The sequence below is a fragment of the Siphateles boraxobius genome, unplaced genomic scaffold (genome assembly GCF_051911475.1).
Source record: "Siphateles boraxobius isolate OS27281-9 unplaced genomic scaffold, OSU_SipBor_1 66, whole genome shotgun sequence".
Taxonomy (NCBI): domain Eukaryota; kingdom Metazoa; phylum Chordata; class Actinopteri; order Cypriniformes; family Leuciscidae; genus Siphateles; species Siphateles boraxobius.
The window spans coordinates 6,147,019-6,435,376 of NW_027509193.1; the positions used below are offsets into that span (position 1 = coordinate 6,147,019).

The 288,358-nt window shown below is 38.8% G+C and overlaps 7 protein-coding genes across 17 annotated transcripts; 6 read left to right on the forward strand and 1 right to left on the reverse strand.

Moving 5' to 3' along the window:
- The first annotated feature begins 10,555 nt into the window (after positions 1-10,555).
- ttyh2l (tweety homolog 2, like) lies at positions 10,556-54,705 on the forward strand. Its single transcript, XM_077211804.1, has 14 exons — positions 10,556-10,972; positions 16,292-16,464; positions 25,631-25,742; positions 30,227-30,447; positions 37,193-37,288; positions 39,071-39,143; positions 44,456-44,525; positions 46,707-46,762; positions 47,326-47,418; positions 47,521-47,613; positions 48,445-48,587; positions 48,662-48,838; positions 48,925-49,003; positions 53,252-54,705. Exons 1-14 carry the CDS (start codon positions 10,844-10,846, stop codon positions 53,330-53,332), a joined length of 1,596 nt encoding a protein of 531 aa, XP_077067919.1. The 5' UTR covers positions 10,556-10,843; the 3' UTR covers positions 53,333-54,705.
- An 891-nt stretch (positions 54,706-55,596) lies between these two features.
- Positions 55,597-63,038, forward strand: chmp6a (charged multivesicular body protein 6a). Of its 2 annotated transcripts, none has more exons than XM_077211805.1 (8): positions 55,597-55,839; positions 57,811-57,920; positions 58,082-58,169; positions 58,258-58,344; positions 60,411-60,476; positions 61,832-61,912; positions 62,079-62,145; positions 62,251-63,038. In XM_077211805.1, exons 1-8 carry the CDS (start codon positions 55,774-55,776, stop codon positions 62,298-62,300), a joined length of 615 nt encoding a protein of 204 aa, XP_077067920.1. In that variant the 5' UTR covers positions 55,597-55,773; the 3' UTR covers positions 62,301-63,038. The 2 variants fall into 2 exon arrangements, with proteins under 2 accessions (XP_077067920.1, XP_077067921.1); XM_077211806.1 differs by having other exon boundaries at positions 57,814-57,920.
- Positions 63,039-63,836: 798 nt separating this feature from the next.
- baiap2a (BAR/IMD domain containing adaptor protein 2a) lies at positions 63,837-162,108 on the forward strand. 6 transcript variants are annotated; one of them, XM_077211814.1, is made up of 15 exons: positions 63,879-64,078; positions 91,287-91,362; positions 97,169-97,255; positions 126,949-127,010; positions 128,022-128,093; positions 133,933-134,070; positions 147,216-147,368; positions 149,728-149,961; positions 151,653-151,869; positions 152,000-152,201; positions 152,779-152,847; positions 154,697-154,850; positions 155,895-155,932; positions 160,220-160,263; positions 160,790-162,108. In XM_077211814.1, exons 1-14 carry the CDS (start codon positions 64,007-64,009, stop codon positions 160,245-160,247), a joined length of 1,602 nt encoding a protein of 533 aa, XP_077067929.1. In that variant the 5' UTR covers positions 63,879-64,006; the 3' UTR covers positions 160,248-160,263; positions 160,790-162,108. The 6 variants fall into 6 exon arrangements, with proteins under 6 accessions (XP_077067931.1, XP_077067929.1, XP_077067927.1 ...); XM_077211812.1 differs by lacking the exon at positions 160,220-160,263; XM_077211815.1 differs by lacking the exon at positions 155,895-155,932.
- A 311-nt stretch (positions 162,109-162,419) lies between these two features.
- aatka (apoptosis-associated tyrosine kinase a) lies at positions 162,420-213,201 on the reverse strand. Of its 4 annotated transcripts, none has more exons than XM_077211808.1 (14): positions 212,604-213,201; positions 187,585-187,718; positions 179,735-179,876; positions 173,436-173,515; positions 173,072-173,190; positions 172,759-172,846; positions 171,602-171,735; positions 171,196-171,280; positions 170,966-171,087; positions 170,324-170,473; positions 166,274-169,574; positions 165,992-166,136; positions 165,695-165,895; positions 162,420-165,537 (listed from the first exon to the last, which is right to left on the reverse strand). In XM_077211808.1, the coding sequence occupies exons 1-14, from the start codon at positions 212,683-212,685 to the stop codon at positions 165,509-165,511; spliced, it is 4,812 nt and encodes a 1,603-aa protein (XP_077067923.1). In that variant the 5' UTR covers positions 212,686-213,201; the 3' UTR covers positions 162,420-165,508. The 4 variants fall into 4 exon arrangements, with proteins under 4 accessions (XP_077067923.1, XP_077067924.1, XP_077067925.1 ...); XM_077211809.1 differs by lacking the exon at positions 212,604-213,201 and adding an exon at positions 199,914-200,153; XM_077211810.1 differs by lacking the exons at positions 179,735-179,876; positions 187,585-187,718; positions 212,604-213,201 and adding an exon at positions 173,755-174,409.
- Positions 213,202-218,183: 4,982 nt separating this feature from the next.
- On the forward strand, positions 218,184-235,935 carry mettl26 (methyltransferase like 26). 2 transcript variants are annotated; one of them, XM_077211820.1, is made up of 7 exons: positions 218,184-218,323; positions 230,643-230,859; positions 232,961-233,123; positions 233,216-233,275; positions 233,372-233,439; positions 234,416-234,494; positions 234,820-235,935. In XM_077211820.1, the coding sequence occupies exons 2-7, from the start codon at positions 230,657-230,659 to the stop codon at positions 234,874-234,876; spliced, it is 630 nt and encodes a 209-aa protein (XP_077067935.1). In that variant the 5' UTR covers positions 218,184-218,323; positions 230,643-230,656; the 3' UTR covers positions 234,877-235,935. The 2 variants fall into 2 exon arrangements, with proteins under 2 accessions (XP_077067935.1, XP_077067934.1); XM_077211819.1 differs by lacking the exon at positions 218,184-218,323 and adding an exon at positions 230,291-230,563.
- Positions 235,936-236,045: 110 nt separating this feature from the next.
- ankrd40 (ankyrin repeat domain 40) lies at positions 236,046-245,772 on the forward strand. Its single transcript, XM_077211821.1, has 5 exons — positions 236,046-236,473; positions 239,064-239,212; positions 240,518-241,084; positions 242,048-242,229; positions 244,292-245,772. Exons 1-5 carry the CDS (start codon positions 236,340-236,342, stop codon positions 244,436-244,438), a joined length of 1,179 nt encoding a protein of 392 aa, XP_077067936.1. The 5' UTR covers positions 236,046-236,339; the 3' UTR covers positions 244,439-245,772.
- A 4,687-nt stretch (positions 245,773-250,459) lies between these two features.
- Positions 250,460-254,991, forward strand: wfikkn2a (info WAP, follistatin/kazal, immunoglobulin, kunitz and netrin domain containing 2a). Its single transcript, XM_077211822.1, has 2 exons — positions 250,460-251,111; positions 252,276-254,991. The coding sequence occupies exons 1-2, from the start codon at positions 250,908-250,910 to the stop codon at positions 253,788-253,790; spliced, it is 1,719 nt and encodes a 572-aa protein (XP_077067937.1). The 5' UTR covers positions 250,460-250,907; the 3' UTR covers positions 253,791-254,991.
- The last annotated feature ends 33,367 nt before the right edge of the window (positions 254,992-288,358 follow it).

Consider the following 288,358-nt stretch of genomic DNA (forward strand, 5'->3'; position numbering starts at 1 on the left):
AATGATTAATTCTTACTAATCAACGATGAACCAAAGATGGTTATTTTATGGCATCACTGCGAAAACCCTCTGTTGGAAACTTTATTTTTATTTTATATTCTAAAAATGTCCATATTTAAAACTTTATAAAGTAAAATAACTAGCTTCCAGCCAAATGAACATACGGATTACACTTAAGCCTAAAGCACAACTTATGCGAGTAATGCGACGCACTGCTGATATTTACACTACGCCATGACGCACTACGCTGCTTCCGAAGTCACAAGTTGCTTAAGTTGCGCTTTAGGCTTAAGTGGAATCCGTATGTTCGTTTGGCTGGAAGCTAGTTATTTTACTTTATAAAGTTTTAAATATGGATATTTTTCTTACACAAATGCATCGCTTCACTTCAGAAGGCTTTATTAACCCCCCGGAGCCGTGTGGAGCACTTTTATGATGGATGGATGCACTTTTATGGACTTCAAAACAGAAATGACCATTCACTGCCATTATAAAGCTTGGAAGAGCCAGGATATATATATATATATATATATATATATATATATATATATATATATATATATATATATATATATATATATATATATATTCCACATAATGAGTGCACATTATATGGAAATAAATAGTCTGAATAAATGAGGTAACTATTTATGTCTTGTCAACAAAGTTATGTTCAAATTATTTGAATTGTAAGTGAGCAAATGCCTTTTTCTGTCATGCCAATTCTACATTCAATTCAGTTAACATTCTAAAAGCATGTTCAGTTCAAGGATGATACATACATAGTTATTTTAAATTTTGCGACACTCACTAACACAGTGATGCTGACTGTACTATAAAACTGCTATGAGATGAAATTACTTTTTGTTGGTTGTGGGCCCTATAGTTGTGGAATAAGCTTTTATCTTGAGCTGGGAACAGAAACCATAATCAGTCTTTAAGCTGCAGTCCTCTTTGTTCTCTTCCCGTTGTCTTTGATAGGTGTGCTGCTCACTCTGATATCGGTATAAGAATCTCCTCTCAGACCAAGCAATAAGCCCAAGCTTGTGCTTTATCTCCACTCTCTGTTCAGATCATCTCTGTGTCCTCAGAAATACAAGTGGTACATAAAAGCAAACAGTTATTGTGCAAAGATGTCTTTGGAGAGTTCTTCCAAACCTGCTTAGTTTTGGCTCTCTCTACATCACTCCAACAGATCGATACAGTGCTGTGACAATTATCATTGTAAACTGCAAATAGCTATGATATGTTCCACAAGTGCATGCTTGGACCAATTCTGTTTATGCTGCTGTTGTAATCTTGTTTCAAACGATTATATTCATACATCACAGAAATAAGAAAAAAATACCCCAAAAAAGCAAGCTGCCGAACAGTATTCCCATTTACTCACTTTAAGACATTAGTCAGTTCAACTGCGCATTCAAAGGAATCACTGCAGTTATTGTTGGATTCCCAGGTTGCTGAAAGCTTACACTGAGTGTGCCTGGCCTTCATATACAGCATATGTTGAATTTCACCTCAATGCAGGACCTGCAGGTTAACCAGTATATTTGCTGTTGTACAGTATAGTGCTTTCTTTCTCAAGGTCTAAGGGTTGCCAAACAAAAGTACCCCAGGATTTCTTTATTCCCTCCTGCAGTGCACAAACTAGACTACTCTGTCACCTTGTTCCACTAAGCAAATGGATTATCCTTGTAATGGTCAAAGGGAACAAAACAAAAGATCAATAGTTTAGTGCCACACATTATAGGTAAAAATCAATTGAGGAAGAGAGACAGAGTTTCTAATGCAAGAACACACTTAAAACAGCAGAAGGTCAAAGAAATGCTGGCCAGAAAGCAAATGTTATAGAACAGTGTTCTTATTACAAATGCAAATGCTCCCAAATAATATTAGGACTAAATACCACAGAAAAAAAATGTTTGCATTAAATGGATACTATACCAGGAGAAGAGTTGTATTACAGTCAGCAAGTTATGGAACATACCCGGCTAAATTTGTGGATTAAAAAAAAATTATACAACCATGATGTCTTAGCATTTGCAGACTGTTGTTTTAGTTCAATCAAGCTTTCTTTTATAATTTGGATATTTAACATCAAAAAACAATATAAAAAAAAATCAAAGTAATAAAAACTGATTAAAGACAAAGACTTTAGATATGCCAAGACCTCCAAGACACCCATATTACTATGAAAGAAAGTGCAACAAGCAATATGGTGGAACAAGTCCCACCTTCTAAATAAAAGACCCAGTCGCTAATTGGTAAAGTCATAGAGTCCCTGCAGCTCCTGATTTGAAATTAATTATTTAAATGTGAGCATGGGTGTAATGAGGCTTCAGCAAAGTGAGGATCCATTTGCAGCTTTATTGTAATCTTGGTCGTAAAATCAGGGTCAATCACCAGCAAACACAACAGTAGAGACAAAGCAACTCGTAATCCGAAAACAGGCGTAAGGTCAGGGTAGGCAGCAAACTTACATACATCAGTCCACAATACAAACAGTCCAGGGCAGGGAGCAAAGAATCACAAAGAGAATAAACAGTCCAAGAGTAATCCACGGGAAGACAAAAACACAGGAAGAAACGCTCAGAGATGTTCACCAGGGCAAAACAAAACTTCACAATGATGTAGAGCCTGAGAGCAGTTTAATTAGTCCACTGATGAAAGTCAGGTGTAAGGGTAATCAGTGCAAGGTATGTGAGAGGGAAATGTAGTTCAAAGAGGTTTAATATTCGGGAGAAGGATCCCTCTGTTGGCGAGCAGAAGGAAACGCGGGAGTCTCGTTTGTGACAAAGCCCCCCTTCCGCGAGTGGCTCCTGACGCAAGGAGGCAAATGATGCCAGGGTCTTCCACGAGATCGAGGGGCCGGTTTGTCTGGGTGCGTCCTATGGAACTCAGTCACGAGTGTGGGGTTGAGTATGTCCTCTGTATTAACCCCGGATTGCTCCTCCGGTCCATATCCCTCCCAATCCCGATATTGGAGGAGCCTACCCCGACGTCTGGAATCAAGTAGATCTCGAACCTGGTATGCCTCCTCACCGTCCACCAAGATGGTTGAGGGGCCTGATTCCAGATGTCCTCGCTTATCTGGTGCCAATTGTTGACAGAGGATATCACGGTAGGTTCCCCTGACCATGGAAATAGAGGAGGTTGGAAGCCCATTACACATTGGAACGGAGTTAATCCGGTGGAGGGCTTAAGTGAGTTCTGTGCATTTTGGGAGATCGGTAATAAAGTCTATGGCAAGATGGGACCATGGTCGGTGAGCAACTGGCAATGGATGCAGTAAGCCGGATGGTAATGTCTGGGATGCTTGTTTGTGATACAGGTGATGCATTTGTGAATACATTTTATTGTGTCTGCCCGCATGGTTGGCCACCAGAAGCTGTTCTGAAGAAGGTCAAAAGGTGCAGAAATTCCAGGGTTGACAGGAGATGAGTGAGGGAAGAATGTAACACTTTTTACAGAGATCCTGAGGTACAAAAGTTCTGTCAGGAGGGCATTCGGGAGGAGGGGTCTCTTGTGAATTGGCTTGAGTGTGCTCTGTCATGATGTCCCACTGAATCGGGGCCATGATTAATGACTCTGGAAGAAGGGTTTCCTTGGGCTTACTGGGAGTTAAACAGTCATGTTGGTGTGATAAGGCGTCTGCTTTAATGTTCTTTGAACCGGGACGATAGGTAACGGTGAAATAAAATCATGTAAAGAAGAGAGCTCACCTGGCCTGTCTGGGATTCAGTCTTTTGGCAGACCGCAAATGTTCAAAATTCTTGTGGTCAGTTAGAATCACAAAAGGATGTTTAGACCCCTCCAGCCAATGACACCACTCCTCCATAGCTAATGTTCATGACCAACAATTCCCGGTTTCCGATGTCATAGTCCTGTTTGGCTGGATTGAGTTTGCGGGAATAATAGGCGCAAGGATAGAGCTTGGGTGGGGAACCGTGCCGCTGTGAGAGGATGGCTCCAATGCCCGTATTTGAAGCGACCGCCTCAACTATGAACGGGAGTTCCGGATCAGGGTGATGGGGGATGGGGGATGGGAGCAGATGTGAAACGTGACTTAAGTTATGCGAAAGCCTCCTGAGCTGCAGTTGACCATGTGAGACGTGATGAATTTCTCTTAGTCATAGAGGTAAAGGGAGAAGCCAAAGAACTGAAATTTCTGATAAAGTGTCTGTAAAAAATGACCAAATCCCAAGAATCGTTGTAATTCCTTAAAGGTTGCCGGTTGTGGCCAGTCTTGAACAGCTTTGACTTTCTTCTCGTTCATAGCGACTCCCTCCTGACTGATGATGTAGCCCAAAAATGACGTGGTAGACTGGTGAAATTCGCACTTCTCTGCTTTGACAAATAACTGGTGATCAATGACTCATTGTAATACTGTCCTTACGTGTTGCACGTGTTCCTCATAGGTGTTGGAATAGATGAGAATGTCATCGATGTAAACGATTACCCAACGGCCAAGCATGTCCCAAAAGACGTCATTGATGTAGGATTGAAATACGTAAGGACTATTGGCAAGCCCGAAGGGCATGACCAAATATTCATAGTGCCCAGTGCTGGTAGAAAAGGCTGTTTTCCATACATCTCCCTCCCTGATGTGAATGAGATTATAGGCATTGCAGGGTTCTAGTTTCGAAAAGTATTTGGCATTGCGAAGTTGTTCTAGGGCAGCTGGTACCAGAGGCAATGGAGATCGAACCTTGACGGTGATGTGGTTGAGACCGCGGTAGTCGATACAAGGACCGGCGTCCTTTTTTTAAAAAAAGAAGAAGCCAGAGGCTGCAGGTGACGTAGATGCTCTGATGAACCCCTTGGAAAGTTTTTCCTCCATGTAGTTCCTCATGGTTTCGGATTCGGGTTGTGATAGGGGAAAAATTCGACTCCTAGGTGGTGCTGCGCCTGTTAAAAGTTCAATGGAGAGGTCGCTTGAGTGGTGAGGAGGAAGTTCCAGTGCCCTGGTCTTGCTAAAAGCCTCGAAGAGGTTGGCGTGTTCAATGGGAAGAGTAGGAAGAAGAGCAGGTTCGTCCTTTAGCGTAACGGTCTGAACGGACAGTGAAGAGCTGTCGGTTAAACAATTGGAGTGACATGACGAGTCCCATTTGATGATCCAACCCTCCTTCCATGAAAGCAGGGGATTGTGTTGGCGTAACGGGGAGTTCAAGAATAACCGGGTAATGAGGTGATGTGATGATGTAGAAAGAATGATCTCAGTATGAAGAGTCCCAGTCTGTAGTTGAAGATCCATGGTGGTGTGAAGGACCCTTCCCTCACCGAGAGGCTGTCCATCTAGCGCCTCCACTGCCAAATGAGAGTTGTAGGAGATTAGTGGCAGTTGTTGTTGTTGAGCAAACTCATGAGACATAAAGTTCCCAGCTGCCCCTGAGTCTAATAGAGCTGATGTGGATATACTATTGCCCTCTGGTGACAGGACTGCAGGTACTTTAATACAAGAACCTGAGTGATGTGCCTTAATACATGGACTCACCATAGAGGAACTACGAGAAGCCCTCAGATGGCCCGCTTGACCGCAGTAGAGGCAGAGATGTTGACGTATGCGGCGTTCTCATTCCTCAGGAGTCAGAGGAGTATATCCGAGCTGCATAGGTTCAGTTTGAGTAGGGGTGACTGGATATTGTGTGCTGGGTGGTAGACTTCTGATTGAACGATGTAAACGAATCAGATTGTTGATCTGAATAGTTAGCTCGATTAATTGATTCAGCGATCTCCCTTCATCCCGGCAAGCCAGTTCAGATTGCAACTCCAAGCTGAGTCCCTTTGCGAAAGAGCAGTTTAAGCCTGCTCTCCAACCAGTGCTGCCAGAGTGCGAAATGTCAATGCATATTCTGCTGCGGTACTCTTGCCCTGGCATAACGCGAGCAGTTGATCGTCAGCTCTCATACCTCCTTCCGGGTGTTTAAATTTTTCCCTGAAGCATTGAAGAAAGATGTCAAACGATGGGAAAGCAGTACCATCCTCTCTCCAAACCGCAGTCACCCTCTCTAACGCCCTGCCAGTGACAAGTGAGCATACCAGGGAAATTATGCTGGCATTGGTGGAATACATTGCTAGTTGTTGATTAAAAAATAATGAACACTGCAGTAGAAATCCCTTATATTTAGTTGGCTTACCATCAAACTTATTAGGAAGAGCCAAACAGGGGTTAACTGTTAGTGAAGGTGGTGGAGAAGCATCTACACTCACGTTCGGTTGAGAGGGTGCTGGGTTCGGTAGTGACAATTGCACACTCTGCAGTGTCTTGACGAGCTCCTCCATTACTGTAGTTAAATGTGCCAACTTATGTTGATGAATGGCGAGATGATTAGCTTGAGTTGAAGGCTCCGTGGACATTTGAACCAGAGCAGCTGGATCATGTGATGGCGAAGTTATTTGTAATGAGGCTTCAGCAAAGTGAGGATCCATTTGCAGCTTTATTGTAATCTTGGTCGTACACTCAGGGTCAATCACCAGCAAACACAACAGTAGAGACAAAGCAACTCGTAATCCGAAAACAGGCGTAAGGTCAGGGTAGGCAGCAAACTTACATACATCAGTCCACAATAGTAACAGTCCAGGGCAGGCAGCAAAGAATCACGAAGAGAATAAAACAGTCCAAGAGTAATCCACGGGAAGACAAAAACACAGGAAGAAACGCTCAGAGATGTTCACCAGGGCAAAACAAAACTTCACAATGATGTAGAGCCTGAGATCAGTTTAATTAGTCCACTGATGAAAGGTAGGTGTAAGGGTAATCAGTGCCAGGTATGTGAGAGGGAAATGTAGTTCAAAGAGGTTTAATATTCGGGAGAGGGATCCCTCTGATGGCGAGCAGAAGGAACCGCTGGAGTCTCGTTTGTGACAATGGGAAGCATTTTTATCTTGGTAGGATATAAATCAACATTTGAATCTAATGATGTATCTAATGACAAAAATGTAAAATAATATATATATATATATATATATATATATATATATATATATATATATATATATAACATAACATAATGATTTTATTTATCTTTTTTTATTACATTTTTCATCATTAGATAAATTAGATTGTATAAGTAGAACCCAATACTGACGTTTAAAAGTGTAATTCGGCAATTTCTCAAAAAGAATCCTGTTGTTATTGGCGCACAATGAATTCTGGGATAGGCAAAGCCGTGAAGGATCCATCTATTGTATCTTTCATTTAGCGGGAAACGAATGGCGCATTGCATTTTGAGGCCGTATTTGAAAGAGCTTTTGAATTGGTACAGCCTTCCTCACGCATCGGTGACGCAATCAGCCTTTGAAGGATGCAGACTTTGAATTGGGACAGAGCATTTGTTTAAATGGGACTTTGTTAAAGATTTAAAGGATAAGATTTTTTTTTTTAAACTTTTTGATCTCTCTTATGTTCCTGATTACATAATTTTATAGCTGTTGCAAAGTAATAACTTATTCAAAATGAGTACCTAATCAAGAGAGTATGCGATTTCAGACGCAGCCTTGGTCTATGGATGCCTGAAATAGCTGCCCAGAGGGGGTTGCAAATAGGGCCGCAGAGTGAACGGACTTTCCTTGAAAGGGACGTTGTGTCAAGTTGTGTCTCTCCTCCTAGCTCTTTTAAAAACTCAGCATCTCAAATCAATGAGGGATTGGCAAATTCAGATTTAGGTAGCATTATTGGCATGGTAAAAAGTTAATGTGGTTGCTACGGAGCTCTAAGTGGTCTGAGTCCAGTAATAGCACACTTCGCTCAACCCCAATTAAACATTTTAGCAGAACTACTCAAAAATGGCCATGATTAAAGACATACGCTAGTTTCCCATTGCTCATGACGGGCGGCACAGCTGAGTAGTCAAGGGCTTTCAGACAGACAAATGTCTCAATGGATGAAAGTCGATCAGAATAAAACAAAAGTCTGAGGGAAAGCAAATTCTCTGTGCTCTGATACTGGGATATTACTGTTCACAGCTCAACCCTCAAAGCTAGTGAGCAGCGGCGTCTGATTGAACGCAAACTCTTTGAGCCTGATGTGTAAATCTTCATTCATATGTATAGGCCTTAGTCATCCGCTGCACCACAGAGGGATTTAGGATTCCAAATCCCAAAAAGCAATAACCAAAGAGGAAAGACTCCTTAATATCACTATACGTTGTTTTGAACATCAAACGCGAACCATCACTGGCTCAGGAATTGGAGGATTAATGTGTAATAAAGGAAGGTGATGGGGAGGAAATTCCTCCCCCAGTCATTGTGATGATGTCAGCTACAACCTTTATGAAAATGTTTATTATGCAAATTAATCCTGTGGTGTCTTGGGACATCATAATTTCATAATGTCAATTCACAGAGCAACAGAGAGAGAAAAAAAGGAGACGAATTAGATTTGAAGGCTCGTTTGTATCCCAAAAATGCCACATCAAATGTGTTGGCATCTCTTTTTGTGTAGCAAAAGGGTCATACACATTATTTTTTAGTTACAGAAGCTTGAATAATTTGAAGTTAGCACAGCCTGTGCCTAATACTTTGTCGTTTAATTGTTATGAAGGAAGGTCATTGCAGTCAGACCAGTAATTGATATTAAAATCAATCAGACCTCTAATCAAAAATAACTGCATGGCGGTTTGCACGGTTGACCTTGAAACCTGACGTGCCAAAAATGACAAATATGCAATATACAGCTGATAGCTCAACACATTCCCTTCATTCTTTACAATGTCCATGTCAGTGAACTCATGCAGGACCAGCACACTTGAGATTCCACATCTTACCGCAACGATTCATGCCACGACATATGACAACAGATTGTAATTTTATGGACGTGTGCTTTAATTAAAAAGAGGTAAAATGTTAATTTCTCAGCACAGTGGGGTTTTGGAGATCATGTTCTTTCACTCTGGTACTTTCTTCTCTTTTTCTTCTCTTTGACTTGTAATGTGCTACTGCCACCTCTCGGTATGTGATCACATGGCTCAACGAATTAAAAAATGTATGCTAAAAAAAACACTTTTTTTTTTTTTTGCTTAAATAATTCATTAATTAGTAACTAACACCTTTCTTAATGTTGGCTTACATATTTTCCATTCATTTTATAGCTATCCAGGACAAATGTGCACAATCCCAGAAAGCACTGTAATTGATTACACAGTGACAATAGCGCTTATAGAATAATAGACAATATTATAGGAGTCTTTTGTTTATTATTTTGGCCTTTCTCCCTCTGAAAGTAATTTATGTGTCCATTATTTGCTCCTTTGTCAATAAACCTGACTTCAATTAGTTTCAGGTGAAATGTTGTTTCTAGTGCTGGAGTAGAGAAGTTTACTCTGTGTTCTCTCTGCTTTTTGTTACCTGTGTACTTGACCCCTGGACTAAGATGACTAGACAGTATCAGTCATTATTTTTAAGTATAAAAAGGTTTCGAATTATTCCTGTTTCCATAGTAACAGCAACTTCTGCGATTGGTAGATTTTGTTTCAGCATTGTGGGTAGTGTAGTACTCCACATTTAAAAGTGGTTTTAAAACATGAATGGCAGGTCATAGGCTAAACACAGTTCGGGGACATGAAAGTGTCATTGGTTTAGAAAGGTTTAGAAACCAATTGGACAATTATTTTGTGAAATGCCCTTTCTGTCCACCAGATGTCAATATTGAACAAGAGTGAAAGAGTTAATGGCACGCACTCTCTTGTGAATTGTTTTCACTTTGAAAAAAATGCAGGCCTCCCCCTCTCTTACTTTTCGCCATACTATTTCACAGTCAAGGCTTAAACCTAGTTTCAGACTAAAATGAATGTCTGAGATGTTTTAACTTAAAGCAAGTTAAGTGACATATTTCTTAAAATATGTCACTGCCATTGTTGTGTCTCAAGCATGGTCTCAAGATGCATGGTCGCAAGATTCTTTTTGACAAATTAACCTTATAATGATGTATAAAATATTAAACAATTGACACCCCATCTTACATTTACAGCTATTTACAGCACATTCTTTCTCTTATTCTTGTATTTACTCTAACTAACTAGCTAACCAAAACCCAGCCAGATCTCAGCGAAATATTTTCTTATTCTGGCAGACCGAACTCAAGCTAGGGCTCAGTCAAACAGATACAATTTGATTTGAGGTTCTTTTAGTTAGCCAGACTCCAGCCAGAGTTTAGCCTACTGTTTGACACAAGAGTGTGAGAAAAAAAAGAATTCCAGAATTAGAAGTGCCTATAGCCTAAACCAGACTCGACTCGGCCCAGACTTTGTTGCTATCCTGGCAGTAATGTTTTTTAAGGCACGTTTATAAAAGCTTCTTAAAGGCCCTAATTGACCTAAGATCTAATCCTGGCTCAATCTAAACCCTGTTTGTGAAACACACAGGCATTGACTTAGCCTATCATCATTATGACATTTTATGTCAAATTTGACTTTTTGTCATAATTATGATTTACCAAAGCATGTTTTTGTTTCCCTATGTGACGGAAATGGGCATCCATACATTTTGCTTGAAAATTTTGCCAGTGCTGATTTTATACAATTGGAGCGATCAGTGCCGTCGCTCCCTGAGCGCGTGCGGTGCGCAGTCGCAGGAGAGACGCGTGGAGTCAGTTAGTGTTAGGGAGCTCAGAAGGGGTCACAGCTGATCACTCTGCATGCAATCACACACTCAACTCATGTGTTATGCATCCTTTTAAGCGAAAAGAGCTAGGGGAAATACTTTTTTGCGGTGTTTCCCTGTGTTGTCATTGCGTCTCGTCTTCGGGTGGCGGATCTTCGTTGTGTTTGGTGTTTTATTAGAGTGAACAGTGAGGATTACCGGAGCGCTCCAGAGATCACCGGTGTTCTTGAGTTTCTCGCCCGGGATGGCCTCATCGCGACAGGACTACATTGCCCCTTGGTGGACCTACTGGCTTCACAATTTCCCGCATCTTAATTCTAATTTCCAGGCGGTTGATAATACTTTTAAACCGGAGGACGCCAGCTATCAGCAGGTGAGAGGAGTTGAATGTATTTTTAATTTATGGAGGGGGGAATCTAAATAAATATTATTACTAGCGCTTTAGCTGATTGGTAAATAACTGACACGCATGCATACGAGTCAACTATAGAATAACTATTTAGTTATAACTATTTATATAGTTACAACTAATTATAACTATATATAACTATAATAAAATACTGTATTCTGTATACAAATGAAATAATAAAATAACGATTATAATTAATACATTTATTGATGCATACATTTACTACATAATGCATACATTTACTACACTATAATACTTTAAAACGTGTTACAGCTTACCCCAAACTGATGAAAAACACATTTGTCCTGAAAACATAGCTGGACTTAATTTTAAATTTGTCTCTTGACTGTATGCCATTGTCTAATACAAATTTGGCTAAAAAAAACAATTTTATAACTTAAGTCTTTGTGGTTTCATGATCAGTTTTAATAATTAATTTGCTGTTTGCATTTATCTGAAAATCAATTAAATCACTTTTATAGGCTACATTTTAAAGTCAATGTGAAATGGAAGTTTGGTATTTTCTTCCCTCGTAGGGCGGGACTTGATTTTGTCCATGGGGAATTGATTGGATGGTTTTGGTTTGTTATTGGTGGATCTCTTGTGAGTGACAGGTAGATCCCGCCCTCATGCCAGTAAACACTCATCAGAGAAGAAGTGAGATGTCGCTGAAAGAGGGAGGGGAAGTTATTTTTATTAAACATTATGAGGACACATGAATTTTAAAAAAAATACACAGATAAATAATTTATAATAAATTTTGAGATATACCATTAAAAATGAGAATGATTAATTTTGACTTCATAGTGACTTTAAATGAACCCCCAAAAATGCTGTAAATGGCTTTTACAGGAATTCTAATCTTCTGAAATCGATGTCACATGTCCCACGTTTTCCCGTTTTTCTTGGCCAAGCCTTTAAGACATGTTCCTACAGAAACTGATTTAAAAAAACAAACAAAACGTACCCATAGAAATATTCACTGAAGTATTGTGTGACAACTAGCCCGGTCTCCCCTGTGAGTAAGCAGCTGTGGCAGTGGCCTGTTCTTGCAGGTGTAGTAGTGAAACATGCAGGATGATGAGTGTGAAATGTAATTCTGTAGTGGATCACAGGTTTCTCTGAGCTCAGCAGTTGTGTAGAACTCAAACCGCTCCTGACGTCTGTGACTTGTAGCTTTATGCATCTGTTTGTTTACATAATCCAAATTCATTCTTGCTAAGCCAAGAATTCCACATTCCAGTAATGGAATATAGTTTGTACCTTCAGCATCCTGGGACCAAAAATGTGTGATAGTTATAAACGTCTCTCACTGAACTCTATAAATGTGCAATATCTGGTGTAAATAGATGTGTCTGGTGGTGTGTTAGATCTCTATTAAATAGTCTCTGTTTCCCCTACGCTGTGATTTGTACTTTAGCAGAATACAGTGTCCAGAGGAACATTTTCCTCATCGATTCAGTCGATACTTCTGCTGGGGTTTTTTTTATCATAAAGGATATTAGGTTCCTTGTTCAAGGTCACATTTTCTGGGTTACATGAGAAAATCAATGAAGCAGCAACACAAGTTTATTTCATCCCTCGTTCTAAAATAAAGTCTGCGTTTCACATCTTTTTCTCGGTCAAATTGAAATCAATCTCAGGAATTGTTCTTCTGAACGTATTTTCAATACTTTCTTTAGTAAACGTGTGTTATCAATGTTGACATTGCGATTTGAAATTCACATCACAAAAAATGACAATCTTATTTAATGTGGTTTTAGTTTTTGTTACATATTTTAACGTTTCTCAAAGGAATGACATTTTAGTATGTTCTTTTACTTAAAAGTAGCATGATAAATAAACCCAGTGGTTTTCTGCACATGTAGGCTACGTTGGTAGTATCATCATAGTTTTTATGGTAGCTGAATATGGCAATTAGATGCCATCACTATACACAATATACAATATTTTTTTGAAGCAAGTATGTAAATGAAATGTGTATTTTATTTATTGCTTGGCCTTCTGAATAGACGTCCGGCTTGCCTCATTATGTTTGTTTTTTTAGCACTGGCAGGAAGTTTGGTTTTAAGTGGTGCTCTTCTGTTAAACTTCCTCTGATAAAAATGCATGGGACAAATATAGAGATCAAACGGTTTTATTATTGGTAATAATGACTCACCAGTGTTGAGTTCGCAAACATCCTCAGGTAGGTGGTTAGCAAGTCAGTAGCAGGTTAAAGAGTTTATTGGTAATTAAGTTGTTTAAAAATTGTGAAAACGTATGTCCAGGGGACTGTTATGTTGCCTTTGTCATTATTTTATTGCTTTGGAGACATAATAGAGGCTCATGTTTGCATTGTATACTATCAACTTTGTCTTAGATGTTACTGAAATTTCTTGGGAGAAATAAAAATGAGACCATTATTTAGGAGTACAGAGTAATGTGGAAATGTAGTATAGCTCTGAATATTTAGTTTTGGAAGAAGAGAAATGTTTGAGATCGTGGTGAGATCTGACTTATGGTTGCAGACAGTGTACGAACTACACAAATCAGGTATTTGCGCAAAAGTGCAGATACCTTAATAAAAGATTACTTTGTTTCACTTTTTGAGTTAACCCTTAAATGCATGAATGTTTCGCCAACCATTATTACACATTTGGGTCTTTAGCGACCCGGATCTATATCTAACACTGATGGATCCCTAACTGTCACAATAATATTAAAGGGATAGTTCACCCAAAAATGAAAATTCTGTCAGTATTTACTCACCCTCATGTTGTTCCAACCCCGTAAGACCTTCGTTCATCTTCGGAACATGAATTAAGATATTTTTGATGAAATCTGAGAGCTTGATCACTCCGCCATACTAGTCCATAGGCTTCAAAAGGATTGAAACTTGCCAGCCCTGAAAAGTTATTAAAGACATTGTTAAAATAGTCCAAGTGACTACAGTGGCTCAATCTTAAGTTTATCAAGCGACGAGAATACTTTTTTTGCGCAAAAACAAACACAAATAACGACTTTATTTCAACTATTAATTTCCTTCTCTGTGGGCCTCTAGTCAGTTCACTAGTGTGATAGCGTAGAGCTACGTCACACGTAGGCTCACTATTGGCCGACACTGGTCATGTTTGTGATGCGTGTGACGTACAACAACAGAAGCTTACGCTGTTACACTAGTGAACTGACTCGAGGCCCACAGAGAAGGAAATGAATAGTTGAAATAAAGTCGTTATTTTCGGGGAGGTTTTGCGCACAAAAAGTATTCTCGTCGCTTGATAAACTTAAGATTGAGCCACTGTAGTCACTTGGACTATTTTAATGATGTCTTTAATAACCTTTCGGGGAACAAGTTTCAATCCCAGAAGAAGCCTATGGACTAGTATGGCGGAGTGATCCAGCTCTCAGATTTAATCAAAAATATCTTAATTCGTGTTTCGAAGATGAACGAAGGTCTTGCGGGGTTGGAACAACATGAGGGTGAGTAAATACTGACAGAATTTTCATTTTTGAGTGAACTATCCCTTTAAACTCTCCTGATATTAGAGTAACAATTACAGAAGAATAAAATAAAGCATATTTTGTTACCTTTTGATGCTTGGAAGGGTTTGAGCAGATGTTTAATACCATCATCACTGTCCTCACCAGAGCTCATTTACCAGTACATTCAGCATTTGGCGCATATTCACGATCATATACATATACTTCAAAATATTCAAATATACAGTACATCTTCAAAATCAATATTTTGATCGCTGACATTTTCTTCACCAAATCCACCATCAATAAAGAGACCCGAGGTATCCGTTTAGGGGTCAAAGCAAACTTGATTTTTTTATGTAAAAACTTGTTTTTATACACTTCATCTTACAGTAAGATGTGTTGGCTAAGGACTTGAGAGTAGGCCTAAAGTGATCTGCAAATAAGCAATTTATATTTATTTATAGCAATTAGTAGCATTTAAGTTTATTTACAAAAAATACACTATAAAACAATTAAAAGTCAGTACCCTAAAATATCAATTTAAAGTTAATGATAATTCAGTTGTTCAAAGAAGAGAAAATAACGACAAACTAATTAAACATGCAACGTGAAACATTGTCATGAGGGTCATGTGTTCTTATGCAAACATGCTATTGTTTGAATCTGCTTCAAAAAACGGGGAAGATACATAGGCATTATTTTAATATTATAGATTTGACCTAAAATAGCCTATCCCATACAGAGGCAATTGACTTGAACAGCTTGCAAATAACTGATATTCATGCTAGATACGATTTTCATTAACAGTGATCAATACTAAAATTCGGCATTAGTAGCTTACTTTTCACCTTTTATTATTGTAACAGAGCTATTCTTACTCTACACTTTGGTTTTGACCATAATTCCCAAGTTCTTATATGGCGGTTTAGCTGTACCCGTTTGAGCATTGACAATAATTTCACACCAGCCTTTAGTGATTTTAGTAATTTTGCTAGGAATTTCCCAAGAGCATGTTGTGATTATCTAATGTGAAATTGAGTTTTGCACTCTGGGGTAACCACACTTTTTCATCCCTTGACGCAACTTTTAAACGTTTAAAAAGCTTGTAAAGTACCTGTTTTGCAATTTAATGAGCAGTAGCCCTTTTCAGTGTTTTCTTAACCTATAATATATAATATGTAATGCATTTATATCTAATATCCTTCTGGTCTCCTTGGATCACAAGACTCCAGAGCTGACGTGCTCTACTTTCATCACATGATGTTGGACTCAAAGACTGAAGGTTTCTGTTTAGCCTCAGTCCATGTGGGTTGCCATGGCGATGCGCATGGGGGTTCAAGCACTCCCTCATAACAACCATTATATGATTTATCCGCCCACGGCCTTGAACCGTTCCATGCACAACGTCAAGATGCATAATCTCTCAGAGATGCAAACACCTTTGTTTTTCAATTTTCTACATATAGACTGTTCAGAAATCTCCGTTCAGTTCTTTCCTCATACCATCACAAATAATGTATAATGCACCACATTCAAGTGTGGCTTAGAACATTTGCATTATTTTTACACTGCAAAAAGCATATATGTCTTGTGTTCTAGTCTAACGCCTATTTGGAAAAGAAGAATACATTGAATTCAAGATATACTTTAAAAATATATATTTTCTTAATCAAGCATTTGGTTCTGATGATCTTTTACTGGAAAGCAAGACTAAAATACTGATTAAGAAAGTACACTTTTGCATCACTAATAACAGGCTTTTGTACTTCCTGTTTGATTTGACCATCTGGCCCATGTTTGCTTGACTCTGTCCGGCAGTCTCTCGTCTTGCTGGCCTGTGTGTCTGCGCTGGGTCTGGGCTTGAGTCTGCTGGTTCTGTCTGCGTATCTGACCTGCCTGTGCTGCTGTCGAAGGGAAGAGGATGAGGAAGTCAAAAGGCCTGACACCTGCTGTGTCACATGGGCCGCTGTTATCACCGGTCTGGTCATATGGTGAGTGAATTCACTGTTTTTCACACGTCAGGACATGTGCATGTGTATTTCTGAATGCTTCGTCATTTTATACATCAACACTTTAGAGTTGATGACATAGGTAAAATTGTTTTTATTTTTTTAATAAAATATATTTTGATGGTCAGTAAGATTGTTTTTTTTGAAGACATTAATACTTATGTACAGCAAGGATGCATTACATTGATGACAGTAAAGACATTTTTAATGTTACAAAATATATATATTTTAAATAAATGCTGTTTTCTTGAACTTTATTTATCTAGTAGTCCTAAACAAATTTACTAGAGTAATGGCTGCTGAAAATTCAGCTTTACCATCATGGAGAAAAAAATGGGGGGGAATGAGATGTGTATATATTCTGTGTTAATGTTACGTGCCACACACACAAACATGCTGAGCGACACCTGTAAATAGGTGTCGCCCCGAGTTCCGTCTCATGCTCCCACAAACACTCCACAACACAACTAAGTAATCAAGTAAACAATATTTATTTTTACATAGGGGTACGATATTCTTTCATTTATAAATGGAAAATTAATAACTTGGGTTGAGAGGGTTTTAGTTGGCCAAAAAAAACAATAAAAAAAGGGGGGGATCTAACTAATTTTTAATGTCGTCTTTCCTGGAGTTAAATACATATATATAGCAATCATTTATTGTTGTGCTCTCATTCGATTAAGTAAAATGAAAAAATGAATCGCACATTTTTCTGTAATTAATTGCGATTGATTTTACCTAGCCTAAACTTTAAATATAGTAGAACGTGTTTAATATATTTTTATATTGTAATAATTTCACATTTAATCTCCAAATTAATGTAGAAACAACATAGACAGCGGTATTACTGATGTGTTTATGAAATAGATTTTTTTTCCTTTAACTATATCCATTCAGAATTACAGTATTATTGAAAGCTATGCATTTTAACATTTATTAGGCTTTCAAAAATATAACCTTTAATTTAAGTGATCTTCACATAAACCCATTGTAATCAATGTCACATTTAGTTGTGGCTTTAAGTACATCAGGGCTCGACGCTACGTTTTTTTTTTTCTCAGTTTATAGTACGGCAACAACTCAAAGTCCAGTCCCTTGGGTGAAGGAGGAAATCCTCATGAAGGAGGAAATGTCCTTGTGCAGCTTGGTAGTATAAGCATTAGTCAGGTCTATGGCAGAGAAAAGGGTAGAAATTTTAGAGCAGAAAGTAGAAAAGAGTCCACAATCTCTGCTTTAGTTTTACCTGGCTTTCCTGCATAACAACAATTGGTGACACCCATGCAGAGGTGTCGATGCGTTCTATCACCCCAGCTGCTTGCGATTTAATTCCTCTGACACAACACTACAAAAGAAAGTGGCAGACGGCGAAGTTTTTTGTACACTGGTGTGACTGTTTCAAGTTTTAAGCACATCCAAACTCGGTTGACTCAGCAACAGTGCACAGAAGAAGTCCGTTCTAAGTCTGTTCCTGCCATCAGTGTCAGCTCAATGACAAAACTGTCAAGTTGCATTCTGGGGGGCACATTCAAGTCATAAGTGAGGAGAAAGTTTACTGAGTTTACCTCCAAAAGACTTGAAGTGAGTACATAGGATCTCAGTGATGGAAAGACATGGATGGCTTCCCATTTTACTGCATTTCCACACACACCAACAACTCCAGCTGAGAACAGTGCTCACTTCACACACACTCATACCACTAGACCTAAACGTGATGTTCGGAAGCCTAGTTGGTTCTAATTGCACTTATTGAGATTCAACTATTGATGCACAGAAAACATAAACTTACACTATTACATACCTTGAGATGCTATCAACCCTATAAATTTTTTTTAAGACCCAAGCTATGCGTTTAAGGGTTAACCTATGGCGTTTCATTTAGGACATCAGCAGTATTTTACCATGGATAATGCTGCATTTTGATTGGATTTGTTATGCGACAGGTTCATGGATGAGATGTTAGCTGTGGAAGAGATATTTTTAGTATTTAAGCTTGTGTGCTGTGACCTCGCGCACAGTTCCAGTTCTCCCAAACAGCGGTGCAAATCTGAGCACGAACCACTGCATTCAGCTCCAAATGGTGGGAATTAAGATGGAAACTCAATTCTAATTTTGTGCGAATTAATCCTCCTTCACCTCTGCTCTCTTTGAGCCGGATATGTCGGTAAATTCATTCTCTGCTAACAAGAACACACGTGTCACATGATTCATGATGTCCAGCGTTTGTCATTAGAATGAACACGCGTGAAAACACATCAGGATCTCTTATGCACAAAGATAGAGATCACGTTAACAGTGAGATATGGAACAGTTTCAGGATCCAGAAAGTGAGATTTCATCTCTGGTAGGATATGTGCATGAATGATATCCTAAAGCTTGGTTCCTACCCTCAAGAGAACCTATAAATCAATCTTCTCAGATGCTCAAATCTCTAGAGCATTGGAGAGTTAGCACACTGCTAACACTGTTTGCGTTCACTATGTCAATAAAAGAGAACAAATGCTTTTGCTTAAGTGCTAAATTGAATTGGCAGAGTGTTCATCTTAAACTTGTGACTGTCATGAAAGTTTGAGTCCTGATTGAGTTAACATTCCAGATCTAGACACAGGGCCAGTTGTCATGTTAAGTGCTGCTGCGTGATGTGCTTAGCATAAAGTCTGACTTAACCTTTTACTTTTGTGCATGCTTTTTAACACACGCTTTTATTAATAATTGGCTCTTTTAAAGACCTATATATAATCTAAATAGGAGTTTTGTGGCTTTAGCCCATGCCTGATAGATTTACGGTCACACTAAAGTTCTCTTATATGATTGACATATCAGAATCAGAATCAGAAAGAGCTTTATTGCCAAGTGTGCTTGCACACACAAGGAACTTTCCTTGGTACTGAAGCTTCCAGTGCACATATACAAATACAACAAGAAACATAGTAATACAAATTCTACAAATAAAATTATATAATTTTTTTTTTTTTTAAATACTACAAAAATATATGGTCACAATTGGGTTTTGTTAGAATAAAATATTCGGACACAGCGACAGTGTTCTAAAAACATGGCGCTCAACTTAAAACAATTTGTAACTTTTTAATCGCATTATTGTATTGTGTCTTTAAACTCAAAAACATGTTCAGTGTAATTGTTTCTTCAGTAATATCTTTCTTATTGTATATAACTATAGTCTGAGTAAGGGTTTACTGAAGGCATCAAGTTGCAAGGTCACTTTTCTCATTTCCTCCACTTACATTTCCTATATATATATATATATATGACATCAACTTCCTCTTACTGTTTCCTCTCTATCACAGATCAACAACACTCGTGCTTGTGTTACTTCTATGGTCATTTTCTGATGACCTGAATTTGTGTATGTTCTTCAGACCAAACTTCTTGTTTGTGGCTTCAGAAGGTGAATTTCATTTTAGGGTGAGGTATTCGTTTAGTAAATCCATACCAGTGGGCCACTTATGTGAATTTTGGACACATACATTACATTTCTAAATGTATATGGTGGTTGCGACCCTGCTTGAAGGTGCATGTGCGCTGTAGTGAGGATGTACTGCCGCAGAGCACGTTCTTAAGCTAAGACACTGTTAGACTAAGACCTTAACTCAATAATGTGGCTATTTATCTCATTTATGTTTTTGTCGGATGGCCCGTGGTCGCCCTTATTGGATTATCCCATCAGCTCTAAGGCGCTCTGAAATTCCATTATATTACCATTTTTAAACACAACAGGGATAGTTTTTATTTTCAGTGGTTCCGTTCCTTCTAAAACACTTGGATGTAGGTAAATACCATTGTCATGTACTGTATATCAGAAGCCAGTTCTCTCCTCTAGCCTTTTCCTTCACATTTACAGAAAAACATTCGCCCCTTTCAGCCCATACTCCACAGTTTTTCAGTTTATCTAAATTTTTGCTAATCATAAACGAACATTCTTTTCAGTTAGCCGGGCCCTGTGGTCTAATGACAGCGCTGACCCCATTAAAGCCCTGCAGAGATGGCTGATGGGTGAAGATTCAGGAAACTGACCCTCTAATTCTGATCCAGCTCCTGAACAGCATTTGACGCTGCAGCTTATAGAGATAGTGTGTCTCTCATTTGCACGTTAAATGGCACTATCCTTTCATCGCTCTATCAATGCTCAGCAGGAGCATGTAAGTGTTTACTGAAGCAATGGACGGATTAGAGGAGGATCGCCGGTCTCTAGCTGTGAAATCAGTCCTCACTGTTATTTATTCGTATCTATTGGATACAAAAGGAGAATATTTGAAGGATATCCATGCAGATCTTACTACAACAGTATGTGGTAACACTTTACAATAAGGTTATCATTAGTTAACATGAAGAATACTTCTACAGCATTTATTAATCTTCTTTGCTGTTAATTTACATTTACAAATACATGATTAAAATCAAAAGTTGTATCTGTTAATATTAATGCGCTGTAAACTAACATGAACCATGAAGAATTGTATTAACTAACATTAACAAAGATTAATATATGCTTTAAAAATATATTGCTCACTATTAGTTTGTTACTTTTTTCTATTATTAAATTAGTTACTTATTGTAAATTGTTAGCGTTAAATTTGTTGTGAACTAAAGTTGACTGTCAATGAAAGATGAGTGTCCATGATCAAGAGAATTGTATCTTTGAAAAATCTTATTTAAAACGCATATGATTTTGAAAAGCTTTTATAACATTTGCAAAAAAAAAAGTAATTTTGTGAGACATTATCGCACAATTTTACACCATCATAACTAAGAAAAATGTAACATGAAATGTTTCTTCTCTGAGGTGAATATTTTGTTTGCTGAAGCAATAAATGATCAAGTTCACTTCTATCAACTGTCATTCTGAATGTCGTCTGATACCAGAGATAATCAACTTGGCGAAGAAAGAAAACCGACACTTTTTTGAGATTTATAGGCCTTGTATTTCATGTAGTGTTTTTATTAATCTTGATTTCTCACAATTTGTGTGCTTTTTCTGGGCGAGTCGGAGTGAACTGTGGCACTAATAGAGTCTCAAGGACGCGTAGCCGTGCACAGAAGACAAACGGCCAAGGTCAGGATTTTCATTAGATATTACGTAAAATTTCAGTGTGTTTTTCACCATACCCTATCTTATAATATATGACATTAGACCATTTGTGATACATTTGCATCTTTTTTTTAAAGCTTGATGCTGGTCGCTACTTACTGCCACAATATGTATGAGTGTGAGCAGAACATTTTTTTAAAAATTCTTCTTTTGTGGTCTGAAAAAGAAAGAAGGGCATTAGTTCAACACCAGGGTGAGTAAATGATGACTTAAAGGGGTGATTGATTATGCTTTAACTTTTTTAACTTTAGTTAGTGTGTAATGTTGCTGTTTGAGGATAAAGAACATCTGCAAAGTTACAGGGCTCAAACCCTTTTTAAGGACTACAACACACAGATGGTAGGGCCTACAATGAGCTTCTTCATGGGTTAGTGACATCATTAACCTTAAAATTTCCATCGTAACCATCGTAACCCCGGGAACGTGATTTATAGATTATCATGCCAGAATATGGTAATCAATGACTAGAAGATAGTTACATCAGCTACATAAATTCATCAACTAACCATTCAGAAATGTCATGTTGCACTCTACATGATGTCACTTCTTCTTGAGTCTCCATCTTTTTCCGACTCCGGTTTGAATATAAAAGGCTAAACGTTTTTGAAATTTTCAGTGCGTGTCTGTGTGAGGTAATCAGAGCTGCTAACACACACACACACTCTTGAAGCTCCGCCCTCTGTGCCGGGAACAGTAGCTCATTTGCATTTAAAAGGGCCACACTCAAAAACTGCGTGTTTTTGCTCACCCTCAAAAAGTGACAATTTTAACATGCTATAAAAAATATTGAAAAATATTTTTGCTAAAACTTCACATATACACTGACTTAACAGAGACTTAATTTACATCTTGTGAAAAGGGCATTATAGGACCCCTTTAATTTTCATTTTAGGGTGAACTATCCCTATGAACATTTTAAAAACGCCACAGGCAGTGTTTGTATGATCCACTTCTTTAAGAACTATTTAAATCTTTGCACTTTCACATGTTTAATCGTTCACTGTGTCCAATCATTTACTTCAAATTTGCACCTTATTTGCTTTTGGCTCTTCAATCCATGGAGAAATGCAGGTTGTAGGTGAGATGTATCCAGATGAGCAGTGATTTCAGCAGCTTGAGGGTGAAAGCCAGGCTAGCGCACTCAATCGCTAATGGGAGCAGAAATGCTGCTGGCCTGAGGGAGTTGTAGTAATGATATAAGGAAAGAGCCTGGAATCCATCATGCTTAGGGGAAATCAGAGACGGGATTCTCACTCAGACCACCTGCACACACACACACACACACACACACACACACACACACGTCCTGTTTTTTCAGCCCATTTACTGTAGCAGAACAGTGTATGCCATCTGCTCAGTCTCCACTGTGGATTTCTTATATTTACAGTGGGTTTCTTATATTTGCATTGAAGGTGTTTTTATGTGTGTGTTCATGTGTGTGTGAATGAAAAAGGTACAGTGTGTTGGTTAGAACAGTGGTGTCAAAGACAAAAGAGTCCAGTCATGGCCATGAGATGCTTTGAGTAATTATTATTATTTTTCTTTTAAATGCTACAAATATTTATGCCATTTATTATATTGGTACCATGTTCTGGTATCATGTATTACATATGTTTTTACTGTTGGACAGATAAATTATTTCATTTACTGTTGCATTTTGTACATCACTTCTTTATGCAGTAGAGCCTTTATTTTAATTATGCGCATTGCACAGCATTCAAATTCATGCTTTTTAGCTGAAATTGGATTTGTGGGTGACAATGTCTTTGGGTCTTTGTCGACCCAGTTTGTTTTGTCTAATTTTTAAGTTTGATTCATTCAGTAATGGCAATAATGGCATGGACAAGGGAAAAATACTAGAGGTAAAAAACAGAATGATTATCAAATCATGCCATGAATACCATTAGTGCTGGCATAGAAATTACATTTTCCTTGAAAACAAGCATAGGATATGCGCTAAAAAGGTCAGCAGATTCATTCTGGGGCTAGTTATTGGTTATAAAATATAAAGTTTTTTTTTTTTTCTGAGGAGCACTAATAAACATTTAAAAAAATGAAGACACATAAATCATCCACTGAATATTTTCTAATGTAGCCTATATTTAGGTTTTCTAATCTTTCTAAAAAAATGGTTTCATGCATCTGGGCTGTTTCCTAGAGTGTTGCTAGGGCTCATAAATGGATGGATGGATGGACAGATAGATGACTAGATAGATGTATATGTGACTTTATTATTAATGTGACAACTTGCCTTTGTTTCGTGACAGTATACTGAGGGATACTGAAGAAAAAGGATGGATGGGTGGATGGATAGATGGATGGGTGAATGGACGGACAGACAGACAAGACAGATAGATGCATGGATGGATACATGGACAGACGGATGGATGGATTAATGGACAGACATGGATAGATGGATGGATAGACAGATAAACAGACTGATGAATGGATAGATTGACGAACGGATGGAGGGATGGACAGATAGACAAATAGGCAGGTGGACAGATAGATGAGTGGATGGGTGAATGGATGGATGGACAGATATCTGAAACATCCAATTAATCATACCAATGTAACAGTCACAGCCAATACAGTGTTTTTGCTTTTGTCAGTCTGAAAAATAGCCTCTCTGATGAAGCCTTCAAAGAAAATGAGATATAGACGTGATGTTCTCAAAAACGGCGGAGAAATTTCCCGTCTGAAGTGGACTGTGTCTCTAACATAGGGAATGGGGGTTTTAGATGTTTTGCTGAGATGGACCCTAGAGCTTGACAGTCTACACACATGCTTCTGATGAGGTTGCTTAATGAAGTTGATCTGATGCTGTCTGGAGAAGAGAGCAAACTGGTTTCTGAGCACAGCAGTCTAATAAAGTAAAGCACAATTCTGGAGTCTGCTTTGAAATATTTACTCAGATTTCACATTAGAAGCCACCTCGAGACCAATTGAGTCAAAATGATGAATTTTTAAGTCAAACTGGTGAGCGCACTGTTTATTATGGTAGCAGCTGGTGTCAAATGTGTTTGGGCAACTTGGGCCTGGGAATTGTCTACTCTGTGAAACAAGGGTGCTTCAATATAAGTTAACATGTGATAAGACCTACCCTGGGTAAATCTCTCAAAACTTGTCTCAAAACCTTTTTTTTATTGAAAGAAATTAGTATTTTTATTCAGCAAGAATGTGATCAGAAGTGACAGTAAATACATTTATAATGTTATTTGAAAAGTCTATTTCAAATAAATGCTGAACTTTCTATTCATCAGATAATCGTGAAATTTATTTGATCAAGTTTTCTACAAAAATATTGAGCAGCACAACTGTTTTCAACACTTATAATAATCAGACTATTTCTTGATAATCAATTCATCATGTTAGAATGATTTCTGAAGGATCATGTGACACTGAAGATTGGAGTAATGAAGCTGAAAAATCTGCTTTGCATCAAAGGAATAAATTAAATTTTTAAATATATTTCACAATATTTCTATATATATATATATATAAATATATATTCATTATGGTTGTGTTGGTTGTACTTCTATTAAAAAAAATACGTTTTTTTACTATGATATTGAGGAAAATCATTGAACCACCATTGAGAATAATTGAAATCAGAAAATAAGAATAAATGTGCTTGATGATCATGAAAATATAAAAATAATCTAACAACTTTTACTAAATCAATCTGTAAGACTTAACCATGTTATACTCTTATCATTAGTTCTTCTAGTGTTTAGGAACGATAGTGTCTTGTTTCATTATCTGGTGGTAGTAAGTTGTGTTCGGTCGGAACAAGCTGTTTGGGTAGTTTAGTCCAAATAAAATGATCTTTTTGAACTGAGCTTGATTCTTTGAGGAAGCTGAATTAAAATATGCTATCTCATAAGATGGATACTTTGATTCCTCATCTTTAAAAAACATTACTTTGAAATGTCTCAAAGCTTCACCAAACCGTTTGAAGCAACATGGGAGAATTGTATTGATATGAAACTGTATTTGTAACACAAACTGTTGTTTTGCCTTGATTTGTTTTTCTCACAGTTCAGCGGTGGGCGTGGGTTTCTATGGAAACAGCGAAACCAACGATGGAGTTTACCAGTTGACTTACTCAATGTATAATGCCAATCACACACTGGGTGGCATTGGCAGTCTGGTAAGAGTTTCACTTCTTTGACCTGTCACTCATCACGTCTCATTTCATCGGAATAGCCTGAGGAAGTTTTGTGATTAAAATTAAATCTGAATTTTGCCTGTTATGTGCTGCATGCTAAAAAACTAAGAGTTGGAGCCTCAGGGGCTTTTCGCTGCTGCTGGAATATCATGTGATGAGTGACACACACACACACACACACACACACACACACACACACACACACACAAACACACACACACACACGCAGGAGCGCTGCACTGCTGCAGGCGTCACTTCTGCCACAGAGCTGTAGTCATAAAGTGTCTGTCCCCATTTTAACTTCCAGTGTTTTGAGAAGTTTGAGTTGTTGATTCTAGATCCACACATCCAGCTTGTGTGTCATCCGCAAGAGAAAGCAGTAAACACTGAGAAATTGAAAAGATGAAACAATGCTGATGACCTGGGTCTGTGGTGAAGTAGTGAGTTTGATGTGTCAATTAAACTCGAGGTTCTGTGGGGTGCGGACTGGATCGACTCCATTCCTAGAGCTTCCGAACAATGTTTTTTTTGGGGTGCGGACTGATGGGGCAGTGAACCCAAGGTTACCCCGTGAGTCAGTCCTAGAGCTCCTCCTGTCCGATTTTAGGGAAAAATCTGGTCCATCTGAGACGTCAAATGGAATTTTTAGGCGCGCCGAATAAACACCACAGACACAGTGTCAGAGTAAAACTATATCCAAAATAAAATACACCAGTGATTTGCCAGATGAGAATGTTATTCTATGTATCATCTTTTTGCTACTTTAATTCATTTTACTCTAATTCTCTTTTTATTTCCTTTAATAACTGTTATATATACTGTTATAACTAATTACCCTTGCTTTTTATTTTGTTTATTTTCTATGTAAAGCTCTTTGAATTGTCGTAGTGTGATTATTTGAATTCCTTTTATGTAAATCATTTTGAATAACTATTTCATCCTTGCTTTTATTTTGTGATTATTTATATTCCTTTCTATGTAAAGCACTTTGAATTGCCATGAAATGTGCTATAAATAAACTTGCCTTGCCTTGCCTTGCTTGAAAGAAGACTGGGATTATCTGTTCATCTGCATTAAAGGGGATTAAAAATCTATCTGTATATCCACATCCATGGATGTGCCATGGGAACAGAGAAACAACCTTAACATTAGAAATTGGAATATCGTATAAAACGGTTGCGATTAAAGCACTGTTTCCATCCCATTTGATTAAGAGAACAAAATGTCACTTTCTGGGAAATTGGTTCAACACATCTGTAATAAAAATGGAATTTGCTGCAATTGGGGAAGAAACTGTGGCTCCCTTTTCCTACATCACAAATGGCTTGCATCTCAGAGCGTGTAGACGAATCGCAACAGACTCTGTAATGTTATCTCACGTTCAGATGCCTGGTGTTTGTGAACGCAATCATGTAAGATGCTTCTGGGATGTCATTATACCAAATCTTTCTGATGACAGACTCTGGCTCAGGCATTTCAGAACGATCAAACCAACATTTGAGATGCTGCGATCCGATTGGTGTGGTGGGTAGTCCAGTTATCCTCTGTTGCAAAATCACGTGAGTTTTCTTGTTGTGCATCGGAGGATTTATTCGGTTGATGTGTTTCCATCGTAGTAGATAAGTGCATGTCTTCATATCGGAATAAAATGTTTATCTGCCTTAGTTGAGCTAATACGTTTTTAATGGACATTTTTAGAATTTAAATCTTTTCTTTGTGCTTTAATGGCAATCACTTACAAAAAAAAGGATGAGCTGTAAGAAAGACTATACTTTTTTGAGCCAAAAAGCTGCATTTTTCGACTAATCTCAGTCTTTGTTGGAATCGGTGTAGATTTAGTGACTGGTTTACAAGTTCTTTGCTTTCCCATTAAAAACGTCACTGTGTTATCTATGCCGAGAATACACTGGGTATAGGGCGGTTCTTTGTAATTCACAGCAATGCTATTTATAACGTCCCACAAACAGTGTTTCCTGCAGCATGTCTCAGATGTGAAGGCTGTGTTATTCAACATATGGCAGGTTGAGGCTGGTAAACGGAGCATTTGGCTGGCAGAACAGTTCTCCTCACACAGCCCTGATGTTCATTACCTGTGGTGACATCCTCCTTTCCTCCTATACTCTTCCTCCCGTCACTCTCTCTCTCTTCTAGTGTACCTTTGGCTCACTCGCTTATAATGCATTGCTTCTCGGTTGGGCGGTCATATCTAAATTAGCTGTCTAGAACAGACTTTTCACTGTTTGCTGTAACTAAAACAACATTCAGAATTGTGAGAACAACAAACAGCCCTTGGCTTCAGTAAAATGGCATAAATCCAATTTCAGCTTTAGTGAACGTCTCTTTTAAAATTGAAATGCAAACAGGACCAGTCTGAAGGCCAAGCATGATTGCACAACTGAATTCATGAATGCTGAAAAGTGAGGAGGGAGTTTTCAGAACTGCCAAGCTTTTTAAATGGCTTTTGTCAGTTTTTGCGTGCCAGAAAATAGCTGTTGCAACCGTGAGTAAATGGGTGTAGCGTTTGCCATTTTGCATGCTTCTAACTATATTTCATGCAGTCCACACCTTCCACAATGGCACTGAATCTAATGCATGAATGTTGCTCTTATGCATCTTAATCTTTACAAATCTTAATTACGCTTCCACCATCTTGAAATTATGAGTTATATAGCTATTATTCCAAAGAGGTGCATATTGCATTTCACTGAAACGAAAGCAGAATGAGCAATTATTCCCAAGACTAAGATTTCCCAGAAATGCCACATGGTGGCCTTTAAAAAGAGGGGAAGAAGAGGACAAATTGTTTTTTAGCATGCAAACTCTCAATGATGTACTGATCCATTATAAATGATTTTATGTCTAATAACAAACTTTAAAATGGATACAGGCAATGTGCCATTTAGACAGTCTAGTGAAGCTTATTCTGGTTAAAATAAGATGTCTGACTTAAGAAATGACTAGGTTTTAGGACCTGAACAAAATTATGTTACACTTATACGAGCACTTATACAAGCTATACAAGATATGCGTGTGTTGAGCAGCAAAGTGGTAGCTAATACAAAAAAAATCATAGCAGTCTCCTATAAAGGCTGAACAGGAAAACATGCACTGCTTTCTTCCACAATTGGTTTGATTGTTCGGCATGAGCTCTACCCCTCCCCTCAGGGTTGTGCACCATTCAGTTTTCACAGGTCGATACATTGATGGGTCTCTTCGTAAATTCGGGACAACAACAAAGGCTGTATTGTTCAAAGCAATAAGTGCAGAATATTTCATGGTCATAATTCTGCACCTAGGGAGGCAGTCGAATAGCAGTAATATGTAAAAGGTGACCTGACAAAAGCCTTCTGAAAGCATAATTGATTCTCATTCTCCTCCATCTTCAGTGAATCTATCAGAAACAGTGATTGGGCCTGAAGAAGCTGACTTCAAACTTGTTTGTTACTTAATATTAACAATGGATGGTCAGCCAAAACATCAGCTTACTTCCTGCCATATATCATATTCAGCTTCTTCAGGGTCCTTGGGTTAGGTCCCAATGGCATGTTGGGCAGCATCAAAGGTTTGCCACAGACAGACAGGGTTTTGGGCCAGCTTCTGGATGGTATCCCAGGTGTGGTTAATCTTTTCCATTAATACGTTACAACAAACGTAATGACAAACATAAAACAGAGCATGAGGGTATTGGTTTTTAACCCTCTCACTTTCTAAAGGTTCTTCGGTTACCTTTATTTAGTGAATTTTCGCAGGTGAAATCACATTTCAATAGGCTCAGAAAATCTACCTGAGAGTGAAAAATTTTCCCACACAGATTTCGCAATGGTTTAAGTCACACAAATTTGATGTGTTGGCTAAGAGAAGTGAGTTCCTGTGCATTATACATCCTATATTATAGACAATGGACCTTTTTGCACGCTACATTTTGCTAATGTGGCCATGCCGAGTCATAAAATTTCCATAAATATTTCCATTTTTAGAGCTAGCTGAATCTAATTGTGATTGATGACTGCATTTTGCTGTCTTGTACTGTTTCTTCTAAACTAGCTTCTTTCTGTCCCGTCTAGCCTTATTCTTAATTCTCTGTCCTCAAAATAGGGGTAATTTTCACTTTGTCCAAAACTCATTTTTTAAAAATGTTTAGCTTACATATCCACTTTCTTGGGAGAAACTAGCTCAATACCTGCCAATGAGATATCCCACTTACTTGGGGGATGTTACATTTGCAAAAGTCAGTTTGTCAAGTATGTGTGGACCCCAACATTCTTTCAAATATTTATAATCAAAAAAAAAAAAAATCAGCTTTTTGTCACACTTGCCACTTTTCTTTTTTGGCAATCCCATGATTACCCGTGCATGCCTCCCACTCCCATAGAGAATTAATTGGAAACGGCCATTCATCTCTTCGCCAGCGTGGCACCATTAGCCTGCTAATAGTGATCAGCAATTTTCTTTGCCTCTGCTCTCAGGTGGGAAACTCATTGGGTAGTATGCAGGTCGGGCTGAAAGAGCATCTGGAGCGGTTGGATGAGATATTTTCTCCACGGGGAGACTACACCCAAACCTTGCACTTCATGCAGCAGATGGCCGACAACATTATCCAGCAGCTGACAGCCATGCCAGACACCAGGATGGTGCAAGTGGATTTGGCAGCCATCGCAGACCAAACTGCATTCATAGAGTACTATAGGTGAGCTGCTTTGAGCTGGCGGGGTAAGGTTGGCTTATTTACTTCACTTCGTGCACTTGGAATGTTTTACAACAACATGTCCTATATGTCTCATCAGAGGTCAAAGACAGGTTGGCTCTATTTACTCTTGAGACTGCTGGTGTAGATGTTGGTCAGAAATGTGTCTGAATGTTCCAGATGCCCTTGCTCGTCAAACATGGGACCCTATTTTTCAAACTACTAGCCTTTTCAAATAGGGCTGTGTATCGGCAACAAAGTCACGATACGATATATCATGGTCAATATGGGTCAATAATTTCACCTCAGCAGAATGTGGTATAAAAGCTGTTTATTAAGCACTGCATACTATAGGGCCATTGATAACTATAGACAGTTGCCCTCTGCATTATGAAGGGCCTCTGTAACACTGTATATAAATATGGCATAGGTGTCTTGCTAATATTGGGCACTCCCCACCAGTGTTGGGAGTAACGCGTTACAAAAGTAATGCATTACAGTAACATATTACGTTTTGCTGTAACGCAGTAGTGTAAGGCATTACTAATCAATTTTCAGTAATATTTTACTCGGTACATGTTCGGTAAGGCTTGCGTTACAACAGACTTTTAGTTTTAATTGTAAAACAAACAAAAAAAAAAAACAGCAAGACCGCCAGACATGAACGAATAAAAGATGCAAGTAGCTAAATTACCTGTTCGTGGTCAGTCAATAGCCGCATGTGGTGTCCAAGTCTGTAATTAAAGACTAAATGGCAGCGTCTGATATATTTGTATAGCGATTTATTTTGTACAGGAGTGCCGTGAGGTAATATTTCAGCCTCTGTGCTCGCGCTGGCCAGAGGGCTAATGGTGAAGATGGCATGGAAAAGACTACATTCGCGAGATGGACGTATGCGCATTAGGCTATTCGTTCTGTGTTTTCTTTCTAAACAGTTAGGCTATGTTTATGTGGTATTTTTCATGTTTTCATCACGCAATCATGTTTTTGATGCGGTGGTGACGCGTTCATTTAAGGGCGGCGGCGCTGCCGATAGAGCACCTAAAAGCTGTCACAAAGAACCGGCAAAAGCAATGATTATGAATATGTCAAATATAGCAAGGAGACATGTTGATTGTTTATTAATAAAGTCAAGATGAAGTAGACGATGCTGACTCGCGATCTTCGCAGTAGGCTAGTTAATGCACCAGAGAGAAATGCACATTTCATTTCATAAGCAGAGAGCAGTCTGTTTTCTTTCGTTTTGAATTGTTCTGTTTACAAGTAGACATTTCAATATAGATATATTTTTCAGGTCCGTACAATTAATACAAAACGAAATTCACTTTAAAGAAAGGCTTCGTGTTTTCTGTAAGGTGTCTGTGAAAGTTTTAAAGCAGTCTTTTAGTGCCGCTTCAGAGCGGTCGCGTCCGTAACGGAGAACTGTCACGTCTGTAACATTGTTTTTTCCTCATAAATGCGAACACGAAAAATAAAATAAAATGAATATTTTATGTTCTGTGGAGAGCCAACCCTTCTTCATTAGATTTGTGCAGTGTAATTCACAGAATTACAACAACAACAAAAATCGTTGCCTCCTAAAAGTTAAAGATTTTTTTTGTCACACATGACTGTCGATTTCCCTAATATTAAATATAAAACGCATGTGTAGACTGATATTTTTCTAATGTCTGGACTCCTTTCTGGGAGGAGCCTATGGATGAACAGAAGTTTCAATATTTTGGTATTAATGCATTTTCTGAGAATTTATATAATTATGCCTATATAAGTTTTGACTGCAAGTCTGCAAATGTCATGTCCATAACGCTGGAATTCCCAAATTTTAAATAATTTATCCTCAACTAGTTTTGTGGTGTAGGTCTACATATTTTATAATGTTAAGGGGTGTGTCGCCATTCTGCAGGTTCGTGGATCTGAGTGTCACGATTTCGGTTTCATATCGCATATCGTTACAGCCCTAGTCATTTTAGAATGTTAAGTTCTACTTCTGTATAGTTATTTTGGTGAAAGTAACTCAAAAGTAATACAGGAGTAATGTAACGCATTACAATTCTGAGACAGTAATATTGTAAGGTAATGAATTACTTTTAAATAACAGTAACAAGTAATATATAATGTATTACAGTTTGGAAGTAACTTGCACAACACTGCTCCCCACCAGCTACAATACTCTGATTGTTTTCTTCTTTTTTTATCTCTGTCTCATCATTTATGAGAGACCGCTTTTTCTGGCTTTGTGTTTTCACTGTTACATGGTAGGGTGCGCTATTACGTCTTCTGAAAGAGTACTGAATCTCCTGATCAAAACGCATGTGAAGAAGAAGCAGAAACAAGCGATAGCATATGTAAATAGATGCAAATGTAAACGATCATCAACATTAAACAGCATATAAATCAAAATGATAATGTTACTGAATGAAATGTCAACCTAGAATGAGCTATAGGACTGTGCAAGCTGTTGGGGAGTTGATGGACTCGATCTACTCCGTCTATGTTTTGATCATCCTTCTGAATCCGATCTGGACGTAATCTTTGGCAAAAACCAAGATTTTCTTTTTGTTCAAAATGTTGCTTTTTTTATGATACTGTCTTTCGGAAGCTAGTTATTTTAGTTTATAACTTTTTAAATATGTATTTTTTTCTTACACAATCGCACCGCTTCTCACTTCAGAAGGCCTTTATTAACGCCCCTGGAGCTGTGTTGTGTAAATTTTTGATGGATGGATGCACTTATTTGGGCTTCAAAATCTCATCCTCCATTCACTACCATTATAAAGCTTGGACGAGCCAGGACATTTTTTTATAATATAACTCCGATTGTATTTGTCTGAAAGAAGATAGTCATATAATTCAATTCAATTCAAATTTATTTGTATAGCGCTTTTCACAATACATATTGTTTCAAAGCAGCTTTACAGAAAGTGCATTTCAGATATGTACATAGGAAAAATACAGTTAGTTAATCATGTAATAATTTAGGGCATAACATATTGCCGGCGTTGAGTCGTCTCTTCACAGGCGTTTAGTCATCTTATTGCAGGTGTTGGGGCATCTGAGGTCTCCGTGAGAGGCTGGATACAAACTGGAGCTGACGAACGCTATTTACCTCGGGACTAGCGTCCCGAGATAACAGCAGAAAGGCAGATGGGAAATAATTAGCAGAGCTGCTGTTCATAATATTAATGCATTCGATCTGATTCAACAGTGGTATAAAAGGTAAGACATTATGTGAATGCTTGGCTAAAGAGATGCGTCTTTAATCTAGTTTTAAACTGGGACAGCGAGTCTGAGCCTCGAACAATATCAGGAAGGCTATTCCAGAGTTTAGGAGCTAAATGCGAGAACGCCCTCCCTCCTTTAGTGGACTTAGATATCCTAGGACCAGAAGCCTCGAATTTAGTGATCTTAAAGAACGCGATGGATTGTAGGGCGATAGAAGGTCCATTGAATACACAGGAGCTAAACCATTTAGGGCTTTATAGGTCAGTAGTAATACTTTGTAATTGATACGGAACTTAATAGGTAACCAGTGTAGAGATGATAAAATTGGTGTTATATGATCATATTTTCTTGACCTAGTAAGAACTCTAGCAGCTGCATTTTGCACTAACTGTAGCTTGTTTATTGAGGATGCAGGACAGCCAGCTAATAAAGCATTACAGTAATCTAGTCTCGAGGTCATGAACGCATGAACTAACTTTTCTGCATCAGAAACAGATAGCATGTTACGTAGCTTAGCAATGTTTCTAAGGTGGAAAAAGGCTGTTCTTGTAACATATGAAATATGATTTTCGAAAGACAAGTTGCGGTCTAGTACAACACCCAGGTCTTTTACTGTAGTGGATAAAGTAACAGGACATCCTTCTAAATTAAAGTTGTATTATATAAGGTTTTGTGGGTAGTTTTTTGGACCAATAAGTAGTACCTCCGTTTTATCTGAATTTAATAGCAGGAAATTATACGTCATCCAGCATTTTATATCTTTGAGACACTCTGTCAATTTAGATGAGTTAGTGTTTTCATCGGGTCTTGATGAAATATATAATTGAGTGTCATCAGCATAACATTGGAAATTAATTCCATGTTTTCTTATAATATTACCAGGTGGCAGCATATATATTGAGAATAGCAGAGGGCCTAACACCGATCCTTGCGGCACTCCATAGTCTACTGACGTTACCTTCGATTTTTCCCCATTTAAACAGACAAAATGATAACGGTCTGATAAGTACGATCTAAACCAGCTTAATGCCTGTCCCTGAACACCAGTGTAGTTTTGTAGTCGATCCAAGAGTATTTTATGATCTATAGTGTCAAACGCAGCGCTAAGATCGAATAGAACTAGTATTGAGATACAGCCTTGGTCAGAAGCTAAAAGTAAATCATTTGTAATTTCAACTAGCGTAGTTTCTGTGCCTTGATGTGGTCTGAATCCTGACTGAAATTTTTCATAGATATCATTTTCTTGCAAGAAAGAGCACAATTGAGCGGACACAACTTTTTCTAGTATTTTAGATATAAATGGAAGATTTGAAATGGGTCTGTAATTTGCTAGGTTATTTGGCTCATGCCATATAAACCTAGGATGGCTTGAGGGTGAGTAAATCATGGGGTAATTTTCATTTTTGGGTGAACTATCTCTTTAATACTCATAGATGTGACCCTATTTTTCAAACTTCTGGCCTTTTCAAACATGTGACCCTATTTTTCAGACTTCTGGCCCTGATCCTCAAACATCCGACTATTATTAAAACTTCTGACCCTACTTCTTAAACATGTGACCCTATTTTTCAGACTTCTGGTCCTGATCCTCAAACATCTGACTATTATTAAAACTTCTGGCCCAATTTCTTAAACATGTGACCCTATTTTTCAGACTTCTGGTCCTGCTTCTCAAACATGTGCCCTATTTTCAAACTTTTGGCCTTCTCAAAATGTGACCCTATTTTTCAGACTTTTGGCCCTGCTCATCAAACATCCAAACCTATTTTTCAAACATCTCTCCCTGCTTCTCAAACATGTGACCCTATTTTTCAAACTTCTGGCCTTCTCAAGTGTGTGACCCTATTTTTTTTTTTTCAATCTTCTGGCACTACTCCCCAAACATCTGACCCTATTTTAAAACTTTTGGCCCTAGTTATCAAATATGTGCCCCTATTTTTCAGACTTCTGGCCTTCTCAAACACATGTCCCTTTTTTTACTTATAGCTCTTCTCCTCAAACATGTCCCTTTTTTTTTGTACTTCTCAAACATTTGACCCTATTTTGCATACTTCTGACCTACTCATTTATAATGTAAACATAATGACCCCTTTTCTAAAACTTTTCCCATTACACCTCAGAATGATTGCCATAATTCTCAAACATGTGACCCCAAACTCCTCAAACATTTTGCCCTACTCCCCCCTCACCCTACCAAAATCAATCTGTTTGGAGTTGGAGAACCTTAAAGGTACCACCTCTGGCCTACTTGTTTATCTTTACTGGCACTACCCTGTATCTCATGTGTACTAGGTTGCTTTTGGAGCTGTTAGTCTTGTTGAATTGATTTGTATGTCCTCCTAGAAGATTACATTTCCATTTGTAGACCTGCGCGTTATGAACTTGCAGTGCATGTATTGACAAGTAGCTAGTGTTTCAAACAGCTAAAGGACTGTGCTTTTGAGCAGCAGCGCTCAAACCTCTCTTCCTCCATTACTCATGGGCAAATCTAATCGCCCAACCTCTGGACTCCCTTCCTTGATTCATCATACACCTCTGTCTCCATAAATTTCGCTCGTTCCCTCCCTCTCTTTCTGACTCAAGATATGTAAGCATTTTTAAGTCCTCATGGTGTAGGATTACTGATCGGATTGTGGTTTGCCAGGCATTCCAATAGCACACCAAACCATGTAGACCTTGAATCAATGCAGTACGGTAAATACAGCACATTACATTTGGTTTCAATTTTTTTGTTTGTTCTGAACATTAGTAAGAAAACTGTGCCCTACTTATTAGGCCATTTTGTAAATCTTTTATTTAAATGTTATGAGTTCATTCGACATAAAACCATTTTTCTGAGATCAAACAGTACGTCTGGTCATCGGAAGGAACACCTTCTCAATGTGAGCTGTTTGGCAGATTGTCCATTCTCACATACTAGGCTGAAACTCATGAAATTCTTATGTCTATTTGGTCTGTTCAATTATTAATCATATAGATGGGAAACATACAACGGAAGAATAATGTGAGTGCCATAAACACCCACTTTTAAAGTCATACTTAGAGACCTGCTGAGAGCACGCTCCCACACACTTGCATCACACAAGATGAATATTAATATTAAAGCTGTCAATTGATTTTTTTAAAAATGCAATTGAATGAGATGATACATAGTTTAATTAATCCAATTATATGGAAATAATCACATATAAGCAATGTCTTTTTAGAAAAGCACTGCAGATAATTCTAAGTTATTGTAGACTTTGCAGACTTTGAATAAACATTATAAAAAATGGCTTAGTTAAGTCAGTATGTTGTTTGTTTCCATATCATTGAACATAAGTCTATCATTGGCCTACAGTCCACAGCAATCCATTATGAATAAGAGGGGCATAATTAAGTGCATTATATTTTCATCACAGTTTTTGTTTTAAATAATTCCAATGAATGTACAAAATTAAATTGAAGGGGCCTTATTCAAAATAAAATAAAAACATATGTATTTGAACATTTCCTTCCGTCCTCATCTTTGTTTGCTTTCTTTCAGATGGTTAACGTACCTGCTGCTTCTGATTTTGGACTTGGTCATCTGTCTCTTAGCATGTCTGGGATTGGCAAAGCAGTCTCGATGGCTGTTCGCAGTGTAAGTGTGCTCTAAATATGTACAGTGTAGACACCTGGCTTTGGCGATCCCCTTCGCAGAAGGGAAGTATGACCTTTTATTCTAAACATAAAGTCATTTGATGTCAACATTGAGAGAGGATGAAATATTTACTTGTATGCGCATGTACACAATGAGTCAAATGTCATTTTACCTGTATGTCAGCATGTATATAATACTTTCTCATTTTGAATTGTTTGTTGTTGCAGAGTTGTTTATCTCTGCTAGCTTAAATCCGCTGACATAATCAGACCTCTGTGGAAAGACTCTGAGTGCATCGAGTGCGGTGGTTAGCCAGTCGCCAGCGAGCCCTGCCTTTACTCTGTCTCTCTCTCCGTTGGCCTTATTGGAAGCTCCTTTTGATCTATCCCCACTTACCCCACTAATGCTTATTGATCTCTCTGCCCATGTGAGCGTGCGCTCGCCCTTAAATAATTACTACGTGCTTCCAATCCGCTTTATTGGTGCTTTTAAGGCCATCTTCAGACGAGAAAGGCTGTTTGAGGAAACGTCGGCTCCATTTTCCATGGCCACCAGGGAGCCGTTTACCCCATTCATCTCTGTCTCCTTTTGACTTCCTGTTTACTCACGTGATCACTCACATGCTCAAATGTTTGATCACTTTCTCATTGGTTTACACCTTCATTCATTTGTTTCTTACTACTTACTTATTAAGTTACTTACTTAGGAAGTCTTTTGTAGGTTGATTTTTGAATGCTTCGGTGACTTCAAGAATCTTATCATAATAGCACAACGTAGAGTTTATGCTCATCTGCAGTTGATCAGTGAAACGTTGATCAGTGAAACTTTTGCAATATTCTTAATTATCAACATTATCAACATTATGATATGGAACAACATTCCAATCAACCAATCAGATTTGAGGGACAGTTGATGTCAAGTTTAGGCTTACAGCCAGGGTTAGCTGCTTCTATATCAGTGTTATTCACCATTATTTCCCTCTGATTTTAAGTATAACTTATGGGTAGGATTAGGTTTAGGGCTAAATTTTTTTGACAGGAATGTTGTCCCAGGATCAACAAAATATGTTGATCCAGGAACCAGTCTGTCTTGGCAAAATCATGGTGATCTGAGAGCAGCTACTTAACGTAACAAGGGATTTACTTAGTAACTGGAAGCTTCGTTGATATTCATTTACACAATTTCAAAACATTTTTGTAATAAATTGTGTTTTAATGCAATTAGTATTAGTATCATAGTAGAATTCTACAGGAGACACTGATCTAGATGTACAATTTTTTTTTATATATGCATTATATTTAACAGAATGCTCTATCACAGACCTTTTGGCGATCTTATTATGGGCTAGATTAGCTAAATCTACATATACAGTTCTGTTCAAAAGTTTGGGTTCAATAATTGGTTTTAAATTAATGTATTAATGCTTTTAGTCAGCACAAGGATTCATGATAATAATAAGAAATGCAAATCAGCATATTAGAAGGATTTCTGAAAAATCATGTGACACTGAAGACGTGATTAATGATGCTGAAAATGTATACAAATAGAAAACTGTTCTTTTAAATTGTCATAATAATCACAATATTACTGTTTTTACAATTTGTGGTCAAGTAAATGCAGCCTTGGTGAAAATAATCAAAATTATTTCTTTGGTGAGAATTTTTCAAAAACCTTCACAAATCCTACTGTGCCCAAACTTTCGAACGGTAGTTTATAGTTTTATTTTTGACCCCACATCTAACTGTTATACCTTCTCTTTCTCTCTTTTTGTTATTATTTCAGTATTATGGTGTGTGGGGTACTGACCCTGATCATGAGTTGGGCATCATTAGGAGCGGGCACGGCAATAGCTGTGGTAAGTTACTGCGTTTTCACATATCTGCTCACTTTAAATGCCATTTGATCACTGTGCAGTGACCATATTAGTCACTTCATTCACTGACACTATCCTGGATTTTAATTTTTTTTATTCTAAAAAAATAATGTGTATGTTTGCAAGTGAGGGAAGAGGAGGGGCGTAAGCTGTGTGAAACTCTTAGGAGATTATCAGGGTTCAGTGACTGCATTTGTGTGTCTCGTGGTGCATGCCGGTTTGCAAAGCTGATTACAAAGCCCTGGTCATTTAAATTAGACAGTCCGCTGGCTTAACGGAGGTAAACAGTTTTACTCTCTGTGCCACTAAACTTGCCAATTTACTCACATCTCATGTATCTGTCTTTATCTCTGCATCTCTCAGGCTGCATAACAATGACCGCAAACTCTATTTATTGTTCTGAAGATGCTTTATACTTAGTCTTGACTTGTAATACAGTGATTGGGTTTGCAGTACGTTATGCGTAGGGGCTAAGTGCCTTGTTCTTGATGGATCTCGGGTACTTTACACTTTTCTGAGACACACTTACCTGACATCAAACATGCCACTTTTCATTAGTAGTCCAAATCCTCAACCATGATTCTACCACTATACCTTCACATGAAGAAAACAAAGTAAATGTTGTTTTTTACCTACAAATGCTGCCAGAAAACACTGTAAAACACCATGTGATATTATAAATGTATGTGAGTTCAATAAATTATAGTCATGTAATCGAAAACAAATGAGCAATCAAGCATTGCTGATATTCAGACCAATAGAGTGATTGCAAGTGATATTGCTTATTATATAAACACCACGTTAATATTTCAGTAACTTATATTTCAGCGTTGCCAGTTATTTTTTATTTTTTTTGCTCTGCCTACAAAAATAGTTCCAAATGAAGGTACAGCAGAATGACATTTCAATTCTGAATTCTGAATCGGTGTCTTTGAACAACTCAGTAGGAAAGATTTAGTGACTCACTCATAAAGGCAGTTGTTTCACTCCGGAATCCTTTTTTTTTACGTAGTAACAGAATAACTTACTCATAAAGACATTCACTTGTCACCCCCTACTGCTTTTTTATATTAGGTTCCTGAATATGAGAAACATACACTGAATGCATAAACATATCAATCGTTTAACCCTTTTTAATGCATTCTGGGTCATATCTTGATTAGTTTGGTTCATGGTTTTGAGGATGTAGAAACGTCACTCAATCTGTCCATCTGTTTAATATGACTTATTTCTACCTAGAGATGAATTGAATACATTGTACAGTTTGATTTGATTCACAGCCTGTGTCAACCACAAAATAAACTGGAAGTTTCTCTTTAAAAGTTGATGAGTCTATTTATTTTGCCACTTTTCTAACTAAAATTGCAATGGTATAAAGCCTATGTCAGAAAAAAAAACATCATTGCACTATTGGAGTATAGCTGTGCTGGGTGCAAAACCTGGGTGCAAATTGACGTTTAGAAAAAAAAAAAAAATATATATATATATATATAGATTAGGGCTGTCAACGTTAACGCATGCGATTTTGATTTTTTTTCCAGTTTATCACGTTAAAATATTTAACGCAGCATCCAGCAATTTTTGTCATCCTGTGGCTAACTTTACATTATATGATCCTGTTCTTATTCATGCAAATGCTTTTAAACCATTCAAGTGCGACAAGACAAAAGACAGTGCGCTGCCTGTGAATGTCCTGTCTATGTGACACATACAACGCACAGAAAGACGTGCGCCAGTATCGTGCGCACAGACAGCGCACCAGAAAAGAGTTGTGAGAGAATGAGGCTGCTGTGAGATCCGCGTCATGTGCAGCAGCGGCTGGTCTTAAAGGGACAGCAGCCAATAATGCTGTCTGTCAGTAAAGTTAATCAAAGAACAAATGGAACAGAGAAAATTAAACACTGATCTTGACTAAAGAACTTTTGAAGCTTTAATAAGGATTAGTTTATATTTAATCTATAATTTATGCAGTGCAGACTGTTTGATAACTTCAATTTCTATATATTCTGTACATGTTAGACAGGAAGAAAGGGCTCAGGTAAACATGACATTTATTGTGGGTTTATGTTTGGATTGTTTGAAGTTCACTTAAATTAAAAGTTGTTATATTTTTTTGAAGCTTTCAATTACACTGTAATGTTGAATGGCTATAATTAATGTTTAAAATCGGAGTGAATTTTTTGATTTTTTTTATCCAGACTTCAATAGCTGTATTAGTATCAGTGTTACTGACCTTCATTCATAAAAAGTAAAACAAGTATTTAAAATATACTGTCTTATGTTGTCTCTACATTAATTTGGAGATTATCTGTGAAATTACATTATAAAATATATAAACTAAATATAAAACTATAAAAAAGTGTTTTTAATTGTGAATAATTGTGATTAATCAAGTTCATTTTTCAACCGATTGACAGCACTAATATAGATATTAAGGGTGCAACGGTTCCAATTACTCGTGGTTCGGTTTGTATCTTGGTCTTAGGGTCACGGTTTCAGTACGATTCGGTATGTGCTATGTTTTGGGAAAAATGGACTGCTGTCAAATATAAATAAAGAAAATTAGAACAAATAATCTAAGTACAAGCAACAACACAAATAAATGCAATATAGCAAAGATACAAATAAAATAAACAGTGTTTTTCAGGGTTTGTCTTTTGTTGTTTGATTACCATTAAAAACAGAGACAGCAGGAATAGTAGGCTGCTGTCCCTTTAAGAGATAATGCCCGGATCCAGTACACGCTGAAACTAGACTCAATATTTTTGGGTTTGCATCCTTCAGATGAGTGCGCGTACAATCTTCTCACAGCCCGCTCAAGTTCTCATTCACGTCTTCTGCCTCGTAAATGTTTAAATAGGTGAGGCTTAAATTAGTTTAAACAGATAGCAATGTGTGCTGTTAAGGTCTCACCTGTGCGCACGTTATCAACACCCGGGTGATGACGACATAAATGACGACCTTAGTCGTATTCGAGCACACGCACTCTCATTAAACAAAGTTTACAAAGAGTGAGTGTTTTGTCCATGTTTTGGATCATCGCTGTTGTAATGTATTGGGAACCCAGAATGTGTATCCATGGACAGAAACATGCATTAGTAGAACTCTTGTTTGTCTTACGTGCTGTTATTTTCAATAAACCATATAGATGCGTTGTCAGATTTAAGATGAACCGCGGTGCAAATGCGTGCCGAATGAATACGCTTACGAATGAATTGGCTTAATTTCTTATTTTAGCTTCAGTCATTGAGGAGCTACACATGTGGCAGACCTGAGCTCTACCGTGAGCATGACTGTGATTAGAGTCACAGCCGACACTTCAATCAGGATGTCTGTGGGTAGCAGAACCTAAGACTGCTCAATGAGGGGTCAGAGCAAAGGTCAGGCCCCACGGTAAAGTGGATTACTTCAGCAGTGCTTGACTACATCGATTCCTGAGAGTGGAAACAAGCATTGCAGGGATGTGTGACATGCATGTCTGCATTCATCTCTTTTTTTTAATTCAGATAGAATTTCCTGTAGGAGCCCCAAGTGTACCACCCTGATTGATTCGATTTTGAGAAATAAATAAATTAAGCATTAATAAGGAAATTTAACAGTAAAAATGTAATCAATTGATAAAAAACAAATCAATGATAGGGATAGATAGGAAGCAGTAGGCAAATAAAATATGATTATAAATCACTTTATTAAACATTTTCAGTGATATTTATTTATCTTAAAGTTCCCCCTGTTCTCAATGATTGTATCCCTTAAAAATGATCTTTAATCACCGAAAATACAGATTTCATGCCTTAAAATGGCTTGAGTGTAACTCTACACCCTTGCCTCATTTAGTATACATGGTGCAATGAATATGCAAATGAGCCCCGCCTCCACTCACTCACACCAGCTCAAAGATCCACTCGTTGCCGATCACACGTTGACCTGATTGGTTACAAGGTAGTTTGCGATATCAGAAACACCAATGATTTCAAACCGCGTTTTTGAGACTGTCTTTGGTTCACTGCAGTTTTAAAGAGAAAATACTCAATAATGGTGTTGACTGTAATGAATTTGTACGTGGTTTGTCTTAAAGCATATTAAAAACACCACATAGACATATAAACAACATTAAAAGCTCGATTTTCACCACAGGGGGACTTTAAGAATTGCAGATTAAATGGTTTTCAAATGATCAATGTTTATATTAAATTGTTATTTTTCAATTACTAAATTATCTAATTATCCTTATGGCTATATATCTCATGATTGGTTTAGTTGATTCGTTATTTTTGTTTTGTAATTGATTTTAATGATTTCTTATTGATTTATCGATTATTCAAATGATTACTGAGTTTCCACATTACTGCATGTAGTCTCAAATACATGTAAAATCTAAAATATGCAATGAATTTGGATTTGCTAACTTGGATGTATTTTATATTGGTCCTGGAACGACAACGTTCTGGTCCAACATACACCCCTAGCCATTACCCCAACCCTAACTTTACAGAGGAAATGATTGATAATATTGAGCCATAAAGCCCACACTAAGCCTAATGCTAAAATTAAAATCTGGTTGGTTTTGCCGTCCAGATCTGAATGCATGAATGAAATTTCAGAGCTTTGTCAGAGGGGAGAATTATAAGTGCACAACAATTTAATTAGAAACAATATTTATGACATTTTCCTTTAAGAAAGTTTCAGGTAAAGGTTCGTTCTGTTCGTTCTTGTCGCTGACACCCACTAATTTAAGCTTGGCCATCCACAGATCTTCACAATAGAATTTTCCCCAGTGTGAACAGCTCATATGGTCCTGACATTCAGCAAAGGTCTTAGGCCCTGTTTACACCTGGTGTTAAGATGCATTAGGTCGATCGGATCACAGGTGGATGACGCTAAGTACAGGTGTAAACGGGGTCTGAAATTGTTTGAGCTTGTCACTTTCAACCACTTCCAGACGTAGTCGAAAACACATTTTACCGGATTGCTTTTGCGGTGTAAACGCTCGTGATCGAATGTGTTTGAACAACCACAAAAGGCCGCCTTTCTCTGCCTACTGACCTAATGTCTAAACATTATGGGAAGTGCACTAGCCAGAGAGGATTTAAACTTTGTTGCGCATTTTCTCCCACCCCTTGTATGTCAGAGCAGAAACAAAAGCTGCTGCCCTCCTTATGCTTTTCCGATGTCTACTCTTGCAAATATCAAAACCCAATAAGTGTGAACGCTGCAAAAACATCCACAAAATTATTTGTGGCCTCTCAACATCAGAATTGTCCATGCTGAATTTGTTATTTATTCTGTTCTAGGGCACCAGCGACTTTTGTGTCTCTCCTGACAAGTTCATTGTCAATCAAACCAAAGACTCCTTAAGTGCAGGTAAGTAATATTTACCTCACATGCCTGTGTCCTTTCCACGATCCAGATCTTTTAAACGCAGACATTTTAAAGGCATATTGATCCACTTTTATGCCATTTTATTTATTATAAACGCTGCAACAACATAAAAAGAAATGCCCCATTTTCAGGATACTGTATTTAAAAATATCATTTTGTAAAATCCAAATAAGCTTTACAGATCTTTATTTGAAAGGGTTTAAATAATGTTTTTCATGTGTGTACAATGAAGCAGAAACAATTACTGCACATGCACCAGTGGAACAGTCCATTAGACACTAACAGTTTACAGGCGGAAGACTCAGATACAATGTAGGACACTAAAGAGATCTTTCTACTGACTCTGAAAAACACCGGAAGAAAGATGCCCAGAGTTTCTGATCATCTGCATGAAGATGCCATAGTCCTGCTGAAGATGTGAACAGAGCAATAAACTGCCATGTTCATAATGTAAGACGGTGCTACAGGGATACAGAAAGGACAGCTGATCCACATGTAAGCATATGAATATGAGAACTTGCAGATGTCTTGGTGGAAGTGTGTAGTAACATCTCACTACAAGAACTGGCAGATCTTCTTTGGTCCATGAGGATGAGATGCACTGTAGGACTTAAAGCATCTGGTGGGCTTCTGATATTGAGCCCTCCTTTGTTCAGGGACTCATTGTTCCATTTTTGTTCATCGAATGTTTGTGAAATTTGTTCTGTTGTTCTATCTTTTTATGTTCATACAAATAGTTACACGTTAAGACATCTGCTGAGGGGTCAAAAAAAGAGTTGAAAAGTGGGACGTTTCTTTTTTTGCTGAATTTATTAGTTAAGGTTTCTTGCACCAAAAACATTATTGAGTTTTACAGAATTTTCCGTAATAGTAATTTACATCTACATGTAATTTACATGATTGGTGGCTTAATACTGAGTAGTTATTGTATTTGGGTGGTCATATTGTAATGTTCTCATGATTGAAGTCATAACATGATGGTTTCCAAATTTTGACAGTTCAATTTCAGTTAATAGCACAGTAATTTTGGGTCCGGAATCTCAGCACATTCCTGATAAGGTTTATAAGTGCCATTTTTCCCCTATTTTTTAAACTCAAAAATGAAGCTCAATCTTAAATCCACTATTGTTTTATATCGAATTGTTCTATACAGTGTTTAATGCAATCTGTAATCCTTTACTTAACCTTTTCAAGGGACAGGTAAATAAATGCCGGAAATGAATAACACCCAACAGTGGCTGCAGATAATACGTATTACCATTACTTGAGATGTGCATGAGTACTCTTTAAGTGACGATAATGTAAACAATGATCAGTCATGAGTCAGATAGGGACCTCGTTCTTAATTTTAGAATTACAACAATTTTTAGGCACATTCAGCACTTATGAGAGAGCGCAAGAAATATGAATAAAGACGGAGTGCAAATGAATGCATTATTTTTAAAGAACGTTTCAAGAATTGCACTTTCATTCTTATGAAATTCTTACGCTTTATTTGTATAAATCTCCTAACTTGTTCCTTAAAGGGATAGTTCACCCAAAAATGAAAATTGTGTCAGTATTTACGCACCCTCATGTTGTTCCAACCCCGTAAGACCTTCGTTCATCTTCGGAACACGAATTAAGATATTTTTGATGAAATCTGAGAGCTGGATCACTCCTTCATACTAGTCCATAGGCTTCTTCAGGGATTGAACTTGCCAGCCCCGAAAAGTTATTAAAGACATCGTTAAAATAATCCAGTGACTACAGTGGTGCAATCTTAAGTTTATCAAGCGACAAGAATACTTTTTGTGCGCAAAAAAAACCACAAATAACGACTTTATTTCAACTATTCATTTCCTTCTCTGTGGGCCTCGAGTCAGTTCACTAGTGTAATAGCGTAAGCTTCTGTTGTTGTACGTCACACGCATCACACACATGACCAGCGTCGGCCAATAGTAGCCTACGTGTGACGTAGCTCTACACTAGGAGTGATTCAGCTCTCAGATTTCATCAAAAATATCTTAATTCGTGTTCCGAAGATGAACGAAGGTCTTACGGGGTTGGAACAACAGTGAGTAAATACTGACAGAATTTTCATTTTTGGGTGAACTAACCCTTTAAGAATCTTTTTGTGACTCGGGCCCCTGAATGTCGACTTTGCTTGTGTGTCTCCTGCAGAAATAGTGCACTATTACCTGTACTGCAGCCAGAGTCTTCACAATCCGTTCCAGCAGGTAAATGATTCAATTCCTCCCTGAACTCCTTACACAAGCAATTAACGGAGCTCACAGATTCATTTGACCTCTAATTGAAGTGAATACCCGTGTTAAAGCCATTATAACGTTTCTGTAAGAAAGAAAAAAATCTGCCTGGCTAATTCAATTATGAATAGGCGATATGAAAATTAAACTTTGATCAAAGAGGGTCTCTTTTGTCTGTAGTTTTGGGATGATTCGATTTGTCTGGCTTTCTCGCGTCGCCTGTGGGAATCCTGCGAAAGCTTTTCCACTGATTTAGACATTTATTCTGTGCTGGCTAAGCTCCTGTTTTGGATGATCATCTATTACAGTAAACGTTCTGAGGGGAAGTCATGAAGCAAATATAAGACAGATGTAACCATTAACCAAATTTAATCCCTTAATGAGTGTAAATGCATATCCTCAGCAGGGATTTATGGCCTTTTACTTATCGTTGCATTAGCATTAGCATAACCTATGGCATGTCTGTGTAGTAATCCTTTAGGTCAGAGATCCGACTGCTTTAGCTCACATGTTCTGCTGTTGTTTCTGTGCTGCAGTCTCTGACCATCTTCCAGAGGTCTCTGACCACCATGCAGATACAGGTGCAAGGTTTGCTGCAGTTTTCTCTCCCTGTGTTTCCGACTGCAGAGGTGAGAGTGCTGTCAAAGATAGATGAAATAAAGAGTTCTGCGTCACATTCTGTACCTCCTTTTTCTCCGAACATGATTGATTTCCCCTATGAATCATTTCAGAAAGATCTTCTAGGAATTCAGCGTCTCTTGAACTCCTCGGAGTTCAATTTGCACCAGCTCACCGCCTCGCTGGACTGCCGTAGTCTTCATAAAGTGAGTCATCCTTGTAAAAAGCTGAAAGTTGCTTAACTTAATTTGATGAGTTAAAGCAATGTAAAAACATATGTTGTCATAACTTATTGATCATATACTTTTTTACGTTGTACCTATCAATTATTAAAATTGTATAAATAAAAAATTATTAAAATCAAACTACTTAAGGCAAGACACTACAGGCGTTTTTTTTTTCATGCACTTGTTAATTTTGAGAAAACTTGTAATACAAACATTATTTGTTTTTGATCAAAGCTGAATTTTCAGCATCATTACTCCAGCCTTCAGTGTCACATGACCCTTCAGAAATCATTATAATATGATGATTTGATACTCAAAAAACATTCATTATTATTATCAACATTAAAGAAAACAGAGCCAACTCTGTTTTGGCTGGTAATGTGTTAGTTAAAGGTGCTCTAAGCGATGTCACACGTATTTTTTTGGGGCCAAATTTTTTTTGTCACATACAGCAAACATCTCCTCACTATCCGCTAGCTGCCTGTCCCCTGAACACACTGTAAAAAACGCAATCTCTGCAGACACCACAGGCTCCACAAACGGCAACAAAAACAAACTGGGCAAACCCGCACCACGAAACATAACAAACTGTTCCAGCCAATAACCGACAAGAATTTGGGGGTGGGGTTTGGGAGGGTCTAGCTAGCCTCCGTTTTGTTTGACAATACTTTAAACGTCAACAAGAAGTGACGTCACCTGACATCGCTTAGAGCACCTTTAACAAAAATAACAAAAAAAAAACGTATTCCCATGTGGCGTCTCGCGTTCTGAATAGGCTCATGTTGATCTAACAGTGTGGTGGTTGTGCAGGACTATCTGGAGGCTCTTCTGGGCGTTTGCTATGACGGTGTGGAAGGGCTCCTGTATCTGTGCCTGTTCTCTCTGCTGGCAGGCTGTGCCTTCTGTGCCCTGATGTGTGCCGTCCCACGATACTGGACCCTCATCGCCATCAGGTACCGTTCCTGTTGTGTCACTGCGGTACACGGCATCGATCGATGCCGTTGACGTGTGCTTGGTTGTTCCTCAGGGACAGGGATTATGATGATATGGATGAGGAGGACCCCTTTAACCCTTCGAGGCGCATCAGTGCGTATAACCCCAGCCGAGCTCAAGTTCACAGTTTCTGCAGTTACAGCAGCAGTTTGGGCAGCCAGACCAGCCTTCACCCTCCGCTGCAGGCCACATCCAGCACACCAGAGTACATGTGAGTGTGCGTGTGTGTGTGTGTGTGTGAGAGGGCTGTTGTTTTCTCTCATGCTTGACCCACTTATCTTTCCTCTTCTCCTGCAGGAACCAGTCCATGCTCTTTGAACGAAATCCTCGCTATGAAAACGTCCCATTGATCGGGAGCGGTTCACCACCACCATCGGTATTTTGATTTTTAATCTTACCGACTAAATTGTACTCAATCCTTGTATGTTCGATGAATTTCACCAACTATTGATTTTTAAAAAAAAGTTATTAACTGGTAATTCTCAACTCTATGAGGTAAGGACCTCACAATCTGCACGAGCCTAATAGAAATTCTGGCTTCAAATTAAATCAAAGCAGGGCTGTTTTTAATATCCATTAATAATTTAGCATTAACACCTAATAGTAATTTCTTCATATTCCCTGTCTATCTGTCCCTAAAGGACAAAAATAAAGCAAAGTTTTTAATACTGTGATACATCATGATGTGTATCATATATTTAGGTTGTGGTTGATGTTTAGCACTATTCCATGTTTTTCACAATTCCAGTTTTTTCCGCAGATCATGGAAATAAATTTTAGGTCTTTTTTCTTTTCTTTTTCTTTTTTTGAGTCAGTTATTCCTTAATCACTTATACGCTACTGTGCAAAAGTTTGGGGTTCAGTAAGTTTCTTTTTAAAAATAATAATAATAATGATTTTATTCAGCAAGGGTCCATTAAAGGAATAGTTTATTCTTGTCAAAATATGAACATTTCCTGATTATTTACTCACCCCCTGAGGCCATCCTAGATGTATATGACTTTCTTTCTTCAGCCGAAGAGAAATTAATGTTTGTAAGGAAAACATTCTAGGATCTAATGCAAGTGAACTGGGATCAAATTTTTAACAGTCCAAAATATATATTAAGACAGCTTCAAATGGACCCACACAACCAAATCAGGATATTATAAAGATTTCCGAAGGATCATGTGACACTGAAGACTGAAGTAATGGCATTTAAAATTGTAAGCATATTTTACAATAATACTGTTGTTTTTATGGTTGTTTTTTTTATCAAATAAATTCAGTCTGGATAAGCATGAGATACTTCTTTCAGAAACATTAAAACCTTTGAACAGCAGTGTATATTCAAATAATTATAAAATATAGCAGATATTTTGGCATGAATGAAATCATAATGTTGTGGTACTCATGTAGCTTTGTGTGATTGTGGTGCACATGATCATGAGAACTGAAGCTTTAAAGCAGATATGGAGCATTACTGCCCCCTTATGTTTCATTTTTTCAGTGGAGTATCCATGCAGATAGAAAGGGGAATGAGGAGAAAAATTACTATTAGTTGTTAATGCTAAATTATTAATGAAAATGAATTAAAAACAGCCCTGCTTAGATTTAACTCGAAGCCAGTATTTCTATCAGGCTCGTGCAGATTGTGAGGTTTAAGATGAATCATAAGTGAACGGGTGTAATTGAGAGGATCGTCTTCTGAGTCGTCTAGGTTGATGCATCGCATAAGGCGTAAAACTCATCAAAGGACAGTCTTCTGTCTAATGAACCGATTCCCTACTTCATTTTTAACTGTCAAGACGCTGTATTCACACAGAGATAATTTACAGCTAATTGAGTTCTTTTCCTGTCTTTTATCACATTTGAAGTTATATCCCCAGACATTTAGAAACAGTAAGTGAGCCCACTGCCCTCCTCCCTACCGTGCTTCTGCCTTCCTTCAACATGCCTTTGTCCTCATTTCCATCATCCGACGATATCTTCACCCAATCCATAAACATTCTGTACGTCCTTATGGAAATTTAAGAGCACTGAGCAGTTTTTGAGGTTGTTGTCTTTTGCTTTTATTTGCCCAGATATTCATCAGTATGTTTTCCCGCTCAGCTCTTTTCCTGCACTAATACATCACCTGAAGGCTTGTTCAAACATACAGTGATTTTATTTCTGGAGGTTTCCAGGCATTATTTTTGTATGAATGCCCAATAATGGGCAGAAACACATCATAAAGAGCAGAGAAATTGCTGCCGGTAACTTCTCCATCTTGCAGTCATCCACAGTGCTTTGGGACGTTCGCATTTACAGATTTGGATGTTGTAATTATGACGTCAGGTGTGTTCAAGTCACTTTGGTCGAAGCAAGATGGTGGTTTACCTTCTTTAACAACTACAAAAAAAAAAAAAAAATTTTACTCCTACTAAATAAAGAACAGCCCATGTATTTCAAGGTTTTTTATATATATATATTGGGACGCAACTCTTAATTAATGATTTCAGGTGTTTCAATCAGACCCACTGGTATTAATATTAGCACAAAATTAGCACAGCATTATTTTTCAAATAATTTAACAGCCCGAGTCAATTTATTCTGCTTATACTGCGGGTACCACACCTCAAAACATTGTTCTGATGATGTATTTCAAACACTTATTTGTAGGACTTATTTCTTGCGCATCTCATCTCAAGCCTCCGTTGTTAATTCCAAAATGTCATTTTAGAGCTTGTAACAGAGGCTTGAGCCATTGATCACAGTCAATGCAGTTATTAATGCAGTTATAGAGAGAGAGAGAGAGAGAGAGAGAGAGAGAGAGAGAGAGAGAGAGAGAGAGAGAGAGAGATTAATCGTAAGTGAATTACCTGAGTCAGTCTGTGTGTCTCAACAGTGTTCGGCAGCAGAGTCTCTACTAATAGCGAAACTGTAAGTTAATCTGCTTCAAGAACAGCGCCATCATTAACTCGCTAGTGAGAAATGTCATGTAGCTTTTAAGTTGTTAATCTATTTTTCTGATAAAATCGTCAGAGCTGCGCTGATAAAACGTTACTGTATGTGTGAGTGTGTTAGAGTGGGAGAGACTTTACTTTCCACACATAATAAAACGTAATTTTGCAGCAAAAAACATTGAAATAATTTGTCATTTTTATCCTATTATTTACTATATTTATTTGCTGGGTCAGTGTCATTGTTGGTTTTGGTTCTTTTGCTGTTTAAAATAACTGAAATCATTTGGCGAAGTGATATGGAACTGTAATGCGCTCAAGAACTGCCTGGAACTACTTTAGCCGTGCGTTTCCTTGAAAATAATTGCACCTTAGAAGTTTGTCAACCATCAGATTCAAGCATTCAACAGCCCGTAGTATAATGTATAAGATTGTATTGTATAATACAATTTATAATATTACTTTTGCTCTTGGTGCATGTAAGTTGGCTACAAAAAACAAATGATATAATAAATAAAAAATAAATAAATTATAGTTGTAGAGTGTGCACTCAACTTCTAAATACAATCTTTCCATCATGACTTGAATCCACCATCATCTCTGGGGGGAAACAGATCAGTCAAAGTCTGAAATCGCCCCCTATACCCTTAAATAGTGCACTATTTGAGAGGACAGCCATTTGTAGTGGTGTCCGAAACCGTAGTGGAAGTTATTTAGTGCGCTCATTGAATCCCACAATGCACCGCAATGAGTGTACAACTGATGTACCCTCAACAGATAGAGAATACACATAATGCACTGTGAGAGTTGCGCGCTGAATGAATTCAAGCGTCTCGCCAGAAGATGGCGCCTGCAGCTGAATCATCCTTTTATTTTACAAACTGCTGCTCCAGCGTAATATCATACAGGTATAAATTCCTTTTTTATTGACTATTAAATTGTTTAATTAAGGTTTAACCATTAGATTTCACAACAGAGTTCAAGATTATTCTTTTCATCTTACTTCTGCAGCTGTTTGCTAACTTTCAAGTGATTATTAAAGAGTAACTGACGCATCTCTCTGTAGGCAAGGGGGTGGTGAGCTGGTACCCTCTGACGTCAGAGGGTACCTCAACTTCCAATAGGAAAATTCAACTGCAGTAGCCACTGTTCAACCTGAAGAGGGCAGCACTCAGACGTTTTTACACCATATATTGTAGAATTAAAACATTTTAAACCCAAATGTCAAAAAATGTACTCTAATCAATGAACAGCATTTATGAAGCTCCATTCTTACAGATCATTAAGTAAAAAAAAATGTTTTAGTGTTTAGTTACCCTTTAAACAGCAAGCACAAACTATGATATCCAGCGCAATCGGTGTCCGAATTAACTCGCTCGTTTTCATTCTCTCCTTCAAGTGGATTATATTAGTGGAGTAATGTAGGGAAAAGTGAATGAGGGTATAGGGGGCAATTTCAAACACAGCTAGTCTTCACTTTTATTGGTCACTGCACTGTTCATTTGCATAAAGACACTGTACACGCCCACTCCACATCACAAAAGGTTGCTTTAGCTCATTTTGCCTCAAAGTTTCTCACTGCAGATCACTGTATGCGTGCGTGAACAAGGCTTGAGGGTCTTTTGCATGTGGCTTTCACACATGCCATTATCCAAAGTCGATCAAACACAGTGTTTATCTTTCTGTTTCTTTATCAACTGCAGTATACACCCAGCATGAGGACCACTTACCTGTCCATGACTGATGCCCAAATCAGACACTTCGGGACAGACTTTCAGGTGTAGGTTTTCTGGGTCCTCTTCCCAAAGGAGTCTCTGGCAGCGTGAGATGAAGATTAAAATCACTCAACGTCTTCGAGTAATCTCAAAGGACACATGGATGGTACAGCACAAATATTTAATGCGCATTAAAGGGAGTTCTCAAAGAGAACTGAATGCCATCCAGACCTTTAAAGTACTCTTCTCATCTGAAAGGCAAAAAGATACCTCAGAGGTTTATGGGTGAGCTCTGATCACGTGTAAATATTCGCTTATTCTCCTCAGGAACTCGTCATATCATTGATACATTTTTTTTTCTGTGATAATAATGGACTGGATCAGAAAACGATCTTAAAGGGATAGTTCACCCAAAAATGAAAGATTAGTCATTACTTACTCACCCTCAAGTTGTTCCAAACCTGTATGAATTTCTTTCTTCTGCTGAACAAAAAAGAAGATATTTTGAAGAATGTTACCAGTTAATGAGCCCCATTGACTTCCATAGTAGGAAAAAAAAGTCATTGTGTGCCGTCAAATGTCTGGTTACTGATATTCTTTAAAATATCTTCTTTTGTGAGTAAATCCACAGGTTTGGTGAGATGTTTGGGTCAACTATCCCTTTAAATGTCTTAATAATAATACTTCAGCTTAGGTTATGCAAATGGCGATTAATAGCTCAAATTAATCATTTCACTTAAAAAGAAAGGAAAAAATCGATTCCATTTTACCACACAAAGGCCTTGAGCTCCATAATGAGCCTTAAATGAATATTTCTCAGTACTGGTTAATGATGTAGCCTGAGAGAAATGATCAATTGGATTGCTTTCTGCAATCTGACAGACTAAATGGTCTTGAATATATTTTGCATGAGGAACAAGGTGTTTTGTTTGGTGCCTCTCATTAAATACACTTCTATGTTGTGATCATGTGATTTCGCCTCAAGGCTCACAGCACACAACAAAGATAAATATAAGTCACTTTCTGCAACAGTAGACATGGAGATGAAAAATTTTGGATATGTAAATCACTGACAGACTTTAGTTGTTTGTTTGGTTCAAGCTTCTTGATGTTGTTCGTATGCTTGTATACTCAAACTAGATCAAACAAAGTTGACGAAGCCTATTTTTCTAGGTTAAGCATTTTTGTGTTTCTACGGATGTACTGTAGATATGTTTTTTATTTTATTTTTATTTTTTTTAAATGCTCAACATACTGTTGTTTAAATAGACAGATTTTCATGATCCCAATGAATGAAAAGGAATACAATTAGATTAGATGATAAATGTTGAATTCTACCACTATATTGTCTTTGTCTACATTTCAAAAGTGCTGTTTTTAATTGTTTATGTAATGCATTTTTGTGTCGATTAATTCAATAAATATTTTTTTTTATTATTAAAGTCAAGTTTTATTATTCTTAATTCATGCTTCATGTTCAGTCAGTGCACGTTGTGTGCAAATGTGGTTTGGTATGAAGGAAAAAATATTCTGTCAAACAAATATTTGTGTTGAGCTGAAAAATAAATAAATAATATATATTAGATGGTTAGACGAATAGATATTTATATAATATAATTATGTAATTTATTTTTCATATATATAACCTGTATATATGTAAACTTACAAAATGTATAAATTATGTTTTATATAATTCTTATTAATATGTACATATTTTAAAGTGTCATTAATGTAAAACACTAAATCAAATATTCTATATAAAATTTTATTTGACAATTGAGTTTTAATTATGTGAATAACCGATGACGGGCAAAGGAGAATCCCAGTAAAAGATTTATCTGGAAGGTAAAATTTATGACACATACATGGCATATGAGTATTTACTTATTGAATTGCCCATATTTTAATTGAAGATATGTCATAAAACAGTGTTGTGTCCACAAATCCCTCATTAGCAAACAGACACGAAATTTTTTTTTTGATATTCAACATAATGCAATGTCATAGATCACTATTTTCCAGATACAAAAAATTAGAAAAATTAACCTCAAACCTGTTTCTCCTGACTAAATCTATGATTTGATCAAATTAAAATGATAAAATTAAAAATAGAGTGCCAATTATCAAAAGTGCTGAGATGAGATTTTGTGCCAACTATGGTCAGGAGAAGAACTTATAATTGTCCCCCAGGTGGCAGCTTACACCATGTTACCCTACTATATGAATGAATGAATGAATGAATGAATGAATGAATGAATGAATGTCCTTCATACACCTGTACAAAGCGAAAGAAAGGGCGCCAAATAGTCCCATCATAGACGCAAGAGGGCGCAGCTGAGGGCCTCCATAAACACAACACACGCGCTTAAAGAGCCATGTGAAACAGCTGAATAAAAAAACGCTTGACGCACCGGAACATCTTTTCCATGTGTTTTGAAGTAAAGAGCAGCTAGCATTTCAGATGAGATGTAATATTAGAAGAGAGGCGGGGATGTGGTGGTTTAATCGCGATGGGAAATGTTTTCGGCAGACAGGGACGCCGCAGTCGGGTGACAGAGCAGGACAGGGCGATATTGGTAAGATCAATCAATAAGTCGATCAGCATCATCACACACACACGCGCGCACTTGTGTTGGGTTGGTGTCGTTGCATACACGTTTAAACGTATAATGTATTGCGTCTTAAATGAGTTAATACTGAACTGCGAATGAAAGGATTAGATCAGCTGTCCTACTTTAGGCTACACAGAATAGATGTCTGTAGAAACGAGTATTAGTATGTTATATAGAACACAACAGAACAGAGTTTGTATAGTAGAACAGATATGCGTCGATTATTGAATAGAAAAGAGTCTAGTAGCCTATAGTATAGCACAGAACAGTTTATTATAAAATAAAGTACTACAACAGAACACATGTATAGGCTATTAAAGAATAGAGTAGAAAAACAACTTTTATTGAATAGAATGAAATGGAATAGTATCACTTGTAGAACATAATGTATTAGAATAAAATGCAACAAGTGTAGAATACAGGTGAACATAACTGTATATATAATAGAATACAGGTGTAGAACAGATAGAATAGAGCAGAACAGATCTGCATCGATTGTAGAATAGAGTAAAATAGAACACGGTCTGTTATAGAACATAATGTTTGAGAATAGAGTTTTTTATAGATTAAAGAAGAACATATTTATTTAATATAATGAAATGGATCAATTATAGAACATGATGTATTAGAATGAAATTCAACAAGTGTAGAATACAGGTCAGCAGAGCTGTATATAATAGAATACAGGTGTAGAACAGATAGAATAGAGCAGAACAGATCTGCATCGATTGTAGAATAGAGTAAAATAGAACACGGTCTGTTATAGAACAATGTTCGAGAATAGAGTTTGTTATAGATTAAAGAAGAACATATTTTATTTAATATAATGAAATGGATTAATTATAGAACATGATGTATTAGAATGAAATGCAACAAGTGTAGAATACAGGTGAACAGAACTGTATATAATAGAATACAGGTGTAGAACAGATAGAATAGAGCAGAACAGATCTGCATCAACTGTAGAATAGAGTAAAACAGAACACGGTTTTAGAATAGAGTTTGTTATAGAATAGAGTAGAACATCTTTTATGAATAGAATGAAATGGAATAGTTCAATTATAGAAGATAATGTATTAGAATAAAATGCAAAAAGTGTAGAATACAGGTGAACCGAGCCGTATGCTAGAATACAACAGAACAGAATAGAGCTGAACAGATCTGCATCGATTATAGAATAGAGTAAAACAACAGTATGTTATAGAACATAAAAATGTTCGTGAATAGAGTTTGTTATAGAATTTAACAGTACAATATATTCTAGAAGAGAACAGTTTATTATAGAATAGAGTTGAACATCTTATATTGAATAGAATGAAAGGGAATTTAATCGATTATAGAACACAATGTTTTAGAATAAAATGCATCAGAAATGTATTAAGCAAAATAGAGTAGAACTATAGAATAGTAATGCGTAGAAAACAGAACAACGTTTAATAGAATAATATATCATTTAGATTTACTGTAGAATTTATAGGTTATTCTATTCTACACTAAAATGTAAATATACACTTACAATATAAGCTAATTAAGGGGGCTGACTTTTTTAAATTAATAAAATAATGTACAGTAATTCAATTATTAATGTATTAAATGTTTTATAGAATATTTTAAGTGCTAAAAATGCATAAATTCAACACTCTCCTCAATAACTTGTTTATTCGATATCAAATAATCACAGCTTCTATTAATAAGACAAGTTAGAAAACAAGCAGCATTGTCAAAATTAGTCGTGTTTGGACAATGTCTGTTTGAGTGGAGTCTGCGGTCTTATTTATCAGAACACACAGGAACAGTGTTTCAGTGATCACTGTTGCACACAGATCCACGTCCGTTTATTAATCTAAGTCGAGAAACTGGCACCTTTAAGAATAAGAAGTGCTTCTGTAAGTGAACTGTCATGTTTCCACATCACATCCTGTCACTGGATCACAGCAGCTGAAACAGCAGAGAGATAAACTGAAACAATATCAGAAGAAAATCACATTACAGCTGGAGAAAGAGAGACATCTGGCCAAACTGCTCTTGAAGGATGGCAAGAAAGAGTAAGACATTTCAGATTACGTAACCATTCATGATGTCCGATCACCCAAAGTCACCCATCATGCATTGCACAGTGCCTTTATCGTGCTAACGTGGTGCCACATTGCCAAGGTGATTTTGGTTGAACAGATTCACTAACACCTGTGACTCATGCATTTCACAGACGAGCTCTTCTGCTGCTCAAAAAGAAACGCTACCAAGATCTCCTGCTGGACAAGACCGAGATCCAGATAGCCAACCTGGAGCGCATGGTGGGTTTACATGATATTATTCATATTTAAGTATTAAATAATTAAGAGATATAAGATATGAATTACATTCTGAATATGCCTCATGCAGGTTCAAGAAATTGAATTTGCTCAGATTGAAGTAAAGGTCATCGAGGGTTTAAAAGCTGGGAATGACTGTCTTAAGCAGATTCATGAGGTAAGTCTCTATATAGACTGAAACTAGCTTAAAGTCAGCATGAAATGAGAATTGCGATAGTTGATGATAGTTGAATTGCGATCTTTTTTTCTTTATTTTGGCGTAAGTCCGTGTGAAACGGCTTTTTGAACAAGAAAAAAATGTAGGGCGGGGCTTGATTCTGTCCGTGGGGAATTGATTGGATGGTTGTGGTTTGCTATTGGTCGATCTCATGTGAGTGACAGGTTGCCCCGCCCTCATGCCAGTAAACAATTCATCAGAGAAGAGAAGAGATATCGCTGCAAGAGGGAGGGGAAGTTATTCTGATTTTAAAAAATGATTTACAGTATAATAAATTCCATTAAGAAAAATAAGATTCTTTTTTTTTCATACTTGCTGTATTATAACAAGTGAACGCTCCTGCAGCAGCTTAGTAATCATTTATCAGTCATGTTAAATGCTGTTATTAGGAGCTAAGACGGTTCATTGGTCTGTTTTGGTGTTGTGCAGTGGGCGATGTAGTTCGTAACAGCTTGTTTTGGCAACTGTTGCTCATTGTTCTGGGATTAAAGGCTTAAACCTAACACTCTTAGATTACAGCAGAGCTGACCTGTCTTTGTTTTGTCCTGGGCTGTAGTACCACGAAGACCTCCGAAATCTCCAGAGTCCCTCGAAATCAACAGCAGGGGGGAAAAAAGGGCTTTTTCGCTAAATCCCACATTTAAAGGTGCTCTAAGCGATGTCACACGTTTTTTAGGCCAAACATTTTTTTTGTCACATACAGCAAACATCTCCTCCCTATCCGCTAGTTGGGTGTCCCCTGAACACACTGTACAAAAACACGGTCTCTGCAGACACCACAGGCTCAACAAACGACAACAAAAACAAAATGGGCTAACCCGCACCACGAAACATGACACTGTTCCAGCCAATAACCGTCAAGAATTTGGGGGTGGGGTTTGGGATGTTAGTGCGCGGATGAGGAGGAGGGAGGGTCTAGCTAGCCTCCGTTTTGTTTGACAATACTTCAAACGTCAACAAGAAGTGACGTCACCCGACATTGCTTAGAGCACCTTTAAAGCGTAACTACCTTAGCAATTGTTGCCGCCCATTATACAGTATTATCAGATGAGCTTTTGCTGTTTTCTAATAAAAGTCTTTGTGTGTTTGATTCCCAAATGTAGAACATGAGTAAGAACACCTACAGTATATTTGACACAAAGTAAATTAATATTGTCTAATATTATAATATATTAACGGTTCAAAAGTTTGGGGTTGGTAAGACTTTTTTTTTTTTAAATTGTGAATTTTTTTTTAAAGTCTCTTAGGCTCACCAAATCCCATTATGCTATTTTAAAGGTTCCTAATTTTTGTTTTGGAGGTCTCCTTTAATAGGTTTACACGTATGTATCCAAATGTAAAAAAAACAAAACTCTTTCATTTGTTATTTGTCCTCTTTGTATCTCTTTCATTTGTTACTGTTCATTTCGTGAACAGCAACAATTGCGTCGGTTTTACCGTATCAATTTGAGTCCTTATCCTTTAGAAGTGCATCAAAATGGATTTGCAGTGCTGAAAACAGCATCTTCTCGACATGTTGACAACACAAACCAAACTCTTCCAGGCCTCAGCTACAACTACAGTGTTTGAGGGGCAAAGCAGACATTGTTCACAGGCAGTTAATGAAGAACATAGGCTGGCATTATGCAAAAAACTGACCCCAAACTTTTGAGCGAGACTTTATGTATGGATTGATTCAAATTGCAGTAGAGGTGAGAGCAAGTTCACATGCACTTGTGTTGTAGGTACATCAAAAACAATTCTGTTCACACAATGCCAGCTTAAATAAGAATAACATCTTTTCCATTTGCACTGCTTTCTGAGCACATTTTACTGAAAACTGCACTATTCATTTCTGTGGGGTGTTTTTCAATGCTCGTCTCAGTGAGGAACAGTAACCAAATGGGGGTGGAAGTTAGCGAAAGGTCAATAATGTTATGAATATTTCTAAAGTTAATTCCTGGTATATTATGAGCATTTGACTGAAGTAATTTTTTTTTCCACGGATTGATCTTTTTTCTCGTCAGGTCATGTCAGTTGAGGAGGTGGAGAGAATACTGGAGGAGACGCAGGAGGCCGTTGAGTATCAGAAGGTTATAACTGTCACACTTTAAACACTTCCAAAACTATGACACTCATTGCATTGCATTACATAACACAATGAAACAAACCAAGTGGCATTTATATTAAAGAAAGATAGCACAAGAACGCTTTTAATAAATGTTTCTTGAGCATCAAATCATATTATTAGAATGATTTCTGAAGGATCATGTGACACTGAAGACTGGAGTAATGATGCTGAAAATTCAGCTTTACCATCACAGGAATAAATTACATTTTAAAATATATTCAAATAGAAAACATTTTAAAATTAAATAATATTTCACAATATTACTGTTTCAAATAAATGCAGTCTTTGTCTTAAGGTATTTTACCGGCCCCAAACTCTCGAGTTGTAATGTACAACCATTTATTTATTACCAAAAAAACCTAATTTAGCTATTTTTAAGTGTGTCTTGCCGCGATCGTGACATTATCCACACAACCACTGTCTTCTGAAGCAAAAAGCTAGGTGTGTATAAAAGAAAATCTAATATTTTAAGCTCTTTTAACTATAAATGACTATAAATTAACTGACTATAAACTATAAATAAAATGACTATAAATTAACTAACGGCCTACTGTAGACGCACGCGTTCACAAGTTAAGTTTGATCGAGAAGTAATACGGAAGCTCAAAGGATCGCCACTTCTCACGCCAACTTCACACCATCATGTGTCACAACATCCATCTCATGAACGCTCGTATGACAGTAGACCGGAACAGATGGTTTATAGTTAAAAGAGTTTAAAATATGAGGTTTTTTTTTTTTTTTTTTGCTCCACTGTGGGCGAATTGATTACGTCACGATTACATTCAGAATAGAATATTGAATTCAAGCATTCTCGTCATAACCCGTCCTTCGGATGAGACGGTAAACCGAGGTCCTGACTCTCTGTGGTCATAAAAAATCCCAGGATGTCCTTCGATAAAAGAGTAGGGGTGTAACCCCGGCATCCTGGCCAAATTTGCCCCTTGGCCTCTGTCCATCATGGCCTCCTAATCATCCCCATATACTGATTGGCTTCATCACGGTCTCCTCTCCACCAGTAAGCTGGTGTGTGGTGGGCGTTCTGGCGCAATATGGCTGCCGTCGCATCATCCAGGCGGATGCTGCACATTGGTGGTGGTTGAGGAGATTCCCCCTTCCATGTAAAGCGCTTTGTGGGTCCCAGAAAAAGCGCTATATAAATGTAACAAATTAATTATTATTATTATTATTATTATTATTATTATTATTATTATTATAACCCTTCCTGCTGTTATATCCTCGGACTTTGGCCATGCTCTTCCCTGTTTTTTATTGCTTCGAATGTCGAACTGCTTCTTGAAACTTCTTCCCTAACAGCAAATTAGTGCACTGCTGGCGGGTTGGTTGACACTGGAGGACGAGGATGCTGTGTTAGAAGAGCTGGAAACCATCACTCAGGTATGGGCACCTTTACCTGTCATCCGTCTTCATCGTCGTCGCTCGCTGGTCCTGATCCAACGCCTCTCTCTCTTCTCTCTCTCTCTCTCTCTCTCTCTCTCTCTCTCTCTCTCTCTCTCTCTCTCTCTCTCTCTCTCTCTCTCTCTCTCTCTCTCTCTCCGGCCAGGGAGAAGACATAACCCTTCCAGAATTACCCACAGATCCATTGTCCGCGGTGCCTACGGGAGAGACAGGTGTTGTTTTAGTACTGTCAAACACAGCAGTGTGTGAGAGAGAATGACATGGTTTTTTTTTTATTTGGCTTTCCGTCACTCTCTTTGTGTTCTGTGTCTTTGCAGAGAGAAAAGAGGGACGAATCAAGCCGGAGCGAGAGATGCTGGCAGCGTAATGTTTGATCTTACAACCTGGCTCATCACTTTGGTTTTAATGAAAGGAAGAGCTAGGGGAATATAATCGAGAGAAAAGAAGGCTTTCATGGGATTATTTAATAGGCACGCCGTCAGAAGCATTTCCCACGATCATGGGAAACTTCAGGGAATGTCAGGGGGATTTTACTTTTTTGGATTTTCAGACTTAAAAAAGTCATGAAAAGAACAGTTTACGTGGTGAGAAATCGTGAGGGTTAAAATTTATTCACAAACAATTCTAATCATTGGTCAAAGACGTGGAATCCCTGTAGAACAGAAATGCTGTTGTGACAAGAACAGAAGCACAAATCAAGTTGCTTTGGATAAAAGCATCTGCAAAATGCCTATAAATTACATAGTTTACAGTGAGTTTCTACATATGTTCTTCTATTAAAACGGCTGTTAGTTTTAGTATATTTTAGTATGTTCACATTTGATTTAAACTGTGAGAACTTTTAAGTAGAAAATTTCAATACTTTTCCATAAAAGCATACAGATTCGCTTTAAAAAATAGGATTTTTTTTTTTTTTTGCCTTTTCATGTATGCAAACTCTTTAAGAGCTTGGGTTGAAATCAGTGTATTCTACAATGTAAACTAGTTTGATTTCGTGGCTGTGCCACTTGGAGGTGTGTTAGCATCACATGACCACCAGGGGGCTCTTAATATCACTAATTGAGAGGAAATAAATTTTGCTGACAGATAAAAACTGACAATCCTCTTCCGATGGCTTAGTTTGTGTTTGTAATGTAAACCTTCTGTTTATGTATGGAAGTATTATATGAATCTGTGCGTGTTATTTTATGTATATCAGTTTTAAAATTGAATTCCATGGCATTGATATCATCATCATCATTTCTTTATTCAGGACATACATATAAAATGGTCCATAGCACTATATGGACTATTGATAATGTGTGTATGTATGTATGTATGTGTGTGTATGTGTGTATATATATATATAGGCCTATATAATATTTTTTAATCCCAATCTATTGAAAACTATTTGCCAGTGATCACAAACGAGTGGAAGAGTCATGGATATTCACTGGTAAAGTATTTCCATTGAAAACTTGGAAAAACAATCAGATGAAGAAGTAGGATACTATATGATCTAAATCAGGGATGTCCTGCAGAGTTTAGCTCCAACCCCAATTAAACACACCTGGACCATCAGCTAATCAAGGTCTTATAGGCTAAAAACTTCCAGGCAGGTGTGTTGAGTCTGGCTAGAGCTAAACTCTGCAGGACAGTGGCTCTCCAGGACTGAGTTTGGACACCCCTGATTTAAATGGTTTCTATTCAACAAACTACACATTTATCTTACCCAGTGTGTAAGGAATTTGCTCTGAAAAGAACTGCAGTTTCTCATATTCGAAGTGTTCATAGCCAAACCTGACACATAAAGCAATGAAATCATGTCAAACAATGAAGATCAATGTCCAGGGAGCTCTAGAGGAATCACATCCGGGACAGGGCAGGCGCAGGTGAGCGTAGCCACGCCCCCAGTGCGCGTTCTGTAGTTCGGGGGCGTGGCTACCTCTGTAAGCCCCTCCCCCTCTCTGTTGCCTCCGCACGGTAGTGTTGAGCTGAGATCAGACTCCCGTGGATCGGAGCAGAGATCCGCAGCTGACCCTCATCACACAGACACTGTTCGGATAACACATCACGTTCAGCAAAACACCGTTTATGGTTTTAACTGAAGATTTCACCATGTCTCGCACCGACGAGGTTCACCGCATTACGGAAAATGTCTATAAGGTAAAGTGCAATGATCAAACTGTTGGAACAAGTTATCGATCACAGGTGGTGGTGATCTAATAGGCGAATACATGATGTGTTAGGAAAGTGGATGCTTTATGAGTTATCGTCGTTGTTCATTGTAGTGCATAAGATTGTTGTCTTGAGTGGGTTTATAGTTGGATTTGTCATCATTAATGAACTTGATGAGAGATCAAGTTTCCCGTTGTCATTTAAGTTGTCATTTAAATGAAGCTCACGGTGAGAACATGTGTGATTTTGCATTGTTCTTTTCTTATCTGCCGCGAATAGAATAGAATATAACCTCTCTCTCTCTCTCTCTCTCTCTCTCTCTCTCTCTCTATCTCTCTCACTCTCTCACCTACACACCCACCTACCTAACGTTATCTATGATCGACGTTCACCGATTTAATTTTTTTTCTACTTTTTTTACTTTTAATATCTATCTATCTGATCGACACTATATTACTTTTTACGACTGATATAACATATACATATCATTTTGTTTAAAATATATATATATATATTGTTTAAATAGGCTACTATAACAATAAAAAAACATAACATTTATTATGAATATTAAAGGTTTATTTGAATGATTTCATCTTTAATTTATGCAATTACATTTAAGCTACGTTTGCTAAGTGGTCACAGTTGTTTATGTAATGTATTTTTCTTTTTCCCCAGAAAACCTGTATTGGTTGTTGTGTTTATTTGGCATGTGCTCTGTCGGGCATTCCAGCATAGGTGGTTCAGGGAGGGGGACGTGCTGGTGTGTGTTGCAACAGGTTCAGTCAATGTGTGTCTCAACAATGTTTCCATAGATTCCCAAAAGGTTTGAGTTGCAGTTTTTGGTTTGTAACTTTAAAAAAAAGTTAATACTTGCCACACCAGTAGGATTACAGCTCTCATCAGATACTTAAGCCTTTTAAATAGGCCACCTGAAGTCCAACACTTAAAATGAGGACAAAGAAACTATTCTGGTTGATCAAGGCCAAGCGGATGTCTCCTCTGTCTGGGGTGTTACTCTTAAAGCAATGGAAACCTAACTATGAAGACTAGCTTACAGCACAAATCACATCAAATTTCTGTCCGACAGATATTTAAATTCTAGTTTACTATGTCAGTCTGTATAGATTTACATTTCATAAACCTAAAGTGGGTTAGACCTCACGGGAGGGCTTTGAATTAGACCAATAGCTGTCTATTGGTGATCTGCGTTTGCGTAGTCTGTCGTTTAACTGAGAATCACTGTGTGCCAGTTCTGTGTTGGTGTCTTTCAGGGGTCGTGCTCAGCTGGATCGTTCGTCCAAATCCACCCCCTATTCAGATAGCTTGTTAAATCGGCCAGCTAAAGAACATGGATTGAGTCCAAAAGGAGTGTAGTATTGATGAGTGTGTATGTAGGCTATGTGTGTGTGTGAGTGAGTGAATGAGGGAGAGAGGGAGGGACAGATGAGATATGAAGGGTAAACATCAGTGGAAGTGGTGGGATTTTTAACATCTGCTGAAGTATTACAGGAAAGACGGAAGCTTGTTTTGCCAGGGTATATTAAAAAAAAGTTAAAGAATTTTTTTTTAGATTTTTAATTTCACAATTCGGACTGTTTTCTCACAATTGCGAGTTTATATCTTATAATTCCGACTTTTTTCCTCAAATTTGTGAGTATCTCTAAATTGCAAGTTATAAACTCGCAATTTTGACTTTTTTCACTGAATTCTGAGTTCAAATCTCCCAATTCTGACTTTTTTACCCTCCCAATTCTGATTTTACATCTCGCAATTTTGACACTTTTTCAGAATTCCGAGTTTAAATCTCGCAATACTGACTTTTTTCTTTTGAATTATGAGTTTACATCTCGCAGTACTGACTTTTTTCCTCTGAATTCTGAGTTTACATCTCGCAATACTGACTTTTTTCCTCCGAATTCTGAGTTTACATCTCGCAAGTCAGGTTTTTTTTTCTTAGAATTGTTTACATCTCTTAACTCAGTTTTTGTTTCTAAATTTCTAAAAAATCTAAAAGGTAATTGCCATGTTTTTTTCCCGAATCTGACTGTTTTTCACACAATTGTGAGTTTATATCTGATACTCGACGCATGGGTGTACCAGGGTGCGCGCGCGTGTGTGTGTGTGTGTGTGTGTGTGTGTTCTGTTGTTACTCAACTGTGCACACAGAACACTCCCTACCTGTGAGCAATAGCTGTGATCCTGCTGGAGTTGCCATGGATTTAAAAACAGGCCTCACCTGTGAGTCACAGCCGGCCCTCAATCACTCCTCCTGGCGTCAGACTCTCAGCACCAGGGCCCAGTCATCCAGACAGTGCCACACTCGGTCAGATCTCTCTAATCCCATCAGCCTCCAGGCGAGTACCAGCGGCAGGGCTGACAAGACCTTTGCCAGCTGGAGGGTGACATAACTGCTGTCCACTCACCTGTGTGTGTGTGTGGGTGAGCTGAGGTCAAGCCACTTATGTGCAGTTTGAGGCCAGACTCCTACTGTGTGCTAATGCTAAAGCATTGTTAGCATGCAGTGATATTGTACTTGCATGTGTTCCTGCATCACTGTGGGGGTAACAAACCTCAGTACAAAACGACTTGGCTCGGGAGTTACCTTTAAATATGTAGCTCAACGTTGTGGCTTTGATTCCTGGGCAAAACGTGTACCTTGTACTTACTAAAAATCTTCCTGAATTAAAGTGCCTGTTGAATATATTGTGTACATGTAAAAATGGAGCTGTCTGTGCCATTGAAGCTGCAGGAATTGTTTTGCTAACTGCTATTTTGCTAACTTTAGCCACACACCTTCTCTTTCTGTACGTCTATAGATACTTGCTTTTTATTATAAATTGTGTTATGCAGTATTGTGTGATACAGTAATTGTTGAAATCAAGAGAAATCACATTTTTGTGCACAGATTTGTGCAGGCTAAAGTATGATTTCCTTCCTAAGAGGGTATTTCTTAGAATTGGTGCGGTGATTTATTGGTAACTCCTCCAGCTCTGTTGATCAGGGTGTATTGAGAGACATGTGACGGGACAGGGCATGTCTCATCAAGTCTACAGGTGAAACAATGTGATGGGAGTGTCTCTAATACCTCTCCCTAATAGTCAACTTGGTTACCATGTTCACATAATCCCAGGGGAAACTAATAGGTGTGTCCTTTTTTTAATTTATTTTTTATCCTACAGGCCATGTCTGATATTGGAGAACAGCAAAAACAAACAAAGGTTTCAGTTACAATATGCATATTACTTTCCCCCATAAATCTGTTTGATGAAAGCATTATCATACCCAACAGGCATAACATTTCATTTGTTCAGGGACTCATTTCATCAGAGATTACCAGGAGCAAACGATATATAATTTTTTTAAAAATGTTTTTGAAAGATTACGAGGATGTATTTTTAATGTAGGAAATCTGGAAAGGTCGTTTCTTAGCAACAACGTGCTACAAAATGTTTCTGTCATGTCATTCAGTGATAGACACAGACCCCTGATTCAAACACTCATTGAGAGCATGTTTTTGGTTATATTCATCAATAATCCATAAAAAGTTCTTGTTGTGGGGCTAATGTGCTAATAGAGGAGCTGTTATAGTTTTCATTTTGCCTAATTCTTAAAGGAACAGTTAGAGTCTATCATCATTATGCCATTTAAAATCCCTTTTGAATTTCTTCCTTTTTTACAACACAAAAAGACAAAAAAGCACCAGAAATGCATCAAAAGTAATCCGTCTTTGAGGAACGGTACATTATTTAAAATAAATGGTTGACAACTTGTGTATATTCAAACCTGGCACCTCAACTGTTAGAGCTGCGCGATTAATCGTTAAAAGATCGCGATCTCGCTTCAAACACAAGTGATCTCATTCCTATTAAAGGGTAACTAAACACTGAAACAACTTTTTGTATTTAATGATCTGTAAGAATGGAGCTTCATAAATGCTGTTCTTTGATTCGAGTACATTTTTTGACATTTGGGTATAAAGTGTTCTACTTTTCAAATATATGGTGTAAAAACGTCTGAGTGCTGCCCTCTTCAGGTTAAACGGAAAGCTCCTGCAGTAGGGTACTCTCTGACGTAGGGTACTCTGTGACGTCACTCGGTCACGCCCTTGGTGCGAGCTCACCACGCCCTTGGCAGCCCCTGGTATAAAAGTATCTGGTTCCGTCAAAACTACTAACTCAGGAGTCAGGCGAGTCAGGAGTTGGAATTGACCCTTCGCTAAGCCCCGCCCTCCTTAGTTACTGTTGCTACGCCTGTCAAGCTTGCACGTCTAGCACGTCTATTACAGTGTGTATGCACCGGTGTCAGACATTCCCGATGAGATAATTAGTCATTTTTGGCGAACATGTGAAATATCTGAGAGAGCAAGACAAAAGGGACTGCAGTGTGCATTGGAGGGATATATCCACGACATAATATGCAACCGATTAGAGAATAATTTCATAAAAATTGAAGCTAAAGCCTATAGTCGCAGCAGCCGCCGCCTCATACGCTGACCATTCAAATGGGAAACACACAAATTAAGGAGCAGATATGTTCGTGCACAGCAGGGTAAGTGAAATGTGAAACTAATCTAATACTTATAAATCAAACAGTTTATCCATAACTCTTGTGGAATAACACCGGGAGAGCCGCGATCGGATTGGGTTAAAGTTACTCCGTCAGGGGTAGTAACGTTAGGCCGTTGATTAACAAAATGCTGAAATATATTTTAAAGTATGTCAGTGAGCCTCCGTCTTGTCTTTAAACATCTTATTTTACGTTAAATCATATGCATTATGAACAAAGAACCGTAATTATTTCCAACTTCCAAGGAATAGGTGTTTTTGTTAATCCTGTCGACATGTAGATGTGAATGGGGTCTCCCACACTGCTGATCCACGCACATCATTTCTCCCCTTGGCTTTTAGATTTTCAGGAAGGAAAAAAATTCCATTCCCCCGTCCAAACTTTTAAGATACCGAGTAAAAGATTTGCCCAATCCATACGCACAAAGCTTCGGCATGTTTCCCTCGCTCGAAAGCTTGCCAGACCTCCCGCGCCTAGTTACGGTTGCTAAGACACGATTGGACAGTGGCGGTTTTCGGGCGTGGCTTAGCGAAGGGTCAATTACGAGTATTGTAAACAATCAGGATAGTTTTATATTTGAAAATCAACAAACAACAAATAAAACAAGCAGCTCTATGCACTTTTTAAGGCAAGATTCTATTCTGTTGCATTTCCTTCTGACCGTCGTCAATAGCAACGCATTATAAACACAGCGCAAATCCATGCATCACAACGGACGCGCTCTCTCGTTTCATTCAAAAATACAACTTGCCGTCTTGCGTCTCCGTTTTTGATTGTATTGAAAATAAAGTCAGAGTTAATTTATTGTTTACAGAGTTTGATAATATTGTTGTGATCATCTCGTCTGGGTGATTGTTTTGTACGCTGTAGAAAATTGATTTATAAACTGGTAGGATTTAAAACATTAATGCAAACTTTTCTTCGTGGAAGCTTCAAGTTTATTTCAAGTGAGTGAGATATTTCAACTCAAAACAACATTTTAAAGTGTATTGCAGCGACTTTTTTTGTGCATGTTCTGCAGACAGGGTGACCATCATCGATTAAGTTTCCCTCAGGACTTTTGTAACAAAATATGACCACACTTCAGATTTGGTCCTCTTAAAAGGCAGAAAAATCAGGTGAAGGTGGGGAAGAAAAGACTTCAAATGACTGCTCTGTTGCAAAGCTACTTGCGTCGTCAATCCAGTCGGTCTCGAGCAGCTGTCAATTAATCCGTCACTGCACGGGTCTCAGGTGCACGCCCCCCCGCTCAGCCCCGCCCTCAGTTCGTCCCCTCTATCTCCGCGGGGTTCTGCCCACTTTTCCAGCATTTTTCAAATATTGCCAGTGGGTGGAGTCAGGCTCTGACCAGGGGTTTAGTTACCCTTTAAACCTTTGACAAAATCACATCGGATATTCAAATCTGCATTCTGATCCAGAGAGTGCAGTTGTCATGTACAAGTATGAAACGGCTTCAGTCTTTTCAACCACTCAGTAGGCTATCATTATTTCCATCTTACAGTAATTCAAATTTAAAAAAAAAACTGGGATAACATAAACACAATCTCCTTTTGAAAGTAACATGACGCTTCAAATATCGTTTGTATCAATTGTCGTTACACCAGTAGGTGGCAACAAGTGTCGATTAATTAGGCCTGTCGCGATAGTCGATAAATCGATTAATCGCACGATAAAAAAAAATGACCTCGATAATTTTTCCGGCCGCGATAATTTCATTTGCATACTTGTTTGTTATCCGCGACTGAATCGACTCTCGTTTCCTTAGCGTAGGAGAAGTGAACCCTCTTGTCAGTTGCATTGTCTTTTGTGTGGGGAGGCGGCGCTTGTCAGTCACGTGGACTTTGTGTGGGAAGGCGGGAGTGCTTGAGGCGACTGCCGAGAAGAGCGAAAAGACGAGACGCAAGTTGTGACATGGAATTGGTTTCAAAGCCAAACGCGACAGCTGCAGTGTGGGAGCACTTCGGATTCAAACCGAATGACCGTGGTGAACCACTTAACCTGAGCGAGCCGGTATGTCGCATTTGTTGTAAAACAGTATCGACTAAAACCGGTAACAAAAATACATGTGCATTTGTGCTACAAGCACCAGCTCTGAGAGAATGTTTAGCACAGCTGGCAACATTGCTAACTTACTCCTGAGAGATCCTGCCTTAAGCCACACAAAGTCAACATGTTGGTATTTCTTGCACGGAATCTGCCATAAAATCTCTATCTCTCTCTCTCATCATTGGTGTACTGTACATAGACTACAATTCACTTTTTTTGCTGGCGAAATTATTTTGCAAAAGTTTTTTGCATATGGCTTGAGGCTTTTTTGTTTGTTTGTTTTCAAAGGTCCTAACAGGCAGTTTTGCCTGTTATGGAATGCATGTTGAGCCTATTGTTTATTATTTTTTGAAGTGCAATTTTGTTTACATCCATTTTATTTATTGTTTTTGGTATTTATTCAAGTGCATTTTTTGTTAACAGAGACTGAGAGTCCATTGCTTTTATTGTTTTTGGTTGTTTTGTTCATTGTTATTGTGGATATTTAAAATGTTTTTTAATGCACTGCCATTTTCAGTGTTAAATAGTCTTTGGAAATAAACGTTTATTGAATTTTGAAAGGTGTATGTGCATTATTATGCCATTATCATTATTCTAGATGAAAATGGTCTCAGATCGACAATATTATCGTTTATCGCGATAATTTCTTGGACAATTTATCGTCCAGCAAAATTTGTTATCGTGACAGGCCTACGATTAATCGTGCAGCCCTAATTGATTGGGATGAGCCACGTTTGAATTTGGAAAGATTTTGTTAGTTTTTTATTATTTATTCATTTTTTGAAACCTGTCACTCTCTGCTTTCATTAAAAGGGAAAGAGCAGTGTCAACATCCTTCAAAACTTCCACTTTTGCCTTTCGCCTATCCATATTTTTCCTACCAAGCGTCTACTATTATTGGAGGCACTTCCGGTTTGGGAAAGTTTCACTTAAAAAGGACAAACAAATCATTGCAAATCATAAGGTTGTGCTACAAATAATCATTATCTGTCAGTTTGACTGAATGAGCTGTAAAATGTCCTTCATGTTCTATTTGCAGACGTCAGGAGAGTAACATAATGCTTGATATTTTAATGGGACATGATATAACAAGAATGTCTGTGGCAAGAGCTCTTTTCAGTCTTTTTCTCCTGATTATTTTCTGTTTTTCGTCTTTGTATTCCACTGTAACTGAATGAAAAAAACAACATACATTGCGCATTTTGTGGTCTGTTCTCCCGATTTAATTTACGATATGTCCCATGAATAATTCACTGAATGCACTATGAATCTCTTGTTTTCAAACCTCACGTCTCTTTCCAGGTGTGTTTTTTTTTTTCACGAATGCTTTAAAATGTAATTGTCTCCCTTTTCACTTCTGATCTCTATTAGCAGGGTTTACTGGAATGTTATTGCTGTGGAAATAATCAATCTTTTGGGGTTCATTGTCTCTTGTAGTGATTTGTTAGTGCTTTTACACTTAAGTTTCCTTTTAATGTTCGATGTTTGAAGGGTGAGTATAATAATGTCATCTCGTTGCATCCAAAATGCTTGGTGTCTTCATAGAGTGAACCTTTCGCTGATTGTTTAGTTTAACGGAAATGACTCCCATAATTCGAAGCAAAGCATCATGGGTCGTAGGAAGAAGGTGGATAAATTTAGATTTAGATTTCAGAAAGATGGCAGCATCATTATTTTAATTTTTACACCGAGATTGGTTGGTCTATTAGGTACATCTGTTTACTTTAGCAATCTTTTTTGCATTATATGCCAATGGTGACGGTTCAAAAATGGGAAAAAACTTGTGTTTTTTGCCTGAAGTTATGATGTCTGTAAGTCCAGAAGTCTTAAAGATATCTTGATATCCTTTTAGATTGTGGTTCTTAATAAACACTTCTTTAGATAACTTAATTTTAAAGGCCCAATATGGTTAAATCCCAGAGATATGGAGATCTTAATGCGGCTCCATGAGTAAATTGGTCAATTGTACACATTTTCAGTGGTCAAAAACCAAATGTGGGTCACTTTGCATACAGCTGATACTTTTCTCTTTTAGAGAGGAATATCTAAACAACAAATAATGTTGAAACTAAAAAAAAAAAAAAAAAAATTCGACACAGCTGAGTGCCATGAATAGTATTTTTTCCAAAGTTTGCACGCATGCCATGTAACTCTAAAAGTATTAAAGATTTCTCTATACGATTTTAGATTCTGGTTCTTAACAAACCTTTTTTTAAATCTTGATTTTAAAGGCCCTATATAGTTCAATCCCATTGATATGGGGATCTCAATGCAGCGTGTAAGCTCAATGTTCAATTTTGTTAAATTTTACCCACTTTAAATGGTCGAAAACCAAATGTGGTTCACTTTACACACAGCTGATTCTTATTATCATCATGGGAATATCTGAAGAATAAATAATATCTTGTTTCCCCCTATCAAAACATTTCCGTAGAACATACCCATCTGATACACAGAAATGGTCAAGTTGAGGCTGATTATTTTCATTTTTAACAGCTTTTGAAGCTAGTGTTTAGATGCGCAGACTGCATTGACATCCCAATATCTCTGGGATTGAACCCATATAGGACCTTAAATTAATATTCCAAAAGAAAAGTTTATTAAGAATTCAAATCTAGAAGGAAAGTAAGATATCTTTAATACTTTTAGAGTTAAGACATGCAACTCTCTAGGATTGAACCCTATAGGGCCTTTAAAATAAAGATACCAAAAGAAAGTTTTGTTAAGAACCAAAATCTAAAAGGACATTAAGGTTGTCTTTAATACTTATTGACTTGCAAACATTGGCATGCAAACTTCAGGCAAAAAAAACACAAGTGCTTTTTCCCATTTTTGAACTGTCACCATTGGCATAATACAACAAAAAGATTGCTAAAGTAAACCGATTTAACTAACAGACCTACCAGTCTCTGAGTAAAGATTAAATAATTATGCTGTCATCTTTCTAACGTAATTTTTACCCCCCTGTAAAACGTTGCTCCAAAACTCAGGTGAAAATTGCCATTTTGATCCCCTTGACAAAATAGTGGATTACTCTGTAAATATACATCCATTACATTTAATAATTTGTCTTTCTACTTAATTTATGTATTTCTTTCACCAGAAAAAAAAAAATATATAAATCAATTTTTAACCGGGGACCTCTGGATGAGTTGACACGGAATGATCCAGATGTAAACTCGCAATTGTGAGAAAAAAAAAGTCAGAATTGTGAGAGGTCATGTTTACCTTATATATAAAATATATATATATATATATATATATATATATATATATATATATATATATATATATATATATATATAAAGTCGGAAAGAAGCTTCCAAACTTTTTTTGTAAATTTATTGGAGCTTAACAGATGTGGTCACTATAAATTGTTGTATGGAAAAAAAAAGAGCTGCTTAAAGATTCTTCAAAATGATCTTTGTGTTTCATGGAAAATAACAGATAATGGGTTTGGAACAACATGAGGGTGAAGAAATAGTCAAAATGTAAAATTTTGGGTGAACTATCTTTTTATTTGTGTCGTAACATTACAGATGTTCTCGTTGATAGTAACAGCACTATAACCGAATATAAACCTTGTAATTGGTAAGTAAACAGAGATGTACTCTTGTAGTGTAAACTATGGCAGCTGTTTGCTCCTTCCGAGGCTTTTAAAGACTGGGAGTATGTACTCAAGTCCTATGAAATTCCCACGGCCCTTAGACAACTAAACAATCGATACGTTGGCAGTTTTTCTGCTGACAAGTTAATGGATCCCTCGACCCTATGATCACTCGCAATCTATTTAATAAGCGTAAAACAACTTTCCCCGGTCGCCTTTTTGATCTCGACAAAGATATAGCTTTTGTCGCTGTCTCAGAAGTCCCTGGCCCCCAGGAGATTGCATTTATCATAGGTTTCCCGACAGTCATTTGAAAAGGAATGGGTTTTATAAGAGATGGATTCACTCCGCACACCCACTCTCTCCTCTCGGTCCGGGGGTGGATGGCTCTGAGCCGTTGCCACATCTTATTGTCTGAGCTCTCTCTTCAAAGAGCTCTCTATCTCTAATACTCAGAGCTCACAAGTAACGTTGCACTGAGCTCACGGAATACACACCTTGTTTAACATTAGCAAGAACGCACTTTGGGTTGTTTTTTTTTGCACATCAACACATTAAACATGATGAGGTTAACTAAGGCGAAAGCTTCATGGATGTGGAATGGAAGTTTGGTTTGACATATCCATTAATTGAAGAATTTTGTGTTTCTACTGTAAATTTTGGCCCTTTTTTTTTTTAGAAATTAGGCCCTTACCAAACTATAGGTTATTTAATTTGTCTTCTATTCATGTCAAACAGGGTGTATACACCACAAAGAAACTTTCTTTTTTTTTTTCTCCACCTGAACAAATGTAATTTACACTATTTCTCTAATTACTTTTTGGAATAAAATCTCTGGCTCCATCTTGCTAAGAATAATTTATTTTAATTTTTATAAACTTGCAGCTTGATTGGAATAAGCACAATTCATATTACCTTCCCACATCGCTTTACACATTGCTCTTCATGGACACTTTTGTTTTAAATGGCAACCAGGTATATATAGCCTAACTTTGATAAAATTGTATTAGTGGCAAAATTGTTGGTTGCTATGGAAGTTCGTTTCTCACACAGAATAAAACATTTTAAAATATAATTGGGACTTTTTATCTCACAATTGCGTGTTATAAAGTCAGAATTGCGAGAAATAAACTCTCAATTGCGAGAGAAAATAACTTTTTTCCTTGCTATTCTGAGAAAAAAAGTTAGAATTGAGAGTTTATTTCTCGCAATTGCAACTTTATATCATGCAATTTTGACTTTATAACTCACAATTCTTAGATAAAAAGTCAGAATTGTGAGGGGGAAAAAAATCGCAGTTACGTTTTTATTCTGTGGTGGAAACAGACTTCCATAGGTTGCAGTGAGAACGACTGTGTAAAACAAAATGAAAGTTTCAGAGCACACCACTTTTTGTTTAGATCAGTTTTGAAAATTCACTGGAGGAGGAATGATGCTGAAAATTTAGCAAATTACATTTTAAATTATATTCAAAAAAAAAAGTTATTTAAATTGTAATACTATTTTACAATATTACAGTTTTACTATATTTCTGATCAAAGAAATGCAGCCTTGGGGAGCATAAGAGACTTCTTTCAAAATGATTAAAAGCTTTACTGACCCCAAACGTTTGAACTGTAGTGTATATTGAGATGTATAATATCCAGTATTATGGCTAAAAAGGTGAGCACTGAGGAAAAATTGCCCTGCCCTAGTTTGTTTACATGCTTCAGCGACCAATAGTGGCTTCTTCCCTCTTAACCAAAGGTTACAGGGAGACAACATCCACTTTCATCTGCAGAAAACAAGAGCAGATTGTTCACAAGAGAGTTTCTTTTGAGTTCTCAAGGTTAAAGTTGACCTCTTCAGAGAGATGTAATACATTTTTTGACCCATTTGTCACAGCAGGACTGACCCCTGTAACCCAGACATAATGAAACTGTGTTCCTGTAGGAAAAGAGTCATTTGAAGGCCACTCGCTCTATAATGTCCTAGCAATAAAAGGGTTAGAAATAAACGTAGCCTTACTCTGTGCATAATTCCATTCCTTATGCCTACTTGCATCTAAGCAACTGCTGGTAAATTAGTGCCGGAATCAAAAGCAGAGGAGTTCCCTTTCGGCCGACTCCGTGACCTGCCGCCCGCACCTCCTCCTGAATAATTACAGGCCCACATCTCCACACGCCAATTACAGAGCATTTCCACAAGGATCAAGAGGCTCGCTTTCTCTCACCCACACCCGATTCTTGCTCCCACATTCATCTGCTCTTTCAAAGGCCACTCCTGAGATCTCACTCTTCTCAGATTTGATAGATATTCGACACTTAAGTCATCCTGACCTTTCCAAATATCGTTTTAACTTTCAACATGTTTTGGGCTTTCTTCAACTGCGGGCTCTTTCATAACCTGTGGGTTGATTTTTATTTTAACTTTGATTTCAACACTTTTTTCTTTTTCTTTTTGTTTAATGGTGGTCACGTTAAAACCTTTCCATGCCTCATTCACGTGTCAAAGCTGAATTTTCAGCATCATTACTCCAGTCTTCAGTGTCACATTATCCTTCAGAAATCATTCCGATATGATGATTTGATGCTCAAGAAACATTTCTTATTATTATCAGTGTTGAAAACATTGAATGGAAGGTTCTAAAGAACGGCATTTATTTGAAAAATATATATTGAGTCTTTTCTGTCACCTTTGATCAATTTATTGATGGTGTTTTATGTCAAAATATCCTTGCAAACACAGTCGGGTATGTCTTAAGTTAGGCCACTTATTTTTGTTCATGCTAATCTACTGCAACAAAATGTTTTTCAAAAAGACCGAATAAATATGTTTGATATCTAAATGTTTGACTTTGTTTTTTTTTTTTACCATATTGGAATTGAAAGTGGGAATCAATAAGAATCGGAATAGATAAGCAGTATCGCTAAAATTCAAATGATGAAACCATACCAGTCTGCGATTTGTGTTTTTCAAGTAGGTACATGGGGTGTTGAATGGAGTAGTTTAATGATCAGGGGACACTGAGTCCTGAGCTCCTAATTAAGTTCTCAAAAATAAATCAATCAGCTTGTAATCTGTAGAGGAAGAGACACTCTCAGATGTTTCCATGGAAACCATCAGTGAGCTGCAGGAATATGAAGTGTTGTAACAGGGTCAGGGGGTTATGTGTTGAACGCGCTGTCTACTAGCATCACCTACGTTCTGAAGCAAAGACGCATCTGTCCAGCTCAGATGCCTGTGTCTCTGCTTCATTTAATTGGGCTAAATTAATCTAGATACACAGTTTTCTCAGCCAATGACATTGTATCGATCGCCCAAGCTGCTGCAACAGGCTTGCTCTCTCTTGTTGCATAATGTTACATTGACTGTGTTAGTCATAAAGGATTTGTTCGTCTTGTTCAGACTCTAAATTCTGATTCGAAGTTGTTGTAATTAAACAAAAATTCTCAGTGGACTAAATATCATCACTATTGGAGCGCTACCAGACCAATCAAATTAAGGGACTGGAACTAACCGGTCAGTGGCGATAAACACAAACCTGTGTCAATTTGCTATGTTTAATGCAATTTGCTATGTTGCTCTACAATCTTGAACCTCTTCCAGTTTTAAAACTTTGGTGTTTCTTTTGGGTGTTTCTTCATTTAGGGACACTTTTAGGACTTTGAACATTTAGAAAATGAACTCCCTGCAAACACATTTCACACTAGTTTGTTACCCAACCACTACAGTGGACACTAGTAGGTCATCCTATATACTGCCACCAAGTGGCAAGCCGTTGTAATTGGAATTTTTTTTCCCCAAACCAAGATGGCTGACAGCCATTGAGAAATGCAAAGTTGCTCTGGAATATCCATCCATTCCTTCTACTAGGAGCCTCTTGCAGAAATGTTGTAAAATCTAGGCGTCGTATCATTTTCCAAGTATTGATTTTAGATTGGGAGTAAATTCTGATTAATCATCTGTCCACTTAAGTTATCATGCATCACTAGCTATATTTTAGCTACAATTCATACTATTACTGTGACCGTTGTTCTTAAATGCTTCATCTGCAGTAGCCTAACTTTTTTGGCTGTAAATACTATGTATTTGTGTTATTAGAATGTAATTTGCAGTTACGTCAAAAAGTAATCTGATTGTTTCTTGTACTGTGTTACTCTCGTAACATCAAAAAAGTAATCTGATAATGTAGTGGATGTTACTTGTAATGTGTTACTTTACTCGTAACATCAAAAAGTAATCTGATAATGTAATGCACTGCTTTACTCATTAAATCAAAAAAGTAATCTGATTTCGTAATGCATATTACTTGTAATGTTACGTTACTCATTGCATCAAAATAGTAATCTGAATTTGTAATGCATGTTACTTGTAATGTATTGCTTTACTCATTATATCAAAAGGTAATCTGATTATGTAATGCATGTTCCTTGTAATGTGTTACTTTACCGGTTACATCAAAGTAATCTGTTAATGTAATCCACGTTACCTGTAAGGCTTTACTTTACTCATAACATCAAAAAGTAATCTGATTATGTTATTGCATGTTACTGCTCATTTCAGTTGAGATTAAAAACAGCTGATCACTATTTTTTTTATCGCATGCTTTACATGGTGCCTCACAGCTCTTTACCCATGGCAAAAGGCAGCCATGGTTTGATACAGCCAGAATTTCCTGCTTTTATTTCCATTTGCTCTGAGAGTAGAGGACGTTTGTTGTTCATTGAATATAATGCAGCATGAAGATTTCTTGTCATTTCATGTGCATCTGAACAACAAGGCTGACTCCAGCAGCTCTGTGGTGCGGTCAGGCCAGTGAAGTGCATGCATTCTGGGAATTCCTACACATAATGGAAGGATCGTTAAGGACCCTTCAACCACTCAATGGTTTTAGCATGACAGTGTGTTCCATTAAGTTCAAGTCTTCTTTGAGAACAAGACAGCAAGAGGAGTTTGCATGGATTTTCTGTGGTTATTCTTTAACCAGTGATGAATGATTAATGCTTTACATGCACTCTTTTTTGGGTTCTTCTTCACTCATTAAATGGGCTGATGTATAATTTTTAACTCTCCATGGATTCTTTTTAAATGGCAACTTACAGATAAATGTGTTTGCATTATCAAAGTTATCTTAGCTGGTGGGTTGTGACCCAAAAAATGGGTCACAGGTCTGTTCTGTTACAGTATTTTATCGCAAGGAACTAGTAATGAACACTTTTTGCTGTTGTTTATGGATTTTGGTGACTTCTTGAAGTTTTCCCAAAAGTAGTGTTTTGTGAATTTAAGTCCATATGTGTATTAGCTTTAAGGCTATTCGTATGCTAGTGTCCTCTTACAACCTGAAAAAAAAAAACTTTAGGAGATATTTATGACTATTTGTGCACAGTTTTTGGTGCAGTCAAATTCACTCTCTCTCTCTCTCTCTCTCGCTCTCGCTCTCGCTCTCGCTCTCTCGAACCGTCCCTCCCTTACTTCATTGGACAACATAGGCTTATTGGAACAAACATGCCTCTACCTATATTCAACTTCTTGCACAATACTATGTTATGATCTCAAAACACTTCTACCACAGTGCATAATTTGTAAACTAATACATTCTGATGTTTTTACCACAATAACCAGCTCCATATATTTGGCTTTTCTTCACTTTGGTACGAGTCCCATAGAACACGTGCATTTTATTCAGTGCCGACACAACCAATGTAATAATGTTGAGACGTGTTCATCTCTTTTATATAAAACTAAACGCACTTTTAGTGCCACTCGCTGGACATTTCACTTTGAAATTGTCATAATGGAATTGTGGCCACATTTTTCCAATGAGTTTGGGTTTCAATGGTAAATATGTAAGAAGAATGCATTTGTTAAGTGATTTTTGTGGAGGTTTTAATCATCTAGCATATTGGGGCTGTGCAGTTCATGGTAATATGAACAAATGTTTGTTTTTAAGTACGTTTTGTACTGTTAACAATTTTAATCTTATGTTTGGTCACCACTTGATGTGCAGTATTCAAAGCTTGGTTGTGAACACAATGTGAAGTAACACCCACGTTGGCAGGCTTGTTTTTAGGAGTACATCTCGTTGAGCCTGAATTAGGGATCGAAACTGAGACAAGATTTGTGTATTGCATATTGAAAGTAAGCCTGCATACAGCCAAAACACATATAGAGATAGAGAGGGTGAGGATGATCCTGCTTTTTTCAGCCCCTTGATGTGATTAAGACAGGAGTCTGATGGGGAGGGGGGAACAGTACGCCATTCATTTTACTGATACAGTCGCTGTACTCCACACATTCCTCTCTGATTGCACACACCATGTGCTCCGTCTGCCGAGAGCCCATGCACAGACCTCTGCCGTATTAGATTAGCACTGCCAGCATGTTGTCAAGCGCAAGGCCAGCTGTTGTTGGGTTCTGAACATTTGTAGTGTCAATCATTTATTAAGCCTAAAAAAAAGCAGAAACGCATTTCTGGAAAACTTTCTGACTCTGTATTTTATGTTGGAAAAAATGCCCTTAATGAAAAGCACTTTTTTGAATGTATTTGATGTTCAATTTTCTAATATCAAAGATGGAAGGCAATAATTATTCCTTTGTGATCAAACCCTTTAGTAAACCCAAACTCATCTTCAATCTGTTTTCAATAACTTTTTGATAGCAATAACTTGTTTTGCTTCAAAAGAATTAGATTTATGTAAGGGATAATGTATGATCAGCTGGTCATAACCGTAAAATACACCCAGACAGTGTGATCAGGGCCCCAAGAAGAAAATAATTCACATCTGCAATGGCGTCTTATCTCTCCTCCAAGCCTGGTTTCCACCTAAATGCTTCTTAGAGTGTTTAAGTGACATTTTCCCTTTGCCTTTATTGCTAACACTTTATTTCCATTATTTCTGGCTTGTCAGTGTTAATGTCAGTTATTAAAGTTAACATTGGGTTCCCCACTGCAACAATAAATGCTGGTTGGCATTGGCAATGGTTGCCTCGGTCGGAAATCAAAAGGTTGTAGGTTTTAACCTAGAAGTAGTACATGATGTGGTTTTGTGTGGAAGTAAATGGACATACTGGGTGCACCTTTTCATATCTTTTTTTCCCCACTCATTGACTTTTTTGTCAATAATTCAACAAAATGATGGTATTTCACAGTAATGTATGTTTTATCAATGCTTTTGCTTATATACAGCCAAAGAAAGGTTATTGATAAATCAGTGCCATTTTCTGGAAAGCTTTATTGTTATTCTTCAATTGTACACAAAATGTGTACAATCAAAATTTAATTATGACGCATACCATCCTTCTGCCACAATTCTTTAAATGACACGCCTCAGAAATATGAGGCCCAAAGGCTCAAACAGCCAAGTAGGATTAACCTACTGAAGATATACTCAACCTAAACTTAAATTGAACAACCAAGGTACAAAGGAAAAACTTGCCTGTGGTGACATTTCTGCTAAATGTTACATTGCTGATTGCACATTTCGTGACACTTTCAATATGAAATGTCCAGTAAGTTGTGCTAAAAGTATGTTTAATATTCCCTGAAACAGATCTGGCAGCGCCTTATTATGCTGATAATTATATGTATATTGTCCATCTTTATCAGTCAATAATCTGCCCTTGTAATCATGATTTGTGTGAAAAGGTATAGAAATTGTTAGTGTTTTACCATCTGTAGAGTTCGAGTTATTTATTTATTTTTATTGATGAGCTCAAAACTTTGGTGAATTGTATTAATAGGTAAGTTTTTGCAGTTTTGCAAAAATGCAGGAAGAGGCACTTGTTTCCAGTGAGCTTGTTGCAGCTAAAAATACTGTAATAATGATTATTTAATATGCGGCATTTTTCAAAGAAGTGGTTGCACTGTTAGCATTGTGGTGAAATATTCAGATTTTTACGGGCTCAACGAAGCACGTAGACAAACTGAGATAAGTAAAGCTCAAATCCGACTTCGATTGCCTACTTTTGCTGTTTTATCTGGTCAGATTTATGTGGTATTTTCGGTCACAGTTTTTACTGTCACTTTCTTGCCTTGTCACTAAGTGAAGGAGTTGCACATGTGTGCGTCCCCCTTACAGAGACTCAGGAATAACCAAGCTCTCAGACAAAGTGTATGCTGGCCTCATATTCCAATTAGATCTTGCAATTAGGCTGGCAGATGTAGCACACGAGGACTGGGATGATAAAATTAAGAACACTGACAGAATTTAGAAAAGAAACCACCTAAGCCCCGCCCAGTCCCTCTGACCTCACTTGTGATTCACAAGTTCAGGGTGTTAGCATTACCCCAAGCTAATTACACCTAGCTGAAGTGACACTAGCATTAGCAGAAAACCTTATTTTTGTAGGTACTGCAATGCTGACTACAGCTTTATTCCTAGTGAGCTGTCTTGCTGTCTACTGCTTACATAGACATAGCCATACATCTTACTAGGGCTGCAACAACTAATCGATAAAATCGATTATAATCGATTATGAAAATCGTTGTCAACGAATGTCATTATCGATTAGTTGGTCTGCTTACGTCACGGGGAGCGTTTACTGGTACGCACACACACGCAAGGTCTCTCTCCCTCAGGCGCTCTGCCGAGCGCGCGCGCTACACGGTACTTTGGAGCAATCTCTTCTGTCTATGCGAGACAGAAGAGACTGCTCCAAACCGTGTAGCGCGCGCGCTCTTGCTTGCGCGCTCTAGATTTCGGGAATCGGGAGTTTGAACTAATTCGCGGGCATCAGGGAGCCGCAATCAATATGCGGGAGACTCCCGGGACTTCCGGGATGTCTGTATTTTGTCTCGAGCATCAGGTTGCGCAATCAGTTCGCTCGCAACGTAAGTGATGGATTAAAATAGCGCTACCGCAGAAATAGGTTAAATTAAAACGGTCTTTACAAAGCGAAGCACTAAATATAAAGGCAGTTAATAACAGCAGCAGTAAAATATTGTTTTTTAGTCACTGTACTCAGTGGTTTTCAGCGAATGCTTGTGCACTAATGCATAATTTCTCCTGTCCTTTACTCAAGCCTGTTAGCTTGCTGGGTAACGTTACCTCCATTCCGTTCTCTTTTTATAGCATTTGTCTACTAAGTTTTAATTGTTTTTCAAACGCGATCTACTGCGGCTCTACGTTCACACAATTGTTTTCAGTCTTTCTATATTTATTTAATCAATTTATCCTTATATTATATTCTTTTATATATTATATATATAATATATATTATATTCTTTATCCTTATATTCCTTATATATAATTAATTTTAAATAAAAATTAAATGAATTATATATTTTAGATGTTTTTAGTTTGTTTTTAGTTCAGATATTCACATCTGAACAACATGTCTGTGTAAATTTGTTTTAACAAAAATTGTGTTAAAACATAATATGTTGGATATCATTTTTTTAACAATAATCATGTTTGTCAACTTGCCATCAGCAATTATCATTAAAAACAATGCAAATATTGATATTAGTAAAACTCAATGTGTGGCTTTTGCACTTTTTAAAGTACACTTTTACACATAAATACCCTGATTTACGGTTTTATTTAGGTATAATAAAAAAAATAATCTAATTTAATTTCTATCCGATTAATCGATTAATCGAAAAAATAATCGTCCGATTAATCGATTATCAAAATAATCGTTAGTTGCAGCCCTACATCTTACATCTTCATAGGCAGCATTTTAACATTTTAAAAGAGACCTTATAAGTTGCTGAAGTGCATTGCATTACTAAAATCACATGAAGAGAACACTACTGATTCGAATAGAATGTAACGTTAACATGTTGCTAAGCTCATGTACTCCAATACACATAAACATACATTACACACACAAAGTGGGTAAAACAGATCCTTTTAAATCAAATATTTTTTTTTTAAATTATACTTTTCATTTATAATGACATGTGCTGTAAGTATATTTTTAAACTATTTTTCACTGAGCTCAACACAACATACACTATTTTTCCTCAATTAATCCAAGCTGATTTCAGATTCTGTAAATTCTGTTTACGTGATCCCTAAATGTTGCTTTCTGATTCACATATTTGTTTACATCTGCATTACATGAGCAGTCGCTGTGTTCAGAACTGGAAAAAGTCACTGTCCACAATGTCACGAGTTAATGCGAGTATAACTGTCATGTTTGCCTTGTTTTATATATTTAATAAAAAAGCTGGCATATTTGTCAGAATATGTGCCTCCTCCACTGACCAGTTCATAAGAGGTGAGATGTAAATAAACATATGCACGTGAATTGGAGATTCATTAAGATCGATTTAGATGTTTTCTGTTTTTCTGTCCAATTGAGCCATTAATTTGATTAAAAACTGATTATTTGGGTGCATGTAAATGAAGCTACAGCACATTCTTGGATTGCCTTCTCTGCAAAATATACATTCAGTGCTTCATATTTTGGCCAAAACTAGGTATCTTTGAGTCCAATACAAGATTTCTGCCTATGTTTAGGGAAAGCCTTGGCATCAGGAACATGTACGTGGTGTCTTAAAATGCCATCTAGGTTGGCAGCTTGCTAACTTTTGGAACGAGCCTACTTCAGTACTGTTCTATCGTTCCCATGTCAGCGTCGCCCAATTTTGCTCTTGATTGCAGGAGTGCCATATGAGCACAGACCTTGTCTCGCCTAAAGTTATGTAAACCACCCACATCTAGCATCAGGCTCTTCGCTTCTCTACCTCTCTTTATTGTACCTTATCTCTCTCTTTTTTTTTTTTTCTTGCCCTCACATGTTATGAGGATGTAGACGTGTCTTTTTAATGAGGTATGCTGGCAGGGCGTTATAAAGTAGTCACCAAGGGAACAGGGAAGGTACGCGAAAGAGTCAGAAGGTAGGTAAAGATAAAAAAAAATCCCTTGAAATGGAGAGAGGTTTTTCATCCTAGAGATGAGAACTGTGTACTCTCCACATATCTTCTTCCAGAACATTTCATACCTTGTCTTCCGGTTGTGCCAAAGCTTGCTAACTGGTATTAAGATGCAAGAAGCCCCCCAAAAAAGCTCTTGCAAATTGTTTTTTAATTAATGAATATGTATTTTTCCTTCACTCTTTCTTTCTTTACATCTAATGGAGCTCCTGGGGGGACTGATTTTGCTGAGGCACTGCCGCCTACTCTCCATCTTACTCTCCGTCAGGTGCAGAGACCCACTTTCAGAGCTGCCCAGAGAGTGTGGCAGGAGCAGGAAGGTGATCTGTGACGTCAAGCCATTGAAACCTGGGGAACAGGTCTTATTGTCGCTCAGTCGAAGATTCAGAGCTCCTTTTGCTCCCAGACTTAATTTATTGTAGGACACATTGATGTTTTGTTCAATGAAATATTGACTGAACATTTGTCAGACTAGTCTTTGAATAGTTTGGTGCCTATTAATACCTGACCTAAATCATCTTGTTATAGAGTCCATCCAAATATGTCTTCCATTCCAGGCATCCGAGAGCGTTTTGACCTGGTATTTCTCCATCTGTTGACATGTTCCTGCCTGTATTTGGCTTTTCTGTGTGATGTGTGTTGACTGATTGAACAGCATCTACCCTGCCTAAAACTGTCAAAGATACTTCATCCTGGGATGGACCGGTGGATTTGGAGGTCTTTCTTTATATTTGGACAATTAGCTACTAGGGCTGGGTACCGAGTTCGGTACTTTTGAGGTACCGACCGAATTGCCTCGATACTACCGAGTATCGAAACATGTCTTGTTTTTCGGTACCAAGTTTCGGTACCTAAGTGGTTAATCTCGTCAACGTCAGTGAAACAATAAGCATGCAGCATGATTGGCTGTGGTGGAAAAACACTAGTTTACGCGGCTGCCCAGAGACTTGGCTCGTCGCACGTTAGGCTGTTTTGTGTGTGTGTGTGTGTGTGTAAGCGTCCCAACCCAGATAGATAGAAAATATGTGGAAATTATCAAAAGTGTACCTACCTATGCTAGAAGCACGCGATGCAATATTTTCGACAAGATAATTGCTACCAAGACTGGCAACACGGTAAATCTGATAAGGCACTTAAAAGCGCACAGACATACTTGAGAGTAGACAGTTTATCCGTCTTCGACTGCAAGAACTGGAGCGTGTCACAAATGAACCGAAACTCAGCGTATAGGATACTTGCCTCACAGGCATGAGAAATAGTCCTATATACGGTCAAAATATGTCTACTATTAAACCATACAAATTGGAAATTAATAGTTTGATTACCTAATCCATAGGCGCGCGCGCGCGTTCACTAACGTTACTGCAGGAATGACGAGTCAGCATCGCCATAATCATCTTTGCAGTCAACACACTCAGTAAACACTTGTTCATTAATAAACAATTAAAATATATCCTTGCTATTGTTTCCCGACACATCCATAATCATTAGGCTACTTCTGCCAGTGCTTTGCGGCAAGCTTCATGTGTGCTGAGCGCGAGGCATATATCCCGCACCACAGTAGCCTATATTTAATTCAATTCACATTTATTTGAATAGCATTTTTCACAATACATATCGTTTCAAAGCAGCTTTACAGAAAATGCATGTGTCTAAATTACAATTTAGAGTGATCTGTTATCAGAGGTGACTGTGTGTAATGCATTTCAATTAATTTTCATTCAGTTTCAATGTTAAACAATGCATTAAGTTTAGGCAGAAACAATGAGCTCATTGAAGTAAAGAATACATGTCGTTAAATTATTAGGAAACATAGAAAACTTTAGCATTGGTGGTTTTTTACAGACTCAAAATATGAATGTAAAAAGTCAACAAACTGAAAAAATAAAAATAAAATTAGGTAATGTTAAATTGTTAAAACTTTCATAAAATTAGTATCGAAAAAAGTATCGTTCAGGAACCGGTATCGCAGTCAAGGTATCGGTATTGGTATCGAAAATTTTGTTACGATACCCAGCCCTACACTTAATTTGTGACCACTTGGTTGGGTGCCAGTGAGTTCCTAACACTTAAATAACCTAATGCTTAGCTACTTAAAGGGTTAGTTCGCCCAAAAATGAAAATTATGTCATTAATGACTCACCCTCATGTCGTTCCAAGCCCGTAAGACCTCCGTTCATCTTCGGAACACAGTTAAGATATTTTAGATTCAGTCCGACAGCTTTTTGTCCCTCCATTGAAAATCTATGTATGGTATACTGTCCTTGTCCAGAAAGGCAATAAAGACCTCATCAAAGTAGTCCATGTGACCTCAGTGGGTTAGTTAGAATTTTTTGAAGCATCGAAAATTAATTTTGTTCCAAAAATAACAAAAACGTCGACTTTATTCAGCATTGTATTCTCTTCCGGTTCTGTTGTCAATCGCATCACTGCAGCTACTGTTAGATGCTTTTTTTAGACACTTGTGCTTAGGACTGCACATGCACATTGCTGGACCTACTTTGTTTTACTGCTATCTGCGTGTAAGAAATAACTTTTAGGAGATTTGTTGCTGTTTTGAAATATGTTTTTTAAATCTGAATTTAGCAAGCAGTTTTTGAATTTTGGCATTTCCTCATTCAAATAGATAGGAAACTTGCATGCCTGAAATAGATCCCTGGAGGCGTTGCAAATAGTGAAAAAATTTTCCTTGAAAGACACTTTTGTGTGAAATTCATAGTATTCAAAAACAGTAGGCGAAAAGTACCCGCATTACCGACTACTACTGCCAAGATTCTGAAGTTTACATCCATTGGACACTTTACTATCCCATGAGGATTTGTGAATGGCAGTGAAGCGACACAACTAATGCTATGTCACATGACCGTGACAGCAAGGGCCAATGTAGTACATCCAGATTACATTCTTACTACACAAATTCATACTATCACACTTTCTGAACAGTTGCGAAGTATTCAAAAACTTCAGAGAGAATGTGATTTTTGAACGCAGCCAGTGACTCTTTTGGGGCTCATATTTCCTACAAACTCTTGCATTATAGATTAGTGTTGTCAAAAGTACAGACTTTCGGTGCCAAGTCGATACTGAAATTTTACAAATGTGATTGAGCAGAATCGTAAATTCCTTGGAATGGCCATTGTACTCACACACTCATCAAATATGTCTGTGATTGGCTACAATGATCAGCACTTCAAAAACATGTTGTAAATAAATATACATCAATGGCACTCTTCAGCGAGCGCTTACACAGATACACACGGTAGTGTTTGAAAGCATGTGTATCAAATTTTTTCAGTTGGAGAAAATTGTGAGGAATGCATGGCCAAAGCTGCCACAGCCATTTTTAAATGCATGAACCTTAAATGTTAATTAGTAATGGATTTTATGGTCATGGTCACTTTAGCTAGATGCTAATGCTACAAGCAAACTTGTACTCTGCATGCTAAGGGGATATATGTAATTTTATGCTGTGGTAATGTGCCAGGACAGGGATTGAGATTGAGGGTCAAACATTGACCAAAAGGGATGTTAACTGTGAAATACTAGCTTGATTTGGATAGTTTTTTTAGTAGGAATGGTCATAAGGTTCCTGTGAGGTGTTACAGGCTGCTGTATTGGATATAGTTATTCGTAGTGAATTTTTGAGGAAGAAAGCAGGGTACGGTGGTGTTGTGCTGTCAGCTTCAGGACTTTGTTAACCCTAAGGCCCTGGCAGACTCTGGCTGCTCTAATTGGAGGAAGCCCTGAAGGGGAAGTGGATGGTGCTCAGGGTGCTATGACAGATGCCCGCTCGAGTGAGCCTCACTGAAGGATTACAGCATGATGAGGCGGTAAAGTGTTTATTTTGGTTGCACTAGGACCGGAGTTTCGAGACAATTTGCCCTGACTGCATATGTGCCCTCTCAGAAACTCCAGACGTCCCAGCTCTTCCTTAAAACGCACGGTCTAAACTTCCTGGCAATATAACAAGCCCAACTCGCACACTGGCACTTCAAAGCAAAATATGTTCATTAACTCCTAGCATATGCTTCCTTTCCATCTCTTTTACTTTCTCGCATCCTCTTTAATAGCCTCAAAGCCCTGAACAAAATGTCAAAGCTCTTTGCTCACCCCCGAATGAGTGTCTGCTTCCCTCTCACAAGAATAATCACACTCTGTTTAACACAACATGGAATGATGGGTGGTGTGAATGAGGGATGATGCTATGGACAGTTTTGCATAAGGGAAAATGGAAGCGCCCTTGGCATGTTTGTGTGTGTGCAGATGCACAGCCCCTGCTGAAAAGATGGGGCACCATCATATGCTATGTTTAGATGTTTTTTTTTTTGCTGGAGTTCCTTGGTCGGCCAGTTAAACTAGAAGGTAGGCTACTAATCAGCCTAAACCAGCATGGAAATTCATGTCTAATCCAGTCTTTTCAGCAGGGGGGCTGAATGGAGCTAGACAATGCTACACACTTACAGTATAGGTAGCTTACAGCATAATCAAATGAGCCAAGTATTCAGCAAACAAGCTAAAGCCCGGAACACACCAAGTCGACGTCAAAGAACTAGCAGCGACAAAAGCTGACTCTGTTGTCACCTCTCATTTGCTGCATCTAGGTCAAAAAACACGCTTGAACACACCAAATGGACTAAAGGCGACAGTCAACTAGCATGTGTGTACTACGCCTGCGTGTAAGTAAATATCTGTCTATTTCAGCAGGTATCAAAAGTCTATTTTCGCCATTCAAAAAGGGAAACCGAAACTAGGGATGGCGAAAACTAAACATTTTCTTGACCGACCACCGAGCCTCATTAGCCGGTTGAATCTGGTTAACCGATTAGTTTAAAATATGCCACACTATTTGAAATAACAGCCATTTCGAGCCGCGCCTGCAATTTCGCAACTCTGTCGCAGTAATAGTAGACTGGTTAGGCTTGCCTATTTGAGTAAGTTGTAAGTTGTACTTGCAAAGTTACTTATAGTTAGTAGAATATTTGTTGGCGGATCATCAAAATAAAATTAGCAGATATTAAGCAGACAGCCTACTAATACTCTAACTATAAGTAACTTTGCAACTACGTCAACTAACTCTCATTAGTTGAATGTCTAGAGCAGACTATCAAAAAAAAAGTCTAATATTGGCTTTTTTGCCATGAGGTGACATCGGTTTATCAGCTTTGTAATGTTGATGCATCCTCTTAGTGATAACACATGCACACTTAGCGTGATGCAAATCTGCTCTTTAAAGGGGTGGTGTAATGCCCCTTTTTACAATATGTAAAATAAGTCTCTGTTGTCCCCAGAGTGTGTATGTGAAGTTTTAGCTCAAAATACCCCACAGATAAATTTTTTTGCAGCATGTTAAAATTGTCCCTTTTTGAGGGTCAGTAAAAATGCGTCATTTCGTGTGTGTGTCCCTTTAAATGCAAATGAGCGGCTGCTCCCGGCACAGAAGATGGAGCTTCGAGAGCTTGTGTGTGTGTTAGCAGCTCTGATTACGCAGACAAGCACTAAAATGTCAGAAACTGATCTGCTATTTTATGTTTAAACTGGAGTTGGACAATGTTGGAGAGATTCAAGAAGTGACAACATGTATAGTGCAACAGGATGTTTCTGAATGGTTAGTTGATGAATTTATGTTCCTGATGTGGAGTTAACTATCTTCAATTAGCATATTCTGCCATAATAATCTATAAAATCGCTCGTGTGGGAAGTGTTGTAAGATGCCTAAAGAGTGACATGCTATTTCATTTGTGTTACGTACTGTATTGCATGTGAAAAGATGGATTCTACAGCTTGAGCAGACTCACAAATGTGCTCTACTACAACAACTCTTCCTCTTCTCAACATGGACTTCTTGCAACATGTTCCCGGGGGAAGGGTTTATGTAAATCTTAGGGTTTGGGATGTCACTAACCCTGGAGGAATGTCGTGTAGTCACTACCAAACGTTTGTTGTCGTCCTTAAAAAACGATTGTTTTTAAATCAAATATCTTCCTTTGCTTTGAACTTTGAGCGTTGCAACTTTGCAGATGTTGTTTATGCTCAAATAGCAACACACTAACTAAAGTTAGAAAAGTGAAATCATAATCAACCACCCCTTTAACACATCTTTCCATCTCTTGCAGGGCATCATGGAACAGTACAATCCCTGTTTGCGGAATTTCATCGCCATGGGGAAGAACTACGAGAAGGCCCTTTCCAGTAAGTAACGCCCACATCACATCTCCAAACGTCCCCCATTTCATCCATGTTCAGGCAGCTGTCCAAACCATCCACGCCTTCCCATCCCTCTTTAATGCCACTTTATTTGAAGATGATGACAATGTTTGTCATCCTGTCATTCAGATGGCCACACAGCCTTATCAACTCTCACACAGCCCGAGACACCTCCTGAGCTCAGATGGGCCGAACACAAACGCTCAGCTGATGAGGACATTCAGAGAGGAGATAATGTGCCCTGCCTCACTGATGATTTGATATTTAGCCATTAGACAGAGGAACAATCAAACGACTTTGAAGGCTTTGTGCAGTAGGTGACTGATGAAAGCCAGACAATTGCCCATTGACTTCTGCATTCACATTGGCAAATGTAATCTTGCTCTGGCAGCCTAGGCTGTACAGTGGCTGTAAAACATGCATGGTGAAGTGCAGGAATACATCGTAAAGGAAAATTCCAGATTTAGTGGAAGCTCAATCTACAGCACCGGCTTTGGGGGAAAAACAATCCGGCCTCTCCCTTCTTTTCCTTAATAAAGGTAGAACCCAATCCCCAATCTGGGTTACATTGAGGCAATTACAATGGAACTGAATGCAGAACCTTATTTCACCAAGTGCAATGGTTCAACATCTTTGTTGATCCTGGAAAAACATTTCAATCAACCAATCAGATTTGAGGGCCAAGTTTACCGTTGATGTCAAGTTTAGGCTTGCAACCAGGGTTAGGTGCTTCTTCATCAGTGTTATTCACAATAATTTCCCTCTGATTTTAGGGAGAAGTTATGAATAGGGTTAGGTTTCAGGGTAGGGATATGGTTTGGACTAAATGTTTGGACAGGAATATTGTTCCAGGATCATCAAAATATGTTGCCCCAGGACCGCATCTAACTTGGCAAAATCAGGAAGTGTGGAAAGAAATGGGGCCAATCTATAAACTTTAAAATTCTCCCTGTTCTATAGTATAGCCACAAGATGTAAATAATGTGAGTGTTAACATGGATTTAAAATGGTTGTGAAAATTCACTTAAAATCTGTTTAAAGTTCTATCTTTGTCGCCATGACAACGCAATATCATATACCCTAAAATTACTGTAAAATGATTTAAAGAGTTTAACAGCTCAAAAAATACACACATTTTTACAAAATTATTAATGTCAGTGCTTTTTGTAAAATTATAAATTTTTAATCTTTCTGCTTTTATCCTCAAAATGTCACTCCCATTGTAAGTGCTCACACTTTAACCTTGATTTTTGCATTTTTTTAAAGAAAACAAGGGACGAGTCAATTTCAATTTCAAAATGATGCTGTAAACTCAAAATAAAATTCAATTAACTTAAGGATTTTTTTTTAATACAATAGAGTTTAGGTCGGTGCAACAAGTGAAGCAAGTTCATTTAAACAATTTTTTTTGTTTGTTTGCTGAGCCAACTTAATACATTTAAGTTCCTGTGTCATACTAGCCAGACAGCTGCATGTTGGAACAACATGCAGCATTGCTGGTAAGCATGACACAGGAACTTAAATGTAATAAGTTGGCTCAACTATTTTTGGAGTTCAGTTTCAATCATCATATTATGCAATGTATAGCATGAATAAATAAGACGACACCGGTGTCAGTACTAAAATTAGTATAGTTATTGCTCACTGGGTGAAGCAACTAAACTCACACTATAACTATATCCTAAATTGTGAATTGGCCTTTAAAGAGTCACAAAGGAAACCTGGTCTACCCATAAATCCCAGCATCCAACCTACTGGGGGGGATTTACGTAAAATCTGTGAGACAGACTGCCATTTAAACTCTTGAGCACTAAAGGCAGATTGGCTGAGTTGGGTGAAAGAGTCTTATCCTCAGAAAGGGGGTGACGGTACACAAGGGTCCATATGCTTCAGACGTCTATCCACAGGTAGCAAGAAGTTCTAGAGCCAATAATGCAGCAATTGGGTAGAGAAGAGCGTGGGTTTTTACCGTAAATACATGGATGAAAGGATATAAAGGGAAGAGACAGAGTTGAAAAAGAGATTTATTTCATAATTGACTACCCCGTAGTGAGGGAAACTTGGCTCTGGTGGGAGGTCCTAGGCCACACTAAGCCGACCAGAATAAATCATAATCCTCTTTTGCTCTCAAGCCATGTCTTTACCACTCTACCCCGTGTTTTAGGAAATGAAATCACTCAGACACAAAGTCAGCAAAGCTCTCTACCCCCATTTATTATTTCTGACTGGCATTGTTCTTGCTGATTTGTTTTAGAGCCTCAGGCACAGAAAGAAGAATGAGTGTGGTGGGGGAGTGTGTTATGACAAGGTTCTTTCGCAGTAAAAGAGAGAATTTCAAAGCGGGAGACTTGCATGTATGGATGGGAATTGTAAGGATTCCAATTTCACTTAATGACCCATTAGCAAGTTTTGAGGAAGCATATGCAACCTATCCTTTCATCCTCCAAACCACTTGTCCGATGTAGGATGCTATATCCCAGTGTCTGTGGCCGTAGGGTTAGGGAAACGCCGTGGACTGATGGCCAGGGGACCTTCATGCTGTGAGACGAGATTTTTGTGAAATGGTTTATTTAAGTATATTATTTTTATTTAAAATACCATTTTTATGAAGTAATGAACCATAAGAGTCATCTGAGAGAGAGTATTGAGCGTAGACTGGGAATAATTGGATAAAAATCAGCTATATTCTGTAAGCTTAATGGAATTCATTCAGAATGTATTTGTTTGTGAATTAGAGTAGACTGGTCGTGCTGTATGTCTGTGTTGCTTGCAATTATTTAGGACAAAAAAAGAATATGTTTGTGTAATTATCTATGCATTGTCTTTGAATTAATTATATATATATATATATATATATTATTTCAGTATTTCTCTCTGTTTGGTCTGCAAACAACCTAGAACACAATTGGCTGTGGCTCTGTTGATTCAACAGAGGCGCATGAAATTTGTGTAAATACTGTTCTACATTGACGTTCAGGAACCATTAATGGAACTAAACTTAATGAAAATGATACAGCTGTGGTTTGTTTTTTGTTAGTTACTTTCTTCATAAATGGACCATTTCTTATATGGACTTTTGGTAACACTTTAGTTTAGGGTACAATTCTCACTATTACTATTTGCTTATTAGCATAAAGATTACTAGGATATTGACTGTTTATTAGAACTTTTAAAGCACATATTAATGCCTTATTCTGCATGACCATAATCTACATTTCTAAATCCTACCCAATATCTAAACTTAACAACTGCCTTACTAACTATTAATAAGCAGTAATTAGGAGTCTGAGTCATAAATAAAGTCATAGTTAATAGTCAGTTAATTGTGAGAATTGGACACTAATATAAATTTGTGAAAATCAGTAGTACCAAACTTGACCAAGTAAGTTGTTTGTTTAATATTTAAAGGGATAGTTCACCCAAAAATTAAAACTGTCATCATTAACTCATCCTCACGTCGTTCCAAACTTGTTTCACTTTCTTTCTTTCTTTCTTCTGTGAAACTAAAAGATATTTTGAAGAATGTTGGTAGCCATACACTTATGATTCCCATTGACATCCATTGGACAAAACATATAAAGGAAGTCAATGGGAACTGAAACTGTTTAGTAACCAACATTCTTCAAAATGTTCTTCAGAAGCAAGATTTGAACACGGGTTTGGAATGACATAATTCTGAAAGACAGAACAGAATTACATTTTATGTAATGTTAACTTTTTCTGCATTCAACAGTTGAATCAACCTGTATATCAGCAAAAAATATCCAACCTAGAAGACTATACGAAGAAAGGAAAAAAAAACGGAGACAGTAAAGAAATGAAATGGTACAGTGGGAGTGCCCAGAGTTGATGGTCCCATCTGTCAGGCACATTTCTGCATAATTTCCCTGTAAATAAGTCCTGAACAGTAGCCACATACCTAGGGCAACAGTCTGCTTTGCCTTACTTAATCAGAGCCGCAGCTGCTCAGCTTGATGAACTGTTTGCTCAACTGATTTTTGTGGCCTTTCTCCCCATGCCAGAAGCTCAGGGTGGGTTTCCACAGGCTCTCAATGGATTCAGTGGGTCCCAATTGATTTCTGAATGAATTCCATAAAGAATAGCTGACTGGTATCCAGTTTCTCCCCATCAGTTTTTTTATTCTCTCTCTCTCTCTCTCTCTCTCTCTCTCTCTCTCTCTCTCTCTCTCTCTCTCTCTCTCTCTCTCTCTCTCTCTCTCTCTCTCTCTCTCTCTCTCTCTCTCTCTCTCTCTCTCTCTCTCTCTCTCTCTCTCTCTATCTCTCTTCTCTCTGAGATGTTGAGGCATTATTATTGAACTGCTCCTGCAAGTTTTTGGGTGGAAGAGCTGCATCTTGACTGCCAGATCTTGCTGTTCAGTTATAGTTAGTGGCAGTGGCTTTGTGACTCCTCAGTCCTGTGGTCATAGCCCAAGAGTGACAGTCATGAAGCGAGTCCGAGCTGCTTATTCCATGAAACCTCTATGAGGCAGGAGATGAGCCCTGTATGAGTGGGCTAAACTTCTACTTCACTGCTCTACACAATAATGAGTCCCACCAATCATATGGAAAACACTAACATATGCTGTTTGGCTGTCCCAAATCTCACACTTTCACTCAGTTCCTACTTCCTCAATGGAGAATGTCACGTAATCACTATAGAATAGGGAGCGATTTTGACACACTTTCTATTTTTGATGTGCTGTACAGCTCTTTTATTCCATTTTGTTTTAGTGTCCAACATACATAGTAAGTGACCCCACAATTTGGTGTCAGTAGTGTTTTTTTTGTTTTGTTTTTTTTTATAAAGAAATTGATACTTTTTTTCGGCAAAGATGTATAAAACTAATCGAAAGTGACATGATGGAAAATATTTCAAATAATGGCTGTTCTTGAAATATTTGTTCATCTATGAGTCCTGAACTTCCACACTGTTTTAAGAAGCACAACTGTTTTCAATATTGATAATCAGAAATGTTTCTTGAGCATCAAATCATTATTTCATAATAATTTCTGAAGGATCATGTGACATTGAAGACTGGAGTAATGTTGCTGCAAATTCTGTTTTGCCGTTACAGGAATACATTATATTTTAAAATGTTTTACAATAATAAATAGTTATTTTAGATTGTACTAATATTTTACTGATACTTGCTTGAAGCAAAAGTGTTTTATGAAATCTCTGAAAAGATCACAATAACATTCAGGTTTTACAAGTGAAAAGCCTAGCTAGAGAATGTAGTCCCACCAGTTAGACCAAAACCAAACCAGCATAAGCCTAGCCTAGACCACTATTAAACTTCTTATTAGACTAAGCTGTAAAATCACACTCTCACTCACAATCATACGCCCATATTCTCTCGCTCTCTCTTCCACTGGTGGGGATCCAGAGAGAGGTGGAGATAATGAAATTCTGTTTATTCTCTTTTCGCCGAAGTTGACATTTTAAAACTGTAATGAGGCATTGGGTTGGGAAACTGTGTGTGTGGGAGACAGCTGGGCTGGTCCGGTAAAAAAAAAAGAAAAGGGGGTAAATTTCCATAGTCACAGGAGGGCTATCTTTACTCATTCTAAATGTGTTTCCTGTTCAACTGATTGTGTTTCCTGTTGTGTGACAGACTCATCCACTCCTATAGCTTTTTTTTTCTCGCTCATTACCCAGCTGGACTGACACCAACTTGCACAGCTGATAGCCGTCCCATTATCGTCATGGGCTCTTTGATCACTGAATATACTGTTGTAATGAGAGATGAGAATGTTTGACGTATTTTTCTTCTTGCCTCCATCTTTTGCAGGTGTGACATTTGCAGCGAAGGGCTATTTTGATGCTCTGGTGAGAATGGGAGAGCTGGCCAGTGAAAGTCAAGGATCTAAAGACCTGGGTGAGTCTCTGCGTCTTGTTTTGCCTCAAGGGAACAGGCAAACTGTGTGGCCTGGTCTGACATGACACCACAAAACACGCACTAATGGAACCACATGCTCAGCAAAGTGCCGATGTTGCTTCGATTAGGCCCAACTCTCAGAATTTGTACCTACGAGAAGCTTTTGTATCGTACCTTTTTAAATCTGACTCATTTCAGACACGGTTTATGTACTGGCGTAAATTATTCCTTGTTTCCTTTGCTCAATTTCTTGAGTTTGCTTGGTCAAAGGGCTGACAGCATTGGATGGGAATTCGTCTGCCGTGCTGCAGGGAAACTCGGTGATGCATCATTTATGATCAGTTTAAAAAGCGGATCTAGTTCGAGGGCTATAACTTCTTGAAATAGCATTTCACTTTTTGCTACAGGGAGGCTGTCAGAATTGTTGGTCGGTTCTTTGTTCTGCCAGGGATGTGAGAGTGGGTTTATTTGACCCTCAAGATGCTTGTTGCTGATGGGGATCAGTTAGAGGTATGGCAGCATAATCTTGTTTGTATTCGTGATACCATCTCCATTGTCTATTGAACTTTGTAGTCCTTTTGGGCATGGACTAAACCACCTTCTACCTTACTATCAGGAGCCCTAAGTGAATTTAGGCTGTAGTTGACGTTACTTAATGATTGAGTAGGTACAATTGATGAGGAATAAATGTGAAAATGTTTGTTCTGTAACACTGATGGCCCACTTTAGACATTCTACTAGCTATAAGTAACTTTGCAACTACATGTCTACTAACTCTTATTAGAGTATTAGAAGACTGTCTGCTTAACTGCTAACACTTTATTTTGATGGTTGATGGTAGAGGTCTTCGCGGGACTGTTTTTTTCATCCCGTTACCGATAGGTTCTGTTCTATTCTTGCCCGCTATCTGCTTACAAATATGTTCTTCCCGACCCTACCGATCCTGCCAAATCCCTCTAATCTCAAATTTAAATTTGATACGGCCAACACACACACATAAAAAATGTCACAGAGAAAAATAGGCTATAATAAATGAGACATCTGTCACTCAAAATTATAAGCCAAAAATACGAATAAATGAAAACAGTTTGCTCACTAGCTATACTGCAAAATGAAATCTTTTTTTAAACATCCATGCAAGAATAGAATGTCGCTGACTGGCAATGGTTTCAGTAGCTTACATCTCTCCTCCAAAATCCAAGCACAAAAGCTGAATGTTCTCTCTGAAGGTGCACTCGTGGTGGGGATGCAACGAACATATCTTGCCAGGTTGCTCAGGGCAGGGAACTGGGAGCTGTGTGAATGCCACAACTGCAGAAAGTTTTGTTCACTTCAAGTTCAAGCACGGATACGCTGTTGTCAGGGGGTGTCAGGAGTGGCCAGGCTATTGTCAGACCACCCGCTCCCGTCCAAGAGTTACAGACTCTTGTATTTCTGTGTCCGCTGCATTACTTGCCTGTGGCCTCATGGGATAGTTAAATGTCCATCGAATGCCCTTTCCAGAATCTCTGTGAGTCAGTTTCTTTGTCCTGATGAATGAGTCATTGAATCATTCGCTTGAATGATTCAATCAAACGCACTGATAAATTTATGAACAAAGCAAGTGTCTTTATGAATGAGTCATTGAATATTTCGCTCAAATGATTCAATCAAAAACACTGATTCATGCAGGAACTTAACAAATAACTGTCTTTTATGAGTGAGTCATTGAATCATTCAATCAACTAATTTGTTTAAACTATCTAATTCACTCTGCGTCTGAAATCACATAGTCTCCTCTTCAGAATAAGTACATACTTTGCAAATATTTATATTTATATTATACATATAAAAAAGTGTGTTCTGTATAAAATGAATGTAATTCTGAAATGCTCCATTCATAATTTTTTCATTGTCATGTAACCTACCACTGTCAGTTGCGTCACTACGTGGGCATTCACAAATCCTCTCCCGCTGCATCATGGGATAGTACAGTGTCCATCATATGTGCGTTTCAGAATGCCGGAAGTAGTTGGTCATCTAGGTACTTTTTACCTAATGTTTTATGAATACTGTGATCTGGACATAATACTCTTTCACATACTGTTTTTGTCTCCTTTATAGTAGGAGTAGGAGACCATGCTTATTTGGTTGCAGCCATTTGAATAATTCGCTCATCCGATTCATTCAGACACATTGATTCATTCATGAACTAAACAAGTGGCTGTCTTTATTAGTAAGTCAGTGAATCATGCAATCAATCGATTTAGTTCAAACCCATTGATTCATTCAGGAAAAAACATCACTACTGTGCTGATCGGGGATGCCGCTTGGGATTCCAATTTTACTTTTGTTTGGTACTGTTTTTTGGTGGAGGTACAAAAACAAACTGCCATTATTGTGTATGAAATGTACAGTAAGTTACTCAATAATAATTTCTTGTACATAAGTAACACACTGGCAATCATGCTGTTGGTCTGAATAGCAGCAGCAAGGCTGTGATTCACAGAATTTAACAGCACGCATGTGTGATATTTGCTTAAAGGTTCACACAAAAAATAAAAGTTCTGTCATTTACTCACCCTCATGTCATTCCAAACCATAAGACTTGTATTCATTTTTGAAAAACAAATGAAGAAATATTTAATGAAACCTGAGATTCCTGTCCATCCTTTTGAAAGTCCATTCCACCAAAACTTTGCATAGATCCTAAAAGAAATCCATATGAATTGAGCATTTTTAAGGGATATAAATCTCTCAGACTTTATTGAAAATATCTTCATTTGTGTGTCTAAGATGAACAAAAGTAATACAGTTTTGGAGTAAACATGAGTAAATTATAACAGAGTTAAACAAATGTGGGTGAACTATCCCTTTGATTATGCCACATTACAAAATGTTTGCATAAACTGTCCTTTTCATGGTATAAATACTGTTTGAGTGCAGTGTTTGAATTTTATTGGCTTATATCCATCGCATTGGGTCATGTTCCTCAGGACATGAAAGCAGCATCTACGTTATTTCCACAGGGAGTTTCCTGGACAGAGGCAGAGTAAACTCCCCCTTCATATATAATGCAATAAACTGTGCAGTTCATCTCTCATTTGAACTCGCAAAAGGTATTGGCACTTGAATCCCACTCTCTCGCTCTCACTGAGAGTGATTCACACAGAGTCCCAGCCTCAGTGACAGACCCCCTGGACATACAACACAATCAGGGCCTCTCGAGTTACTCTTCATAAACACACAACAAATCATCTGTTATGAGTGAAAGACACTCCTGTCCAAAAATGCACTATGGTAACCATATATTTTCAGCAAAATTCCATATTTATTACTAGGGCTGTTAATACAATATTTTCCCCACAATATTGAATTTATACTTTGTCATTTAGTTTAATTGTATATTTGATTACGCTAGTGAGTAATACTAAACCTTACAAAATAGTTGACCTGGTAACTATAGCTAGTTACTGCAAAGATGCTATAATTCATTACTGTTGTTCTTTGATTGTGATTTACTGACTGTAATGTTAATGCATTAACATGGTATCTCAATCAAAAAGTATGACACTCTTAAAGATGAAATGACAGTGGTATATTCTGCTCTAATTAGTCAGATGGCTCAGTCTGTTGTGATTGGTCTACTCTGCTCTGATTGGTCAGATAGCTCAGTCTGTTGTGATTGGTCTACTCTTCTCTCATTGGTCAGATAGCTGCTCTGATTGGTCAGATGACCCAGTCTGTTGTGATTGGTCTACTCTGCTCTGATTGTTTAGATGACCCAGTCTGTTGTGATTGGTCTACTCTGCTCTGATTGGTCAGATGGCCCAGTCTGTTGTGATTGATCTACTCTGCTCTGATTGGTCAGATGGCCCAGTCTGTTGTGATTGATCTACTCTGCTCTGATTGGTCAGATAGCTGCTCTGATTGGTCAGATAACCCAGTCTGTTGTGATTGGTGTACTCTGATCTGATTGGTCAGATGGCCCAGTCTGTTGTGATTGGTCTACTCTGCTCTGATTGGTCAGATGGCCCAGTCTGTTGTGATTGGTGTACTCTGCTCTGATTGGTCAGATAGCTCAGTCTGTTGTGATTGGTCTACTCTGCTCTGATTGGTCAGATGGCCCAGTCTGTTGTGATTGGTGTACTCTGCTCTGATTGGTCAGATAGCTCAGTCTGTTGTGATTGGTCTACTCTGCTCTGATTGGTCAGATAGCTCAGTCTGTTGTGATTGGTCTACTCTGCTCTCATTGGTCAGATAGCTGCTCTGATTGGTCAGATGACCCAGTCTGTTGTGATTGGTCTACTCTGCTCTGATTGTTTAGATGACCCAGTCTGTTGTGATTGGTCTACTCTGCTCTGATTGGTCAGATGGCCCAGTCTGTTGTGATTGATCTACTCTGCTCTGATTGGTCAGATGGCCCAGTCTGTTGTGATTGATCTACTCTGCTCTGATTGGTCAGATAGCTGCTCTGATTGGTCGGATAACCCAGTCTGTTGTGATTGGTGTACTCTGATCTGATTGGTCAGATGGCCCAGTCTGTTGTGATTGGTCTACTCTGCTCTGATTGGTCAGATGGCCCAGTCTGTTGTGATTGGTGTACTCTGCTCTGATTGGTCAGATAGCTCAGTCTGTTGTGATTGGTCTTCTCTGCTCTGATTGGTCAGATGCCCCAGTCTGTTGGGAGAAGTCTTTAAGCTGTATGTTACACAACTAAAAAGGTAGTTGACTGTTTTGCACCGTCATACTCTTATGTCGTTACATGGACTGTAGATAATGGGCAGGTTGGGTTTGTGAGAAGCTTTGCCGTTGTTCATCAGCAGTGTCACAATGAGTCATTCTGCTCTGATTAAATGACGAGTGTGTACGTGTGTGTTTGTGTGTGTGCATTCATTACTCAAGAACCAAAACACCTGCATTATGCATGTAGCTGCTCTCAGTCTGCCAACACACCTGACTGTAATTTTCAAGTGAACCCAAAGACCTTGATTAGCCATTTCAGGTGTGCGATTAGAGTAGCAGCTGAACTCTGCAGGAAAGTGTATATCCAGGAGCAATGTTAAGCTACGGACACACTAGGCGTCGAGCACGAAAAAGACTTTTGGCAACAAATGTGGGCAAATGTGTCATGGTCTAGAACTTGTTCTTAAGTGTTGTTATTGTCCACTTAAACTATTAAAAATGTTTTGTTTTTTTTAAATTGAAATACAGCTGAAATAAAATATAAATATTAGATTAAAAATGTAACTGAATTTCAGTTGCCTTGGCAACTGACTGAAATAAAATAAGTTAATATAATAAGTACTAAAATACTATAAAACTGAAAAAAGGACAAAACAAAATTACTTAAACTTAACCTGAAATTAAAAAGGAAAACAAAGTATACGTTTTATAATAGTTTTTATAACTATTATAATAAAATGATAATGAATTAGAATTGTATCTCATTCAAACATTATAAGACACTCTTCAAGATTATCATTTTAGTTGATGACAGTGGCCAGCATCAGGTTACCACAGTTTTATTGATGAAGCCTTGCAGCTACATAGTGCATTTTTGAAAGTGCTTAATGTACTTAAAGGGATAGTTCACCCAAAAATTTAAATTCTGTCAGTATTTATTCGCCCTCATGTTGTGTTATAACCTCGTAAGACCTTTGTTCATCTTCGGAACACGAATTAAGATATTTTTGATGAAATCTGAGAGCTGGATCACTCCTCCATACTAGTCCATAGGCTTCTTCAGGGATTGAACTTGCAGGCCCTGAAAAGTTATTAAAGCCATCGTTAATATAGTCCAAGTGACTACAGTGGTGCAATCTTAAGTTTATCAAACTCCACTAGTATGGAGGAGTGATCCAGCTCTCAGATTTCATCAAAAATATCTTAATTCGTGTTCTGAAGATGAACGAAGGTCTTACGGGGTTGGAACAACATGAGGGTGAGTTAATACTGACAGAATTTTCATTTTTGGGTGAACTATCCCTTTAATCCCAGACATTAAAGTGTACCTATTATGCCTACTCTGCTCTGATTGATCAGATAACCAAGTATGTTCTTATTGGTCTACTCTGTTTACAATAAGGTTTCATTAGTTCAATTTGTTAACATGAACTAATAATGAACTGCACTTCTACAGCATTTATTAATCTTAGTCAATATATTATAAATCACAATTAGCAAAAAAAAAGTTGAATTGTTAATTTAGTAAAAAAAATATATATATACTGTCTACACCACTTAACTCTAAAACTTAAAACATAGAGTTGTATATAATTTTACAATCCGCTGTACCTATTTATTATACCACAGCAAAAATTAATATGCTATTAAAAACAAGTATAATATCAAATTAAGGAATTTAATAATTCTAAATTAATTGATAAAATCTTAAAAGTAATCAAGTTAAGTAATCTAAATAATTTAAATATGAACACAATTAAAATAATGGCCTTTATGTAGCCTTCAAATATTAGAGTAAATTTTAAGTTGTCAAGTAATTATTCAAGGAAATAATTGAGAAACAGAAAAAAAAATCCAAATAATTAGATTAAATATAAAAATACTTAAATGGCATGTTTGTCACTGTATGATTGTTAGATATAAAACTAATACTATGGCTTTGATGGTGTCAGAGTTTGACTGAGATGCAGGTCTTTCATTAAAGTGAACTTTAGTTTTTTCTTTTGTTTTTCTTTACCCTTTACTTTGAGAATAGTAGTTTATTAACCAAACAAATCAAACATATACCAAAAGTTATCCAGCCACAAGCAGCGAGTCATTTTCTCTTCTTTTTTTTTTTCTTATTAATATGTATTGTTTGTTTATTAATGACTTATTAGTAGATAGTGGTACGTATGTTAGGCAGATACCCAGCTGAGATGGTAAAGTACTCTTACTACCGATTCTGCAGGAACACTACTGTTATTCCTTTTTTGTGTACTTCTTTTTTTTTTTTTTTTTTTTTTTTAGCATCAGCCTAAGTACTAGTGCTTTTGACACCCCTACTGCAAACTATTGATGTTTATATTCTTTATATTTAGCCAAGAGGTCAATCTGTGACATTTAGTTCCTCTATTGGTCAAATGCCACAGATGTGTGTTTAGCGGCATTGTCTTCGGCTTCAAACGCGGCTCATCCCGCTCATTTAGAGTGGGAATTATCTCTTTTTTTCTTTCTTTTTTTTTTCCACACCCAAACCTCATTTAAGCTTTCCTGCCATGTCTTTCCCAGAGGGATCGCTCAAGGTTAAATCTTTTCCCGTGTCAACACACCTACCCGTGAGAACAAGCCCAACTCAAACACACGTACCACAGAGTTTAGCTCAGTCAGACAGAGCATCATCTGGTACTTCTCCCCACTCTCAATGAAATGATAAACTGGCCATTACGAGCACGGATACACTCCAGTACCGCTGCGACCGCCGACCCGCGGAGATAATGACAGGGTTTTTTTACTCTCGGTGAAATGGAAGACCGCTCCATCTCTGTGTTGGTTAGGAGATGTCCTGCGCCATGAGGTGGAACACTAAATTCTTGTGGGCAATTTGCAGTGCTGTGTGTCTGTCTTCCTTCATGATAGCCATGGGGGTTCGCGTTGAGACAGACTGTAAATGGTTTCCGCCTACACGCGCTCTCTCTCGCTTCATTCCTTGCTGTTTTTCTTGCATTTCTCGCATTAAAAGCCACAGATTCTCTCACTACACACAACCTCACACTTGCATAAACATAGTCACGCACTCATAGTTGTGCCTGGGCAAATATCGTGCTTTCGTATATGGTGTCCTTGGATGCACAAAGCGCTTGCAGTGGAGAGCGCTCATTCTCATCTAAAAGTGAGGCGTGAGGGAGAGCGTACACACTAGGGCTGCAACTAACGATTATTTTGATAATCGATTAATCGGACGATTATTTTTTCGATTAATCGATTAATCGGATAGAAATTAAATTAGATTATTTTTTTTATTATACCTAAATAAAACCGTAAATCAGGGTATTTATGTGTAAAAGTGTACTTTAAAAAGTGCAAAAGCCACACATTGAGTTTTACTAATATCAATATTTGCATTGTTTTTAATGATAATTGCTGATGGCAAGTTGACAAACATGATTATTGTTAAAAAAATGATATCCAACATATTATGTTTTAACACAATTTTTGTTAAAACAAATTTACACAGACATGTTGTTCAGATGTGAATATCTGAACTAAAAACAAACTAAAAACATCTAAAATATATAATTCATTTAATTTTTATTTAAAATTAATTATATATAAGGAATATAAGGATAAAGAATATAATATATATTATATATATAATATATAAAAGAATATAATATAAGGATAAATTGATTAAATAAATATAGAAAGACTGAAAACAATTGTGTGAACGTAGAGCCGCAGTAGATCGCGTTTGAAAAACAATTAAAACTTAGTAGACAAATGCTATAAAAAGAGAACGGAATGGAGGTAACGTTACCCAGCAAGCTAACAGGCTTGAGTAAAGGACAGGAGAAATTATGCATTAGTGCACAAGCATTCGCTGAAAACCACTGAGTACAGTGACTAAAAAACAATATTTTACTGCTGCTGTTATTAACTGCCTTTATATTTAGTGCTTCGCTTTGTAAAGACCGTTTTAATTTAACCTATTTCTGCGGTAGCGCTATTTTAATCCATCACTTACGTTGCGAGCGAACTGATTGCGCAACCTGATGCTCGAGACAAAATACAGACATCCCGGAAGTCCCGGGAGTCTCCCGCATATTGATTGCGGCTCCCTGATGCCCGCGAATTAGTTCAAACTCCCGATTCCCGAAATCTAGAGCGCGCAAGCAAGAGCGCGCGCGCTACACGGTTTGGAGCAGTCTCTTCTGTCTCGCATAGACAGAAGAGATTGCTCCAAAGTACCGTGTAGCGCGCGCGCTCGGCAGAGCGCCTGAGGGAGAGAGACCTTGCGTGTGTGTGCGTACCAGTAAACGCTCCCCGTGACGTAAGCAGACCAACTAATCGATAATGACATTCGTTGACAACGATTTTCATAATCGATTATAATCGATTTTATCGATTAGTTGTTGCAGCCCTAGTACACACACACACACACACACACACACACACACACACACACACACACACACACACACACACACACACACACACACACACACACTATTCCTCCCCCTCTTGCATACACTCCCACGCTCACTGGTTTGTTTAGGATAATGATGCCCCTGTCACCACCTCCCACTCATATCCTCCCACCACATCTCTTTCTCAGTGTTTTACTGCCTTCATTACATCACTGTGTTCTACTCTCAGCCTTACACAAGCAGACAGTGGTCGGACTGCTCGTAGACGACACATCACAACACGGCGTGCTCACAATCTGCACGCTTACCAAGGTTGCGTCGTGTTTTCTCACCACTTTTTTGGTATCTCGTCACGTTTAAAGGAATGTTCTGGGGTCAAGTTAGGCTGTGTCAATGACATTCATGGCATGATGTTGTTTACCACAGAAAATCTTTTCAGTTTGTCCATCAATCAGGGTTACAGTAAAGGCACGGTCACATTTTTCGGCAAAATCATAATGAAATTTCTTTAATTTTGTCTGCAAAAAAGTCTATGGTCCATTGTCAATAGTGTAATGATGTATGAATCTGCGCTCACACAGAAGTCTCTTTCAAACCAGGCAGCTTTCTGTTGGTCAACGGAGCGAAAATACTTAGTTTTGTAGTTGCATCATTGAATCGTTTTCCTGTTATCACTGTAAAGCTGCTTTGTATTGAATAATCAAACAATCTGTATTTTATAAAGTGCTATATAAATAAAGGCGACTTAACTAGTGTTGTTAAAGGGGTCATGAATTGAGAAATACATGTTTTTCTTGAGCTTTTGACATAAGAGGTCGTCATACTATGAGAATATCCTGTAATTTTCAGAACTGAAAACACCTTGTTAGTCCAAAAACAGCTTTTATTGAAACCAAGCCCAGAGAACTACTCGTTTATGAATGTAGCCATTTATGACATCATATGCAAGTAAAAGATGCCTCTGCTGAAGAAGTTGCCACTGTAGCCCCGCCCACTGTATTCACGCAAGACGAAGTAATAGGTAAATAACATAAGTGAGCATGCGTTTGTAGAGTACAAAATGTTCTGCAGTGCCAGGTTGCTGTCGCTGCATTGGATTTGCAGAGAGCCTGAAATGAAAAAAAAACAATACTGTGCCTTCTGTATTGGATCCGACAGGAATGGTGCAACACTTTTATGAGTAAAAGTTTTTACTGTGTCGCCATTGCTTTGTTACATATCATTTGATATGTACTGATTGTGTACGCGTCTAATCAAAATTCTAATATGTAATGATTCATGTACAGTCAGTTCTTTGTCTCAAAACCTTTTAATGTTGTTTGTGTCAGTAAATCAATCCAGTGACTAAACAGTCAACTTCACATTGTCTCTCTTAGTAGGATAAAAATGATCTGTTTATCAGTGACTGAGTTCTGGACTCTCGCCAAAACTCCCTGTTATAATCAACAAATCTCTTATTTGCACTGTTAGTTATGATGAAAGCATTTGTTAGTGTGCAGAAATAGTTACAATGACGAGATCACTGCATTCATGCACTCCACCTATCCAAATATAATGCTATAGATCTAGATATAATCCTATAATCAACGATTATAACGATTAGTTAACCTTGAGAGTTGTGATAGCTAGAATTACATGTTGAACTCTCCTGATAACTTTTACCAGATTTTTACTACTATTTCATATGCAAAGATCTTCAGCAGCCAATCACAGCAGTGGCCGTTTACACTGAAGTCACAGCAGTGACGCCCCTTCAAATCAGAGGCTAAAATCAGGGTAGGAAAAATGCCTTTTATTTCTAAATGAAAGCTTTGGACCATTTTTGAAAATAATGTGACACGCGTTTACATGAATTATTCAAATAAAAAGCGTTTATTATTTGAACTTGTGATTTGAACTGTCGGAGTTGTTTAAATCATATTTTTTCAGGTATAACTACTTTAAGTGGATACATTTTCTAGTTTTCTATTTTTCAAAATGTAATTTGTTTCTGTGATGGCAACGCTGAATTTTCAGCGGCCAGAGTGAAGGCACTTATTTGAAACAGATTGTTTTAATATCATTACAAATGCATTTAATGCTACTTATGATTTATTTAAGGCTAACCTTTAATAGAAGGTTAATTTCTATTAAAATTCCATTATGTATAGTCTTATTCTATTAAATTCCTCTTACAGGAGGGATGAGTTCAAATAATTTGATCTGACACAATGTTGTTGACAAAGCTTATTGAACCCAGAACATTCCTAGAAATGAGTTTAATGTGTCTAATTGGGTTTTGTTATTGATGTTCTCTGTGGACTGTACTGTTGCTTACTGAATAAATGTCTACAAATGTGGGAAAAATGTGTCTAAAATCAAGCAGCATCCTTCACTGCTTTAGTTAAGTTGCTTGTGAAACAGTTACCATGAGAACAAAGCATGGTGAAATTCGCCTCTCTCTTTTATTCAGATTTTAATGTTGTTTTGATGTTAGGGCTTCCATTTAATGTGATACATTAAATAATTATCATTCATGTCTATTTTCTTTCATATTCAGTTTCAGTTTCCGGGTAAATTATAACTGACTGATTTAATCTCATTTGTATTACATTCTGCCGTACACAATGTCTAGACAAGATTCTGATGATGCGTCACGTCACTGCGTGCCACAACAGCTTGAGGTCATTCATACTGGAAGCTTCACCGCTATACATCTCTGGATGTTTACTTACAACCAACTGTACACCTGAGGACAAACTCTGGATCCTACTTTATATTCAACTGAAATCCATTTGTGTAAAAAGAAAAACTGCATAGACCGTTTAAGAATAGTAAAGTCATTTCACATATAATCTTTTTCTATTTTAGTATCATTTAGAAACAAAAAATGATTTAAATTAGTAGGCCAGAGACCCAATACATCCCAAGCTGGCTTTGAGGTCGCAGACTTGAAGCGTTGACTTTGAAGTTCCCCTATTATGCTTTCTCAAATATTGCCTTTCATGTTGTGTTATATAGGTGTTTGTGAATGTGAAAGGTCTGCAAAGATCATGACGCATAGAGTTATTGAAATAACTAATTCTGAACTGCCTGAAACGAGGCGTCAGCAATTCTGGTCTCACTTCCTGTTACATACTTACACAAAAATGTAACACATTTGCATAATGCCCTCCTATGGTCTACTAATGACGACTACTTTCACCCGCCCTCGAACATTGCTGTAGCTGAGGCCTGGAAGAGTTTGGTTCATGCTGTCAACATGTCAAGAAGATGCGGTTTTCTGTGCTGCGAAAGCAAATCCACTTTGCATGAACTTCCAGAGGATCACAACAGACTGGGCCATTTGACCAATCAGAACAGAGTAGGCTCTTGGAAAGCAGGGGTTTAGAGAGACCGAATCCTTTATCGAATTTTCAGACAATGTATAGTGTATAAGCAAATTAAAGAGTTTGTTGGCCTTTGGATGCATGTAAACCTTTGGATGCAGGAGACCTCCAAAACAAAAATTAGGAACCTTTAAAATAGCATAATAGGGGCACATTAAGACCAACCAGAAGCATTTGCCAACCTGTTGCTTCAACAATGGACTGAACAAACACAAACAGTACACTTTAGTCCTTTAACCATGGGCTTTCACAGCGGGTAGTTCTAGGAACTAGCCACCAATGTGGTTCCCAGAGAACTAATGGTTCCTTTAGGAACATTTTCCTGGTTGCATTCACACCGCCAGTAGGAACTCTGAAGTGACGTAAGCCGCGCATGATGTTGGGACTTTCTCTGGTTCCTCTGATGCGAAAGCCCCTCACGTAGCTCTTATCTACCCACGGCTGCCTTTTAGCCAATCCTGGCCCCGGTTGCATAAACCTTTAAGACTAGTCTTACAAGATAGACATCAAATTATGACTGTTGTAGATTAGCCTAATTTGATACCGAAAATGACTGACTCTGCCTGACTAACTGCTAGTGGGTCATACTAGAACTTAATACACTGTCTTAACATAATGTTTATGCAACCGGCCCCAGAACATACATTTCTGGAATTAAAATTCATGAGCTAAGACCCACTTGACTCTTGTGCCGAATGCCTGACAGAAAGCAACTTCCTGAGGAGAGAAGACATGACTAAGAGAAGTCGTCTTTAACAATGCTGTTCAAACTTTTTTAAAAGCGTAACTTTTAAGCAGAGTGACTGACATTTGTGTAAAGTTTCATTTTTAAGCTTTGAATGGTTTTTCATAGTGTTTCTATGGCAACTAGACTTTTAAAACAGTGTAGTATCAGAGACCGAATGGAAGTCCCACCTTGCATAAAAAAAAAAGTCTTATTCATATTTGGCACTGCCTCGTCTTATTGCTGCCAAAGCTTTTAGCCATAATTTCTGTTAAAGAAGCTAATACATTATACCATTTCATCAGTTTTATTGATAATTTGAAAGTGCGATATTGCTTTGATAGAAAATAGCTCCAATGGGCATCACGGTGCCAAGATGGCTGGCCTAGTGATCTGACTTGCTTTAAAGGGACTGTGATCGTTGTAATTGTGAAAAGAGGCAATAATTATAAAAAAAATTCAGATTGTTTCTGCGGCCATGTCTATAATGGGGGGGAAACTGTTACATAATTAGGACTCATCAGCATTTACGCCCCTCTGAGCAGCAAATGATGTGGTGATATGCCGTTTTAATTTCCTGTCTGGTCTGAAGCACTTCCATCAGTGGTTTAGGTTGAGTGGCCAGTGAATTAGTTCAGAGATATTGCAGTCACTCCTTGTAATGGAATATAGACAGAGTCCTATGATATCTCTCTCTCTCTCTCTCTCTCTCTCTCTCTCTCTCTCTCTCTCTCTCTCTCTCTCTCTCTCTCTCTCTCTCTCTCTCTCTCTCTCTCTCTCTCTCTCTCTCTCTCTCTCTCTCTCTCTCTCTCTCTCTCTCTCTCTCTCTCTCTCTCTCTCTCTCTCTCTCTCTCTCTCTCTCTCTCTCTCTCTCGTGTTCACTTGGGCCTGTCGGAATGAGAGCAGCGGAGCTCTTTTATTAGCCCTGTGCCTCGGTCCCAGGAGCCCTACTTTCTCCTGCTCTATTTCCGAGAGCTGCAGTGCATGCTGGGAGAACGAGGGCCCACACACACTCCCTCACCTTGCCCTTGATTTGCTGTCTTGGCATATATGTGCCGAGTGTCTTGATCCATGAAAGCCTTGTATATGTATGTTGCGTCTGGCATGGCTTTCATAGAGTTCAGAGCTGGAATAGTTAATAAGCTTCTGCAGACCCGTGAAATTAGAGGCTTTCTGCTTTTCATCCTGTAGTGCTTTATTACAGAGATGGCTTCCTCTCAATTGCTGTTATTATAATATATCCTTTCTTTATCTTGCCTGCTTTCTGTTGCTTCTTTTTTTTTAAAACTATCATGATCTTTTTGTCTTCACACCCTCACTTCTCTTAGAGGTCATGTCATGAAAAACAGGAATTTATTTTTTTTTCTTGCTTTTTAGAAAGAGATTTCAGGGTACACATCAGTAGTGGCTGAAACTCAAGAGGCTTAATTATATACACAAAATAAATCTCTTTTTTTCTATGATTTTCTGTAAGATTGTTTTAATGTTTCTGAAAGAAGTCTCTTATACTCACAATGGCTGAATTTATTTGATAGAAAATACAGTAAAAACTAATATTGTCAAATGCTGTTACAATTTAAAATAACTTTTCTATTTGTATGTGTGTGTATGTGTGTATATATATATATATATATATATATATATATATATATATATATATATATATATGTGTGTGTATGTATGTACATATGGTACAATAATGGTAATTAGAATGGCTCCATGTCCCAAAACATGGTAATTAGAATGGCTCCATGTCCCAAAACATGGTAATACCATGGTATTTTTGTGTTAAACAGTCAAAACAAACTCTCCTTCCTCTTGGAGCGTCTTCTCTTCTCTGATGATGTTTACTGGTGTGAGGGCGGGATCAACCGGTCACTCACATGAGATCCACCAATAGCAAATCACAACCATCCAATCAATTCCTGATGGACAAAATCAAGTCCCGCCCTACATTTTTTTTCTTGTTCGAGGAGGTGCGTGCGTGATCGCATACCTGAGCAAAATTATATTGCTCAAAGAGAAGTGCAGTTTAATTATATAAATAGCTGGAGACAGGCTATGTCAGGCCAGAGATCCTGTCCTATTGACCCAATAAAAAGGCAAAATCCGAAGGTAGAAAAAAACTTTAGAAACAAATACTACCGCATTTCTATATTAGTCTTTATTTTTTATTTGTATTTCCTGCAAATATAGCAATATATATATATATATATATAAGAATAAATACATTGGTATTTATGGAGGATCTGTTTACTTTACATTAAGAAATCTTTGGTCCCACATTATATGTCTTTAAATATGTACAGTAGTTGCATTAACAGACAATCAATTAAAAACACTTTTTTGTGTAAAATAATTAATTTAAATGTTATTACTTAGTAGTTAAAGACACTTAATATAAAGTGGGACCAAATCTTTTCTTTTACTGTGGAGTGCCATGGTTAAAGCACCATTACATACAATATGATCCCAACATTTACAATGAATAAATAACTACACATACCATTCCTGTGGTTTTTCAAGGTTTTGTGTGAGTGAGCATCTGTTTGTGTTTTCAGCTTTGTTCCCCATAAGAAGCTACAGAATTTGAGGATGAGAAAAAGAGGGAAAAGAACGTGTTGGAGATAAGAGAGAGTCTGTAATCCTGACAGACAACACAGTATGTGAATGTAGCCATTAGAGCTGACAGGGGCGCTGCTTGCACTCCCAAACTGCAGTTTTTGGCAGATTTGGCAGTGAAGGCCAAGTGCGAGGGATCCTTTCGGTACAGGCTGTGCTCCTCTGCTGACGGGAGGTGGAACCACTATGATAAAGCTAATATGAGGTTCCATTAGCCAGAAAAATATACACCTGCTAGAAAGGAGAGAATATTCCAGTGAAAATCCAGGAGAATCCAAAGAAATCCAGGATTTTATCTAGCCATACACTCATTCTCCAAATCAATCTGTTCTTAGAAGAAACCTTTTTCTGTCTTGTTGTGACATGTTCGGCGTAGAGCACATTGATTCAGATTTCCTTAGATGTGTCAGAAACACATTGCCACAAAGCGCATTTTAAAGGCCATTGCTACAGTACTGTAACATTTCTTTGTTACGCTATAGGCTGTTTTACTACTAACTAGATTTGTCAAAAGTATCGACTTCGGTACCGAAATTAAACAAATGTAACGATACCAGCATTTCCTTTCTAGCATTTTGAGCGCTGTTGAACAGATTCTTAAACGCCTCTGATTGGCCATTGTGTTGATGCACTCAACAAATATGTCTGTGATTGGCTGTTGTATTGACGCGCTCAACATATTTGTCTGTGATTGGCTAAAATGATCAACGCTTCAAAAACATTTTGTTTTGACACTCTTCATCGAGTGAAGATACACTTGCACAGATACACACTGGAGCGTTTGAAAGCGGCGTCTATCAGCGGATCCTATATTAGGGATATTAGACGCCTGATTTCAAACGCTCCTGTGTGTATCTGTGTAAGCGTCCTGTGAAGAGCATCAAATATGTCATTGTTGATCATTGTAGCCAATCACATACAGTACATATATGTGTCTTATTGGCCATTGTGTTGATGCGCTCAACATATATGTTGACCGCGTGAACACAATGGCCAATCAGACTCATATATGTTGAGCGTGTCAACACAATGGCCAATCAGACTCATATATGTTGAGCGTGTGAACACAATGTCCAATCAGACTCGTATATGTTGAGCGCGTCAACACAATGGCCAATCAGACTTGTATATGTTGAGCGCGTCAACACAATGGCCAATCAGACTTGTATATGTTGAGCGCGTCAACACAATGGCCAATCAGACTCGTATATGTTGAGCGCGTCAACACAATGGCCAATCAGACACATATGTTTACCACGTGAACACAATGGCCAATCAGACTCATATATGTTGAGCGTGTGAACACAATGGCCAATCAGACTCGTATATGTTGAGCACGTCAACACAATGGCCAATCAGACACATATGTTGACCACGTGAACACAATGGCCAATCAGACTCATATATGTTGAGCGTGTGAACACAATGTCCAATCAGACTCATATATGTTGAGCGTGCGAACACAATGGCAAATCAGACTCATATATGTTGAGCGTGTGAACACAATGGCCAATCAGACTCATATATGTTGAGCGCGTCAACACAATGGCCAATCAGACTCGTATATGTTGAGCGCGTCAACACAATGGCCAATCAGACTCGTATATGTTGACCACGTGAACACAATGGCCAATCAGACTCGTATATGTTGACCACGTGAACACAATGGCCAATCAGACTCGTATATGTTGAGCGCGTGAACACAATGGCCAATCAGACTCGTATATGTTGAGCGCGTCAACACAATGGCCAATCAGACACGTATATGTTGAGCGCGTCAACACAATGGCCAATCAGACTCGTATATGTTGAGCGCGTCAACACAATGGCCAATCAGACTCATATATGTTGAGCGCGTCAACACAATGCCCAATCAGACTCGTGTATGTTGAGCGCGTCAACACAATGGCCAATCAGACACATATGTTGAGCGCGTCAACACAATAGCCAATCAGACTTGTATATGTTGAGCGTGTGAACACAATGGCCAATCAGACTTGTATATGTTGAGCGCGTCAACACAATGGCCAATCAGACTCATATATGTTGAGCGCGTCAACACAATGGCCAATCAATCTGTTCAACAGTGCTCAAAATGCTAGAGGGAAAGGCTGGTATTGTCGCATTTTTAAATTTCGGAACCGAAGTCGGTACTTTTTGACAATTCAACTGCTAACAAATAGTAGCGAAGTAAATTTGAAACTAGACAAGCGAATAATGATAAAACTATCAGATACAAATACAAAAAAGTATTTAATAAATTAATTAACTTTGCTAATCATATTTTTTGGCTGCAATAAGTCTTCTAGTAGCACTAGAAATGATGACCGTGATTCTGTGAATCATTTTTTTAAATTAGTTAATCGAAAATGAATCACCCAAACAAACAGTTAAGTTCAAATGAATCAGACTTCCCTATGCAAGCTACAATTGTTGTTGGTCTGTTTCACACATCTTCAATCCTGCTCCTGCAGGTCCACCTTCCTCCAGAGTTTATCTCCAACACACCAGCCTGGAAGTTTCCCGGGATCCTGGAGACCTGGAGCTGGTTCAGGTGTGTTTAATTAGGACTGGAGCTGAACTCTGCAGGACGTAGGGCCTTCAGGAGCAGGATTTGGACACCCCTGATGTGAGCTTAGCAGCAGCATAACCGCAACAACAGGCTCATGCTGCATGAAAAAACTGCAGCTGTGAGCAGAAAATAATTTGATGTTTGTGTTCGGCTTCTCAAAACTCTGCATCGCAAAAGATTGTGCTGATAAGAAGATTTACAATGCTTTTCCTCTATATTTTGTTCATGCTTGTCGGTTTAGTGTGCAAATTGCAGCAATATGGGCTCAGCAATGATTATGCATCATTACTGCAGATGCAAGATGCCGGACATTCACACATGCTGCGGTTTGCAGAAACAAAGCATTGGCAATTGTTTAATGAAAAAATGGTTGAGAAATGTTTGAAGTGCCCCTATGCTATTTTAAATGTTTCTAATTTTGTTTTTGAGGTCTCCGACAATAGGTTTACATGCATCCAAAGTTGAAAAACACTTTAATGTCTCATAAATTATAGCATCAACCCTTTTCTCACAGTGTCTGAAACGGTTAGATGAAGGATTCAGTCTATCTAAACCTCTCCTTTCCAAGAGCCTACTCTGCTCTGATTGGTTAGATCGCTCAGTCTGTTGTGATTGGTCTACTCTGCTCTGATTGGTCAGATAGCTCAGTCTGTTGTGATTGGTCTACTCTGCTCTGATTGGTCAGATAGCTCAGTCTGTTGTGATTGGTCTACTCTGCTCTGATTGGTCAGATAGCTCAGTCTGTTGTGATTGGTCTACTCTGCTCTGATTGGTCAGACAGCTCAGTCTGTTGTGATTGGTCTACTCTGCTCTGATTGGTTAGATGGCTCAGTCTGTTGTGATTGGTCTACTCTGCTCTGATTGGTCAGATAGCTCAGTCTGTTGTGATTGGTCTACTCTGCTCTGATTGGTCAGATGGCTCAGTCTGTTGTGATTGGTCTACTCTGCTCTGATTGGTTAGATGGCTCAGTCTGTTGAGATTGGTCTACTCTGCTCTGATTGGTCAGATAGCTCAGTCTGTTGTGATTGGTCTACTCTGCTCTGATTGGTCAGATGGCTCAGTCTGTTGTGATTGGTCTACTCTGCTCTGATTGGTCAGATAGCTCAGTCTGTTGTGATTGGTCTACTCTGCTCTGATTGGTCAGATGGCTCAGTCTGTTGTGATTGGTCTACTCTGCTCTGATTGGTCAGATGGCTCAGTCTATTGTGATTGGGCTACTCTGATCTGATTGGTCAGATGACCCAGTCTGTTGTGGTTGGTATATTCTGCTCTAATTGGTCAGATGGCCCAGTTTATTGTGATTGGTCTACTCTGCTCTGATTGGTCAGATAGCTCAGTCTATTGTGATTGGGCTACTCTGATCTGATTGGTCAGATGACCCAGTCTGCTGTGGTTGGTCTATTCTGCTCTGATTGGTCAGATGGCCCAGTTTATTGTAATTGGTCTATTCTGCTCTGATTGGTCAGATGACCCAGTCTGTTGTGATTGGTATATTCTGCTCTAATTGGTCAGATGGCCCAGTTTATTGTGATTGGTCTACTCTGCTCTGATTGGTCAGATAGCTCAGTCTATTGTGATTGGGCTACTCTGATCTGATTGGTCAGATGACCCAGTCTGTTGTGATTGGTCTATTCTCCTCTGATTGGTCAGATGGCCCAGTTTATTGTGATTGGTCTACTCTGCTCTGATTGGTCAGATAGCTCAGTTTGTTATGATTGGTCTACTCTGCTCTGATTGGTCTGTTGCCCAGTCTGTTGTGATTGGTCTACTCTGTTTTACTCTGAACACAGCTCTAAGTCAACGTTGTTCATGAGCAGCCAATAAAGACCAAACCATTATGAAAATTTGTTAAAAAATCTACATGGGTTGGAGCAGGAAGTAAGACTGGAATTACTGACGACTTTTTTCAGGCAGTCCAGAATCCGTTCTTTGTTTTGGGAGACCATTTAAACTCGATTTATTGAGCACTTTGATCACATTTTACATTCACAAACAGCTATATTACACAGGTAATATCCGGGGGTAGAATATATAATGGGGCACTTAAACAAATCAGCAGCAATACCATGTGGCGATAACCAATAAGAATGAATACATTTAATCACAAATGATCTGTCTCCTGTCAGATACTTAAGTGGAGTGAAGGAAAACTGGAGGCGTCAATGTTACCGTGGCAGTATCAAATTTTCATATCACGATAATTGCTGAAACTTTATCATGGTATTTAATTACATTACAAACACAAGCTAAAAAAGATAATTCAACTTCAGTGCTGTCCTCTTATTGAGTTTTTTTTATTTTTTATAACAAAGATAACCGTGATCATTTAAATACAATAAAGATTAGATTAGATTAGATTCAACTTTATTGTCGAATAAAGTTGAATCTAATCTAATCTAATGTAATCTAATCTTTATTGTATTTAAATGATCACGGTTATCTTTGTTATAAAAAATAAAAAATAAAAACAAAACACAGTAAAATTGTATGAAGCAAACAAATGATTCCAAAAAATCAAAGTGCAAAAGCACACAACTATGAAGAACAATAATCAAGAATCAGAACATTTTCAACCCATATTTAGATACTTTACTCGGTGGCATGTTTTAGTTCAGATTTAAATGTAAAAATGTATAGGTGTAAACAAATGTTTGAAAATGTCATCTTTAAATATTTGATGTTAGATACACACAATAGTAGCAAATACAAAAATCTGATTGGTTGTTTGAAAATATTTAAATACTGTTTCACTTTTTTTCACTTTTTTTCTCCATGACAAGTGGTTGTCAGAAACAAAGTTGCACAGTGCTATTTTATGTTCAGTTAACCACTGTATTCCTGATTTTTCCCAACCAGTTGACGAAAAAGAACAATCATTTATAATATAAAGTATCTAGAATTATTTACTGTATTTTGAGGGGTCCACCATAACTATCGAGCATGTTCATTTCTGCAATACATCGTATTCCAGAATACCAGCACCTATTTTTTTTTTCTTTTCTGTATGATTTGTCTCTATAAATAGGGAAAACGTGTGGAAAACCATGAATTGTCGTCATTCTGGGAGTTTAATTCGTATGTTGATAATCGTTCATCTTGTACACAATGTATCATGCACTGCTGCAAATTATATACACTCAAAAAAATGATATGTTGGCTTTAATTAATTTTATTTTGTCAACAGGTTCCACATAACTGGGTGACGTTAAACAAACATAATTTGTTCATGTAACTTCAACATCATGGAATTAAGTCATTTTAAGCGACCAAATTTAAGTAGTCTCAAAGTGAATTTTTAAAGGCTTCCTGACATGATTCAGGTATTTTATATATTCATTCATCCATTAATATTTCATTTATTTTAGTGACACATAATTGAATTGATAGACTATAGCTAGCTATTTGCTAGCAGTAGCACATATTAGCATCTTAAATGCTAAGATTTACATGCTCCTCAGACCAAAGCAGTAGAAAATAATTAAATCAGTCCACAGTCAAACAAAATGCTCCACTTTTCTCCACAATGGTAACCCACTGTAATTTAAATGGTTCTAATAATTCCAATATAATTGAACATTAAACAATTACACACTATCAAGTCTTCCCCTTTTCTCATTTAAAAAAAAAAACATAAAATAACACTTAATTTTAACATTTATTCTCTTAATTCAACCATATGCAAAGCATGCTGGGAACTAACAAGCACCGCCCAGTTGCAGTTAATGCAACACAAATCAATCATGTAATCCAACACAAACGGATTAAGTAAACTTAAATTTTACATATATTTAAGCAGATTAAACTCAATCAAATTAAGTTAGGGCAAAATGGCAGTTGGCGTCGCACTATAGCGCCACCCTCTGGATGTAATTTTTTACTTAACATAAATGGTTTGTGTTTAGACAACGCGTTAGGATTTTGTACTGTTAAGTTGAGACATAATTTCCTTGGACAAGTCAAAAAACACAATTATTATAAGTAAACTAAATATAAATATATTATGTAAAGTGCACAACCTTCCTCGTTCATTTTTTGAGTGTACAAACACTTGCATAATGTACACTTTTACCAGCAAGAAAACTTGTAAAAAAAAACAACGTCTTATTTAAACTGACAATACATCTCATTTGTGATCATATTTTCCATTGTAACGCAGCCCACCAATAACATCAGAGTATGAGTATTGCCAACAACAATACAGCCACTTGACAGCTTCCAGTGTTTAAAGTCACTGCATGTGTGAATGAGCACTGCATGCATGCAGAATACTGTATGACACTACGAAGTACTATTTGATGTACTAGATGCACCAGTGCACCATGGGATACATGCGTTTTGTCAGAAGCTGCACCATAGGGAGTGATGTAATCTGCTTTCTAAACAAAAAGACAAAGGAGGCTACGCATCTCTGTTAAGCTGATAAACAAAGTCCTCCATTTTGTTCTTCAGAATCTCGGTTTGGCTGGAAGCCTCAACGTTTCGACTGTTTCCATGACACCCTGCAGCGATCCACACTTGACCATTGTCAGTGATTCACTCGTTCTCCTCTTCCCAGACTGGTCCGGCCTGTCGGGTTTGCCTGCGGCTGCCGCGTCTCTCCGCTACCTGCGTTAGTTTCATAAACGATGATGACACTCTTCAGATATTCTCACATGCATGTTTGCATAGAGCCGGTGAGGTGAGGCTGGGACAGGAAGTTTGGGGCGACTTATTTGACTAGATGGACTCAATCCAAATGTTGTTTTTTTCTCACACATTTTTCTGTCCGTGTAGAGACATGCAAGACTACAGGCGCAGATTTTCCCAAGACAACCTGCTCTACTGACTGACCGGTATCTGTTGTTCTCTGCTAGTTGCGACAGAGAGGGAGAGTTTTACATTTCTTATTTGATAAGCTGTCCTAATAAAATCTATAATTATTAAAAATTATTTAAAAATGTATTTCACTACTTTTGGCAAAATCATAAAAAATGGTTAAATTAATAATAATAAATAGTAATAAAAGAATAATTATTAGTATTATTATCATAGAATTTGTATTCTTAATAAAAATGATAGTAATGATAATTATAATAATAATGTATCATCATTACGAATATTGTATTTATATATTTATTATTATTATTATGATTATGATTATTATTATTATTATTATTAGTAATAGTAGTAGTAGTAGTAAATGTTGTAAGAATAAAATAATAATTATTATAATAATGATTATTATTATTATTATTATTATTATTATTTTAAGTTTTATTGTAGAGTTTTAAGATCACCTAAATTATTATTAGTAATATTTGTAGTATTTTTATTATTGATAGTAATAAAATTATATATATATATAAAACAGGCTCATTTATAATAATAATAATACTTATTATAATAAGTATAATTTATAAAAATTTGGGACCAAAAACTATTCAGACACTTTGACCTGACCATGTTTTGCTTAAGTGTTTTTTCTTTAATTGCTAATGCAACATTTTACACCACAGACTGAACCAAATTAAGCATCGCTTGATAATTGTTTGACCTAAATTGGTATTATCTAATTGTGTACTTAAATGTAACAGCTAACAGAGATTCAACCTAATTCACTTGATACACTATAACAGAAGGATGACCAAAACCAGTGAAATATCAACTGTTTTGATAATTCTGAGTTCTTGTCATATTTTATTACCATTTTCTAATATATGTTATTTTTTATTTCTCTCCTAATATTAAGACTAATGATAATTATAATAAATATCATGATAACCATCATAATGATCAGCATCATAAATATTGAATTTGTATTTATTATTTATTATTATTATTAGTAGTAGTGGTAGAATTAGTAATATAAATATATTGATATTAATAATCATAATAAATGTTATTATTCATTTTATTATGACTTTATTTTTATTTATTTTAAAATGTTTTCTCAAACCTGCTTCATAGTTTTATTTTATTATGTATTTATTTAATTTGATAGTTTCTTTCATGCAAGAGAGAACCTGCTGACTGTGTGTGTGTGTGTGTGTGTGTGTGTGTGTGTGTGTGTGTGTGTGTGTGTGTGTGTGTGTGTGTGTGTGTGTGTGTGTGTGTGTGTGTGTGTGTGTGTGTGTGTGTGTGTGTGTGTGTGTGTGTGTGTGTGTGTGTGTGTGTGTGATGCAGCTGTGCGTAAAGCAGAAGGAATGCGGATGTCACAAGTCCGTTTTTAAAAGAGCTTCGAGTACCTGCATGCAAAGAGCTCCTGTCAGACACATCAAAGCCGAGTCAAGTTTTCTGAAAGGATGTTAGTGTGTTTTTGCTGTAAAAAGTCACTACACATCTTTTACAACATACCAGACTAATGGTCAGATATCAATATTTTTTACTAGTATTAATTCGGTAACTGCCTCAGATCAAGTTACTTTTGACTCGAGCCGAGCCAAACCAAATCAGATTTTTCATCCGTTTGAATAAATGATCTAAAAGTGGATTGAGGAAGGAAGGTTTGGGTGTGTCTGTGTGTCTTTGTGGCCACATGCACGCTGTTGAGTTTTGGGAGTCTCATTTAAATGCAGGATTTAATCCTCTAAATCATTGTTAAGTGAGTATGAAATACATGAGTCACTCCTGAACATGGCATGCTTGATGTGCTGGTAACCATAGCAACATGTTGGAGTCTTAGTCAGTGTTGTACTGATTTTTTTTTTGTTCATAGTATCTATTAATTTATATTAATTTAAAAATATATATATTTAAAATGGAGTTCATACATACTGTCCACTCACTTGGATATGGATTTTGATGAATTAAAGTTGTTGTTTTACATAATCTCATGATAAATGTAAGGGTTGATAAAGCATATCATATTTTTATTTGATTTTGGCCTTGGTGTTTCCTCATATTTAAACTCCTGTGAAACATATATGGCACCCCAAGAATTTTTAATGAGTAAAATATCTCTGAAGTATATTCCTATTAATATTTACATTTTTAGCATACCAGGGTGGCTAGCAACATGAAATTGTCTAGCTATGACTTCTTGTTTCACAGGAGTTTAAATATGAGGAAACACAAAGGCCAAAATCCCTTAATCATCATCACAATGAGTAAAACCAAAGAATATTCTGATGTGCATCAAAAGATTGTTGAGCTTCACAAAATAGAAAATGGCTGTAAGAAAATAGCTAAAGAATTGAAAATCCCCATTTCCACCATCAGGGCAATAATTAAGAAGTTCCAAACAACTAAAAATGTTACGAATCTGCCAGGAAGAGGACGTGTGTCTGTATTGTCTTAATGCACGGTGAGGAGGAACGATTGAGTGGCCAAAGACTCTCCAAGGATCACTGAACACTGTGTGTACAGACTTCGCTGTAGTGTGTGTACGTGTGTATCTGCGTGTGAATTGATCCCAGCACTAAGACCAGTCAAAATACCTCTTTAGTTTGTAAGCCTTGAGGCTGGTGAGCACGGCTGATTCCCTTTAATCGGTTTAGGCTGCAGAAATGAGGGAACCACTGTTTTAAAGTCTGATCTGATGGTTTGTCCAGGAGGGGATTACATGATGTCATCATTCTGCACCATATAAAAAAGAAATGCGCAAGTAGTAGTTGTATAGCATCAAAGCCAACGATCACAGGTAACGTCAAGCTAGAGTTGTTTGTTTTGCACATTTGTGATGGACCACAATTATTCATAATCGTTTGCTGTGGGTTCAGATAAAACCATAAAAAAAAACTGTCGTAGAGGTGAGCGCGGCACCTCCCATGATTCCACGCTCCATCACCGTCTCATCAAGCTACATCTTTGTTATTGTTTTGAATAAGCGAGCTCTAGCGGTGAAACTTACATATTGTGCCTTTAACGCGATAGTTCACATGAACTAAGAGAAACAATAAGTTCACAACATTTATTAATGTTATATACTAGTTAATTTTTTATATATTAATTTTTATAAATTCACATTAGTACATTCACCCACATTAATAATGCTGTAAAACTGATCATTGTAAGGAGATGCATAATGTTAATAAAGAAATATTGTAAAATGTTACCCACCATTTTATTAACAGCATTTATGCCCAGGACAGATAAAAAGCAACACTCATCAACCACCCACATAGTTACCGGTTTCACTCTTGTGATTTGATAGCTATTCCTTTGATTTATCATCACTGTTAAAGTAATGTTTCCAATAAGCTTATGATGAGAATGGAAATGTGTGAATTATTGTGCATTTTCTTACATTCGAGAAATGAAATGAAAATGAATAAATGAAGGAATGAACAATTTTGTGTTATTAAAGTAGTACCTTGTTCCCTCTGTTCTGAATCTAGCCTGTTTTTGTTCTTGTTTTGTACAGCTTTCTCACACTGTGTTTGCTTGGCTGAATGAGTATGGACTGCAATGCTCATTTAAATGCATCTGTTTTTTTTTTTGTTTTTGTCTGGCAGCACATAGAGATCATAATTAAGATTACAGGGTCAACTTAAACTAGTGGCCTGTAACAGTTGTATGGAGAGGGATAGTTCACCCATTGACTTATGTTTTCCATGGCGCATGAAAGGAGATATTTTGAAGAATATAAACGCTCTTTTCCATATGGCAAATGTGTGTCAAGCTCCGAAAAGAACAAAATGATCAGTGCATATTCCCAGTCTTCTGAGGTTATACCACAGCTTTGTGTGAGGAAAAAACTTTCCTCTCCCTCTATAGAAGTTAAATCTCTTTCACGGTTTCACATTTTCAAAGTTAACAAGAGTCAATAGCTTGATCAGTGACTACAAACACACTTTTTGGAATCGAATGACTTGAATTTGGGTCTGTTTGTCTCACAAAGCTGTCATATGCCTTTTAAAGACTGTGAATATGGGACTTTTATGTTATGTGTACTGAAGAACCTGATTTCGCCAGTGTAACATGTTCATGGAAGTTTAACATGTCAAGTTTAGGCTTACAGCCAGGCTTAGGTGCAATAAGTTAGGTGTAGGGTTAGGTTTAAGGGTAGGGATAGGACTACATTTTCGGGCAGGAATGTTGTTCCATTATCAACAAAATATGTTGATCCAGGAAGGTATCTAACTCTGCATAATCAGGATGTGCATTAATTACTAGTAGTCAAAGGTCGATATTTGGCTTTTTTTTTTTTTTTTTTTTTTTTTTTTTAGCATTGTATAAAAAGTTTTTCTGTTTGCCCGATAAGTGTTAGACTTTTATTATGACAGTACCAGGACTTTTATTTTGACTGCACCCATTCCGGAGCCTCCATTCTCTGTCGTCATTAGTTTAATGTCTTTGTCTAACAGTTCTGTCTAATAGCAACTTTATATCCTTGATTTCAAACAGTGGTGCACTATATCCAGTTGGCCACTATGCCATATTAATTTCATCTTCACTGTGTATTATATGTAAAATTAGCATTGCTGGTCTTTTATTTGAGAAAATATGATTCCCAGTTCGCACAGACTTATACCATTTAGTCTTGTTTTTAACAGTTTTTCTTAATGTTTTGCATGTTAATTTTTTCATAATTGATTAATTTACTAACTATTTCTAATTTAGTAAATATTGAGTAAAATACATATCCATTTCATCCATTTCTTTATTTAACAGTAGGTGCACTTACATATACTTACAGAGAACTTAACTTAGAAAGTAATGGGTAATATAAGGTAACTACATGGGTAAAGGATAGGTTTAGGAGTAGGTTCAGGGTTAGTATGTAGTTATTACTCAGTTATTGTAGTTACTATAGCAAGTATGTACATGGGGAGCAGGACTGTCAAATAAAGTGCTACCTAAATATAATTGAAACGTCTTATTTTCTAACTTTAAATAGTTTGATGTTATATATCATATATATATATATATATATATATATATATATATCAGGTTCACATCGACCATTAGCCTTTCACGCTTTTTAGAGCTTGACAGCCCGGACCTCTTTCAGCTTTTGTTGTAGTATGGAAAAGAGCAGCCTGAACATTCGGCTAAACATCTCCTTTTGTTTTCCATGGAAGGAAAATGGGTTTGGGACATGATGAAGATGAATGAATGATGACCTACTTTAATTTTTGGGCGAACTGGTCATCATTAATCTCTCCAGGAGTAAACAACAGACTGCTTTTCTGAGCCCAATGCTTGTACTCTTCAGCGAGAGATCTTCAATCATGCGTATGTGGTGTAAACAAATGAACGGGGATCCGATGTGCGTTGCTACACTATACTTGGTGGTCTAACAGTCAGTCCAAAGTGTTCAGCACCCGCAAACACTAAATCGGCTTTGCACCGTGCTTAGATACGTTCTGTACCACCTAACTTTAGGCTGGCGTGCCGAGATGGGCGGAGGTCAGGCCGGCTCGCTGTTGTCTTCCATTGCTGTGTGTTCTCTTCAAAGGTCTTCTCTGTGCTCTGCTCACTGTCTGTTCCTTTCTTCACACTGCATTGCATATTCAGAAGCAGCAGCATGTAGGTATATTAAAACAACTTCCACCAGCTGCATGGCCTTTCTTTGTTTCTTTTTTTTTTCTTCCTGTTTTCTTTACTCTTCAGCAATAAGTTTCACAACATTCTGACAGTCATCCTGCAGGAGAAGCACTTTAAAAAATTAAATTAAATTAAAAGACAAATGAAAGTGATTTCCGATTCACAATCAATAGTTATTTGGTTTTGTTTGAATGAACACTTCAATCAAATGTAAATCCTGTCAGTATTTACTGACATTCGTGTCATTCCCAACCAAACCCATATGCTGTTATTTTTCTCTGTGGAACACAAACACACTCGCACAAAATAATCTTTTCCACAAAATAGTAGTTCAAAGTGACCATGCCTGTCAAATGTCCCCCAAAAACCATAATTAAAAGCGCTAGTCTTCTGAAGTCATATGATAGCTTTCCTCAGAAAAAATAACTGCATATGGTGAGTAAATAATGACAGAATTTTAATTTTGCGGTGAAATATTCCTTTCCTATACACTGAAATGTTCAAATCCTGTTTTGAAATGCTTTCTATTCTTGCTCATCCGAGTCTCTTTATTTGTTCTCCACCCTTCCATCATGTCGTTCATGTCTCTGTCTCATTGTTTAATGTCTTTTGACCGTGTCATTGTCCCCATGTTTGCCCGTCTGTGGTGTGTGTGTGGTCAGTGCGATGGCATGGTTATAATGCACGTTAGGACTTATCTTGCTTCTCTCCCTCCATCTATCTTTCTTTCTTTCTTGCCTAAACCACACTAACTCGATCAGTCTCTTTAACCTTACTACATTTTTTTTTTCTCACTTGAATCACATGATTATGAGTCCATTTCCTGTTGTCCTCTCTCTTAACGGACGTCTGTCCCTCTTCTCTGCAGGGGACGTGCTTTTCCAGATGGCAGAGGTCCACCGGCAGATTCAAGTGCAGTTAGAGGAAATGGTGTGTATCCTTCTCACACACAGTCCATTTCTCCTCTTTATTAAAGGATTATTTAGCATAGATTACATTACAACTGTTTTTGACATGTTTGCAGGTTCACTACAAGTTTAAACAGCTAACTTTAGCTGTAAAGCAAACTCCACCCATAGGAATTGCATCAAGAGGAGTATTTACAAGTTTTCAGTTGAAATAAAGATGTTTTCACTGAATAATTAATGTAACCGCTTAATCAAAACTCAATGTTTCTACTGTAAAAACCTTTACTTCAGTTGCATTTGTTACCGTAACCACAGCAGGCAACACTTTAATGTAATTACTGCATTAATAACAGTAAATGATGCATAAAGGGTATGTTTACCCTAAAATGATGTCCTAAAAATGGAAAGGTTTTTCCTTTTGCATTTTTCACGTACATATGACAATGTTGTAAAACAATCCCCGTTCACACAGATCCTTGAAAACCAATAAAAACGCTGTATAATTCTTCCAGGCCAGAAGTTGGCGATGTCACTTTGTAAAGAAACACTACACACCTATAGAGTAAACGCGTAATACACATGCACATGATTTCACCGTTTTCACAGATTCATGTTTTTGAAGTTTACACTGAAATAACGGTATCGTTTTCATAAACATTCACTTTGAAACCTTTTTTAAAAAGACTAAAACGACCAAAACACATAAATGTTTTCTGTTTCTAGCTGAAAATGGTATCATGTTAACGGCCCCTAATTCTACATGTATAGTAATAGTACTTGGTGCTTAAATGTATAATTGCACCGTAAGGACACCTTAAAATAAAGTATAACTAATTATTTTTTTTTCTTTTAAAAACAAACTGAGGGATGAATATTTAGTTTCTGTGCTAATCAACATTATTCTAAAAATGCTGTCGATGGTGTATTTGAACCCATATATCATGGTATAATCTGCACAAATCTGAGCTTTCAGGTTAATAAAAAAGTCAATTCAACGAACTTCACTCAATTTTTCTGCTTTTTGTTTTTGCAGTTGAAATGCTTCCACAACGAGCTGCTGTCGGAGCTGGAGAAGAAGGTGGAGTTGGACGCGAGATACCTGACTGTGAGTCCGCACCTCATCCCACTCCTCACAGGCTGACAGACGCACATTGAGCTCACTAACACTCTGAACAGAAGTGCTTCTCCTCTACTTTAGTAATACACATTTTGGGCACTGATTGGCACAACAAACACACACACACTCCGCACACACACTTTTCACTATCCATTTAGTTTCTGATTAATAAAACCAATCTGCGTTTTTTCGTTTCAGTTGGAAATGCATCAGATTATGGATTGATTGAAAATGGTGTTTTAGTTTGACTTTAAAAGTATAAAGACTAGTGGGATGCTTAAATATTTTGTATCTGTAATGCCACACATAGCATCCAGTTACCATTTCAAACAACGTTTTCGTCAGTTCGGGTTGGTGAGATTTTTTTATATTTTTGATAGAAGTCTCTTATGCTTATCATGTATGCAAAAAAAAACTGTAATTAATACTTAAGTATTAATTTCTTTCCCTTTTTTTATCTTACTGATGCCAAACTTTTGAATGGTAGTTAAAAAGGGTTATTTATCATTTTTGAGTCAAATTTTGCCTTGCCTCTTGGCAGTCTGATGAAACATGGAGCCAAAAATATGTAAAAAATCTGGATGACTTTGCTGCCACTGTTTTTGCTGTTTTGATTATAAACTCCACATTTTGGCAAATGAAGAAGTTAATTTGCAAACAGTTTATATTTACGGAGTGTCTATTTACACTATGTCCAAACAGCCCGCCTTGTTGACAGAGGCTATTTACACTAACTCCACCCACTGACGTTTGGTGGGCCAGACAAAATTACAGAGGACGCTGAATTGTACAGTAGCAATAGTGTAGGGGTAAGATGCGTGGTAAAAAAGCTGACGCAATTTGACCCAACTTCGAATCCGGCTTTTGCCGAACTCACTCTACTTCATTTTCCCATCACATATCAGATCAGAAAGGCATTTACTTTCAATAAAAATGAAGAATATATTCGAAAAGTGGAAATAAATTGTCTAACGTGTGTTTAATAATCAAGTGTTTATCGGTTAGGGTTAGGTGTTGGTGTAGGGATCCCTGCATCATTTAATAATTTTTATAAATATAATCATTTACACTTTTATTATTGCATACATTTTAATGTACAACAACAGTGAGGTGCAAATAGTTTCTGCCACCATTTATAAATGTAAATAGCATTTAACTACTATTTACACTTATTGCAAAGAAAATACTGATATTTTTACATAGTGTAAATAGAATCTGTCACTATTTGCACTTAGTGTTAATAGCCGCTGCCTTATATTTCTGCATTTGGCAGATTATTTTAACCAAAGCAACTTATCTGTAAATTGGTTTCCTTTGATTCAAACACACAACCTTGGCGTTGCAAGCGCCATACACTCTTAATAATAAAGGTTCTTTATTGGCATTGATGGTTCCATGAAGAACCTTTAAAATCCTTGGAATCTTTTCATTCCACAAAAAGGTTCTTTAGGTTATTAAAATATTCTTCACACAAAAAAAAAAAAAAAAAGAAATTGTACTTTTAAGAACTGTTAACTATAAAAGGTTCTTTGGGGATCCCAAAATGGTTCTTCTGTGGCTCCTTGCTGGGGGAAAAAAACAGTTTTGGAACCTTTATTTTTAAGAGTGGACTCTACCTGTGTGTGTGTATATGTGCGTGTGTATTATATGTATGTTAACTACTTTCTTAGTATGTAGTATGCAATTCCAAACATACCCAAAGATCTTGAAGATCTACATCTTCAGACATTGGTCTTGCTTTCTTGTTTTAGCAACGGCCCTGTTGTCCCCTCATTCCTGTTTCCACTATTTTAAACAAATGAAAGTATACAATTTGCGGGAGATTAAAGTATGTTTGGAGCAGTGCTGAGAGAGATATCTTTAGACAGTGAGTGGGTTGGAGAGGAGCTGTGTAGAGCAGTTCATTTGGGGGGGTGGGGGGGGTTGGGCGACTGGGATTGGGCGTCACTTGTCATCACATTGTATTCAGATGAAATTAATGCCTTGCTGTCTTGCTTTAGTTCTGTAGAGAGGGCTCTGCAGTCGTTCCCCTTGGAAACCCAACAATTTATTTGTATTTTTCCTCAGTCTGCACATTCTGTGTAAACATGTTGAGTTCCTGCTTTGGAGTCTCTATTTAGGTCTGTAAGGTTATTATGATATTAATTTTGTGGTGCTGCTGCTGTAAGAACACAGTTTTATAAATATTTACTGTGACAAAACGTTTAAATATGGTTCAAAGGTTCCAAATGTATGTTCTGTTCTGTTCTGCCCACAACAACTCAATGATGAGTGCTTTTAACTATTAATGGTTACTTCACCCAAAAATAAAAATAAATTATCCCATAATTTACTCACCCTCAAGCCTTCCTAGGTGTCTATGACTTTTTTTTCTTTCAGCCAAACACAATCAGAGTTATATTAAAAAATATCCTGGCTCTTCCAAACTTTATAATGGGAGTGAATAGTAAATGAGATTTTGAAGCCCAACAAAGCGCATCCATCCATCATAAAAGTAATCCATACGGCTCCAGGGGGTTAATAAAGGCCTTCTGAAGCGAAACAATGCGTTTTTGTCTGAAAAATATCCTTAATTGTAACTTTATAAACTAGAATCCTTTATTAACTCCCTATGCATTACTTTTATGATGGATGGATGTGCTTTTTTGGGCTTCAAAAATAAGGTACTATTCACTCCCATTATAAAGCTAGGAAGGATAGCCAGCCAGGATATTTTTAATACTAACTGTGTTAGGCTGAAAGAAGACGGTCATATAAACCTATGGTGGCTTGAGGGTGAGTAAATTATATGATAATTTAAATTTTTGGGGTGAACTAACCCTTTGACTGAAGTTAACCAGCCACACGCTCCATCTCTTGTAGAAATCATGATCCATAACACATTAGATTTGATTTATATTTATTCCTGTTGTGCTTTGTGAATCATTCATGTGGTGAGAAAAGGGGATCATGGCTGGCAAAGCAGAAACTTCCTTTCTCTCGCTGAAGATAGAGCGATTGCTCCATCCCTCACATGTAACGCTGTCTTTGTAGACACATTCCTGCTGTGCAAGAATCTGGTTGAGCTGCCAAACTATTTATAGACGTGTAGTCTAGAGATCATTCTCTCGGCGTACCTTGTGTAGGATGTGCGAAGATTCTTATATCTAGAAATGTTTCCATCCAAGTGTATCGGCCTCCAGAATTTGGCCATGAGCCATGTTGTGCGTTTGAGAGTGAAGGCCTTCACTTCTTTCTTCTGCAGACATCAGAACGCACAGCCCTGAAACCCCAGACCGTCATCTCTGTTCCAGACACCAGTGAGTTGTCTGGCTTTTCAAGGCATCATGGGATCCTGACTTGAAGGCTGTTCCCAGCAGTTGCTGGCAGAACTGTTGCTGCCTTCCCTGAAATTTTGGCCATAATCTGCTCGATACTGGTTATAACTACACAAAATATTGATTTGACTGAGCTTTCATATTTTATTAGCTCACCAAACGCAAAACTTCCACGGGGAGCGTTTTCAAGGCGCGTTTTAGAGACTGTCTTTTTTTCATTGCGGTTTTAAGGAGAAAATGCTTAGCATTTGCTCATGAATTTGCACATGGTTTGTCTGAAAGCATATTAAAAACACCACCTAGACATATAAACAGCATTTAAAAACTTGATTTTCATTACAGGGGGGCTTTAATTTGATTTATCATTCAGTTCAGGTGTGTGTCGTTAATTATCCTTGTTTGCCAGTGTACTTAAGTTCCTCTGTTTCTGTTCATTGCTGTGAGGTCTCGTCTATGGTTTAGTTGTCCTGCAGGGACGTGCACAGGGGGATTGCTCAGGTTGCCCGGGCAACTGCCCATATGCCCTTCTCGACTCAGGTTGCCCTTCCGAGAAAAAAATTATAAAATATAAAAATTATAATTATAAAAAAATTATAGGCTATATTGAATTTAAAATGTTGATTAGCTGGACATACTGGTCAATATGGATGCACATCCCTCAGTAAATAATAACCATAAATCAAGAATTGCTTCAACATGCATAATAATAAATAAATAAAAATCATACTGATGCCGAAAATACCCAGGCTGTAGAGAGAACCAAAGTTAATCCCAAAAGCCAAAGCTCAGGGTTATAATTTATTATTTTCTTCTTATTTATGTTTACGTTAATATTCACTTGTTATGTCAACATTCTATAGAAAATACTCTATTCAAAAAATATTGTTTGTTTGAACCTCATTCTGTTCTATATTGTTGTACTTATTCTTTGACTGTTTTGTTTCAAGGAGGGAGGATTGTATTGGGAGCAGTGAAGTGTCAGGTGTGATTGTGTGGCAATGGCAAATGGTTTACATAGCTCACGGCCTCACAGGTCAGGTAGAGGGCCCCTTTTGCTTAGGGCCCCAGGGGGAGTTCAGGATCGGCCCTGGGTTTAGCAGTCGATTCTGTTCCCTACCGGAATTCCTGTTCCCTTTACGCAATCATACCTCAAATCATGCGTAGTTGCCCGTAGCCTACCATCAGAACTGAATACGAGCAAGAAGCACAACTGAATGTACAGGAAGCCCTTTTTTCAGGTCAGAGCAACTGCCCCTCATAATTCCTGTGCACGTCCCTGTTGTCCTGGATTGCTGTTCTCTGTTTGTGGATATACCTGTGGATTTATTAAGAGTGCCTGTTTCCCTTCATCTACGTGTTTGTGTGTGTTTACAACACAGCCTTGTGACATTATTATTATTAGTAGTAGTAGTAGTAGTAGTATTATCATTATCTAACATCTTAACTTTTATATAATTATTATTAGTAGTATTATTATTATTTCATCAAATTTATCACAATTATTTTGTGGTACAGTCTACAGACTTGTTAACTCACAACTGAATCTGACAATTATGAAATCAGAATTAATTGTGATCGAACGTTTATACAATAACAACAACAATAATAATAATTATAATATTAAAGGTATATTGTAATTATCCCATATTACCCATATTGTACAACTTTCTGAAGTTTTATTTTAGGTTTTAATGTCCTTAAGAATATATATTTGCGGTATAAGTACCAAAAACCATCTCAATATATTTTTACAGCTCCTTTCTCAGGAGCTCTGCCAAGAACAGGTCGATTTTGGCCTATCTACTTAGAAAACAACAGGCCAATCAGAAGAGAGGCTCATGAATATTGAGTGACCACAATTGGTGGTGGTGGTGACTGAAGGCAGTGACTGAGTAGTTCTGACATCACATTTATACGAAGTCACAACAGCTCGTGAAAACGCACAGCTACTTTATCCAGGCTGTGTGTATTTTACTATTTTTGTATATGTGGATCGACTTTTTTGAAATTAATATGGTTGTTACATAGCCCCTAAACCTCTGTTTTCATGAAAAAAGCCAGGAAATTTCAGTTTTGACAATAAAGGACCTTAAAATAATGATAATAGTAATAACAATAATTTATCATTGTCATTGTTATATTTGTTGTTGTGTTTTTTTAGAATGCACATTTAGCTTATTTTCAATTAACTTTACAACAGCACATAAAGATGTGGTCTGAGTTTCACAAAAATGTAAATCGTAAATCTTTACCGACCCCCAGTTTGGGAAACACTTCTGCACACAAGTGACCACTAAGAAAGATGCTACTTATGTAGGCCGTTTACAATCAGTCCATTGCAGTAAAGATTTGCCTTGAGGAGAGCAGCTGCTCATGTAGACGACAGATAAGCGAGTGTTTTGGAACATGACTAGTGGGTTTTGAGTCCCATGTCTTTCTTAATTCACTAGCTACAGTCTGATGAATTCTGCATTTACCAACGGTGTTCCTTGTGTTTTTTTCTCCTGAAGGCGGCTCTTAAGAAGTACCAGATGGAGCACAAAAGCAAAGGAGAGAGTCTGGAGAAATGCCAGGGTGAGCTGAAGAAACTGCGGAGGAAGAGCCAGGGCAGCAAAAACCCCTCCAAGTACGGCGAGAAGGAGTTGCAGGTGAGCCCCCACACCGCTGCGGGTCGCGAACAGAGCTAGCGTGTCGCTGTGGGCTCCGTCCCAGGCCTTTGAAAGGGACGGAGGTGTATGGATAGGCACTGGTTCAGCAAGACCACCTACATCATGCTAATGCTGAGATGATTTTTTACCAGCGTCTGAATGTAAGAAGTGCTGTGAGCCTCTTGAGGCAGTGAGAACACAAAGGGTGGGCGAAAGCCGTAGGTGTGTATACAAACAGCGCTGCGGCGTATCAGCTAAGAGGTTGTGCTGAACACACACACGCAAACATCACAGCTGTTTTTTACTAACTTTCTTGCCTGTGTAAAGCATGCGAGTGGACCAGGCCCCAACCTACCGGATTAATTTCGATGTGAATGCTAGCCTGCTGAGAGGAGTCTTACACTACGACAGCGGGGCTGTGGAGACCCGGCACAGATCAATAAGCCAAGTGCATGTGCTCTGGGAAAGCTTACGCGCTCTGCCGGTGTGAAAGAACGGCCCTCCTGACCCCACTACTGAGTCATGATATATCCCGGATCAGCTCACACGTCCTCAAAATGTAGTTGTGCAGCTCTGGGTTTAGCTTTGACGTTTTTATTTTCAATTTTTAGTAATAATAATAATAATAATAACAATTGTATTTAGATTGTTTGGATTATTATTATTATATAACAACAATAATAAGTATTATTATTGTTTATAATAGTAATAATAATATATATTATAATATATATATATATATATATATATATATACATATATATATATATATATATATATATATATATATATATCTGTTTGTGTGTGTGTGTGTGTGTGTGTGTGTGTGTGTGTGTGTGTGTGTGTGTGTGTCTATATATATATATAATTGTTATTATTATTGTTTAGATTAATATTATATAATAATTAGATTATTTATTTATTTATTATTATCAGTAGCAGTAGTATATTTAGATTATCATCGTCTAGATTATATGATAACATCAATAATTAATATAGCTAGTATCATTATTATTATTCTTTAGATTATTATTATATGATAATAAAACAAATTATTATTTTATTATTATTGTATTTAGATTATTATTATTATTATTATTATTATGTTTAGATTATGTAATAGTAATAATAATAATAGTAATTAACCTTATTATTAAAATGCAGGAAGTGATGATAACCATCTAAACATCCCGTTCTTACTTTATTTGCCGGATTCTATTTCACAGAATGCACAGTTTAACTAAACCATCCATCACTGATCGAAAAACAAAAAACTAAAATCATTTTGATCTTTTTCAAGCTCACATTTTTATATATGTTTATATATATTTTATATTTATGTGTATATATATATATATATATACAGGGCCGGACTGGGACACAATTTCAGGCCGGGAAATCCTACACCCATCCAGGCCATGCTATGCACCCAAATAAAATTTAGAAAACGGACAACCCTGTTTTTTCCCCCCTAAATTACATTTATTTCACAGTATGACCATAACATAAAAACATAAACAACCGACCTAGAAGTAAAGCAGTCCTAATATCAAATGGGTCTGTGCACATAACGTTATACAAGCATTTACTCTTGAAGTCCAAAGCTGTTTCTACTTTCTACCTCTCTACTTCACACTCATAAATGTATATAAACTGCAGAATAGAGGTTAAACAAAAATGTTAGCTTAGAAGGTCAGCAGGTTGCATAAGACTTTTTAATAAAATACATTTATTAAATACATTTTATAAAATGTATTAGTAAAATTATTAATACAAATATTTGTATAACCTTATTAAACGTATGCATCATCTTTCGTGTCAAATTCTTACATGATCAATAAATTCATAATAATAAGACACTATAGGGCTGTTACCCATCAAATTAAATAATTTGCACTGCAAAATTACAACTGCAATAAATAATGTTATCATGAGATGTTTTAAATATATGTTTGAATATACAAATAAAAAAATGCAATACTTAAACATTAAACTAAACAACAATTAGAATTTTTACCTCAGATTTCTTCTGTGAGTGTTCTGTGTGCTGTTTCACTCATTTGTTTTGATTTCTCCACGAATTTAGACGATAGTAACATCAGGGGCGCTATCGCTTACATTTGCTACCAGTTCAATTCTAAGTTAACGAAGAAAAAGTAACGTTACAGTAGGCTATTTACAGATGAAACTGACCTGCACTTGAAGCCCTGAACAGGTCAGTAATTTTGCAACATTTTGCTGCTTCTTCTTGGAGTGCTTTCTTTTTCTTTTTCCTTTCCCTCTCTGCTCCACCTGGCCGTTTTCTCTCCATCATCGTGTGCTGCTCACATTTTTTGTTTAACCGTTTGGCTGAGGCATAAAGTCGAATCGTAGCCTTGCCAGTCAAGACTAACAGATTTGTGAGTTTATTTTTTATTATTTTTATTAATATTTATAATAATTGTATTGAATGACGAATTCGAAAATGATCACTGTTAAAGGTAGTAATATATATATATATATATATATATATATATATATATATATATATATATATATATAAGAATAATAATAAAAAACGCTGGCTGGCAGCAGGCCAAATTAGTAGCCAGGCCGCCGGGATATCTCCCGGTGCTCCCGATGGCCAGTCCGGGCCTGTGTGTATATATATATATATATATATATATATATATATATATATATATATATAATATATACACACATTTTAATATATTATTATTACCTTTGTTATGGGTCTTCTTTTTTTTTTTAAACTGTATACAAAAGTCTTCATAATAGGTGAAGGTTGTATTAGCAGAAGTTAATATTGCTTGAGTGTGAGTGCGGTCAGATGTAGGGCTGCACTGGCCTCACGCTGTGAGTGTGTGTGTGAGCATGTACTGTATCTGTCAGTGACTGCTGTTTGAGATGCAGTGCTGCTGGGAGTTTATACAGTAAATGTGTCCATCTACTGCCAGAAGCCCTGCAGATAGTGAGCTCAGGCCGGGTGGAGCTTCACTCGCCTCAGAGAGACGCAAACAATATCAGTTTCCTGATTTTGTAAGCTAAAGCTACAAAAGGTATTGCTGTAATGGTGACAACAATTCTTATAATTGCTAATCACAATAATGTACATCATACCATTCAAAAATGTTTTTTGAAAGAAATGAATAGGCTACTTATTCAGCAAGAATGCATTTAATTGAGCGAAATTGACAGTAAAGACATTTATAATGTTACAAAAGATTACTTTTTTTTTACATTTCTATTCATCAAAGAATCTAGAAAAAAAAATTTCCACAAAATATCAGGGAGTACAACTGTTTAACATTGATAATAAGAAATGTTTCTTTAGCATCAAATCAACATGATTTCTGAAGGATCATGTGACCAATGTTGCCAAGTCCATGGTTTTCCTTTAAAATTGTGCTACTTTTAAATTGTTGCCGTGGGTTCGTCTCAGTCTTACCAGCACCGAACTTTAAAACCGAAGTGTAGAATTCAACTTATCACAGTTATTTTACTTTACTTTAAAATAAAGTAAATCCAATCTGATCTGTGGCATAATAAAGCAATTATTGTCATGTGCAAGAACAACTTTTAGGCTACCCTTAATCACTGTTACACACTACGGCTTATTGCTTTAATAAAATGACAGCAGTCACAGATGCTCAGTTAGTAGTTTGATGTATTAAGATTAACAGTTTGTGCAGAGTTTCGGGCCTCACAGTTGCCAAGCAACACAGTCACATGCCACATTAATATATAATGTTTGGTCACAAGTGTGTCTCTGGATTTAACAACGACAATGAACACCGCTAATCAGATCAAAAGTTGTATAATTATGCATTTTGATGATATATTATGAGTTATTTTATCTTTCCTAGCTTCTAAAAGATCAATTCTGAAAACCTGCTTCAGTCCAAAGAACGGAGCAGCTCTCATTTTCTACCTCAGACTCTTTTTTCATGTAAATGTGGCCTTGAGCGAGAGCAGGAAAAGTCAACTGATTTAGTCGAGAGCCCCAGGGGCGCATAAAGCAAAGTCTGAGTGCGCACACACATAAATGCAGATACTTCATCCATATTACCGTAAATCACAGCGCTATTGTGATTCATTGGAAAAGCTCCATGAACAGGCATGAATTGACCGCTCTGTCTGAGCGTGTTCAAACAACTGTTTATGCCCTCTGTTTTTCTCGCTCTCGACTCTGTTTTACCTCCATCCTCTCTTTTCTTTTCTTTTTTCCTCGTCATGTTGCTGCTGAAATAATTAGTCACTGAAGTCCCTCTGAAGATGCTAATTAGCTAATTATTCAGTTCGGTAGAGTGGTCTGAGTTACAGCGGGAGGGATATGAGATTCGGCGGAGGTCTACGGCGCTCGCGCAAACTGTAATATCACACGTTAACAGACATGTCATGCTTCTGAATGGTGTGGACTCCTTGGCGAGTTCAGGGAAAGCAATTAGCGTATCTACAGAAGAACACTTGTACGCGCGGTTAGCACACATGACTCTGTGAGACTCATCTTGAGAGAGCCAGGGATTGTTGCTTTGCTAGGCTGGAGAGGAAGCTTCTGTGCCACTGGATGAAGGACTGCTGATGTCAGAGGAACGAGCGGAGCAACGGCTATATCAGGCTGACGCAGTGGGACACCCAGCAGGAAGCGTTTAAGTTAGAGAGGGCTTTGTAGGCTTCTGTACAGCATGCGAGTGTTGCTTTAGACATACAGTAGAGGGATTCCAACCTCCCGCCCAGCACACTTTTCTAAAGCTGCAAATGCTGGGTAATTTATGAAAATGACTTGCAGTAATCCTATACTGAGGAATTATTTAGCTGAATATTTGCAGCAAACAGCAGAGGTTAGTTTAATTACGCGTGTCACCTCTCACAAAATCGACAAACAAAAATATGAAAGCGCTACATGAAATTGCTGCAATGATTTTGGCTCCAAAGGCCCCCTTTGTCCCAAGACAACATAGACCGTCGGTCCCCTAGTACTGATATGTGTACCTCTCGTACTACTTCTCAGTTTAATGTTATACATCTTTTTTTTAGAGTTTTAAATTTCTACATTTAAGTAATTTTAAGACGCACACTGTTAGGGCCCACCAGGTAGTTCACGGAGGCCCCCTAGTGGGCCCCAGCTTCTACTGTTTTTAATGCTTCGGTGCACATTGAGAAAATTCGAAGAACAAACTAATGTGACGTCATTTTAAAAACATCTGAGCAAAACAAAGTTCGTTTTGGGAGTTTAAAACAGGCTGCTAAATACCTTCGACTACCATTTGTCTGTGGTGATGATGCAAGAGGTGGGTGTGGCTCTGAGGCTCCGCCTTGAACATGGATAAATTCCCCGGTTCATTTCTTCTGTTCAGTCCGTCGAGCTCAGACATCCGTGCGTAAAAACATGAACACACTGAAGAGTCTCTTTATAGTAGAAAATAAAGTTTTAATTCAAATTAAAAGAGATTGACACTTTTTTCGTGTTTATTACTGTAAATACTGCTTAATTTTAAGCTATGTATTGTAGAAAATTCTATATAAATAAACGTGACATGACTAGAGTGCGGAATTGCAGAGCTTTTTCAAATGCGACCACGTCGCTATGATCAGATGCTTTTTTTTATCTGCCGTTTTCTCACCACTGTCATTCTTGGCTGCTTTTCCACTTGGCATTAACATGTGATCACCATGATCCGATCATTAGTCACTCAGGACATAGTGCGTTTACACTTGTCAATATCAAGTGGCTTCTGTATCAGGATAACCGATCGGATCTCTTTTTCCCGCGTGATCATTTTTTTCTGTCAACCTGAAGTGGTGTGTTTTCTTTTAAAAAACATTTTCAGTCATAGTAGACTTTACAAATCTCGCAAAATGAGGAGGTTGCAAATAGTAATAAGGTGGATAGATTTAAGCGGTACAAAGAAACATATGGATCCGAGATTGTTGCCAGCTGTGGTGGGGAGATGCTATTCTTTACAGAGAATTAATGGTTCTGCAACTTTCGGGTGCAAAAGCAAACTTTCCATGATATTTGCGATCTATATTTGCCCTGACAGATCGGGAGAGAGGAGGGGGAATAATGACAGTGGACGAGGCTTTGTCTGACACCGACCTGTGAATGCAGAGACGCTTGGATTGCGTTTACGTTACATTAAGATCCGATCACACCGCGTCCTCGACTACCTCTGAACCAGGAAACGTTGATCGGATAACATTCTGTGTTATGGTGACAATGAAAAAAAAACTAAGTAGTACAGAACAAGACATGATCGTGACAATCTCCCAATCAGGGCCATCCTTAGGGCGGTGCAACCGGTGCCACAAGGAGGGTGAACCCCCGCCCAGAACACAATCAAGAACGGACAGAAGACTCCAAACCCTCAGTCCGTATGGCTCCACCTTGCTCAGTCGTCCCTCCGGTTCCGCATCGGACTTCGGAGTCATCAGCTGCGCCACCCTCCACCCCTCTGGCTCCGTTTTCATTGTTGCCATTTGCCTGAGTTCCAAAACTATCTATCAGTTTTTCAGCAAAGCTGATCATTTAGAGGCCTTGGAATTTTGCATATCAAATGTGATACAGGATGATATGCATTACCTGTTTGTTACTCAAGAGAACATGCATAATAGCTGGACCAGTCTGGAAAAGACTGTCTTTCTGACTTTTTTTAATGTGAGTTGAGCAAAAGAAGCTAAATTTATGATGCATTTGCTGATTTGAAGTATATTATTGGCAATCAATACAAAACCCTCACACATCCCAGAACTTATAAGGTATAAGGTAATGTCATAATGCCACAGTATATTTTATGCCACGTTGTGCAAGCAGTGCTGCATTTTTTTTCTTTGGAAATGTCATCTTGGCAAACTCTTTTGGAGGTTTCATTCTTTTCCTGTTCAATTAGATACTGTAGGATCTTGGATAAAATACCCAAGAGTTTTCAAAAACAATAACTGTAACTATGGTGGGAGGAAACTATGCCCTTTCAAAAACATTCTGTAAAAAACCATGGTACTTTGATACACATCATGACACTGAATAATTAATCTTTTAACATGAAAGTACTGCTTTAGTGTGGTTTTGTAAAGGTATGCATTTTAGATGAGCAGTTCATTTGAAATAGCTGTTGCTTTGCGGAGAGGAATTCGTGATATTGTTGACACTTACATGAGCAGAACAATAACTGTGTCTGGAATTTCCCTCTGGTACATGTGTCTTAGGTTTCACTTGTTAGTGAAATGTTCCTTGTGTCATAATAAAGGATGAGCTGGACTGGTTCAGCATGTCCCAGAGTAAAGCATGGCTGTTTTTAGTGAGTTTTTCTTGTTCTCCAAATTAAAGTAAAATGTTGTTGGAACTGCAGCCTCCCTTTGGCAAGAGAGATGAAGTTGCTTCAAAATTGGTTGTGATTGGGGTCGGAAAGATTTTTTTCTTAAAATGTTTTTGGAAAAACAGCTTGGTATGTTTTTGTTTCTGGACATTGAGAAATGTTCAACTTTTGAGTAAAACGGTCTTACCGACCAAAAACTTTTGAATGGTAGTGTATCATACAAAAGAGTATAGAAGTACCAAGAGGCGAAATTCCGTTGCAGTTTTGGTAACAATCGCTAGATGGCGCTGCTGTCGCGCTGACGCCATTTTGAACTGAACTAATGGTTTTACCGTTAGCACAACTGTACAGCATTATATCTGGAAATAATTGGAAACAAAGAAAACCGTATTCTGCCATCAACTGCAACTACTACCAGTGTACAACCAATCAACTAGCATTTCGTAGATTCCCCAAAGATCCAGAGAGGTAAAGTAGAAAAGGTTTTGATTAACGTTAAAGTGAGCAGAGTACGTACATTTCCATACGTAAATAGCAGCATGGATGTGTACAACAGTGAGTGCAGGGAAGTTGTGTGTAACAAGGAAAAGTGCAAAAACACTCTTGTATACATGGTGAAACTATTCATTAGTCAGAATCCATCATATATTACGGACCCAAATCGACAACTCTCACAGCCCAAAACAGAAGCGCAACATAATTTTTTTAAAGCTAAGTAATCTGTAAATCTGTAACTGTTACATTAACTCTCTCTTTCTGTATCAAATGTAACGTGTTGTACAAAGTTTTTATCAGTCAAGATAAATTAAATTATAATAAAACTAAAGACTAAAACATATAGAACAGCTAATATACTTACCATTGCCATTTTATTTGTAGTAAATGTGTGCACTTTACTTGCACAATGTTTGATTTGTTCTGTGTAATGCAGCCAGAAATGATGTGATCTACTTACCATCACCAATTTTATTACTGTTCATTTTGTGATAATCTTCTATTACTATTAAATATTCTCTCTTGACTAATGTGTTGTCCCTTTCACCTACTCACTGTTCATTGTGTTTTGGCTTTTCCAAGGAATTTGTCAATCATTTCATGAGGAACATGGGCTGTTGTTACTGGTGTTTTATCCCCAAAAGTTATTGGGGTAAATAAATAGCCTATTTGACAGCTTCATGCTCTATGACGAAATTGTTTAATTATAAACCGATCCATAAGCATTATTTTGTTGTACATTATTCAACACGCCGTTTTAGTTTAGGCTATAGAGATATTAAAAACTAGAAACTACTATTTAGTTCCCTTAACCGCTTTTGAATTGGAACCGGTATCGTTCTATTTTATGACAGCTGTGTTGCGTTCAGTCCAAGATGGCGGAGTTGCTGCTCTGCGCATGGGCGCGTTTGTTGCAATGGAACGTTCTATTGAGTTTCGCCTCTTCGTACTTCTATACTCTTTGATCATACTTTTGGATTAATATTATTTGAGTATTCAGTATGATAATAAATAATCAAGGCACGGGTACTGAAATCTTACTGTGTCACCGGTATACCGTGCAGCAATTCTCTCCACTTGCTCCATTAACTAGAGCGTTTGTGCTAAAGTCACATGACCTGTGTAACATCTTTCATAGCGGCTGATTAAGTAGGTCTGACAGCTTCTATATATGAAACGAAGGGTCCTGCCTTCTCCATCCATCACGCCATCAGCACGCCTGTCACCCGCGTCATGCCTCTCCATGCGGCCGCCTGCTGTCATGACCTCTAATGCATCTTTTCATCAAACACTCATTCCCCATGTTCTATTTTTCTGTTGCGCTTTTCCTCATTTCACCTTCTGTGCTGTCATACCTCACCGTATCTCTTTCACACTGCAGTACTCTATGACTCAGTTGTATCTGTATTTTTATTCTGAAGGCTGTAAAGCAAGTCCACAAGGCAGGAATCTTCCTTTAAGGTTCAAAAACGTACCCTTTATCCTTAATGAATTCATTTTTTGTCCGCAGATATCAGTTTGCTTGAAAATATGTAACAACATGCAAGTATAAAGGGATTTTGAACAAGGTTTATGTTTTTAATCCATTCATCTGTAATGCAGAGCGCTGATCTTTCATTGGCCCTCCCCCATTAAGGCCGTGTGTCCACCAAAGCGTTTTTTCATGCAGCTGGCGTATAATTCCAATTGTTTTCAATGGGAGCGCCGCGTTTTTTAAACGCCATGAGCGTAACGAGGCGCTTAGCGTGTATTTAACGCTCAAGCGCTGAGCGCCCGGCGTTTTTTACTGGTCGCCGAGAGTTGAAAAATTATCAACTTTGGGTAAAACGCAGCGCTCATCACTGTCACTTATTACACAGCCGTCCAATCACAGTGGAGGAGGGGCGGGACAAAAACCACACCGACCAACTGTCACAACATTTTTTCTGAACGACGACGTCAACCAGCAGAGCTAACCGAACAAAGTGGATGAAAAATACATTTTTAGTATGAAACAAATTATCTACGAAATCAGTTACAAGTAAACTGTGCTGCGGATATTCTGTTTCATAGCAACGAATCGTATCAACTGTAAAAACTCAACGCTGCCACAAGGCTCTCAAGCTCCCCCAGCTAGGCGTTTTCAGCTGGCTAAAAACGTTTTGGTGGACACACGGCCTAAGGCTACGTTCACACTGTCAGTTGGGATTGACAACAGCATTTACTTAGTTACAGGTGTAACTCTTGAAATATCCTGTTCAAACAGCAACTTGCAGTAGCATCTTGAAATTTGAATACAGTCTTTATGAGCATGCAATGGGAGTCAAGCCCATATTCTCTTACCAGTAACCATAGCGACAGTGACCAAAGTAATCTCAAAGAATGCGACGTCCACAAAATAGAAAAGTGTTATTACTTTTGATACGACAAGAGTCCAATCGAGCCACGGGTTCATCCGTCAAATTTTCAGCTAAGCTCATATCTCCATCGCTGTATGTCACAGAAAGTGAAACCACACATTAAAAACCATACACGGTAGGCACATTCACATATAAATATTGATCAGTGAACATAAACACATCAACCGTAGTTGCTTGATGCATGAGAACAGACCTCATTGGTTGCTGTGTAACTCATGAGAATGAGTCTCATTGGTTCTCACACATCAAGCAAGCATGCTTGAGCTTCCGTTTAAATAACAGATGTGTAAGTTGTTTACTTTTTTTTTAAATGAATGTCAATCTGTTCATCATATAGAGCAATACAGTCTCTTCAGAAAATGTGGACCAAACCACTCAATTCATATGGATTAGATTCCGATCTCTTTATGAACTTTTTGGATCGTCAAAGTGGTAAAGTAGTTGCGTAGACTTTCAAGGGAGGGACAGAAATCTCTTAGATTTCATTTTTAAATTGTTAATTTGTGTTTTCGAAGATGAACGAAAGTCTTATGGTTTTGGAACGACATGAGGGTGAGTAAATTTATGACAGAATTTAAATTTTTGGGTGAACTAACCCTTTAACTACTTGTGGTCCCATTTTTCTGGAAAAGAAAGACAGTACTACTTAAATCAGGGATGGCCAACTTCGGTTGCAAGAAGAGTATGTGCGGTTAAATAGTTTAAGAAGTTTTATAAAATGAAAAATAGGAGGCTGAAGTGCCTCTGGCTGTGCACTGTGTAGATGACAAAATGGCTTAAATGCAATGTTTCATGACCGTATGTTATGTTTATGTTCAACCAGCCCTTTTTAGCTGTCATGTTGTATTTAATTACTTTGATGTTCAACAGGTTAGCGTTTTGTAGAATGTTCTTTATCTTGATAATTGTCATTTTCTTAAACCATCTAATTATTAGAATACCTAAAATACATTGCTTTTAAAAGGCAGCTGTTTAACAGCTAAAGGGCTCCCTTTTGCAGTGTAGTTGAACATAAACATAACATAAGGTCGTTAAACATTGCATTAATGCCTTTTTCACTATGCACAACCAGAGGCAAAACATTTTAGCCTCCTATTTTTCATTTATCAAAATGTTTGCTTTGGCCAGTTGAAGGCACGGCACAAGTGCATGTGTGCACATCATCAGGATGGTACTACCTCTGTCTCGTTTTGAGCCTGGAAAAACCCTGTTTGTATCTGTTAAGAGTTACTTTTTGGATTACGTAAGCATATAGATGACAGACAATGACTAAGAGCCACAACACTTACACTTACTTTGTCTTTAATACAATCTTCTGTTGTTCCTCAACACATGTAAGCCAGTAGCCATCAGTGTAAAAGTAGCGCCAACCTGTGGTAATAACTTCACACTGCATGTACTCACTTCAGTCAGGACCTTGCATTTTGTGGCAGTGTCGTGACTCGTGAACCAAGGTTGTGTTTTATCTTGCGGATACTCGATCTAGTAAATACTCTCTTCAACAAGCTCTTCTTTCAGATAATTCAGTCCTCTGGATACAAAGCAGATGGAAGACCATCAAATCTCTCCATAAAACGCTCTCCTGATGGTTTTACAACCCATTAATTTAACATTCCAATCTTCATCTGAACGCAGTCGAGCTTTCGCTGTGTGACCGTAGGAGATTTTCTGCTCCATTAGATTTCTGAGTCTGACTTGTTCATCAGCGTTCACTCCCTCTACAAGTCCGTTTTTTTTTTTCATTGGAAGTAGTCCCTATCATTGATTCTTGATGGTGTCTGAAGTACTTTTCTCATCACTTGTTTCATTCAGGCCACTATAACTGAATACACGATGATACCAGTGAGTGATGGGGAGTCCCCCTCGTCCTGTTGTGGGTAAATTGGAATAGGGCACTAAAACACCTGGATGTGTTGAGATAATGAGTTCTGTAATGGTTCTGACATTTCCGGGAGCTGAGAGTTCCCACTGGGGATGTAAGAGAGGGAGATGGCAAGGTGATTATGGACCAATCAGCAGAGAGCGGGTAGAGACTAGATCATTTTAGTATTCATAAGAAAAACTATTGCACCAGACATCTAAAACACATTCATATATTCACAGACAAAACGGCACTAAAAAGCACCAATTTTGTAGTGCCATTATGCATGAATATGATAATCATTCAGTAGCATGGAACTGTCGCAATAGTTTTTGTAAAGCATAATAGATAACCGGCACACTCCTGTTACCAATTATTTTCAAAATTCTCTTAATTCTCGAGTTTTTAATCAGTACCAAAAACGAGTTTCATAGCCTGATGCCAAACGAGAACATTTTTAAAGGGATAGTCATTTACTCACCTTTTTAACAATTTATTTTTTCTGTTGAGGACAAAAGGTGAAATTTTTAAGAAAATCCCGGCTGCTAAAGCGAATGAGGATGGATGAGTGTTTGTTTTGTACCCATTTATATACATTACCGTTCAAAATTAATACTTTCTATTCTTTCTATTCTATGCCTACAGCATTATGAAAACATGAAGCAGCACAACTGTTTTCAACATTGATACTATTCAGAAATGTTTCCTGAGCATCAAATCATCATATTAGAATCGAATAAGGATCTGGTGACACTACTGATGCTGAAAATTCAGCTTTGACATCACAGGAATAGATTACATTTAAAATATAATCGTGTAGAAAACAGTTATTTTAAATTGTACAAATATTTCACAATATTGCTGTTTTTGCCGGATTTTGGATCTAATAAATGCAGCTTTGGTAAGCAGAAAAGTCTCCAAAGAACCATTAAGCCATCTCAAGAACATTACACAGCAAAAAAATGGTTATTTAGGAAGGTCAAAAGGCCATTAAAGAACCTTTAAGAATGTAAATGCAAGCTTTTTGTATGTTCACCATAGAAACTAATTGTTTTTTTCTTTTATCTTCCACAGTTTGTTGAGACCATCAGCAGTAAACAGAGTGAGCTGGAATCCTTCATTGCAGAGGGCTACAAAACAGCACTTTCAGAGGAACGTAGGAGATACTGTTTCCTGGTGGACCGTCAGTGCGCCGTGGCCAAGAACAGTAGTGCCTACCACGGCAAGGTGAGACCCAGATGCTTTTTCCTTTGCCGTACAAGACAAGACAGCATCACCACCGATGCACTTTCACAGTCTCTCCTGTAATATGGCTGAAGACAGCAGCAGTTGCCATGGCAATCCCCAAAGATCACCCCTCACTACCGTCTCCATTGGGCACAGTTTGTTTGGGCTTATTGCAAAGATGAGATTTTTTTCTCCCCTGCAATTGTCTGTGTTCCAAAGGTGCCTGTGAAGTAATGCACGCCATTTCTGGACATATCAATTATCTGTAATAACCCCACGGCAAAACGTCATCATTGTAACTCCAGACTGCATGTAGAGCAGTTATTTAGATCTGCAGGTTGTCCCACCCCATATGCAATCTACTTAAATGCTCCTTTTTACATCTGTATACATGTGTGTGCTGAAGAGATGCTTGCACGCGGATATTTTGTGTAATATACTATTGTATAACTTGCTCTGACTAAACCGTATACCCCGATCATGGACTAGACGTGAGGTGCTGTCTTCTGAGAACGTTGTTGAAGCTGTAGGGAGGGGCGGAGAAAAGCCTTTCGTTTTCAAGAACATCCTGTCCAGTAGCTAATCAGTATGGAGGCGTGTGTGGGAAGAGTTCAGAAAGGGCGCGCTGAAGAGAGAGAAAGAGAGAGTGTGGTGGAGTCGGGAGCCATGAGTGTGTTGTGTGCGTGAGTCACCATGAGTGGGCGGTAGGACGGAGACGAAGGCCCCTCACCCACACTGCAGCGAGCTGTACTGTAAGTGGACCGAGATGTGAGACCCATTAGCAGTTGCTCAGAATCAACAACAGTCAACTGCTATGACAATGACGTGAGGCGAATTATATGTTGAAAGGATTGTGCAAAAAGCTCAGGGTCAAAAAACCGTTGATGCCCTTAGGGTTAGGGCTTTTTCAAACCTCTTAACCCTAAGTTGAACTTTGCCACATAACTCAGAACACCCTAGCAGACACCCTGAACATCCTAGCAATAGACTAAAACACTCCAAACACCTTACACAAGACATCCAAGCAACTCACTAAAAAGCCAGTCAGAACACCCTAGCAATCACCCAGATCAACATTACACACAAACAACTACTCTGAGCACTTTAAAATGACTCAGAACATCCTAGAAACACACCAAAAACCAGTCTGAACACCCTAGAAATAAATCAGAGCATCCCAACAACAATAAAACAACCTCTCAGAACAGCCTAAAATGACCCTGAACAACCTAGCAACACACCCTAGAAACCACTCAGAACTTTCTAACACTTAAACAACCAGTCGGAACACTGTAAATTGACCCAGAACATCCTAGCGAAACACCAAATATAAATCAGAACAACCTACCAACTCTCAAAAAAACCACCCGGAACACCGTAAAATGGCCCAGAACGCTTTAGCATCACACAAAAACCAGTCAAAACACCCTACAAAATCACTCAGAATAACCTAACACACAAACAACCAACCTCTAAGAAAACCCTGAAGCCCACCCAGACCATCATAGCAGCATAATAAAAACAACACAGAATACCCTAGAAATCACCCGCAACACATTAAAAACTATCACTCTGAACACTCCGACAACCCAAATAACTATTTTGAACACCTTAAAAACCACACAGAACACCATCGAAATACATCAAAGAACACTCAGAACACATTTGCAATGCAATATAAACCAACTTTAAACACAATAGAAATAACACTCAGAACATTAAAAAAAATGCAGAACGCATTAGCAACACACTGAAAACCAGAAACACCCAAAACACTTTATCAACCACTTAGAGCACCCTAGCAATACACCAAAGACCATTCTGACCACCTTAGCTCAACACACGATAAACCATTTAGAATACCCTAGCAACAACCTAGAACACTGAGAACCACTCAGAACACCTCAGTGTTGCTCAGAACGCAACCATAATTGAAATGTCTAGGCAGCCACTTGCATTTTCTTCTGAAAGTGAAAAAATCTAGTCACGAATCTGTAGTAGTAACAATAACTGTAGTAACTCTGGTGTTTTGGCAGAAACTACAGTTACCATTACCATGGCAATTCTCTTTTTTCTTTTTTTTTTACATATGCAGCAAGTGTAGTGGTGTAAAGCCAACAGAGGGCTATCTCTCCATCTATCTCTCTCTCTCTCTCTCTCTCTCTCTCTCTCTTTCTCTCTCTCTTTCTCTCTCTCTCTCTCTTTCTCTCTCTCTCTTTCTCTCTATCTATCTATCTAGCTATCTATCCCTCTCTCTCTCCCTCTCTCTCTCACATTCAGATACATTTTATTACACCATTTATGGACAAGCTTTGCCAATCTAAACAATCCCTATCTTTCCCTTGGTGCTTGTTTATAGGGTAAGGACTTGTTAACCCAGAAGATCCCGGTGTGGCAACAGGCCTGTGCTGACCCCAACAAGCTGCCCGACAGGGCCATGCTGCTCGCCCAGCAGATGAGCTCTGGATCAAGCACCCTCATCTCCAGCCCACTGCACTCCTCCAAGGGCAACCTGGTCATCTCAGATCCCATTCCTGGAGCTCAACCGCTGCCCGTGCCCCCCGAACTAGCTGCCTTCATGGGCCATCAGGGGGTTAGTAAAGAATATTTGCCATCTGTTTCACAACATAAAGGATTGATTGTTGGTCAGAATACACAAAATAGCATTTCAAGCCTCGCGTATCCTGATGTGAAAAGTAAATGTTCATTTGCATACTGCAGCATTAGCTGAGCGTAGGATGATTCAACCTCTTTAAAGCTCATGTCTGCAGGCTGTGCTTTAGTCGAGTGGCCCCTCGCTAGAGCAGAACGCTCACACAATGTTAACTGTGCCTCTACACCCATAATGCATTAACGCTCTATTGGTGCTGCTGCTTGAGTGATACTTGTATATCACTGAGCTTGTTTAGAAGTCTGTGGCCTTGTCTGCTGGTTTAAATCCCAGCATTTTGTGTGTGTATCTGGCCGACCGATATTGATATTTTTTTGATGGTCGATGACGATATCACCCTATTTAACTGACTACAAATGTTTTTATGCAGTCTACAAATGGTCTTCAACCCTGCTCCTGGAGACCCAGACTGTGTTCGAAATCGCCCCCTCATACCCTCATTAATTATTCCCTACATTACTCCACTAATGTAGTCCATTTAAAGGAGTGAATGAACTGCGCCGGAAGGACTGCCGCTTTTGCATAATGGTTTGTGCTTGCTGTTTAATAATCATTTGAAATTTAGCAAACTGGCAGCTCCAGTAGTAAAATGAAAAGATTGGAAACTAGCATACTAGCATGGAAACTAGCATTTATAAACTTGGATTAAAAAATTTAAACAAGTAAAAATGAATTTATACCTGTATGATACACTATAGCCACATTGGAAATGAATGGATGGATGATTCAGCCTGCAGGCGCCATCTTCTGGTCAGACACGGGAATTCATTTGGTATGCTACTCTCACAGTGCATTATGGGTATTCTCTATCCATTGAGCGTACACTGGTTGTACACTCGTTATTTGCGGTGCATTGTGGGATTGAATGAGTGCACTCGATAAGGTCCACTATGGTTTCGGACACCACTACAAATGGCTGTCCTCGCAAATAGTGCACTATTTAAGGGTATAGGGGGGCGATTTCAGACACAGCTCCAGTGTCCTGCTTCAGCACACCTGAAGAGATTGGTTAGCTGGTTCAGGTGTGTTTAATTAGGGTTGTTAAACTCAGGAGTAGGGTTGAAGACCTCTGTAATAATGTATTAGACCGTTAAACAGAGACAGTAAACTAATAATAAGATGCTCTGACGCTCAGGCGCTGACATTCACAGTGCTGTCAAAATAAATGTAAAAGACCGCTTCCACTTTATTTCGATAGTCCACTTTAAGCATTCTACTAACTAGAAGTAACTTTGCAACTACAGTACATGTCAACTAACTCTCATTACAGTATTATTAGACTGTAGTAGACTGTTAGGTGTTAAGGTTCGGGTTAGTAGAATAAGTTGACTTGTAGTTGCGAAGTTACTTATAGTCAGTAGAATGTCTGTCGAGGACCATCACAATAAAGTGTTAGCAGATATTAAGAAAGACAGTCTACTGATACTCTAATGACAGTTAGTTGACTTGTAGTTGCAAAGTTACTTATAGTTAGTTGAATGTTTAAAGTGGACTATCGAAATAAAGTGTTACCAAAAGTCTTATTTAAAAAGGCCAAATATCGGCATAGGCGATATATATCGGTCCACCATTAGTGTCTGGCATCACTTACTTGGTGATCTTGATGCTTGCAGCGGCTAATGGGTCCCGAAGGCATGTCTCTGGTGAACGGGACGACGGGTGTCCATGGAGACGACTACTGGAACGAGGGAGGGGTCTCTCAGGGAAGACCGCCCTCCCCACCGAATCAGTCTCAACCGCAGAGCCAGCCCCAGAGACAGGTCAGCGACGTCTATTCCAACACTCTGCCTGTGCGCAGGCCTCAGCCCGCTAAAAACAAGACCACTGTGGGTAAGAGAAACCAACCCTTCCACACAGACTTTTGGGCAAATAAAGTCCTTTTGCTTTTGAGAAAAGCTCCATAAAAGAAATGTTGGAAGGAATTATTATTATTATTATTAATAGTTGGTTCGCTCTGTAGGAGAGACACGAACTCTGCCTAGGTCAAGTTCTATGGCGGCTGGACTGGAGAAGAACGGACGCGCTCGCGTACAGGCCATTTTCTCCCACGCCGCTGGTGACAACAGCACCCTGCTCAGCTTCACTGAAGGCGACATCATCACCCTGCTGGTCCCAGAGGCTCGGGACGGCTGGCACTATGGGGAGAATGAGAAAAACAAGATGTAAGCGCTCGATATATACTGCACATTAGCAACAGAGCTGAATGGAAACATAAGGTCTTAAATGAATCAAGCATCCCATGAAGCACTGCAAGATGACGTTGGGACCGTCGCTAGGGTTTCTAGGCCCCTTGTACTGTTCATGTCAGATTGTTCTCCTGAGAAAAAGAGCCTAATAATATCTCATGAGTTTTCTCTGAGATATTGTTGAGATCTGTTGAAACTCTAAAGTGCCCAGAAGCGACTGCAAAGTGGCATTAGACCTGTTTCCCTACATTCTCTCACTCCTTGTATATTTGCATTTATTTCAATATTTTGCAGTAAAAGATGACTTAAGAGATAAAATACAAATAGTTAGTGATACATTTGATTACCAGTCTTTTTCTCAGGAAAATAATCTGAGATGAATAAGTCTCCATTTACTCTCCGTTTAATCTCTTCTCTCTTTTTTTTCTTTTGGAGAATATTTTTCTAAGTAAGTTGAGATGTGAAAGATATCTCACTAATGCTTTTTCTTTACATTTTGTTTGATCCACTGTCATGGACGTAAAGTTTCTAAAGAAAAGCTTTTTTCTCTCAGGCGTGGCTGGTTTCCTTTTTCCTACACTCGAGTGCTGCCTGAGAGTGACGGTGAGAAGTTAAAAGTCAAGTAAGTTTCTCTCTTTACATTTGGTATTAGCATACTGTACGTTTTCGGTAATCGGATCATGATCAGATTGCACTTGACCACATTAAAAACCCCAGGTGTAAATGCAGCACAGATATCACGTCATAATCTGTTCACTGAAAACGCATTTGGAAGTCATCTGGGATGGATTTTGGGATGGAAATCTTTTTGTTATTAGTTACGTAAGGAATACGAGGTTACACAGAAATAATTTAATACTGTATGTCACTAACTGACTGAGCAGTGGGATGTAGGTTTGGGCTTTTCTTTTTCTTCTCTGGCCATTTGAAACCGATATTGCTCTCTTGCGCTTTGATTAAATTGCCTGATTTAATCAACAATATCTGATTATTAATCAAATTATTTCACTGGAATATGGTTGGAATCTTGTTTTGCTCTTTTAAATCGCTTTTCTTCCTGTTTCTTCACTTCTAACCACTATTAAATACTTTACTGAGGAGTTTATAAAGAAAGGAAACACATTCAATTACTGAAAACTATTTTTCACATTTTAAATGACAGAAATAACTAAATGATTTACAAAAACTCGCACCTCAAAAGTTTGTTGTCGGTAATATTTTTTTTACATTTTTAATGTTTCTGAAAGAAGTCTCTTCTGCTCTGCATTTGTTTTTTTATCTTAAATCAGTAAAAACTGTAATATTGTGAAGAAATAATATTACAATTTAAAAGTACTGTGTTCTCTTTGTGTATATACTGTTTTCTCTTTGTGCATGTTTATAACAATACTATTTATTCCTGTGAAGACAAATCTGAATTTTCAGCATCATTACTCCACTCTTCAGTGTCACATGATCCTTCAGAAATCATTGCTGTTTAAGAAAATATTACTTTTGAAAATGTTTGCTTCATTTTTTTTTTGTGGAAACCTTGATAAATGTATTTAGTGTTGTTTTGAATTTATTCAACAGCATTTTTTTAAGTATTTTTTTTATATATTATATATGACTTAATCAGTTTAATGCATCCGTTTAATGCATCCTTGCTAATAATAAAATATAATTTATATATATATATATATATATATATATATATACAGGTCCTTCTCAAAAAATTAGCATATTGTGATAGTTCATTATTTTCCATAATGTAATGATAAAAAATAAACTTTCATATATTTTAGATTCATTGCAACACCAACTGAAATATTTCAGGTCTTTTATTGTTTTAATACTGATGATTTTGGCATACAGCTCATGAAAACCCAAAATTCTCGAACATTCAAACATCTCGTTGTGCAGCGTTTTTTGCCACACTTTTTCCTTCCCACAGACTCTCCACTGAGGTGCCTTGATACAGCACTCTGGGAACAGCCTATTTGTTCAGAAATTTCTTTCTGTGTCTTACCCTCTTGCTTGAGGGTGTCAATGATGGCCTTCTGGACAGCAGTCAGGTCGGCAGTCTTACCCATGATTGGTGTGCAATGAATCTAAAATATATGAAAGTTTAATTTTTATCATTACATTATGGAAAATAATGAACTTTATCACAATATGCTAATTTTTTTAGAAGAACCTGTGTATATATATATATTTATATGTAATATGTATATGTATATGTACATATGTATAATATGTATATGTACATATTATATATATGTAATTATTTATTTTTTATTATTTTTTTTTTTTACAAATCCCCAACTTTTGAGCATTAGTGTGTAACTGGTGATTTTGCGACGATAAAACTACTGGAGAGACTTTGAATAAAGGTGTAAATGCAATCCAGTGAAAAACTGTCCAGATACGAAACACAAACACATGTTAATGGCAGGTGTAAAGATGAATGATTGACTGACCTTATCCTGTAGTCTTCACCATGGGAAGAGCAGCAGCACAGGAAACCTGCTGGAGCGAGAGGACATGTCTTTGCCCATGCCTGACTATGGTCTAACTGCCCGACTGTTGGCACAGAGCCTAACACAGACTCGACCACGTCCCTACAGCATGGCAGGCTTCGCACAGGTACACACACACACACACACACACACATACGTATTAGCATTAGACGGAATCTCTCACTGAAGTCTCCTTTCTTGGAATTTTTTTCTCTGTAATTCTCTTTAAACTCTGCTTAAAGTGTAATCTTTATGTCAGCTCTTCTTTAATCTGTTTTGTAAAGCTTACTAATGGTGAAGGTCTCTCTTAACGTGCATGATTTTCATATTAAAAGGATATTTCATCACAAAATGAAATCCCTGTCATCATTTAGTCATGCTCATGTTGTTTCAAACACAAGACTTTCTCTCTTCTGCGGAACACGAAAGCTGTTTTGGAGAGGTTCACTTTTCTGTGCACCGAAAGCATTTTGATTAGGGGCAAAAAATGCGATGGAAGTAAATCATATGATTTGTGCACATTAGTACAAATCTGTCAAATCTCATTCACGTTTCTGCGTGTACAGATTTGGCACTTCACATCGGGTTCGACAAGTTTGACTGTGAATTCTACAACATAGAGGCACGTTTTGCCAGTGAGCCTATCTATATTTTTACATAAAATTCACTGCAGTTTAAAGCTGAAATGATCGCTAGTTGCTGTAAAACACCAACAACTTTTATTTCTTGTCACACAAATTGTGTGCAAAAAGCAACATAATATCACTGTGTAGAAATGTTGCGACTGGTACGTTTCTCCATTAAGCTTGGATTGGGTTTGTTAAATTACATTTGAGACCAACAGCAAAGCGGAAGGTGTTCAGTGAATAACAAAACACAAAATTATTGTATGGCTTCAGAAGACTTTTATGGTGCTCTTTGTCTATTTTTGAGCTTGACAATCCCTGGTCACATTCTGCTTTCATTTTAGGAAATGCAATTGAAACATTATGAAAAATGTATGTATCCTTCCGTTTGGAGCGATATGAGAGCGAGTAAATGATGACAGGATTAGTATTTTTGTGTGAACTGTCCCTTTAATACACTGTGTTGATGCACGCTTGGATATTTTCCTTCTAAGCTGGAAATAAGCTTCTAAGCCGCACTGAAATGTTGTTTTTACGAATTCCAGCCAGCGCTAGAGGATTATGACAGTCAGTTTGCCCCAAGGTAAGATCGGCTCTTAATGGACAGAAATGACAGCACTTAATAAAGAGTCTTATGAATTGATCCCAAAATGCCAAAACTGTACTGCTAATTATACCTCTGTTAGTAAATGGTAGTTAATATCTGTAATGTTTCCTTTTCTTAGCTCTTGCTTGCTTATGCTAAATGTGCAATGTAGTGCTGAGATTTGTTGGGAGACCAACTCTGTATTATCTGAGAATTGTAAATGGTTTGACAAGAGAAGGTTGTGTGTCTGTCTGTTTGTTTTCGTGAGTGGAGTGAACGAGCTGTTGGATTGTGAAATGCATCGTTGTTGACATTGTAACCTCACTGTGTGTGTGATCCATTAAGGTCAGGATCAGAGCTGCTCACAGTCTGTGTGCCCTGAAGTCATGGTTTCTAGGAGCCTCTAGTTGAGTTGACAATTAAAAACAGACTCGGTTCACTTCTATTGAATGCAGATAATAGTGTCATATCACCCCATAGTTTATAAAAGCAAACCAAAACTGTACAATAATGCACTTACAATAGAAACAAGTTAATTCAGAAATGTTTAAAAGTTGAAATGTGAAGCTTGTATTTTCAAGCAGTATGGTTTTAAGTAGAGTTGTGAAATGTACAGAATTCGATATTCGATACCAAATTTAAAAATGTGACGATACCAGCATTTCCCTCTAGCATTTTGAGCGCTGTTCAACAGATTCTTAAACGCCTCTGATTGGCCATTGTGTTGACGCGCTCATTGTGTTGTGTTGTCTCTGATTGGCTACAATGATCAACCCTTAAAAAACACTCTTCATCGAGCGCTTACACAGATACACACGTTAGCGTTTGAAAGCGGCGTCTATCAGTGGATTCTATATTAGGGATATTAGATTCAAACGCTCCCGTGTGTATCTGTGTAAGCGTTCTGTTAAAAGTGCGTCAAATGCGTCATTGTTGTTCATCGTAGCCAATCAGAGACATACATGTTGAGCATCTCAACACAATGGCCAATCAGAGGTGTTTAAGAATCTGTTAAACAGCGTTAAAAATGCTAGAGGGAAATGCAGGTATCTTCTGGCTATACATTATCAATATTACTCCTGTTGGCATATTTGTCTCTATATAACAGCCCTTTCAGGTAGCAGAAGTGACTAGGTTTACTAGTTTTTTGTTGCTGTTGTTGTAACATGTAAGATGGGGCCTGGTCATTAAAAAACAAACAACACTATCTTAAACTGGATCCTAAAATAAACAGGGAGCCAATAAAGAGAGACTAGGATGGGTATACTATGGTCATTTTTTTTTTTTTTGGCCGAGGTCAACAGTCTTACAACAGCATTCTGGACCATGTGAAGTCGAGAAAGTGAAGACTGAGGGAGATCAAAATAAAGGGAGTTACAATAGCCTTATATAAGAGTGAATAACTATGTCTTGTAGCCTTCCTTTTAAAAGGTTTTCCAGCACAGTGCCCTGCCTCATAAATGTAACATGTAAGTGCATTACTGTAAACACGATTTGACTACCAAGTCAAAAGATTGTTGTTGTAAATTGTATTTAATCCGAATAATTTTTTTGGCAACAGAAAAATATCTTTGAGATGAAACTTGACCTGACCTTTTACCAATTTAATCTCTTTGTCAAATGTCCCATGGCACATTTCATAACTGAAGTTGGCTGTTTAGTTTGATGTTAGACATGTTAAGGTTGAGGAATAAGCCCCCATACAGCCTTCACTCCACGCCCATTTGTGGCTGTCTTGTCTTTTCTTCATTTCTCTCTGAATGTGTCCGATCTGGCAAGCTTCCTTCTCTCTTTGTTCCACAGTTCCGATGGCAAATTGATTTCGACAGTGTGAACACAGACAGACAATCAGACACAGATCCGGATAGCACAGGGGCCACGCCCCTACTTCCCTTAGCCCCTCCCTCTCTTAAGCTCTGCCTCCACACACTCCTCCTCCAATGGAAGGGGCCAGTCTCATCCCTCCTTTCTGTCCTCTCTTCCTCCCTGCGTCTTGCCGGGGTGATAGTGGTGGTCGCGTGTGGTGGGTCGGGGGGGAACTCTGAGAAGAACGACCGGAACGCAGTCCAACTGCTCGTCTCGCTGCTTTACGGACTCTGATTCGCCTGTAGTGACGCCGCTATGACATCGCTGTGGACTCCAAAGAGACTGCTTACCACTTCTCGTCTTTCATGCATGTGCACAAGTTTTGCTATGTGGTTGTTTTCTAAAATGACATCCTCATGTAAAAAGTGCCACAAGCCAATTTAGTCTTGTGGAGCAGCTCTCCTCATTGCGAAGCTCTTGCTGAGTGTTTTTCTAAGCAGATGTGATGGGAGCCTCATGCATAATGAGGAATGTTTTTTTTTTCTTCTTTGTGGTTTAGTTGTGCAGAGTGTACTCTCTCTGTGTGTGTTTTTGAAGAGCATTTCCGTTTTGTGAATCCCTCATGTATTACCTGGTGCTCCTCTGGTCCAGAGGCTGTGTCGCTTTGTGCCGCAACAAACAGCAGCTTAGATTTTCCTCCGATTTACTGACGAAATTGGAATGATTAGAAGGAAAATCGAAATTTTCCCTCATTAAACAAGTGCCAAATGAGAGTAGACCTACGAAACTAGAGTGAAGGTCGCATGAGCTTCAAAATACTCGGGTGGGACTGTGCCGATCGCCCGGACCGGCACGCGTCCGCTCACCCTACATGCATGAAAGAAAAGTGCTCTGAGCAGAAACCTTTATCCCAAAAAAATACCCCATTATCCTGCCTCAGACACCTTAAAGTATGGGATCAGAATAGTATTATAGTGAATATTTTGACAGTATGATTCACAAATGTGTGACCTAATTCAAAAAATACAATTCTTAAATATTCATGCGTGTTCGCCAATTAGATGCTTACGAATTGATGGATTGGTGTAGGTTTTTTATGTTTGCCAAAATGACCAAAATTAACTTTTTTTTGTAAAATGGTAATTTATTTTTAATTTATTCTTTTTTACATCCACTTCAGCCAATCAAATGAGAGTTCGATTTCAGTACATTGGACAATGCTGATGAAGTAATGTGAAGTGAACTTTTATTTTATGAATATCAATTGGGTTACGCATTTATGTATCATATGTTGTTGAACATATTAATTTTAGCATATTCTGAGCCCATATTGAAGTGCCAACAGCCCATGTCTTTAAAACATTCCCATTGTAGTACGTTTCCGTGCAGTTTTAGGATGCTGACTGACAGATCCTCTGGAGCTGTGGTGTAGTCCTCGCTGTGTTGATGTTCTTTTGTTTCTTTCTTTTTTTCTTGGAAAATATACAAACTAGGAGAAATGCACAAGAAATCAGTGTAACAATCACAATATGCATGCTGAGGAGGAAAATAGTGAACATTGACCTTGAATGTATGGTGACTTTTTACGAAAAGAATAAATAAATATCTATATATTAATAAAACATTTGTTCGAATGAGCTTTTGATGATTTTTAATTTGTCATCTTGAATTTACAATTTTCTGCATTGAACAAAAAAACAACTAAGCCGAAAATAACTTTATTGTGATATTTATTTATATTTTTATGGTGTTATTTATTCATATATTCTTTGAAAAAATACATAAATATAAAAAAGTGACAATCTAAATGGCATGAACAATTTCTGGCCAATAATGGCTATCAATTTCTTGGCTTTGCACCCACATACCGGCAAGACAAGGCCGTCCACAAATAAAGTCCAGATGAGGTTATGTTGCCTTCCTTTGAGACGACTGTGATCCAACATTTCACGAACCTGAAGAGCACACTTCTAATCTAGCGTAATGTTTGTGTTTGTGCATCATATGATGTTGCGTCTGTATGAATATGTGACCTGTCCGTGTATTTCTGTGGCTGTGCTTGCCTGCTCGCCTTATTTTTCTTCTAAGATCGGATCTATTTGAGATGTGTGTGTCAGTTTTCTAAGCATGCCTTTTATTTCAAGAACCGAAGGGATTTGATGTTTTAAATGTGCTCTTCAAGAGTTCTTTGTTTTTTTCCATACGCATCTCTTTACTAATCGGACCTCCTATGCAAACTGCTTTCATTTTGCACTATATTTTAAACCCATGCCATTTCTAGAGGTACTATTATGTACTCATCTTCGAACATAAGATTGTGACGTCATCCATGACCAGTCTAAACGCTCAGTAACCTACAGTACAGTCATCGTACGCAGCACTAACAGTCATGTGAATGCGGTGGAAATGTAGCCATGCATAGCCTTGGTCTGAGCTGAGATCTCAGGTACAAACCCCTGGACTCTCTTTACCTTCCAGTTTTGGTCCTGAAATGTCCCGGTTCTGAGTGTTGCAGGACCTCCGTAAGTCACCTGCCTCCATCGCTGCTAAGCCAAACCAATCATGCCCTTTCTTTTATTCTTTGGTTTGTTTTCCGACTCCCATTCGCTGTTGGGCTTAAACGGGCAGTAGGGCTTCACAACTGTTTCGTCTCATGCCGCCACCTGCCTCTCTGGTTGGTCCTTGGCTTTTTTTGTGTGTGTGTGTGTGAGCTGTACTTCGTACCAGCCAGAGAGGTCATAGGTTGCCAGGAAATGGTGTTGGCGCTGGAGGTAACCCTGAATCTAACTCTTGCATGCCTCTATCAGAAGTAACTGTGTCTTGTTCCATTTGCATGCCTGCTCCAAAAACCCTTCAGATGCCTGTTCATAAGTATATGTCAAATGAATCACCGTATGCCTTTCAGCAGTACTTTTTTCTTCAGTTTCCCAAATCAAAGTGCAGTAGACTTTAAGATGTTTTGGTGTCGTAGAGTTCAGTGGGTCACAAGCACGGGGCCGTGTTGCGGGCGTACTGACCGTGTTTGTTTTCCACCCCCTCTCTATCTAGTGACCGTTCCCTGGAGGTCTACTTCAGGCCAAGCATCATGGACGACCGATCCGCTCCTCTCTACTACTAGAGGGGCCGCGCTGTGGCCTGTGCGCTATACCGCCCTCTTCTGTTCTGTCTGTGTCATTGCAACAGCATGTGGAGGCAGAACACATGCATTTACCCACAGGGCATGGAGGAGAGAGCTTGTTGCGTCCTGAAAGGATTAGAGTAATGATCTTAACTCTGTAGCTACAGTACATAATTATCGGTATTTGTAACCACCAATTCACGTATTTCAAAAGCTTTTCTAAAGGGTTCTCTTCATGTTAACAAACTGAATGTGCTTTCTTTTTTTCTTTTTTTGATGCCTGACTGCTTAAATATGAGATCTTTTACTTGAATGAATGTGAAAATGTAAGAAAAGTGAGCAGTTGGTAGATATGCAGTTCTATAGGGAAGCCTTTCTTTTTCTGTCAGTTCTAAACGTTTTTGTGGCACATGCCTCTAACACTCATTTCAGAAAGCTGATGAAGCCTCTTCTTGATATTAATATTAAACAGACCACCATGCTTTGCTAATGTTTTAGTGATGCCTCTGTGAATTCTCTGTCTATGCAGAGATCTGTACAGTGTATTAGATGCAATATATAGTGCAATTTCTCAACGCAAGCAGCACCGACACAGGAACTGTGCCTTTCCTGCTGTTTTGTGCTTAATGCGGTTCTGAATATCTGTAACTCCACTGGTCTAAGTAAAAGGGATTTGCTTTTATGTGATATTTTGTAGTTCCATTTGATTTTTGTACTATTATTTGCTTTTTCTTTTTTTGTTTCTTAGAAATTTCAATGACTGTTATAGATTTAAGGGGGTTTATTTGTCTTCACCTGTTGCTTTTGCTTTTTCACATACTGAGCAATACTGCTTATTAAATATGAAAAAATAGACTTGCATAATAGTGAAAATATTAATTTGCAGGTTCTGTAAATATATCTTTTGGTTTGTTTCTGATGAGGGACTAAAAAGAACTAGACCAGTCACAAAAGCCATCGTGTATATACAACCTTTGATTTGTTACAGAAAAAAATATGAAATCAGGTAGATTAGATACTGATATGAATTGCATGTTTTATAATAGGGCGTCTACTCTGGATTGTTTAAGGAAAGTGGGAACGTTGTGCGATTATTCGATGGAGAGATTTTGTCTGATCAGCTTTAAAAACCCATTTTATAATGTTTTGTTTTTGTTTTGGCTTTTCTGATTATTCCTATTTATGGATAACTGCTAATGTATGTGCACATTCTTGTCTTTTCTGAAATAAAAAAGCAAATGAAAACTGATCTCTACCACACTTTCAGATTATAATGACTGCGGTCTATAATTTCTTATCTTTGACCGAAGCTCAAGCTACTCTTTGGATCATCTCAAATCATGCTGGAAAACATGACCATCACTTGTGGAGTTCAGGTAATGCTGTCGTTAAAGCAAAAGAGGGATACGCGGCCAAATGCTGACATTCATAATCATTTTTATTTTACATGATCAATTTATATATTCAATTAAAGTGGTCGAAGACTTTTAGAGGCCACTGTATTTGCATTGAGCTTATGCATATGTATGATAAATCTTTAATAACTCACAGGCACAAGGAGAAACTATAGTTTGGTTTATTTTTAGAATAGTACAGTAGGCATGAGTCGTGAGGACATACGGTTTGACAGCAATGAGGCAGTAACAACAGACTTCTCCCCTCAACACTACATTCAACACTGTTCACTTTCATTTAACCTCTCTTTGGCAACCATAAACACGCAAATGAAGCACTGATGCTCTGGATGAGAAAAAGTACCTACTGCCGCAAGGTTCAGCACAGTATAAAACTCTTAAAAGGCAAACAGCGAGAAAGCGAGGGTACAATGCAGTGATTGTGACTTACAGCATTGGCACAAATGTGTATGCGCTCCAGTGAATCAAGGCAAGAGCATGACAGGTACAGCTGTACGTTACATTTAAACAGATATCATAACTTTTCTCGGTGTAACACCTCAGATCATATGGGGACAAAATATATTGAGAGAATCTTGTAGAAACACGTTAGGTCCACATGCCGTCTGGACCATCTGAATTGTTTTGTAGTATAATTTTGAACATCTATCTGTTATTGGATTTAACAAAAAGAACACTTCTGAGATGAGGCTTCATCCCAGACGGAGGATCAGATCTGCAGGAGCTGCCATTATTGTTCGTAACAGATTTTGTTCACATACGAGATGGTCACTCTTCCTTTGACTTGGTTAAGTGTCTTTAAGTACCACATCTGAAGTGTGCAACTGTGACTTCGATAACCCACTGTTTTTTTTTCACTCAATCCTGAAATGAGTTCCTGTATCTCTTGAATCCGAAGCAAATGTTATTCATGCCCAAAATTGATTGCTGTGACAGGCTTCCTAAAAGTTCTGATCCTGACAAGCACCAATAAATGAATCGCCATCAGGGTCATTCCTATTATGTCGTGCATTTTCATTCATGTCATACTGGATAAAAGAGTTAAAACTAGTTAAAGGGTTAGTTCACTCATGTCGTTCCCAGCCCGTAAGACACTGTCAGAAACTGGCACAGAACTGAAGAAATTGTTGAATGAAGTCGTTATTTTTGTTTTTATTGCACACAAAAAGTATTCTCGTCGCTTCATAACATTAAGGTTGAACCACTGTAGTCGCATGGACTATTTTAACTATGTCTTTACTGCCTTTCTGGGCCTTCAAAGTGGCAATTACGTTGCAGTCTATGGAGGGACAGAAAGCTCTCGGATTTCATCAAAAATATCTTCCTCTCTGTTCCGATGATGAACGAAAGTCTTACGGGTTTGTAACGATGTGAGGGTGAGTATTTAATGACAGAGTGAATCATTTTGAGTGTCGTTTTTGGGTGAACTAACCCTTTAAAATTGGAAACTTAAAACAAATTGTCATTCACTCATTACATTAATCACTCAATTTTCATTTTTCTCACAATTGAATGTCTGAGCTACAGCTTAAAAAATGGTAAAAGCCCCATAAATGTAGCCTAATTTAATTTAAATATGCTGTACATTTGTTTCCTAGATTGAAAAAAAAAAACAGGATTTAGCCGGTCTCCATGAGGTAATTTCCTGTAAATCTCTTTAGTCCAGACTTTAAATTCAGATTGTGAATGAACAATCATGGTTGATGAAATTTGAACAAGGTACAACTATGGCAAATCAGAGATTAGATGCGCAATACTCATGTGGCTCAATACTGAAAGATTAGGAAGATGACCCGTTCTGTGTTTGTCTGCAGGACCGCAGGCCAGTATTGATTGTAAAGTCATACAATAGTTTTATGTGAAGAACAGATTGACATTTACATCGCCTGACCATTATTATCATAACTGTGAAATCTTGCACTCATTTAAGCATTCAAAAATTGCAGTCATGGGACTTTATGACAAGTTTGATGCAAATGATGGGTCAAGTGATCGACTGTGATATGCCAAAGTTTTCGACGGATCTTTTTGAAAGATTTAAATCAGACTGAACTCAGAATGTAGCACATGATAGTTGTTTTAAAGGGTTTAAGTGCCTGATATTTCTGAAAGTCTGAAAACCCATTATAAAAGCAAACATATTTTTAAAATAATTTTCAAATGGCTGGATAACAGGAATGACCCCTGTGCAAGCTGTCCTATATGCAAGCTACCTCTAGTTGAAGAAATCACTGGTTTATCACCTGTTCACCACCAATACTGTCATTCTTAGAGCAAACAAGTACTGTAATGTTTTGTAAAATATTCTGGATATTGAAGTCTAGGGAACTAAAGATCTAACCAGAGAAAAACTCGCTTTTTAATAATTGAACTGCACTTTAATAAGACATAAGTTCTTGATTTAGATGTACTTGATTATAAGGAGAGAGATGTATAAAAATGTCTTGGTTTAAATAATTAAAGTGCAGGTAGTTTTTGTATGAAAGTTGTTTGGCATTAAAAAAATAGCAAAACAGCAGACAGTATGAAGACTTTTAAACATGATGGTTAATACAGTTATTAGCCTACTTTTATTTCCCTACCCTTAACACCCCTGAGCTAACGTTTTGTTAAAAGTGGTCAAATGTAGAAAATATCACTTTTGAGCAGCTTGTGGTAGGGGGCTCAGTATACCTATGTATTTTTCGGTGGTCTCATCCTGCACCCTATTTTATACGGCTCATTGGGTCAACCTGAAACATGTAAAGCACTAAGACAGATATTTCATACTCTAATCACGTATTGACAATATGGGGCATGACAAGCAAATGAGAGCAGCCTTGTATCTGTATTGTTTCCTACAGGTTATGTGTAAAAACAAAAGTTATGCTTTCAGCATTATACTGATACTGAATTGTGCAAATAAGTTATAATCTTCATACATCATGTTTTAATACATAGATAATAAATATGTAATGTTATACAGATCTCTTTTCCTGTTCTGTTATAACTGTTATCCTCAACAGACTGTCACTCAACCATCGTCTGTCTAGGAACACTTGGAAGGGGCTGGCTAATCCACTACAATATGAGGCACTGTGTCCAAACAGCATATCAGGTTGACAGGACCCTTTCATCCAGCACGTTTAAAACAACAAAAAAGATAGTGAAACATGAGAACCCACAGTCTGATCAGACCAAATCAAACCATACAGAGTCTAAACACCTCTTCAATTAAGTGTGTCAATGACCCATTTACTCCTGGGCTCCATTCTCACTGTTACCTGTGTGACGAAAGGAGAGAGCTAGTTAACTTCCAGTGTCAACCATGAATAAAGCAAAAACTCAAAATTCAAAACTCAAATGTATCTAGCACAGCCCTTAAATTCCTAAATTATATCAAGAATGTGTTTATGTGAAGAAGTGCAGAGCTAAACTGACCTCCCGTGGAGTCCGTGTCAGAGTCAGACACGTGCGTAATGGAGAAACGAGAGACACTAAATCGGGAAAACGGTGGTACTGGTTTTTCATCTAGAGACTTGACGGGAGAGTTGGGTGGAGTAGTTATTTCTTCAGAGCCAGGTTCTGATGTTGAAGGGCTTGGCATCAATGGAAAATCATCTTGCCACTCACATTCACCACCTTTTAGGGTGAGAGGCTTGTGAAATTTTACTGAATGATAGGTAATACCAATGCAAAAATCTAATCAATGTAGAAGAATTGTTATTGAGCACCCACTTTCTTCTGGGAAAATTTTTCCTAGTGAATCCTCAGGGGCAGTGACCCTATCATGGGGTTGTGGTAGCTCCACCTCTGAAGCCTGGCCATTAAGTTCTGCCTCCACAGGAAAATTGTAGTCTCCAAGCTCACCCGTGGGGCTCTCCTGCATCAATACACAGCAAGACACAAACTTTTAATCAGATAAGCATTGCACAAATCAGTCTATTTTTCTGAAAAGAAAAGAAAGTAACATGCTACTTAATGCTCCACCTCAAAACTACAAAAGATAATTCTACGAACCTGGTCAAACAGAAACACAGTGACATCATCAAAGAATGACACCGCTTTTTTCTTGCTCTCCAGTTCATCGCAGAAGGACTGTGTAAGTATGGAGGGCATTTTGAGGAGGCTGCGTAGATGACATGCACTGCTACGGTCGCTCACAATGACAGGCACCACGGGGAACTCGTCATCACTCTCATCACTCTGCTCCTGTATGTTGTAGCTACGAAGTTCTTCATCAGACTCATCACTATCCTCAGAATCCTCCTCATCTGCCTCCTCTCCATTTCCCAGTGGAGCTGGGACTTCAAGGTCTTCTGGCAAGGCTGGAAGAATGTTCTCCAAGGAATCATCATGATTTGATCTTGAAAAAGCTTGACCTATGCCCCTTTCTTCCACTGAATTCTCATCTTCCTTTTCCTCAGTGTGTCCTTCTCTTGTAAGTTCTGTATTGTCCACTTTGTTACAGGCCTCTTGGTCTTCTGCTTGGATTATCTCCCCACTGAAATCTACTATGATACAGTCTGCACCTAGTGACTCTGCTGGGGAAAAATCTCTGGTGTCTCCGTTAGACGGCTCCTCCACACCCGAGGCCTCCTGTGTCGAGGAGGAACCTTCTGACACTGTGGAAGAATAGCATTCAGAGTTTGGTTCCTCTCCAGAATGATCAGATTCCAGTCCAATACCATCATCTGGAGTTGACTCCTTGGTCAAGCATCCCCCCATCTCTGGAGGAAAGGGAGAAAGCATGGAAATCATTGGAACCAATGTAGGTGATGAACACAGATTTTGATTTGTCTTAAGACACAGTTGTTTAGCATGAAGGGCTGAATTGTTGTCCTTTAGCACAGAGATGTTATTTCCCCTCTCACTCTCCATGCAATGTCCTTCTTTCCCAACTGTCTTTTCTGCTTCGAGTCTAAAGACATCCTCCTCGTCTTGGCGATTGAAAAAGTTGCTTCCCCCTACACAAGGGCTCTTGTCATTCTCCATGTCATAGTCAGAAAAATAAGCAGAGTCTCTGTACTGATTCCTCTCACCAAGGATGATCAGTGGTAGATGACTGCTGGGTGGATGAAGGAGCATTACATCGACATCATCATCTAGGTCCATCTGGAGCACCATGTCACACTCATCTGATTCTACACTGGTGCTAAGGGCTGGATTCCCTTCATGGGCTTTCAAGATAAACTCTGGGGATGCATTGTTCTCTGTGTCATAGCCACTGTCTAGGGATTTCGGCTGAATGGGTGTGTGATAACTATCAGGACTGAAGGCCTCACATGGACTGCTGCTAGAGGCAAGATTTATTGTGTCCTCACAGTGTCTGGACCCAGTCTCCCTCTGTAATGGTCTATGAGTCAATTCAATATTAACCACCTCTGCATAGTCCAAGGGATAATCTGTAAGAACTCCAGAGGGGATGTCTGTGGAGTTATAACTGCAGTCATTAATTTCCACCAGACTGATACTGGAGTTGTTGGGCACCATCCTGCTGTCTGTCAAAGGGTTACAATCTGAGACACTCTTAGACTGATCCTTAGGGCATGACACCATTTTTACACACACTCCAGAAGAACCATCTGTCCCAATTTTAATTTTTTGTGCAGGGGATATCCTTGTCTCAAATAACATGTTGTCTTTAGTCACTACAATATCCGTTGGAAGAGTTGATGGATTCATTCTGCTGTAACTTCCTACATGTAATTCTGATGTATTGTTTTTGTTATGTTTATGAGCAATGTTCTTCTGCTGTGTATGGATATGCTGACTTTCTGTGACAGAATGACATTTGGAAGATGATTCAACATCCTGAGTACCTTCAGGGCATAAATGTAGGTACTCACCACCCTCTGAGTCAGTGTGAGGGTTGCTAGTGGTGGGTGTACTATCTGTGGCTTCCATATTTGAGTGGACTTTGAGAGAATCTATGTAATTATATGTACAACTGTTGCTTGTTTCCAATTCTCTTGATTTAAAATTCCCAACATGAGAAGAGGGTGTTGGATGACGTAAATCAAGATATGCATCTCGAAACCCCACAGTTTGCATACGATCGCTTAAACTGTTGTTGTTTGCTGAGTGGTTGGAGTTCCAGTTAGTCAACATGTTCTGAGAAAACAGATCATCATCATCATCTTCTGGATTGGCACTCCCCATGCCCAAAAGAAGGCCATCACCGGCATCAATATCAATACTCATGTAGTGGGGTCTGGGAACATTCTTTTGAACAGGGCCTATCATGTCATAATAGCCCTCATTGCCCATACTTCTTTCTGCGGTTCTCTGGTTCGATTCAAGGTATGGATCACAATATGCCAAGCTGGGACTACTAAGAGAGACTGAAATGCCAAGTGGGCTTTCCTGTACTGCCTCAAGTCTATGGCAGAGACTTCCCGAGCCTCTTCTCTGCTGATTAGAGTCTGAACCATACTCTCTTATCAAATGAACATCTGGCCCTGCTTGAGGTGACTGTTCACACTGTAAATTGTGCCTGTCATTAGAAGAAAAATGGGGTTCTGACTGCTCAGTCTCTACAGAGTTTGGAACTCTTCTTTGGAGTGGCTCCATGTTTAGGCTACTATCTGAATCGTAGTCATTACTGATGGATTCATTAGTTGCTGACCAGTAGGTGTTTGGCAGAGACCCAATGGGGCTCCTCCTGTCCACTGAAGACAAGCTGCTGTTGCTGGCTTCAACTCTTGGGCTGTAATCAAGATTGGTGTCTTCTAAGTTGATGTTGCACTCAACTGGCTCCTCAATGCGGATGTAGTACTCGCTACTTATTGAGGGGCTGTGTGCACTCAGCACTGGAACCACCCCTGGATGGTCTGACTCATAGTAGGATGGAGAGACCCCGAGAGGGAGGCTCTCGCCCTTACAGCTACCTGTGGAGTTGCTATGAGGGTAATAAATATCCTGGTAATGGGGATTATTCTTTCCCAATGGTCCACTAGCTGAGGAGGAGCAGTAGGGCTGCTCAGCTTGTGCCTGCTCCCATTTATACTCAAAGTTGAGCCCATGGCTGGTCTCAGTTACTGTCAATATGTCGTCCCCATTCTCAGACTGGAAGCTGTCTGCCATAGAGAAGTGTTCAAGTAGGGGAAATGAAGAGGAAGTAGAAGAAGCTACTTCAGGTACAGGTGTCCTGTGAGACCTGTTGGAGCCCAGACTTGGCCTGAGAGAGTTCCAGCGCTGCTCAAAGTCCTCCTCAGCCTCAGTGGCACCCTTAGCACACAGATAACTTAGCAGTAGATGGACTTCCTCCACGACAGGTCTCTGCTCAGGCTGCAGCCAACAGAACTGCATTACCTCATACCTGCTCACACACGTGACAGAAAAGCAAATATTTTAGACCCTGAACTAATATTTATCAGAAAATGTATTGATTGTAAAGGATTAGAATAGATTGGATAAACCAAATTGCCTACAAAAACTATATTTAATTTTATATTTAAGTTCAAAAACCTTAAAAACACAGACATCAACATTTTGCTTCTTTTCTTGGCACCTAATGATTTATGAGTAGCACAGTTTTGATTATTATCTTATTGTTTTATGGATACTTAAAAATGGAGTCTAGTACAGTATGGACAATTGCCAGAAAACCATGAATTGATGATTTGAAATATGGACAGTTTAGTGTGATAGTAGCCTTGCGGTCTTAAAGTATGGTCATTCATTATTTAGTATGCCCATAGGGGATGGAGTGGTATAGTTGTATGCATGACTGCTATTGATTAAATGGACAATGATTGAAGTGCGTGAGGGTAAATGAATGACTGTGTGCTTCCAGGACTGGATAAATGTATGATTGACCACAGTGGATTTGAGCGGTATTGATTTGTTGGTCTTGCCAGAGAAAATGGCAATGACTGGCAGAAGCGCCTGTGGTTGGAAAATATGCATTGCTTTAGATGTATTTAAAAGAAAACTGATGTTGGTGTGTCTCCGGAGGGGAACATTGATTGGTTTGAATGCGGCGATGGGGTCAGGGGAGTCATGGTTGGCAGATGTGAGGGGATGGGTGGTTCATAACAAGGACTTGTGACTTGTGATACGACTCACCAGCGTTCACACAGAGGCACTTTCAGCAGGGGCTTTGGCAGTTTGAGCTGTTGTTCCTTTACAGCATATGTTAAAACCTGCCTATCAGAATAGTGCCTGTAAGGCTGGTTCCCCAGTTCAAACAACTCCCATATTGTCACACCTAGTGACCTGCAGGGTCAAAAAACAAACAGCTTTCTGTCAGTCAGAGTCTGTTAGACAGTAAGGAAATAATATTTCTTAAATACTGGATCTTACATTTTACACACATATTTCACAGGCCAGAGGTTTTCTACCTTTATTGTTCAACTATACCTTTTTTTTTATTACAAACTTATAGAGAACCCGCACAGAGTTAAGAAATGTACTTCAGGATATCACAGGCTGCAAATTATGTAAGGAATTTTACCTTTGAGAGGGGCTGAGCTTGTGTGTAATACAGTCCAGTATTATCATTAAAAGCATGCTTATGTAAGCGAAATATTACAACAAAATAAGTATCCAAATAAGTGCTAGTTCTGCATTTCCCATTTGTGGCATCCTGATTGTTATGCTGTTCACCTTTGCATCCAGGTTACATTTTAGTAAACATATCATGTAATCTCCTGTGACCTCAAGATTGAGAACCTCTGTCATTGTGTTCTTCTCTGAATCATTTCTCACCAGACATTGCTATCCTTGGTTTGATCCACGACTAAGAGATTGCCGTGGACTTCATCAATAAGTTCTGGGGCAATCCAGCGAAGAGGAACCCATATTTGATCTGCTGTTACATAATAGTCATCCTAACCAGGGGAAAGGATGCATTGATATTGAATATGAGGAAATGGTGAGACAATGTCAAAATAATAGGATCAGTATGACTGCAATCTGTATAGCCTTCACAGACTCACCTTGTACTTACTGTGGCTGAGGCCATAGTCCCCAATTTTCACTGCCAGCTCTGAGGTCAACAGGCAGTTCCTGAGGGCCAGGTCACTACGAACAGGACAGAGTGGAGCAATGTTTGCATCATTTGTAGTTCTTGTCATTAGCAAACTTTCATGACAAAGGAAGTCTGCAGTGTCATCTCACATTTTCTTCATGGGTAACTTATAAATAATTGATGGTGTTTGTTGAGTGAGGGGTTTTCCCCCAGCAACAAAATCACTGATGCTGGAGTCTGTGACATGTACTCAGGCAGCACCAGGATATTGTTGCCAGGAGACACCAGAGATGGACGTCCAGTGAGCGGCGGGGTGAAAAATAACTCAAATAATTAATATGCGGGGAAAAGGCCAAAGGCTAGTGGATCCTGACCTGTGAATGTAATTGTGTTTGTGAAGGTACAGAAGACCAGAAGCAATCTCGCATGCCATCCGCTGAAGGATCAAAGGGTCAGGGGTCACTGAGTCTGTGGCCCGACAGCTTCGCAGGTATCCTTTAACATCACCCTGTATGAAGTAAACATCATTCGTATGAACAACACATGAATGCTAATGTGTGTTATCATACTTATCATACAGCTACATTGTGTTCTGGTACCATTACTGTGTCAGTTTGTAACCCTGCAAATTCACAATTTTTAATATGACCAGGAGAGGGAGCATTAAGCTGTTTAATAATCCCTATACTCCGTCCCCCTTGGATGCTCAGACCAGCTTTACAGAAACATCACTTTTTCAGTAAAATTCTCATTAAGTGGTAAAAACTGAAAGATTATTATACTTTTCTGTGTTGGAATGAAACAAAGCAAAAACTGCTAAGACTGTGAAATTGGTAACAAGACAAACACCCAGCATAGTCAAGTAAAAAGAAAAAAGCCTCATTTGATGGTGATCGGAACCGTTCCTAATGTTATGAAACAGTGAACTCTTTATTTACTATTACCTATAGAATAACTACATAGTATGGATCAATACATAAATTACATTTTAGTAAAGTTGTAAAGATTACAGATGCTGCACGTTCATTTGGGAATGAGGGTTTAATTATACAGCATTAACTTATCAAGATTTACATAAAGATTTGGTAAATGGTACATAAAATAATGCATGCATCCTCTCTACTCCCTGGATTCCTTGTTTTACTATTTTAAGTGACCTGAGGATAAAGTTTTACTTTATTTCTCTTGCATTATTATGCATTTAAAAATTCAAAAATACAAAATGTGAAATTTAAATCCAAACACACAGACTCTCCATACACTTATATGAGAAAAAGGGTCAACTGCACAGTACAGTGCCACTCACACTCACAAAACCTGTGCAGTTGCTTTTTTGCAGTTTCTTGTTTTCAAAACAATACCTAGTAAATAAAGGGGATGCTACTTCAATAAATCATATTATAATTTATATAATATGCCACATCATCTCACAAGGCTGCTGACCACTGGTATAGATTCTGAAGGGTAGGCAGACCAACTCAGAGTGTGTTCTGAGTACAGTGAGGAAAGTGCCTGGTATTCGGTAGCTTACCAGGGGACAGTGCTCCATAACCAGCAGGTAGGGCGTGACTTCTGAACACTGGGACAGACACTGCAGGAGGGCTGGATGCTGGAGCACCCTGTAAGATCCACACATTCTAACCTCATAACACTGCTCACACAAGAAACTGTTTAGTTATACATTTCAAATAAGAGCTATCGTTAATGTTGTTTTATCGTGTGCCTCCAAGAGGGATGTAATGACAAAAATGTCATAGATATAGCATATATTTGGATATATAGCATGAGATGAGGGGGTAATTAAAAAAAGATGAGGTACGACAGATGAGAGGAACGGTGAGTACCGGTAAGGTTGGACCTCTTCCAGGAACTGCATCTGCTCCTGTACACTGGCACTGGCCTTCAGCTCCTTAACCACCACCTGTGTGGTGCTGAGTCCAGCATTCACCTCCCCCAGCAAAACCTGAAAGCCAGCCCAAACCACACATTAACACTGAGGAAATGGCTCACACCTGCCACCTGTGAAACTGGCTGCACAGATTTACAAAGAGTCTACACTCGTGTGCTATTTATCTCAAACTGTTCGTTTAACGGTAGCTCATAATGAGATCATGACCACATTGCACTGTACTATGTTTAATATCAACTCTATGCTGCTTATTTTTAAAGGCCACCTGATGGTATGGCTTGGGTTATAACAGGTCTTACCTTGCCAAACCAGCCATGTCCCATTTCTTTTATGTAGAGGAGGCTGTGGCGTCCGAGGTCTATAGACTTCAGGAGCTGAACTGAGGGAAACGGAGAGAAAACATTAATTCAGAGATGGCAGAAACATTAAAAAAATCGACACAATGGGCAGTCTGAATGTTACCAAACAATGGAAAAGTGACCAATATCCAGGGAGGCACAACCACAAGAAACATGGTTATCTGCTTAAACTACCTCTTCTATTACCACATCTAGATGCAAAATGGATAAAATTCTGTGAAAGTCGATGCAAAACTTCAGACACTCTGGTTCCAAATACCTTGAACCATGATAATTCAGCAGATTAGATACAGCAACGAAGAGCAGCTCTCTTTGTCTGGCAGGAAACCGTAGGATGAGGGTTCGACGATGCTGTGAAATGGAGTTGCCGTTCTCCTCTGGTTCACCATGCCTCCATCCAAGCTCCAGGGGTTTAACCCTCCAAGCCCTCGGACAGCTGAGAAAGCAGCGCTGTCTTTCTTCGTTCCCAGAGACAAAGCTCATCTTCTCGCTCTGAGATATGGCGTTCCACAACATTCCCATAATGCACCCGGCTGGAACTCTCAGCTGGAGCCAACTCAACTTGAAGCTGTGTAAAAGTAGCGACTCGCTGAGATCAGTTCAAAGTGCCAAGTGTCCCTTAGCCCCACCAGGAGCTGGACGTATGTCTGCCGCGCAACTCCGCACATGCCAAATGCATCTGCTCACGCAAGCAATGCCATTAACACATAATGACTCTCGCTCCTCTGCCCTTCCCTCCTTGCCTCTGTCTATCTCAGCAAGACTATAGGGGCAATTGTAAACAAATAAAGCACTGTGAGCAGCAGAAAGACCTCTGTCATTAACACGAGCCCCCCCCCCCCCCCCCCCTCCCACACACACCTCCTCCTGCACTACGAGCAGGTCTCACAGTGTGCGTCTCACAGACCCATCCCTGTATTAATGCACTAAACTGTTCTCCTCCTCTGCAGCGTTCCAGAAGCTTCTCATTCCAGCCCCTCACACACCCTGCCTCAGTTACATTGTGGCTTTTGTCCGCAGAGCAGCAGCGCCTGGTACCCCAGTACCAGCCCAGACACAAGGCCCATTCTCTGCTGCTCAGAGCCAGGATTGTCACAGAAATGACCCCCTCCACCTCCCTTTCCTGACACAAAACTATCTCTCTTTTCTTCAGCAGACTTGAACTGGCCTTTTATATGATTTCTGTGGAATCTGTGAGTTGTGCATTCCTGTCCCACTCCTGGCATTCCCACAGCAACCCTGGGCCATGTTAAAAATGCATTAAAACTCAGCACAATCGCACAAGAAGACCCTGGCTGGCCTATGATTGCACATTGGCTGGAAGAGAAATTCTACTTAATATGTCGACAAAAGATTTCAGAACGAGTAAAATTGCAAACTTAACTGAATGAAGGGATTTCAAAGGTGCTGAGATGATTTTTTTTTTTCTTGAACTTTCAATATGGAAGAGAAAATATTCCTACATTAAATTTGTCGATTTATTTATAACAGCGTTGATTCTGGTATAGAACCAGCCTGGTAGATAAATAGAGTTGAATGACTGCTCCCGACGAGCTGGATGGCGCCTTGCATGGCTGACACCGCCGTCGGTGTATGAATGAGTGAGTGAATGGGTGAATGTGAGGCAAATGTGTAAAGCGCTTTGGTGGCCATTGGGTCTGTGAAAGCGCTATATAAATGCAGTCCATTTACCATTTACCATGACAGTATATACCATGCAAAGTTAGAAAATGTATCAGCCATTACAGATTTTACTGCACAGTTTAGGATATGTATTGCAAAGGACGGCATACATTATTTACATCTTTTGAAGGAGAGACAAAGAAATAGGGAGTGATGTGAAAATACAGAGTAGGACATGTCTAATATGATGAGGATGAACTTAATAAGGAGTGTTGTTTGGCACAACGGTAAGCAGGTTTTAGTTGTTCGTGGGCATTGGGCATTGAGCATTTGTTCGACTTTCCGCATCAACATGGGGGGTCTATAAGCTATTTTAACACCTTTGAATTTGTGTATGATATTAATTGTGCTGTTTAGTCTTTAAAGGTAGGGTACGCAACTTGGGAGAGGCTATAACAAGCTAGTTTTGAAAGCATGAGATCCCACCCACCCATAGTTTTGCCATTAAAACACATAATTCCACATAATTTCTGACTAGAACGTCACGGGTTGCCATCTCTTAATTACGGTAATTACGCTATGGCGTGAACACAGCATAATCTTGTTTTGGTTCGCGATGCTCTGTGACTGTCTGTGTTCAACTCTTCATAGCCTAATTTTTGCACTGATGGCGTAGGAGGTATGCAAATACATATGTTGACAGGCAGGTAGGACATCCTATCATTGCTTTCGGACCGAAACCGAATGCAATGATTGGACAAAGATTTTTTTGGTCCTGAGACTTCCACAGAAGATATATGTACATGTTTTAATATTTAGACCACTTCTAATATTGATTTATATCAAGATGTGAAGATTGTTTAAAACAGTATAATCAAAATGTTTATGAAAAACATTGCCTTTCCTACCTCTAACTAAAGTGATATTGTATAAAGTCAAGCTGTTTTTGTCAGTAATTTATTAATAAATATATTTTGTCTAAGTTCCAAATAAAAAGAGAACATTATCTAATCAAATGATGTAGCTTTAATAAACAGTTTGTAATTTACTAAATTCCCCCAAAATAGTCATTACCAGTTGGTTATTAAATATATAAAACAATTTTGTTGAAATCCCAGCAAATTTAAAGTCGCAATAAAATCTAATTTGACGATACTTATTTTATTTTATTATATTTTTGTGGAATGCTTCAGTTCATTCTGAATGATTTATCTGTGCTCATCATTATTAAAAAGAAATATGTGCCTTTATCTTTAATTAAAAAAATTATCGTGAAAATTGCCACTATTAGCAAATATCAACAATCGAGTGATCAAATCAATTCCCAATTAACAAAATGAAGTCTCACATGTTTTAATGTTTGAGAAGCTGAACTTGTATGGGAAAGAAAAGTCAAAATGTCCATTTCATGCCGACTTTAACTATATTGTGATATATACAATTACTATGTTTGTTCCATACTCCCTCAACAATTGGTAGAGAATGTTGGGTTCAATTTCCAGGGGAAATAAGTGATACAAATGTTTCCCTTAAACCAGGGTTTCTCAACCGTCCTTCAAGGGTCCACTGTCCGGTAGAGTTTAGCTCCAACCCTAAATAACAGGGCCAGAGTTGAGAAATCCTGCCTTAAATGTTCTATATGCTACTTTGAATTAATTTGCTGTTTATGGACATAACTCTGAGACCCTTTTTCTCTGATTCTCCACGCTCAACCTCTTTCAGATTTAAGCTTATGTCACAGTCAGTGAAAACCTGGAAATTTAGTTTAGGAGTGAAAAAACACCAGGGACATTCAATTGTGGGGGTTTCACTTCATTGCATTCAGTCAAGTGTTCATTCCGGCTCTTTGCATTCATACAAAATGATTGAGGATGAAGAGGAGGAATAGGCGGAGGACGGAAAGGGAGAGGTCCAACCATGACCGAGCCCTTCTCTATAACATGAGGGACTCAGTGCTACCCTCTCGCTCTGCAACACCTGGACCAATCACATGGCCGTAACCACGGGTGACGAACAGTCCAGAGGCTATTGGCTGACTCCTAAAACTCTTTTGTCCAATCCCTGCTTTCATTCCAGCATCCCGCTGTCTCCCCCACCCTCCTCTGATGCTCTACGCAGACAAAGTGTATGAGTCATAGGAAGAAAACCTGACTCGCACGGATTCACCCACGACAGTCCGCCATTGAGCTATTGGGTTTGACTTGACTTGATGCAAAATTATACGTAATACACTCAGTAGATTTGTATCATTCCTTAAGAAAATGTGAATGTTGTTTGCCTGTGCAAAACTCGCTGCCATTATGCCAAGCCATTGTGAGCGATGGCCAGGGTGTTACTATGCAATTGCTAAGGTTTTAGGTGACAATTCAGATGGTAAATATCCCAATAAGGCTTTTTTTCAAATCTTAATTAATTAAGAATTGGCTGTTCAACCAATCAATGATCAATAATTTTGCAATTAAATCAGATCAGGATCAGTTTGATCAACAGTGTACATGTATCAGCGTCTGGTGTATCTACATCAGTTTGGAATTGACTTATTCTCTACTTAGTAAATGTCACATGGCATATGACTATGGAGTTAGTAAAAATGACAGACAATATTATGTTGCATAGACGTTATGTCCACAATTATGAAAAACTACTCATCTAGGTGTTCAGATTGAGACTGCAAAAAATGAATGTGGTTTGAATCAGGTTTCCCAGATAGCAACATGGATTCCACACGGATCTGAGCCGACACTATGTTACTGTCTGGGTTGTTTTTGAATCAATATGCCAAAAAAAAAAATATTTGTTGAATCTCTTATGTTCACCAAGGCTGCATTTTTTGAACCAAAAATAAAGTAAAACAGAAATATTGTGAAATAATATCGTTTTCTATTTGAATGTATTTTAAAATGTAATTTATTCCTGTGATCAAAGCTGAATTTTCAGCATCATTACTCCAGTATTCAGTGTCACACGATCCTTCATAAATCATTCTAATATGATGATTTTTATTGATGATGATTATTATCAAGGTTGACAACAGTTAAGTGGTGCTTAATATTTTTGAATGATACTTTTTTTTATTCTTTGAAAGTTCAAAAGAAAATCATTTATTTTATATTGAAATCTTTCAAAACATAAATGTCTTTACTGTCACTTTTAATTAATTTAATGTGTCCTAGCTGAATAAAAGTATTAATTTCTTTAAAAAAATCTTCAACCCCAAATATTAATCAATTTATCTCTTCTAAAGAGAGGAAAATCTATAGCCAATCTGAGTTTAGGACACATCTGTTTCATATCTGTTGAAATATTGTTGGGTAAACACAGCTTCATTTCCATCTGTACTCTCTAGTGCTCCATGCAGTAACAGCTTCCTTTCCTTTCTGCAGTCCAGTTCACATGCATCCATCATGCCAGGAGTCCTTTGGGCCAATCTCACGGCGCATTATGCAACTGACAGATGTGTGTTCTGCTTCCAGAGACGGTTCGCTCTCCACCCCTCTCTGCACTGTGAGAACATAAACAAGGCCATTGCTCTTTTTCCGGAACCATCCGTTCACAATGGGCACAGAGAGAGGTCCTGTTCTTTACTCTTCCTGTCACAAGGCCATTAGGAATGTGAGGAACAAATATCAGTGTAGTGTGGCACTTCACTTCCAGTATTGTGTATTAATGAGAAACGCAACCAACCCTGCAATGTTTGAATGCACAGTGTTGACAATGATGAGCTATAAACACTTATGTTAACACACTGTGTCCATTAAGGCCCTGATATACTTGAAACGAAATTGAAGAATGAACCATTTCGGACAAAATCAGGCCAAAACAAAGTTCGTTTCAAGAGTTTAAAACAGATTTCCAGAAAAGTTCACTCCGGCTGGTAAACACCTTTTAACTATTATTGGTCCGTGGCGATTACCTAATAGGTGAGTGTGGCTCTGAGGCTCCGCCTTCTTTGACGTGAAGGTCGTTTCTGGTTCATTTCTTCTGTTCAGTCCGTCGCAGTCATACACGAGTAAAAGCATGAACACACTGGAGAGCTGCTTTATCAATCGTCAATGCACGTCAATCGTTTTTTAATGTTTAATACTGCAAAGCTGCTTGCTTTAAAGCAGTATATTGTATAAAGGGGTATAAAAAAATGAAACTGGAGTGCCGAATTGCAGTGTTCATGCAAACATATCCACATCACTATGATCAGATGCTTTCTTAACTGAAGTTTTCTCACCGCTGTCATTTTTGTTGTGCGTTTATTTTGTTATTAAGAGGAAAGAGCGCAGCACATATTTACATGTTCAACTAATGCAGCTCTCAGCAGCACAGGTGGCGTTGGGATGTTTGCTAACACTATATCACTGCTTAGCGTTTTCAAACTTCTTTGAACTTTTTCGAACTTCCCTTGAGCGAAGAACTAAAATGGAATTAGTATACCAGCGCCTTTAGGCAGTAAGTCTACTTTAAATCATGTTTTGATTAAAACATGTCAACTTGGGCAGCCTTCATGTGGTTGCAGGCATGTTGAATCACATGACCAGCACTGGTTCCATGAAAAAACACATTCTTCAAAACATCTCCTTTTGTGTTGGGTAAGTAAATAATGAACAAAACGATACGATTCTTACATGACTTGCCGGGCTGTTTGGACACAGGTAGTGAGACCTCCGTGAGAGGCAGGATATAAACCTCGGGGTCGTTCTGAGAGCTGGGGGAGGCTAAAGTGGAAAGGTTAGCTTGGCCCTCCTCCCCCTCTGTATTTTCAAACTCCTGCAGGGAACAAAAGCACAGAGAATCAATGACACAATTCAGACACAAGCAGGAAATTTAGAGTGACGGTATTACTTCAGCACTATTACTTTACGCATGCTGGGAAATTAATATGGAATTGTAATGGTCTCTTTTGTCGCAGTATGATGGCAGATGAAAGTCTCTCATGTGTTATTTCTTGTGTTGTGAACGCTGGATGTCACATTTTGAAAATTGAGCAATCATTTGCTTGAACCCAATAACCTTAGAGTATTCAGCTCCCACGGCTACACATATTGGCTCACAGAGTCTGACTATTGTTGAGCATCTGTGTCAGGGAATTGAATATTTTAGTATTGAATCTGTACCATAACCAACGTGAATTCAATTCTTGTATTTGATCTGAATTTATGTTTTGGGTAGCAAACAGGATGCAAAATTCATATATATATATATATATATATATATATATATATATATATATATGTATAGTGGCGTATGTGTGTGTGTGTGTTTTTCAACGAAAACCGCGCATTAATACAGAATTGCTTGGAACATCCAGCCAATCAGAATCGAGTATTCAGACAGACCATGGTATAATTTGAATTTAAAGTAAGTAATATTTCCGTATTCAAAATGTTGTCTGCAGAAATTTGTATTTAATTTGAAATATTTCATTATATTTAATACAGTATTTTTTTTTTCAACTGTATGTGAATGTTTCACATTAAAGCACTAAATTAAAGCTTCTGGGAATGTCCTCTTACTATTCTTCATCATAAAATGGAGAAGTATTTTACAGTAAAATTACATATAATGAAATTGTAAACCATTTGTTATTTATTTGCTATTATTGCTCTTGCTGTTGGTTATTTCTGCTGCTGCTGCAGAGCAAGTACAGGAACTTGCTATTGCCAATACATACACGCTACTGTGAGCATGTAAGACATGCTGCTGCTGTACAATATAGCATACAGGAATTACACGTAGCAGATCTATACAGGTGGAGCTGGGGAAGGTGGAGGGTCTCTCAAAGCATGCTGCACTGCTACAGCAAATACTGACCATGTATTTGAAGGTTGAGCAGTGAGCTCATTGGCTACTGATACTGAAGGAACCAATCAGCTGTGCCCTATAGAAAATGATGTGATTGCACGCAGATTGAGTTGAGGATCTATCAGCCTACTCTATCTAGAGCTTCATGACAGAACTTTGTAAGTTTTTTTTACAGTCTTTTTTCTTTGTCTTTATTGTATTGTACGATGTGCGATGAAATTTGTGGCAGTTCCGATATTAAGACCAAAGTGTCCCTTAAGTGGCTTTATATTATATTCAGTAAGCTAAAGGCATTCAGCCTCTTTCCATAAGTTTTGCTGCCGACAGAAAGGACCAGTTGTGAGCATCTGCTGCATGACTGTAATGAATTTCTATTCATTGTAATTCATGAAATTCTTTTTCTATCAATTCAATTGAAATTCTAATTCAATTTACATTCCTATACCCATGAACTGAAAGGGAGACATTTTCAGTCGTGACTTTTGACCCTAACTTAAAGGAATATGTATCTGTGCTTGCATATCCTCATATTCATTGTATGTCTGATTACAATGGACAGCACACTCTTGTCTTATGCCGTAGTACCACTCCTATTTTAAGAAGTGCAATCTTTCATTTTGTAATGTTACAATTGTTCTCTGACTAAAATAGGATTCGCTGAGGAAGGAAAAACAGCAATTTCTCTATTTTTCAGGCATCAGATGGGAAGATCGCCTTTTTCCTGCATTACAAAATAGTAGCTTTGATTGTATACATATTGTATGAGACAGCTAATTTATTTAATTCTGGTACTCGGACAGAGAGGTTAAAAACTAGTTGTGTGTAGTTTCTATTTGTATTATAAAATGTAATCTTCTTTTCCCACTTCCAATGTAAATCAAGCCCTCAATAGCAAATCTTTACTGAACCGCATCTGCTAATGGGTTTTTATTATAAGCAGTGAATGGCTGAGGCAAATTGATGCAATATCATTTAGAACCACTTGAGGGTGCAAAGTAATTTACTTAATTCACACAGTCCATCTAAATATTTCATACTTCAATGTTATCCATTCATTATGTTTGCATTACTAAAGTGCTAACAGGACATATTTGAAGAGGAGGGAGCAGTTTATCGTTTATATTTATTCAACAGCAGTCGATACAAACTTTAATTTGAAGTGAGCTGCTGCTTCCATGTGTTACATCTGCATGACGGATGAAGAGAATAAGACGAGAAAATGTTGTCCTTTTAAGATTTTAAGACATTTATAATGTTACAAAAGACTTCTATTTCAAATAACTTTGAACTTGCGATTCATCAAATAATCCTGAATAAAATGGTTTCCACAAAAATATTAAGCAGCAAAACTCATTTTACCTTCTCTTTTTATTTCCCCGTCTTTCTTTGCTATACAATAGTTCTTTATTTATTTCACCCAATAATTGTCTGTATGTTAGTGATGAATATGAAATACTGTATATACTGTATACAGCAGTGGCCAAAAGTGATGTTTCTGGCCTAGGGTAATTGACATATTCATCCTTTTATTCAAATATTATAAAAAGTTTGTGAGATTTTGTAAGCATATTGTGTAGTTGTGCTTAAAGTCAGTTGTTTTGTATAGCGCAGTAAATTGTGCAGATACAACTTTTGGTCAGGCTGTCATGCAAAGGAATTATGAACATGCAAAAACAAGAGAGAACCAATAAAATATTAATAGCTGATTATGCTGGAGTCAATGTATGAATTTTCCTGTAAGCTTTTTGTTTTTCTATGCAATTTATTTATTGCATAGTAAAATAAAACATGCTGTTTACCCGCATAATGGTGTGCTTATGGCATCTACCAGCAGAGACTAACTGTCAAAGCTAAACAGTCAAATGTACTATGACAAATGTCTTTTGACATACATGGACAGTAGACAGCAAGTGTCCACGAGAAAGCAGCATGTTTTTCAGTGCCAGTTTGCTATTGGCACAGGATGTCAGACCCTCGTGGACTGCAGCCACACACTCAGTTTCTTCCCAACAGATGCACAATGAGAACCTCAAACATCTTGATGAAAAGTACGCCAGTGTAAAGCAGCCAACTCATTTCAATTAGACTCCAGCAATAGTTGTAGCTCCGGGGAGCGAGGGCTGTTTTCCATTCAGGAAGAGCAGCTGTCTCACTCCATCAGTAGCGTGCGCTTCTCGTTCACAATACACGCAAAATCCCTAAAGAGGCTTTAGTCACATTTAATACCAACATGGCTGTCTGTTACAGAGACAAATGTGAAATCAGGATGAAAAAATGTGGTCTGGTCCCACATGCTACTGCAAATGCCACCCACTCCTTGGTAATGTTACTGGGCATTATTTGAGAGATTTACTCTGCATGTGTTCCCTTACAGAAACATACTATGGTTGTACCAGGGCACAGTGTGGGGTTGTGCACCATTTAGAATTGAGATGCCTTTTAAATGTCAATTCAGTTATTGAATTTTAATTAGGGTAAACAACAGGGTGCAGGACTGTGATTCAATGAAGTAGAAATGGACTGAAATTTAAACAAATTAAGCTTAATTATTGTTATGATTTTGTTATTCATTTTTAACATTTTTGCTTTTTTAGGGCAAGGGCAGAGTGGAGAGTAAAAATAATTATTATCAATTATATTATATTTTTTTATTATATTATTATATTTATATTATAGTATATCATATTGTATTTTAAAGAAATGCCAATTCCAGTTAGAAAATATTATACATGTATCTACACATTTTTCTAAAAGTATTTAAATTAGCTAATGAATCATCATTTGTCAAAATTACCAAATTACCACCTTTACCATTGTCTGCAAATAAAAATAAGCTGACACCTGAACAAAAAACATTGAAGAAACTAGACCTCAGATCTTCGACTTTGTAGTAATTTCTTCCCACAGCTGTGCATTCTCGACTGAAAGGGCTGAGAATATTTGAAGGCGCTGAGTGAAAAATAAAATAATCTAATCAATAAATACTGCAATAAGAAGAAATACAGGAATGTTCACCACAAGATTACTTGAATAGCTATATTTGGAAAGAATTAATCATCCTAGAATAAGTTGGGTATTTTTTGTTTGTTTGTTTGTTTGTTTGTTTGTTTGTTTTTGAGGAGAGCAAAATGAAAAATAATTGAAAAGGCTGGAAAAAGAATTTCACAATGAAATCAAAGTCGTATTTTTTTATGGAATCCTGTGTTATTTATTATACATGATTTATCTGTGCACATCTTTTTTTTTTTACATGCCCTCATTATATTTCATAAAAAATAACTTGCCCTCCCTCTTGATGACGTGTTTACTGGCATCAGGGCGGGACAACCTGTCACTCACATACCGACCAATCGCAAACCACAACCATCCAATCAATTCCCCGTGGACAAAATCAAGTCCTATATTTTTTTCTTGTTCGAGAAGCCGAATATACATCACAATAGGTGTCATGATCTTTGTGTTTGTCTTTGGAATTTTGTTTCACTTCCTGTCTAATGTGCCAATGTTGTAGTTTTTCTCCTTGATTTGTTCCTTGATTGTTTCCACAGGTGTTTCGTGTTTCCCATTTTTTCCCTGTTAGCCTCATGTGTATATACAGCCCTTGTATTTCTCCTGGTCTTTGTCAGTCATTGTTTTGGCCTGTTTTGGTATGGTTCGTTGTGTTGGATCTCCCTTATGGTTCTTAGCTCTCTGGATTCTTCGTGTTCTTTTTTTGTCATTTTGTTTGTTTATTTTCATTTGGATTCTCGCCTCTCCTGTCATCTTCATCCTCCCTTGTAACATAATGATTACCCTACAAATGGATCCAGCAATCCGTTTAATAGGCGCCATCAAGGCAACCATTCCCTCGAGGAATTCCCACACCGGAGACTTTTGGACATTGCATATTCTAAGGATTTCCCAGACTTCCTCATTGACTTTTATTGCTATGGACTCAATAATCATTTCCAAACTATACTTTTCCGTGATGATCCTCGAGGGTCCCTGGTTGAATTCCTGGGTTACACCCTGCAGTTAAGTGGATCTCCCTTCACTGTGGTGGAGGTAGAGAAGGACCCTTCCCCCAAACACTTTTTGGCAGGTGAGGGGTGAGGGGCTATGAGCCTCACAGCCCCCCAGTGCTTCCAAGTCTGGTGGTCTCAGGTCCGGTGGTCCCAAGTCTGGTGGTCTCAGGTCCGTTGGTCTCAAATCTGGTGGTCTCAAGTCGGTGGTCCCAAGTCTGGTGGTCTCAGGTCCGGTGGTCTCAAATCTGGTGGTCTCAAGTCGGTGGTCCCAAGTCCGAAGGTCTCTGCACTTCCATGTCTAGTGGTCTCAAGTCCAGTGCTCTCAGCACATCCAAGTCCAAGGATCTCTGCACTTCTAAGTCTGGTGGTCTCAAGTCGGTGGTCCCAAGTCCGAAGGTCTCTGCACTTCCAAGTCCGGTTGTCCCACATCTGGTTTTCCCATGTCCTGTGGTCTTAGCGCATCCAAGTAGGTGGGTGGATGGTCCCAGTGGGTGGGTGGTCTCAGTACTTTCATGTCCAGTGGTCCCGCCCCTGGTCGTCCCAGGTCCGGTGGTCCCGGAGGTCCTGTTCCCAATTGGCTGCGCTTCTAGTTATGGCAGCTGCCATCTTGTGTATGTGAGTAACACATACTTCGCCAGCTCCTCCTGAGGCGGGGACGACGTCTGCTACAGCTTCTCCCGAGGTGCCGGCGACCACTACTGATTCTCTTGAGGTGGCGCCAACTGCTGTTGAACCCTGTGCCTGCCCTGTTTGAACCCTCTGTTTGCCCTGACATGACCATGGAGATCATCCTTGAAGCTTATGTCTGTCCTGACATGACCACGGAGGTCGTTTCATAAATCTCTGTCTGCATTGACATGGTCATTGAGGCCATCTATGTACCCTCCAAGCTTCCTGTTATGGCCACGGAAGCCGTTTTTAACCTCTTTGTGTTCTCTGTTTTAGCTCAGCCGTGGTGGTCTCCAGTTCCGCCTGCTCTGCCATGGTTTTCTTCCGCCCAGCCGTGGTGGTCTTCATCTCCATCTGCTCCGCCCTGGTCACTTGCTCTGCCGTTGCTCCCCAATCTGCCTCAGTCTCCAGGCATGCTTCCTCTCCATGGGCCTCTGGATTCTTCATGTTCTGTGTCTCCCAGTCCTTTGTTTTCATTTTGTTTTGTTTATTGTTCATGGGCTAGATGAGCAGTGCCACTCTGGAGCACACATACTTATTTCTTAAACCGTAGTCTACGTGATATGACAATTTCACTAATATCGCAATAACAATTTTATTTTGAAATTTACAAAGTATTTAAGCCAATTAGAGGCTTAAATGCTGGTTTAATGAGCTAGAAATAGGAGGTAAAGCTATAAATTCATTTACAACAATGCGCATCAGAGTAATCTCTAATTTGCTAGTATTAATCCCACCTTGGTCCATGTTTTCTGTTGCTTTCTATAGAGATCAGCTTGTTTTCTGTTTGAACACCCATACGAACATGGACAGACTCTCCACAGGGTGGCATCCCTGCGATTTAGACAGAGCACCAAATGCCATGGTAATTATCTGTGCCACTGCGATCCCTGGACTTGAACCACCTTCACAGTCTGCCATAGACAGCCCAGTGTGGGACAGATATGGACAAACCATCCACCCACTCACAGAGTCACTTAGAGCAGACGATCCTATTAAAAACAGACAGTGAAGACACGGGGCTTTATGGGCAACATATTAACGGACTGTAGCTGTGTGCTGCGATGGGTCTTATGATGTGCCATTCTCCCACTGTTACTTTCATGAGGACATAAACAGCCTGCTTATTGATACATTGATCCTTAACTGTGTGTGCCAAAATCAAATCTGAAAACAACCTATCCCTCTGTCTGTCTGTTCAAATCTCTGTCATACATCCATGCACCCTCAAATTTTTGTTCTTCAGCAAAACCTGTTTCTGTTAGGTTCAAAATCAACCCATGTATCAGGCCCATGCTGGGTTCGATGTGCCATAGTTCATAACGAAACGCTATGGCTTCAATTTAGTGAGCTGCCCTGCTGCCTACATGGGCAGCTGTCTTATAACGCAGCATCCTGACTGAAATGAATGTGATGCATATGGGTGACTCCACTTGAAAAAGCTAAGCTAAAATCACAATACTCAAATATATTGTGATGCATAATGTATCATAGCATATCAAGACTTTTTATATTGGTATCTTTATACTGGATATACTCTCCCAAACATTCACACTATTTGTGCCATGATGCTTTGGATTCATAGTTTATTACAGAAATGCACACTTCAAGATGCACAATACAGAAGTAGCTACATCAAACATGGTCAGATTTAAATGGAGGCTTTAATCTTCGAAATGAAGTAAAAAAATACATTTCTGTTTTACACTGGAAAGCGCCGCAAGATTGACGTTTTCTTTGTGAGGCTTTGTAGGTACATGCGTACATGACTAGAAGGACAAATCAAACCAAACAGGCTGAATGACATGATGTAATTCTGGGAAGAAACAAGGTGACATCTAACAAAAATGATAATAGGTTGCTGTAAAAAAAAAAAGACTAAATGACGCGCCTATAAAACATTAGGATGAGGTGCCGGAGAAGACATTAATTTCTCATCTTCCTTTAATTTGGGGGGCTGTTTTGATGGATGAAATGACTAATGAGAACTGAGATCTCACCTTGAAGCTGATGTCCCCTTTCTTGCAGCACAGGCAGGCGAGCATGAGGAAGACAAACGTGAAGAGGCCAGAGAAGGAGACAGCCACCACCGCCAGAGAGGATGGCCATGACAGCTCACTCAGCGGGGAACCACCTGGGGTGCACAAACACACACTCGGTGTCAAACTCCAAGCCACAGACTACAGTGCATGAAGGCTCACTGACAATGTTTAAAGGTGAAATGTATTATGTATGTGCCTCTAGTGCATAAGTGGATCCAAACAGAAGATGTATTTTCCCAAACAGTCTTCCCCATCTGTCAATAATCAGATCCATTTCTTTGCATTTATGGTTTAAAAAAAACAAAAAACGTTGGTTACATTTTGATTTAAGGTGTCGGTGTTACAGTTTAATTATACATTTAAGTACTGAGTAATAATAATTAACTACAATTACTGACTAATGTTAGGATTGGGGTTTGGTTTAGGGTTAGTTGCATGTAATTATGAATTATTTATAGTTAATACTACAGTCACTACAATTTACATGTAACAAGGACACTGTAAAATAAAGTGTTACTGACTTTATCTTTACAGTCAGCATGAAATCGAAATTGGCCCTATATGCACATTTCAAGGCTTGTGGTTAACCATTAATCCGTGGAAATTAATCCACAGAAGAAGAAAATGATGGTAAAAATTTACAATAAGGCCCATTTGTTAACATTAGATAATGCATTCACCAACATTAACTAACATTGAACAATATGTTTTCACTGCATTTATTAACCTTTCTTAATGTTAGTTAATACAAATGTTCATGACGTGCATTAACTAATGTTATCAGATACAACTTTTGATCTTAGAAATGTATTAGTAAATGATGAGATTAACATTAACTAACATTAATAAATGCTGTAGAAGTATTGTTCAGTATCTGTTTACTTTTCTAGCTAATTTGTAGTTAACTAATGTTAACAAATTAATAAGTGTTACCAACGTGTTTGTCTGCGTAACCTTTAGTCAAAATCAGAAAATTTGCCAAATAACTAATATACATTAAAACACCAGAAAAAACCCCAGACAACCATTACAGACAAAATTGCATTTTCACTATCTTTACGAAGGGAGAGACTATTGGGGGCTATTAACAGCTGATAAGACAATAACTCATGTTATCTAAATGTTTCATAACAGCATGTGAAGCAGCATGCAGCTGCTGTCAGAAATTTGATTTGGTGTGCATCACATTTGAACAGATCACCTGTCCATGAAGGAACATGATGAAACCACCGCTAATGTAAGCCAAATCTGCTTTTTTTGTTGCGGTGAATCACTGAAACACAATCTGCATGATAATGCAGTATAGGGTTTTTAAAAAACTAGATATGAGATGACACTTGTTGTTCATAATTAAACGCAAGTTGCACAGTTTTATCATTTAGTGAAGTGAGAGACAGCGATATGGGTGTCATAAAGTGATTTCCCATCAAAAAACTCAAATTCTCCCATTACTTTTACCTTAATGGCATTGAAAACCTGTATGGCATATATATATATATATATTGCAGACTGCCTATGCTGCTCATTTTCATACACCAAAATGGATAGTAATTCACACTGCCAAGCTCCAAAATTGACAAAAAGCACCATAAAAGTATCATTAAAGTTAGTCAATGCAACTTGTGCCCTATATTTCAAATCGTCTGAGTGCAGTAGTGATATACTACTTTCAACCCGAAAGTTAGCTTCATCCTGGTTCCCTCGACAAAAAGTCAATTTTCAATTAGCTTTTGGATGATTGCAGATCTGGTCTGTGACAAACAATAGCTTATGATACTTACACCTTTTGAGTTACACGTTTAAACGTTAATTTTCCCAAATGAACAAAACTTTTATGATTTTTTATCGACCAAATACTATCTCCAGAAGTAAAAAAGCTAAACGTAGGCAATAAACGAACTACACCAAGCTCACATGACTTCAGCGTCACTACCATTAGGCTTCAAACAAATCGATCATTCTTTATATAAAATCTACAACAATTTGCAAATTTTGAGTTAGAATAGTTTGTAAAAGCATGAGTATAAACACAATGAGGCTCTGAAAGCAGACTATTGAGTAGATCAGGTTACCTTTTTGGCGTGATGACGTTTTATGTCCCCTATAGTCCCATTTAGCCACTTGTAAACAATCGCCTTTTCAAGACGCATAAAATCACAACACATTAAAACAATTCCGAGTGGGGTATTACTGATGTATTTTATAAAACATAAAAATAACCTTGTGTTAATGTAATGGCCAGTAAGAGCTGTGCATGTAAACCTGAGTCTCCTGGCCTCAAGAAGCGCACTAGCAACTGATGCTAGCGGCTGTGGTCTTTAGCATCCTTGTTAGTGCACCTGCCACCCACGCCAGAGACCACGGTACGAATTGCATTTGGAGCGGTTTGAGTAGGACCGGTTACATTTGGTGCCGTGACCCGGGTTGGAGTGAGGTTTAGGGGTATGAGTGTAACGGACATTGGTCAGTAAGAGCTGTGCGTGTAAACCTCACTCTCCTGGCCTCAAGAGGCGCTCTAGCGACTGACGCTAACGGCTGCAGTCTTTAGCGCCCTTGTTAGCACGCACGCCTCCCAGGCCGGAGACCACGGTTCGAATCACGCTCGGAGCGGTTCAAGTACGACCAGTTGCATTAACCACAGACCTTATTTCAGGCATTTAACCAAAAAACTATTGACTTCAGGACAATGGAAGCGAAAATGCAAACTCGTTTCTGGACTTCAGGACTCACTTCTGTAGCAATAAATTGCTGTTCTGTGAAAAAAAGACCTAAATTAGGCCTAAATTAAATCTTTATTGTAAAGATGCAGATCAATTCATGCATAAAAAATCCAGAGACATGGAAACGACTAAAATCAAATTGGCTTATGCATAATAATAACACTGTACAGTGACTTGTAAGAGACTTGTAAAATGCCGTCAGATAATGATTAATGAAGTGTCCGTTTGAGGTAAAGTTGTTGCCATTTAAACATGCCTCCCAACTGTCCAGTTTGATTTCCTGTATGCTAATGAAGCAGAAGCGATGGGACTCAGGCCAACAGCATTTAGGCCTTTTCACACTCAGTTATTACAAGGACAACGCAGGGTGTGGTGTCACATTTTGGACCACTGAGATTTAATCTGACTTTCACTGTAATCCTGCTGTCAGCAAGGGACAAAGACACACACAAAGACACATGTTAAGCATGTGCTGTCTCTCTCTCTCTCTCTCTCTCTCTCTCTCTCTCTCTCTCTCTCTCTCTCTCTCTTTTGAAAAGTGCATGAACATTCAGATCTGCAAAACTCTTCACCACAATGACAATGTGTCCTGAAATGGAGGAAGTGGCTTGTTTTGCTGATATGCTGACACATGTCGCTGTGGACACCATGTTCCACATATGACATCTGTCACTGCTCATGTGGGTTGAAAGGTTAATGTCTTGCAACAGAAATAGACATGGGATAATATAAACACACACAAATATAAGAAAACAAAACTCTGATGGGCTCTGCACCAAAACATGGAGCTGCCCTGCTGTATAATACCTACATAGGCATCTGTCTTTGACAAAAAGGGTGGCTTCCTAATAAAGCTGTCTATGTAGGCATTTCTGTAGGTTTTGGAACAGGAGGCAGTGACCAGTGTCTGGAGCATGTGTGTACACACAACACCACATGCAGAGACACGGTCAGCAACGTGCGAAAGCATTTCTCCCACCCACTCCTGCGTCTCCATGGTAACAGGCTGGCTGACTGACCCGTCATGTATTGCACTTTCACTTTTTGTCAAATCTCTCCTCAGCCCCCACCTTTCATAATGATGACACATTTCTGCTGATGCATTAACAGCTGCTCCTATCTTCCTCTGCTTCTTTTATCAGGTTTCTCCCCCCTCACACCCAAGCATTCTCGCACAGTCTCCTAAACACACAGCTTCGCTTCCCTGGGGTGTAAGTGTACACAGGAGATTAGAGCTGAGATGATGACGAGAGCAGGACGCGAGCTACTGAATTTAAAACAGTGAAACAGCTTTCTCCTGCTTTTCTGAAATAAGAGCACACAGCACAGGTGTTCGGTATCGCACACTATCATAGTTCTTCTGCAATATGCAAGTATGCAAAGTGTCTGCATGCATAGATGCAGTTGTCACCAAAAAAGCTGTCTTAAAGGGTTAGTTCACCCAAAAATGAAAATTATGTCATTAATAACTCACCCTCGTGTCGTTCCAAGCCCGTAAGACCTCAAATCATCTTCGGAACACAGTTTAAGATATTTTGGATTCAGTCCGAGAGCTTTTTGTCCCTCCATTGAAAATCTATGTACGGTATACTGTCCTTGTCCAGAAAGGCAATAAAGACATAATCAAAATAGTCCACGTGACCTCAGTGGGTTAGTTAGAATTTTTTGAAGCATCGAAAATACATTTTGTTCCAAAAATAACGAAAATGACGACTTTATTCAGCATTGTATTCTCTTCCGGTTCTGTTGCCAATCCGCGTTCATGAGTCCGCTGACATAAGACGAGCTGACGTGTTATCTGGTGCGCCCGAGCTTCGTTTACAGTCTGAGGGAGACGCACGCTGTAAACAAAACAATCTTTGCAAACATGTCTAAAGATTTCGACACAGGGGAAGACTTGCATTTTTTTTAACCAGACATATTTATTTGAACCCGAATACACAGACGCACCAGATACACGTCAGCACCGTCTTACGTCATCAGCGTCACTGACCTCGTGAATGCGGATTGACAACAGAACCGGAAGACAATACAATGCTGAATAAAGTCGTCGTTTTTGTTATTTTTGGAACAAAATGTATTTTCGATGCTTCAAAACATTCTAACTAACCCACTGATGTCACGTGGACTACTTTGATGATGTCTTTATTTCCTTTCTGGACAAGGACAGTATACCGTACATAGATTTTCAATGGAGGGACAAAAAGCTCTCGGACTAAATCTAAAATATCTTAAACTGTGCTCCGAAGATGAACGGAGGTCTTACGGGCTTGGAACGACATGAGGGTGAGTCATTAATGACATCATTTTAATTTTTGGGTGAACTAACCCTTTAATGAATGTTAATTAGGTGCTGACATTTAAAGAGGACATATTATGCCCTTTTGCAAAGTAGTGATTTTGTTTTTGGGCTCTACTAGAACAGGATTTCATGCTTGAATGTACAAAAAACACAAATTATTTTTCACATATTTTACATTGTTGCAGCACCTCTCTTCCTAGTCTGTTAGTAACGCTCTAGGGTGCGTTTCCCGAACGTATCGATAGCAAACTATGGTCGCCAATTCCGTCGTCATCTGCATAGTTGCCAGCATCGCAAAGTTGTGTGGTTGGAACGACAGCTCTCGAACTGTGGTTAGAAGCATAGTTTCCGTGTTTGCATGACGTTTTGACTTAATAAATCCTTATATCTGGAGCAAAATAGGCATGACATTCAGAACAATCTATATCTTTTATTTCGAATATATATTGTAATTTACAACTTTTAGTTTGTCAAGAGTTTTAAAGCGTCAACGTTTTTGAATAGTCCGCATGTGCGTACGTTCTCTAAAAACGAGCCTAAATCTGTAAAAGCAAAATAACTGAGAAAAATTTGAATTAGTACTCAGATGCCATGTCTGTAATTTATAGCAAAAAGATTAGCATTAATTCAATCTCAAACGGATTAATTAAAAGAAGTTATTACTCCACTACATGCGTGACATCAATAACCAACATGGTTGAACGACAAATTTGCGAAAAATATGGTTTCGGGAAACAGTTGTGACGAGCTAGATGATTTCTACGAAGCAGCAAGTCACGTCGTTGTACCACAAATACAGCCCTGTTTAGTTCTGTGTCTATTTGTTGAATAGTAAGTATCAACACATTACCAATTCAACCAGGCCTTGCCCCTTTATTTAGCAAATGCCTTGGGCGGTAGGGGTGTGAATCCTCACTGGACTTATGTCCACTATTTGATTCGATATCACAATGCATACTGTATGTTTACGTCAATGAATACAAGCAGTCAGATATATGTAGTCCCTTTTTATTTGATCTGCTCCAAGAATGTACACTTCCTAAATGTAGTCCAACAAAACTTAAATCTGAACACAGTAGACGACAGGAGCATTTAGAACTAAATAGATAAAGCGCATGAAACTGTCAAGAAGTTTACAAAATAATGCACTCGCACACACGCACACATTGTAAATGTTAAAATAGTGGGTGCATTTATATTACTCGCTTTTGTGTTTGCGCGTATACGATGAATAACGTCAGAGAAACGTCAAAACAATGGCTATAATCGATTATGATCTATTACTGCATCAATGCAGAATTGCCCATGTCCGCATCGTGATTCATCGTAAAAAATTATTCATTTCAACACCCCATATTTAAATGAGGTGTATTGTGACGTGTTCATTCCTTCAGGAATTTTGAAACAGTGTGCACTGATATAGAGAATAACTCTCTTTAGAGTGACTTTGTGCTTCGTAACTTTGCAGAGTTTTTTCATGCTCAATCAACAGCATTAAACTCAAAAATGAGTTTTGTTGGTATAAATTAATGTATTTAGGTTTATTTGGATCGAAAGGCAGTATGTTAAAGAGTTAGCTCGAAACTCAAGTGAGAATATTTTCAATGAAACCTAAGAGATTTCTGTCCCTCCACTGATAGTCCATTACACCAAAACTTTGACGCTTCAAACAGTTAAAGTTAAGACATGCGAGAACAAGCCACATTGGCTTTTGCACGTCAAGCAAGTACAATTATGCTTCCATTTGCCATATTTAATGTGCTACATGTATGTGCATTGATCAATGTTTTCATGTAAATAAAAGCATAAATGAAATCTGTTTATTATATAAAGCAATCGAGTCCCTTCAAAAGACTTGGGTTAAACTGCTTGATTCATATGGATTACTTTCTGATGTCTTTATGAACTTATTGAAGCAAAGTTTTGGTGTAATCAGACTTTAACAGAATTGTAACAGAAATCTCTCAGACTGCATTAGAAAAATATCATACCTTGTGTTTCATAGATGATCCAAAGTCTTGACATAAGGGAGAGTAAGCATACATACTTCAGAACATACTTTATTAACAGCAATGCTAGCGGAACACAAATTTCTTTCAGATGAGAAGACAGCAGCTGGAGTTGTGGAGTGTAAGGACATAATAATGGCAGGCTAGTTTAGGGTGAGAGAGTAGATAGAGGAGACACTGGGGACATAAGACATTCTTTTTACTGTGACTCACTCTACTCATGGCGGATTTTACTAGACAGGCTTCCCTCCAAACTCTATTTTCATACCAATTTATCCTCTTTAGTAGGTCTTGACACTGAACCCAAAACTGTATTTTGATGGTCCATTTTAGACATTCTGCTGACTATAAGTAACTTTGCAACTACATCTCAAATAACTCTCATTACAGTATTAGTAGACTGTTAGGTTAGAGTTAGTTGTTAGAGTTTGGGTTAGTAGAATTTGACATTTGTAGTTGCAAAGTTACTTGTAGAATGTCTGTTGGCGGAGCATCAAAATAAAGTGTCAGTAGAAATTAAGCACAGTCTACTAATACTCTAATGAGAGTTATTTGACATTTAGTTGCAAGTTACTTAGTAGAATGACTAAAGTGGACCATCAAAATTGTTACCATACATTTTTCTGGTCTGCTCTTTTCATCCAGGTTACCCAAAAACAGACTTCACAAAAAGTAAGGGAAAATGAACTGGAAATAGTATCTATTAAACCAGCATTATTGCATGTTCAATTGTAAAGTAGCTGTGAAACCTGATTTTTCCCTTTCTTTGATGGACATTGCCATAGTATGTCTCATTCCCACTGTAAAAAACAAATGATCTGTTTGTACGCAAAATAGTGATGACTGACACTAGCTATGTTTCCATCCATATTGTTATGTGCATTTTGGGATATAGCATTAAAAAAATGGATGTAAATGCCCAAGATGGTCATAAATTCTAAAAATGCACATAAAAAACACATGCGTTCAATTGAAAAACAGAAAACAACTGTCAATTTGACAGCCCTAGTAAATACACTTTAAAGTACACTTTTTTTATTCAAAATTGTAAATAAAAAAAAAGTTTATTGAAGTTTGTTTTACATTTTAATTTGTTATTGTCTGTGAAATTTGAAAGTAAATCCTTGGGAGTGAATTCAAGTTGCAAAATGCAGTTGTAAGCATTAACTAAGAGTGCAACAGTATTTAGCTGTAGTGTGTATGTGGCCTAATTTTATGAGCTCCCAGATTCTCTTTATTACAAAGCTGTTTAAACACAGACAGGTCTGAGATGGGACTCTTGAGATGGATACACAAAGTTGCAGTTTCAGCACTCTCTGTTATTGGAAAGGGGCAGTAGGAGAAAATGAGGGAAATAACTGATTGATATAGAGAGAAGAGGCCCTATATCTTCAGCTATCCTAACAAACCCACTATCAGAGCTTGCATGTCGCTGCCTCTATAGTGAGTTCATTGTTTACATGGTCCAGTCACAAAAGTTTCTAGTTTTAACGTTGATGCCAAGCTATGTCGATTTAGCACTGTGCTGATTTAGGAGATAAAATATAAAAGCGATAGAGCAAAGTGCGGAGCAGTAAGCAAGAGCGTCCGAACAGTAGTTAAGCAGGGAGCAGGGCTTCCACATGTATTACACTAACACATGTGGGGTCTGTGGTAGTCACTGCTGGGTTCTGCTGACAGGCAATGCTAAGAGATGCTGCTAATAACACAGAGTGACTGCAGAGAGCCTCAGGTGCTGTGGCTGCTGTTAACCTGTGCTGTGTGAACGTCCTCCAACTGCACAGGACACTCACAGTGGTACAGTGTGGCTGAGTTACACCTAATCTATCATCCAAAATGGAGGGTTACTCTATGAAGGTTTGCAGGTCATTATATACTAACTACTATAAAACATAATAGGTAATATCCAAATATCTCAGTATGGATGCAACTATTCTAATAACAATTTTCTTTAAAGGGATAGTTCACCCCAAAATGAAAATTCTGTCAGTATTTACTCACCCTCATGTTGTTCCAACCCCGTAAGATTTCCGTTCATGTTCGCAAAAACAAACAAAAATACAGACTTTATTTCAACTATTAATTTCCTTCTCTGTGGGCCTCTAGTCAGTTAACGTAGTGTGATTGCTTAGAGCTACGTCACACGTAGGCTCACTATTGGTTGACGCTGGTCATGTGTGTGATGCGTGTGACGTAAAACAACAGAAGCTTACGCTGTTACACTACTGTACTGACTCGAGGCCCACAGAGAAGGAAATGAATAGTTGAAATAAAGTCGTTATTTTTGTTTTTTTTGCGAACAAGTGTCAATCCCTTAAGAAGCCTATGGAGGAGTGAGACAGCTCTCAGATTTAATCAAAAATATCTTAATTCGTGTTCTGAAGATGAACGAAGGTCTTAAGGGGTTGGAACAACATGAGGATGAGTAAATACTGACAGAATTTTCATTTTTTGGTGAACTATCCCTTTAATATATTGTAAAATGTAACATGCAACCACTCTTAGACCTTCAACTTTTGAACTGGGCCCTGCACAAGCTCCCGTTCAAGATGTTAACACAGAAATTTATTCTGACATGTGTTCGCCATACTGATTGGTTTACAGCAATAGTCCTGAAGGATGCGTACTTCCATGTCTCGATTTTGCCTTGACACCAACAGTTCCTTTGGTTGTCTTGCGAGGGTCAGGCATACCAGTACAAGGCTCTCGGATGGATGGACGGATGGATGGACGGATGGACAGATGGATGGACGGATGGATGGACGGATGGATGGACCGATGGATGGATGGATGGACAGATGGATTGATGGATGGATGGATGGATGGACGGATGGATGGACGGATGGATGGACGGATGGACAGATGGATGGACAGATGGATGGACGGATGGATGGACGGATGGACAGACAGACGGATGGATGGATGGACAGATGGATTGATGGATGGATGGATGGATGGACGGATGGATGGACAGATGGATGGATGGATGGATGGATGGATGGATGGATGGATGGATGGACGGATGGACAGATGGATGGACGGATGGATGGACGGATGGACGGATGGACAGATGGATGGACGGATGGACAGATGGACAGACAGACGGATGGATGGATGGACGGATGGATGGATGGTTGGATCGATGGACGGATGGATGGACAGACAGACGGATGGATGGACGGACAGATGGATTGATGGATGGATGGTTGGATCGATGGACGGATGGATGGACAGACAGACGGATGGATGGACGGACAGATGGATGGATGGATGGATGGATGGATGGATAGATGGATGGATGGATGGACAGATGGATGGACGGATGGACAGACAGACAGATGGATGGACAGATGGATGGACAGATGGATGGACGGATGGATGGACGGATGGACAGACAGACGGATGGATGGATGGACAGATGGATTGATGGATGGATGGATGGATGGACGGATGGATGGACAGATGGATGGATGGATGGATGGATGGATGGATGGACGGATGGACAGATGGATGGACCGATGGATGGACGGATGGACGGATGGACAGATGGATGGACAGACAGACGGATGGATGGATGGACGGATGGATGGATGGTTGGATCGATGGACGGTTGGATGGACAGACAGACGGATGGATGGACGGACAGATGGATTGATGGATGGATGGACGCATGGGCGGATGGATGGATGGATGGACAGATGGATGGACAGATGGACAGATGGATGGACGGATGGATGGACCGATGGATGGACGGATGGACAGATGGATGGACAGATGGATGGATGGATGGGCGGATGGACAGACAGACGGATGGATGGATGGACAGATGGATTGATGGATGGATGGATGGATGGATGGATGGATGGATGGATGGATGGACGGATGGATGGATGGATGGATGGAGGGATGGATGGATGGATGCTCATAAACTCTCGCAAAAAGGATCCAAGAAACAGGCAAAAATCCGAGAACCAAGAGACAATAGACAACGATACCAGGGAGAATGCTCAGAAATGCAGCGCAACAACAGACAAAACTTCGCAGTGAGTGAATGAGAAAACCAGGCTTACATGGGGTGAGCTAAACAAGATGATGAGACACAGGTGAATGTGATCAGTGATGATGAGTCCGGGCAGTGAGTTATGGGAAATGTAATTTGTGAGGGAATAACAATAATCTGAAGTGGAGTGCCCTCTTGTGGCTATCAAGCGCACTCCAGCAGATGACCGTTACACAAAGCTTCACTGAAAATCACTTCATTTTTTGACACCCTCTTCGGGGCTTTGGTGTCAAGGCTAACATCACTACCAAGCAGTGCTCGCACACCTGAAATCCCGTCACTTGCTCTTCATATCGGTTATAAATATTATTAATATATGGTGTATATAAATATTACGCATGCAATCAGGTGAGCTACATGACTTCTCCCCCATTTTCTCTCACACACACACACACACATACATGAGCCTTCCTTTCAGGAGAGCGTATTAAGCTTTAAAATCATTATTCATCACCAGCAGTAAAAGTCGTCATCTTTTATATGCATGTCCGGATAACAGATTGCATGTAGACAGATGTAGACTGCAGAGTTGGGTGGGGTGGAGTGGGGACAGGGCAGGAGTGGCACTACTAGGTATGAAGGAAAATTTCATTTTCATGAAATTTTATTAAACCATGGTTACATGGTTCGCCTATAGGCATGCGCCAGCCCTGATTACAAGGCACTATTTTATCTAGGAAAGACAAAATAATTAAAAGTTTTACGGTTTTAGGCATGGAAGTTGAGTCAAATGTGATGCAAAAGAAGGATATGAGCAAGTCAAGTTGACTTATTTAAACCAGGAATGAAGCAGCAAGTTATTTTAGCTCACAGAGAACGAAACAGCACCTCCAAAACAGGAAGGGAGAGTAGACTGGTTCATTTTCCAGAACATTATGACACAGGAGGTTAGCTGGTGAAGCAGTGGTGTAGAGAGTGTAATGGGTAAATGTGAATTTGTGCGGTGTGAATAAGAAACCTGATGGAGGAGAGCCCTCAAGGTCAGGACTGAAAAGTGCTTTTGTAATATTCAGCACAGCATACGAAAGCATAGTGTTTTTTTCTTATTATGACACAATGTCCTACTACGACTTAATTTATTTAAGTACAACAGTTGAACTTTATGTCATCATCATTGTCGCAACTATTCAAACAACTCTTTTGTATTTCTTTAATATACTCTCACTCTTTGCAAATGAATGTTAAAAAAAACCTACCAAAAACAACCCCGTTAGTCCTTGAAATTCAGAAGCAGGTGTTGTCCAAAAGACATATAACTCCCCACAGACCTTCAGACATGGACATTAATTCCAAAACTCATCAGCCAGGAGACCTTCAGGACACGAGCTGGGCTTTATGAAGTAGTGGCACAACATTGTTGTGGCATCAATAAGTTATTGCCTCATCCTCTAGTAGGAGTGGACACTGTCTACAGCGAGAGAGCATATTTTAACAACGCCGGACCCCAATCTCGCTGATGCCTAAAAGGAAGGAAGAACAGAGGGGAGGGGGGCCACCTATGTCCCTATTTTTAGCCTCCATCTCTCTCTCTCTTGCTGTTTTTCTCATGTATACGCACTCTTCCTTCTCATGCCTCAGCACAGCATAAGTTTCCAGCTGAGCTGTTCTTTCCCTCGTGTTTGTACACTTTAAAAGCACGCAAGCACACAGACCCACAATGCCTTCCACCTCTGTGACCGGGTGCCGACAGATTTGCAGGGTTGGTGATGTGCCAATCTCGACACTGCGATAAAACCTCCTGTAAGGGAGGGATGCTTTCCGGGGTTATTAAAGTTAAAGCAACATTTGTTATATTTCAATTTTGTTTACCTAAATAGTTAAAACTTAAATAAAATGATTAAAAACTATATAGACCTTTTTTAACTATTAAAAATGATACAAACAACAAAAAACAAAATTTGAATAAAAATGGAAAATATAAAAATAAAAACTGATTCAAAATATTATTAAAAACTATAATAGTATCTCAAAGATACTAAAATAACACTGATACATTCTTCCAACCCAGTTTTATTTCAGTATTGTTTATATACGTAGTTATAGTATTTATGAATATTTTGAATTAGCTTTTGTTAGGTTTTAGTAATTGGTTATTTGCTTTTGTCAATTTTCATTAGATTGTGTTTTTTCTCTCTCTCTATTTCTATTTAGATTACATTTATTTTTATTTCAGTTTTAGTTTTAGTCCTTTTAGCACTTCTTTAACTTTTTATTTCAGTTACAGAATTGCCAGGGAAACATTTAAATTTTTTCTTAAATTTTCTTTTTTTTACTTCAAATATTAAAATATTTTAATCTAATATTTCTATATTTTAATTTATTTCTGCTCTATATCACTTATTAAAATCATTTTTCAACAGTTTAAGCTGATAATAACAACACTGTACTAGAAAGGGAACATTATTCAACACCCTGCTGAAAAATCCAACATTGCTGGTCACCAGCATAAGGGATGTTTTGCGTGCTGGGAACTGCATGGGATACTGGTTGTTAGTGGACCAGCTCAGATTTGCAAGAAAACAGCAAGATCATACTTGTACATAAACAGCATAAAACAGCCTGGACCAACATGGAATTCGTGCAGGTCTATGCTGGACTTTTCAGCAGGGCAGGCAGTGTTTCTTGGGGTCATTTGGACGGGTAGCCCATTTTCCCCCTCTCTCTTTAAAAAACAAGACCCACCTCCACCTGCTTCTGTGGATCAGCCCGAATCAGTAGGAATCAGAGGATGAACAATGAGCACTGGAACGTTAATGGAGGCACTCGTTCAGCTCCACGACAGTATTGACCTTTACACACTGAGCAGAGTGCATCAGACTCTGAGACAACAGGAAAGCAGGACAAGTGACATTTAGAGAAGAATATTAGGTCTAGTATGGGGTGGGATGGGGGCAGTGATTCACATTTGCCCCAGTTTGCCCTTCTTGGACTTCAAGGAACATCAAGTCTGCCTCTGTTATAAAACGTAGTGATCTGTCTACATAGGAATCATAACCATGCTCACAATGCAAAAGCTGCTTAACCAAGTAGTTAGCATACAATCTAAGATTGGGAGAAAAAGTGCAAAAGCTGTCACCGGGGCAGTACCCTTAAAAAGGAACACCTTTGTGCCTTACATACCCCTAAAGTGTACATATAAGCACCTTAAAGGTATATAATTATACTTTTTGAATGGTGTTTTGAATTAGTACCATTTTTGTATCATTGAACTATTGTGCCTCCTAATATACTGTACTTCCTTTTGGCAACATGCTATAGCATGTTTTCTTGCATAATATCAGTAACATATTAATTATAGGCTGATATTACAGATGGTTTCGATGAAATATTGGACATTTAGCTGTAGATGGATATTCAATTGTTCATGCTTATTTCTTCTATTTTTCCCCGTTGACATCATCTAAAACTCATTCAAGTTAATCTTTAAAAACACTAATAATTTAATAACACTTAAATGTAATCTTTAGAATATGATTTTTTCTTCTTTTTTTTACGATTTTATCACCATTTAAAATCAGTGGACAGGCGGGACGCTATCAGAACGTAAATTTAGTAGAATGAGTTATTATTTATTTATTACAACAGCATAGAATTTAAACATTGTCCATTTATCAGTTTCAGCCTTACCAGTAGAATAGTTATCGGCTAATGGTATCGGCCAGAATTTTAATATTGTCGTATATCTTTAAAAAAAACAGTGCAGGCAAAGCAAGAGTTTGATTCAGAATAAATTTTATTATATTCTAATCTGAAAAAAACTATCCATAAACTTAATTTGAACATATTTTTGTGTGTGCTAGCATGCTAGCGGCAATCTCTATCGGAATCAATTGTAAGATGCGTCTCCTTGAGTAGTGCTATTTGTATTATGCAGTGTCGGTAATGCATTCAGTTACCATTAGTGTAGTATCAATTAAACACGTTTTACCATATTTGCACAGAATATATGAAAAAGTATACAGATTGCAAGAGGGCCTTATCATCGCCTATTCAGAAATACACACACACAAAAACATTCTTTACATTAAACAGTCAATGCTGAATCAGTGGGAAAGTGCTGTGGTCTGTTCACTGCCCTCAAGTAGAATTGATGCTGACATCTGCCTTCTGTCAACAACTGAGTGAGTGAGATGACAAAACCCAGCGAGAGAGAGAGAGAGAGAGAGAGAGAGAGAGAGAGAGAGAGAAAACCATATTGCCGAATTGCTATTAGGTGTTGAGGCGGCTGAGAGAACGAAGACATTGAACCACGTGGTGATACAGGGAAGGAAAGTTTCTTTGTGAAGGTTGAATGAGGTTGAAGGAGGTTGGAGCGGCTTCATTCATGGCATATAAAACACCGAACCACTAGTTCGGCACAGAGGCAACCAATGGTTTTCCTAACCACAGTAATCAGCATGGCTTGATGGCTGATGGGGTGCGAGCAATCATTAATGTCCCGTCTCAGAAGCTTTATTTCTGGAGCTGCTTACATCTACTAGTTGGAAATGAGACAAACATTCACTGAATGATATATAAAAGGCAAAGACACAATTAGTTCCAAATCTGTTCCAAAATCTAGTGAGCTTCTTTGCTGTCTAGCGTCTACATCGGCTGCTGTCTTGGAACCTGTGACATCATAAATGGAATTGGAACCTGTGACATCATACAAACAGCATGCAGAATGTGAACTATATTATCAGCCATCTGCTAAATGTGACTATAAAACATGAAGAAATTACTTTCTTTCAAGAAAAGTCCCTTTCAAGGAAAGTCAGTTCACTTGGCGGCCATATTTGAATCGCCTTCAGCTCAGCTACATATTTCGGAAATGCAAGACCAGCTTCTTTCTACTAAAACATTGAAATCTCAAAAGCTGCCTGTTTGAAATAACATATTATTTCAAACCAGCAGCAAAGTCTTGAACATGACATGAACCATGACATGAACATTAAATGTTTTTTACATTTAATTAGCATTTAAAAAGCTTATATTTGAGCCTGGACTAGCCAATGTGCATGTGCAGTCCGCAAGCATGTATTTTAGACACTGATTGTTTTAATGCTTCTAACAGCAGCTGCAGTGATTCAATGACTTTACCAGTTGGCTCTTTTACTTATAAGGTGGTACTTACTCCAACATATTGCATGTTGGACTTTCTCTCATTCAAAGTAATATGAGTGTACTGTTTTGGCATATACACAGTGTTCGGGAATACACTAATGAGCATGAACTGCATAGAACAAAAATATTATTTTAATTAATTTAATTAATAATATTTAACATTTTCGTCAACTTTTGCCTTCTCCATGAATGATACATGCAATGCTGCCTTAGAATTTGGTAATAGGCAGGCAGAATTATTATTTTGCTTACCGTTCGAAACTGACTTTGCGTCGGAAGCAAATCTATGATTCATTTGTTCCAACTCACTTGAGGCCTCATTTATAAAACACGGCACAGGTTTGATCTTAGAGGTGTGTGCGTATGTTAAAATCCATGCCAAAGTATTTGTGGCAGAGAGTCAGAGAACTGCAGGTGTTTGGAAATCTAAGCAATTCTTGCCATTCGCCGTTTTCAGGTAAAGCATTTGGACGTTGACTGCTGCTCTTTTATAAGCTAATGACATCAATTATGCGTAGTTTACAAGTCGGAAACCAATCAGCTGCACACAATTTCAAGATCCTTTGCGATTTATAAATTTCACATCTGGAAGAGAAGTATAAACACGTTTTTTATGCGTAACTTCTTGTGTGCACATTTGGAAAAGGAAAGTAAGATTAAATGTAGGACTGTTTCTTACTCAACATTTTATACATGAGGCCCTAGGTTTAGGAACAGACAATTTGACCAGATCCCCAGGTATGTTGGGTTGTATTCATCCTTGGATAATTTATAATTAATTACTCAAAGTCATTTATTTTTAGTGCAGGGTATCTCTGCAGTGCTGTTTAGTGTGTGTGTGTGTGTGTGTGTGTGTGTGTGTGTGTGTGTGTGTGTGTGTGTGTGTGTGCGTGTGTGTGTGTGTGTGTGTGTGTGTGTGTGTGTGTGTGTGTGTGTGTGTGTGTGTGTGTGTGTGTGTGTGTGTGTGTGTGTGTGTGTGTGTGTGTGTGTGTGTGTGTGTGTGTGTGTGTGTGTCAAGACATATATTCAGGAAGGAGTCAGGCAATGTTTTTTTTTTTTGCAACCATTCCTTCCCAGGAACAATGTGTGACACAGATAAGAAACATCTAAAGACACCGCAGCCCCCGCCTCCCGAAACTCACATTTATACAACTAACACAAAACCACACACACACACACACACACACGCTGAGAAATATGCTTATGACAAATGCCATCACAAATGACGAAATACACACTAATAATTTTCTTCTGGAAGCCGTACAGGGAAATCCTTGCCACAGATATGGCTATCTAACATTCAATAAGAACATAATGTCTCTTCCTCCCGCATGGCCTCAAGATCTCGCTCATGCAGCTGCCTGTTCACGCTTTCCTGTGTATTTCCTAATTTTGACTAATGAGTGTTCTTTTCTCTTGCACAACAACATGCACATATGCTCAGTGCACTATGAAGCACATTTAAAGACTCTAAAATTTTAATATTATTTAGTATCTATTAATATTTTGAATTAGCTGTCATTTTTATATCTTCAGTTTTCATTTAAAGTTAAGTTTAAGTAATTGTATTATGTGCATTAGTCATTTGTATTCTTTTTTAATATTTCTAATAAGCTTACATTTATTTTATTTTCCGTTTTAGATTTAGTCATTCTACTCAAACTTTTTTTCATTTAATATTGATATTTTATTTTATTTTAGCTTAATTTCAATTACCAAAATTATTTTTAATAGTTTTAATTTTAGTTAACAATAACAACACTGTTGCCATGTTGGTGTGCATTTTACTCTACGAAGATTGGTGCATACAAAACATACAAACTTAGCACAAAAACAACCGTAATACCTACGTGCTGCTTATTAACTCTCAGATTTTTTTGGCTCCCACTTCCCACTTGTGCTCCTTTGCAGTATCATTGGCTGTTGCTCATCGTACGTACATGATAACTGGTTAAACTTCTAAGAAATGTATCTATAGTTTAGTCTTTACCTCCAATGGGTTTTAAAGTCAGCATTAAACAGAAGTTGTGATAGTCTTTTCTTCCCTATTGTGGTGTATATCTGAGTGAAACCGCTTCTCGAACAAGAAAAAATGTAGGGCGGGACTTGATTTTGTCCGTGGGGAATTGATTGGATGGTTGTGGTTTGCTATTGGTCATTCTCATGTGAGTGACAGGGTTGATCCCGCCCTCACACCAGTAAACATCATCAGAGAAGAGATGTCACTGAAAGAGGGAGGGGAAGTTAATCTGCTAATGATCATGAGGGCACATAATTAAAAAAAAAAAATATGTGCATGGATAAATCATTTATAAGAAATACTGGGGAAAAAACAAAAACAAGAATTGTCCTTTTTGATTTCATGGTGACTTTAAAAAGTGTGCATACTAAAAGAAAATAATTGACTTGTGGAGAAACTTGAAAGGTTGACGAGTGTTTTGTAGTGTGTACTGAAAGACTGATTATGTTTCTTCCAAAGTACTTCAACAAGTTTTCCTTTACTTCCCTCGACTGTTATTAAATTTTACACCTACAGTGTACCTGATCGTTCTGTAGGTGTTTCATTTGGTCTTGTTCTGACTCTTCCCACATTCTCTCAAAGACATCAACACACTGCAGTCTTTTTCCAGACCGCCTCACATGGCAAGCAGCACTCAACCAGACGAGGTCAGGAAGAGGTGCTGCATTCAATTCTGCATGAACTCATCTGTCAGAGGCAGTCGAGTGAATTCCACTATAAGTGTGTGTTTGGTAAACAAGACACAGCAATATGTAAAAAAAAAAAAAGCCTTATACAGACAGACAAGGTTAAATTAATTATATGAAATATATCATGCCTGTCTAGTCTTAAGAAACTTAACTCTGCCTGATTAATATCTGATATTTAAATTCTATAGTACACTGTTCTACAGTAAAAAGGGTTCCCACAGATTACAACTAAAACTAAAATCAACCATTTGAATTGCTTTTGGTGGATTTCAGCATCACAACATTTGTATTTTGATGTATATTTATTTAGATATGCTAAATATTACATTTAAATGTGATTTTAAAGATTAATTTAATTGAGTATTAGATGACAAATGTGATATAAAGTAAATTAGCATGCTCAATTAAATATCCAATAAAACTGTAACATCAAAGTTATGAATGGAAAACAAAATAAGTATTTTTATTTTATTTTAAATTATTTTATTTGATCATTAATAGTAAAATTAAAACTTGAAGAGTAACTAAACACTAAAACAACTTTTTGTATTTAATGATCTGTAAGAATGGAGCTTCATAAATGCTGTTCTTTGATTCGAGTACATTTTTTGACATTTGGGTATAAAGTGTTTTACTTTTCAAATATATGGTGTAAAAACGTCTGAGTGCTGCCCTCTTCAGGTTAAACGGAAAGCTCCTGAAGTAGGGGTACTCTCTGACGTAGGGTACTCTGTGACGTCACTCAGTCACGCTCTTGGTGCGAGCTCACCACGCCCTTGGCAGCCCCTGGTATAAAAGCATCTGGTTCCGTCAAAACTACTAACCGTAGCGAGTCAGGAGTTGGAATTACGAGTATTGAAAACGGATAGATATATATTAGCATATAGTTAGCATAGCATTTATATAGTTATTTAGATTATTTTGTGTCGTTAATCTCCTAAAACCATCCTAGGTGTATATGACTTTCTTCTTTCAGCCAAAAAAACTTTATATTAAGTGGCTTTAAGTACTATGTACTTACATTGAAACTAATAATTAGATACAATGCACTTATTGTGTACATACATGTTTTTACATTGTACTTATATCTTAAAAATACCTGCATGTAATTAGCTAGTTAATGTATGTAATTACATTTGTAATTACACTGTTGACCCTTCCCTTACATCTTAACCCACCCTTAAACCGACCCATACCACCACACCAGACCCTAACCTTACCCGTATCACACCTCAACAGCAGCACAAGTGTTTTACAATACAACATCAACACAATAAGTACATTGTACTTATTTTTCAATGTAAGCACATAATACTTAAAGCCACTTAATATAAAGTGGGACCTTATAAAGTTTGGAAGAGCCAGGATATTTTTTATATAACTCTGATTGTGTTTGGCTGAAAGAAGAAAGTCATATATGGCTTGAGGGTGAGTAAATAGTGGGATAATTTAGTTTTATTTTTGGGTGAACTAACCCTTTAAGATTTGTAAAAGTGTGGAAGGAAATAGCTTATTTACTTCAGTTACTGGTTGTAAATCTATTGATTTTATTTATGGTTGTGAAGAGGCCTGAAATCTAGCTTTGGGATTCCTTTGACTCTTTAGCAATTCACCACATTTGTCAATATAAATCTTGCATTTAGACATGACCCTGTCCGTGGTGCTGATTCTGTGCACAGGTGCACAATCCAAACACCTTCTGTCGCCATGTTAGTGAAGACCTGCGCTTGTATTTCTTTAACAAAACAACAGGAGATGTAAACTCACACCATTAATAGGTCGATTAACACAGTATCGATCCGTAGACAAAAGTGGCGTGTTATAGCAGAGAACACTCAAACCTAAATTTCATCAGAACATATAGAAGAAATCGGCAGCATTTATTTCCAGCATCCATCTTAAAAAAAAAAAAATTCTCATTGAATGAGCCACGGTTTAAGTCATTGACTGCACATTAATGCCCATAAGTCAGTATTTGATTACACTAGATTTACCACAAACTGCCTACATTTATTTTGATTCTTAAGTTACTACTATTTATCACATACTACATATTTCTGTCTCACGACCTTCATCTTGTACTTCACATAAGTTACATTTTCCCTACACAACCGCTTATAGCCAGGTCTTTATTTGTTTGTCATCTAAAACAGAAAAATCTGAGAAATTTGAATCCGAGAGAGTCTGGGATAAAACTAAATCCTCATAAACTTACAGACAACTGGAGTAAACAGCCACAACCACAGGCAGGCTTTGAAGTATTGAGCAACGGTCCTCTAACAGCGACTGAGGATTCTGTTGTTGTGAACGTGGAGCAGTAAAGCCCGGTTCACAGACAGTTCCAGGCCAACCACATCCACCCTGCATGTGGCTTTATAGGACGCTTGAATAGAGCCTGGCTTTGAGAACCCAGCATGGTAAATAACCATCAGAATGCATCATGGCTACAAATCTTGCCCTAACAGACCAACTTCGAATGCTTTGATGTGGTTCCTTCCATAAACCCTAAACATAGGTATGGAACTGTGAGAGGAATGTAAAGACTCTGGTTCAGATTCCACATAACAATTCTGGTTCCATGTTAAAGTTATTTTGTTGTTTTTTGTTAGATAAACACAATTTATTTCAACAAACGCAGTTGTGACTATCTTTAACTAATTCTAATATGAATAACCTGTAATTAAACTGATTTTGCACTACCATTCAAAAGTTTGGGCTCAGTAAGACTTTTTTTATTGTTTTTTTAAAGTCGCTTAAGTTCACCAAGGCTACATTTATTTGATCAAAAATACAGTAAAAACTGCAATATTGAGAAATATTTAAAAGAACTGTTTTCTATTTGATTATATTTTAAAATGTAATTTATGTATGTAATGAAATGTATGTAATGTAACTATAATGTTAGTTGAATTTTCAGCATCATTACTCCAGTCTTCAGTGTCACATGATCCTTCAGAAATCAGTCTAATATGATTATTTGATGGTCAAGAAACATTTTATATTATTATCAATGTTGAAAAACTTCATATTTTCGTGGAAACCATGATATATTTGAAATATTTGTAATGTTATATGCATCTTTACTGTCAAATTAATGCATCCTTTCTGAATAAAAATCTAAATTTCTTTTAAAAAAAACATACTGACTCCAAACTTTTGGACGGTTGCGTGTGTCTAAGTCTCACAAGCTTTAATACGGTAATGGTGAAAGGTAATGATGTAAGGTTCGGAGAACAATCGCTCCAACCAGTTCATTCTTTTGTAAATTGGACTGCACCAAGGAGCGCAGTAGAAATATATGCTGTACTGCAAAGAACAATAATTTTAATTTTCATTGTGTACTGATTTATATATATATCGGGTTGTCCAGAGTGCAACCGCACCGTATGGCATAACACTTTCCAACACAGCTATGGCTCTGACATGGTATGATATTTTTTAAAGGATTGAACCAGTTCTTATCCGTCTCCCAACCCCATACATTAGACTAACACAGTCCTAACCTTAAAAACAAGCACTTGACAATCAAACTTCTGTAATGTGATGAAGCAAACTGCCCTGTACCATTATAATCCGGATGACTTTCTCATGTCCTTGCATATGTCCAAGATCCTGAGAGTAGGAGACTGATTGGTCTCCTGTCACATCGCAAGCCACACCATCCACTGCCACTGAAACATTGATTCTCAATCCCATTACTTGGCCAGTCAGAGTAACAGATTGCTGCTGACTCCAGCCTGTTAAAGCATGTACATCACCCAGCCAGCCTACAGTCACCCTAAATATGTCCTCATAAAGCAAAAAGGGAATCTTTACAGCCTTAAGGCTGGAATATACTACACGACTTTCAAAATCTGAGCAGATTTTAAAATGCTAGGCATCATACACTTGACAATTTTGTAAAAGATAACACAGAAAAATAGGGCATCAAACACAGCTGTGGATACCATTCCATAAAGTCATTCTGATCTCTACAAACTCACGCAGAAACATATGCATCGTTGCTTAACAAATTAAAACAATAAGGCCTGGTTTCATAGATAGGGCTTAGATTAAGCCTTCGTTCAAATAGGGCATTTAAATAGCTTTTTATAAACGTGCCTTAGAAAGAAACATTACTGGTGCATCTTGAGACAAAACAATGGCACTGACATATTTTAAGATTTGTCAGTGCAAGATGCTTTCAGTTAAAACATCTCAAACTTGCATTTTAGTCTGTAACTAGTTTAAGCCTTGTCTGTGGAACCGGGGGAATGTGTTTTAAAATGGGCTCAAAACATTGAACATGTTTTAAATCCTCCAACAGGATGGAATCATAGTCTGAAATCAGCGATGGTCCGTGCCAAGCATGAATAGGATCTTCTGTGAAATCTGTCAACTCAAATCTGCAGACTGGCTCTGACTTTCAGCAACTGATGTCATCTCGTCCAGACTGTAAATCGGGGGCAAAATCTGGCCAAAATTGGTGAAGTGTATTCCAGGCTTTGGCCAATGGCCTTCCTGCACTGCTATCATCTCAAACCTGTTGTAAATCAATTGACGAGCTCACACTTATATATAATTAAATAGAGTAAAGGATATGCGTATTTGGCGTGCTGTCCGAGGGCAGGGCTCCGAGCTCGGAATTTGGCCCAAAAGTAAATCTGCTGTATATATACCTCCTGATGCTAATTGAGTTGACTGGATGAGTTCCTCCCATGATAATTGGTTTATTATCTGAACGTGCTTCAACCGAACTTTGTTAATAAAACATCATATATGGAAACTCATATCCTCAGTTATTTCTGATTTACTTTCATTAAACACTCAAGAGAGATTCAGGAAATTCTGCTATGGTTAGTGGAAGTTCCCTCGGAAAGCAGGAATGCAAAAGTGCAATTGAATCAAGCACAGGACTGTGTGCCGGTCAAGGCATCTTAAGACTTTTAATTCCTCGGCAGTGATTGGGAGTGTCCGCCCGTGCCCCTCATATCGCCCAATCTAATTACAATGTTGCATAATAGTTTGTTACAGCATCCCAATCAGAGAGCCATTCAAACGCTGATCTGCATGCAAAGTGCATATCGCAGACAGTAAAAACCAAGAGCGATATAGAAGCAAGCTGACTCCCCTCTGCACCCCAGATTCATTAGTATGCTGCACGTCACTTGGGCCAGGGACACTTTTGGCTTCGTTTATGGCACTACCTACCTCTCTCCTCACCTATGTCACCCTAATTCACACCGCTCTGCTTTTTCTATGGTCTCAGGCTCAGCACACCCACTGTATACGTAGCATGTAATGAACGGTGTGATCCAACTGCAGACATTCAGCGAAGTCGCCCCATTGCGTTCTGCTCGGCTGGGTCTCTCTCACCGGGCATGCATGCAGAGCGAGCTTTAAGCTGCTTGATTCCTCATTACATTGAAGCAGACATCACAAAAAGTATGTGTGGGGGAGGGGGGTTTGGAGGGGTGCACGTGAATCTCAGTGTCACAGATCGGCCTTCAGCCACAAACCCTCACAGTGTCTGAGACACCACAGGCTGCTGACTTCTCGAGGAAGTAAACAGCAGTGCTCAGATATGTCAAACACAGACGTTATGCAACGGAACTGCCTTGGGAACACAGGACACACAAGAAGAGGAACACAACAGTTCTGGCAGACGAATGCTAAGTCAGCTCTGTCCGACTGCAAATGTGCAAAACACACTGTAGTGCAGAATGCATGCATGTGCACGCGCAGGTTGTCTTTTTATAAATGCATTATGTTGTAATAGATTTATTCTGCATCAAAATGATATTATTAATTAGAAACCAGCTCAAAAGTATTACTTGAAGGAAGAACAAAAATATGAAGCAATTTCATATTATCACAATAAATATATCATGAGTATATAAATATATGTTTAGGCCTTTATTATGTGTTTATTATGTGTTACCATGGTAAGCATGGTAAAACATGTATGTGGCAAATTCCTCAATACAAATAAAAAAAAGTCTATATTGGTTCACATCATTGGTAGCATCTATATCAGCGCATTTTTGATGCATAATAAACGTTTGTGTGTCAGAATGTGTCATGTTTTCACTCACCTGAGTCGAAATGCGAACTGAAGGCAAAACTGGGATTAAATAAAACCGAGGACATGACCACGACAAATTCACACGCTTTCATCCTCCTCGTAAGGCTTCAGATTTACTGCAGGACACAGCGAATGTACAGTAAATAAAGACAAAATCGCTTCATTAAAGAAAATTAGGCATGACGGTGCTCCGATGCATCATGAAACACAGCGTCATCTCTCTCTCTCTGCCTCAGTTCAGATGCGTCGGATTAAGACACATGCGGGGAAACATTTTCGCTCGTCTGTCGTTCTGCGTTTAGCGTGTTTCAGTGTAAACAGCGCGGTGTGTCCTCGTCCATCGGGCTGTTTGCTGAAGGCTCCCCGGGGCAGACCACCTATTAGCGTCGGTTATTCTCCATGTGCAGGCTACCAAAAGATTTTGGTGTCTGGCAGCTGTCCAGTATCATTCCTGCAAATGTTTTGCTGTGCCTGCAGCTGTGCCCTTTTGGACACGCAGTGTGTAATATTATATGTACTTGGAGCTCTGTTCAGTTTATGTCGGTGTGTGTGTGTGTGTATGATGGAGTGTGTAGAGAATGCTGCAGCGGCAGTGACAGACAGAGAGCGCGAGCGAGCGCCGACATCAAAACTGTGACGGATTTAGTCAAGAAAAAATAAACAGTCGGTGTTCGAAATCTGATCTATCGGAAGTTAAAATATATAATATTGTTTCACATCATCGGTAAAATCTATATCAGCGCATGTTTATTGAATAATACACGTTTGCGAGTCAAAATGTGTCATAATAAGTTTAAAAGCTTTTCTGACGAAATGACTACACAACAACATAAGTCTTCCCTGCTGAAACAGCTTGAACCAGACTAAACTGGTTTGTTGGTCTTATAGCTGGTTTAAGATGGTCTCCATGCCGCCCTGACCAACAGAGATAGACCTAAAACCAGCTAACATAATACCAGACTGGGATATCAGCAAACCATTTAAAGATCGTTTTGGAAATAACTTTAAGGATGTATTACCACCATAATGTTTAATAAAGATGGGTTGAAAAATATACAGGTAGCAAGTCTTGTTGTCTCTGTCTCTGTCATGTTGGTGGAACAAAATTTTTATTGTTTATCATTTTATTATATTGTGGTATAAAGTGCCAGGGCTGCTGAAAATGGGGGATAAGTGGACCTTTTGTCCCAAGACCTATGGGGCTAAGGGGCCCGGGATAGCCGATGAGGTGGCCCTGGAAAGCCATTGCAGTTTCTACCAAGGGATAAAAACATGATTCCTGGTGGGAAAACTTGATTTGTAAAAATGCAATTTCTACCAAGGGAGAAAAAAACTAACTTTTTCTACCTGAAAGGGAGGGCGGGGGGGGGGGGGGGGGGGTGCTTACTGTCGGGGAAGTGCTTACTAAGCACATGAAGTGCTTACTGCAACCCTGGTAATAGTATAGTATATGTCATTACATTTCAGTCAGATGTTCTTTGTCGTAGTTGCATTCCAGACAGTCTGATGTCCGACCTCAAACAGTTCTAGACAGGCTTGGAACTCCGAATTCTCACTTAAAAATAAGGCCTACACTTGAAGCAGAAATACTTCAGAATCTAATAATACTCTAATGAGTGGTAGTTGACATATTGCAAAGTTACTTATAGTTAGTACTAGTAGAATGTCTAAAGTGGGCTATATTTTATGGGTTACCTAAAATTACTACTGAAGGTCATGTTATTCACCTCCTAATTAGAAATGTCAAATGTTGTGTCTTGTAAAAATTGGGGTTGATCAATCTGCACAAGCTACAAACTGATGGTCCAACCTTGAGCATGATTACAGTAGCTATTTTCAATTAGAAGGTGGAAGAATTCCAAGTATTCTGGAATGCAGCATTATGTATCTTGAGAAAGCAAACCATTAGCATTCGCTGAGTTACACATGCTGACACATTTGCTTTATTCAAGTTACTGATCACTCTGGAAAATGACATCCTGACAAATTACAACTGCTGACCAGCCAAAACATGGCCCCAGGATATTTTTCATACCATATTCACGTTTGTGAAAGGAAATAACAATACACTGTGAGATCTGTATTATTAATGATGTGAACTAATTGTTAGTCATTGAAAGGTTGAAGGGTGAAGTACATACAGGAGGTCACATAGTGCCCCCATCAGGAAACAGAAAGTAAAGCAAGATAAAAACTGGAGGCATACCTAGTGTATAAGGGCACATTTATTTTTCACCTCGGAGTAGCCTCCTTCCTTCGTAATGTTGATGTCTTTTTACATCTTTTTCAGGCACCGGCAGAAAGAGAGGTAAGCAGACTTTCGAAAAAACTTAAAGGGAAAATTCATCATCATTTATTCACCCTGGCTAAATGTCTTTCCTGTAGCTGTAAGCAGAGATTGATCTAGATTGTTTACATTGCTCTTTTCTACAGTTCTACGCATAAGTTTACATGCCCCTTGCAGAATATGCAAGATGCTAATAATATATGTATATTTTTAATAGAGGGATCATAAAAATTGCATACTGTCCTGAATAAGCGCTTTTACATTACAGATATTTAAATGAAATCCACAAGACAAAATTTTAACTGAATTTACACAGTTCAAAAGTTTACATATAGCCTACTTGAATTTTAATTCTGTGTATTACCTGGATGATTAATGACAGTTTTGATGGTTGATTGTGCGTCCCTTGTTTGTCCTGAGTAGATAAACTGAGCACGGTCCCTCAGAAAAAATCGTTCCTCACATTCATTGCTTTTCTAGCATGTTCTGCATATTTGAACTCTTTTCAACAGTGACTGTATGATTTGAAAGCCATCCTTCACACTAGAGGGACTCAATATATTGATAATCCAATTCAATTAACTTAATGCATATTCTGCAAGGAGTATGTAAACTTGTTAGAAGAACTGTACAGCCTAAAATCAAAGGGATTGATGCTGTTGGATGAAACAACATACTAGATGTAAACTGGGAACATGGTTTTACAGCTAAAGTTTTTGCTTTAATTCTGGGTGCTGATTTATTACTACAGCTATCAACTATGTAATTCACATTTAATACCGAATATGTAATATTTCGCTGAGATTTAATTCAATATATGACCATGAACAAGCAAATAGGCTTTATATACAACAACATCATCAAGATTTATTTATAAAGCACATTTAAATACAATATGAATTGATCTATAGTGCTTACAAATTTCCAAAAGCTAAAGAATAAATCTCATGATAGGGGAGAATATTCCAAAGATTGCAGCTTCCCAGCCACAGAAAGGGCCGATCACTCTTTGATTTACAGCGACACTGTGGCAGAGTTTAGATTTAATGTGCACTTTTTGTTAGGACACATCTAACTAAATCTTTCTAAAATTGGCACACAAAAAAACAACAACTATTTAATATCCTCCGACTGGATAGACTTATAGTTCCCATCCTAAGTATTTTCTGTGAAATCTGCAGACTGACAGATTGATTTTACGGACTGCAGATTGGGCCAAAAATCTGTACAAAAGTCATGTGTATTTTCAGCCTTTAGATATTGATATATTTGAGCAAAGTGAGTACTTTTAAAAAGTTTAAAGCGATAAAATAGAGCTTTAATTTGCATAGTATGTTTTCACAAAAAAATCTGAAGCTTTAAATTGATTAAATTAACTTTAGTGTAAAAAAAAGTAATAGCATGCTATCAAAGAGAGATAACACTAGCAAAGAAATGTATTTTTTTAATAAAAAAGGTCGTAAAACAAATACTTTTCTAAAAGTACTGTATAAGAGGAAATGTCAAGCATCATAGGGGGTCTTAGGGTGGTGATTTGGAAAAAGAGGGGGTTCATGGAAAAAAAGTAGTTGAGAACCATTGCATTGGTATTATTATTATTATTATTATTATTATTATTATTATTATTATTATCAATCTTTCTTTTGCTATTGCCAAAGAACAGTAATGAATTGTCCGATCAGAATATGCTGCAGGATGTCTGGCTTTACTGTTACTTTTTTTTTTTTTATTTACTGATTTTTATTTGGTTTATTAGCTATATGTAAAATATTTAATATTGACATTGTCATATTACAGTTTAGAATTGTAATAAATTATTGTTGAACTATTTTTTTTACACTTTATTTATTAATAAATCACAACTCAATGAATTACTACATGAACTTCCCCCATTACAAATATGAAACTTATTTTTTTTTATTGTCTATTGTTGTCACGGTCATCGCTTTTTGTGTGTGTGCGTGCGTGCGTGCGTGCGTGTGTGTGTGTGTGTGTGTGTGTGTGTGTGTGTGTGTGTGTGTGTGTGTGTGTGTGTATTTACAGATATTGTAATTTTGAATTTTGAATACAATTTAAATGAAAGAAAACAAATATAATTTTTTTTTTTTACAGTGACAGTATTGCAGTGACAACAGAACTACAATAACGAATGTAAACAACTGTTTGCCTGTCATTCTCGCTCTGTCCGCACAGCGTACGTGAACGCGCTGATGACGTGGTGTCTGCGTGAACAGGCTGTGCACTGGTATGCAAACACACTTTGACTGATAGGGAACACATCTTATTTCATACGGACCAAATTAAATTATTGAACGAACTTTTTATGGTCCTACGCCTTCCATGATGATGATGTATAAAAATAAATTTAGATCGCTTAACATAGTGTGTCAGAATGAGAGTCGTAGATCCAATTTCAAGTAAAGGGAACAATACTCAAAACGCCACAGCTAGAAGGCGGGCGACCTCAATGCCACAATCCAAGGAGAGTTAAAGGGATAGTTCACCCAAAAAGAAAATTCTGTCAGTATTTACTCACCCTCATGTTGTTCCAACCCCGTAAGACCTTCGTTCATCTTCGGAACACGAATTAAGATATTTTTGATGAAATCTGAGAGCTGGATCACTCCTCCATACTAGTCCATAGGCTTCTTCAGGGATTGAACTTGCCGGCCTCGAAAGGTTATTAAAGACATCGTTAAAATAGTCCAAGTGACTACAGTGGCTCAATCTTAAGTTTATCAAGCGACGAGAATACTTTTTGTGCGCAAAAAAAAACATAAATAATGACTTTATCATTCACTTTATCTTTATCTATCACTTTATCCTCGAGTCAGTTCACTAGTGTAACAGCGTAAGCTTCTGTTGTTGTACGTCACACGCATCACACACATTACCAGCGTCGGCCAATAGTGAGCCTACGTGTGACGTAGCTCTACGCAATCATACTACGTTAAATGACTAGAGGCCCAAAGAGAAGGAAATGAATAGTTGAAATAAAGTCGTTATTTTTGTTTGTTTTTGCGCACAAAAAGTATTCTCGTCGCTTGATAAATTTAGGATTGAGCCACTGTAGTCACTTGGACTATTTTAACGATGTCTTTAATAACTTTTCGGGGCTGGCAACTTTCAATCCCTGAAGAAGCCTATGGACTAGTATGGAGGAGTGATCCAGCTCTCAGATTTCATCAAAAATATCTTAATTCATGTTACGAAGATGAACGAAGGTCTTACGGGGTTCGAACAACATGAGGGTGAGTAAATACTGACAGAATTTTCATTTTTGGGTGAACTAACCCTTTAAGAAGTGACAGGAATCAACACAGCGTGGAACTCAGACCGATGGCTGCTTGAAGAGTAGGTACTCAAGACGATCTCCTAGTTGCTTGGAAGGACAGACGAGATGGAGGAAATAACTCGCTAAGAAACTCTGACACAGGAACTAGGTGAGAGAACAAAACAAGAGTGACGAACCGACACCACGCATATCTCACTCCAGCTAGAAATAGGCAGCTGACTAGCTGCAGTTGAATGACTGATTGAGTGATCAGCTGGTTACTAGGCAACAAACAAGCACCACACACACACAGACCCAACACCTAAAAACACACCAGACTCCAAACACATTGATTGATTTTCATATTGCATTATTATATAGCTATATGTGTAAGTAAAACCTTTAATATTACATTGTTATAAGAGATGTAATTGAAAATTACAGTTTTGAATGAGGTGGCATTATTGTAACGTCTTTGTAGGTCAGTCTTTGTCCATTAGTGCACTATTGAGGTTGGCATCAGTGATATGCTGTGCCATCTTCACTAACTTATACCTACTGCTGTCACGGTTCATGGATTCATTGACTCGCCCTCGCTAGGTGTGTGCGTGTTGTGTGAATGGGCGCGGCTCATCAGCACGGCTCGTTATCTCCGCTGATGAGCTGATCAGCGCCAGCTGTTTTGAATGAGAATGTCCTATATATTGTTTGTCATGTTGTCTGGTCTCTGTCAGATGGTTGTTGAGGTTCACGGATTACTCACCGTCCTTTCTCCTTGCCCAGTGTCTGTTCTCCTGTATTTTGGACCCGTTTCCAGTCTGTTCCTGATCCGGTGTTTTCCGCCTCGTTCTGGGAAGCAGCAGCCGCTTCCAGAGACTGTTCCTGATCTGTGGTATCTGCCCCTTTTCTGAGAGGATTCTTCTGTTTCCTGCCTTGCCGTCTGCCCACGGAGTCCTGTGTTACCGAGCCTGTGTTTCTGTCGCCTGTCTGTCATCCACTGCATTGTTTGCCACTACCTTGTGTTTAATAAACACCTGCATTCACTCGCGATTGTATCCACGACTGTTCTTCGCGCCGTGACAGAACCATCTGACCACCTACATGGATTCAGCGAGTGCAGCCGAGGTCGGGAAGATGGTCGCCGAGAACCACGCCCGCATGGATCGACAAGATGAACAGATCGGATCCTCGGGTCGGGCGATACAGGCTCTGGTAACACAGGTGTCGGAGCTCACCTCTCAGATACAACGTCTGAGAGGTTCCGCTGCGCCAGCCCCGCCCCTGCCTGTTCCCCCGGAGTCTCCGAATTTCAACCGACCAGAGCCGCGCATTCCCACTCCGGAGAGGTATTCTGGGGAACCAGACCTGTGCAGAGCGTTTTTAACAAAATGCTCTATTTTTTTCTCTCTCCAGCCTGTGACGTTTTCCTCTGAGGAGAGTAAGGTGGCACTCGTTATGACGCTGCTGTCTGGACGCGCGGCTCAGTGGGGAACAGCGGTGTGGCAGAATAGACACGCTTGCTGCTCCTCGTTCCAAGCACTCGAGCAAGAGATGAGGCGCGTGTTCGACCGCGCGGTTGCCGGACGGGAGGCGGCCCGCCATCTTGTCGATCTCCGTCAGAATAACAGCTCTGTTTCCGACTATTCCATCCAGTTTCGGACATTGGCCGCCGAGTGCAAATGGAACGAGGAGGCGCAGTGGGACCTTTTCCTGCATGGGCTGGCTGACCGTGTTCAGAAGGAAATTTACACACTGGAATTACCCAAGACTCTTGATGGACTGATTGAACTGGCAATCCGAGTCGATGCACGCCTACAACAGAGAGGGAATCGACAGTTCCAGACTCCGAGGGTGGAGGTCACGGAGTTTCCCGGTTTCAGAGTAACGAACACGGTCAGTTCCTCGAACGATCCGGAGCCCATGCAGGTAGGTCGAGCTCGACTCTCCCGGGAGGAGAGAGAACACCGCCGCTCGAGGGGTCTGTGTCTTTACTGCGGGGAGGCCGGCCACTTCGTTTCCACCTGTCCTTTAAAAGGCCAAGCCCGGCGGTAGGACGGAGGCTACTGTCGGGCGGACTTTCCTTGACCAGACCCTCGAACGCCACCCTCCTCCCGGTGAGACTCCAGTGGGCAGATCATTCCTTCAACGGCCAGGCGCTGGTGGATTCAGGAGCGGAGGGAAACCTGATGGACTCGTCGTTGGCCCACAAGCTTCACCTCCCCATCACTGCCTTGGACCACCCTATCACCATCCACGCACTAAATGGACAGGAACTCCCGGGCATCACTCACATTACTGGGCTCGTCACACTCATCACTTCGGGTAACCACACTGAGAGGATTTCACTCTATCTCACTCGGTCACCTCACGCTCCCCTTGTCCTGGGTCATCCGTGGCTGGTGAGACACAGACCCCGGATAGAGTGGGGACAGAACTCTGTGTCCAGTTGGAGTGAGAAATGTTATGCCTCATGTCTTTTGTCTGCTGTTCCGTCTGTTTCTCGTTCTGTGTTGCAGGAGGAGCCAGTGAACCTGTCTAACGTGCCACCGGAGTATCTAGACCTGAAGGAAGTGTTCAGTAAGTCCCGGGCTGCTTCTCTTCCTCCGCATCGTCCTTACGACTGTGCTATAGATTTACTGCCAGGTACGTCTCCGCCTAAGGGCAAGTTATATTCGCTTTCTGTTCCAGAAAGGGAGGCTATGGAGAAATATATTTCTGATTCTCTAGCAACTAAGTTCATTCGCCCCTCCTCTTCTCCAGCGGGGGCGGGATTCTTTTTTGTAGGGAAGAGGGATGGTTCTCTGCGACCTTGTATTGATTACCGGGGGTTGAACAACATCACGGTAAAGAATACTTATCCTTTGCCGTTGATGTCTTCAGCTTTCGAGAGGTTGCAGGGAGCATCAATTTTCACAAAACTGGATTTACGTAATGCATATCATTTGGTTCGCATCAGGAAGGGGGATGAGTGGAAGACCGCGTTCAACACCCCCAGGGGGCATTTTGAATATTTGGTTATGCCGTTTGGGCTTTCCAACTCCCCAGCGGTCTTCCAGGCACTCGTCAATGATGTGTTGAGAGACATGGTAGATCAGTTCATATATGTTTACCTGGATGACATATTGATTTTTTCTTCGTCTCTCCAGGAGCACGTTCAACACGTCAGACGAGTGCTTCAGAGGTTGCTAGAGAATGGGCTTTTTGTCAAGGCGGAGAAATGCGCGTTTCATGCACAGTCTGTTCCTTTTCTAGGGTACATCATCTCGTCTAAGGGAATACGAATGGATCCTGAGAAGGTTAAGGCTGTGGTGGAGTGGCCAAGTCCAGATTCCCGTAAGGCCCTACAGAGGTTTCTGGGGTTCGCCAACTTCTACCGGCGTTTTATTCGCAACTTCAGCCAACTAGCCGCGCCTCTGACTGCCTTGACCTCCCCCAGAACGGTGTTCAGGTGGTCAGACACAGCTGAGGCTGTGTTTGCTAAACTTAAGGGCCGCTTCGTTTCAGCCCCCATCCTTATAGCCCCTGATTCATCACGTCAGTTCGTGGTGGAGGTCGATGCGTCAGAGGTGGGGGTAGGAGCAGTGCTGTCCCAGCGTTCTCCCACAGACGACAAGATGCATCCCTGTGCGTTTTTTTCCCGCCGCTTATCGCCTGCCGAACGTAACTACGACATCGGTAACAGAGAGTTGTTGGCAGTCAAGTTAGCGTTGGAAGAATGGCGTCACTGGCTAGAGGGGTCGGGGGTACCTTTTATCGTCTGGACCGATCACAAGAACTTGGAATATATCAGAACTGCCAAAAGATTGAACTCCAGGCAGGCTCGGTGGGCACTTTTTTTCGGTCGTTTTGATTTTGTTCTCTCGTATCGCCCGGGTTCCAAGAACATCAAACCCGACTCTTTATCTCGTATTTTTGACCGTTCCGAACGCCCGTCTACTCCCGAGTGCATTTTACCCGAGACCCTATTTGTCTCCACACTCACATGGGAGGTCGAGTCGAAGGTCAAGTCGGCCTTAGAAGGGGTAACGCCTCCGCCCGGTTGCCCACCGAATCGCTTGTTTGTGCCGGAGGGATTACGGTCCGACGTTATCCAGTGGGGGCATTGTTCCAACGTGGCTTGTCATCCAGGAGTTAATCGTACTAGTTATTTAGTCAAGCAACGATTCTGGTGGCCACTTATGGCTCGTGACATCCACAGTTTTGTTTTGGCTTGCTCGATTTGTGCCATTGGTAAGACTTCCAATCGACCTCCAGATGGGTTACTTCAACCGCTGCCTGTCCCTTCGAGACCCTGGTCCCACATAGCGCTAGATTTTATTACCGCCCTCCCACCCTCCCAAGGTAACACGGTCGTTTTAACCGTGGTGGACCGGTTCTCTAAGGCGGCTCATTTCATCCCCTTGCCCAAATTACCTTCAGCCAAGGAGACGGCGTTGACAGTCGTAGACCACGTCTTCCGTTTACATGGCCTCCCGGTGGACGTGGTCTCCGACAGGGGACCCCAGTTTGTGTCCAAATTTTGGCGAGAATTTTGTAGATTGCTGGGAGCGACTGTCAGTCTGTCCTCAGGGTTTCATCCCCAGAGCAATGGCCAAACCGAGAGAGCCAACCAAGATTTGGAAAGGGCGTTACGATGTTTGGTCTCCAAGAATCCTTCTTCCTGGAGTCAGCAGCTCTCTATGGTGGAGTACGCGCACAATACGTTACCGGTGTCGTCAACGGGCCTATCTCCGTTTGAGTGTAGTGTAGGTTACCAGCCACCAATTTTTCCCAGTCTGGAATCCGAAGTCGCGGTTCCCTCCGCCCACGCCTTTATCCAGAGGTGTCAACGCACGTGGATCAGAGCCCGTGAGACTCTGCTCCAGGTGGGTGCACGCACCAAGGCTAAGGCCGATCGCCACCGGTCTAAACCTCCCGTATACGTCGTTGGTCAAAAAGTGTGGCTTTCAACCAGGAACATTCCGCTCCGCTCCGTTTCTAATAAACTTGCTCCCAAATTTATTGGCCCATTTACTGTCACCAAGATCATTAGTCCGGTGGCAGTCCGCCTCAACCTTCCTCCAGCGTACAGAAGGATTCATCCCGTTTTCCATGTATCTAAAATTAAACCTGTGTTTCATTCACACATTAATCCGCCTGCCCCGGTTCCCCCCCCGCCGCGACTCGTAGATGGGGAACCAACGTATTCGGTTAATCGTATACTGGATTCGAGACGGAGGGGACGTGGATTCCAGTATTTGGTGGACTGGGAGGGTTACGGTCCGGAGGAGAGAAGTTGGGTTCCTGCCAGGGACATCCTGGACCACTCCCTTATCGATGATTACAATCGACAGGTAAGGGTGTCTGGGAATGCCAGGCGGCATTCCTAGGAGGGGGGGTACTGTCACGGTTCATGGATTCATTGACTCGCCCTCGCTAGGTGTGTGCGTGTTGTGTGAATGGGCGCGGCTCATCAGCACGGCTCGTTATCTCCGCTGATGAGCTGATCAGCGCCAGCTGTTTTGAATGAGAATGTCCTATATATTGTTTGTCATGTTGTCTGGTCTCTGTCAGATGGTTGTTGAGGTTCACGGATTACTCACCGTCCTTTCTCCTTGCCCAGTGTCTGTTCTCCTGTATTTTGGACCCGTTTCCAGTCTGTTCCTGATCCGGTGTTTTCCGCCTCGTTCTGGGAAGCAGCAGCCGCTTCCAGAGACTGTTCCTGATCTGTGGTATCTGCCCCTTTTCTGAGAGGATTCTTCTGTTTCCTGCCTTGCCGTCTGCCCACGGAGTCCTGTGTTACCGAGCCTGTGTTTCTGTCGCCTGTCTGTCATCCACTGCATTGTTTGCCACTACCTTGTGTTTAATAAACACCTGCATTCACTCGCGATTGTATCCACGACTGTTCTTCGCGCCGTGACAACTGCAGGGCTTTCCTGTCAGATGCTGAGAAGTTTCTATACTAAACGGTGATACAGCTGGTTAGTGCACTCTCAATAAAGCATCTGTAGAAACCAGTTAGTATGAAGACTGCTCTTTTCAACCTCCTTAGGAAATGCTGGATTTTCTTTACTAAGGATAAGGTTTTCAGTGACCATGTGAGCCTGTTGGAGATGTGATGTGCAAACTTTATGATGCTATTGCTTTGGTGTTTTGCGATGCATGCAGCCTGAGTCAGCAGGCCAGGGTATATGACAGTAGATTCACTACATGAATGAATGAATGAATGAATGAATGAATGAATGAATGAATGAATGAATGAATGAATGAATGAATGAATGAATGAATGAATGAATGAGGCATTTATATAGCACTTTCATATGTACTACTGTACATCCAAAACGCTTTACAATCATATCAGGGGATCTCTCCTCAACCACCCCATGGATGGGGATTATTAGTAGACCATGATTGGCAAGGGCCAATGTGTGGAATGTGGCCAGGATACCGGGGTTACACCCCTACTCTTTACGAGAAGTGCCATGGGATTTTTAATGACCAAAGAGAGTCAGGGCCTCAGTTTAACGTCTTATCCGAAGGCTCTTTGATAGTATTACTATACTGGGGCATAAGGACCCACACAGACCACAGGGTGAGCACCTCACTAACAACTCTTCCAGCAGCAACCTGGTTTTCTCACGAGGTCTGACCTGGCTCAGCCTAGCTTCAGTGGGCAACCAGCCTTGGGCTACAGGGTGAAAGGGCTGCATAGCCATCTGGTGCACCGATGCTCAAATGTGACGGGTTGAGAGAGGTCTGTGTGTTAATTCTGTAGTTGTGCAGGAAGTAGCTATTTAATCAAGGTTATAATATAACCCATATAACCCAAACCTTCTGGGAATGTCGGTTCCAAAACACACATGAAAAGTTATGGCGCTTTTCCACTGCATGGTACAGCTCGGTACGGCTCAGTACGCTTCGGCTCGCCACGGCACGGTTCGGCTCGCTTCGCTTTTCCACTGCGTGGTACGACTTGGCGCGGCACGGCTTGGTTCGCTTTAGCTCGGTTGCTTTTCCACTGCAGTTAGTACCGCTTCAAAGTGGGTGGGATTATGACTGATCGTTATCATCCGCTCCTCGGCAACCAACAAGAGGAACGTCTGCACTTCTCGTCCACTGACCAAGATTCAGCCATTTCTTTTTTGCAAGTTTTTTTTTCTTCAAGCAAGTAGTTTTAAAACAGGTGCTACAGCGGTGGCTGTTACTGGCTATTTAAATCCAGCGGGTTTTATGTCTCGCAAATACAATGACGCTGGTAGTGACGATTCTGTCTGTCTGACCAATCAGTGATCTGCAGTGTTTTCATGTCACATTTTAGTATCGGTACGGTACGCTTGGAATCTCTACAGAGGTGGTACCATTTAAAGCGAGCCGAAGCGAGCTGTACCGTACCGTACCGTACCATGCAGTGGAAAAGCGCCACAAGTGAGCCGTACCGAGCCGAGCCATACCTTACCATGCAGTGGAAAAGCGCCAAAGTGTTACGTACCGAACCGAACCGTACCGTACCATGCAGTGGAAAACCGTCACAGCGTGCCGTACCGTACCATGCAGTGGAAAAGCGCCAAAGCGTGCCGTACCGACCTGAACCGTACCGTACCATGCAGTGGAAAAGCGTCAAAGCGTGCCGTACCATGCAGTGGAAAAGCGCCAAAGCATGCCGTACCGACCTGAACCGTACCGTACCATGCAGTGGAAAAGCGCCAGAGCGTGCCGTACCGAACCGAACCATACCTACCATGCAGTGGAAAAGAGCCAAAGCGTGCCTTACCGAACCGAACCGTACCGTACCGTACCAGGCAGTGGAAAAGCGCCATTAGTTTAATCAACCTCCAATTGGTAACAATGATAAGGTGTAATGATACAAATGTGACACTCCTTTTCTCAGTTTGTAACGGGTAGAATCACCCATATATGAGGAAATATATAAATGTAATCACCTTCAGTGTGTCCAGAGTGGATGTTTGAAATCAGCACTAAAATCACATTACAGTCAGTTGATCAACTGTGTTTTATTTTTCGGAGCCCTCTCCTTGGACAGCATGCCAAATACACATATTTTAATATATCTGATTATATGGAAGTGTGAACTCGTGAAATTATATGGGGGCCGTCTGCATATGTGTACCGATAAACATGAACCATGTGATTGACATCTTTTAGATTTTGTCAAAGCAGAGAGACCTTTTAGGGTCTCTTCACAAACAGAGGAATGAAGATAAACTCTTAATGTCGAAGAAGTTCAATTCACATCAAGTGCGAATGCAATAACAGGCCTAGCCTATAACGTTATTTTGCACTTTACGAATTAACCCTAAATTGTAAAACTGTTGTATACAATTTAGTCGGTTCTGTTTTACCTGATAGTTTTCTTCATGCACATTATTTCATGATTACTATGGGTTTATTAAAATCACTGTACTGTTTGTTATACATTAAAAAGTGCAGTTTGGAAATTAGGCTGAGCCTTGTATTAAAACGTATAAGCCTATTTATAAAGAAATGGGAAATAGATTTATGCCTTGTTTTAATTTCACTTTTAGTCATTTTGTTGTCCACGTTCGTCATTTTTACTGTGGTAACCCGAGTGAAAAAAAGATACTTTATTGTATTTGAAATATATTCCCCTTTTCAATAGTACATTGCAAACTAACAAAATGTTTAACTATCTTTAAATATATTGAAAGTATATTTGCATCACTCTTTAACCTATTTTCACAATACAACGTTTGACACTTTAAAATAATTGTACCATAGTATATTTTTAAAGAATATATTTTCTAAAAAATAAACTTATTTTTGAAACCCTGTAAGACCCAAATATAGAAAAAAAATGTTTTCACCTGTCAGATGTTGTTGTAGGAGGCCTCTGATGCAAATAATTAAGGATTTTTAAAAAAATTATGTTTAAGTACGTTTTTAAGCAAATGTTGTAATACCGTCTCAATCTCGTCACCGCAAAAAAAAAACATTGGCCTGCCCATGTGTGCATGTTGTGTCTAATGACATGGATTTATTCTAATGACATGGATTATGTCTAATGGCATTGTGTCTTACATGAATTAAAGGTTTTCTAATCAAAACTTATCATCAAAAGATGGAGCAAATCCGACTCTTCGTAATGTTCCATGACGCATAATAACATTACATTCGTATTAGAGATGCGCGGATGGGCTATTATTTCATCCGCAACCGCATCACAAAACTCATCATCCGTCCGCCATCCATCTGCACCAACGTTTTTGGACCAATTTTCAAAACCGCCATCCGCTGATTGTTTTTCCGTCTATGGGTGATGCAAGGCGCTGCTGCCGCGAGGCTAAAGTCTTGGCTTTTCTAGAAAGGAGACTAGCCTTTAAATATCTTTTCTGCATTGGATCAAAGTAGTATAGCCTATTGGCTATGTTGTATCCCCAGAACAATATCAGCAGTGAACTCCGTCTCCGATCGGCGTACAGGGACAAAAAAAAATAGCCTAAATAAAACGCACATCTGTACAATTTTAGCATTTTGTTTTGAATTTTGTTTAAAAGTAGACATGTCAAGCTTTCTATTTATGTCTCATGTCTGTGAGGCAAGTAGCCTATACGCTGAGTTTCGTTTCATTTAGTTTAGTTCCAGTATTTAATGCGGTTTACCGCTATACCGCGGGAATTTCTTGCTTTTCAACCGCGGTTAGAAAAAATGCATGCCGTCCCAGCCCTACTGAAGTCACACAATTCTAAAATGAATCAAACCCCCAGACCTCTTACATCACATTCCAGAACATGAACTGCTGTCCCTGAACAATGGACCATGCAACCCCCTATATGTCTGAACATCCACACCTGTCCTTGAATAACCATTCTCCAAAGCATTCCACAAACAGTGTCTGCCTTGCAACAAGCAGATATTTGGGCAAACAAACAAAGCCAAGATAAAAAATAAAAAACAGTTAACATACAGGAACAATTTCAAATACTGGTAGTACTAAAAGGACTTAAAACACTGCAACCAGAAAGAATGTATTCATTTAAAATGATTCAAATCTGATCTAAACTGAAAATTATAACAGCTAACACATTTAGATATTGTGAATCATCAAATAAATTTTAAATCATAAAATTAAATTTTAATTTTATTTTTGTAAGTATTTCTCCTATATGTGAACATTTGAGAAGTGCAATGCCTCCATGTAATTTGCAGATGTGTTTTTGGAAGAGCTAAAAGTGATGTTGTAATATTACAACCACGCAGTGAGGTGCACAGACCTCCTCAGGGGCAGGGGCGGAGGGACCAAAAAGGGCACTAAATAAAAAAAAAGATTACTTCTTGATTTTCTTTTTTTTTATTCTTACTTTCCTTGGCATTCTAAGAAAATATGTTGATACAATTATTAGAGTACATTACACATCAAATGAAAATAGGGAAATTATGATAATATTACTAAATATTAATTACTTTACCATACAAAACAGTGAGAATCAAGAAGGTAATTATGGAAAATTTTTAGTTTTGTTGATGTTGTAAATTTAATGTATGTAGGCCTATTATATGTATGAAAGACAGTGTTAGCTATCATGAATCAGTAACACTTTACAATAAGGTTTCATTAGTTAACATTAGCTAATGAACTGCACTTCTACAGCATTCAGCATTTACTAAAACATTAAAATCAAAAGTTGTATTTGTTATCATTAGTTAATGCACTGACTGTGACATAACATGAATAAACAATTAACAGTTGTAGTATTAACTAAGATAGGCCTATAGCCTACAGTAACAAATGTGTTGCTCATGGTTAGTTCATGTTAGTTCATACATGAGTAATGAACAAATTAACCTTATTGTAAAGCATTAATATGAAATCAAAGATATAAGTTCCTCACAATTTAGAGTTGGACATGGACTTAAGATTTCATTAAACTAACTGTTAGATGTATTTCCCCTTGCACTTTTATTCCTTGGATAAAAACGAATGACATAGTCACTCAGAATGCGTCTGAAATCGAGTTATACTTTTATTGTAGTTAAGAATAACTCACGTCCTGCAGCAACTTTTAGAGTAGCATGGTGATGGTAGAATAAATGTAATTTTCCGTATTAGCTTAAACGTTACCTGCTGCTCGTTTGAAGAGACTGGGGCGAACTGCTGCGTAGTGCGTACCAGAACCGTTAAATGCGTATGAGGCGCTGCAAAGGAAACTCCGCATACCACTTCTCCGCCAATTTTTTTTTTTTTTAATATATAGTATTTGTTTGTATTATTGTTGTTAGTGGCAAGGGTGTGTGTGTGTTTCATTTATTATAATATGTATAATAATTATTATTATTATTTACAATTATCAGAAAAGGGCACAATACATTTTGAGACTAAGGGGCAGGGGCGTGATACACTTGTGGTATATTGAAGACACTCGTAATGAATTTGTAATGTACTTGTAACACAATTAAAGTACACTTTTAATATCACTGATCAAGCATATACAATAATTAGTCCCTACTAATTATTACATGCCTACACAAAAGTACTCTAAATTCAATTATTGTACAGTTATGCTTTACTACAATTTAATTACAACTAAAATATACTTAGTAAAATTAGTTGCTCCAAAATTACACACTTCACGTTAACTAATCATTAACACTCTTGAAGTACTGAATTAGTCTAAGTATTATTTTTACACCAGGGAACAAGTAGGAAAACGGGCCAGATCCACAGAATAAGAGAAAAGAAGCCCTTGCAAGCCATTAAATGACCAGGTGGGACTGATGAAACTTTATTCATGTCTCTCAACTCAAAATATCTTCTTTCATCTATACTTCTGACTAGATTTCTCTTGTTGTTGATGCTATTAGTTTTATTTGTGCATTTATTTGTGTTGTTATGCTTATATTTTATTGCTACTCATGTAGAGTGACATTAAGCCAGGGAAAAGGAGCTTTAATAAAACTTAAATTAGGCTATTCATCCATTTAACCCATCCTCGGTTTCTATCAGTTTCTAAATCAGGTATTTCAGAGCGATTCTAAACTTCTGAACAGTGTATAATGATTGAAAGAAAATTATATCTTATTTTAATACAAATAAAATACATATAATCACTGGTTCGTGAAAACAGACTCATGAATGTGCGCCATTTTTTAAAATAAAGAGGAAGTTGACGCGCGTTGCATTGTGGGATGTGGAATCCAATACACTGCGTTCTACATCGAATTACACGGATGAACGTGCTTTAATAATAACTACTACGGAGTGAATAGAGAACAATAAATAAAAAATATCTATCTAAATTATTTTCGCAGCCTTGCGATTTTCCTCCGTTATGAAATACAGCACCTCGTCATGTGACCTGATGTGAGCAGCCGTCATTTAGATGCATGAATCTGCTCTGGGCATTTCCACAGTTTAGGAACGGCTTTGGATTGCCGAATTTTGGAGCTTTTAAAGGTCTTGTTGGATTCTGACTGGCATTGCCTTGTTTAGTTGCGGTTATTTTTACGTAGCTCCCTTCTGCTCTTGGTTCCAGGAACTTGTCGTTGGATGTGTAAAATGCTGAATGCTGCAGCAGCCGACAGAAATAAGGACCCGATCCTTGCTGTATTAAAAAGCAGAGTGACATCAGACAGGCATCTGATGGCTTTGGAAATCTCTTCTGGCACTGGACAGCATGTCATTCACTTTGCCAAAGCATTTCCGAACATTACATGGCAGCCGTCTGAATTCGAAGCACAGTCAATATCGAGGTGAATATGCGCAACATCAAACTTCATTTTGAATTCTCGGCTTTCAATGTAGACATGAACAGCTCTGCATATCAATCTAAAAGATTCTCTGATGCAGAAACACATTGATTGATTGATTCTTACCTATTCAGGTTATGAAATCGTAAAACATTTACGAATTGATGAAGAAGCACAAGGTCGTTGAAATAGTTAATGATATAATCATACGTTCTTTATTTTTTCGTTTTCTGATTATGATAGTTACTGAGTACAGGTGCATAGATATATGAATAGATGGCGCTGTTTAGTCAGTTTTAGAAACGAGTGCTCTAGTTAAAGTATTTTATATATATACACACACACACACACAGGCCTATTTTTAATGCTTAAAGTATTTTAGTTTTTATTTATGAATTAAATAAGAATAAGTAAAAATCCACGATACGTGTTACTTAATAATAAATGAATGAATGAGGCATTTATATAGCGCTTTCATATGTACTAAGTTACTGTTAGACCCAACGCGCTTTACAATCATATCAGGGGATCTCTCCTCAACCACCACCAGTGTGCAGCATATAGCTAAGTGCCACACACCAGCTATAGGTGGAGAGGAGCGAGAGTGATAGAGCCAATTCAATGTATGGGGATTATTAGGAGGCCATGATTGGCAAGGGTGTGGAATGTGGCCAGGACACCGGGCTTACACCCCTACTCTTTACGAGAAGTGCTATGGGATTTTTAATGACCAAAGAGAGTCGGGACCTCAGGCTAATAGTTTCTTTAAAAGTACACCGTCTTGTCAGTGCACGCTATTCCAAAGATCATAAACTTTGTATGCTTATCTAATCTTTCACCTGCAATCAATTGCTTCAATTCCCTCCGAAATGAATTAAATTAAAATTTTGGCTGTGCGCGTTTATCCATAGCCATTTAAGTAGCTATTGTAAATTGTCTCATCCTAGGTGTAGATGACTTTCTTCTTTCAGACGAATACAATCCGAGTTATATAAAAAAAAATATCCTTTAAGAAGGATATAACCCTTCCAAGTTTTATAATGAGAGTGAATGGAGTCTGAGATTTTGAAGCTAAAAAACAAAAGCACATCCATCCATTATAAAAGAATCCATACGGCTCAGGGGGGTTAATAAAGGCCTTCTGAAGCGATGTGATGCGTTTTTGTCAGAAAAATGTCCATATTTATAACTTAATAAAGTATAATCTCTGGCTTCCAGTAACTGTCTGCCGCGTTTTCAGGAGAAAGTCGAGCTCCGGTGTATAACGTAGGTGTAGCGTAAGCTCCGGTGAGAAGTGACGAAGATCCGTATGGATTACTTTTTTTTTTACCTTAAAAAAATGGCACCATTCACTCCCATTATAAAGCTTGGAAGAACCAGAATATTTTTTAATATAACTCCGATTGTGTTAGGAAAGAAGAATGTCATATACACCTAGGATGGCTTGAGGGTGAGTAAATTATGGAATAATTTATCATTTATGGGTGAACTGTCCCTTTAATGCTAGTTTAATAACAAATACGACAAATTTTGAAAACAAGTGTTACCATTGGGAAAAGGACACGCGTGTGTTGTTCAGGATCGACCAGAAAGAAGACCTCCACAATCCACTGCAAACTTTCAATTCTCAAATTGAATGAAGTCCTGCCCTACTTTTTTTGACTCTGATAACTGTTCTCCTCTAAGTTGCTCAGTTACAAGCCGAGAAAAAAGAAAAGAAAAGAGTATCGTGCAGTGATAAACACTTGTGACAGACCTGTGTTAGTTCTATATTAGTTCAAAGTTCAATCTTGATTATTCTTTAGATTAGGCTTCATACCATAAATGTTTCCTGCTGTTCAGTAACAATATGTACCCCGGTTTCACAGACAAGGCTTTAGTCTAGTCCCAGACTAAAAATACATGTTTGAGATGTTTTAACTGAAAGCAACTCTCACTGACATATCTTAAAATATTTTGTCCTAGTAATGTTTTTTTCTTTTTTCTAATGCACGTTAGAATTGAACTAAACTTAATCCTGGCTTAATCTAAACCCTGTCTGTGAAACTGGGCCTTTATGTACTATATTGTGATTATTATTTTTGTTATCATTATTTTTTTGCAGCATTGAAGCATATAGACAGTATCATAGGCTGCAGAATGTAAAGCCACCCATCTATCTTGATGTGTCTCAGAATTGGGAGAACTGGGGTGGATTTCAAGCTGAGTCATGTGACCTCGTCGTGAACATCAACATGATGCACATCTCACCTCTGGCCTGCACAATGGTATCATGCTTGCTTGCTTTTATTTCTCTTTCTCTGCATGTATTTGTTGAATGCCGGCATATAAAATCATCTAATATTCTTTTGCTTTTTAGGGTTTGTTTAATGCTGTTGGAAAAATACTGAAGCGCCAAGGATTGCTTCTGACTTACGGGGTATTTGTTGCATAATAAGTTCAAGCACCTTGAATTATTATGCATTTGGTTACATTTATTGGCTTCTAACGTCTTGCATCTGATATTGTTTTGCAGCCTTATGCTTTCAAAGGATCGATTACTCCTCAGAGCAATGTTGACTTTGACCAGAGCTTGAGATACAGGTTAGTGATAAAGGAAATCACTGGCAAACGAGGGACATCTGCATTGCTGCAAAGTGGTGTGGATCCTCGATAAAGTTTATTTCACTGGTGTGAAAAGAAGTGCTTGCAGTTATAAAAAACGTATAATCAGTGTTGAGGAAAGTTACTTTTAAAAGTAATGCATTCGATATTGCGTTATTTCCTAAAAAGTGATTAATTGCGGTACTTTTTATGGAAAGTAATGCGGTACTTTTTCTCACATGGACTGGGCTTGCTTGTTTGTTTTTAGTAACAAAAAAAAGTTATATTTTTATGCAAATGTAAAGGCCCTTTCACACCAAAAGTGAAATGAATAAGCCTCAGGCTGAAGGAAATGCAAATTCATGCCTGTACAGTAGAGCATTTCAAACAAACCTTTCAGCTGTGCTGCCGTTCTGAATCACAGAAGAATTGGAAAAACAAAAAAATGAAACACAAATGTGATGCTTATCTAAAGTCATTTTTGATTGAATCGTATCATCTAGATTCTAAGGTCAGCAGCAAAGACATTGGCTAATAAAATTAGATTAAATACATAAGGTATATTGTGTAATTTAACATATTTATTTATTGCAGGATTATGTAATAATCTGAGTTTGACATTTCTCTTTTTTTATTCATTTTTGAGGAATGCTGAATCTGTTTTTGTGCAAGTGAGATGAATAAATAAATGCTCACATACAGTCTAGATCTTAACACAGCGCACACAACGCCTCTGCACTTACTCATGATTTCTGTTATTAGGACAAACTCATTTAATTTTGTTAGATTTTTCAGAAAACAACACTTACTATCTAATAGACCTGACAGTCTTGTTGCTTCTTAAGTAAATGTATCTTGATTTAAGAATGTTTTGATATTTGCACTGGAATACAAGACATAAAAACTGCAGTGTAAAAATTGTTACTCTGCAAAAGTTGACCATTTCATATTTTGCTGTACCAATGTTGTTTTACAGAAATCCAGAGTGGGGTTTAAGAGATGTATCATTTCTGAAAAAGCTGGGCCAAGAAAATGGACTGCGATTGGAGGAAATTGTAAGAGTGTTTTTACCGAAATTAATTGCTTAATGCATCTGGTGTAGTTCAATGCGAGTGCATGCTTGATGATAATTATAGTTTAAGATGCAATGTCAATTCTCCCTTGCCTATTTCTGTTCAGTACAATTCTTGTAGTAAAGGTTTTTCTTAGAAGCTATGATCCATTACTTGACCATGATCCACTGCAAATTAATCTGACATCATGCCTTATTCACTTCTTTCTTGCTTTTAAATATGATTGGCTTGATTATGTGATGATTCATTCAACGCCTTGGGACAATGTAGGTTTGTAAATGCATCTGTTTTTGTTTTGATTTTCTAGGTTGATATGCCTGCCAACAACCAGTGCTTACTGTTTCTCAAGGACAGTGTGGTTTGATTTAATACAGTTTCATCGCACTGTATTTGATTATGTGTGGACTCTGTAGTGTTTTAACGGTTCAAAGATACTGAATAATACAAAGGCTTTTCTGAAATTTGTCATCACTATCTTTTTGGCAAAGATGTGTTTTTGCAGGATGTATTAATGTGGGGTTTTCCCCCCAAAACTTTTTACAAATATGTTTAAAATGATGTGTACTCAGATGAAATGAAGAATAACATAATTCAACATACTTCATTCCAGAATGATTTTCACTACGTTACACGGATGCCAGGGAAAGTAAAGTTTTAAAGTGCCTGGGGTTTTATTGCAGGACAAGATCATAGGTACTCTGAATTTCTGAGGACATTGTCATTGGTTATCTGGATTATAGGTGTTGTTATTTTATATGCAGTGTTGTTATTTACCACCATATTATAGATTACTACAAAAAAAAATTGCCATGCTAACCATAGTAACTGGTGTGTGTGTGTGTGTGTGTGTGTGTGTGTGTGTGTGTGTGTGTGTGTGTGTGTGTGTGTGTGTGTGTGTGTGTGTGTGTGTGTGTGTGTGTGTGTGTGTGTGTGTGTGTGTGTGTGTGTGTGTGTGTGTGTGTGTGTGTGTGTGTGTGTGTGTGTGTGTGTGTGTGTGTGTGTGTGTGTGTGTGTGTGTGTGTGTGTGTGTGTGTGTGTGTGTGTGTGTGTGTGTGTGTGTGGTGAGAGAGAGAGTGAGAGTGTGCACATGAAATACAGCCCAACCAAACCATCATGCTTCAAAAGCAAGCTAATCTAAATCTATACAAATGTATATCTTGAATGTGAGTTGCTTTGAATATGCATTTATGCCAAATGTATGCATTATTTTAATCAAATTGGTGGGTAATATAAATTTACCAGTATACATGGCGAATATTTATAGCTTGTAGTAAAATAAATGTGTGTGAACTCTCACATTTCAAGGCAGAATATTTGTTTGAATTTTCATGAAACACTAATACATCATACAGTTAATTGCTGCTCTTCTTTTATGCGATTGAAGTTTCTTGATCAATAAAGAATATCAGTCTGTTAATGTGCACTTAGTGTATGTTTATTGAATATAGATTTTTGTTTTCCTCAGACTATTGTTTTTGTTTTTGGAATGGTTTACTGGCGATTGTAAGTCGGAACCAAAGATCATGATCTGAAGGTGTTACACCGAAAATTGCCCCCAACATGGGAGGTGCAGCGGATATGAGTGGATCGCAGTAGTCGGCAAAAGATTATTTGAACACAACCCGATTTATTATACTGTATCGTTTTAATCTGATTTCATTCTAAAGACTTCAAACACACTTCTTCCGCTTCTCTGTCGAAAATCATCCGGAACAGGCAACAGTTTAAGCGACTGCGGAGCAAGTTGAGTGTCTATTTTTGTCTCCTGCCTCAAAAGCACAGTGTGTCAGTTCGTATGAAGGTTTTATTTCCATAAAGACTTGAATAATGTCAACGACATCGCTGGATAAAGAGCTGCAGGAGCGTCTGAGAGAGGCCAGTGCTATCGGAGACCTCGATGAGGTGAAGACTTTAGTGGAGAGCGGAGTCAACGTCAACTCTCAGAATGAGATCAACGGATGGTGCGTAACATAGCCTATACACACTGATCCGACTCAGGCTAAACCACTTATTTTATTAACTAACTAGTGTACAGATAAATTAACCGTGCCTTCGAGAGCAATTCACCTTTATTCTCAAGATAATAGAGCTTCTGGACACAATTGTTACCTGACAGCGTTAGAGGAGGGGCCATGAAATTAAGTGTAACTGAATTTAAAATAATGATAATGATGATGTTCACAGATAAATCATTTATAATAAGCATTGCAATTTTCAATTTAAAAAAACTAACAAACATGACCTGTCCATTTTAATTTCATGGTAACTTTAAAATTGTATAGGAATGGGGTCCCTCACAGGAGACCATGGTATCTAAAAGATTGATCTAGGACACCAGTGTCAAATTCATGGTATACCAATACCTTATACAGGCTTTTCACACTTGAGATTGTGAAAAATGCAGTAGCCTATGTAATGTTAAAATACTTTCAGTTTAACATGCAGAGACAGGGAGTAAGACATTTCCTTGTACATATAAAAGCATATAGGGCATAGTATATTTATCCCCCAGTATATTCCAGACAGCAGGTTATTTTTCTCTAATATTTTTTCTTATTTTATTCGTGTATCGTCGATGTGCAATCAAAAGGTTTTTGAATGAAAATGGGACATTTTCTATATAATGTATCCTCCGGGTTGACTGACCTTACTCCATTCTGTTTTGGAACCTGTGTAACCTCGAGTAAGCAAGGTTTGGGTTATTCAACCGAGAGTTCAGGGTATATGTGATGGTAAGTTAACCTTGCTTTCTGGAATCCCCCCTGGAGCAATCACCAACCTCATATTCAAAATTGGATCCGCCAATGGTATGAATTTGGGGCAGGTCTATCTTTTTCAGACAGTTCATGATTGGTTGTCTGTTGCTACTTAACTTGCTACCTTCTAGCATCAGTGGCCTGTTGCATGAAGCTAGTTGAGCAAACTCTGAGTTTCAGAGTAGGTTCAGAGTTGTCAAAACCTACAAATTTAACCGGGTCGATTGATGTATCAATTTGATTGAGAGTTAGTGAGATTAACTAGCGAACAGCCGTTCACACATAACATGGAGAACATCAGTTTGATTCACTTCTAGCTCGAGAGCCGGCAAAATTCACTTCTCCGTTGAACATGAGATGGTTATGAAAAATATCATAAATTTAAGTGCATTCAATCACAAGTCAGGAATAAACATTGCTAATTCAGCGAAAACTGAGAAGGAAGCTATTGATTATATCAATGCAACTGAATTTTTAAAATGATCTTTGTAAAGAGCTCGAAAGGAAACACGTAAACTTAATCAGTTTAAAAGCTTTATTTAAGCATATATTTATATGTATATCATTTTTATTCATTTAAATGCAACGTTTAATATTAATTACCAATCATATAATAATTGTGTATTTATATTATATACATAATTATAATCCATCCATAATAAAAAAGTAATTAGCAGCAAAAGAAAGGTAATTTTGTCTTAAATTGTGTCAGTTTAAGGGCCGTTTACACTACATTATTTTCAACTAAAACGGAAATATTTTATGTTTTGGTCATTCGTTTACACGACAATTACGTTTTGGGGGCCTGAAAACGGGTTTCAAAGTGCACATTTTTGAAAACAATATCTTTATCGTCTCCTTGTAAACTACAAGAACACGACTTTGTGAAAACGGTGATGTCATGCGCATGCGTATTACATGTTCAGTCTATTAGGCGCATAGTGTTTCTTTACAAAGTGACGAATAATACAGCGTTTTTAGTTTTAACTGATCGTTTTGACAACGCTAAACTTTTCAAAAACGCAAAAGAAAAACGTCCTTTTTTAGTACATCATTGTCATGTAAACATACCCATAATCTGCTGTAATGTGGAGTGTGAGATACAGGAATTGTGACATCAGGTACAAGTCACTTTCCTCACAGCTGATTGGTCCAGTTTGGGTTTGCGATCTCTAACCCAGAATCAAGCCGTGTAGCGTAAGTTACCAACGCGATGAACACCGCTAAATACCAACCCACCTTCTTGAGCCCGAAAAGCCAGAGTTCGCTCAAACTAATCTCAAACTTACCTGGGTAGCAAACAAATGAAAATGCCTTCATGCAACAGGCCACTGATTGTTTTACGTTGTATAGCATTTAATCTTGCTTAAATGTTTAATATGTATAACGTTGCTTGACTCTGGTTTAAAAGTGGCCATAACAGGGTTTAAAACGCATTAACTCTGGGTCATGATGTAATGCGAAAAGCTCTATAACATGTTGTAGAGCAGGATTGATGAAAATGTAATGGTTTCTGATTGCTATAGATATAGCCCTTACCTTTCAAGTCATCTAGCTTGGCAGCATTCCTGAAATGCTTAATAAGAGAGCTTGTATTTAGGAGCATGTGGAGCTCTCTGTTTTCTCACTGCTGATATTCGTTGATCAACTGACCTGAGGTGTTAGATTTGTTCTGACGTTCATGCCAGGCCTTGACTGCTTTGTTTTAGTAATGCCTGAATGCATCAAAACTCATTTGACTGATTTGCTGTGGAAAGTCATGTTTAAAATAATCTGGTGTCCCCTGTTCATCCAGGACATGTTTGCATTGGGCCTGTAAAAGAAACCACAAACAGATAGTGGCCTATCTGTTGAACGCCGGAGCCGATAAAGAGATTCTAACAGCGAAAGATGAGTTAGCTGTTCAGCTCACTTCTAAACCTGAAATCAGAAGACTGCTTGGAGGTATGCTTTTTAGAGAAAAAAATGGTGCATTACATGCTCAGATACTCTCAAAGCCGTCATACAAAGACATTTAAAGTTTAGAATTATCTAGCCGAAGTGTTTTATTGACCAGAATATGAACACTAGAATATAAAAGTGTGTGGATAACGTAGCAGCATGTATAAATGCAAATCATGTATTCCATGCAAACACGGATACAAATGCAAGTCATTTTAATTTGTGAATACATATGAGGTAAGTAATATGAATTCACATATTTTTGCATTAAAGTTAATTAATTAAATGATCAATTAACTATTTTTAGTTAATTTTTAATAATTAAATAAAAATAAATATTTTATATTTTTAAATATTTTAAAGGAAAATTAGGTAATTAAATAAAATGTGTGATAAACTTTTTTTGTTTAAGATGCGTAACATTTCAGTGCCATATTAGTTGTCGACTAATATTACATTTATTGTTATTATTATTATTTATAAGTAATATTATTATGTATCTGTCAATATTGGATCATTGATTTTGCTAATTTTCCCTATTTCTACATTTAGATTACCTTTGCCGTCATATAACGCACACTTAAAGTTAATATTTAAAAACACTAATGATTTAATTACAATATTAAATGTAATATTTAGCAAATCTCAAAATGAAATTTGTATAATTTTTATTATTTCATTTAATTATTATTATATTACATATAATATCGTGATGCCTAAATTCACTTGTAGCACTTAAAATATAGACCTTAGTTTAGTTTTTTCAATATAATTTTTTTATATTGTGATTAGATTATAAATATAAATCTAATACGTATATATGTATATGTGTGTATTTTTTTATATATATATATATATGTATGTGTATGTATGTATTAGTAGTCAACATTTGAAGTGGATCAAAAAAGTTCATCAAAGTTGTCCTAAGAAAAAATTCATGTATAACTTCGATGAAAGGTTTTGATCCACTTCAAATGTTGACTACTATATATATTATATTATTTTAAAAACTATTGATTTTATTTTTTATTTTTTAATGATTTAAAATATAAAATATAGAGTTTATCTATTTTCTTCTTTGCATCCCTACTTTTTATATGATCAACTCCTAAAAACACCAAACACTCCTTATTCCACATATTTATATCGGCAATTACAGAATAATTTAATTATTAATTTCTTGTAATAATTTATAATTTTGTTCTTTTTTCTGAAAAATATTAAAATATAAACATGAAAACAGAAAACTTTCCGTGTATAGTCAATGCCCTTACGCCGTCACATTTATGTTTATCGCCCCTTCTCCAGTGGAAGAGGAAGACATGCCTGAGGTGAAGGAACCAGAGCTGCCAATCATTCCAAACTATCTTTCCAACCCGCCCTTCCTGTACAGCAAGATAGATAAAGATAACCTGAGCATAGCACAGCAAAACGGCACCAACAATCACCCAGAGCCCCTGGAGTCAGAACCAGCGACCTTGTCGCCGACGCAAGAGCAGCAGCTTCCTCCTCAGCATCAGCATCAGCAGCCCAAGAGCCTTTACACAGACAGCCAGAGCCCGCAGGAGTTACCCTACGTCCCCATGGTGGAGCAGAACGGTGTGGTCAACGGCGGCCTGCCGATGGAGCTCTCCTCAGAGACTCATCACACCAACCACTGCGAGTTTACACACGCTCATCCTATCGCACAGAACGGCCCAGTGTGTCCCGCGCTTCCTTCTCCCGGCGGAAGCAGCGGCCAGACGCAGGTTCCCAACGCCACGGTCACCCGGCAGCCGTCCATCCCGCAGCAGATCAATTGCTCCCAGCTCGGTGGCTCCATGCCGGCCTTCCAGCCCTTCTTTTTCACCAGCACTTTTCCAGTTAACGTTCAAGGTACAGTGTGGGTTTGTTAGGAAGCTTGTTGGTCTGTGAACTGTGCCCTGTCATGTGACTCAACACACCTCCGCATAAAAAAGTGCTGCAGGTAGTCACTGAAGGGTCAGGTTGCTAGGTAGCAAAAAGCAGATTTAAAGTGTAGGATACACTGAAAATAATGAAAGAAAATGAAAACATTAACATGTGTTTGCTACCATATGTTTATGTTAAAATTCTATATAAATATATTTACATACGAATGTGTGTATATTTATTTATTTTATGCATACATATAGCAGAACATATATATATATATATATAAAAAAATATATATATATATATATATATATAATTCCAAATAAATTCTTAATTTTTTAACTTTCTATTCACCAAAGAACCCTGAAAAAAGTTTTCGTTTCCACAAAAATATTAGGCAACACAACTGTTTTCAACATTCATAATAATCAGAAAAATGTTTCTTGATCATCATATTAGAATGATTTCTGAAGGATCATGTGACCCTGAAGACTGGAGTAGTGATGCTGAAAATTCAGCTTTACCATCACACGAATAAGTTACATTTCAAAATATATTTGAATAGAAAACAGTTATTTTAAGTTGTAATAATATTTCAAAATATTTCTGTTTTTACTGTATTTTTGATCAAATAAATGCAGCCTTGGTGAACAAGAGACTTTTTCAAAAACATTAAAAAAAAAAATCTTACCGACCCCAAACTTTTGAACAGTATCTATATATAAGTACATATAAGTGCATCTATTTTACTGTAAATCTTGGCTGCTCGGTCAAAGATGTTCTTATACATATTGACTTGATGCGCTCATTCCAACATGACTTGAAGGCAGCAGATCTCCACAAACAGGTTTGCACACGCTTTCTTTAAATGCACATGCACCAAACAGTCTGGTTTGAGGAATTCACAAAGATGCCTCAAGTCACAATTTTGCTGTCTCTTCCCAGAGCTCGTCCTGAAGGTCCGCATCCAGAACACCAATGTCAGAGAGAACGACTTCATCGAGGTGGAGCTGGACAGGCAGGAGCTGACGTATCGCGCCCTCCTCCGCGTCTGCTGCCGCGAGTTAGACATCAGCGCAGAGCACGTGGAGAAGATCCGCAAGCTGCCCAACACTATGCTCAGAAAGGTGAGGCCTGAGCCTATTAACAGCTTAGTCAACTCAACCAGATCTGATGTATGTGGTCCTCACAGCTGACTGCCTTCTAATGGAGTATCCTAACAGCGATGGATCTTTTTAAATGACTGATTTGGAGCGATCTACATAAGCAGTACATGACCAGTTTGACCTAAGCATGCCAAAGTAAAAGCTTGATGGTTTAATGTTTGAAAATAAAGAAACATATAAATTATTAAAACGTATAATCACAACATTTCTGGCCAAATTGTGCAGCCCTACAAACAAGCACAGCAAATCTGGAGATTTAAAAAAGAAATCAGAAAATTTGCATATTCTCCCAAATCGCACAGCACTAAACTTTAAAGGGGTCATGACGTGCAGTTTTTTAAATATTTTAACATGTTCCTTGAGGTTCACTCATAATATTAATAAAGTGTTTTGCACAAAAGCAGATATATATGCAGATAAACTTTTTTTTTCAACCCTCATTCTGACCCTCTGTCTGAAATGATCTGTTTTTAAGGGACGGCTCCTTTATGGCTTGTCGGTAAACGGCCACTGTTATGATTGGCTAACGTCATTGCATAGGAAACAGTATCAACGGCCATTCGCTAATGCACGCGATTAAGTGTTTAGAAAACATTATCCATATAAAACCCTCATTGACAGATAAATGATTTTGAAATCATTTACTTACGGTTTGTGATGCAGCTGCTGTCAGATTCTTTGCGAACTCTCCATTATGAGCCTCTTTTAACGAAACAAAATGCTCCGAACAAACATGTAATCCTCCGGCACGATCCAGGGCGCCATTAAAATAAACCATCCAATTGTTTCTGACGATGGGATCCTTCTGAAGACACAAACAAGCTGTTTAAACTGGACTCATATACTGTATCTAGTGTAGACAGCGCCAGTGATTATAATGGGTTTTATTTGCTTTTGACGTGACCTCACATCCAGTTTAGTAAAATATCAGCCGTTAAGCGACTGAATGCCAGTGGGCGGGGCCTATGCTGTGATGTATGACTATGTGTCATGCTCTGAAGGCAGTCATGTTCAAATGTATTTGCCCATGTGACGTGACAAACCCCGCAATATCAAAACGAGCCATTTTTGAGCTTGATTAAATAAATGCTTTGTTTATAATGAGGAGGATGTTTTGAGCTATGAAACTTACAGGATGTTTTAATGGTTCAAAGACCTCTTATATGTCAAAAGATCAAGGCAAAATTGATGTCTCGTGTCATGACCCCTTTAATTTACAAGTCATGAACAATGTCTTTAAGCGGAAGGGTGGAACTTAATACATTTTATTAAAAAAAATGTAAACTGAAAATGTGCGTCTCCTTAATATTTGTTGTATTATGTCGTAACCATCTAAAATCAATAAAACCCTTGTAGCTAAGCTGAATTTGAAAATATCAATGTGAGTTAAGAGCATTGTTAGGCATGATGACAGTTTCCTACATGTTTGCGAGTTTTGCAAGTCATGTTGTTTGATCTTGCACTTGAATGAATACAAAGACAAATCTTCCTGTGCAAATGTATATTTCTAGCAATTGGTGAAGGAATTATGATTCGGATCCTCTTGGTTTAGTTCGCTTGAAGGGCCATCATGATGCTTCGTAAAAGTGACATTCTGTTTGGTTGAGCAAAATCCTCTCTTGTTTAAGCTTGTCTAAATCTACAGACAAAGTTTGTTGAGATAGTAAATCCAAACAGTGCTTTTTAACTTTGAGTAGTAGAGGCAGTTCTAGCTTCAAAAATAGTGGCCAACATGATAATAATGGCTGAAATTGGACGAGCAAACGCCTTTGTTCTTTTGGCCATGTTGTGCATTTTATTATATCCAACTGCAGACACCGGTGGAGTTTAGTTCTTAGTCTTCATACCATATAGTGATGGGTACAACCCTGGACAACCTTAACTGCATCATCGGAATGACGCTTCTGCCATATCAAATGGCTTCATCTCTCATTTGCGATCTCAAAAACAACAGAACAATGGACGCTACTTCCAGATCATTCAACACTACATCTGTCTAAATGTGTATATGTTCCTTTGGCAGGATAAAGATGTGGCACGGCTACAGGATTTCCAGGAGCTGGAGGTGGTGCTGGAGAAAACCGAAGGCTTGTCGCTGTTCTCTGGAGGTCAGGGAGGTCTGACCGACAGGCCCTGCTACAACATGAAGGCCTCCAGGCTCACCTACTAGCTTCACATTAGAGACTCTTCCTGAAATCCCAAACACATTTTGGATCCCAAAATATGCTCCTGCTTTGGGTTGGTAACCAGATATAACATGTTAGCCTTATTCCTCCTCTCCTTCATTAACAGATGTATCCTTAGTGCCTCCTCTTCCATTGCAACCATAGATAGCTTGTTATACGGGCTTTGACTTGCTCCGGGGTGGATGGGGTTTTTGCATCGCTTCAGTTTGAATATTTAAATCCATCCAGGCCACGATTGGACTTCGGGAAATATTAAAACGCACCACTTTTGCATACTGTCGGGCCTTGGAGTGTGTTCAGATCTGTCTTACTGCCTTGCCTTCATATCGGGTCACTGTGTGAGAGTAGGCACATTTCATCGTACATCCAACAAATATACAGTGTCCTATCTCAAGTTCAGTCCAATATTCTGGTGAATCAGTTTATAAATTATTTATGATTTCACGTCAATGCATCTAATTCAATAAATATTTTGTTATTGCCAGAAAACTTTTACCAAAACCTTGCCATTATTGGGGAAGAGTCCTTTTTATTTAACCCTTGAGAACTTCAGTGCTGTATTTTGAATGCTGTTCCGTCAGTCACTGTAAGCCAAAAAAACTCGTTCTGTAAACTAGCATGGACTGTTTGGAGCTGAGAGGTCTCATGGTCTTGTATGAAGGCAAAATATCTTTTGATTCCCTTGAACTTAATAATGTAGCAAAAAAAAAACTCTGTTTTTTTCCCCTAGGATGCGCTTAATTGGAAAAGAATAATAGGATATTTATCCACAGAGAGCTTCCAGCGAGCATCATTTTGAGTTTTACGATGCTTCATTCTCACATATTTGAGAAGCAGGACCTGTATTTAAGAAGTAGTGGTTATTGTAGTGCCATTTTATTAACACTTTGCTGCATTGTTGGTTATGTTGAGCATAGAAATAATTATTTTTCATTTCTTTTTTTTTGAAGTTTGGATAACCATTTGTGGGGAATTCTTGAGGTTAGGTTTAGGAGCGATGCATAAACACTACATTGTTGTAAATTAGCTTTTTGACTTGATAGAGATTGTGTTACTGTGGGAAGAATTTCTAAAGATTTGTCTTACGAATTGTTTTTAGTTTTCTCTGAGAGGTTGACTGTTTAACCAAGCATATGATCATTAAACATTTGTTAACAATATGCTACTATTGTGCAGACGTAATATTAGCCCCATGAAAAGACATTGTTAAATTATTGAAATTAAAGTTTTTTTTAAAAATGTGCAATTGTTTTAGTATTATATATGATACTAGAATCTGACGATTAAAAGAAGTATTATACACTTCAGTTGAAATAAACAATCTCGTTTTCTTTTCTTTCATATGTTCTCAATTAACTTAAAGACAGAAATTCCTTTGCTTTTTTTATGTGTGGTTGACATGATTGACAATTTACAGAATCTATCAATCAAATGCTATTTTTTTTAAATATACTGTTGTTCATTGTTAATTTATAATACATTATCATTACACAATGTATTGTTAACTGATTGAACCTTATTGTTAATTCTTAATGAATTTAACATAGAATGATAGATAGAACGATAGATCGACATAACGATATATAGATATTTTGACAGAAAGATAGATAGATATAGATATTTTGACAGAAAGATAGATAGATCGAAAGAACAATAGATAGGTATTTTGACAGAAAGATAGGTGGCTAGATATCGACAGAACGATAGATAGATAGATACAGACGGAATGATAGATAGATCAACAAAGCGATAGATTGGTCGACATATAGTTAGATAGATGGATGGATGGATGGATGGATGGATGGATGGATGGATGGATGGATGGATAGATAGATGGATAGATAGGCAGACGTTGTAGATGGATGGATGGATGGAGATTAATGTTTCCTTGAAAGTAAACGCATGAACAGATCTTTCTTTGGGTAAAACCAAAAAATTGTAGTGCAACATGCCATTGCTAAACTTCACCAATAGAGGACAGGCTCAGTCTTGAAGAAACGAGACTCAGACTGCAGGAAGGAAGTGTTTCCACTCTGCTGAACTCAGTGGAGCTCCACACCGCATATCAGAGTTACTGCACCACACTACACAATGCAACATGTACAGTTTTAAACATCAGAGTTTCAGAAGAATATTTAGCTTTCACTAAAAGTTTGAAATTCTGAGGACAATATTGTGGAGAGACGAGTGAATTGCAGTAAATAAAACCATGTTACATTTGCATTTTATTTAAATGTCTGATTTAAATTGTAAATATAAAATTGGCGACAGGTGAATTTATGATTTTTGATCAAATGTATTTCACAGAAACCCTCTGTTTATTCAGACTTGTGAATTTCTTTCACATCTGAGTCAGGAACTAACTCGGCTCACCAAATGCCCTTTGACCTCTTTCGCTCAATTGCACATTTTAAGGGAAACGGAGCCCCGCCCCGTTCAGCACTATAGATCACATGAGCGTGCAGGCATCTTACCCAAGACAACAGGAAGTTACTCTAGAATCCTTGTATTTGTGCAAGAACTAATGATCCAATGCAAGCTATACATTGTAACTAAGAAAAGCATATTAACATTAGCATTCGTATTAAGTTGTGGACCGTAGAAAGATCCTGAAGCTATTGTGTTCTCAGCTTGGTTTCCCGTCTGAACTTTAAAACATTTGCGCTATATCTTTTCATGTTCTCGTAGCAGATCACATCTCTTACCCCTCACGGTGAAACTAGCATGAGATCTCTGCCAGTTTTCAGTAAACAACAGTGTGTCCGTCTGAAGTCCAGACATCCAGCTGCACCTGGCAAACGGATCATTCTGCACCACTGATCTGCTGATCCGGGAACAACTGTCCCGTATTAACCTCAACTACTAGCCAATACAAGAGAAAGTGACAAACTGTTCAAAGGCTTAGCAGATCGCATCAGCTTTAAGTATGTGTGTTCACTGGCCACTTTTATTAGGTACACCTTCCTAGTACCGGGTTGGACCTCCTTTTGTCTTCAGAACTGCCTTAATTCTCCGTGGCATTGATTCAACATTGTGCTGGAAATTGGATTTTGGTCCATATTGTCATGTGGCATCACAGTTGCTGCAGATGTATCGTATGCCCATCTATGATGCGAATCTCCCATTCCTTCACATCCCAAAGACGCTCTATTGGATTGAGATCTGGTGACTGAACCACTAACACAAGGCAGGATGGATCCATGCTTTCATGTTGTTTATGCCAAATTCTGATCCTACCATCTGAATGTCACAGCAGAAATCCAGACTCATCAGACCAGGCAACGTTTTTCCAATCTTCTATTGCCCATTTTTGGTGAGTCAGTGTGAATTGTAGTCTCAGTTTCCAGTTCTCAGCTGACAGGAGTGGCACCGGTGTGTGTCTTCTGCTGCTGTATCTGCTTCAAGGTTCGATGTGTTGTGCGTTTAGAGATGCTCTTCTGCAGACCTCGGTTGTAACAAGTGCTTATTTGTGTCGTTGTTGCCTTTCTATCAGCTGGAACCAGTCTGGCCATTCTCCTCTGGGTGAAAATGCCTTGTTGATGCCAGAAGTCACAGAGCTGCTGCTCAATGGATACTTTTTTGGACTATCCTCTGTAGAGATGGTTGTGTGTGAAAATCCCAGTAGATCAGCAGTTTCTGAAATACTCAGACCAACCCGTCTCGCACCAACAACCAGGCCAAGTCACAGAAATCACTTTTCTTCCCCATTCTGATGCCTAGTATGACCTTCAGCAGATCATCTCGACCATGTCTACATGCCTAAATGCATTGAGTTGCCTCCATGTGATTGGCTGATTAGATGTCTGTTTTAACAAGCAGTTGAACACATGAACCTAATACAGTGGCATGTGAGTGTGTGGTACCATATATAATATTTAAGAAATGTATAAACATTTTATTTCTTATTGACTAAAGAAGATTTAAATAAAAATGTTTGTGGCTGTTTCTTATAAGGTGGATATTTTGCCCTAAAAACAGTAAGTCTGAGGACAATTGTGTAAAATGAAAACACATCTCATGTGTCCTCCAGATGTTGCGCCACACATTCTGCCGCTCTTGCATAAGAACAACCTGCTGTGTTGAGAATAGTGACATCGAATCACTGGTCACCCTGCAGCGTGAGTGTGGAGGCGACTGGACGTTTCAAACAGTGCTTAGCTGAGAGATGGTGGCTCTTTTGTGTGCCAGTCAGATGATATAATGAGCTTATGAGAGGTAATAACATGTGCATTGTTTTTCATGACCCTTCCTGCGGGTGGGGAGCCCAGGCATACAGACAGTGTTAATACCTTTGGATTCATCTGAAGTAGAAGCCCCGTTAAATCACTGCTCTATTGCAGTGAAATGATTTACTGCAGTTGGTACATGTTTCCGTGACTTAAAACGGAGACAGCTGCTCATTTGTGTCATATTGGACTGTAGTGTGTCCCTAAATCTTGTGAAATCAGTCACATTATATACTTTTTACAAAAGCTTGCTTTCTCAACAAACAAAAAAACATTGAAATGGAATTAAAGTGATTTAAATTCCAGGTTAAACAAGCTAACCGTAGGAAGATCGTTTCATGTTCTGAACACTCAGAGTTTCTATTAAATGCAAGTGTTAAATATCTCCCATAATGTTGTTCCTATAAGGCGGACATTTTGGTTTTTTCCAGTCAGAGCTCAATAGACTGCTTTAACGTTGTCTTATATTTTTAATCATTTAAGTCTTAAATTATCTTTAAGTATCTGCTATGTTGATGGGCTAAAAATTGAAGGACTTAAAATATGGGGAGAGGAAAACCCATTGTATGACCGTTTCATATGAAGTCTGGTGTTTATTGCTGACAGCATTGGTTGTATGTTTGAACCACATGACCTCCACCCTGTACCCTCACAGCTGGAGGTAACTTTCCCATGTCTGCTAGAGTCAGATGAGACACAAATTAACTTTCGGGTGAATATGTTCCTGGCTGCAGTGTTTTTGTAGTATTATTTTATTGTGACAAATGCGTTTTAATCGTTCATTTACATGACAACAGCAGTTTGCAAACTTCTGAAAACAGGATTCAAAGTGAGGCCTACGTTTTTGAAAACGACACCATTATAGTCTATGTGTAAACTAAAAACAAAGTGATATCGCCACCTACTGGCTCGACATGAATAATAGAGCGCTTTTAGTTGATTTCTCAGATCTGAGTGCAGATCGCTTTGACAATATTGTCGTCTGTGTGCAAAAAACACGAAGGAAAAACGTTTCCCTTTTTAGTACATCTTTGTCGTGTAGCCTAAACGTACCCTTTGTAAATAATGTTTGTATTAAATAATTATGAGACTTATTCTTTATGTATGTTTAAATTATTATACTACCAAATATAGTAGGCTAATAAGTAGGCCTACACTGCCTTTCAGAGGTTTGGGGCCTTAAGATATTTTTTTTTTAAAGTAATTGATTTTATTCAGCATTAAATTGATCAAAAGTGACAGTAAATACATCTAATATTACAAAAGATTTATATTTCAATTGCATTTTAAGTACATTAAATATATAGCTATGGTGGTTTTAGCTTTCTACAAATTTAATAATCCTGGAAAAAAGTTTCCACAAAAATATTTTCAACATTGATAATAATGAGAAATGTTTATTGAGCATCAAATCATCATATTACAATGATTTCTGGCTGATCGTGTGACAGTAAAGACTGGAGTAATGATGCTGCAAGTTCACCTTTTCCATAATTACATTTCATTTTCATATTTTCGATCAAATAAATGCAGCCTTGCTAGCAGAACAGACTTCTTTCAAAAACACCAGAAAAAAAACGTATATGATCAATAAGTTATGACAACATATGTTTACAAAAGTTAGCTCATACAAGATTTAACTAATTTTATAAGACAGTTTAATGCAATTAGGTTGAATTTACATAAACATCCAAGTAGATTGTACTTAAAAATTTAAGGCAGCAAGTTTTTTTACAGCGTACTGCATAGTGCTCAGCAGAAAATTAGTAGCTGTTTTCAGTGCGCACTGCGCATTACACTAGTTGGGGTGGCCATTCCAAAGATAGCAGTGACTTCTTTGGGTAGTGAAGAGTTAAAAGGTGTTCCAGTGCGTCACGCAGGTGTCTCTCTGCGTCTTCAATTTCAAAGATATTCGAGAAGTTAGTGTCCCCTTACTGCTACATCGAATAAAAAACAGTGGTTATAGGCTTCGTTTTCAAGTATGTGAAATGTTTAGTAATAGGGTTGAACCGGCAACCTATAATCTCCCTGCACTGATGAACGTCGCGCACGGATCGACCTCTCTTCCACTCCACAAACCTCTTGAACGGATCACACGTCCTCCACTTCAGCCAGGGTCCACTTACTTCTGCCCTATTTTACGCATTGTTTTGGCGGTGACTGCGTAGCTTTTCGACCACTGGAACGTTTCCTTTTTCGAAAGGACTTTTTTCTTTATCGTGTGGATATGTGGTGGATGCTGTTTCCCAGATGGATTTGGTTTTTGTTCGGACACTTCTGCGTCTTGCGTTTGGACTTGCGCGCGAGAGCGATGCCAATGACTCTGTCCAAAGTGGTTTATTCTCACGCGGGAATGTGTCCAAACGAGATGAACCCGAACCTGTGGGTGGATGCCATGAGCACCTGCACGCGCGAGTGCGAGTCCGACCAGGTGAGTTCAGCTGCTCCATTCCTACGTGTTTCTCGATCACATGGCTATCAATTAACAATAAATGCACCATGGTAACCATAGTAAAAAAAAAAAAAATGTAAAATTAAAATAGAAATACACTACTAAAATGTATTACTGTAATGAAACTGCTGTAACGTGACATCAGCAGCTGTCAAAATACTGTATAGGTCATTTTCATTCATTCATTTGCTGTGTATTCATTTAGATTTGTAACTATCTCACATAACTAGATTATTTTGCCATAAACAATAGCAAGGTGCCAATTGACAATGGTAATAGTAGTTCACGCCGACGCATATTTGATATATATATATATATATATATATATATATATATATATATATATATATATATATATATATATATACTACAGTAAAACTTTTAATGTGACATTATTATCAACAACTGACATCAAATTAGAAACAAAGACAGAATGATTATGAAAATATAAAACGATTTTACTAATTTATTATGAACTGTAACTCTAGTATCTCTTATGTTTGTAAATTTGATCGAATTTATAATCTTACTAAATTTGACCATGGTAAGAAACCATAGTTTTACAGTTATTGCTGCTAATGTGGTAGTACTGTCAACAAAAAGAAATTAAGGACAAAAATGACTAACAGTATAAAATGAAAAAAATAATATAGGCTATACACTGTCTGGAGATATTATTTGTATGTACATTTTTGAATTTTTCTGGATGTTACCATGGTCATTTTTGTAAGGGTGGATTTACAGCATTTAGAAATGTCATCTCATTATAAAATAGCATGTTTTTTTTTATAAGAACAACAAAAATCTGTCTTTATTTATCCAGATGTCATTAAATTTAGCAAACTGACCCATTTGAGTTGCTGTGACAATTCAATTTGTTTTAAATTCTTAATTTATAAATTATTTAAAGAGAATATGCTTGAATTCCTAATCATCTCCATACATTTATTATTTTATTTGTGTTCTAATTGTTTGAAATGAATGAAAAACATGATTTTTTTATTAGATTTTTTAATCTAATCTTTTTTAATCTAACAATAAAAAAACTGGACTTCTAAAACTATCAAACAGCATCAGTCATTCTATTAACTTCTACAAACTTCCACAAACATTCCTAGTGATTTACCATTTTTGTTCCTACAGGACTGTGAGCCATTCGAGAAATGCTGTTCAAATGTTTGTGGACACAAGAGCTGCGTGGCTGCCCGCTACATGGACCTTCAGGGCAAGAAAGGTCCAATGGGGATGCCCAAAGGGGTCACCTGTGACAAATTCATGTGCACCCAACAGGGTTCAGAGTGTGAAATCTGGGACGGACAGCCAGTGTGCAAGTGCCGGGACCGTTGTGGAAGAGAGCCCCATTTCACCTGTGCCTCGGATGGCATGACATACTACAACAAGTGCTACATGGATGCTGAGGCTTGCACCAGGGGTGTCACCCTCACAGAAGTCACCTGCAGGTACCACTTTAGTTTGTCCAACACCAGCCCTCCCCCAGCGGAGACCACTACCCGCCCAACTACTGCCCATCTTGAGACCACTCCCATAGACATTCAACGTCCCAACATGGTCAGCAACCCAGCGCACCACATTGTGTTTGTTGGTGAAACGGCCAGCTTCCTCTGTGAGGTGACAGGAAAACCGAAGCCGGCGATTACATGGGAAAAGCAGATTGAAGGTAAAGAGAACACTGTGATGGGACCCAACCACGTGCAAGAAAATATAGTGGTTACCAACATCGCCCAGCTGGTCATATACAATGCCCAGGTTCAGGATGCCGGCATCTACACCTGCACTGCCACGAACCAGGGTGGATCTGTGCAAGCCCATTTCCCACTTTCTGTGGTCCCTAGGGAGCAGACCAAACCGGACCCGGTGATGAATTCCACACGCCTACCTGCTGAAGAGTGTCTGAAAACACCTGATATGGATGACTGCGGTGAGGAGAGTATGAATTGGTACTATGAAGCCAAGCGCAACAACTGCTTTACCTTCACGTACAGCCAGTGCAACAAAAACCGAAACCATTTCGATTCATACGAATTGTGCATGCTGTCCTGTGGAGCGGAGCTTGCAGCACCTTGCTCCCTGCCCAGCGTACAAGGTCCCTGCAAGGCTTACAAACCACGCTGGGCTTATAGCCATGCGCTCAAGAAATGCCAGTCATTTGTGTATGGAGGCTGCGGCGGCAACGAGAACAACTTTGAGAGCAAGGAAGCCTGTGAGGAGATGTGCCCCTTTCCCAAGACCCACAACTGCAAGCCATGCAAACCCCGGCAGAAGATGGTCCCCAGCTTCTGCAAGAGTGACTTTGTAGTCTTGGGTCGTATTTCGGAGTTGAACGAGGACCACGATTCCGGCCACGCGCTCATAACAGTGGAGGAGATCTTGAAGGATGAGAAGATGGGACTACGGTTCTTCGGGCAAGAGCCTCTGGAGGTGACGCTGCTCAACATGGACTGGAACTGTCCCTGTCCGAACATAACGAGAGCCGAGGGACAGATGATCATCATGGGGGATGTTCACAACGGCATGGCCGCACTGCAGCCCGACAGCTTCGTGGCCACTTCCAGTTTACGGCGTGTTCGCAAACTCCGTGAGGTTATCAACAAAAAGACTTGTGATGTTTTAAAGGAGTTCAGCAGCACAAAGTACTAAGGCGCTTACAATACCTACATCTCTGGAATCTCTGTCAAATCCTGCTCCCGGAGGGCTACTTTCCTGCAGAGTTTAGCTCTAACACACCTTCCTGTAAGTTTGTAATGATTCTGAAAACCTTGATTAGCTGTTTCAGGTGTGTTAAGGCTAGAGCTAAACTCTGCTGGAAGGTGCCCCTTCAGGAGTAGGTTTGGGTTCCCCTGTCCTAAACCAATGTGCCTGCCTCTCTCCTGCTTTTCTTCATGAAGCAGACTCACTCGCAAACTTGACTTGTAGTTTCTACAATCATATGTTGTGCTTCTGCCGCAGCATTAAGCTGCTTGAATTATCCATAGAGAGATGAAATATGTGGATTACACTGTGTGAATGACACATAAACATGCTTATATAGTAGATGATTCCATACGAAAGTATTACCTTATTTACATCTACATGTTGTAGTGTGAGTCCAGTTATTTTAGTTTGACTAAAAATCCACAGATGTTTTTATTAAGCTGTCTACCTGTCTCAGAACAAATGCCTTGCAGGCAGTTACTGAACATGAATCTTCAGTGGAAGCAGGTGGTTAAACATTACTAACCTATAACTTTATTTATACTCCATGAAGATTTCATTCAAGCTGAAGTGTGTAATTTTTTTCGGAGACGGAATAAACCCCGTCTTAACATGCAGAGGCAATATTAAGTAAGTTGATTACCTGATACACATTGCTTATTTGTTTGAGCAGCCCGGCACAGTGACATTGGCAAATCCAGTACCGTAAGTTTATGTATGGATTCAGTTTGTCTGACCAATGAGAGTGTTTAAGAAACCTGTGTGAATACAGTCAATTTTGCAATTTCATTTGTCGCAAAAATTACACACTTCACCTTCAATTAGGAAGCCATGTCATTCTAAAACTAAAAAAAATATGACATGTTAAATACTCTTGCACCTTATTATAATTCATAGTCTTTCGTATCTGTAATCGTTGTACATTGTTCTGTCTATTTATGCTTTTACATTACTACCATAAATTGAAACAAAGGTAGTCCTATGTACATGCTTTACAAAGTATGTTACGTGTTTTTTTTTGTCAAACCATACAATGGCAAACATATAATGAGATTATAATAATTATTATTTTATGAGCAGTTGAAAATGTATTAAACGTTTATGGAAATACCCCAGAGAGCCGATTAAAGACATTTTTCCAATCAAATCCTGGACCTTTCTTGCGAAACTTTCTGCAAAGCTGGGGTTGTGGGACTCCATGAGGCGTTTTTGAATGAGCTTTGATAAGGGGGGACATGCTTTATCATAGAACAGCGGCCCCATCCCCCAATCCCGATGGATTCTATTGTCGGTCAGTCCTGGCCTTGGTTCTGGAACAGGTCACATTCCAGCTGTTCTTTGGTGGGAAGTGTTGCGGCTAAGGGGGGTGGGGGGCCAGTCTGATCTCTTGTGTTGTGTCTAGGTCTGGGACTCTCTCCTCGGTTGCAGACCTTTCATGTGAGAACCTCCGCCTCCCCCCCAGCCGCCCGGCCCTCTCATCTCCCCAGCTCCAACTCCAGCCAAGCTGTGACCCTGCATGGGAGGGGAGCCAGCACACACACCACTCTCTGTTTTAAAGGCACGGCTTTGAACTTTTGACTGGAGCTGGATGGGAGGGAGAGGGATAACACATGCTTTTTCCCTAGGGTGGGCCTCCGATTGCTGCTACCTCAGGCTGGCTGACAGGGCCTCATCCATGACCCCGTAAGAGGCTAATGAAAAGAATGAAAAGAGCGAGGGAGAGAATCAGAGATAGGATTGGCTTGGGGGTGGATGCTGGGAATGTAGAGTGGGGAAGTTTGATTAAAACTGTTGACAAGTGTCAAGTGAACTACTCAGGCTCAAGTTCAATGGGCAAAAAAAGAAAGATCGTTGTTTTCTAGTTTGCTTAACCATTAGTTATAAATGCTGGATGTTCACTGTGCATGTGTTTGAGGGAACAAAATTTTTAAGAACTAAGGGGAACGTGTCCCCCTTAAAGCCGTCGAGTTACAGCTATTGATAAGCATCTCAATCTCAGAATAAGTTTAATATGACCTTTACATCACCAAACCAAACTCAAAGGCAAACAAGAGATGATGGCACAGTATTTTTGCTCTCATGTTGCTTTTGTATTCCTTAGATATATGCTGCAATGGTAATCAACCCAAAATGTCTTCCAGTAGCTTAACAGGAAGAGCAAGTTGGTGAGATCATAGATTAAATTCCCAGAGATCCTGAATATCCTAAAAGCACTGCAAGTTGCTTTGTATAAAAGATTAAACGCAGGCTATGTAACATTTAAGAAACTGTTAGCAACCGTTCAATATGTTTTGTCAGTAAGAAAGACTTCCTTGTGAAATTTTCCCTCTAAAATGTACCATATTAACCATAGTTTCCGACAAAATATCTTAGCTACTAGGTAAGGTTGCTACTTTTCTGTTAGCTAAATGCTAACAGAATCTCCAGACAGTGTAAGAAGTCAACTAAATCTGTCTCTTTCTTTTCTATTTTTGCTGATTGTTTTATATATAATACCACAGTTTATGGCAGTGTGGCAGTAGCTGTAGTAACTATTTGTTGCCATTGTACATTTTGATTGTTTGGCAGATTCACTGACATCTACTGGTCAGCATTGAAAGTGATTACTTTTTAGAAAATACACTACTGTTCAAAAGCTTTGGGTCAGTAAGATTTTTTTAAAAGAAATTAATACTTTTATTCAAAAAGGACGAATTGAATTGATCAAAAGTTAATAGTAAAGACGGTTATAAAATAGATTTCATTTGCACTTTATTTTACAGTTTATTTTACAATGAACTTAAGAAAATACTGGGTAATATAAGGTAACTACATGGGTTACGGTTAGGTTTAGTACTAGCTTCAGGGTTAGTACGTAGTTATTACCCAGTTATTGTAACTACTATATGTACATCGTATTAAGGCTGTACAAAATTATATGATCAATATATTGTGACAACATGTGTTTTTACATTGCTTTAACTCATCAAAATAAGTTAAGTAACTCATTTTTTAAATCTGCTTAATGTAACTTAAGTTGAAATTACTTAAACATCCAAGTTGATTGTAGCTACTTAAAAATAAAGTGCTACCAAGATTTCTATTACAAATAAATGCTGCTTATTTTTATTCATCCTGAAAAATGTCTCACTTTTTTTCAATGTTTTCAACATTGATAATAGAGTGCTGCAGGGATAACATGTTTTTGTAGACCAAAACCCGGAAATTAGTTAGCATTTCCTGTTCCGTCATCCCCAAGTGACGTCAATATTTTTTTAAATAGTATTTTGGTTAAAAGCCTGAAATAAGGACTGTGGTGAATGCAATATATTTTCACGTTTTATTCTATGACATTAAAACAGATCAGTAATACCCCAGTATTTTTTTTAAAGTTTTTACTCGTCTTTTATAAGCTAACCAGTTGCAGTACAGCGGTCGTTGACATTAAACGTCGCTTTCACAGCCTCGTGTTTATACTATCGCTCTTGCAAGATATTATAACTCAAAGTTTCCAGAGAATTTTTTATTTTATTTTTATTTTTATGAAATATTGTCAGAAGGTGTTGGTCGTGTCGTTGAATAACCTAAGGTTATAGCTTTTATTTCTGGCAATATTTAGGCTTCAAAATTCATAAAAAGTTAAAATTATCTTGATAGTCAAAACTTTTCTGCAATAATCCAAAAGCCAGTGGTAAAATCCTTTTCCATTTATGTCGAGGGAACCAGTGTGATGCTAACTTCTGGGTTGGTCTACAAAAATACATCATCCCTGCAGCAGTCTATAAGAATAAATGCTTCTTGAGCACGAATCAGCATATATTAGAATGATTTATGAAGGATCATGTGACACTGAAGACAGAAGTAATGATGCTGAAAATTCTGAACAAGCTGTCCCCCTCGACATCTGTGGTGGGTTATTATGGTCTTCATTATAGTGGACTATCAGGTAAAATTTCAGTCGAAAAACATTGTACATTTAACTGATTTATCCGATGTTGGCATTTTTTGGCATCAGGATTAGATTTGCAACGGCATCTATTTGAATCATCTTGACCCCTGCAGTCTCGCCTCGAAGGGCCTCATGCACTTAACAGTGTTCAAGTACTTCTGCTACAGATTTATCCTGCCTACTTATTCCTGGTGCCTCAGAAGTCACTCTCATGGAGGGACTTTTCTTTGGTGTCCATTGATTTGCGTGCTCTGCTCTGACAGGGGAAATCGTTTCTTCTCGAAGTAAATTATGCAAATGAAATGTTTTATTCCATATGCAGAAGTGGGCGTGCATATGGCCCATTCATACCGGGAAGAGGTTCCCACAGCGATCAGGAGTCTAGTGACGTCCCGTATGGGTGGGTGTCCCCAGAAGTAGACAACTGATGTACAGCATCAAAAAACAAGACCAGTTACAACTACCATCTTTCTTTTATTCATATACTTCCGTTAACATTTACTTATTTATTAATTAGAATAATCTATTCAATAACAGGTCTGCTAATTGTTTAGTAGGCTATACTGCATACTCCTGCCAGGCTGTTGTTGTCAATAATAAGTCGTCTTAAGTGACTTTCATGGTTAAATATTAATAACTATTTTTAATTAAATAGTATGTGAAACAGTATGCAGTACAGTATGTAAACAGTTCCATAGTGTTGTCCCATGACCTCTTTACAGTTTATTTTTAATTCAGTGAATGGCTCACAGTTATCATTTTGGAAAAGCAACATGATTGTTGTGCATTTGAAATATTTAAAGTCCTCCTGTAGTCAATCATTTTATCCCTTAAAACTCATCTTTGATCACCAAAATTATATATTTAAACGTTTTTTCCAGTGAAAAGAAATCCCTCATGCCTTAAAATAGCTTGAATGTAACTCTACACCCTTGTTTCATTTAGGCATAGGCGGATTTATTAATATATGCAAATTATCCCCGCCTCCAATCACTCATACAGGCTCACAGATTCACTCGGCCAACTTACTGAGGTAAACGCTGCACAATGGTATCGCTCTTTATACAGTCCTTCCAGAAAAACGCGGAGTTGTTTTGTGATTGTTGCGGGCAAAAATCCTTCATTATGCGGCCCGTTTTCTTAAAAAATGCGATGGAATATGCGGGATATTTATGCAATTTTATGCAATGAAATTGCGGGAACTTGCAAAAATTGCGGGAACTTGCAAAAACTGCGGTTTGATGAAAAGGAGAGAAAAAAAGTGATTCCCCAACACCCTGTTCTCACTAGGCTACTACCTTAATGTAAAGAGTCATTTCTTATTACTTCCTATGATAAGCAAGCAACAGAAAGTGCTGGAATATTTCAGTTCTCATCTTGTTTTATTTCAGACTTAAATAAAAACATCAAACTTACAAAACATTGATGAGTCAAACAAGTTCTGTAGCTTTACAAAAGTAATATGCTACAACTTCTGTAAAAATGAATAAATAAAATACAAAAAAAATAAAGTTTTTTACAGCTTTTCGATGATGTTCACGTAGCGTAATTACATAACTTCATAACGTTCCCATGGCAACAGGGGGAAATGGCTGCCCTTGTGTGAAGCAAACGCAACATATTTCTTAACTTTCTGCTAAGATATATGTGTCTTTTTTGCAACGAAAATGCAGGGATTATGAAATCATGCAAGCCCCGCATATTTTGTGCGGAAATCGGCAATTTATGCAGCGAAAGTGTGGCGTATTTGAAAAAATGCGCCCCCGCATAAATATGCGGACTTTGGCTGATTATGCACTAAATCATGCTATCGCATAATCGCGTTTTTCTGGAGGGACTGTTTATAACGTCAAACAATCATCAAAAACCGCTTTGAATAACTCAGAATGTCTTTTGAGAAAGGCATATAGTTCATCAGAACAGCGTAATACACATCATTCACCAGCTATATTGCTAAATCCCGATTTTTCATATCAACAAAAAAATATATACTGGGATAACCTGGCTTCTCTTGAGTCTTCCCTGCTTCAGAGAATACTTAATGATATGCTAAATCCCACCAGCACGTCGTGATTGGTTGCAAGGCAGTTTGTGACGTCAGAAACCCCAGCGATTTCAACCCCCTTTTTTTCACTGCAGTTTTAAGGAGAAAATACTCAGCAATGGTGTTGACTTATGAATTTGCACATGGTTTGTCTTAAAACATATTTAAAACACCACATAGACATATGAACAACATTAAAAAAACTTGATATTCACCACAGGGGGACATTAAAGTTTATTTGTTTGTTTGTTTGCTTACTTGTGGTTCATTCAGAGCCGCTAAGGGACATGGTGACGGGGAAAAAATATGAAATGGCAGGAAGAAATATATGTTAATGCGTTCTCTCATAAAAGTTTTGCGTACCCCCAAAAAATTTGCATTCAAACGTATTGTGTGCAAACGCACCGTTTCTCGGGAGAACCCAAAACATTTGCTAAAAAACGCTAAAGCATTGACATTGAATTGACAAGATTTGTTTCCTTCATCATGCCTCGTAAATTCGTCAGTAGCCTATTGGAATGGAAGTCAATGCATGCATTCAAACCATGTTCATTTTAAAACCTGAGGTGATGTGAGATCAGTTTTATAGTTTGTCCTGTGTAAAATATCCTTTTAATTTAAGCTCAGTTTTCAGATCAGTTTTTCAGGGTCACTGAATCCTCCACTGGGGGGCGCAATTGCACCGGTGCCAGTGTAATTTATATAAATGTCCATGTGTCTGTAGCATTATATCCAGTAGGGTATTCTCATTAACTGTCATTATATGTTAGTTACACTGTCGTATGCTTTGACATAAAATAGGCATTGAGTTGACAGTGACACTAAATGCAATCTTCATTTCATATAACAAAATGAATGATTAAGTTGACGAATGAACAAATTAAGGTATGAATGAATGATTCACACTGTCACAAGCAATGTCTTGCGAGTTTTTAAACCAATCTCGTGGGTGAGTGAGCAGAATAATGGGAAACCATGCTGCAGTTTTTTGGTTTTTTTTTTTTTCAGAATAATCTTCTGCTTCGATGCTTAATTAATCAATAAGGAATAATTTATGTGCAAGCTTAATGGGTCAGTAGCTTCATTTAGAAAGCTGGCTGAAGTGGAAGGTGGGAAATCTAGAGCATGATACACCTAATCTGATTCCTGAAATTAAACGGAACGTTATTGTAAAGTCTTAAACATATGTATGGAGTCACATGACTGTGAATATCTCCAAACCCCAAAAAAATTACAAGATCACAATACACCTCAAAATCAAAGTGAGAAATTATGTTTCGCTTAGAATAAAACGAGGTAGATTCTTAGGACCATTAAGGTTATTTTCAGGAAAGCATGTTAGTTTTTGTATGATAAAAGCCAATACTCTGATCCATCTTGTTTTCCATGAGATACAGATATTTTCTCTCGTTATAATGCCGCACAGATGGTGGGCAAACCTCTCATTGTAAATGGATGATCTTCTCAGGCCGTCATCGCATCCTTGCTCTATAATTACTTTTAGCCAGTAGCAAGTGGAAAGAAATAGACGCATACACAGTAATAACAAAAGTGAGGGAGTAATATAGTGCATAACCGAGTGCATAAATCAGCTGCATCATTGATTCAAATGGCAGAATGTGTGTCTGCACAGCCTGGCATTGTTAGGCCGAAGTGAAGCCTGGCTTTACCGTTTAACACATAACTCTGACTTTCTACCGACCACAGCAGCCATCGCGATCATAAATAACGTGCCTCTCCACACATACATTCAATATTATTTGCATTCGTCACAGCATGACACCAGTCCATTCCCCTAAAAGTCATGGTTGGCTGTGCAAAATGAACGGACTGTCAGGTCTCACGGAGAGACGTTATTTATTGTGAGTGTAAAGGTGTGTTTTCCTTCCAGGGTAAAGCTCCAGGGAAGAGAAGAGAATAGAAGAGAGGGCTCCCTTTGGGTATGGAGCTGAAAAAGGAGTGAGAATGACATCATAATGACTACGCCTAGTCGTTGCTCTGCATGTTTAGCTGCAATGTGCCTTACTATAATAGAGACCTTCACACCACAGTCACCCACACAAGCGTATTTATGATTGATATTGCTAGTAGCGGGTGACTAATAGGCATTTTGCATGTAAATGTATTTCAGCGGAGCCATTTCATGTTGCCGCAGAATCGTTACACGACTCATGGGGAGTTTATCTTTATTTGCAGGGCCGTTAACAAGAAGGATTATAAAATATAACTATTAAGTTTTAATAATCATTCTAATTTTGGCACAGAGAAATGTTGTTTTCTTAGCCACCCACAAAAAAAGTGTTGGTGGAGTTTGAGGAAGGATCATTCTGAGGGTGTTCTGATCCACCAGACGCGGAACAAAAGGCAATTCTGTGGAGTGGTGTTAGCTCTACACCCCCGTGTGAATTACTGCGCCTGTCCTCGGTCCTTTTGTATTCGAGCTGAGAACAGAAAGTCGTAAATTCTGTGAATTTATAGCATTAAATTAAACAAGGAAAGGTGGGAAATGCTTTATAGACTGACAAAATTGAGAAAGCTCACTGCAACAGAATTTAAATGTTGATGAGAACGTTTACAAACTTGCTCACACAAAACAAGATGAGACTAAAACCTGTATTTGTGTCTTTTTCGGTAAAAAAAATAAAATAATGCATCCCTAAAACGAGATATATTTACTTGAGGAGTAAAACTGTGTCGCCCCATTAATGTAAATATTAAATTCTGTGGCTTGTAACAAGCATAATTTGCCAATGGGTTAAGAAAAACATATTCAATGATTCTAATGATATATTCCATGAAAAAATATCAGATGCAGTTTTGCTTCTCAAGAAAATGTATCTTGTTTTAATGATGTTTAAACAGTTTTACTGGTAAACAAGAGAAATACTTCATGGAAATCATTTTTGCAGTAGTCTGAGCAGTAGCCTATATATAAAACCTCAGCAAAAGAAAAAAGATAAAGGGGAATGTCACTTGAATGCTTTCTCTTACAGGGCTTTACAGAGATTTAGCACTTTCTTGTGTTGTTCAGGAAACAAACAGAGGTCTTATTCAGCTCATACTCAAGGAATCACATAGAGAGGCAACAGTTGAATAATATGAAGAAAATGTAAAGATGTTTGGATTTTGCACTTAAATTGGTTGTCATTATTGCTCACATGCTGAATGAATAGTTTTCTGTGATTGTGTCCTGTCAACGAAGCCGTAATTAGCACAATGAGGAGCAAGTTGTTTTTAAAGACAAACCACAGTGCTGTGACATGCAGCAGATGTGTATTTTTACCCCGTTCAGGAAGCCGAGGCATGTATTTATCACGGCACACTCAGACATCTGCGGAAAATACAGCTATCTCATTCAAACCATGTCTACCCACTGGAGGAACAGCTAAATATTCATGATGTTTTATTGTTTATATGTGGCAGCAGTGCGCTTTAGATAAGAGTGTGTTTGTGGACAAGACAGAGAAGAGAAAAAGAGAAGAACACAATGCCATTACATTTTTCAAGGGGTTTAAACAGTTTTTAAAATGTTAAAAAATAACTGCATTATTTATTTGTACAATTGTTTTCTTTATTTTCTTTTGTATTATTTTATATTTTATTTTAGATGGATGACATCGTGAAGGAAAATCAGCCAAGAAGTCATGGGAACTCTTTTAGTTTTTATTTTTAATTTTATTTTAGTTTTTTATGTTTTGTTTTGTTTTGTTTTATTTTTGAAGGAAAAGCAGCCAATAAGTCGTGGGAACTCTTACTGTACTTTTTTTATATAAACTATAAGCTATAATAATAATTTATAATAATTTATTGCATACCCACAACCCTACAGAGGATAAGCTGCTTGGAGAATGGATGATATAATACATAATGATCAATTGAACTATTTGGACAATTGTTTATTGTTTTAGGGAGTAAAAACAATAAATAACAATATCATATAAATGCTGTGCAATTCACACATTCTGGATGTTCCAGGTCTATATTTTTCTATATTTATTTTGTGTGTGTGTGTGTGTGTGTGTGTGTGTGTGTGTGTGTGTGTGTGTGTGTGTGTGTGTGTGTGTGTGTGTGTGTGTGTGTGTGTGTGTGTGTAATTAATAAATTAAAATTAAAAGCAACATTTATTTAAAATGTTTTCACAATTGCTTGTTTTATACCAAAATCTATTTAACCTGATTGCAGAACGATTGTTTTATTTATTTAAATATGTTGTGCATAGATGGAGTGCTTTAAGTCACAGCAAAGTGGTTTTCAACTCTGGCGTCATAGTGTTTTAAATATCCACAAGTGCTGATGTCCGCGGGTATATATGAGCGGTGGCTGGGTGCCAGTGCCCGGACCGGTCAGTATTGGAGTGCTTGCTGTGTTGTCAGTGCAGAGAAATGCGTGGAACGTGTGTACAGAGTGTTCCCTGGCAGCACCTGCACATTCTGGGCTGTGCGGGGTGAGGCAGCTGGGACTATTATTAGGCCATGAGTAAAACCTGATGCTGCCCTGGCCATGTTTGGTACCACAGCACTGACGATGCCAGACAGTGTGCTGGGTTTCTCCATCGACCACGGAGGTGAGGACACTCATGGAGCTGGAGGTTTATGATATAATATATAAACTGCTGAACATAATTTTAAATGTTTTGCATTGATTTGTTTAATTTATTACACTTGAATGTAATAAACTGTAAAAAAATGCTTTTTTTGAAGTTGTAAATAAAGATTATACTTAACTAAATACTATTTCAGTTTTTCCGACTTCAAAATTCCGTGTTTAATTCAATGCGTTACTTGCCGTTTCTTTATAACTGTTTGTGAAATTGAGCAATTTCTTTGTGAAAATTGTTGCTATGCTTTTTTTTCAGTATAGTTTTGCAAATGATACAGTTGTAATCAAAATTATTCAACCCCCATTGCAGACTTTCAGCTGTTTTTTTAATTGAAATAGCGCAACACAACAAATGTTTCAAGTTGTTTTCACAAATTCAACCTGAAAATGCAACTTTTAATGGCTTCTGCGGTCTCAAAATTATTGTGTAATCTGTAAATGTTGCAAATAAACCTGATTTGCAATGGGGGGGGGGGGGGGGGGGGGGGGTGAATAATTTTGACTAAAACTGTATATACTGTACATGTCAGGACCCCACTCAGTCCATTGGCCCCTTATCGAAGACAAACATGGATAAACATGTGAGTATTGTTGTTTGTTCTGGAAACTATAGCCATTTCACATTAATTTTATTCATCAATGAATCACTCTTCATTCAGCAGATACTTGCATATCTACAGTGATTTACAGTAACTTTATAACAGGTACAATCCCCTTAAAGCAACCTAAGAGTTGCAGTGAAAATGTGCAGCACATCAGTCGCCTGTTTTGGGTTACCAACAGGCAAAATGGTTTGCACCTGCAATGTTTGTGTTATCAAACCAGATCTTTCATCATTAAGCCAACATAACCTACTTTACCCAATCACTATGGGCCTGTTTACACCTGGTGTTTGAATCACTCTATATTGTCCACTTTCAACAACTTCTGTCCTGATTTCTTCAAGGGGAGGGTCCATGGGCGGGTACATGCATGGACTTTTTCAGGTCATTCAATCTAATGGACAAAATAAGTTTGCGCGATTGTCATATGAACGTGCCCGGAGACGACGGAAAAACATATAGAGCGCAGCAGCTTTCGTTTCTTCTCTGACAGCAGCAAGACCACACCGAACGCTGTGTTAGAAATCAGGAATGGTGCTAGAACATTGTGCTTTGGGACAAACCAAACTTGGGTCTTCAGCCAACAATGTTTAAATCCCGTCTGGCTAGTGTGCTTCCCATAATGTCTACGCATTAGGTCTGTAGGCGGAGAAAGGGAGGTCTTTTGTGGCTATTCGACCACATAAGCGTTTACACTCCAAAAGCAATCCGCTCAGATGCATGTTCAACTAGCTCTGGAAGTGGTCGAAAGTGGACAAGCTCAAAACGTTTAGACCCCGTTTACACCTGTATTTAACATAATCCACTTGGGATCTGATTGACCAAAGCGATTCTTAATACCAGGTGTAACCAGGGCCTATAGTGTCTCAATGAACAAGTGGTTTGACTTTTCTTTTCCAGAAGAAATTATTTTTAGATAATTCCCATTGTATTTTACTAATTAGTTCTCTAGCACATGGACCTTACAATATGTAGTTATATAAAGCAAAACTGACCAAATCATAAACAATCTACACTCAAACACAAAACTTTTCTAACTTTAGTTAGTGTGTAATGTTGCTGTTTGAGCATAAACAACATCTGCAAAGTTACGACGCTCAAAGTTCAAAGCCTTTTTATAGAAATCGCTTTTTAAGGACTACAACAAACGGCTGGTAGGGACTACACGACATTCCTCCCGGGTTAGTGACATCACAAACCCTAAAATTTACATAAACCCCGCCCCCGGGAAGACGCACGCAGTGTTGAGAAGAGGAAGAGTTGTTGTAGTAGAGCACATTTGTGAGTCTGCTCAAACTGTTACATCCATCTTTTCACATTTATTGCACTACAGTACGTAGCACAAATGCAATATCATGTCACGCTGTAGGCATCTTACAACAGTTGCTACACAATTTATGGATTATCATGACAGAATATGCTATGACTAGAAGTTAGTTAACTCCACATCACCGACATACATTCATCAACTAACCATTCATAAACGTTGTGTTGCATTCTACATGTTTTCACTTCTTCTTGAGTTTCTCCATCATTGTCCGAGTCCGGTTTGAACATAAAAGGCAGAACAGTTTCTAACATTTCAGTGTGTGTCTGTGTGAGGTAATCGGAGATGCTAACACACCAGCTCTTGAAGCTCTACCCTCTATGCCGGGAGCTGCAGCTCATTTGCATTTAAAGGGACACACAAAACATCACGTTTTTGCTCACCCTCAAAAAGGGACAATTTTAACATGCTATAAAAAATGATCTGTGGTGTATTTTGAGTTAAAACTTCACATACACACTCTGGGGACAACAGATACTTATTTTACATCTTGTAAAAACGGGCATTATACCACCCCTTTAAAGATACACTAATTCTATGTAACCTCTTAAGGCCAGTTTACACCAAGAACGACATCTATATATATTTATAGATATTTATAAGATATTTATATCTTGCAATTCTGACTTTATATCTTGCAATTCAAACTTTTTTCTTGCAATTGCGAGTTTATATAGCTCAATTCTGACTTTTTTTCATTCAATTCTGACTTTCTCACAATTATGAGTATATATTCCGCAATTTCGACTTTTTTTCTTACAATTCTGACTTTTTTCTCACAATTACGAGAAATAAAGTCAAAATTGCGATACTTAAACAATTGCAAGAAAAAGTCTGAAATACGAGAAAAAAGGTCAGAATTGCGAGGAAAAAAGTCAGAATTGAAAGTTTTGTATCTTGCAGTTCTGAGTTTATATAACGCAATTCTGAAAAAAATCAGAATTGCAAGATGTGAATTTGTAATTGCAAGGAATAAAAGTCAGAATTGTGAGATAAAGTAGCAATTTTAACATACTATAAAAAAAATTATCTGTGGGGTATTTTGAGTTAAAACTTCACATACACACTCTGGGGACATCAGAGACATATTTTACATCTTGTAAAAAAGGGCATTATACCACCCCTTTAAAGATACACTAATTGTAACCTCTTAAGGCCAGTTTACACCAAGGACAATATCTATAATGTTAAGGATATCTAAAAATCGCTTTAAATATAAAAGAATAGTAGAGTCCACACCACAATGATAACGGCACAGAGAAGCAATATGTTGGAATCAATTTCAGAACGTTGTTTTTTTTTCAGCTGGTGAACGATAAAAACATTGGCAGCCAATCATAACCAATAAGCTATGGAAGCTTGATTAAACTTAGCTTGTTACGGAATAAAACAATTTAAAAGCTAATTGCTACTTTTTTCCTCACAATATTTATATCTTTCTTCCTCAGTTTTTATTTCGCAATTCTGACATTTTTCTCACAAATGCGAGTTTATATCTTGCAATTCTGACTTTATATCTTGCAATTCTGTCTTTTTTCTAGCAATTGTGAGTTTATATAGCTCAATTCTGACTTTTTTTCTTTCAATTCTGACTTTCTCACAATTATGAGTATGTATTTCGTAATTCTGACTTTTTTTCTTACAATTCTGACTTTTTTCTCACAATTGCGAGAAATAAAGTCAAAATTGCAATATGTGAACTCACAATTGCAAGAAAAAGTCTGAAATACGAGAAAAAAGGTCAGAATTGCGCGGAAAAAAGTCAGATTTGAAAGTTTTGTATCTTGCAATTCTGAGTTTATATAACGCAATTCTGAAAAAAAGTCAGAATTGCAAGATGTAAATTTGCAATTGCAAGGGAAAAAAGTAGGAATTGTGAGATAAAAAGTAGCAATTTTTATTTTTTATTCAGTGGTGGAAAGAAGCTTCCATACATTTCTGCTTTAAAGAGCTCAAGCATTTAAATGGCAGACAACACAACTGAAGCGCTTGCTTATAATAAACAGAATGATATCGTCCGCTATATTGTAGTTATCTTAATAGTTATGTTTCTTGGTGTGAACGGGCTTTAGAAAAAGGTTTTACTGAAATGCATTTAGTACTTTTGACAAAAATGATAAAACTATGCTCATATGAAATGCAGTCGTATCAGTGGTCTAAGCTGTCACTTTTCCTTGTGGCAGAGTCGGAGAACTGCAGATATTTGGAAATCTAAGCAATTCTTGCCACTTTTCATTTCAAGAAAAGGATTTGGAGGTTTACTGGTGTTCTTTTATATACTAATGACATTAATAAGGGGCCGTTTACAAGGCAGAGATCTGAAACCAATTGCAATGAAACACTGGATTTAATAGATTTCACATCTGGAAGAGAGTTGTATGCACGTTTTTTTGTGCGTGCCTTTGTTTCTCTGAATCACATGCACACACATTTGAGAAATTATCTTAGATCAAATGCAGGACGGTTTCTATGCAACATTTTCTAAATGATGCCCCTTGGTATCAATAAATACTTCATTGAATTTTGCTTTGCTGGCAGCAGAAAAACAACTCTGAGGAAAGAAGTGCACTTCCCATTCCACTGCAGTCTGCTCCAGTGTGTAACCACATGAATGATGACATCACATCACGTCACATGCCACATTCTCCCTGCAGACCGATTGCTCCATGCATTAATCTCATAGTTAAAAGACAAACAGATTAAAGTGGAGCTGGAGGTTTGAGCTCTTGAGAGGATCCCAGGGCAATATCCTGTTCCGATGCATCTGAAAGGATGAGTATCCCAGGGAATCACACTACATGTTGGCACACAACATACCAGCCATCTGTCATGAAGAGCACCTCCGTGGCCCCGCATATTACCACATACATTCTCTCTGTTTTTCATTTCAGAGCCGCCTGAGGGGAAATGAAAGAGGGTCCAAAAAGGACAAGCTGTTCCTGGGACAGGAATTAGAGATACCACACAGTGAAAAAGTGCCATATGTGCAGATTTCAGGTCCCGCACATGAAAAAAAAAAAAAATTATTAAAAAGACAAAAAAATTATAAAAACAGACAAATACCAAAATTCAAAAGACCGGAGAATTTTCTTTTACCCTGCAAAGTTTTTTTAATGTTTTTTTTTTTTGGTTTAACAGATGAATTTGCAGAAAAAAAAGTGGGATTAAATTCATGGCCTCGGACCTCAACAGAGAAAGATATGGGAAGCATTATCTCCATTTTAAATGTCAATAAATAAGTCTATTTCTTAATCTTTTTTATTTGCTGCAAACAATTCTAAATCAGGTGATTATAAGTTTTATTAGATTTAAATTATTTGTTTCCTTTCGAGAAAGTTTACTCGTATTGCGTAGATATACGCTATGGGAAAACTCCTTTTCTCAAGAATATTGAAGCCTTTCTTTTAAAACGCAGTGCAGCTGCACAGCCAGCACAATGCAGATCTGTCTAGCTCGCTGATTGGCTGGGCTGTGGGAACTGCACGAACCTATGGCGAAGCGGCGAGGACGCGCAATCCTATCAGGACTCTTCCCGCCGAAGCGCGCCAGAATGGGCGTGGCTGCTGACTATACGGCCCATTTGGCCATAGGAATCAGATTTAATCTCCTTTAGCGAACAACTCATCTTCGTTGATTCTCCTGCCACGAAGCCTTCGCAGTCGAACGAGCCAAGCAGCGGAACGAGCAGAGCAAGTTCAGCGGACGGCGGCATCCTGCTCTCTCGAATCGACAACGCCTCTTCTGATTCGCCGTTCACCTGCGGCTATCCGGCGACTGATATATTTTTAAAAAGCCTTCTTGTGTGCTCGCTTCGGCAAATTTCCCTCTCCGCGCGCCCTCCCATTTCTCGCCCTCCTCGAACCGCGGAGGAAGAAACGGCAGGGCCAGAGGATGCCTGAGCGTTCAGAGACGAGCGAGCCCACGCCAGTCCCGTCTCCGCGTGCCTCGCTCTCCGCAGAGGGAATCCCTTCACTGGTGTTATTCCCCCAGACGGACCAGCGCCCCTCTCTCATCTCATCTCATTTGGTGGATCGGAGGAGGGAGGTGATGACAGCCTCTCTTTGGCTGCATCTGAAGGTGAGGAATGGTCGGTCTCAGTCACAGTCCTCTACTTCATGGACCAGTCTGGACCGGACCCCAAGGCCTTCTGGGACCTGCGCAGTGCCACCGACTTGGCCCTGTGTGCCACGAAGACCACTGCCCAGGCGATCGGACAAAGCATGGCCAGCCTGGTTGTGTTAGAGCGCCATCTCTGGCTGAACTTAACCGAGAGAAAGGACGCAGACAGTGATGCTTTTCTGGACTCGCTGATCTCTAACACTAGCCTCTTTGGCCCCGCAGTTAAAGGCTTCTCAAAGCGCTTCACGAGGCACAGAAATCGTCGCAGGCCATGCGACACTTCCTACCGAAGCATTCCCATTCGTCTTCAGGCCACCCCAAGAAGGCACCGACCTCACAGCCAGCTAAGCCAGAGCTGCCGGTTTCTCAGCCCCGCCCAGCAGCTGAAACCCATCGATGCCCACAGCCAACTAAGCGCTTCCCGTTCCCGGAACGTCAGGGGCCCCGACCCAAAGTTGTGTTGGACCCTGAGCCTCGGAAGCCTTCCTAGTCAAAGGACAGGAGGGAAAAGGAAGGGGTTAAGTCCCACTTAGACCGGACCACCCCCGAAGAAAACTCACGTGTTTCTCCCTGCGCTTTTTAGTTCAGGCGGTTGGAGATGTTCAAGTTGCAGACAATGGGCCCGTCACAGTTCACGCACCCCTGCAAACAAACACTGTTTTACAGCGACCCCCCAAAAAAAAAAGAGAATTTCCTTTTCTCACCAAAACACATGAGTGGCCGGGTCCCCGACACACAGCGGCCCACCCCCAGACTTTATTCAACCCCTAGTCACTCGGGCCAAGGCCTGGGAAACCATCCCCGATGTGTCAAAATGGCTACTGAATATAATAAAACGAAGTTACTCGCTCCAATTCGCTCGCAGACCTCAGTGCTTTCATGCCGTGGTAGAGATATTGGTAAGGAGCAACGTGGCTCATGTTCTCCGCACCGAAGTGTCAAATCTTCTAGCGAAGGGAGCTGTCGAGATAGTTCCCCCGTCATTAAGCGAGTAAGGCTTTTACAGCCGTTACTTCCTCGTCCCGAAAAAGAATGGCGGCCTCAGGCCAATTCTAGATCTCAGACACCTGAACAAGGCCCTCATGAAATGGCCGTTCAGGGTGCTAACAACCAAACAAATCCTCGCACAAATTCCCCAGAGGATTGTTTTTTTGTCAGTGTTTCTGAAGGATGCTTACTTTCATATTCAGATAGCTCCCCATCAGAAGCCCATCAAACGCCATTCTTGAGATTCGCCTTCAAGGGGCAGGGTTATCAATACACAGTCCTAACATTCGGACTGTCCAAGGCACCTTGGGCTCAGGATAAGCTTTTCCAAGAGTGTACTGTCTCCCAGCCAACGTATAACCTTCCTGGGAGCTGTCATCGACTCTCTCCAGATGAGAGCTTGGCTTACGACAGACCGCGCTCTCTCAATTCAGCAGCTAGCTGCTTCGTCCAAGGCGGGCTCTTACAGACCCCTCAGAACGTTTTAAAGGGCACTTGGCCTCATAGCCTCAGCATCGTCAGTAATCCAGCTAGGCCTACTGCATATGTGCCTCCTACAGCGTTGGCTGAAGCCCCGAGTTCTAGCTCATGCTTGGTGATCAGGCCACCTGCGCATCAATGTGGACCATGGCTGTATCAAAGCCCTGCCCCCTTGGAAAGACACCTGCTGGTACCAGTCCGGTGTAAGCATGGGTCTAGTCTCGAGGAGGAAGGTAATTGTAACAGATGCCTCCAACCTAGGTTGGGGGGCTGTGTACGAGGGCAGGCCGACCTCAGGCCTCTGGTCGAGCTCGGAGAAGCGCCCACATATCAACTGCCTTGAAATGAGAGTAGTCTTTGTAGCCCTGAAAACCTTCCTCCTATTCCTGGCGGGAAACCACAGAGCGCCGTCTACGAGATGCCTCTAAGTCCTTAAATGGTCAGTGTTCACCGGTTGGTGTGCAGCTCGGAACCTAGACCCGTACTCGTGTGAAGTACCACCATGTAGGTACTTTCTTTTCTTCAAGAGCTGCTGGACGCGGGTCGGACCCCCTCCACACTCAAAGTATACGTGGCGGCCGGCCATAACAGCCTTCCATGCTCCTGTGGCCGGCCAGTCCCTGGGAAGGAACGACCTGGTTGTGCGCTTCCTCAAAGGGGCCAGGAGGCTTAACCCAGGAGGCTTAACCCGCCTCGACCTTACTCTATACCTGCTTGGGACCTATCTATTGTCCTCAGAGCCCTTAAGGGAACCCCGTTCAAGGCGCTTCAGTCGGCTGACTTAAAGCCTCTTTCGCTCAAGACAGCACTCCTGCAAGCCCTAACATCGGTCAAGCAAGCCCTAACATCGGTCATGGGCTTGGTCCAGTGGTGTACTAATTGAAGACATTTGTGCGCCATCCACATTTGTAAGATTTTATAACTTGGAAGTTATAAACCCGCGAGGAGGGAAGCGTCTTGATAGGATTGCACGTCCTCTTCATAGGAGTTCACGCAGTTCCCGCAGCCCAGCCAATCAGCGAGCTAGACACCTCTGCATTGTGCTGGCTGTGCAGCTGCACTGCGTTTTAAAATACAGGCTTCAATATTCTCGAGAAAGGGAGTTTTCCTATAGCGTATAGGTAAGCAATATTCGTTCCCTTACTCTCAGGGAGCTGAGGTTACGTTAGTAACCGAGTACGTTATATTTTACAATAGAGTGCAACAGTCGGGTTCTGGAAGTAAAAACTCCATTCATTTTCTTCATAAGGAAATTGATTTTAAACGACGACTTATCAGCCTTTAAAGACAGATTTACTGTGAGCTACGAGGTCGTTAATCGATGGTATTTGCTTCTGCTGAAGCCGTCGGCCCGCATCATTTCAGCTTATTTTTAAAATAATTGTGTTTAACAGTGGAATTCCTGGTGAAAAACTACATTACCCATGATGCTGTAGAGAAAATTACACAAATCAGAGTAAAAATAAAGCCAAACACAGCAAAAGATCTCGTTAGCTCCGCACACTCCCATGAAGCACTGCGAATGACGTGATCTCAATCGGTGCATCCGAAATCGCATACTTTCCTACTATATAGTAGGCGAAAAACGATACTTCGTTACTTACGTAACCTCGGTTCTCTCTAGAGAACGAGTATTACGTAAGTTTAGCTTACGGTACGGGAAAGATTCATCTTCTCGAGATATTGAAGCCAAAAAAAAATTATCCTTAATTTTGTATGCATTGTCAACGCAGTGCAGCAGCTAGCAGACCTAGAGCAGGCCATCTCGAGTGCTCATTGGCTGCCCTGCGGGCAACTGCTGCAGCCTACCAGTGAGCCCGGCGTGACGTCACGCCCAATGAAGGGTGCCCGCGCCTTCATAGCGTCACAGCCCGCCGGAATGGGTGTGGCTTAGCGTATAAAAGTAGGGGCTGTAGGCTGACTTCTCTGGTTTTTCGTCGACTGAAGCGAAGTCGCTCGTGGCGCGAGCACGGCCGTTTACGCAATACTCGTTCCCTCTCTAGAGAGAACCGAGGTTACGTTAGTAACTGAGTATCGTTCTCTTACGAGAGGTTCTCTCGTATTGCGTAAGTTTAGCTTACGCTACAGGAACACTTTGTCAACGCCGTGCGCGCCAAGCATCCACCATGAGACCCCGAACTTTCAGGGGAACCCCATAAGTGGATAAAATAAGGTGGCCAGCCACACGGGCCATTACTTGTACATAAGCACACATAGGGAATACAGAGCAGCACGCTGGTCTGTATAGGCACATGGCACATACCCTACTAGTGCAGCTCAACCAGGAGAGCTGAGTCACGTGAGAGTGATCTGAGCAGGAAGATCTGGGCAGAATACACCTCTCCTTCAAACTGACAAAAGTTTAGCCTGCAAGGGAAGAGCTTCTAGGTTATACAACCTGACAAAGGTAGACGGAGAGCTCCAGCCCGCCGCTACACATATGTCATGGATAGAAATCCCACTGGACCACGCCCACGACGAGGCCACGCCTCTCGTGGAATGAGACCTGATGCCCAGAGGGCATTGCAGACCTTTTGACGGGTAAGCACCTGCTATAGCGTCCACTATCCATCTGGACAGGCTCTGTTTCGCGGAGGCGAGACCCTTGGTGCGCCCACCAAACGAAACAAAAAGCTGTTCTGAACGCCTGAAGGAGGCGGCGCGCGTCATGTAAAATCTCAGCGCCCTGACAGGGCAGAGGAGATTCACCTCACCTTCGCTGTCAGATGCTGTCAGAGCTGACAGCGAAATAACTTGCGCTCTGAATGGAGTGCCCATCACTTTAGGAACATAGCCATGTCTAGGTCTGAGGATGACTTTAGAGTCATTCGGCCCGAACTCAAGACACGACGCGCAGACAGACAGCGCATGCAGGTCCCCCACACGTTATACTGACGACAGTGCAGTCAGAAAGACGGTTTTCAGTGATAGATATTTCAACCCCACGGAGTCTAGTGGTTCAAATGGAAAGGTATTCAGGGCCTCGAGGACCAATGAAAGATCCCACATAGGAACCGACGGGGGGCGCGGTGGGTTCATCCTCTAAGGAAGCGGATGACCAACTCATGTCTTCCCAGTGACTGGCCGTGCGTCGATTCTGCGAACACTGCCACAGCCGCCACGTATACTTTGAGCGTGGATGGAGACCTCCCATTATCCAACAGCTCTTGTAGGAAGGTGAGCAGATGCGCCACCCCGCATGTCCGTGGGTCCAGACCTCTGTCGGTGCACCATCCGGAGAACACGGAGCATTTAGACGTGTAGAGCCTTCTCGTGGAAGGAGCTCTAGACTGCGTGATCGTGTTCATCACTCCTTCTGGCAGGGCAACGAGTACCAGTTGATCAACCATGCGTGCAGAGACCAGCGCTCTGGATGGGGATGCCAGATCGCGCCGCGAGCCTGAGAGAGGAGATCTGCTCTCACCGGAATCGGCCACGGAGCTGTAAGTGACAGCCGTGCTAGTTCCGGGAACCAAATCTGATTCTCCCAACGCGGGGCTATGAGGAGCACCGAGTGGCGCGTTTCCCTGATTCTCTTGACCACCTGTGGTAACAGAGAGACCGGTGGGAAAGCATATAGCGGGAGGCTGGGCCAAACCTGGGCAGGTGCGTCCTCGTCCTTCGAGAAGAACGTCGGGCATTGAGCGTTGTATTTTGACGCAAATAGGTCGACTTCCGCTCTGCCGAATAAGCGGCACAGCTTCTGGACCGTTTGGGGGTGCAGGGACCATTCCCCTGGGGGAACATTGTCCCTGGACAGTTTGTGTGGGCCGTCGTTCAAATGGCCAGGCACATGCGCCGCCCTCAGCGAACGCAGGTGCATCTGAGACCAAATAAGGAGGCGTTCCGTCAGATTGCAGAGATTTCTGGATCTGACACCGCCCTGACGGTTTACATAGGATACCACAGACATGTTGTTCGAGCGGACAAGAACATGTTGCTCCTGTATGAACGGGAGGAAGCGCTTCAGCGAGTTCTCGACCGCTATCATTTCCAGACAGTTTATGTGAAAACACTTCTCTTGGTCTGACCACTGGCCGAAGACCGGTCTGCCCTCGAACAGCGCGCCCCAACCCGAGTTGGACGCGTCTGTCGAAATGACTTTCCGATAAGAGATGGTTCCCATCATCACTCCCTGCTGGTACCAGTCGGCTACTAACCAGGGCTGCAGAGCCGCTATGCAGGTCTGAGTCACTCTGATTTTCTGGCCGCCAGAAACCCAGGCTCGGCGGGACGCACGAGCATTCAACCGGCGTTGGAGCGGGCGCATGCACAGTAGGCCCAGCTGAAGCACCGCTGCAGCTGATGCCATACAGCCCAACATCCTTTGAAATGTTTTCAAAGGGAGAAAGCTGCCCTTCTGGAAATATGCGGCTAGGTGGCGAACACGGCGCGCGCTGTGTCGATAAACGAGCCGTCATGGCCACCGAGTCCAGTTCTATTCCTAAAAAGGAATTTGACTGGCTGGGCAGTAATGAGCTCTTGGTCCAGTTGACCGTGAGGCCCAAGCTTTCCAGGTGACTGAGAAGCACTGTTCTGTGAGATAGCAGTTCTGTCTCTGACTGTGCCAATATCAGCCAATCGTCCAGATAGTTCATTATTCGCAGCCCCTGACTTCTCAGGGGGCGAGCGCCGCGTCCATGCACTTCGTAAATGTACGGGGTGCTAGGGACAGGCCGAACGGCAGGACGGTGTATTGATATACCAGACCGTCGAAGGCGAATCTCAAAATTGCCTGTGACGGGGTATTATCTGAATCTGAAAATAGGCATCCTTCAGATCTAGAGAAATAAACCAGTCCCTCGGGCGAACATGCGCGAGGATTTTCCTGGTCGTAAGCATTTTGAACGGTCTTTTCTTAAGCACTTTGTTCAAATGTCTCAGAGTCTAGGATAGGTCTGAAGGCTCCGTCCTTCTTGTGAACGAGAAAATATCGGCTGTAAAAACCTGACTCGCTCAGAAAAGGCGGTACATTTTCTATAGCCCCTTTGCACAGCAGCTTTGCTATTTCTGCGTGAAGTATGTGTGCTACTTCCGCATTCACTATCGTCGCGGTCCGGGCTTGAAAGTGCGGGGGACGGCGAATGAATTGAAGTGTATAGCCCTGCTTTATTGTGCTCAGCACCCATTCTGAAATCCCTGGGATAGTTTCCCACGCAGCTATGTGAGCCGCTAGGGGGCGAATGGCCTCCGGGTTCAGATCGCCGCCATTTGCAGGCTTGTGAAACTGAAGCGGAGCCGAAAGCGCGGCGCGCGCGCTCTTGGTTCTGGGCAATGGCTGCTCGCTGAAAACCGAAACCGGGTGATTTATGTGAGATGTCCCAATCATAAGGGACGGGGAACATTCTTTTCACTTTTTGACGCGCGAGCAGCGCTCCGGGCGGAAAAGCTTCCTGTAAGCGTGAGCGCGGGCACGAGACTTACAAGTGTATTTGACGCCCCGATCATAATGGATGGGGAGCGTCTTATTAATGCCCTGCGTTTTGTGAAAACACTTAAACTCGCGGGCGGAGCCCGGGGGGAGGTTTGTGTTAGTAAGCGTGAACGCTCTCTGGCGGGCACGAGACTTACATTCATAACCTGCTTTTTTGATCGTGTAACAGAGCGGGCAGATAGTGGGCACAGACCTGTGGACACATTTCTTACATTCAACACTCGAGCGGCTTTTCTGCGCTTTATGAGAGTGTGCTGTCTGAGTGACACGAGATTCAAAGTGCTTGTGTGTAGGGGTGAACACTGGGGCGTGGGTACTTTCACTACACTTAAAACACCGACGGCGTGAGCCAGACCAGACATTATACTCTTTTTGAGATTCCTCTGGGTCGCCGTGAAAACGGCGTTTTTGTGTAGGCGAGAGGGTGAACAAACCGGCTCGTTGGCTGCTAAATGAACCACTGCAGTAGCCGGTTTGAAGGGGAATGACAGGGAAATAACCTTTGACGGCGGACCGGCCGCAGCGGGACACGCGCGTCTTTTCTCTCTCTTTGTTAGGAGGGCTTCGCATGCTCAGACTTCAGCGTGATCTTCTGCCGAGGCCCTCTGGGGGGGCGGCGGTCTGTGACGGCTGTCTGAGCGCCACCTAGGGCGGCCGCCCTGACGTCGCTGCGAAGCCTGAGGCTGTGCTGGACACTGGGCGCTGGCTCCCACAGGATGCTGTTAATTTCTTTCTCTCGCGAGAGCGGCCTGTAGCGGAGCTCGAGCGTCGCGGCAGGAAGAGGTTCATGGCCTGCGTGGTCTTCTGTACCACAGAAAAACGGTCAACGATCCATTTCACCGCTGGGCCGAAGAGACCAGTGGGGGAGAGCGGAGCGTTCAGGAAGGTGGCTCGCTCAGTTTCCCTCATATCCGCGAGCGTCAACCAGAGGTGCCTCTCTGTTACAGTCAATGCGGCCATGGCTCGTCCAATGGCTTTTAGTGGCGCGGAGAGAGAGATCCGTCGCAATTCTCAGGTCTGTAACCGCAGCTGGTTCCCGTCCCTTCTCATCCCATTCACGGAGGTTGTCGGCTTGCAGGATCTGTAGCACAGCCCTGGAGTGGAGAGCAGACGCGGCCTGGCCGGAGGCGGCATATGCGCGGCCGACCAAGGCGGAAGTGGCACTGCAGGCCCATAAGGCTTTGGCTCTGTAGGCTCTGCAGGCCCATAAGGGCACAGGAGAGGATTTATGAATGGCAGTGAAGTGATGTAACTGACTCTGGTAGGTCATGTTATAATGACAAGATGGCGGATGTAGTACATCAAGCTAATATTCTTACTACACACATTTATACTATAACATACTTACATACTCATACTTGCATACTTATATAACATATTCAAAATAAGTACCTACACAAGAGCCTATGAGATTTCGTGCACAGCCTCTATGCTCAAAATACTGAAATGTTTGCATATTTTTCAATAAACTTACAATATATTTTTATACATAATCAATGTTCGTAAATGATTTGTTTTATATTCCTCCATTTTTAATTTGATTACGCTGTTTGCAATGCTTCATCGGATTGTAGTTCTTCCCCTCACTAAAACCATGTAGAACACAGTCTTGTACCTTTGTCTTTTTGTCAGCTTTTCAAAAACTTTTTTGCTTCAAACCAAAGTTTTTTAATGATTCACGTCGCAGCTCATTGTCTTGGTTCATGGCTTATAAAGACTATTTTAAAACCCTTATGGGGAAATTTTATTTAAAAAAAAAATACTTCCGGAACCAACGCCACTGAAAAAGTGGGTGGGCTTAATGCATTAATTTACATTAACAATAGAGTGGTTTATAGAACACTTCTGGTTCCATCGTCAATGGTTTTTTTTAATAGTATTTTGGTTAAATGGCTAAAGTAAGATCTGTGGTAAACACAAGTTCAAGACATTTTCACGTTTTATTCTATGATACAAAATACAGCAGTATTACCCCACTCATGATTTTTTGTCTTTTTTTCCTCTCACTGCAAAAAAATAAAAATCTAATTATGCGAGTAATTATATAGTATAAGTCTTGTGGGTCACACACCCAAGATTTTCACTTAGTTATATTTGCATATATGTTTGCATTGTTACCCACGTCTTTCTTTTTTTTTGCAGTGAGAGGAAAGCCTGCATCCCAATCTGAACACTATCCATCCTAAAATAGTATTTAAGAAAATACAGTATATTTTTTTTGTATGATAGTTGTTTTTACCGAACATCTCTGCTGTGCATGTTTTTGTTTACTTGAACTTAAATTGAAATGTTCAATCCATTAAACAAATTAAACATGAACATCTTCCACGATGTATTTTTCCTCTTCCACAGTCGGTGATGCAGGGAGTTTTGTAATTGGTTGTCAAGCCAGCCAATTAGCAGCCTCATCTCTGATTGGCTGGAATTATGGCATATTGTAACGCTGGGATGTTTTGAGCAAGCGAGCCGCCTGCGCTTAGAGAGCGTTTATGAAAGGAGCAAGAAAGTGAAACTGCACACGCGAAAGAGAACGTCTGCGCACATCCAAATAGTTATTTTAAATGCAAAATTGATTTTCGTTCGCTCAAACTATTTCTTATCTGCGAGACGAACATTTCTCCGCAAAACTCAGGTCACGCGCGTGCGAAATGCCCTTTTGCGTGCTCAAAATGCGATCTTGCGCGTGCAGAATTGTGACCGAAATCTAACCCCATACTCCTCCATTTTCTCGGAACTAATGTTTTGGTAGGAACGAAAGTTTACATATTAAGTTTACATGTTTCTCTGGAATCAGCCAGCGCAAAGGACGTCAATATTCTGTTTGGTTGCTGCCGTTTTGCCGCTGCTTGTCGCTGAACCGCGTCATAGCTCATTACCATAAAGTTGAGCTACTTTCAACTTTCTGATTGACGTTCAAAACGCCCAAAACGCGACGACGATGGATTTTTGACGATGCTTACAGCTGACAGAGGCCAGCTTACATTGAAAATGAAGGACTTCAGGTAGCTTTGGAAGCTCAAGTCGGCGGCGGTGTGAACGTGGTACAGTAAGTGTTGAAATTAACTAGCCTAAGATTAATATATGCTTTAGAAATATATTTCATTGTTCATGATAGTCCAGGTATTTATTACTATTATTGTTTTATATTAGATTAGTTGATTTTAGTAAGATTTCTGAATTTTCTTTGTGGCAGACAATCATTGTCAAACTTAAAACCATTAACCCAAAGAAAGATTTTTAGCTGTGTGCAAATGTTATCCTTGGTTATCTTGTTTCATGTTTCACACTGTGGCCTAGTAATTCACACTGTACATCTTTGCTCCATCAATTTGCCAAAATACGATAGGCTACACAGGACAGGAGGAGAGGATTTGCTGAACACATGCAGCCGTCCAAACGCAGCTCAAAAATAGCATCGCATTTATTTGAAGTGTTCGTCTTGGACCCCGCCAGAACCATTAAGACTATCAGACTCCAATTACAGGGCAAGTTTCCATAACAAGCACACATACAAGACATATTCACCCAGCTGAAGCTTCTCTCCTCAGAGTTGCGTCACCATGACAACCAGGGTGTAACGCCAACATTTGATTTCATTACTTCTGATTTCTCCAGTCAGTAAGTGTAAACTCGGGTCAGGTTTGCACTTAGCAAGCGGTATCCTGAGTGAAAGCTCATTAGCGGCGTGTTTTACCAAACTTGAGAGGTATGGCAGAGAGCAGATGTTTGGTGAATCCTGCTGTGTAATGAATACCAGGAAAAGTGACACGCACCCACACAAAACATGTTGCTGGAGCTGCGCGCCACGTCATTTTCTCTGCTGTTCATTGCGTTCAAATGAATATCATATTTATAATTGATTTCTGTAATATGGCTTTACACGTGGGTGGTGTAGTGCCCTTGACTCATCTTAGTATTCTGCAGTTTTCCCTTGTAGGCCTACTTCATTACCTAAATATTGTGTTGTTATGCTAGGCTACTTTAATCAAGTAGGCTAAGTTACTGAACTATAACCACTAACTTGTACGCTATTCTCGAGCCATAAGATAGCTATGCGTGAGAAACAGACCAAAACTTAAAATATTTTTATTTTATTTATTTTTTTTCAGTCAATGAAATACATTTCAGGGCCAAATGAAATTGACCACAAATCTGATGTCATTTCAAGATTTATATCATTTTAAAGGCCCACTGAAGTGCCTTGGAACGGGCAGCTTTGTATGATGCGTTGATGCATCATATATAAACACTTGGTTATACTGGTTGAAACTCTGCTCACATCCTGATAGCAATCAATAATTTAAGTGGTCTAAACATTAAAACATGCACACATATCTTCTGTGAAAGTCTCAGGACCAAAAGATCTTCGTCCAATCATAGCATTCGGTCCGATACGATGTCCTACTTGCCTTTCAACATATTTCCATACCTCCGTGCATCTGCTCGCACAGCGTGTTTCATGAGGCTAAGCAGAATTGTAGACCTTTTACAGTTCCTCCTGTACCAAAACAACAAGCTTATGCTGCGTTCACGTCATAACTACCGTAATTACGAGATGGCAACCAGTGATGTTCCACCTGGAGCTGTTCACGACTTCAGACACGGATTTTTGCACTTCGATATCAACACTATCAATGCCGAAATGAATCTGCAGCAGTCAGGTGGTACAACTAGAGCTCTGTAAGTTGTTTACATTCATTACCATTGTAATATTATGTGTTTTGAGACATGAGATAATTTAATGCCGTCTCTTTGCAGACTTTGCGTTCATGTGTTTTAAAGGAGACGTGGCTTCGGAGACGCTCTGAAGGGAGGGTGGGATCTTGTGCTTTCAAAGCTAGCTTGCTAGCCTCTCCGAAATTGCTTACCCTACCTTTAACATCTCATGTGTTCAGGAGATCATGCACATGTAATTAAATTGCTTTTTTGAACAACTTGAATTAATCAACAAAATTGTCAGTGTCACATGATCTGTCAGAAATCATTTTAATATGCTGCTTTGATTCTCAAGAAATATTTCTTATAATTATCAAATTTGAAAACAATTGAGCTGCTTATTATTTTTGTGGAAATGCTGTGATCATTTTTCAGGAGTTTTTGTTGGATAGTAAGTTCAAAAGAACAGCATTTATTAAAGTATTAATTTCTTTCTTTCTTTAATACCACAAATATTTGAATGTTATCATTGTTTCCACAATAATGTTGAGCAGCAAAAACTGTTTTCAACAATGATAATAATAAGTAATTTATTTGTAATACCGTGCTCAATGACAACAGAACTCAAAATGTTAAGGCAAACAGGTTACTTTAAGTTAAATCGACACTATTTTTTACAGTGCACGAACATATATTAAGAAAGTAAATGGGTTTAATTCAGATTACCCAACTGATGACTTCATTTGGACTTTTGAACATCCAATGCATGATCAAGTTTGTGGCTTTTGCTATAGCACACATGAACCCTTATCAACAGGTCTCTCTCTGTCACTGTGTCTTTCAGATCCATTGAAATGCGATGCAGAGATAACCACACACTGCCTTGACAATGCCTGCTTGTTTGCTTTGAGTGTTGGGCATTTTGCCTGCAGGACCTCTGGATCTGACCTCACCCTTCACACACACACACACAAGCACATCACAACAATGTCAATGGCCCGTATGAAAGTGGGCTGCCACAGAGGAAGGGGTGCCTTTGTCAACTCATTTCCAGAACAGACCTCATTTTAGTAGGTTTTGTGTACGAGTGTACAGAACAAACTGTTATGGCTCATTTCGCAATTTGCGCTTCATGTGTCCTGAAATGTCCTTTTCTTTGTGTTTTAATTAAATAAATTGTGCTACATGTTCTTGGAAAAATAGATCATGTGCTTGCCAATGTATTCTGGGTGATTGACAGGTCTTTGCTTACCAGTCTCTATAATGTTCTGGTCTTTAGATATGGAAATATATTTAACCCTTTTATTGTCCACCAGGCAGAAATAAAGAGAGAGAAAGTCTCTTCCTCTCTCTCTCTCTCTCTCTCTCTCTCTCTCTCTCTCTCTCTCTCTCTCTCTCTCTCTCTCTCTCTCTCTCTCTCTCTCTCTCTCTCCATAAAAAAAAATCTCATGCGGTAAACCAAAGGCAGAAGCACTATTCATTTTACATTTTTATAGTTTATTCTTTTCACATTTTGAATACAGCTAATGGACAATGTCTTTGTGAAAAAAGTGTTAAATAACAGAGTAATGGAAATCATAAATAATCAATGCATATTGGATATACATATTAATTTGATCAGTGCAAAGAGGCTTTAATAACTCTCCCAATAAAACCATAAAACCAAAGCCAGAGAGTGTGAAACAATAAATATAAAACCAGGAAGTAAGAAACAGTAAAAAATAAACCCAGACAGTGAGAGAAAATAAAACCACAGGGTGTGAAAAATAAAACCAAAGAGTGAGAAAAATAGATCATTACACTTTCTGGTTCTGTTTTCTTGTTACTTGCCACAAATTACAACCTGTTTATTAACCAGAAAAGAGGGCAATTAAATCCTAGACTATGTCCTCATTTCACATTTCATTTAGGACAACTTTTTTACTTGAAATCAGGTGGGTGTAAAATCATGTTTCCAACTGAAATTCTCTGTGATTCGATATAAATTCAATGTATTTAAAAAAGATTGTGTGTATTTCTTTATCCATATATATATATATATATATATATATATATATATATATATATATATATATATATATGTTGATATTTGTAATCAACCCAAACAAACACACTCTTCCCTTCATTGTTCCACCCCTAAAATTTTCGAACACACAGAGCCAGAGTGGATGTCTCTTTATCATATATACAGGTCCTTCTCAAAAAATTAGCATATTGTGATAAAGTTCCTTATTTTCCATAATGTAATGATAAAAATTAAACTTTCATGTATTTTAGATTCATTGCACACCAACTGAAATATTTCAGGTCTTTTATTGTTTTAATACTGATGATTTTGGCATACAGCTCATGAAAACCCAAAATTCCTATCTCAAAACATTAGCATATCATGAAAAGGGTCTCTAAACGAGTTATTAACCTAATCATCTGAACCAACTAATTAACTCTAAACACCTGCAAAAGATTCCTGAGGCTTTTAAAAACTCCCAGCCTGTTTCATTACTCAAAACCGCAATCATGGGTAAGACTGCCGACCTGACTGCTGTCCAGAAGGCCATCATTGACACCCTCAAGCAAGAGGGTAAGACACAGAAAGAAATTTCTGAACAAATAGGCTGTTCCCAGAGTGCTGTATCAAGGCACCTCAGTGGGAAGTCTGTGGGAAGGAAAAATTGTGGCAAAAAACGCTGCACAACGAGAAGAGGTGACCGGACCCTGAGGAAGATTGTGGAGAAGGACCGATTCCAGACCTTGGGGGACCTGCGGAAGCAGTGGAGTAGAAACATCCAGAGCCACCGTGCACAGGCGTGTGCAGGAAATGGGCTACAGGTGCCACATTCCCCAGGTCGAGACACTTTTGAACCAGAAACAGCGGCAGAAGCGCCTGACCTGGGCTACAGAGAAGGTGCCAGAGTCTGGAGGAAGACTGGGGAGAAGGAAATGCCAAAATGCCAGTTCCAGTAGCTGAAGCGAAGCAAAATAATGCTTTGCAAAAAATCATGTTACTCATTAATGGAGCAGAAACAACTGCATCTGTTTTCAGGCCTTCCCACCTCGGTCTCTTCAGCGCTAGAAATCTTTTCTAATATTAAAGCGGGTCCTAAAGCTCTTGTCTGATCATAACCCTTCTATTTCCAGTGATATTCCACTGAGCTTTTTTCTTTTGTAATGTCTCTCAGCCATCTCTCCTTCTACAGTCTTTCTTCAAATCTCCCTCTTGCTCACTCTCTCTCCTCCCCCATCATGAGTGGACACGCCCCCTACTGCTGATTGGCTAACTCTCCTCCCCCATCATGGGTGGACATGCCCCCTACTGCTGACTGGTTCACTCTCCTCCCCATCATGGGTGGACATGCCCCCTACTGCTGACTGGTTCACTCTCCTCCCCATCATGGGTGGACATGCCCCCTACTGCTGACTGGTTCACTCTCCTCCCCATCATGAGTGGACACGCCCCCTACTGCTGATTGGCTAACTCTCCTCCCCCGTCATGAGTGGACATGCCCCCTACTGCTGATTGGCTAACTCTCCTCCCCCGTCATGAGTGGACATGCCCCCTACTGCTGACTGGTTCACTCTCCTCCCCCATCATGAGTGGACACGCCCCCTACTGCTGATTGGCTAACTCTCCTCCCCATCATGGGTGGACATGCCCCCTACTGCTGACTGGTTCACTCTCCTCCCCCATCATGAGTGGACACGCCCCCTACTGCTGATTGGCTAACTCTCCTCCCCATCATGGGTGGACATGCCCCCTACTGCTGACTGGTTCACTCTCCTCCCCATCATGGGTGGACATGCCCCCTACTGCTGATTGGCTACAAGAGTGTTGTGCTGCTCGGTCCGATCCACTTTCAACAGCGTTTCTCAGAAATCACTTACAGCACCTTTAAGGGCCGTGACACACTGAAGACTTTGTCGCTGTGTGTCGCTAGTCTCTGTACTGTGAAGACGCTTGTAGGCGTTCACAGTGCTGTCGCTCTAATCCTATTTGTAGACTGCATGTCCGGCCATATCTTTGGCAAATCTTTGGAAAATGCAATCACAAAGATTTATTTAAATCTATATAGATTTATAGACATATTTCGATCATTTAATTTGGACTTAAAAGAATTTAAAAGTACCATCCTGCTGTTGTTGTATAGCAGTGATCAGTGCATTAAATCACCATATCATAATCACGTTTTTTTGTTCATCTTGATTTCTCACATCTTGTGTGCTTTTTCTCGGCGACATGGAGTGAACTGCAGCGCTAATAGAGTCTCACGAAGTAAATGATGACTTAATTTTCGATTTAGGGTGAACTATCCCTTTAAGGGAACATTCCAATTTGCAAACATTATGGGAATGTTACTTTTGAATGTTCTCTGGATATTCTGAAACAATAACATTTAAAAATGCATATAAAAAAAACATTTTGTTTAAAAAAAAAGTTCCATTAACGATTTACTGTATATTTTGAGAACATTATTAAAGACTTAATAATAATAACTTTGAGGGAACATTCTATTAACGCAATTGAAGAATGTTTGTTCATAGCAGAATGTTAGCGAAAGTTCTCAGAACGTTCCCTATTAGCTGGTTGGGTCATGTAAATTTCAGCCTTAGGACCAATTGAACAGAGTACAAGAGAACAGAGATGGTGCGCACTTAAGCTATTACAGCACGATAAACGTGACTTAATCACGGCATCCAAAGTCCTTGAGACTCAAGCTCTGTTTGCCATCATTCACCTCCACAGAGTCAATGTGTGTTTGTGAGTGTATGTGTGTGTGTGTGTGTGTGTGTGTGTGTGTGTGTGTGTGTGTGTGTGTGTGTGTGTGTGTGTGTGTGTGTGTGTGTGTGTGTGTGTGTGTGTGTGTGGGAGAGAGAGAGAGACCCTGTCTCCTCAGCACAAATGTGTTGGTCCCACCGCTGGCTTTACTATAATCATAGTGCCGAGCTAAGCAGAGTGAAAGCACAGGAAACAGCGGCCTGGCCCACAGCGCTCCATTCAGGGGGAGAGAGGGTCAGTGCTGGCACTGAAAGCTCAGATTACACACAACATAAAGGGAGGCCTGTATCAGCAAGGGCACCATCACATTACTAAAGTCCTTCTCTGTTGTGTTTTAGAGAGAGGAGAGAAAAGAAACAAATGTCCGCTACTTTCAGCTCACAACAAACACATGCATGGAAGGGGAGCTAAATTTGTGGGGGTCTACTTAAGCTTTAGGAAACTAGCAGTACTACGAGGAGATTTGAATGAAGGCCATTATTAGAAGCCTGAAGGAATTATTCAACCAATGCAACCTCCATTGTTGACGTTTTGTCATTGACTAAAATATGCAACAGAAACTGACCTTTGACATTGACCTGCTCTGTATGGCTAATGCTAAAATGTTCTTACAGCTGTAAATGATTTCAAACTGCGTTTTCAGAGCCCAATGAGAACATGCATTTAGTATTGTCATTTAGCGGACGCGTTCATCCTAGGGGAGTTGTGGTGCACTAATTACAGCAGCAACCTGAGGTTAAGGTTACTCAAGGACACAATGCTGGCAGTTCATGTATCAACACTGACAGTGTTTTTTTTTAAATGCCTTGCAGTTGAAAACTTTGTGTGAGAAAGAGACCGAAAGTCAATATTCACTTATGATCTTTCCCTCCATGTAGCCTTTTTGTAAAATATTTTGTCTTTTTTTTTTGTTATCATCAACATGTCCTTGTAAACATTAAAACTATACAACAGGGTATGTATGAAACTACTTAAAAACAAAATGACCAGATTTGAAATAAAAAGTTAATAAGAAATTAATAATATGTTAAGCAATGTGTAATTCAGTGCTGTTATCGTTAACTAAAACTAAAACTATTCAAATTTTATTGGTAGTTGAAAAATAGCTGAAATAAAATAAAATATAAATATTTAATGGAAAACTGGAAATGACTAAAACTAAAACCAAAACAAAATTCATTAAAGCTAAATATAAAATAAACTAACAAAAATTACAAAAGTAGCATACATTACAAAACAACTAAAACATAAACTAAAATTAAAATGAAAACTGAGGATATTAAAATAAAAGCTATTTCAAAATGAAATAAATATTATAATAGTATATTAATAATACTAAAATAACACTGATGTAATTCAAATACTTTATAAAGTTGAATACAAACTTTTATTCACTCTGTTCATCACACAAAGCTATAATATGAGTTTTGAAGACTTGGAGTATACTATTCTTTAAAACGTGCATGTGTAATTGGGCCAATACTATTATTTTACTGTTAGCACGCCCGCCTCCCATGCCGGAAACACTGGTTCAAATAGAACCGGAGGGGATATATTGGTGCCG

Coding starts and splice junctions, on each gene's coding strand:
- chmp6a (XM_077211805.1), top strand. CDS start 55,774: ATGGGAAATGTTTTCGGCAGACAGGGACGCCGCAGTCGGGTGACAGAG. Junction 57,921..58,081: donor TTGAAGGATGGCAAGAAAGA/GTAAGACATTTC, acceptor TGCATTTCACAG/ACGAGCTCTTCTGCTGCTCA. Junction 62,146..62,250: donor GGTGCCTACGGGAGAGACAG/GTGTTGTTTTAG, acceptor GTGTCTTTGCAG/AGAGAAAAGAGGGACGAATC.
- wfikkn2a (XM_077211822.1), top strand. CDS start 250,908: ATGTGGTGGATGCTGTTTCCCAGATGGATTTGGTTTTTGTTCGGACAC. Junction 251,112..252,275: donor GCGAGTGCGAGTCCGACCAG/GTGAGTTCAGCT, acceptor TTGTTCCTACAG/GACTGTGAGCCATTCGAGAA.
- baiap2a (XM_077211812.1), top strand. CDS start 64,007: ATGGTTTTAACTGAAGATTTCACCATGTCTCGCACCGACGAGGTTCAC. Junction 147,369..149,727: donor GTAGTGCCTACCACGGCAAG/GTGAGACCCAGA, acceptor GCTTGTTTATAG/GGTAAGGACTTGTTAACCCA. Junction 152,848..154,696: donor GGTGAGAAGTTAAAAGTCAA/GTAAGTTTCTCT, acceptor CTTATCCTGTAG/TCTTCACCATGGGAAGAGCA.
- ttyh2l (XM_077211804.1), top strand. CDS start 10,844: ATGGCCTCATCGCGACAGGACTACATTGCCCCTTGGTGGACCTACTGG. Junction 37,289..39,070: donor TCTCGATGGCTGTTCGCAGT/GTAAGTGTGCTC, acceptor TTATTATTTCAG/TATTATGGTGTGTGGGGTAC. Junction 39,144..44,455: donor CGGGCACGGCAATAGCTGTG/GTAAGTTACTGC, acceptor ATTCTGTTCTAG/GGCACCAGCGACTTTTGTGT.
- mettl26 (XM_077211819.1), top strand. CDS start 230,494: ATGAATCTGCTCTGGGCATTTCCACAGTTTAGGAACGGCTTTGGATTG. Junction 233,124..233,215: donor CACCTCTGGCCTGCACAATG/GTATCATGCTTG, acceptor TTTGCTTTTTAG/GGTTTGTTTAATGCTGTTGG. Junction 233,276..233,371: donor GATTGCTTCTGACTTACGGG/GTATTTGTTGCA, acceptor ATTGTTTTGCAG/CCTTATGCTTTCAAAGGATC.
- aatka (XM_077211808.1), bottom strand. CDS start 212,685: ATGAAAGCGTGTGAATTTGTCGTGGTCATGTCCTCGGTTTTATTTAAT. Junction 171,088..171,195: donor TCAGCCACAGTAAGTACAAG/GTGAGTCTGTGA, acceptor TCCCCTGGTTAG/GATGACTATTATGTAACAGC. Junction 169,575..170,323: donor GTGCCTCTGTGTGAACGCTG/GTGAGTCGTATC, acceptor GTGTGTGAGCAG/GTATGAGGTAATGCAGTTCT.
- ankrd40 (XM_077211821.1), top strand. CDS start 236,340: ATGTCAACGACATCGCTGGATAAAGAGCTGCAGGAGCGTCTGAGAGAG. Junction 236,474..239,063: donor CAGAATGAGATCAACGGATG/GTGCGTAACATA, acceptor CTGTTCATCCAG/GACATGTTTGCATTGGGCCT. Junction 241,085..242,047: donor TTTTCCAGTTAACGTTCAAG/GTACAGTGTGGG, acceptor GTCTCTTCCCAG/AGCTCGTCCTGAAGGTCCGC.